We start from the raw sequence: 288,358 nt of genomic DNA on the forward strand, positions 1-288,358 counted from the left end.
CAAATATATATACATAACTTTTTTCGAATATGTATTAAAAACAACTTATGACAAAACAAAATAATAAAAACTACAGAAAATCTTAACACTACTTATTGTTAGCACTATTGAAAACTACTGCACTCTTCTGCACTACAAGCAATAGTGTAGTAGTATTGTAGTGCAGTAATGTAGTGGTGCAGTAGTGCCTCAGAATACTACTGCGCACTAGTAGTGCTCAGTAGTATTTTTCTACAAGGGTTGCGGTGAGCTCGAACCCGAATCCCACCTGTGGATCTCGGGAGATTGTCGTGAAATATGTAAATTTGTTACGTGAATAAAATAAAAAAAAATTGCGGCATCAGACCACGGCAGAGGAGACAGTGAATCCATTTGGTTCCATCACTGCATCTACCTGAGCGGGAAGTAAGACAGAACGCGAGAACTTAAAAAAAAGCTCGCTACCGCCCTCAAACCTTCGTCTACCGGACGCTGGCACTGGACGAAGTCGAAGTCAAGAAAGACTCGGAGACAACCGTGCGTCAAGGCCGTGTAACAATGATAAAGTCGTCGTCGACGGCGAATCTGCATTCAGTCCGTCTCGATTGTTCCTACAACATGGAACAAGACTTTTCCAAGCGACTTTTCCATTTTTGATTGCTACTTCTTTAGTGCGCGCGCTCCATTTTTCAAACAGGAAGTGCACCCGTTCGAACGCTCGAATTGTTGCATTCTTTGAACAGCTTTATTTAAACATTCATTGCAATTTATTAGAAGAGAAGAAGGTAATATGGAACCCGTTTTCATTTTATTGGTTAACTTTGTTTATAATTAATATTTTCTATTGAAACTTGAACGATTAAATTCGTCAGAGTGTTGTTGGATAGGTTCTAGACTTAAAGTAATGAAATATTTATTATTTAGGACGTGATTTATAAAAATTTAATGTACTGCATAATCGGTGAAAGAAAAAATGTAATTGTAATATGGCTATCTATAAAAATAATTTTAAAAAATTAGATTAGTTTAAAAGGAACACAGTACACCCAAGGACTTTGATTCTGTCCATGGGGAAATTTTTCAAACTGAGAAGTCGCTATCTTTCTACATATTTACAGTTCATGATTAACGTAACGACCAATAAGCTCTAGTCGTTTCATTAATCATAAACTGCGAGTATGTAGAAAGTGATGACTTCTTAGTTTGGAAAATTTCCCCATGGACAGAATCAAAGTCCTTGGGCGTACCTTGTTACAAAATTATATATTTTTAATGTTCCATTGTTTACAATTTTCCTGATTTAAAATTTTCCTGCGTTCAGCAGCTTTAGAAATACAATTAAAAATTACATTAAAAATATTATTTTATCCTTTAACATTAAACAACCACTATAAAATGATGTCTAATGTTTCTAAACGCCGCTTTTTAGAATGACAATCGATTTATCGCAGAAATATTTCAATATAAAAATTTTGCTTAAAAAACCGTATTAACAAAATTCCATGTTATTATTTTAATTTTATATAACTTGAAATGTACACGGCCGAATAAAAAATTAAATAACAAAAAACACTCGAGTGTATGTACAGTGCGTTGCATTGATGCCTGGGGTACCGATTTTAAGGACCACGTTTCTTTCTTAGTTATTTTTACGTTCATAACCAAATGCTGCCGTCAACGATCACCGCAGCATTCAGTCATGAACATAAAAATAATCAAGAAAGAAACGTGGTCCCTAAAATCAGTACCACAGGCATCAATGCAACGCACAATGCCTTCGTGTGATAATACATTCAAGTTTAAAGATCATGAGGAAGTATATGTAATTAAAGGATAAAAGTGTACCTTGAAAAAGTTTAAAAGTGCTCAAAAGTAAAAATGTTTTATAACAATTGTCAGTCATTATGTACTAGCATATTAGCATCACTAACAAACGAGGCAGACAACTAAACAAATAACTCCATAAGCAATTGTTAGAATACATCACCTAATGACGGAAATAATAGGAGTAGATATAATAACCTCTTCTCTTTTACAATTTTAAGGTATCTATTAAATCTACAAAATACACATTATTTTTTATATTATACGTATTGTTATAATATTGTTATATAGAACTAACATCTATATAATAACTATCTAATATACAATTATTATGTGTATAATGCATTTATCGTGCATGTATTTGTTTATACGTTATTTTCAAAAATTTATACTACTGTGTCCAAAAAGTAAGGTGACATTGCATTTATTTCGAAAATTCTTTATTTATTCTTGCAAATCAATTTCGTCCCCTTCAAAGTAATCCCCCCCTGATATAATACACTTATTCCAACGGATTTTCCAATCTTCGAAACAGTTGTAATAATCGATTTCAGGAATGGCCTTTAGCTCCTTCTTCGCAGCGGCTTGAATCTCTTCTATCGACTCCGATGTCCCCGGAGCGGCCGCTTGAGTTTGCTGAATAGCCAGAAGTCGCATAGAGCCAAATCAGGTGAATACGGTGGTTGTGGAACGATATTAGTCGAGTTTTTGGTTAAAAAATCACGAATAATCAGCGCAGTGTGTGACGGCAAAAAACGAGAAATTCACTTTTAGCAGCTCACAAAACAATGCGTATCTCAAACACTAATGGATATTTTGACGTGTTACTTCTCTTGGATGTCAAAGACAGTCCTACCAACCTAAAAAAATTTTATTCCTCCAAATCCGTGCGCGCGGGAGATTTAAAATGCAATGTCACCTTACTTTTTGGACACAGTAGTATACATGTACAAATACTTTTTATTGACTACAACAATGACGCGAATTTTTAAAAAATTTTTAAAAAATTATCACCTTTGAGCTGACTGCAAGAAGACAATTCTGATAAAAATTTAATACACTAAATAAAAAGCTGTTATTACATTTATTCCTCCATAATGACTCAAATTATTACATTAAAATCACATTTAAAAACATTGTGAAATTTTAATCATTCTAAATATTCAAACTACAAAAATATGAAAAATGCGTACACATAAAATTATAAAATTTGCAATTTTTTAAACTATAATACAAGAAACAGACGATTTCATAGTCCTTACAATTCTTTTAGTTTGTTTCCTTTATTTATTACAAAAGCAAATATTTTGTCGATTGTAAAAGAATGAATAGTCAATAAAAGCAAAAAGAAGTTGTGTTTTAAACGAATATGTATTTTCATTAATATATTGACACGATTGAACTGTAACAAAAGAATTTATGCATCATCAAGCCTTTTTCGATAATTATATAAAGGCTCATAAAATAGAAAAAAAGAGCATTAAACTAATTATAAACATCAAAATCTCCAAGAAAAAAATTATTACAGATTCCTATAGATTTCTTCTTTTTTTTTTAACAAATCGATGTATTTGTTATTCCAGTTTTCTCAAAAATGACTACAAAATCGATACCCGAATGGTTTGCCAATAAAAACGTTCTCGTCACTGGGGGCACTGGATTCATGGGAAAAGTTCTAATTTCCAAATTGTTACTAAGTTGCCCCGACATTGGAGACATCTTTTTAATAATCAGGAAGAAGAAAAGCTATGATTCGCATGCCAGGCTGCAGCTCATATTGCAGGTATGTAATAAGTCCAATTTGATTAAAAAATTAACAAAAATGAGACGTTATCTTGATAAATTTAAAGGAAAACCATAATGCTATTGATATTATTAAACATACATTATTATGGATATTTACATGGATACATCTAATTAATTTATGATTAATACATTGCGTAGTTACTACAGAATAAATTATACAAAATAATTTTCTTGCAATTAACCAATTAATTCGTTCCTAGTAATTAATACTGTAACGGCTTGTGCCGTCGCATATGTGTATGCGTATTAATTTGCTGATTGAGACCCGTGCTGTGACGGGAAGCGAAAATGATTGAGACCTTGATGGTTGTTATAGCTGAGTTTTAATCACCTTTACAATGTCGAATAACGTACACCCAAGGACTTTGATTCTGTCCATGGGGAAATTTTCCAAACTGAGAAGTCGCTATCTTTCTACATACTTACACTTCATGATTAACGTAACGACCAATAAGCTCTAGTCGTTTCATTAATCATGAACTGCGAGTATGTAGAAAGTGGTGACTTCTCAGTTTGGAAAATTTCCCCATGGACAGAATCAAAGTCCTTGGGTGTACATACATACAAAGAAAAACGGACAGAAAAATAACTACTAGAATGCACGCACGCATCGACAAGACGGACGAGACAAGAGAGTTACGTTACTAGGCGAAGAAGGATTCTAATGTTAGCAACCGAGAGTGGGGGGGCGCAGTGCGCAGGACCATTCAAGCCAGAAAGATTTGAGAACGCAAAAACGGCGCAAAAAAAAACTGAAGAGACACGCGTAGCGTGAACAAATACTATCCTAACGTAACATTTTAATTAAATGTATATCATATTTAATATAAAATTTATTAGCTTACCAATTTTTTTTACTACTGTTAAAACATAGGTATTCTTTAAAAGAGTACAAACACACACACACACACACACCCACACACATAAAAAAAATGTAATGGATAAAAATAAATTTATTTTGACGTTTTTAAATTCGTGCTTCAGATTTTTCAAATTCATTTGAATTTAAAAATATATAATAACGATGGTTTACTTACAAAACGTCATAAGTCAAAAATTTCTAAAATCGAATTTTTGTTATATTATCGTTGTATTCAGTACACTGTCTAGAACTTCTCGTGAACGTTAATTATGTTATAAGGCGATTATAAAACACTCCAGCGATGATTATAATATAAATGTAATGTAATGTCTTATAATGTAATTTCAAAATAGTTTTTTGTTCCTCTGGCAAAGTTATCGATTTTAAACATACAACGTTTCGTAAGTAAATTATCGTTATAGACATGGGCTAAGTTCCGTTTCGTGCATCGTGCGCAGTATGAATACATCCGAATTTAACATGATGAATAACGCATTTCGTATTTTAACAATTGACAACATTTGAATCCAAAAATATTTAAGTCATAAATAAGTTACCCATGAATATATTCCAGTTAAAAGTTATGCATAACAAGAATTTCGTTTTACTTCACTTGAGGTAAAATGTATTCTCGTCACATATTTCTAAGTCGTAAATACGATACAGTTTGAAATTATTTATACGCACGTTTTTATTTCAATAAAAAAAATGTTATGTAAGAAAATGCTCCTCGACCTTTTGAACGGGGCGTTGCATCCTTCGGCGTCGCTTGACGGTCCCAGGGACGCATAAAGGGGATGTCGCTGTCTAACTGCGCGAACGGATCATAGAGGGGGCAGTAATGCTGCGAGCTTGGATACACGAGCAACGTATGATCTTTTCTACGAAGAGATTTCTTGTCAGCTATAGATTAATAAATAACTAAGATTTCATTAGAAACGAACGGATCATTTTCTTATGACGAAAATATGTAAACCCTGAACATTCAAATATAATAGTGTTGAATAGCAATATTACTAATCAAAATGAATATAAAAGTACTGTTCCATCTATAAAGAAGAGATTTTAAATGTTGTGATAAAAGGAGTAAAGTCATCTTTTTATAAAATATCTAAATTATTGTTAATAACAACAAATATGAAATAATACTTCTATAAGCGCTACAATATTCCTAAAACGTTACATGAATATTATTAAAAATTAAAATAGTATTCCAAAAATATCATTCTGAGAATAGTAGATAAAATTATTAGGGAAATATTATTCTGAGAAGCTATAGATGAAAATAAGATAAAGTCATACCGTCGTTTAGTTAATTATCTTCATAATTTTATATAAATAAACAGCAAACTATGTGACTGGTAAACCGATATGAAATTCGCAAATCACCTCCACATTGATCGGGCCATCAGATATTTTCAATTTATTTCATCATCTTTGAATCTTTCGAATAACCGTCATCGAAGTGTAAAGAAAAGAGTTTGGTAAGAATCCTCGTTTATTCTTAATTCATGCAAACTCGCGTGCGAAATCGATAAATGCTACTTACATCTCATTCGAATTTCCTTCCAATAAAAGAAATGCCTAATAAAAGAAATTAGAAGAGTGGCATTTTTATAGTTTATTAAATGTCAGGTCGATAACCGACGTCATATTTAATCGTAAATTAAAGCAAACGAAGCGTTACTTCAATTCGATTGGGTGTTATGAATAACCCATCGTCTACTGGTCTGCACTGATCATGTTGACTCTAGCTCAATTATGAATTATGTATGAGTTGTATGAATTATGTATGAATTATGTATCTCGAGCGGTTGAGAAAGGTTCATTCACTAGTGGAAACTGTGTTTGCAGCAAGAGCCATTTAGGATTCTTAGAGAACAGTATCCGGAACGACTGAAGAAACTGATAGTTATACATGGTGATATAATCGTCGAAGAACTCGCTTTATCCGCCGCGGATAAGGATCGCCTCACAAATAACGTTTCCGTCATCTTTCATATGGCCGCTAATGTCAGGTTCGACATGACATTGAAAACCGCCATCCAAACGAACACCATGAGCGCTGCAAACATCATAACGTTAGCAAAGCAGGTAAGAATATCCACTGTACTGATCAAAGATAGAGCGATTATATTAATACTGTATGTTCTCGTCCGGGCGTTTCTCTTTCTCTCGCCCAGCGATCACGCCGTGCCGTCGAAAGTTCCACGCGCCGCTATTGGGTCGAACCTTCTTACAAGGCGAATTATTTTAAAATTACGAATCCGGACGTGGGAGCTCCAAATTCCTCCGTCTTAATGAATGATGCACCATGATGACAAGTCTTATAAGTTTATTCCAACACTCTCATTTTCTAACAGCTTGTCGCTCGCGTCATGTTAATAGAATTTCACTTAAAATTAGAGCAGGACTCTCGTGCGTTGTCTACGACTATCTTTTCACGACTCTCCCTACACGACTCCTCACCGGTAGCGCGAGCTCTTACGTTCCTCCTCCTTTCGGGAGACGTACCTATTAGACGTCGGGCCCACGATCACGTTAGGCTCACAATTTCGGTAACTCCTAAACAAATACTGTTTGATTTTATGTATAATGACCGAAGAGAAATTAACTAGTATGAACACTAATAGAAAATATACACTAGCAATTAATGTTAGCATACTAATATCATTATCAAACTATAATTACATGTTATCACATTTTTAAACTATCATTATCGTATAAATAGTCCTATAATATTAAAATAAATATTAATTGACTTACATAATATATAAATTGGAAATTTTGTTTTACTTACAACCTTGTTATTATATATATTGATATATTGTGTTATATTTTGGGTAATATTTTAGTTGCTTTTTATTTAAAAAAAATTCTTACTTGTACACTTTTTTTTAAATGAGACAAGAAGAGCTTTAGGACCGTGCAGGGTGTTGTGCGCCAATACAAAATAAATACAAATGTAAATAAAGTGAACGTTTCGACTGTTTAATAACTGGTCATCTTCAGTACAATTTGGAATGTACTGCGATAAAAAACCTTCCGTTCTATCTACCGTTCTATTTAGATACCTAAACGATATTATACTGACAGCATCCGAATATTCATTATCCTGTATTCTTGACACTTTTAATTTCGTGCAAAACCGCCTGCAATTCACAATGGGGATAGAGAGAGAAGAAAAAATCAGTTTTCTTGACGTATTAGTGATAAAACGCAACAATGTGATTATTTTTGATCAGTATCGTAAACCCACTTTTGCGGGAAGATACCTTAATTTCCTTTCGCATCACCCGTTCTGTCATAAAATAGATGTTGTTGTTGGTATGGTGGACAGAATAATTTCATTATAACATTCACAGTTTCATCAAAAAAATTTCACTCTTATGATTAATATTTTACTTGACAATAACTATCCTTTAAATTTTATTTTTGCCATAATTCATTTTAGATTAAAACACCTTTTTTTATAAAAATGACACCAACGTGGCCGACGTAGGTGCGAAAAGGTATTTCACGATCCCTTATATCAAGTCGGTATCAGATAAATTTTTGTCTTTCGCTAATAAGTATGACTGCAACGTAGTGTTTACAATCCCCTTCAAACTTAATAAATTTATAACCGCGGGAAAAGACCACATTGACCTATTACCGTGCAATGACATAGTCTACAAAATTAATTGTAGAGATTGTGAATCGTCTTATGTGAAACAGACAAAACGTCAGCTTAAAACAAGAGTCACGGAACATAAGTTGGATATTAGAAAATCCAGTTCTCTTTCCGTTATTACGAAACATCGCATCGAGAACAATCACGATTTTAATTGAGATAATGTAGAAATTTTAGATAAAGAACCATCCTTTAAAAAAAAATCGATATCTGAAATGTTGCACATAAAGAGACAACAAAAAGGACTCAACAAACAAAGTGATACCAAACTGCTTTCTGACGCGTATCTTCCTATTCTCGATCGTATTTCCTCTCCTTAACGTTTTATCCTCCTCCCCCACCCCCCGCCCCAACTTTTTCCAACTCATATCGTTCTGTTTCGACAATTCTCTTACCTTATGCGTTTCACAAATGCACTCTGTTATGTGCATTCGTACCAGCATCACTTAGGATATAATTTTCGGGACTTATAGGTATGATCTATACTATTCTATTCATGTTATCTATTCCATTTTACAATTTTATTATTTTACTCGTACAGCTCTTTATTTATTATTTTTTGTTATATTTTGACTTTACGTTAGTAAAGTCAAAACATAACAAAATTTTTTTCCTTCTTACAATTTTATTATCTTGACTTGTACAGCTCTTTATCTATTATATGTATTATTATTTTTATGTGTATTTATTTATTTATTTTACATTCTGACATTGAATATTGTTTCTTTTTTCTCCTATTTTTTGTATGGGCTTACTTAAACTCATGTTCCGAAAACGATGTCCCTTCCCTCGTTCCTCGAGGATGCATCTCGAAATAAGACGCTTTTCTTATATACGATCTATAATACATAACAGGGTGAAACACTCCTTCAAAGAAAATCTATACCTTTCTTTCGAAGCAAATATCGTCGAAACTATAAGAGATAGAAAAAAATGTTCTGAATAAAAGTTGAATGGCTTAAAGAGTACTTTAAGTATAAAGTACCCTTCAAACCATTCAACTTTCATTAAGAACATTTTCTTCTATCTCTTATAGTTTTGGCAATATTAGCTTTAAAAGAAAAATATCGATTCTCTTCAGAAAGATATATCACCCCCTAAAAATAAGAACGGGCACGTACAAAAAAATACATGTCCCTTTTTTTGATACATCATATTAAGGTGGGTTTCCACTTGTGTCGTATTACCGTATCGTATTAATGATCGCGTACCATGATCAGCCAAGTGTGGACGGTGCAGACACAATTCGGCGCCCCGTCCACACTTGACTGATCGTGATACGCAATGGATACGATGATATGATACAAGTAAGACGACCTACCTTTAAAGGCTCGATCATCAAAATCGGAGGACGACATTTCCGTACTTGTCCTTGTCAAATAATTTTTAATAATTTAATTTTTAACTTTATCTAGTTATTTTTGAAACGCATAAATTTTAATTTACTAACTTATTTCGATATTAAAAGGAAGAACTTTACTCGATAAAAAAGAGGATATAAAACAGTGCATTTATTTCAGATGCCTCTACTAGAGTCTTTTATTCATATGTCGACGTCTTTTTGCCAATGTGGCGAGTCCGTATTGGAAGAACGAGCTTACTCATCTAGCATCTCGCCAGAAACAATCATCAGTTTGGTCAATACGATGACGGATGATATCCTGGAATCAATAAAACCAAAATTATTGGGCAAGCAACCGAACACGTACTCCTACAGTAAGGCACTCAGCGAGGAATTGATGTCGAAATGCGGACTACCCGTAGGAATCATACGTCCGTCGATAGGTAAGGAATCTTTTCTCAAAAATGTCTTCGATCTTCGCTTTTCAAATGTAGAATACAATATGTCATTTCTTTGTAAACAACGGAATAAGAAGCAATAGGTAGTAATTAATTAAAAAGTTAAACATTAAAATTGAAGAGCTAATAACTTTTAACATAGTTTAAATCATTTTTAATAAATTAATATTTAATTTTAGCTATAATTATTTTTTTAAACATATAACCTTTAATTTATTAATACCTTTCCTAAGTAAAAAATTTGCCTATATAAAAGAAAACCATTATAAAAAAATATATGTCCACATAAAAACCAGTATTTTATTGTCATTTCGTATAAAATTGATTTATACAAAGTATTAAATTTATTTAATATTCAATATTATAATTGTGTTGAGTAATTTAACTTTACAAAATTACAGCATTTCTAATTTAATGTTTTCCAAAATTAACATAAGTCAATGTAATGTTAATGTAACTTTTAAATGAGTTAATCTTTTGTTCTTGTAATTGTTAACGCAACTAAATTAATTTTATACGCCATTAACTTTAATAATTTGATTCATTAATTTAGATTATAAAAAACGATTATAATGTTGTTAAAATATAATTAACTTATCCAACTTTGTTAAAGGTGACGCCTTAAATTATTGGACATTGTACAGCAAGATTGGAAACGTAATAATGGAGACGTAACGATTAAAAACCGCACGATTGAAAACCGCACGAATGGATACCGCACGATTGGACACCGCACGATTGGAAACCTAACCTCGTCGTCAAGTTACCATGCACATACATACACATACACGCACGTGAGGGGTGCAAGGGGCTGTACCATCATCCCCACCCACACCCACTCCGTCCAAATCTTTTCCTACAAACAAGGTTAGGTTTTCAATTGTGCGGTGTCTAATCGTGCGGTTTCTAATTGTGCGGTTTCTAATTGTGCGGTTTCTAATCGTGCAGTTTCCAATAGTACAGCAAACGAGAAATGATTAGATTGGTTAAATCCATATGAATCATGTTTCTGAATCCGCGAAAAAGTATTGAATTTTATAGAAACTGAACACATTGAATCCGTTTCCTATATCACTAATTAAATATAATTCATTGCATTTTTTTACGTAAATCATTCAAATGGATTCTACGTGAGCAAAACAATATTTTTGTGATATTTTCAAAAACAATTTTTGCAAAAAAAAATCAATTTTTTAGGAATTTTTTTCCGAAATTTTCAAGCGGTCACCCATCCAAGTCGCGACTCCGGTGAACGTTGCTTGACCTCCGTGATCGCTGCGAACTGATCTCTCATGATGACCTGTGAACACTTTATACTGATATGTGTATATAATTGTTAGATCAGGTCAATATACGTTATCGAAAAAATGAAATATGTATAATTAAAGCATATTATTTATATAAACAAATATAAAATTATAGTTTTTTTACTAATTTCGCAAATGTAAAATAGCATCTGGAATAACTTTTCTGTTATTTGTTTAAAAAAGAATGCAATTAGAAAATATATATCAATATAATACAATAATTAAATCAAATATGAAAAAATTTTTATTAAAAAACCAATTAAAAAATATTGTTTGCTCATTGGGATGTAGACCAAGCTTTTTTCATATATGGACCTATTTTGTCTATTGATATGAGTATTTATGTTTCTCAACAATACATGATGCACACAGGACTACAGGACGTATGCCTTTTTCTAGACGTCGTAAAGTCAATATTTGAAGGACGTCTGCAGACGTCTATACAAAGTCGACTTACAGCTCCGAAGCCTGACTTAGAAAAGTAGATTTACAATTGACATATGGATGGTTGTGCTGTTAGGGTAGTTAAATATAATTCATTGCATTGTACATTGAATATGATACCAAAAACAAATGGCCAATTCAAACAAATAGACTCACGTTCATTGCATTGAATATTGAATATGATATATATCAAAAGCAGATAACTAATCCATAATTACGGATTCAAATGAATAAGTCGCACATTTTACTTTTATGTATATTGAATAAGATACAGAAAGCAAATAGCCAATCCGTAATTATTCAAATGGATTACGGATAGAAAAAGAATTCAAAAAATCCAAAAACTGGATTTAAATTTGTTCTATTTAATAATCCTAAATATTTTTCAATTATTTCTCGTTTGCTGGGGTACTGTGTCCAATCGTTACGTGTCCAATCGGGATACTCCCCTATACTTCTCATCCCATACAGCACAAAACTTGCAACAATATTGTTGTAACGTTGCAGCAATGTTACAATGTTGCAGTAATGTTGCAACAATGTTTTTGCAGTTTACTGTGTTAATATGTAAATGTTTACGAAAAAAAGTATTATCAATAATCTATTATCGAATCACCGAAAATTATATAACTTTACGCATCAAATTGGAAATTTAAAGAATCACGTAGGAAGCAAAGAATAACACTAACCGATAATACAGCACAAACTGTTATACACAAACTGTTATACGCATATACGATAAGTCGTGCACGAAACACATATATACATATACATATATACACATGCGGACACATATATGCATTTACATAAAAGAATAGAATGCAAACTGATGGCACGGTATCATGAACTTAGGAATACAGGGATAACCTACACGGTTATAAGCTACAAGGTGCATAACCTACAGAGGCACGTTCGCACCGGGCGGAAGGGCCGCCATGTTGGTTTCAAAGATCGCACACATTAAAACATGTGCAGTGTATGTGTGACATAAACAGTACAGAATAATAAAGTTTAAAATTTTGTTAATCTTTTACATTAAATTTTTCTTTAATTATTTAATAACGTATAATACATTTAGCAATGTAATAAGCTAGTATGACAAACATATTAAATAATATTTTACATATAAAAGCAAATTAAAAAATAAACTCTGATAAAATATAAAATAATTTAAAATAATTTTTTCCTTTTTGCTTCAAATAAATAAAGTATCTACAGATACCAATAGTAACATACACCAATAGTATCAACAAAGAAAATATTCTTTTATATTAATAAAAATAAAATATTATGTATTAATAAGATTAATATAATTTTTTACCTGTGGAAATTATTTTTTATATTTTGTTCCAATACTTTCTGAAATTTATTTTTATACTTGTCTAAAAAATTTGTCGTGAAACATTTCGGTACTATGCATTTTACCATTTTTATTTTTAAAAGAGTGAATTAATGTTGATGAATAAGACGAATAAGTTCGAGTATCTAACCTAACTTTATAGCTATCACACTAACACAACGCAAACGGGATGTCACTTACACATATCTATGTATAAGTTTTTGAAACCAATATGGCGGACAACGATTTTCCCTGCATGCTTGAGAGAACACCCCCTCTTGCCAAAAGTAGGACTTTATGCTTCGTCCCTCTAGTCCTAAATCCGTGCCTTCTACCGGCATCGGTATTTGGTGCATCAAGATCACGTAACGAGACCGAAATAAGATCGAGACGAGACGAGAGCGAGCTTAATTGAGACGAGACTGAGACTTGATTATCGAGACTTTTCCGAGACGAGATCGAGATCAACCAAAATCTCGTCGTGTTTCGAGAAAATGAAACACTACATATATTCTACATAAAAATATAAAATTAATATAATAATAATAAAATAACAAAACAAATAAAATTTTCTCACATACTTTCCTTTTTAAGAAAATCAGATTTATCAATCTTTTTTACATTCACTATTTCCGAAAAAAGCTTCGTGTGGAAAAAGTTATTCTACAGTTGTAGAATAGATAAGCATTTTTTTTTTGTAAATTTGTCCGTATCACAATTACATCAGTAGTGAAACATCGACCATGATTTTAGTGGCACCGTCTTATAAAGAGCCTGTGCCCGGCTGGGTGGACAACATGCATGGCCCGACTGCAGTATTTGTCGGCACAGGCAAAGGGATGATACGATCCATACCCTGCAAATCAAATAACATCGCCGATCTAATGCCCTGCGATATGGCCGTAAATGCGACGATCGCTCTGGCTTGGCAAGTCGGAACGAAGAAATTTCTCAAGCCAAAATTTCTGAATGCCACGACAAACATGGAGAACTCGTTTTCTTGGGGTAGCATATATGTAATCATGAAAAAATATATACGCCAAAACGCTTTCTCGCGTAAGAAATATTACATCCAGTTTACAACATCTACAGCAAAGTATGCGATACATCTAACGATACGTTTGTTTTAGAACCGCTCTGGTATCCCAGTGGAAGAATGACCTCCTCCAAAATTGTACACTGGTTTGCCGTTTTATTCTTTCACGTTATACCCGCCTATCTGTTAGATATTCTACTCATTATCACTGGAAACAAACCTTTTATGGTGCAAGTACAAAATAAAGTAAACAACGGATTAGAATTACTTCAATACTTTACCTTGAGGGAGTGGATCTTCCGGTAAGAAGTTAAATCTATTTTAAATATCTATACTGAGAAAAAAAATTGCCAATTTGACTGAATCTTTCAACTCGACCAAATTTTTTTAGTTCAAATATTTATGTACTTTTTAATTAAATACGCGAAATACGTGAAAACTTTAGTTTAACCATTTATATAATTAACTTAACTACATGTAGAGGGAAATGCAGCATTTAATGCTACTTTAGACAATACGGCTATCTCTATTCTCTTCGTTAATAGACAACGAATTCTAATTCAAGTGTTTATGTAATTATTTATTTAATTGCCCACAGTTTTATCGTTATTAGATGACGCTAATATATCAATACACAATTAGTTTAAAATTGATATAAGGCATTTTTACTTTTGTGCACTTTGACTGTACTTTTCCAAGGTTTTAGCATTTAATTATGCATACTTTTTTATTGTTTCTAAACTTGAACGTATTATACAAATGTATATATAGGGTGTCCCAAAAAGATCGGGACACCTAAATATCTCGGGAAATATAAGTTTTACAAAAAAATGTTTCAGACAAAAGTTGCATAGTTTCGAGGGGGACATAAGATGGTGTCATTAATTTGACCTTGAATAGTTGCTTGAAGGACACCTTTAATTTTTCAAATGGTACTGCCAACTTTTTATTACATATTCTTGTAGCTTATCTAAAGACCTTTCCAAAACACTACAAGAAAGTATATTTTTGTTGAGTACTTTCCGAGTTGTGAAGCTTAAAAGCTACGGTGTACTGTAACTAAAATATACACATAATTTTATAATATAATACCGTATATTTTTTAAACTAAATGAATTCTTCAAAAATTTATGTTTGGACTAATCATATTACCTCCACTTTTTCTCTTCCACCGATTACGTAGTGCGTCACATTTTTATAAATCACGTCCTAAATAAAAAATATTTTATTACTTTTAGTTTACTAGAATCAATTAAACATCATTTAGACAAATATAATCGTTTACATTTGAAAACAAAATATTGCTTGTTAACAAAATTATCCAATAAAGTGGAAAATGGGTGCCACATTGCCCTCTTCTCCTCAATATTTAACTTAAATACGTAAACTTGAATTGAAGAAATTCAATTTAATTTGAAAGATTTATTTAACAATCTTTTTTTTCTCAATGTACATATCAATTTCAAATAATTAATAATTTATCAATATTTTTTACTCTGCTGATACATGAATTTAATTGCAGTAATGACAACCTACGCAATTTGCAGCATCAATTATGCCCCACCGATAAAAAAACATTTTTCATGGACACGAAGCTCGTTCAGTGGAACGAATATATATTAGCGTACGTCTTGGGTACGAGGCAATATGTCCTAAAGGACGATCCTTCGACACTACCACGAGCGAGACGAGTCTTGACGTACTTCTACTTCGCCGATCATCTGCTGAAATTAGTATTCGGAATTTTCCTTATTTGGATAATATATACAACTGGACAATCACTGCTAAGTCCATCATAGCAATGTTAGTCCAGTCGACAATATAATAAGTGTTGAATATAAAAGTTGCTTAGTCCTCTGCGAACACCTACAGAGTGAAAATTATACAGCGTATCACGTAATTCTTCAAACTGCGATTCAAGTCTGCGATTATAATTAATCTCTATTCTTGAGATTTTCATAAATTCCTTCCAACAGCAAATATTTTTTTATTCGTGAATTAGCCAATTAGATGAATTTGAGTAGGAGATACTTGATCTTCTCTCATTTGCGAAAAATAGTTTGAACTAAGGACTAAAGGAGACACTAGTCATACTTGATATGTATAATTAAACATATTGTGTTGCAAAAAAATCAATCTTTGTACCTTTCGATATCTATACTGCAAAATGTTTTTAAATAAATATAATATCATCAGTGAAAAATAATTCCTATATCTCATATTTTTAATCCTTGTATTTTAAATTTACAAAAAAAGTATAAAAAAATTTGTAAAAAAAAATTCCTTAAATCTCTTCAAATTTTATTAATTTCTTTCGAATATTATAGAACGAGAAAGCACAGAATATTTTAAAATTCACGTAAAGAAATCTGGGAGAGATTTCTTTACGTGAATTTTAAAATATTCTCAAAAATTCTGAAAGTGTTTCAATTCATATGAGAAATTTTCTAAAATATATTATAAAATTATATAAAAAGTTTAAAAAATTGTATCTAAGGAAGCTGATGAAAGTTATCTGTCACTTTCATGTAAAGAAACAACAGCTGTTTTACAATGTCTATTAATGACAAATAATAATTTGCTACCTAGAATACAAAATTCTAAGAAAAAAATTTCACGAAAGTTATTCCAGGTTTGAGAAATAATCAAAAATTGTTATCATATGAAGGAAACAACCATTTTAATTTTAATTCAACATCGTGGATTTTTGCCTGAAGTTGTTCTAAAATAGTTATAATTATAGTCATATTACTGATACAAAAAATTATCATCATATGGAGTTATAGTTTTTATTTTGACATCTAATTGAATTTACTTGTGTTGATAATGTACCTTCTATAAGGAACGATAATTTAATATCGATTATACATTGCATTTCAGAACTTGATTAAAATTTAATCCAATTTAATCCATAATTTCAACGTTTAAATCCTATATGTTGAAGCATCACATATTTGATATGTAAATAATATGCACCATTTATAAATTTATATTACGTATAAAAGCAATAAGTACAAGTAATTATGATATAAATATCACAAAATATTTGTTATATAAAGTGTTATCCCCAATTTTATTGTTATATAGAACAATACAAATTGCCGCGTAGAAGCTCGCCAAGCCATGCGCCGACGCCGTGAGATTGCACCTTTATTCTCGTTATCATTTTCGTTATTTTAATGATTCTTAATGATTTGCGTGCTTCTGAGCATATTATAGATATTATTCGTACATTCCACAAGAAAATAGAATATTCCCATGATATTATGTTCCGTCAGAAAATAATTTCCAGCATATCTTTTTATTGAAGAAACGGATTGAAAAATGCAAAAATCTCAAGGTTCTAATATAAATAAATATTACTTTGTATCTTCTTGAATACTCTTGAACCCGGAGTTTGTATTGAAAATGGAAAAATTAATTGTGAGAAATAAGCTGTTCGTTAAGTCGAATCAATATGTTTTTTATGATTCATCAAATTACTTTATACAAAATAGTTATAACTGCATGACAATATTTTAGAAGAAGCAACGATATTTTAAATACTAAAAAAATTAAAATTGAAGAAGCAGCCATAAATAAAAAAAACGAAGTTTCACTAATTGTGAAAATAATAAGATTGAAATAAGGACTAATTATAATGCAGATTATAAAAATACACCGAACTATCATATCGCGTGTAATACGCAATTATGAAATTATTTAGTATTATTCCGGGATATCAAACATAATAACGAGAATATAGGTGCGGTCCCGGCGTGTAACTCGCCTAAGCTCGTCACAAGTTTAGCTTGTAGATTGGGAAAAACAGACTAAAACTGTGGTCTCATAGTCCATAGAAGCTCATCGAGCCACAACGAACCTTGACGAACCATGAGACCTACCTATTTATTGTCGTTATTATCTTCGATATGCTTTAACAATTCTGATTAATAATTCATGATTTGCGTCTTTTTCAAATGCGATTTAATCGCTCAGTATATTTTTCCAAGCTGTATTATAATCTGCACTTATTTAAATTTTACTATTCTCACAATCAGTAAACTTTCAAAATTTACGAGATTAGCCAGTCAAATCGCTTAAAAATAAAGCGCTTCTTTATATTGATTTATAAGTCAACTGCAAAGAAATAAAAGCACATCCAGATTTATCCTTTTACACAACGTTTAATAGCAAAAAACATTTTGCACAATATTAAAATAAATATTTTTTTTGTGAAAAAGGGGAAATATCCCATTAATTTTAACGTATTTTAAAACATTTTTTTATTACAAAAAATGTTTTTTTAAATGTAAAAAAAAATTTGTTCTCATTGAAGTGACGTCTGTGAGAATACGAGCACAAATGCAAATATTCTGTTTGATTTCTGTCGCCAATCTACAAACACAACCTACTAGAAGGTTTTGTCTTATTTCTCAATAAACATAAAATCATTACTATCATATTATAATAGCATTTAATAACATGTAACATTTTCAAATATGTCAGAATTATTTAACGTTGTATACAGCATCAATTTTTAACAAACTCTGATTGTGCTTAGGAATAATGATTTTAAAACGTTTCAACAATATTTCATAAAAAATTATATAAAATAATAATTTATTTAAAACATTTATATAATATTATTGAAATAGTTAAAAATACACGTGAAATCAATATTTCTAAATGTTGCTTTGTGTATCTTATCTACTAAATGTATCTTATCTACTAGGTTTTACTAACATTTAATATTTTACCTCTGTGAAGCTAGCACAACACCACCATTAAAAAAAATTTAGAATACGACACAATTAATTGCTCATTTATTGATAATTTATTGCCCTAGTCACGAATTTATTGTTCTTACCTATTTGCTGGAAATTAAAATCAAAAGTGGGGTTGCGTACTTTAAATCAGCACCCCCACTTTTGATTTTAATTTCCAGCGAATAAGTAATAGCAATAGAGTTAGGATTAGGGTAATAATTTAGCAATGAATGAGCAATTAATTGTGCCATATTCCAAATACTTTTTTTAATGATGGGGGTTCTATCTTCACAAAGGTAAATATTTCAGACTCTGAGTGCAATTTGTTTCTTTTCTACTATCAAAAACTGGTAGCAATTTATGTTCAAAGGATTACAAACATTAAAAAGATACAATAACAGTTAATATCTTTATTCTACGTTTTTATTTATTATTGTCATTTTTATTAATATAAAAAATATAAATATGATTTCACTAAAAATCTTGCTTTGTTCTCATTAGAGTGTCGACTGGAAAATATAAGCACGAGATGCAAATATTCTGCTTAATTTCAGCCGCCAATCTGCTAACATAACTACGGTGACCATCCGCCCTTTATTTCAGAGGACAGTCCTTTATTTCAAGTAACTGTCCTTTAGATTTATTTATTTCTTGAAAACTTAATTTTTACTCTTTTTTTAAATTGTATCTTTTATATTAGAATTTTGTCCTTTATGTACAAAATTACAGTGTTAATTTGAACACAGTTTCTTTCAGGAAAAGTAAAGTTAATTCTGATACATTGAATTGCTATTGGCACTTTTGCGAATTTATTCGATTACTTCAACTAGAGGTTGTTGAAAGAAAAAAATGTTTCAAAAATTATAGAATTTTATTTATATTTTTCTGACTTAAACGCTCCTACTAAGGGAATGTTATCAATAACAAATAATATGGAGTAGAGAAAAAACCCAACTTGAAATTGACACTCTTGAAACTGGTATTATTTATACAAAATGTAATTATGAAATTGTTTAGAATTTCATGATTTTTTAAACAATTATCATCTTTATTCTTTAAAACAAATACATTTTTTATCAGAAATACATTAAAAACTCATTATTATTATTAAAAAATATATATGTATAAATACTATTGTTAAAAATGTATAAAATATAAATATGTACATAAGGATAATTTTTTTATATAATTATATATTTAGTTAAAATTCAGATTGGATCCGTTTTTATTTTTTTGTTATTTTAAACCTATTTCAAATTTAAAGGATTTATTATAATGCAATCAAACCAGTTTAAAATTATTAAAACATTACAAAATGTTTTATTTTGATATACAATACAAGAAAATTTTGAAATGCTTTGATTCCTACCATAAAATGGATTAGAAACATTAGGAATAAACCCTTAAAATTTTGTCCTTTATTTTCTCGAAGAAAATATGGTCACCGTAAACATAATCCACTAGCAGCCTTGTCTTATTTCTCAATAGACTTAAAATCATTACTATCACATTATCATGACATTTAATAACATATGTAACGTATTTAAATATGTCATAATGATTTAGCGTATATGGCATCAATATGAACAAACTTTGATTATGACTTAAAATAATGATTTTAAAACATTTCAACAATGTTTCGTAAAAAATGATAAAAAAAAAATTTATTTAAAACGTGTATATAATATTATTAAAAAATTTCAAAATACACGTAAAATCAATATTTTTAAATGTTACTTTAATATATCTTATCAACTGGATTTTGCTCATCGAAATTTTCACTCGCCTAGTTTATATTTTGCCTAGTGGCAAAAGAAATAAAGCAATGGTAACATATTCAAAATTTATTCAATTTGAAAATTTTTAAAGCATTTCTATTACATACCACAAGATTTTCAAAACATTTCTGTTGCAAAATTGCATGTGACATTTAGCAGAATCTTTTCAGAAGTGCTACACATAAAATGTGAAAGGTTGAAACTTAATAAATTCTTACGAATGTTTTCTTAGAAATTGTAAAATGAAAGTTTTATTACCAATTATAAAAAAATATAGATCATACAACACATATACACAATAAAATTAAAAAACTATCATAAAGGACTTACTATACATTGAAAAGTTTATAACCAACCAAATCGTTATGTGAAAGTGTTTCAAATTGCGTGATCTTTGTGATTTTGATCCTAAATTATTTCAAATATCAATTCTTTATACAGGATCTTTGTGATGTCGATTCTTAATTGTTTATATAAATAACCACCTTCGGATTACAATTCTCAGGATTTTCTCTCTGTTAGAAATATCAATGCGTTCTATGCGTGCTTAATTTCGATTTTACCGCGCTATAATGTCCCTACGCTTTCGCCCCGACATGCGCGATGCGCAGCGCTTATCCCGCGCTTCTACCGCTCTGGCTGGCGCTCTCTCTCTTGCTTTGCTTCGCTCGCCACGCGTGCACGCACTCACGTTCCTGTATCCCATATATATTATTAAAGGAGTTTAACGTATAAACAACTGTGCTTTCCTGAGTCTCTACTCCTATTCCTGATCGCTACTCCAACACTCTCAAACATTACGAATTTTATATATCTTGTTTAGTACGAATTATAGCCTGGTTAATTTTTGAAAAAAATTGTCCCATTTTATTTCGGACAAAATTGAACAAATTCGAATTTTTTGTCAGAATTTATCAAAAACTACCGATTTTAATTTTTTAGATAAAAAAACTGTCCGCGAGAAATTCAGACAAATTTCCAGATAATTCATACTTTTTACAAATTTATCCGATAAATACTTACAAGCAATTTTAAATGTCAATATATTATAATTTCGATAAATTTCGGACAAATTTTGACAAATTTTTTGCCAGAGTATTTTAATTATAAATTCAAGTGTAATATAAAATATAAAATTTGAATATTGAATGATAAATAAATCGTGTACATTTATCATACGCATTATGATTGATACAATGAAACGGAATAAAAATATGTAATAAAAGCAATAATTGTGTTTAAAATATTATATTTAACCCATTGGTTTTAAAATTTTTAAATAGGATAAATAATTCAATATTGTGAATCGATGTCATTCGTTCGAACATCTTGAGTGCGACAGTTTGATATATATTACTCGTAAATAATTCCTTCTGTTTCTTTTTACTTCAACGCTTGTATAGTGTCTAACTCCTCACTGCAACACATTGCTTTATGACGTCAAAAGTGAGACGAGTCGTATGGGTTTTGCCTTTCACTGTAAATTAAACCTTTTTTGTACTCATGTTGGATGATAATATAAATTGATGAAATACTCCAACAAATACGGAAATTTTTTCGATCCAATAATCAAACAGTTCGAGATTCATTCGATTAGCTGATAGTTATTGCGTTTATTTCCGGAAATAGATGAGGATCGTGAGTTAAGTCAGATTAATTGTGCGTCAGATTAATTGTAAGTCGATGTTTTCTCATACCATCTCTTATAGTATGTATAAATGTAGTTAATTTGCAATTTTATATTTCCTGCGGAAATATAAAATTGCAAATTAACTACATTTATACATACTATATATACATATTACATAATTGTTGCTGATTGAATTTAATGGAAGCTATTTAAATCATCTACGAATTAAAAAATAATTTAACATATTGGATGATATAAACTGAGATCATTTTTCGATTCGTGGATTAATTAAATGGCCTCTATTGAATTCAACCAGTTACAATTATGTTCCTTTCCTGCGGAAATATAAAATTGCAAATTAACTACATTTATACATACTATATATACATATTACATAATTGTTGCTGATTGAATTTAATGGAAGCTATTTAATTCATCCACGAATTGAAAAATAATTTAACATATTGGATGATATAAACTGAGATCATTTTTCGATTCGTGGATTAATTAAACGGCCTCTATTGAATTCAACCAGTTACAATTATGTTCCTTTCCGCAAGAAATATAAAATTGCATATTAATTATATTTATACATACTTATATATTTACATTTTTTAATTAAAATAGGAAATGCTTTGAAAAAGTAAATCAAAAAATATAAATTAATGCCGTGAAAACCAACACAAGATGTTCGTGTGGGAATTAATGTAATTAACAAGCAATTATTATTAAAGACATCCTCTTGTTTGGACCATCCTCAATGTAAATGTATCACATTAGCGACAATTGTACTGCATCATTTTTGACTGCCAATTTTTGTACCTACGCTACACAAGCCTGATTATTATCAACCATTGCATGTAGAATGAAGTAATAATTTTACACTGAAGATGATCTAAAACTGAGGATCGAAACATCTGTACTGTACTAATTGTTAGACTGAAGGGATGGATAGATTGATTTCACACGTTTACGTTAAATGAGCTTTACTATAATATATATTGGCCAAATATACAGGATTAGCCGCGTAGTCTAACGTGAGAGACAGACAGAGACTAACTGCCATGTAAACAGACTGAATGTCATGAAACACTCAAATATGTACATACATACACAGTAAAAAATAAAATGTCCCAAAAAGTCCACTCTAAATTTTAAGTTAAAATAACTCTTATTTTAAGTTATTAAGTTAAAATAAGAGTTATTTTAACTTAACTGTTGAGTTATTTTAATTTAAAATTTAGAGTGGACCTTCTGGGACATACAAAAATGTATAAATTAGCATTTTATTATTTACTGTGTATACATTACACGAGACGTGGCATTGCTTGTATGATTTAGCATTGACCTATTCTAACAATAATAATTGCTTGTTAATTACATTAATTCGCACATGAACATATTGTGCCGACTCCCATGGCATAAATTCATATTTTGATTTATATATTTAACTTACTGCAACTAAAAAGAGATTTTCAACACGTATTTGGTTAATTCGTTATTAAAGAAAAGAAATAAAAATAATTTTATTCGTAACGAAGAGAAAGATGCCAGAATAAAATCGTACGCGGAATTGTGAATGCACCATGGTATATCAGAGACAAGGATCTGCGTAGAGATTTGGGGATACTGTAATGGTGGAGGACGAGATAAAGAGATCGGCGCGGATCCACGAGAATAGACTGCACGAACATATCAACTCAGAGGTTCATCAACTCCTCCATTTCAAGAATATAAAGAGGAAGTTAAAACGAACCAAACCTCATGATTTAGCCTAATTTATAGTAGTTCTAACTAAACTAGGTAAGGCACTGGCTACTCCTACGTTGTTCTTCTGTATAATTAGTTAAGTAAAAATTACTGGTTAATCAGAAATAACTAGTTGCAGTTAACATTAAAAAAAAAAAAAAAAAAATTCGTAATGACGAGAAATGTCTTTGCAAGATAAAGAAAAAATTTAAAGTTCAAATCTGTGCTGCTGTGCACGTCTTAATATCATTATGAAAATCATAAACTTCTTAAGACCTAGTAATAAAAATTTTTCTTAGAATTATTTTCAAAATTTTAATATAATTTTCTAACTTTTTAAAATTTTTCTTAAATATTTTAGATAAATTGTAACATTTTTCATAAGTCTAAGACAAAGTCTACATATTTTTTAAAATATTTACAATATGCGTAAATGCTGAAATATTTTAGGATTCTATAAATTCCAAAGAAAAATTACAAATTTTAAAGAAATTAAAAATTTGTTTAAAAATTATTATTTTTCAAACAAAATTTAAAAATTGAAATTTAATCAAATTTACGATATTCTTAAAAATATTAAGACATAAAATTTTATTAACATATGTATAGCAATGCAAATATCTTATTTCTGTTTAAGAAGGAGTAGAATTAATTAATATATTAATATCGTTTGATATTTGATTTCAACATTTAACGACAATAACATGGCCCAAATTAATTTTTCTTGCATGAACATGTGCTACTGTATGCATTATTTGTACATGCGCCATTGTCTAGGATAAGTTTATAATTTTAAAATCAAAATTTACAATTATAATTTTTTCATGAATAAAATCAAGATATGCATAAAGAAAAAAAAATTTACATCACTTTTAACTTATCACGATCTTAAATTTATATAATGTTACGTAAATACACGTAATAAGTTAAAAAAAACTTGGGTAACGTAGGTTAGATAACGTAAATCTGAAAAAATAAAAAATGAGCAACAGAAGAGATGTCAAAGAGATTAGGCATTATAGGTAATGCCATTATACGTAAGACCTGTAATGCTATAAGCTTGGTTACGACGCAGAATCGTTAGCGACCTCAATAATAAAATGTCATATAAAATTTTGCAACAGAAGTGTTTCTAAAATCTTGTAATATGAAAATCTACGCATGAAGTAAATTTTCAAATTGGACTCTATGAAATTTACAAATTGGGTAAATTTTTTCATAGGTATGTGTACATACCCAAGTAAAAAATTTGCTTTATTGCTTTTATCGATTTAATGAGCAAAAAATGTTCTGCTCCTCGGTGTATACTAAGTTTATATAGTAGTAATAAATGCTACGCAACAATGCTACGCAAGTAAAATATTATTGTCTTATATAACATTTAATCTTATAACATCTTATATATACATGTCTTTTATTAAATATTTCGGAAATTATATATTTATATTTATTATATTAATCAAATTGCAGTAAATAAAAACATAGAATAAGAATACTATGTATTTATATTTTTAAAGATGGGAAGTAACAAATAAGTAATACTGTTACTCATTACTGTTAGTTTTTTATAATTTTTGACTAAAATTGGTAATGACATTAACATTTTCCATAACAGTAATAGTAAAGTCAGGGTTGGAATAATCACTTTTGACAATCAATTCGTTAAGTGACAATTCACCTAATAAGTTACTTTTCTCAACGTGTAACGCGTACTAACAACGAATTGCTTGTCAATAGTAACTGTTCCCCTGGCGTTACCATTACCGCTATGAAAAATTGTACATCATTACCAAATTGTTATTATTAAAATATAAAAGTAACAATAAAGTAACGGTAAAATAACAACTTCGCATCTTTGTATAGCTTATATATAATTTTTATTATAAATATTTATTTGCAATTCTATCAATAATATAATAAATTTAAAAACTACTTTGGTAGTACTGTAAATTTGAAGCACTTAAAATTATTGTTTTATTCTATTTAGAATAAGATAACAATGTCAATAATATTTCAGAAAAATGTCAGTTATTTCAGTGACTTTTTGTTAATAACGTGTTTTGTTATTAACGTGTAATAACTATTATGATGATTAATACACTAGTAATACACTAGATTAATACACTATTATAAAATTAATATTTGAACACAAATTTAATTTCAACTGAACAAATAATTAAAACACAGCACTGTTTTCATAAAAACTGAAAATGTATTTAAGAATACGTGTAAAATAACATTATGCACCAGGAGCCAGCCTTGACCGTTGTTGACGATTTTGTACTTACTTCGTGTGATTCCACTTATATGCACTGGTGCAAATTATTATCGTTTAATATTATTTTTTCTGAAAAATATTACTCTTAATATAATATTTAGAATTATAAAAGTAATTCAGAATTAACAATGAGCCTAATTAGCTTTATTACAATCTATGGTTCGTTTTACGTCTATAACACACCATAAGTATGAAAATTCGTAAATCGAGGTAATTGTAGGAAAAGAGATACCTGTATTATTATGTATAAAATTAATATTATCTATTATATATACACATATGAATATCATTCATAATAAATTTTCATATCATTTTTCGAAAAATTTGAAAATAAAAACAAGAAATTCAGTTGTTAAATGGATAGAACAGTTACGAATCTGTATAACTCATTACTTACAATTATATATTGTATATTTGATATATTTGTACATATTTTTAGAAAATAAATTTCTCTCTGTTGAATTGAATTTGTCTTTCGACAAATTTCAATTTGATTGTAAATGCATTTTAAAATTCTCAAGATCAATAATTGATAATGAATAAATATTTTTAAAAAATATATAATGCCTTTGACAACTCTGAATACGCCATTATAAAGTATCTTTGAAATAATAGCAATTTAGTCGTTTCAAAGAGATGTTTATAAGAACACTTACAAAAAAAAAATTTTCTAAAAATAGTTGTTTACAAAAATATGAAGATAAACATCATTGACTCGTTATATATAAATCCAAGAATTCAAATTTTATAAAAATTAAAAACTTTCTCCAGCGGAAAGAATGGCGAAATGATGAATGAAACTCAATCACTCGGGTCTCAAATACGCTGCAAGGTGAAGAGAATCATTGAGAAATTCCGAGATGGTTCAATGTTTCTTTTACGTTCGCATCATATAACAATGTAACGAATTTCGGATAAAATCCAAATTACTTATTTCCGTACGTGAAACAATAAATATACGATTAGCAGAGCATTGCGGTGAACTCGAACTCGAATCCTACCTGTGGATTTCGGGAGATTGTCATGAAATATGTAAATTTGTTACGTGAATGAAAAAAAAAAATTGCGGCATCAGACCAAGGCAGAGGAGACAGTGAATCCATTTGGTTCCATCACTGCATCTACCTGAGCGGGAAGTACGACAGAACGCGAGAACTTAAAAAAAACCCGCCCTCAGACCTTCATCTACCGGACGCTGGCACTGGACGAAGTCGAAGTCAAGAAATGCTCGGAGACGACCGTACGTAAATGCCATGTAATAAAGATAAAGCCGTCATCGACGGCGAATCTGCATTCAGTCCGTCTTGATAATTCCTACAACATGGAACAAGACTTTTCCAAGCAATTTTTCCACTTTTCATTGCTACTTCTTTAGTGCGCGCGCTCCATTTCTCAAACAGAAAGTCCGAACGCTCGTATCGTTGCATTTTTTGAACAGCTTTATCTAAACATTCATTCCAATTTATTACAATTTTAAGGCACCTATTAAATCTACAAAATACGCATTATTTTTTACATTATATATGTAATATTGTTATATATAACTATTGTCTATATAATAACTATACAATATACAATTATTATGTATATAGTGCACCTATTGTGCATGTACGAGGTATGATCAAAAAATAAAGTGACTTTTTGAATTTTGTGCGTTCTGTACACTCTAATTTCAAATTTTTTTTTTTTTTTTGTGTGTTGGTACACTCGTCACGATCATATGTTCACAGTTTTGACTATATAGCATGTGTTATTTTTATGTGAGAGGCATAAAGGTTAGACTCGTGTTTGCGTGCTCGGCGATTTTTTGCTGTTGAAAATAATGGAGCAGAGAGTTTGTATTAATTTTTGTGTAAAAAATGGTATTAAGTGTTCAAAAACTCTTGAAATGTTGACAATGGCGTACGGTGAGTCAACTTTGAGCAAAAAAAATGTTTATAAATGGTATAAGTTATTCCAAGAGAGCCGAGAAAATGTTAACGATGAACCTCGCTCTGGACGCCCCAGCACGTCAAAAACCGACGAAAATGTTCAGGAAGTGAAAGAAATTGTGTTGAAAAATCGTCGAATCACGATTAGAGAAATAGCTGATGATCTTAACATATCGTTTGGCTCATGCCAGTCAATTTTAACGGATGTTTTGAGTATGACACGTGTGTCAGCGAAATTCGTTCCAAAACTGCTTAATTTTGATCAGAAGCAGCGTCGCATGAACATCGCCCAAGACATGTTGAACGACGTCAATGATGATCCTTGTTCAGAACCAAATGTATTTAATCGCAAATTTTATTATATATATTGTAATTTAGCATATCGCATAAATTTTCAAAACTGATAACTGTTTGATTGAAAAATATAATTCTGTTCCTCGCAATAATTATTAAGACAATCTTGACACTGATACTTGTAAATATCTGTGAAGTTGTTTTTCATCTCTATTTGTCTCCCGTCACGGTCAAATCCGAGGATTCTGTTATTCTTTTCACGAGCATCTCTGCCCGTTAATTTGCTCATCTCCGAAGCAAACAAGTTTCGCGCCAAGGCGCGCGCGAAGGAGAGTCAACGAACATCGATATTTTCAAAACACCGAATTGAACGGTACGCGCTCGTTCGTTCAAATCGGTAACTCCCATCAAGAGGGCCGCTTGGCCAATAATCTTCATTTCGGGAACAATTCGCTCCTCCCGACTCTCCTTCGCGGAGCACCGTTTTTCCGGGGTTCGTGCTATCGTTCGAGAGCCCGACGCCTCAGAAGCGAGAGAAACGCGATCGATTAAAATTCTCTTTTGCACGTGACCGCGCGAACGGAATCAGACTTTTCTCTATCGATACCGAACATTGTAGTGCTCTCGATCCGAGTTATCAGTGCAAGTAGAAACTTTGTGACAAGTGATAATAAACATTTTGTGAGAACCGACAAAACTGTACATTTAGTGCATCCTTGATCACTTCCTGTCGTCCGTTCCTGCACTCGAGCGCCACACCTCTCGGTTATCTCCTGTTCGCGTATGTCGTCGTCGCTCTCTCGCGCTCTCTCTTTCCTCGTCGTTCGCGGTATTGCTGTCTTTCGCGCTCTCAACGCTCGCTAGCAGTATCGCGCGAATTCCAAATTCACAGCTCCCGCGTTCTCTCTCTGAGAAAAAACCGGCTTCCAGTGCTCGTTCGTCAAATCTTAAATCACCGAAACCGAGTTCACTGAACAATCCTGATCTGCTCAAAAGGGTTATAACTGGTGACGAAACATGGGTATATGGTTATGACGTCGAAACCAAAGCCCAATCATCCCAGTGGAAGAGCCCAGGAGAGCCAAGACCGAAAAAGGTACGCCAAGTTTGTTCGAATGTGAAGGTTTTGCTCACAGTTTTCTTTGATTACCATGGCGTTGTGCATCAAGAATTCCTTCCACAAGGTCGTACGGTAAACAAGGAGTATTACCTTGAGGTTATGCGGCGTTTGCGTGAATCAATAAGAAAAAAACGTCCGGAAGTGTGGAAAGAAAATTCATGGATTCTGCACCATGATAATGCACCTGCGCACACGTCGTTACTAGTGAGTACTTTTTGGCCAAAAACAATACTATCATCATGCCTCAGCCACCGTATTCACCAGACTTGGTCCTCTGCGACTTTTTCCTCTTCCCAAAATTGAAAAGGCCTATGAAAGGACGAAGATTTGCGACGATTGAGGAGATTAAGGCTGCATCGCTGGAGGAGCTCAAGGCAATACCCAAAAGTGCATTTCAGAAAAGTTTTGACGATTGGAGAAAGCGCTGGCACAAATGCATTGTATCAGAGGGGGATTATTTTGAAGGGGATAACATAATTTTGGATGAATAAATGAATATTTTTTTATAAAAATGAAAAGTCACCTTACTTTTTGATCACACCTCGTATATTCTTCTTTCCCTGCTGAAAATTTCCAATTATAATTATTAGAAAGCTCTTTTCGGTCTAATAGGATTGAATTATGTTTTTGAACCTGCATTTTGTAGTAAAACATAACACCTTTCAAATCTGTTGTATAGTACAATGATTGAACTCTATAGAGTTCAGTTGAATTATGTTTTCCAATTTTCCAATTGAATTGTGAATCTAAATTTTCCAGTAAAACATAATACAACTGATACAATACAATACAACCGATTTGAAAATAATTACGTTTTTGTCGTTGTCTTGCTAGTTGGGTTAATTAGTTTGTATATCATTGTGACAAACAAATCTTATGTAAACTTGAATAAATAAATAATAAGATATTTGCTAGGATTATATTAAAATGTGGTCATATAAAGTTTTATTATTTTACATGTGAATGTATTGTTGAATAAAATATGTTCGAATGATAAGAATTATATATACATAACTTTATTATATACACATAACTTTATATATACATAACTTTATTATATATACCTAACTTGCAAATATATATACATACCTTTTTTTGAATATGTATTAAAAACAACTTATGACAAAACAAAATAATAAAAGCTACAGAAAATCTTAACACTACTTATTCTTAGCACTATTGAAAACTACTGCACTCCTCTGCACTACAGTAGCAATAGTGTAGTAGTGTTGTAATGTAGTGCAGTAATGTAGTGGTGCAGTAGTGCCTCAGAATACTACTGCGCACTAGTAGTGCTCAGTAATATTTTTCTACAAGGGTTGCGGTGAACCCGAATCCCACCTGTGGATCTCGAGAGATTGTCGTGAAGTAAATTTGTTACGTGAATGAAAAAAAAAAAAAAAAAATTGCGGCATCAGACCAAGACAGAAGAGACAGTGAATCCATTTGGTTCCATCACTGCATCTACCTGAGCGGGAAGTAAGACAGAACGCAAGAACTTAAAAAAAACTCGTTACCGCCCTCAAACCTTCGTCTACCGGACGCTGGCACTGGACGAAGTCGAAGTCAAGAAAGACTCGGAGACAACCGTGCGTCAAGGCCGTGTAACAATGATAAAGTCGTCGTCGACGGCGAATCTGCATTCAGTCCGTCTCGACAGTTTCTACGACATGGAACAAGACTTTTCCAAGCGACTTTTCCACTTTTGATTGCTACTTCTTTAGTGCGCGCGCTCCATTTTTCAAACAGAAAGTGCACCTGTTTGAACGCTCGAATTGTTGCATTCTTTGAACAGCTTTATTTAAACATTCATTGCAATTTATTAGAAGAGAAGAAGGTAATATGGAACCCGTTTTCATTTTATTGGTTAACTTTGTTTATAATTAATATTTTCTATTGAAACTTGAACGATTAAATTCGTCAGAGTGTTGTTGGATAGGTTCTAGACTTAAAGTAATGAAATATTTATTATTTAGGACGTGATTTATAAAAATTTAATGTACTGCATAATCGGTGAAAGAAAAAATGTAATTGTAATATGGCTATCTATAAAAATAATTTTAAAAAATTAGATTAGTTTAAAAGGAACACAGTACCTTGTTACAAAATTATATATTTTTAATGTTCCATTGTTTACAATTTTCCTGATTTAAAATTTTCCTGCGTTCAGCAGCTTTAAAAATACAATTAAAAATTTCATTAAAAATATTATTTTATCCTTGTTTAACATTAAACAACAAGCATAAAATGATGTCTTTAATGTTTCTAAACGCCGCTCTTTAGAATGACAATCGATTTATCGGAGAAATATTTCAATATAAAAATTTTGCTTAAAAAACCGTATTAACAAAATTCCATGTTATTATTTTAATTTTATATAACTTGAAATGTACACGGCCGAATAAAAAATTAAATAACAAAAAACACTCGAGTGTATGTACAGTGCGTTGCATTGATGCCTGGGGTACCGATTTTAAGGACCACGTTTTTTTCTTAGTTATTTTTACGTTCATGACCAAATGCTGCCGTCAACGATCACCGCAGCATTCAGTCATGAACATAAAAATAATCAAGAAAGAAACGTGGTCCCTAAAATCGGTACCACAGGCATCAATGCAAGGCACAGTACCTTCGTGTGATAATACATTCAAGTTTAAGGATCATGAGGAAGTATATGTAATTAAAGGATAAAAGTACCTTGAAAAAGTTTAAAAGTGCTCAAAAGTAAAAATGTTTTATAACAATTGTCAGTCATTATGTACTAGCATATTAGCATCACTAACAAACGAGGCAGACAACTAAACAAATAACTCCATAAGCAATTGTTAGAATACATCACCTAATGACGGAAATAATAGGAGTAGATATAATAACCTCTTCTCTTTTACAATTTTAAGGTATCTATTAAATCTACAAAATACACATTATTTTTTATATTATACGTATTGTTATAATATTGTTATATAGAACTAACCTCTGTACAATAACTATCAAATATACAATTATTATGTGTATAATGCATTTATCGTGCATGTATTTGTTTATACGTTATTTTCAAAAATTTATATACATGTTCAAATACTTTTTATTGACTACAACAATGACGCGAATTTTTAAAAAATTTTTAAAAAATTATCACCTTTGAGCTGACTGCAAGAAGACAATTCTGATAAAAATTTAATACACTAAATAAAAAGCTGTTATTACATTTATTCCTCCATAATGACTCAAATTATTACATTAAAATCACATTTAAAAACATTTTGAAATTTTAATCATTCTAAATATTCAAACTAAAAAAATGCGTATACATAAAATAATAAAAATTGCAATTTTTTAAACTATAATACGAGAAACAGACGATTTCATAATCCTTATAATTCTCTTAGTTTGTTTCCTCTATTACAGAAGCAAATATTTTGTCGATTGTAAAAAAATGAATATTCAATAAAAGCAAAAAGAAGTTCTGTTTAAAAGAATATGTATTTTCATTAATATATTGACACGATTGAACTGTAACACGAGAATTTATGCATCATCAAGCCTTTTCCGATAATTATGTAGTGGCTCATAAAATAGAAAGAAAAGAACATTAAACTAATTATAAACACCAAAGTCTCGAAGAAACAAATTATTACAGATTCCTATAAATTTCTCCTTTTTTTTTTAGCAAATTGATGTGTTTTCCAATTTTCTCAAAAATGACTACAAAATCGATACCCGAATGGTTTGCCAATAAAAACGTTCTCGTCACTGGGAGCACTGGATTCATGGGAAAAGTTCTAATTTCCAAATTGTTACTAAGTTGCCCCGACATTGGAGACATCTTTTTAATAATCAGGAAGAAGAAAAGCCATGATTCGCATGCCAGGCTGCAGCTCATACTGCAGGTATGTAACAAGTTCAATTTAAATAAACAATTTTTCAAAAATGAGACGTCATCTTGATAAATTTAAAGGAAAACTACAATGCTATTGATATTATTAAACACACACTATTGTGGATATTTAACATACATCTAATTAATTTACGATTAATACATTGCATAGTTACTACAGAAGAAATTATATGAAATAATTTTCTTGCAATTAACCAGTTAATTCGTTCCTAGTAATTAATATTATCTTAATATTATTCATGATATTTTAATTGAATGTATATCATATTTAATGTAAAATTTACTAGCTTATCATTTTTTTTACTACTCTGAAAACATAGGTATTATTTAAAAACGTATATACACACATATGTGTGTGTGTGTGTGTGTGTGTATGTGTGTGTGTGTGTGTGTACTTTCATTAAATAAAAATAGTTATTAAATATTATCCATTTATAATATTTAATAAAATAGCTCGTTAAAAAGGTCAACAGACATAAGATTTATACTCGTAATATACATATAAATTTTTCAACAAACGAAAATGATTTGAAATGGGTAGAAATAAATTTCTTTAAATTCGTGCTTCAGATTTTTCGAATTTAAAAATATATAATAATGATGGTTTACTTACAAAACGTCATAAGTCAAAAATTTCTAAAATCGAATTTTTATTATATTATCGTTGTATTCAGTACACTGTCTAGAACGTTAATTATGTTATAAGGCGATCATAAAGCATTCCAGCGATGATTCTAATATAAATGTAACGTAGTGTTTTATAATGTAATTTCAAAATAATTTTTTTGTTCCTCTGACAAAGTTACCGATTTTAGACATACAACGTTTCGTAAGTAGATTATTGGTATAGCCATGAGCTAAGTTCGGTTTCGCGCATTATCTGCAGTATGCGTGAAACGAAAAGTAGCCATGAATACATCCGAATTTAACATGATAAATAGCGCATTTCGTATTTCAACGCATTTGAATCCAAAAATACTTATAAATCATAAATATGTTACCTATGAATACTGTTGAAAATTATGTTGAAAATTATGCATAATAATAGTTCCGTTTTACTTCATTTGAGTTAAAATGTATTTTCGTCATATATTTCTAAGCCGTAAATACCATACAATTTAAAATTATTAATACGCATATTTTTTGTTTCAATAAAAAAAAAGTTATGACGAAAATATGTAAACCCTAAATATCCAAGTATAATAATATTGAATAGCAATATTCCTAATCAAAATAAATATAAAAATACTGTTCTATTTATAAAGAACAGATTTTAAATGTTGTGATAAAAAGAGTAAAATCATCTTTTTATAAAATGACTAAATTATTGTAAATAACAACAAATATAAAATAATATTTCTATAAGCGTTACAATATTCTTAAAACGTTACATGAATATTATTAAAAATTAAAATAATATTCTAAAAATATCATTCTAAGAATAGTAGATAAAATTATGAAGTAGATATTATTCTGAGAAGATAAATAAAAATAAAATGAAGTCATTCCGTCGTCCAGTTAATTATCTTGATAATTTTATATAAATAAACAGCAAACTGTGTGACTGGTAAACCGATATGAATGTCGCAAATCACCTTGACATTGATCGGGCCATCAGATATTTTCGATTTATTTCATCATCTTTGAATCTTTTAAATAACCGTCATCAAAGTGTAAAGAAAAGAACTTGGTAAGAATTCTCGTCTATTCTTGATTTATGCAAGCCCGCGTACAAAATCGATAAATGCTACTTACATCTCATTCAAATTTCATTCTAATACTTGCCTTAGAAAAGAAATTAGAAGAGTGGCATTTTTATAGTTTATTAAATGTCAGGTCGATAACCGACGTCATATTTAATCGTAAATTAAAGCAGACAAAGCGTTACTTCAATTCGATTGGATGTTATGAATGACCCATCGTCTGCTGGTCTACACTGATCACGTTGACTCTAGCTCAATTATGAATTATGTATGAGTTGTATGAATTATGTATGAATTATGTATCTCGAGCGGTTGAGAAAGGTTCATTCACTAGTGGAAACTGTGTTTGCAGCAAGAGCCATTTAGGATTCTTAGAGAACAGTATCCGGAACGACTGAAGAAACTGATAGTTATACATGGTGATATAATCGTCGAAGAACTCGCTTTATCCGCCGCGGATAAGGATCGCCTCACAAATAACGTTTCCGTCATCTTTCATATGGCCGCTAATGTCAGGTTCAACATGCCATTGAAAACCGCCATCAAGATGAACACCATGAGCACTGCAAACATCATAACGTTAGCAAAGCAGGTAAGAACATCCACTAATCAAAGATAGAGCGATTATATTAATACTGTTTGATTTTATGTATAATGACCGAAGAGAAATTAACTAGTATGAACACTAATAGAAAATATACACTAGCAATTAATATTAGCATACTAATATCATTATCAAACTATAATTACATGTAATTATATGTTATCACATTTTTAAACTATCATTATCGTATAAATAGTTATATAATATTAAAATAAATATTAATTGACTTATATAATATATAAATTCGAAATTCTGTTTGTCTTACAACCATGTTATTATATACACTACTCAAAAAAAAATAGGGAACACTTTCCAGACACCAAAAATTAGGCTATTTTCAAATGACTGTAACTCGGTGAAAAATCATCGTAGATAAAAAATAAAAAAAGCATTTTGAAACTTGAAGTTCCAACTTTAACGCTCTATCAGCAGATTTTCAAAATTCTTTTAACTTCCTTGTCTTATGCAGTAAAAAAGCACACCCTGTTTTGTTTCTTAAAATTTCGTATTTTTGACACTTTGCAGCTCGACCAACAAATTTTTTTCGAATAATTCAAGTAAAGCTTCATAAACTACAACATTTTGCCTACAAAATGCTTTTTTTTAAATTTCTCTACGATTTTTTTTGACCGAGTTACGCAACTTTGAAGCTAAACCTGCATTTTTTACAAATGATATCCGTACTTCGTGAAAAATCATCGTAGACAAAAAATCAAAAAACCATTTTAAAGTTCGAAGTTTCAGCTTTAACATGTTATTAATGGTTTTCAAAAATTTTTTCAATTTCTTAGTACTATGCCCCAAAAAAGATACACTGTTTTTTCCTTGAAATTACGTATTTTTAACAGCCTGTAGCTCAATAAAAAATTTTTTCTCGACAAATCCAATGCAAGTGCCATAAAGTATGACATTTTTTCTACAAAATGCTTTTTTTAAAATTTTTTCTACGATTTTTTTGACCGAGTTACAAGACTTGGAAGAAACACATTTTTTACAGTATCTTTTTCTGAAAAATGACGTCTACCGCCGACATTAGCATTACCCAATATGCACCACGTGGAGGTTGCCGGTCGGATATTTGCACATCGTGTGTGTGTGTGTGTGTGTGCGCGCGCGTGCGTGTGTGTGTGTGTGTGTGTGTGTGTGTGTGTGTGTGTGTGTGTGTATCACAGCATAGATAAGGACCCCACAGTTCGCCACTTCTGCGGTATTTAATGACTCCAAACCCCCTCTGCTGTGTGTGTGTGCGTGCGCGCGCGCGCGCGTATGAGTATTCAATAGTGTGTATTTCCTCCTCTCTGATCAATTACTGCTTGCAAGCGTTTTTGCATATTTATACATCTTGCAATATGATCTTGCGGAATGTTGTGCCAAATTTTCGTTAAAATTTCTCCCAATTCTTCTAAATTTTGCGGCTGTTCTTCGCGACGCCTTAATCGTCGTTCTATTTTATTCCAAATGTGCTTGATTGGATTTAAGTCTGGGCTATTGACGAGATGATTTAACAATCTAGTTGCGTGTCGTTCAAAAAAACGTCGCGTTATATTCGCCGTATGAGGTCGAGCGTTGTCCTGCATGAAAATAAAGTTCCGACAGGTTCGATTTAATTGCAAAACGTGTGGTCTTAGAATATCGTTGATATAACGAACACCTGTCATTGCCGGAGGTGGCAGGATCACTAGATCACTTTGTCTTGTAAGAGATATACACCCCCACACCATCACGGAACCGCCGTTGTAAGATCGTACTGGCATTACGCAACGTTGATCATAGCGTTTATTTCGTCGACGCCAAGAACGACGATTAAGGCGTCGCGAAGAACAGCCGCAAAATTTAGAAGAATTAGGAGAAATTTTAATGAAAATTTGGCACAACATTCCGCAAGATCGTATTGCAAGATGTATAAATATGCGAGAACGCTTGCAAGCAGTAATTGATCAGAGAAGAGGAAATACACACTATTGAACACTCATGCGCGCGCGCGCATACACACACACACACACACAGCAGAGGGGGTTTGGAGTCATTAAATACCGCAGAAGTGGCGAACTGTGGGGTCCTTATCTATGCTGTGATACACACACACACACACACACACACACGCACGCACGCGCGCACACACACACACACACACACACACACACACACGATGTGCAAATATCCGACCGGCAACCTCCACGTGGTGCATATTGGGTAATGCTAATGTCGGCGGTAGACGTCATTTTTCAGAAAAAGATACTGTAAAAAATGTGTTTCTTCCAAGTCTTGTAACTCGGTCAAAAAAAATCGTAGAAAAAATTTTATAAAAAGCATTTTGTAGATAAAATGTCATACTTTATGGCACTTGCATTGGATTTGTCGAGAAAAAATTTTTTATTGAGCTACAGGCTGTTAAAAATACGTAATTTCAAGGAAAAAACAGTGTATCTTTTTTGGGGCATAGTACTAAGAAATTGAAAAAATTTTTGAAAACCATTAATAACATGTTAAAGCTGAAACTTCGAACTTTAAAATGGTTTTTTGATTTTTTGTCTACGATGATTTTTCACGAAGTACGGATATCATTTGTAAAAAATGCAGGTTTAGCTTCAAAGTTGCGTAACTCGGTCAAAAAAAATCGTAGAGAAATTTTAAAAAAAGCATTTTGTAGGCAAAATGTTGTAGTTTATGAAGCTTTACTTGAATTATTCGAAAAAAATTTGTTGGTCGAGCTGCAAAGTGTCAAAAATACGAAATTTTAAGAAACAAAACAGGGTGTGCTTTTTTACTGCATAAGACAAGGAAGTTAAAAGAATTTTGAAAATCTGCTGATAGAACGTTAAAGTTGGATCTTCAAGCTTCAAAATGCTTTTTTTATTTTTTATCTACGATAATTTTTCATCGAGTTACAGTCATTTGAAAATAGCCTAATTTTTGGTGTCTGGAAAGTGTTCCCTATTTTTTTTTGAGTAGTGTATATTAACTATATTTTTTTTCAATCATGATATCAAAGACATATTTTCAATATCAAAAGTAGACACGTACATTAGAATTGTAATTAATTTAATAATGTTAATATTCTGTATTAATATGACACTATAACAGTTTTATTATCGAAATTTAAAAACACAGGGTATATTAATATAAAAAAACTGCATAACTATGACTAATTATGCAATACAATACAATATTTATTATACAATTATAATACATATACAATTATTAGGAAATTATTTTGATATTCTGATATAATTTAAAGTTACTTGCAACTGTAATTGGAGCCGTTTGATCATGTTGCAATTGACCACAGCGCAATTTTTTTCATAGAACAATTAATTAGAATATTTTAAATTAGTCAATTAGTGACGTGAAAAATCATGTGTCATCCCTGTAATTTAACCAGATATTTTTTTATGGGTAATAAAGATTAAATAATAACTAATTAAGAATTTAAATATTAAAATTAAAAGTTAATAATTTTTAATTTAACTTACAAAGAAAGGTACAAAAGTATCATCCACCTTTAAAGGATGAAACATCCCTTTATAGAAAATCGGTATCTTTTTCTCGAAGCAAATATCATCGAAATTATAAAAGGTAGAAGAAAAATGTTTTGAATGAAAACGGAATGGCGTTAGAAGTCCTGTAAAACATTAACAAAAACTTTTGAAAACTAAAAAAAATTTTATCACTGTTATAAAGTACTCTTCGAGCCATTCAACTTTCATTCAGAATATTTTTTTTCTATCTCTTATAGTTTCGACAATATTCGCTTCGAAAGAAAAATACGATTATCTTCAAAGGGATATTTCACCCTCTAAAAGTGAAAACGGGCACTTATAAAAAAAAACGTGTTCCTTATTTTGATACAACACATTAAGGTGAGTCCTCAATTGTGTCGCATTATCGTATCCATGATCGCGTACCATGATCAGCCAAATGTGGACGGTGAAGAAACAATTCGGCGCCCCGTCCACACTTGGCTGATTATGATACGCAATCATGGATACGATACGATCATATGACACAAGTAAGGACTTATCTTTAAAGGTTTGATCGTCAAAATCGGAGGACAACACTTCCGTACCTTTTCTTGTCAGATAATTTTTAATAATGTAATTTTTAACTTTATCTAGTTATTTTTAAAACGCATAAATTTTAATTCACAAACTTATTTCCAAGTTAAAAGTTTTTTAAGTAAATTTTCGCGGTTATTTACCGCGAAAATATACGTTTATGATTTTGATAAAATAAAATAAAATAAAATTTTCTTCGATATTAAACGGAAGAACTTCACTCGATAAGAAAAAGAGTACAAAACTGCGCAATTTTATTTCAGATGCCTCTACTCGAGTCTTTGATTTATGTTTCGACGTTTTTCTGCCAATGTGGCGAGTCCGTATTAGAAGAACGAGCTTACCCATCTAGCATCTCGCCAGAAACAATCATCAATTTGGTGAATACGATGACGGATGATATCCTGGAGTTGATAAAACCGAAATTATTGGGCAAGCAACCGAACACGTACGCCTACAGTAAGGCACTCAGCGAGGAATTGGTGTCGAAATGCGGACTACCCGTAGGAGTCATACGTCCGTCTATAGGTAAGGAATCTTTTCTCAAAAATGTCTTCAATCTTTGCTTGTCATATGTAGAATGTAATAATTCATTTGTTTAAACAACAGAATAAGTAGTAATGGATAATAATTAGTTAAAAAATTAAATATTATAATTGAAAAGCTAATAACTTTTAATATATTTTAATTCATTTTTAATAATTTAAGTTTTTACTTTAGTTATAATTATTATTTAAACATGTAAACTTTAATTTATTAATTTTTTTCCTAAGTTAAAAATTTGTCTATATAAAAGAAAACAATTATAAAAAATATATATTTCTACATAAAAACCAATATTTCTTTGTCATTTCGTATAAAATTGATTTAGAAAATATTAAATTTATTTAATATTTAATATTATGATTGTGTTGAGTAGTTTAACTTTACGAAATTACAGAATTTCTAACTTAATGTTTTCCAGAATTAACTTAAATAAATTTAATATTAATGTAACTTTTAAATGAGTTAGCCTTTATTCTTGTAACGATTAACATAACTGAATTAATTTTAGACGCCATTTACTTTAATAATTTGGTTTATTAAGTTAGATTATAAAACACAATTATAATATAGTTATAATATAATTAACTTGTCCAACTTTGTTAATAAGATATTCGATTAAATATGTATGTATTCGTATATTTTACACAAAAAAATAAGATTAAAATTATAATATTAAAACAACAGAGCAAGTAAAATTTTCTCATATATTTTTTCACATATTTACAAAAATCAGTTTTATCAATATTTTTCACATTCAGTATTTTCGAAAAAAAAAGCTCCGTGTGGAAAAAGTTATTCTACAGTTGTAGAATAAATAGCCAATTTTTTCTTGTAAATTTGTCCGCATCACAATTACATCATTAGTGAAATATCGACCATGATTTTAGTGACAGCGTCTTATAAAGAGCCTGTGTCCGGCTGGATAGACAACATGAATGGCCTGACCGGAATAATGATCGGCGGGGGCAAAGGGGTGATACGATCCATACTTTGCAAATCAAATTACATGGCCCATGTAATTCCCTGCGATATGGCCGTAAATGCGACGATCGCTCTGGCTTGGCAAGTCGGAACGATGAAATCCCCCGAGCCAAAGTTTCTGAATGCCACGAACATGGAGAACCGAATTTCTTGGGGTGACTTATTAGAAACCGGGAGAAAACACGTATTTCAAAACCCCTTCTCGCGTAAGGAATATTACATTCAGTTTACAACATCTACCGCAAAGTATGCGATACATCTAACAATACGTGTTTTGTTTTAGAACCGCTCTGGTATCCCGGTGGAGATATGACCTCCTCCAAAATTGTACACTGGCTTGCCGTCTTATTCTTTCACACTATCCCAGCCTATCTGTTAGATATTCTACTCATTATCACTGGAAACAAACCCTTTATGGTGCGAGTACAAAATAGAGTAAAGAACGGATTGGAATTGATTCAATACTATCTCATGAGGGAGTGGATCTTCCGGTAAGAAGTTAAATCTATTTTAAATATCTATACTGAGAAAAAAAATTGCCAATTTGACTGAATCTTTCAACTCGACCAAATTTTTTTAGTTCAAATATTTATGTACTTTTTAATTAAATACGCAAAATACTTACAAACTTCAGTTTAACCATTTATATAATTAACTTAACTACATGTAGAGGGAAATGCAGTATTTAATGCTACTTTAGACAATACGGCTATCTCTATTCTCTTCGTTATTAGACAACAAATTCTAATTCAAGTGTTTATGTAATTATTCATTTAATTGCCCGCTGTTTTATCGTTATTAGGAGACGCTAATATGTCAATACACAATTAGTTGAAAATTTAAGGCTCCTGAGTACTTGCCGCAGCTTTATTAAAAGTCGTGACGTCAAAAGAGAAATTGCGTAAAATGAAACGTAATGTTGTCAAACATGCCATTTGTGAATAAAATCAATTTCGATAAAACAGACTAACAAGGGGAGGATCAGGTGAGTCACCCTGGGATTTTGATCCCAATTTTTTTAGTTACTCTGGAGACGAAAAAAAAGTTTACGTCTCCCGGCGTTTGATCGAATAGGCCTTAATTTCGAAATAATAAATTTGTGAAAATTGGCCATACCGCGGCGCACCATATGAGCCTTCCCGGTAAGTGTTTTCCCAATCAGTGCAGTTGGCTCCGTGCGTTAAGTGCTTGCTTCACAATCGTAAGATCCGGGTTCGCTCCCGGATGTGTGCAATATTTTTTTTTTCTTTAATAAGTGTATTTATCTTGATGATATTGATCTTGTATGCAAATTTTTAAAATAGAAAATTTAATTTAATATCACTTTCTAAACATTAATTTAAATTTAATTATTTAAATTCAAGTAATAATATTTGAAATAATAAATAGGTAATAATAATAATAATATATAAGTTATTTGAAATAGATAACATATAAAAGCAACGTATCTAAATTTTCAAATTGTTTAATTTAAAATTTAATTGGAAATAATATTAACAGTATTTTAAAATTCTAGTTTTTAAAATAATTAATCGTAGAAGAATACCAGTGTTAAATTTAAACAATTTGAAAATTTAGATACGTTGCCTTTATGTTATCCATTTTAAATAACTTATATATTATTATTATTACTACCTATTTATTATTTCAAATATTATTACTTGAATTCAAATATCCTTCAAATTAAATTTAAAGTAATGTTTAGAAAGTGATATTAAATTAAATTTTTTATTTTAGAAATTTGCATACTATATCAATATCATCAAGATAAATAAATACACTTATTAAAAATAAAAATAAAAATATTGCACACATCCGGGAGCGAACCCGGATCTTACGATTGTGAAGCAAGCACCTAACGCATGGAGCCGACTACATGGTTGGGAAAACACTTACCGAGAAGACTCATATGGCGCGCCGCGGTATGGCCAATTTTCACAAATTTATTATTCCGAAACTAAGGCCTATTCGATCAAACGCCGGGAGACGTAAACTTTTTTTTTGTCTCCAGGATAACTAAAAAAATTGGGATCAAAATCCCAGGGTGACTCACCTGATCCTCCCCTTGTAAGCAGATGGCTTTAAAACACTTCTAAATATCGGTTACGACTTTTTCCGCCTAACAATCAGTAAATAGTCGTAAAAAGCTTGTAAAGTGAAGCTACTGAAACAAGAAAACACACGGTCACATAATTATAGAGTATTTTACGGTATGACTGAATGGTTAAAATTTTAAATGGTGGAGAAATAATAATTTATTAACTCAAAAGTACATTTAGAGATCAATTCTCTTGAACTCGCTATTAAAATCTATCGTCTAGCAACAATAAAACAAAAACATTCGAATTGCTCGCACGGAAATTCACTCCCTACATAATTTTGTCAAACATGCCATTTGAAAATAAAGCCAATTTGGATAAAACAGACTAATCAGATAGCTTTAAAACACTTCTAACTTGGCCATGACTATCCTTTTTTCGCCTAGCAGTCAATAAATAGTTGTAAAAAGCATGTAAAGTGACGCCTATTCAGACAGAAAAATACACGGATAGCTATTGAAAAGAGTGAAAAATGTACTTTTATGTTTAAAATTCAAAGAATTTACTCGCGGTTCATTTTTACGAATTTGATAAATACGAGACAAATCATATTTTCACAATAAACACATAATAACAAAATTATATGCACGACAACATCTTAATTTATCACGTTTTACGTGTATTAGTTCTAATTTTGTCCGCGACGGAATGTCGCTACCGTCAACGCGGAGTTCTCGGCTGAGGAGTCACGAGCCTTAATTATATATACTTTCTCATTGTTTGTAAACTTGAACCTATTATCATACAAATGTATGATATTTGAGTATTTCTTCGTTATTTTACGTTTTTTTTTTCTACTGTACACATTACAAGTTATTAAGTTGAACAATAATATGGGTCTTTACTAATATGGCTTTTTAAGCAAAATTTTGATATCGAAATATTTCTTCGATAAGTCAAATGTCACTTTAGAGCGCTCTATTCAAAAACATTAGAGATATTATTTTATATTTATTGCTTAATGTTAAACAAAAATAAAACAATATAATCTATTAGCGATTTCGGCTGGGGCACACCGATATTGCACATTTCAGGTGTCGGTGCAGCTTTTGTGTTTGGCTAGTCAAATAATGCAGTCTCTCAGTGGTGCCGCATGTTCGTCTGGGCTTGATACACCTCACAAATGCATATTGGGTGTACACAAAGTGGACCTGAGAAAATAGTCGGGGCCAGTTTGCGTGCCACCGATAAAGTGGCACACCGATGTGTCCCAGCCGAAATCGCTATATATATATCTGTAATGTACGTTTCTGAATGCAGAAAAATTTAAATCAGAAAAATTCTAAATAACTTAAAAATTAAAAAAAATTATACACATAATTTTACAACATAATACGGTATGTTTCTTGAACTAAATCAATTTTTTAAATTTATGTTTAGACTAATTATATTACCTCCACTTTTTCTCATCCATTGATAATGTAGTGCGTCACATTTTTACAAATCATATCCTAAGTAATAAATGTTTCATTACTTTGAGTCTAGAATTTGTTTAAAATCACTTAGACGAATATAATCGTTTACATTTTAATACAAAATATTGCTTATTAACAAAGTTACTCAACAAAGTGAAAAATGCCACATTACTCTCTTTTCCTTTACATTTAATTTATATAAGTTTAAATTAAAAATATTCAAGTTGAAAAATTTAGTGAACAATCTTTTTCTCAATGTATAAATTAATTTAAATAATTAATAATTTATCAATATTTTTTACTCTGCTGATACATGAATTTAATTGCAGTAATGACAACCTGCGCGATTTGCAGCATCAGTTATGCCCCACCGATAAAAAGACATTTTTCATAGACACGAAGGATATTCATTGGAATGAATATATATTAGCGTACGTCTTGGGTACGAGGCAATATTTTCTAAAGGACGATCCTTCGACACTACCACGAGCGAGACGAGTCTTTACGTACTTGTACTACGCCGATCGTCTGTTGAAATTAGTATTCGGGATTTTCCTTATTTGGATAATGTACAACTGGACGATTTCCGCTAAGCATTATAGCGATGCTAGTCCAGTCGACTGAAGAAGTGTAGAATATAAAACTTACTTAATTCTTTGCGGTCTCCTACAGAGCGATAATGTATAGCGTATCACGTAATTCTTCAAACATTCAAATCTGCGATTATATTAATTAACCTTTATTTTGGGATTTTCATAAGGACTAAAGGAGACACTAATCATACTTGATATGTATAATTAAACATAATTATGCAAAAAAATCAATTTCTGTACCTTTAGATGTCTGTACTATAAAATGTTTCTAAATAGATATATCTTCAGTAAAAAATAATTGCCATATCTCATATTTTTAATTTTTTATATTTTAAATTCCCCAAAAAATTATAAGAAATTCAAAAAAAAAGAATTCTTTAAATCTCATCAAATTTTGTGAATTTCATTCAAATATTATAGACTGAATCACTGAGAAACCTTAGAATATTTTAGAATTCTCATAAAAAACTCTGGGAGAAATTGTCAAAAATTTTAAGAAGTGTTTCAATTCATATGAAAAATCTGAAAAATTTTCTAAAATATGTTATAAAATTATATATAGGGAAAAGTAGGGATGCACTGGGTAATTGTACGCTTCGTGGTTTAGCATCTTCCCGATGAATAAAGATTATATCACGATATTTATAGGCTGAAGGTATTTTTTAAATATATAATCATACGTTATATCATTTAAAAACGTAGTTAATTGAAAAAATAAGAAAAAATAAAATCATAATTTTTGTTGTGATTTTGGCGTTCAGAAAATAAGGCAATAAGTCCGTATTTTTACTTTATTCATTTAATCTTGTTATACCTAACAAAAGTACGTTTTTTCTGCGTTCTTTGAGCTATTGTTTATTAAATTTAATTAACCTTCCTATACCCGCGTCAAATAGAGTAACACATAATATACATATACCTGCGCACCGTCTGTGGGACCGAAAGTGGAAAGGCCATGTTTATATATGATGAATTAATAAAATTACTTATGTGTAATATTATAGCTTTATGTGTTAAAACAATTAAACAAAGTTTTATAAAATCAATTTACTTTTATTTCTGACTAACAATCTTTTATTACAGCCTTTGGCAAAAGTTAGAAAATCTTACGTACTATAAAAACTTGAATAAAACTCTATTTCTTACTGAACAAAACTAAAAAAAACTCTAAAATCTCAAAGATAACAATATTCTAAGTAAAAAAATATAAACTAAATCACCTATAATGTCTCACCATAGCAGTCGGAGCATATCATAATGGCATGTTCCATATAAAAATATTTCTTACAAGAAATGCAGTTGTAATGTATCTTGCGGTTTTTTTGTGAGCTACAATAATAACAACGACCTACTTTGTTATTAGTTCTGTCACTGCAGACTCAGGACCATCTAATTTGCATATTTCTGCAAATCTTTTCCGTTTAAAACAAAAAACACATAATGTGAGTTGTCGGTCTGACAGACCAATGCGCGGGTATAGGAAAGTTAAATATTCACACAACACATGGATGTCCCCGGACGTCTAATACATGTCCACAAATGTCCTAGTATCTCGTACGTCCATAGGACGTTCCAAAGACGTCCGAAGGACATCCAGGTTTATCATAGCTGCAGTATGACGTTTGTAGGACATCCGCAGGACATATTTGGGATGATTCGTAATATTTAACATATTATGTATAGTATATTAAACATGTTTCCAACATACATAATAAATATACATTCGAAAATTGCGTTGTTCTTATATTAAATAAGGCATTTTGAAGATGTTCTAAGAACGTCCTTTAAATGTCTAGCAGATATTGGTGGTACGTTCCGAAAAGGTCCGCTATATACATATATGTCAACGAAGTTGAGTATTTTTATTATTATCATCATTATCATTATTATTATAATACAAGAATTTTATAAATTATAAAATTATAAAGATAATTTTTCGTGTTAAAAAATATTTAACAAAAGATATATTTAACTATATATAAACATAAACTACAAATTTTGATAATATGAGAAGCTTTAATATACAGTATATAGCTTTTTAATAAAATATATTATTCGTTAATATTTAATATTTTATTATATATAATATTTAAATTATGTATAATAATATTTAATACATATGTATAATACTATAACGATTAATTTAATATGCTATTTAATGGCTATTTTATTTGTGAGGAAAATCCTACTCAAAATATAAATAAATAATAACGTATATTATATCAAGTAAAATTTTTCTTGGAAAAAACGTTTTGGAACGTAAACTTAAAATATAAAGAAAGTAATTATACATCTAGCAGCAAGGTATATATATTTGATTTACAGAATCATATCTGTTTACATAATTCTGTGAATCAAATACATGAATACATTAAAATTCAATTTAATTATAATTTATGAAATCCTGTAATTTCGGATTAAAATAAATTTAACAAGTGAGTGTTGGCACCACCGCTAGGCGGCCACACCGCGAGAGATCTTCTCGTGAGTCGAATGCGGTCACGGGCGTTATATCTAGGCGCCACCGCGGCCGACTCCCCAGCTCATAATTTCAGTAAGACTTTTAGGAGCTGTTTGTTGTAACCTCGAGACGAATACTCGCTCTCAGTCTTTTCAAATGTGACGTGTGTGTGGAACGCTGTTCCACATAAATTTCTATAATTTTTACATGTAAATAACAATTTGTATTGTTAAATAATCTTGTACAAAAATTAAATATTTAATTCAAATTTAATCTTTTTTTAGTCTTTTTTAACGAAAAGGATATAAGAAATATTTTTTTGTAAATTAAACATTTATAACGTTTTATATTAATGTATTCTGTTTTAATAAATCTATCTGGGTTCCGATTTTATAATATTTTCAATCTGTCTTTACACCATATTTTCGATGCAGAAATCTCGATTGATTCGGATTACTTTTTTTTTTAATCGGTTTTAATCGCACATTTTCGGCATTTTTAATACTACTTTTACTAATAAATATCATTTTTTACTAAATAAAGTCCTAATCGCGCAATATAAAATAATGTCCAAACAACGTCCATAAAAGTCCTTTTATGTCCTGCTGAGACGTCCTAATGACGTCCATTTGACGTTAGAAGGCGGTACATTGTACGTCCGAAGGACGTTTCCTAGACGTCTACAAGACACAATTGGTATGTCATCTGGACGTCAAGACATGTCCGACCGCGACGTCCATTGGACGTCTAAAGGACGTCCTTGTGTTGCATGGGTAGTCATCAAGTAATTGTTTTTTTATCAAATCAGGTTTGCCGTGGACAATTTTACGCATCTATCTTGAAAGGTGTGACACCACGTGAGACCAACTATAGTGCTGCTAGTACAGTGTAGTGCAGTGTAGTGTAGCTAAAAAAATTGACTATAACCTCATTTTTCCTCCACGTATGTACATTTATCCAACCGCTCGTACAATTAGCCAAGGCGCGAGAAATATTTTCATTTATCCACTTGCCTCTTTTTCTTGAATATAGCATTATCAAATGAAAAATTGTTCAATATGACAATACATAATAATAAAAAAATGTTTAAAGTTTCTATTTTTGTACTCGTATCGATTTCAACTTCAAAAATCACTTTACTGCGATAAATTTCCCTTAGGTGTGTGCAATTTACCTACTTTCCCTTATTATAGAAAGTTTAAAAAATTATATCTCAGTAAGCTGAAGCTCAGTAAGCTTATTTGTCGACACTCTCATGTCAAAACAACAGTTTTGATATATCATTTTGACAATGTCAATTGATGACAAATAATGTCAATTTGCTACCTGGTATAAAGAATTCTAAGAGAAAATTTTGCTAGGATTATTCAATGTTTGAGGAATAATCGGAAATTATCATATACAGAAAACTATTTTAATTTAACATCGTGGAATTTTCCCTGAGATCCTTCTAAAATACGAGTAGTTATAATTATAGCCATATTACTTTGATACAAAACATTATCATCCATATGGAGTTATGGTTTTTATTTCTGCATTCAATTAATTTTATCTTGTGTTGATAAATGTACCTTCTATGAATAACGATAATTTAATATCGATTGTAGGGGAAAGTAGGTAAATTGCACGCACCTAAGGGAAATTTATCGCAGTGAAGTGATTTTTAAAGTTGAAATCGATACGAGTACAGAAATAGAAACTTTAAACATTTTTTTATCATTATGTATTGTCATATTGAACAATTTTTTATTTGGTAATGCTATATTCAGCAAAAAGAAGCAAGTGGTTAAACGAAAAAATTTCTCGGGCCTTGGGTAATTGTACGTGCGGTTGGATAAATGGACGCGGAGGAAAAATGAGGTTATAGCCCATTCTTTTAACTACACTACACTGCACTACACTGTACTAGTGGCACTATAGTTGATCTCACGTGGTCTCACGCCTTTCAAGATGGATGCGTAAAATTGTCGACGGCGAACTTGATTTGATAAAAAAACAATTACTTGATGACTATTTAATTAAATTTAATAAACAATAGCTCAAAGAACGCAGGAAAAAACGTACTTTTGTTAGGTATAACAAAATTAAATGACTAAAGTAAAAATACGGACTTATTGCCTTATTTTCTGAACGCCAAAATCGCAAGAAAAATCATGATTTTACTTTTTCTTATTTTTTCAATTAACTACGTTTTTAAATGATATAACGTATGATTATATATTTAAAAAATGCCTTCAGCCTACAAATATCGTCGTGATATAATTTCTATTCATCGGGAAGGTGCCAAACCACGAAGCGTACAATTACCCAGTGCGTACAATAACCCTACTTTCCCCTACATTTCATGTAAATTGCATTTCAGAACTTTATTATATCCTACTATGATAATATTACTAATAACTAAACCAAATGGTATTTACTTAAAAATAAATATCTTAAATTTATTATAGAATCTATGCAAAAACAGACATGCAGTCCAAAAAAAAGAATAAAAGTTAATGATACTTTTTCTATTTAATTCACATTTATGTAACACTAATATAATTTATTTGACAAAATAGCACATATCGCGAAAATGTAAAGTTTTTTTTTGTGACCTTATACAGGGTGATTATTAATGACTATTTCCATGTTTTACCATAGGAGCATAATTTACCGATACGTAAATTTACGGATACGTATTTCTAACATATTAAATATTAGAAATTACAAATGCATGCTCCTATGGTAAAAAGTGGGAACAGTCATTAAAAATCTCTCTGTTACTTTTCTATAATTCTAATTAATTCTTAAGAATAACATCTTCTAAGACAATACACATATCTAAGAAGATGTAAAAAAAGTTATAAATTTCTCTTTAAGATAATATATGACATTTTTTTAAGAATAACATCATTCGAGACTTTATTTCGCGGGTGAGGTGGGAGGAAAAAAAATAAATTTTCTAAATATAACCTTAATTAAGAAGCATATAATAATTTTATAATCTGATTAATACCAAAAACTGAGTTTTTCCTTTCCATATCTCATTTTTTACTCTTGTGATCCGTTTTACCAAAAAAAAGATATAATTTTGGGTCTAATTAAGAGTTTTCAAGTTTTTGCATTTCTCCTCCCAACAAAAAAATTTTAACAAAGTTATTAATATTTTATTGATCAACGGATATCTCTAAGACATTATTTTTGATAATATAAGAAAGAGATTACGTACTAAGTTTCACTAATTTAATAAAATAAATAACACTAACAACACAAAGCAGAATACGAATAAGATCTTTCTTTCACCGTTCCTTACGTTAACAATATTTCTGAAAAATTTAAAAAAACTTTTTAAATATGACCCCGACATTTGCATATCTTATACGAGCTTAAATAAATTAGGCAAATTTATCAAAACTCAAAAAGATCAACTTCCAACCAACACTCAATCAAATGTCGTTTATAAAATAAACTGCAAAGATTGCGTGGCCTCATATGTGGGGCAGACGGGCAAATTTTTAAACACTAGAATCATGGAACATAGGAATCATATCAACAGAAACACGATTCAGCATTCTGTTATCACAGATAACAGAATTAATTTGTCACATGACTGGAATAGAGATGAAACATGGAAAAATTTTAAACAAAAGACTGATATCGAAAATAATTTATACCCAAACACAAAAACAGCCTTTAAATTTATAGATAGACACGGATCTCTTAGACCCGTTATATACTGAACTGTTTACTAATGCTTGACATATCCATCTCTTACTTCGCTTTGGATTTGATGTTTATTTATTATAGATTCACTGGAAACTTCATTATACCGCTCAGTTTTCTGTAATCTTTCGTTCCATCCACATTGCTGTTACTTTGTTCGTCCGCTTGTATTTGGTAAACAATTCTTTATCGTGTAAGTTATAATAATTTATCTCCGCAAATTTCTTTTCAGTGTATTTTGTTATTTTTTTCATTATTCAATGTTTTTGCATAGCGCTATTTTTAGAAAAATATTGTACTCTCTAAATTTTTTGGAGTAGAATTTCATCTGAAAGAGTGGAATTCCACTCTAAAAGTGTGAAAATCCTGTCACTCTTTATCAAGACTGATAGGATTTTTATACTTTTAGAGTGGGATTCCACTCCAAAGAATTTAGAAAGTACATAATTGTTTTAGTATGACTATATTCAAAAAATTTTTTTATGCAACAACGCGGACCGTAAGGTGTAAAAAAAAACCCACAATTGTACTGCATCATTTTCGGCTCCGGACCAATTTTTTGTACTTGCGCTACACAAATTTGATTATCAACCATCGCATGTGGAATGAAGTAATAATTTTACACTGAAGATAATCCAAAACGGAGGATCGAAACGTCTGTATTGTGATAATAATTGCTTGTTAACAAGCAATTATTAACAAGCAATTATTAAGAATCAATAAGTATCCTTTCTTAAAGATTGTCAAGGTGACTTGGAAAACGCTGAGTAAATGCTTTCCGATTGCCTCGCACCCACTCTTTTTTTTGGCACGTCGCAGATTTCTAATAAGCTCCGACTTTTCCGAGGAAAACTCCATTTGTATTAGCAGCAAAAGAGGCATTATTTCGCCCCCGTCCTTCGCATCGGAACCAACATCATCCGTATTAATTTCACTTACGATGTGGCATCACTTACGATGTAACATTGAGGATTTGAACTCTGGAACTTTGGAATTTGACTCCACTCTCGTACTGCGTCACGCACACTGCCTCAGTGGATTCTAAATTATTTCCTTTTTGGAAGATTTCTAGTACTGTACAATCAGTAAACGTTGACTCGACGTTAAGAGCATAAGCGTGAGAATGTTATTAGTAAAACAGCATTCTTACATTTATGCTCATAACGTCGAGCCAATGTTTACTGATTATAAAACGTACACGAATTCTTCCGTTTTTTCTGCAATAATCTATCATTATATTCCAGACCCGTCTGAAATTTCGTATCTCTCCCTCTTGATAATGCAAGACGGAGAATAAACAAAAAAGGATAGACGCTTGAGCTCTACCAGGATACGTATTCTGTACGTACGCGAGACTGGTTCTTAATAATACCTGTTGTTATCGCTCTGCAGTTGTTTTGCTATGTAAAATATTTGCGCAACAACACCGACAATTATCTTTAAGAACAAAAAAGCGCGAATACATAGGCACCTAGAATCCTGCACTGAAATTCTGTAACTCTTTACGACAATGTCGGTATGGTTATACTATCGTTGCGCAAATACTGTACATGGTAAAAAAGCTGTGCAACAATAATATAATCACTGCTACCAAGTCTATCTGTACAAATTCAAAGAACGAAAAGATACTACCGAATCAACATAGATATGTGTTCACTATATATAATAGTTATAAGTTTGAGTATTACATTTTATATATGTAACATGAAAGTTGCATCAATTGTAATTATGTTGTAATTATTTCATAATTATAATATAATTTTTTCATGATTTGCGTTTCTTACAAATGCGATTTAATTGTTTGGTATGTTTTTCATCCGAGCTGTATTATGATCTGCACTTATTTAAATCTTACTATTCACACATTCAATAAGATTTCATAACTTAATGAGATTAACCAGTTAAATCGCTTAAAAATAAAGCTCTTCTTTATAAGTCAATTGTAAAGAAATAAAAGCACATCCAGATTTAATCTTTTACACAATATTTAATGGTAAAAAAACCTTTTTCACATTATTAAAATACTTAAGAAACAGCTTATTTCTCACAATTAATTTTTCCATTTTCAGTACAAACTTAGGGTTCAAGAAAATTCAAAAGGATACCAAGTAATCTTTGTCTACATCAATAGAACGTTAGGTTTTTTAAGAAAAAATAATATGCAAAATTTTATATCTTAATATCATATTGTGATTAAGTAGTACCTTAACTATTTGTGATTTTTTTCGATTTTGAAGTTTTTTTTTAATAAAATTAGTTCATCTCGAAGTGTTTTTGATTTAGAGAAGAAGATATCATTAATGTTAGAACGCTACACCAACGACAAACGTTCTTTTGTAACGACATTATAAGTGCTGGAAATATTTAATCGTCATTTTCTCTCGAGGTATATTTTTCCAAGCTGTTATTTTTATAAACTGCACTTATTTAAATTATTTCTTTATTTAAAACAAAGATAAATTTAAATTATCTTATTATTTCTCACAAAAAATTCTCGAAAAAGTGACGATTAAATATTTCCATTTAAAAGAAACACGCAAATCATTAAGAATTATTAAAACGTAAATAACGAAAATGATAACGAAAATAAAGGTGCAATCTCACGGCGCATAGCTTGACGAGCTTCCACGTGGCAATTTGTCATGTTCTATATAATTTAGAAATAAATCTTGATATAACAAATATTTGGTAATATTTATATCATAATTACTTGTACCTAATGCTTCTTTTATATAATATAAATTTGCAAATGATGCATATTGTTTACATAACAAATATGTAATGCTTCAACATATAGGATTTAAACTTGAAATTATGATATGTTGAAATTATGATATGTAGATGTTATATAAAAAAAAGTAATTAATTATAATAAGATAATATAAAAATACCATCATTTTTTTTTACTGTTTAACTAATTACAATTTTTCTTTATTACAAAAAATGTTTTTTAAATGTTAAAAATATATTGCTTTGTTCTCATAGGACTGGAAGAATACGAGCACAAAATGCAAATATTCTGCTTAATTTCAGCCGTCAATCTGCTAACACAGCCTATTAGAAGGCTTTGTCTTATTTTCCAATAAACATAAAATCATTACTATCATGTTATTATGATATTTAATATCATGTAACGTTTTCAAACATGTCATAATTATTTAACGTTGTATACAGCATCAATATAAACAAATTTTAATTATAAATAATGATTTCAACAATGTTTCATAAAAAATAATATAAAAAAATTATTTATTTAAAACATTTATATAATATTATTAAAATATTTAAAAATACATGTGAAATCAATATTTCTAAATGTTACTTTAATGTATCTTATCAAATAGGTTTTGCTCGTCAAAATTTCCGCTCGTCCAGTTGGCAAAAAAAAATAAAGCAATGGTAACATATTCAAAATTTGTTCAATTTAAAAATTTTTAAAGCATTTCTATTACATTTTATATCATAAGATTTTCGAAACATTTCTGTTGCAAAATTTCATGTGACATTTGGCAGAATCCTTTTAGAAGTGTTACACATGAAATGTGAAAGGTTAAAACCTTATTGAAAATTTTCTGCAATAATTGATGTTGTATCGGAAAAATCCTAAAAAAAATTCTTAAGAAATTTTTCTTATAAATTATAAAAATAAAGTTTTATTACCAATTATAAAAAAAATATAGAACATTCAACACATTCACAATAAAATTACATAAACTATCATGGAGAACTTATTACACATATATTGAAAAGTTTATAACCAACCAAATCATTATGTAAAAGTGATTCTAATTGCGTGATCTTTCTGATTTTGATTCTAAATAGTTTCAAATATCAAATGTTTATACACATCTTTGTGATATTGACCCTTAATTGTTTATGTAGGAAACCGCTTTCTGATTACAATTCTCAGGATTTTCTCTCGAACATACGAATTTTATATATCTTGTAATTAGTAAGAATTATACTCTGGTTAATTTTTGAAAAAAATTGTCCCAAACATTTTATTTCGGACAAAATTGAACAAATTCGGATTTTTTGTCAGAATTTATCAAAAACTACCAATTTTAATTTTTCAGACAAAAAAACTGTCCGCGAGAAATTCGGGCAAATTTAGAGATAATTCATACTTTTTACCCAAATTTATCCGATAAATACTTACAAGCAATTTCAAATGTCAATATATTATAATTCCGATAAATTTCGGACAAATTCTGGCAAATTTTTTACCAGAGTATTTTAATTATAAATTTAAGTGTAATATACAATATGAAATTTGCATATTGAATGATGAATGAGTCGTGTACGTTTATCATACGCATCATGATTGATACAATGAAACGGAATGGAAATATGTAATAAAAGCAATAATTATGTTTGAAATATATTGTAACCCTATTCGTTTTAAAATTTTCAAATAGAATAAATCATTCGATATTGTAAGTCGATGTCATGTTCGTCCGAACATGTGGAGCGCGACAGGTTAATATTTATTACTCGTAAATACTTCCTTCTCCTTCTTTTTACCTGAACGCTCGTATAATGTCTATCTCCTCACATTGCTTTATGACGTCAGAAGCGAGACGGGTCGTACGGGTTTTGCCTTTCACTGTAAATTAAACTTTTTTTGTACTCATGGATGATAACATAAATTGATGAAATAATTCCAGCGAACATGGAGATTTTTTTCGATCCATCAAACAGTTTCGAGGTTCATTCGATTAACTCATGGTTATTGCGTTTATTTCCGGAAATAGATGAGGATCGTGAGTTAATCTGTGCGTCAGAAGTTGACGTCATCTCTTATCATCTCTTAGGGCCAGTTTCACAACCTACGGTTAACTTAACTAACCGGTTAAAAGTCAATCGTGATTGGTTATTTTTGGTCAATTTTACTTAACGACAAATGCAATTGGTCAATTCCGATAGAAGAATCAGCCGATTAAGTTAACTGAAGGTTGTGAAACTGGCCCTTATATTGGATGATATAAACTGAGATCATTTTTCGATTCCTGGATTAATTAAATGATTTCTATTAAATTCAATCAGCTACAATTACATTCCTTTCCGCAGAAAATATAGAATTGCAAATTAACTACATTTCTACATACTTATATTTAGCTAAAAAAAATTGGTTAGGTAACAAAAATTTAAAATCATGAAAAATGAGCAACAGCAGAGACGTCAAAGAGATTAGGTATTACAAGTAATGCCATTATATGTAAGGCCTATAATACTACACATAGGCTTGGTTAAGACGCAGGACCGTTAGCAACTTCAACGATAAAATGTCATATAAAATTTTGCAACAGAAGTGTTTCTAAAATCTTGTGATATGAAAATCTGTCGCATGAAGTAGATTTTCAAATTGGATTCTTTAAAATTTACAAATTGGGTAAATTTTTTTATGGGTATGTGTACGTAATCAAGTAAAAAATTTGCTTTATTGCTTTTGCCGATTTAATAAACAAAAAATTATCAAGTGTACTCTTCAGTGTATACTAAATTTATATAGTAGAAATAAATGCTGCGCAAATAAAATATTATTGTCTTATATAACATTTAATCTTATTAATTATTTTTTATGTGTTATGCGTACTTTTTATTAAATATTTCAGAAATTATATATTTATATTTACTATATTAATTAAATTGCAGATAATAAATAAAAACATAGAATAAGAATACTATTTATATTTTCAAAGACGGAAAGTAACAAATAAGAAATGCAGTTACTTATTACTGTTATTTTTTTATAATTCTTGTTTAAAATTGGTAATGAGTTCAAAATTGTCCATAATGGTAAAGTCAGGGTTAGAATAATCACTTTTGACAATCAACTCGTTAAGTAACGACTCACCTAACAAGTTATTTTTTTCAATGAGTAATGCTTAATAACAACGAGTTGCTTGTCAAAAATAACTGTTCCACTAGCATTACATCATGTCAAATTAAACGTCATTATCAAATCGTTATTATTAAAAAAATAAAAGTAATAATAACGGTAAAATAACGACTTCGCATTCGTGTGTGTGAAGCTGGCGTATCATTTCATGGAAACTCACGAAATGTTGAGAGTTCTGGCTTTATTTACGAGGTGTGTTCAAAAAGTATCGCGAATTTTGTGTTTTTTCAAAAATTATTTATTTATTCATGAATATCTATTTTGTCCCCTTCAAAGTAATCCCCATGAGATATTATACACTTGTGCCAACGGTTTTTCCAATCTTCGAAGCACTTCAAAAAATCATTTTTTTTTATCTTGTTCAGCTCCTCCTTCGATGCCGTCTTTATCTCGTCAAGCATAGCGTAACGTCGTCCTTTCATGGGCCTCTTCAGTTTAGGGAACAAGAAAAAGTCACAGGGGGCCAGATCTGGGGAATACGGTGGCTGCGGCATCATTAGTGTGTTGTTTTTGGCCAAAAAGTCGCGCACAAGCAACGATGTGTGAGCAGGGGCGTTTGGTACGAATTTCGCGGCGACCCGTCTCATGCCCAAATCATTGATAAAAATCGAATGGCACGAGCCAATCGATATGTTTAGGTCCTCAGCAACTTCTCTAACGGTGATTCGACGATTGGCCAATACCATTTTCTCCACTTCATTAATTTTTTCGTCTGTTGTTGAAGTGCTCGGGCGTCCGGCACGCTCTTCGTCGTTCACATCTTCTCGGCCTTCTGAGAACATTTTGTACCACCGATAAACGTTGCTTCGGTCCAAGGTAGCTTCTCCGTATGCCACAGTCAACATTCGGAATGCATCCGCGCACTTAATTTCGTTTTTCACACAAAATTTGATACAGGTTCTTTGATCCATTTTTTTGAATAGGTAAAAATCGAAGACGATCCAAAACACGTGCAAGCAAAGCAGCTGTCAACAATTAAGTGAACATTCAAAATGGCCGAGCTTGTCGGCATAAGTGAGAGACATGAGTACCAACATAACGCCACAAAAAGATCGAAATTCGAATATACGTAACCCGCGAAAATTCAAAATTCGCGATACTTTTTGAACACACCTCGTATACGCCGAAAATCTGCGCATTTTTCGCTCCATACCGTAGCTGCTACGGACATACACCAATCGAGCGGGAAAAAAGGTGGATCCAGCCATATAGTTCCGCCGACTGAAAATGTGGATCCATTGGCGCCACTGTACGACCTAGAGAAAGCGTCACACGAAAATCGACGGCATGGCCTCTCTCAGGTTTCTCTCTGGTTCTGGCCTTTAAAGCGAAAAAAACGTATAGGACAAAGTGAGACGCCAGGTTCACACAGCGTCTCAGTTTGTCCTGCGTCATTTTCCAGACCCAATTCTTGTAGGATTTTAAAAGATCTATAGTTCTAGATGAGTTCTAGAAAGAGTTCTAGCGTTTAACATAGTTTATTTAATAAAAAAAAAAAAAAAATTATTATAAAACATTTATTTTATAATATTACATAATAGAGTTCCGTGTACAAAAAAATATTTTTCCTCCAGTTCTGAATGTATCTAAACGCCTTCCGAAGAATTCCGGTCGATTGCATAATTTATTAGTTAATAATAAATTATTAACTCCCGCCAAACACGTATTTTGTCATATATGGGTGAGACGCTGGTCTTTTTTCAAGAGTTCTGTGTACCAAAAAATATTTTTCCAATAGTTCTTAACGTAACAAAGCGCCTTCCGAAGAGTTCCGGTCGATTGCATAATTTATTAGTTAATAATAAATTGTTAACTCCCGCCAAACTCGTATTTTGTCATATATGGGTGAGACGCTGGTCTTTATTCGAGAGTTCTGTGTACCAAAAAATATTTTTCCAATAGTTCTGAACGTATCTAAACGCCTTCCGAAGAGTTCCGGTCGATTCTACTATAAACGATGTTACTACTTTAACAAACTACAAGTATTATACCCTCTCTACTTAATTACGACGAGTTAAACTTTTGAGACTTCGATCTTTAATCAAATTGATCGTAAATCAAATAACAATTTAGCGTAAAGTTCATCAAAATGCAATTATTAATATATTGTTTAAACTGATGTATTATTGATATTATTTGATAATAATAAATCAAACATTAATTAAGCAAAATAATATTTTTTCTTATCGAAACGTAGACCTTTGTTTAAAAAATTACAAAATAAATTTTTTTAAATATAATTTTATAATATAATATATCATAAAAATATTATTCTTAATCCTTCGCGGATAAACTAAACGCGAAACAGTATCACTGTATGCACTGCTTGGCCGTGAAACACAACTAAAAAAAAAATAAGGAAAGAGACTTTTCGTATTTTGTTTTTTCAATAAACACAATAGTGCCTCGCACTAAGTGAAAGCGTATAACGATATATAACGAAGAAGAAATACCGAGATATAAATAAGAGCTATTACAGTGGTAACGTGTAATAATAACTATTATGATGATTAATACACTAGTATTTGCTATTATAAAATTAATATTTAAACATAGATTTAATTTCAACTGAACAAATAATTAAAACACAGCACTGTTTTCATAAAAACTAAAAATGTGTTTAAGATTACGTATAAAATAACATTATGTACCAAGAGCCAGCCTTGACCGTTGTTGACGATTTTGTACTTACTTCGTGTGATTCCACTTATATGCATTAGTGCAAATTATTATCGTTTAATATTATTTCTTCTTAAAAATATTATTTTTAATATAATATTTGGAATTATAAAAGTAATATTTAATTCACAATTAACAATAAGCCTAATTAGCTTTATTACAATTTATTGGTTTATTTTTAGTCTATTGAATTTGTCTTTCGACAAATTTCAATTTGATTGTAAATGTATTTTAAAATTCTCAGGATCAATAATGGATAATGAATAAATATTTTTGAAAAAATATATAACGTTTTTGGCAACTCTAAATACGCCATTATAAAGTATCTTTGAAGTCATAAAAATTTATTCGTTTCAAAGAGACGTTTATAAGAGCACTTACAAAAAAAGATATTCTAAAAATAGTTGTGCACAAAATTATCAAGATAAACATCATTGACTCGCTGTAAATCCAAAACCTCAAATTTTATAAAAATTAAAGATTTTCTTCAGCGAAAATAATGGCAAAATGATGAATGAAACTTAATCACTCGTGTCTCGAATACGCTGCAAGGTCACGGAAATCATTGGGAAATCCCGAGATGATTCAGCGTTTCTTTTACGTCCACATCATGCAGCAATGTAAAGAATCTTGGATAGAACCCAAATTATTTGCTCCTGTACATGAAACAATAAATATATGATTAGCAGAGCATTGCGGTGAACTCGAACCCGAATGCCACCTGTGGATCTCGGGAAATTGTCGTAAAATATGTAAATTTGCTACGTGAATGAAAATAAAATTGCGGCGTAAGACCGCGACAGAGGAGACAGTGAATCCGTTTGGTTCTATCAGTGCAACTACCTGGGCGGGAAGAGAGAACGCGAGACCTTGAGAAAAACTCGCTACCGCCCTCAAGCCTTCGTTTATCGGACACTGGCACTGAACGAAGTCGAAGTCAAGAAAGGCTCGGAGACGACCGTGCGGTCAGCCGTGTAACAGGAATAAAACCATCGTCGACGGCGAATTTACATTCAGTCCGTCTCGACAGTTCCTACGACATGGAACAAGAGTTTGCCAAGTGACTTTTCTACTGCCAAGTGACTTTGTTTGCTAGTTGTTTAGTGCACGCGCTCCATTTTTCAAACAGGAAGTGCATTATCCGTTCGTATGCTCGTACCGTAGCATTTTTTTAAACAGATTTATTGCAATTTATTACAATTTTAAGGCACCTATTAAATCTACAAAATACACATTATTTTTTACATTATACATGTAATATTGTTATATATAACTATTATCTATATAATAACTATACAATATACAATTATTATGTATATAGTGCACCTATTGTGCATGTATTTATACATACGTTATTTTTCAAAATTTATATATACAAATATCGCTTATTGGCTGCAACAATGACGCGAGTAAAGAATCATCATTTTTGAGCTGACTGCAAGAAAAGACAATTCCGATAAAAATTTAATACACTAAATAAAAGGCTAATATTACATTTATTCCTCCATAATCACTCAAATTATTACATTATAATCACATTTAAAGACATTATAAAATTATAATAATTCAAAATGTTCAAACTGGAAAGCTTTGGAAAATACATACACATAAAATAATAAAAATTGAAATTTTTTAAACTATAAAACAAGAATCAAACGGTTTCATAGTTCTTATGCTTTTTTTTCGTTTCCTTTATTTATTACAAAAGCAAATATTTTGTCGATTGTAAAAGAATGAATAGTCAATAAAAGCAAAAAGAAGTTGTGTTTAAACGAATCTGTATTATCATTAATATGCCACGACTAAACTGTAACAAAAGAATTTATGCATCATCAAGCCTTTTTCGATAATTATATAAAGGCTCATAAAATAGAAAAAAAGAGCATTAAACTAATTATAAACATCAAAATCTCCAAGAAAAAAATTATTACAGATTCCTATAGATTTCTTTTTTTTTTTTTTAACAAATCGATGTATTTGTTATTCCAGTTTTCTCAAAAATGACTACAAAATCGATACCCGAATGGTTTGCCAATAAAAACGTTCTCGTCACTGGGGGCACTGGATTCATGGGAAAAGTTCTAATTTCCAAATTGTTACTAAGTTGCCCCGACATTGGAGACATCTTTTTAATAATCAGGAAGAAGAAAAGTTATGATTCGCATGCAAGGCTGCAGCTCATACTGCAGGTATGTTGAAAATTATGCATAACAATAGTTCCGTTTCACTTCACTTGAGTTAAAAAATAATCTCTTCATAAATTTCTAAGTCGTGAATAGCATACAGTTTAAAATTATTAATACGCACGTTTTTGTTTCAATAAAAAGACAGTTATGACAAAAATATGTAAACTCTGAACATCCAAATATAATAGTATTAAATAGCAATATTCCTGATCAAAATGAATATAAAAATACTGTTCCATTTATAAAGAAGAGATTATAAACGATAAGATAGAAAAAGCAAACTTATTACTTGCAGCAGAAGATATAGAATTGTCATTTAGTTTCACTTGCTTTTTTACCTAATACAAATATATCTTTTAAAATAATGTACTTTCATTTATATGTTTGTTAGCAATAAATATTTATACTTGTTATTATTACTTTCTTTTGTTTTACATAATTACTGCATTACTAAACGTTACATCAATTACTTTCATCAATTTCAATGCACGCGGTAAAGAAAATGTATATTTGAATCCTTAATGTAACTGTAATACGTAATAATTACTAAAAAAAATTTCTGCACCTTTAATTGCGTATTTTATATTAATTCTAGTAAAAAATTACTTGGAAATTTAACGCAGATTATCAGTAATATAAAATCAAAAGTTATTATTACATAAAATGGTAATTATACTAATTGTTTGCACAATTAGAATAATTACCATTTTATGTAATAATAACTTTTGATTTTATATTACTGATAATCTGCGTCAACGCATCGATCATTCTAGTAATTTTCATAATTGAGCAGATGTTGTTCTCTATTATTTAACTAATTTTACTTTTTAACTCGGTGTTTGTTTACTAGATTTGAGAAAACATGTACGTAAAAAAAGTGCTGTATTATATATGTTAATTAAACAAAAAGAATTTTTTAATAAAAAATGTAAAAATTGTTTAATATTTAGCATGTAATTTTATATTGATTAAATATAATTTAATAAAAAAACAATAATAAAAATAATAAGTTTGAATAATAAAATTTTAATAATAAATATCAATAATAAAAAGATGCGCTAAATTGGAAATAAAAATTACATAGAAAATTACATAAAAAATTACATTAAATTTAATATCATATTATCATATGTTTTAATAATTCCAATGAAAACAATAATGAGGATAATATACTGTAGACTCTAAAATATTTATGTTTTAATATTTCTACGTATTTCTTTATTTCTATATTTAAATATTTTTTATATATTTCAATACGTTTATATAAATTAAATACAACTTGAAATCAATGTAATTAAAAAAAAAATTTTTTTAATTTTTTTCAACATTATGAATGTATTTATTTATAAGAAAACGAGAATTTAATTAAAAATAAAAAAAATAATGCAAAAAACTTACTGTGCAACAATTTTCACCACATTGCATGTTTTAAATAATTAATAAAATATATATTAATTTTTTTTTATTATAGATAAAATAAAAATATATATTTTGACCGGCACAGCAAAATTCTTTGTATTAAATTTTCTATACTTTAAATTAATCCTCTAAATTGTTTTCTTTAAAACCTACATAATTTGTATATATTTTTAAAAATTAAACTGAATAAAAATTTAAAAATTAAAAAAATATTTTATCTGAAAATATGTCTTGTGAATTTTACAATCGTATTAAGATACATATTCACAAATTCATATACAGACATATATGTTTATAGTTACTTATATATGGTTAAATTCATAAAAAGTATAAATAAATTAAATTTAATATTGTATAAAATTTAATATTGTATATATTTTTTTTACTTCATTATTACTATAATATAAATAAAATGTAAATAAAATAAAATATAAAATTTATACTAATTTTTACTAATAAAAATCCCTTCTAAAAGAAAGCTTATCAGCAAAGCATACTGTTGTCGCAATGTATGCTCATTTTTTTCGCTGCGCATACCTTTTAAGATCGGCTGTCATCGCGAAGTTAGCAAATAATACTTTGCACAGAATCATCGAAATTAATTATCATTGCAACTTTATTTTAAAATTAAAAGTAAAAAAATATAATAAGAAGCTAAGTAACACGCGCGGGGCGTCTATAATGTCTGGCAGTATTAAAACGTAATGTAAAAACATATTTCAATATTACACACAAGAACAAAAAAAATTTAGAAAAAAAGAACAAAAAAATATGCATTTATATGCTGTTATGATTTGATGTAGAATCACTGAATAGTCAAATTCCTTATAAATTAGAATTTTGCTCCTGTGTGTATTTCAATATTCTTTCTTTTTTTAATTTCTTTAAATATTACTTTAATTTAAAGATTTTATTAGTTATTACCAATCTCTATTAAGAGACTCAATTGATCCAATTGTAAATTGATCCGATTGTAGATTAAAATTTGAAATGCACTTTTTCATGTTCTGCATCAGATTAATAGTAAATTCCTCTAACCGAACAATTAGGAATATGCCTTATCGTTTGATGTGGATTGTAAAATGAATGAGCGGTAGAAGATCGATGTATTATGTAAGATCGATGCTGTATGCATTTTTATATTGTTGCGCTGAAGAGAACCTGAAGGAGGTCCAACGGTACGTTATGATGTAATCGTTAATTTTGATTGAATAGAATAATATACGCAAAATTGCTCTGCGTCTGTTTAATAAATAGTCTTAATTCTTTTTTAAAAAAATTCTATGTTTGATAATTATTAATTATTGCTGTAATTTTATTGTAATTTACACTAAATTCTATTAAATTAACTAATGTGAGAATTTCAAAATGTTTGTATGGTTTATGATATTTGTATAAAAGGTAAAAAAAAGTATTGAATCAAAAAGATTCTATTATATTAATAATTATTATAACAAATCTTTATATTTAACAAAAGTATAAAATGTAAAATGTTATATGATATGACGTATATATTTTGTAGCTTTTTTCCTTTTTTTAAAGAGTCTCGAGATATTTTATTATTAAAAGTTTTACCTTTAAACTTTTAAGTAAGAAACAATGTATTCTAAGTAAAATGTAAAAATATTAACTAAACTTATAGGAAATTTTTCAAATCTATTAAAATGTTCTCTCTCTCTTTTAATGAAGAACATTTCCTAAATTTTAATATTAATTTTGCAATAAAAATAATTGTACAATATTGATTATCAATCTTAAACGTTTCCAAATTATTTTATTAATTTAACACAGATTAATTATAAATCACAAAATACATATAAGATATGTCCAGACAACACACGATATGAATTCACATATATATATATTACTTTATTTCAACGTTTTTTCGTAATGAATAGCATATATCGTTTATTTCACATTAAATCGAGTAACATTAAAACATTATTTTTAATTCTTTTTTAATTTGCTGTCAGAGAAAAATACAAGATACATATTTCGCGAAAAAAATTTGAGATGCTTTTTCTCATGCAAACATTCAAATTATACTATATCATCGGTTTTGATGTAATACAGTAATTTGAATGTTCGCATTAGCGATGTTTCTTATTTGTGCAACTTACAAGCGTTATTAGAACTTCATTTAAAAAATATCAAATTTTTTTCACGTAACACGTGTCTCACGTTTTTCTCTGTAGAATATGTCAGTAAATTCACATTTAAAAAAATTAAAAATAATGATATTTTTAAGGTGCTCGATTTGACGTGGAATGAGCAAATGCCTAAAGTAATATTATTTATTGTTTTTATGTACTGTGCATTGACGTATTACATAATTCATACCATTTATATACTTTTACAACTAAATTTATTTAATTTTGATGTTTCTTTGAAAATAATTATAATTTTATAAATAAATAATAAAAAATATTTGATGTATTTTGTAAAAAGTTATGTCCAGTAATAATAAAACATATATTACAAATAACAAGAATTCTTTTAAATTTTTATGCAATTGTTACATTTTAACATGAATATATTATAATATATATTAATATAATTATAAAAATAAAATAATATACGTATATATTAAATATCTCTTTGGAATTTATAGATATTTATATTTTTATAAAATATTATTTAATTCATTGGTTTAAGCATTAATTACACAAAACCAATAGTTGAAAAATAAAAAGTTAAATAATAAAATTAGGAATAAAATTAAAATGTAGAGAAATTTTTAAAAATGTCTTATCTTTAAGAATTATTACGATAGTAATCAATTAATGCAAAATTAAAAACATCTGTATTGATATTTAATTATGACAGTTCTCTCTAAAATTTTTTTGATTTTAACAGTTGTGTTACACTGTTTACATATCTCATTAATTAGATAAAGTGATACAATAAGTATAATTAATAATACATAATGTAATATTATTTAATTTTTGCTAATATCATAAAATAAAATAATAATACAGAACAAATATTAGTACTGTCAAATCTATAATACACAAAATATCGTTTTTCATAAAAATTATAGCTAACATTTCAATTTTTTAATCTAATTTTATTTCATTATATACATTAATTAGGAAATAAACGCATGTTATTTTTTTATTTAATCTCGACTACATGTAATGTAATATACATTTCATGAGAAAAAAAGATTATACCCAAAATAATACGGTATATTGATGAAAATCAATAATCCTAAAGAAAGATTCATATTAGTAAAAAGAACAAGAATGTTGAAGTTTTTAAAATTTAAGCTTTGCATTATGACATCTGTTTACAAGATAAACGTAAAGTAAGCGTAAAGATCCTTACATAAAGATACTTACACAATCCAAATCTCATTCGTCAATCAAACTTAAAAACTCAATGAGTTCAAGCATGATGATGATCTAAGATTTAAGATTTACTTTTAGTCAGACGCGTTTGATTAAGTGTAGATGTACAAATCCTCTTTGCTTGCTACACGATTGGAAATGCAAGACATTACCGTGTCTTTTGACAGGTTACGATAAATTACGATAATTATTATAAATGAAGATAGAATTTTTTTCAACTTTTTATTAGTATACTCCTATATGTCAATTGTTAATATATATTGTTAACATTGTTTTAACATTTAACATTGTTAAGTATACAAAATTAAATTATTCAAAACTGCAGGTACCATTCTAAAATTTCGTAAAATCAAAATTGCAAAAAAGTACTTGACTCTAAAATGCATGAATCAGTTTACTTAAATAAAATAAATACGTAGGTATTGCATATCTCGAGATTCTCGAAATTCTGTCACAGTGCGTCTTCTGTGAGAGTTTTAATAAGAGGTTTTAATAAGATGTACATTTATGCAAGCGATTATGTGAGGATAACGATGACACTATCAGCAAATATGCAAGGTATGGAAGAAAGTCTCGTTGTTGCGTACGCTGTGTGTGCATTTTTATGAGCGTAGTTAACAGACGACTTTATCGAAGTGAACAGCTGATATAGCGGAAGCAGATGGCAGGGTTAGATAGTAACTAGTTAAAAGTTAAGTAATAAAATTAAAAAGTTAATAACTTTTCACTGAACTTAGTTAATATTAAACGATTTAGCTTTAGAACACATAAACTTTAATTTATTAACTTTTTTTCTATATAATTTATCTATATTAAAAAACAAAATACATTCCAACATGTAAAACAATATTTCTTATTTCATGTATTTAATTTACAAATAAAACAATAATTAAATTTATTTCATGATCCATGTTACGATTGTTTTAACTAATCTAACTTTACGACTTTCTAATTTAATATTAACAATGCTCTTCGAAATTAACTTTTAATTTAACTTGAGTTAATTTAATCTTAACGCAACTTTCAACTCAATTAATTTTCTGTCCGTGCAACTTTTAACGTAACTAAATTAATTTTATAAGCTACTTGCATCAATCCCGAATATTTTTGAATAAAATTTAAGTACATTCAATTTATCATTACTATCATACAATTCACGTTTCACAGGCATCGAGCCCTCCGATAAAAGTTATATCGAAATGTACAAGTGTTAATTTACACTTAATCACGTCGGTAATCAATAATAAAGTTTCTTTATACCTCTGCGAAAGGCGATTCGTTCTTAATCTTGCGCAATTCGCGAGCATTGCATAATTCTATAAGAAAGGACAAATTCATTCAAGCTCTTTAACCGAAGTGTTCAAAGAAGAGTGTTAATACCCATTGATCAGAGATTTTGGAAAACGATTACTCTATGGAAGAATTACAGGAGTTAGTTTATTAAATACTAAAATAAATCCTGAATTCTCGAGACCCCACCTTTCCTCTCCCGGTCATTTTGTCCGACGCGTCTTCGGCGGGGGATTCATTAAGATTAAGAGATTCAAAAAAAGATGGGGTCTTCCAAACAAATATTATGTAAACGCTCCTCGAGAATAGAAATAAATGCCCGATTTGCGGTATGCCTTATGTAAGTGCACAGTAAATACCACCTATCGCATGGCATCGGGGCCCGAGGGAAGGGAGAGAAAGGGACAGTTACCAGCGCAAGTGAAGACACGTCGGCGCAAAAATACGCGTCTAAGTCGCCGAGGTGGATAATGAACAGGCCCTCGTTGCGATCTCTTCGGGCGCATGCACGTTCGTCGTTAGAATAGCACCGGCCAACAGATCGGCGCGATGGTGAGGCAACGGCACGGTGCGCGGCGGCAGACACGCAACACACAATTCCCGATCATCGGTCGCCGCGATTATTCTGTCGCGAGTGACAGATTTATTATAATTCTAATGCCCTCTCTTCGCACATTTTAACTTTCGTAAGCTATCGGCTTTTTAATAACGATTCGCGCGCGCTTGAAACGCGCCGGGGGTACAACCAGCATTGCGACACGCCGCACGCCGCAAAACGCGTTAAGCGCAATCGCTTCTCTAAACTTTAATGGACCTGCCGATTACGTAGAGTATAACGAAAGGTATTTATGTTACTAGCTTACGTGTGGTAATCGAAGAATATTACTGTACGGTGACGTGAACGCGTCAACTTTTTAATATCGCGTGAAGCAGCGATCCCAAAGGTCTTTCTCTGTTGGTTATTACGTGTATATTCTTTTTGCCCGTCCTTCGCGGAGATGAGATAAAAATCATTTCCTTAGTACCTATATTTCTATAAATAATAATCAAAATTAATCGGAACGGAGCGGGATTTATGCGGAAATCGGTAATGAATAACGATCGAGTGACACGTAATTGTATGTACAGCATTGCCCAGAGGATACGTTTATGCAATTTATCTTATCTTTATCTAGATTACTTTAAGTTATACAGATAAAGATAAGATAAATTATCCTAGATAAGATAAAGATGGTTTAAAATTAATTTTAACTAGATCGAGATAAAATTATATATCGTTTTATCTAAATAATTTTAAGATAACATTGTTGTTGAACAAAACAATTTAGAATATAAAAATAATTCATTCTTTATTCATAAATCTGTATTTTTTAAAAATAAGAGTTCTTTAAACAATTTAACTTGACAAAAAAATATTCCTTTTTGTAATTAAAATGCAAATAAAAATCAAAGTTTAAAAATATAAAGGGAACATATAATTCAATTATATTAACAGAGAACTGATAATTCTCTGTAAGAATTTATAAACCACTGAGTTTTAAAACAATTTTCACATTGCGCTTCTGCTTTCCGATCTGTGTTATCACTTGAAGAAATGGTCACTTCGAGGCTTTAAAGCTATATCCTTAAAAACGTTAGAATATTATTTTTTATTAAATAATATTCCTGAAATATTATTTAATATTAGGTAATAAAAAATGGTTATATGACCACTCCTGATAATATTATATGAATATTATATGAGAAGTAAATAATATTATTTACTTCAATATTTTAAATAAAAATTATATTCTTAGGACATTTTCACAATATTTCACGAATATTTTATAAAGCCGACATATAACATTAATACAACATTCCTATAATATTTAAAAAATATTATTAACCTTATTATAAATGTATATTGTCTCCAATTTTATTTTAAATAAAGAAAAGCTAGCTTTTTTTAAAATATCTAAATTATTCTGAATAACAACAAATATGAAATATTATTTCCATAAGCGCTACAATATTTCTAAAACGTTACATGAATATTATTAAAAATAAAAATAATATTCTGAGAATATTATTCTGAGATTGGTAAACAAAATTATTAGATACATATTATTTTGAGAAGGTAGATAAAAATAAGATAAAGTCATTTCTTCGTCTGTATAATTATCTTGATGATTTTATATAAATAAACAGCAAACTGACTGTGTACCTGGTAAACCGAAATAAATCGTCGCAAATCACCTTGACATCGATCGTACCATCAGATATTTTCAATTTATTTCATCATCTTTGAATCTTTCGAATAACCGTCATCGAAGTGTAAAGAAAAGAGTTTGGTAAGAATCCTCGTTTATTCTTAATTCATGCAAACTCGCGTGCGAAATCGATAAATGCTACTTACATCTCATTCGAATTTCCTTCCAATTCTTGTCTTAGAAAAGAAATTAAAAGAGTGGCACTTTTATAGTTTATCAAAGATCAGGTCGATAACCGACCTGACCTTTGATATATTTAATCGTAAATTAAAGCAGACGAAGCGTTACTTCAATTCGATCGGGTGTTATGAATGACCCACCGTCTGCTTGTCTGCACTGATCACGTTGACTCTAGCTCAGTTATAAATTATGTATGAGTTATCTCAAGCAATTGAGGAAGGTTCATTCACTAGTGAAAATACACTGTGTTTGCAGCAAGAGCCATTTAGGATTCTTAGAGAACAGTATCCGGAACGACTGAAGAAACTGATAGTTATACATGGTGATATAATCGTCGAAGAACTCGCTTTATCCGTCGCGGATAAGGATCGCCTCACAAATAATGTTTCCGTCATCTTTCATATGGCCGCTAATGTCAGGTTCGACATGCCATTGAAAACCGCCATCAAGATGAACACCATGAGCGCTGCAAACGTCATAACGTTAGCAAAACAGGTAAGATCATCCACTGTACTGATCAAAGATAGAGCGATTATATTGATACTATTTAATTTTATATAATGACCGAAGGGAAATTAATTAACACTAATAGAAAACATACACTAGCAATTAATGTTAGCATACTAATATCATTATCATATTATAACTACATATAATTATATATTATTACATTATTAAACAATCATTATCGTATAATGTCATATAACATTACAATAAATATTAATTGACTTATATAATATGTAAATTTGAAATTTCGTTTTACTTATAACCGTGTTATTATTTATATTAATATATTGTGTTATATTTTTGTGTTATCAATTTTTTAATTGCCTTTTTTATTTAAAAAATATTCTTAGTTGTACACTCTTTTTTAATGATGTGTATATATACATGGTGTTCGTTAATGGTTGTCCCCACGTTTTATCATAGAAGCACGCATTTGTAATTTCTAATATAATAATATGTTAGAAATACATATCCGTCGGTAAATCATACTCCTATGATAAAACGTGGGAACAACCATTAACGAACATCCTGTATATATATTTTTTTTACATCAAAGACATTTAAACAAATACGTCATTAGTTCAGACAAGCGCTGAACATAAGTTATTTTACTATACCCTCAAGAAAAAGTGTTTCAATAAATTGATTACTATAACTGATGATATTTCAGGATTTATTAGAACACTTTATCAGTTTTTTTTTTTAAAGATTACTAAATAATATAAATTACATTCATTAATTATTGCTCGACATGAAAAATTGCACTGTGTACTTTGTGTGAGCAAATTCTGGAACACTCAAAGTGTATCAATATTTTTAACGTTATTTCAATGCAATTATAAATTTTTAATGCAAATTTAATAAACTTGAGATATTAATTGATAGTTATGTAAGAAATGTCCAATCTACAAATTATAACTTTTGAATTATTGTAATCAGTGGATAGTTCGTATCTTTTTTTATATTAAATTAAAAAAGGCTGAGTCTAATACGTGCTTAAAATTAATAAAAAACAGTTTTTATCTAAATTTCTAAATAACATTAAATATTATTTGTATTTTTCTCGAAACAGACTTCATGTAGATTAGACGTTTCTTGCATAACTGTGACCAATTATACAATATAATATTAATTATACAATTATCAATTATTATTACTATTATTATTATTATTATTATTATTATTATTATTATTATTAATTGTTGGAAAATTATTTCGATAGTCTGATATAAGTCAAAGTTACTTACAACTGTATGCGGGGGCGTTTGATCACGTTGCGATTGACCACAACTATTCACAGTGCAATTTTTCTCAGAGAACAATTATTAGAATATTTTAAATTAGCTAATTAGTGAGGTAGGCAATCAGGTGTCATCCCTGTAATTTAACCAAGAAATTTTTTTATGGTTAATAAGAAGGATTGGATAGTAACTAGTTAAGAAATTAAATATTAAAGTTCAAAAGTTAATAACTTTTAACTTAACTTACAAAAAAAGGTAACGAAAGTGTCATCCACTTTGAAAGGGTAAAACAGAAACCCCTTTAAAGAAAATCGGTATCGTTCTTTTGAAGCGAATATTGTCGAAACTATAAGAAATAGAAAAAAGCTTTGAATGAAAGTTGAATGGCTTGAAAAGTACTTTAAAATATTGATACAAAATTTTTGAAAATAAAAAAAATTTTATCACTATTATAAAGTACCCTTCGAACATTTTTTTTCTATCTCTTATAGTTTCGACAATATTCGCTTCGAAAGAAAAATACCGATTATCTTCAAAGGGATATTTCACCCCCTAAAAGTGAAAACGGATACGTATAAAAAAATGCATATCCCCTATTTTGATACGTCATACTGAGCTGGATCCTCACTTGTGTCATATTACCGTATCCATGTTTGCGTACCATGATCAGCCAAGTGTGGACGGTGAAGAAACGATTCGGCGACCCGCCGTCCACACTTGGCTGATCATGATACGCAATCATGGATACGATACGATGATATGACACAAGTGAGAATCTACCTTTAAAGGGTCAATCGTCAAAATCGGGGGACAACACTTCTATACCTTTCCTTGTCAGATGATTTTTAATAATTCAATTTTTAACTTTATCTAGTTATTTTTGAAATGTATAAATTTTAATTTACTAACTTATTTCGATATTAAAAAGAACTTTACTCAAGAAGAAAGAGAGTACAAAACAACGAAATTATATTTCAGATGCCTCTACTGGAATCTTTTATTCATATTTCGACGTCTTTTTGTCAATGTGGCGAGCCCGTATTGGAAGAACGAGCTTACCCATCTAGCATCTCGCCAGAAACTATCATTAACTTAGTCAATACGATGACGGATGATGTCCTGGAGTCGATGAGACTGAAATTATTGGGCGAGCAACCGAACACGTACGCCTACAGTAAGGCACTCAGCGAGGAATTGGTGTCAAAGTGCGGACTACCCGTAGGAATCATACGTCCGTCGATAGGTAAGGAATCTTTCCTCAAAAATGTCTTCGATCTTTGCTTGTCGTATGTAGAATGCAATAATTCATTTCTTTTTAAACAACAGAATAAATAGTAATGGGTAGTAATTAGTTAAAAAGTTAAATATTAAATTTGAAAAGCTAATAACTTTCAACATAATTTATTTTTAATAATTCAATTTTTGATTTTAACTATAATTATTTTTTAAACATGTAAACTTTAATTTATTAACTTTTTTCCTAAATTGAAAATTCGTCTATATAAAAAAATAATTATAAAATAAATACATTTCCACATAAAAACTAATATTTCATTGTCATTTCGTATAAACTTGATTTATACAAAATATTAAATTTATTTAATATTCGATATTAAAATTGTGTAATTTAATTTTACAAAATTACAGAATTTCTAATTTAATGGGTTAATTCCAAAATTAATTTAATCTTAATGTAACTTTTAAATGAGTTAGCCTTTGTTCTTGTAACTCTTCAGGTAACTAAATCAATTTTATTATAATAAAATTAATTTCGTTACGCTTATTAGCCATTATTTTTAATAATTTGATTCATTAATTTAAATTATAAAATACAATTATAATATTGATATAATATAAATAACTTATTCAATCTCGTTAATAAGATATTCGATTAAATTTGTATGTACTCATGTTGTGTATTCTACACAAAAAAATGAGATAAAAATAATAATAATAAAATAACAAAGAAAAGAAAATTTTCATACTTTCCTCTTCAAAAAAATCAGTTTTATCAATTTTTTTAACATTCAGTATTTTCGGGAAAAAAGCTCCGTATGGAAAAATTTGTTCTGCAGTTGTGGTACTTTTTTCTTGTGAATTTATCCGCATCACAATTACATCATTAATGAAATATCGACCATGATTTTAGTGACAGCGTCTTATAAAGAGCCTGTGCCCGGCTGGGTGGACAACATGAATGGCCCGACCGGATTAATGATCGGCGCGGGCAAAGGGGTGATACGATCCATGCTTTGCAAATCAAATTACATGGCCGATGTAATGCCCTGCGATATGGCCGTAAATGCGACGATCGCTCTGGCTTGGCAAGTCGGAACGATGAAATCCCCCGAGCCAAAGTTTCTGAATGCCACGACGAACATGGAGAACCGAATTTCTTGGGGTGACGTATTAGAAACCGGGAGAAAACACGTATTTCAAAACCCCTTCTCGCGTAAGGAATATTACATTCAGTTTACAACATCTACCGCAAAGTATGCGATACATCTAACAATACGTGTTTTGTTTTAGAACCGCTCTGGTATCCCGGTGGAGGAATGACCTCCTCCAAAATTGTACACTGGCTTGCCGTTTTATTCTTTCACATTATACCTGCCTATCTGTTAGATATTCTACTCATTATCACTGGAAACAAACCCTTTATGGTGCGAGTACAAAATAGAGTAAACAACGGATTAGAATTGCTTCAATACTATACCATGAAGGAGTGGGTCTTCCGGTAAGAAGTTAAATTTATTTTAAATACCTATACTGAGAAAAAAAATTGTCAACTTGACTGAATCTTTCAACTCGATTAAATTTTTTCACTACAAATATTTATGTATTTTCTACTTAAATACATAAAATACTTAAAAACTTCAGTTTAACCATTTATATAATTAACTTAACTACATATAGAGGGAAATAAAGTATTTAATGCTACTTTAGACAATACGGCTATCCCTATTCTCTTCGTTACTAGATGACAAATTCTAATTCAAGTGTTTATGAAATTATTCCTTTAATAACCAACTGCTAATTCGTTATTAGGTAACGCTAATATATCAATATACAATTAGTTGAAAATTGTTATAAGGTATTTTTACTTTTGAACACTTTGACTGTACTTTTCCAAGGTACATTTTAGTATTTAATTATACATACATTCATACATATTACATACTTTCTCATTGTTTCTAAACTTGAGCGTATTATCATACAAATGTATGTATATTCGAGTGTTTGTTTGTTATTTCACGTTTTTTTTCGTACACATTACAAGTTATGTAAAGTTGAACAATAACATGGGTCTTTGCTAATATAGCTTTTTAAGTGAACTTTTGATAACGAAATATTTCTTCGATAAGTCGATTGTCACTCTAGAGGGCTTTATTCAGAAACATTAGAGATATTATTTTATCCTTATTGCTTAATGTTAAACAAGGATAAAATAATATAGCTAATTATATCTTTAATGTTTCTGAACGCAAAAAATTTTAAATCAGAAAAAGTCTAAATAATCTAAAAATTAAAAATGTACAAATAATTTTATAACATAATACGGTTTGTTTTTTAAACTAAATCAGTTTTTAAAATTTATGTTTGAACCAATATATCATATTAACTTCACTTTTTCTCTTCTATCGATAATGTAATGCGTCACATTTTTACAAATCACGTCCTGAATAATAAATATTTTACTATTTTGAGTCTAACATTTGTTAAACATCACTTAAACGAATATAATTGTTAACATTTCAATATAAAATATTGCTTATTAACAAAACTATTCAACAAAGTGAAAAATGGGTATACACATTACCCTCTTTTCCTCTATATTTAACTTAAATACCTAAATTTGAATTGAAGAAATTCAATTCAAATTGAAAAATGTAGATAACAATTTTTTTCTCAATGTTCCAATCAATTAAAATAATTAATAATTTATCAATATTTTTTTTACTCTTCTGATACGTGAATTTAATTGCAGTAATGACAACCTGCGCGATTTGCAGCATCAGTTATGCCCCACCGATAAAAAAATATTTTTCATGGATACGAAGGTTATTCATTGGAACGAATATATATTAGCGTACGTCTTGGGTACGAGGCAATATTTTCTAAAGGACGATCCTTCGACACTACCACGAGCGAGACGAGTCTTTACGTACTTGTACTACGCCGATCGTCTGTTGAAATTAATATTCGGGATTTTCCTTATTTGGATAATGTACAACTGGACGATCTCCGCTAAGCCCATTATAGCGATGCTAGTCCAGTCAACTGAAGAAGTGTAGAATATAAAACTTGCTTAATCCTTTGCTTGGACTCCTACAGAGTGATAATGCGTTTCACGTAATTCTTCAAACATTCAAATCTGCAATTATATTAATTAACCTCTAATTTTGGAATTTTCGTAAATTCCTTCGAACAGGAAATATTTTTTTATTCGTGGATTAGCCAATTAGATGAATTCGAGAAAGAGAAACTTGATCTTCGCTCACTCGTGAGAAATAATTTGAATTACTCAGGACTAAAAGTGAAATTAATTATACTTGATATAATTAAACGTAGTTATGCGAAAAAATCAATCTTTGTACCTTCAGATATCTGTACTACAAAATGTTTCTAAACAGATATAATATCTTCAGTGAAAAATAATTACCGTATCTCATATTTTTAATTTTTCATTTTAAATTCACAAAAAAATTATAAGAAATTTATTAAAAAAATAATTCCTTAAATTTTTTCAGATTTTGTAAGTTTCCTTCGAATATTATAGAATAAGAAATCTTAGAATATTTTAAATTTACATAAAGAATTTACATAGAGAAATTCTCAAAAATTCTGTAAAGTGTTTCAATTTATACAAAAAAATCTAAAAAATATTTTTAAATATGTTATAAAATTATATAGAAAATTAAAAAAATTTTATCTCAGCAAGCTAAATGTTATTTGTCGCTTTCATATCAAAACAACAGCTTTGATGACATCATTTTGACAATGTTAATTGATGACAAATAACGTTAATTTGCTACCTGGGATAAAGAATTCTAAGAAAAAATTTCACTAGAGTTATTCAATGTTTGAGGAATAATCGGAAATTATTATATGCAGGAAACAACTATTTTATTTTTAATTCAATATCGGGAAATTTTCCCTGAGGTTCTTCTAAAATAGTTATAATTATAGTCATATTACTTTGATACAAAAAATTATCATCCATATGGAGTAATAGTTCCTTATTTCTGCATCTAATTGATTTTATCATATGTTGATAACGTACCTTCCATAAATAACAATAATTTATATATCGATTATACAGTTGCAATGATTCGAAGAGCCTAGTAGATGGCTGATTTATCAACGCAACAGTCTAATATTAATATATATTAAACTGTCGGTAAGTCAGCCATCTACTAGGCTCTTCGAATTATTGCACCGCACTGTATATTTCATATACAAACTTTTCAACGAAGAAACGTGCCAGGTGCATTTCCAAACTTTATTATATCCTACTATGATAATGTAAGTAATAATAATAATCAAAATAATAACTCAAATGCAATAATATATATAGAATACTGTAAAATACTCTAATAAATCTTAAGGAAGAGTAGAAAACGGATAACATTTAATAAGAATGCACTTCGATATTATTATAATTTTTATAATTATTAAGTTTGCATTTTAAAATATCATTCGGAAAACTTTATGTATAGTACTTCCATTGCATTATAAATGAAAAAAATATATTTGAAAATTTTATAGATAAAAATCACAATTTTAAACAATATGAGTAACAAATTTCTTATTTTTTATATATACATGTTCTTTTAATTATATGTATATTACTTCAAAAAGGAAAGCTAAAACAAAAAGAAAGAAAAATGTATAGAAATATCTAAATAAAATAAAGTGTTTATTGAATTACTATGCATAACTAGACTAGAAGTAGCAACAAAATATTGTAAATTTTGTCGTTTACGATTAACTTTACTAAATAAGATTTTATTATATTCTTTAAGCTCTTATTTTCTTCTCTTATTATTTGTAATAATTCTTAAAAAAAAAACTGCTTGATATTTTTAATTTCATGTACACACATGCACATAATTTTATTTATATGTGTAAGTATTATTTATTTTCCATTAATAATCATTATACAATTACTTCGTCATAGAATCAAGCTAAGTCGCAACTGGAAATAATATAACGAAGATTTAATGAGCCTTATGGCTCAATCAAATATACTTTCTCCGAGTTTAACCGAGCATTAAAGGCAAACATACGCTTTATACGCAAATGTACGCGCACCTCACGTCAAACAGCGAATTTACTTCACTCCAGACATGAACTTTCTCTGTGAAAAATTTAGACGATAACTTTACAATATTATTTTATATTATAGCTATGTAATATTTGTATATTAGATATTTTGTATTTTCTTATCTTTTCGTTTAATATATTAATGCTAATAACAATATCAATCTTTTAGCTTTGCTAGCGAAATTAGTAAATCTTCTCTTTATTTTCTTTTTTATTTCACGTCTTGCTTTCCCATCTTCCGTAAGCTGTTAATCTTTCCTCGTATAAACGTCTTCGATTGCAAAATGTAAATAATCTTTTAATTCGCACGTAATATAAAAACCCACAAGGAGCCCTATATCTAGTGATATAACAGTTGTAAAAACGTTTATACAACTTTCTTCAAAACTTTGTAACTTTTTTTTTACAATTGTATTACTACAACTAAAAAGTGCAGATAATAACGTCGTTGAAATGTTTTTCTTAACCAAATGGAAAATTTATACAATTGATTTCTAACGTCACATTGCAACTTCTAATGTACGACTGTTTTATAACCAACCATTAATAATCATAGAATAATGTTTCAATAAGACATTATCTTAAAGACCACGTATAGACATTAGAACAACTTTCGTATTATAAAACACGCGAAATAAAGAATATATGCGCAGAGAAAAAGTGCTATTGAATCAACAGCATCAGTCTAATTGGGAATATCTTGTTAATTCAATAACAGTATAATTACAATAACAAACATGGTTGAATAAATAAAATTTAGTTAAATCAACTACAATTCATATTACAGCATTTTTTCTCAATATATGTGTATAATTAAACATATTCTTATACAACTCCATTGGGAGGAAATAGAAATTAAAAATATGGAATACGTTATTATTGTCAATAATCAATTTCTTCTATTAAGCGATTTAATTTATATTTCGCTTTGCGCCCACGTTTTTATGTATACTTATCGCAATATAAATTATGTGTGATAAACGAAGCGTTAAAAACTACACGTGCGAGCAACGATAAAAGATCATTCCACCGTCACTCAGGGCAAATGCAAATTGCAGAGTGGAGCGGTAATCAGCAGGTATACAACGTGGATATCAACATTATCGACAAAAGTCGAGTTAAAGTATATGGAATTGTATGAACGCTTCAAAAACAGTGACACTTATGTAATTTATAAAAATTTATAAAGATGTTTCAAAAACTTATAATAAGTATTGCAAAACGGTTAATACATAATGAGTCGTACAGACGTTACAAAATCTTGAAATGAATACCACATAACACCTAATTTGTACGGAGCCATATAGACATTAAACGGCTACATACAGTTGTATAATCGACGTTAACTTTTTAGTTGTATAATTTTCCAGTACGTACAAAATGTACAAACGTTTCATGGAGTTGTAAAAACTTTCTTATAGCTCTGTGCTCCCTGGAAAGAATTCAATAGTGATAAAGAATCGGAAGAATTTGTTTTAAGTCTTTCATTCACGAATCTGAGATTAAAATTTCAAGATACAAAATAGAGGATTCAACATGAAAAGGATTCATGCATGAATAGTCATCAGCTAATTAATTTCTGTGTGCATCAATCTATACTAAACTTGATATTTATAAATTTTTGAAGCAGTTAATTATATATCCAAGGTTAAAATGTACGAGTCACTGATTTAATATCTTATCGCTTACTTGTAGGGAATAGAATAATGCTATAAGAAACGGTTCAAACTTTGCGATAAATATATGCGATACTGGATTCGTCTACATTTTTAATTCATTACAATTTATAAAGACTCGAAATCTATAAATATCAAGTTGCTTTTGTTTGATAGCTAATTATTTTAAATTCTTGAATCTCATTATATCGTTATTTTACCAGAATCGATAACTCCAAAGCGCTGACTTGCGCACAATTCAAAGAATATAGAAAAATTTCGTAGACTCGCATGACGTTATAATTTATTCAAATAAACATTTTACATAAATAAATTACGCGTTAAGTATTTAGGAAAAAATAGATATATTATTTCCTAGAGCGAAATATTCATGATTCCAGACTCCGTGGTCTCCGTGACGGAATATCAAGAAACTTACGTATTCGTATGCGTATATGAATAATAAACAGCACAGACATTTTCCGTGCAAAAATCTCTTTCGTACAAAAAGTCACAAGATAATCATCTTCAACGACGGAGTAGAATTTAATTAACGTTAATACACCCGTCGTGAACATTTTAATCGAATATTTATGGATTATAACTAGCAATAGGTATAATAATTAATAAGAGAACTTTTCAATAATTTAAAGAAACATAATAGAAAGAATCAAAAAGAGAGAAAGAGAGAGACAGAGATGAATTAATCAAAATAATTTGATTGCGTCGCTTTTCTTCCCTCTTTATCTTTTCGTCTATTTTCTCTTTTTTTTGTTTAAACTTATTATTTTTATTGCATAAAAACTGATTGTATTTATATGTGTATGTGTGTGTGTAAATTTAATAAGATATGTTAATATATCTTTATTTTAATTCTATTCTATTTGTTAAAATTAATCAGTTTACTAAGTGTACCTAACAAGCAACAGCAAGAAAATTATATATATTTTTTTTAATTTATATATATGTATTGTTACGTTATGTTCCTTTAAATTGCTGGAATGTTCTCTTATTGTTTACTTATATAAAAATAAAATAAAAATCTCTCTCTTTCTCTCTCGGATTTGACAAACCTCAAATTTTTTTAATAAATGTATCCTCATTCATAACTGTATATTTTTCTACGTATGTTATATTGAGAAACACGCGACATTCAATTATATTATACTATAGTAAAAACGAAAGAGGATAAGACTATAATCGGATAGAGATAAATATAAAGTATAAATCAAATTTCGCAGGAAGCGTGTCCGCGCTACCTATCTCTCCATATACACAGAAGCATTAAAGAAAATATGCGTAAAAGAACAAATATGCAAATAATACCAATAAATCGACAGATTTAAATTAAAAAAAAACGAAAAAGTACCCAAAAATAATCGGGGCATAAGCGATCACTTCTCGTCTAGGTTAAAAAAAAAAGGCATGTAAAATCTCTGATCGTTCCATGAAAAATATGTAATGCAATTATACTAATAACTACATCAATAACGTATTTCGATTAAATATTAGGAAAGAGTTACTATTATTACTATAATTACGACGGCAATTATGGGGAGAAAGAAATGACGCGTTAGCGCGGCTCGATCCATCAAATTCGCGTCGAAAAGAAGTCGCGCGATTTCCGCACAGTGTTTTCGACCTGACTTAACGAAGGATTTTCACTTTTCGCACGTGATCATTTGCACGGCGGAGGAAAACGATATACAGGTCGCGGCATAAATAAATAGCATTTACTACGAATGACGTGACCGCTCATAAAGAAACTTTCGTCATGGCTCGCGTATACTTTTCAGCTGGAGAGGGAAAGCAGAAAGAGAGACGTAGTTACGAAAGGTCTGTGTGTCATATGTTCAAATATCTTTAATACGATCCCGTCTGGGTAACACCTAAATATAAACAATGCAAATAGGAAAGAAAAAGAAAGAAGAACAAAAAGAGAGAAAAAATAAAAAAAAATAAAAATAAAAAATAGATAACACATCGATGATACAATTTGAGAAATGCCTTTATTCGCAGCAATGTTTCTCACTCCACTTGTTAAAATGCAACCTATTCGGAGTTTGCTTGTTACAATATTTGAACACGTTACTCATAATCTCTTCTCTCGTTCCCACGCGCGAAAATAGAACGAACGGTTTCAAAGCGCGCGACGTATTTGCATCAATGTGATTATATTGTTTGACAAAAAATGATTTGACTAGCGATCAAGTTTTGTTGTGATGCCTAGAAATCTATATCAGTATGTTATATTAAAACATTTTTTTGAATGTTGTAAAGATATATTTTTCTCAATTTAACAGTAAAATTTTATTAAAAATAATATAAAATGGCATTACTGTTCAAGTTTCTCTAAATGTTTTTAAAAATGGCATTTACAATGACTACTGCTACTCCCATAAGACTCGTTAGAAAACAAAATGGCAAACACTTCATAAAATTGAAGCATAGATCTAGTGCTTGACGTAACCGTTTTTCAAAATATTACGTCTGAATATAATGGCAGCCGATTAAAATCAAAATACTGATGTATTAATTTTTTCTTGTGTTTTGAGTGTAAAAAAAGTAACAATCTTAAAAAAAAATCCTACTTTTCACTATTTTTCACTATTTTTTAGTATCTAGAAAAAAATGCAAAATTGCAAATCAATTAGTCAAATCGTTTTCAAAATATGACGGTTCTGAAAACATAAATAACGATGCCATTTTATATAATTTTTTTAATAAAATTTAATTGTCAAATAGAAAAAAGTATGATCTTTACAATGAAACAAATACGACTTCTCTACCTCTTTTCGTTTTTCCACAAAAAATTCGCAAAAAATCCTAACAATGTAATAATTTTGATTGCAGTAAAACTTGCCTAACAAGTCACACACCTTAGTTACATAACGTAATTATAATATAGTCAAAATATATAAATATAAACACTCTTGAAATTTTAATCATAAGTTTCATAAAGCTATGACTCAATAATACAACTTGGTAAATAACCGTATTTAGCATCAAAGAAACGAAACACGTTTATTTTCATTCGTGCGAATTTTTTTTTAGCAGTGTTATCAATATTTGTTGCGAGATTTACTGGTAGTCCTTGGCAGAATGGCGATTTATCTTCCATTCGAAACGAGTTTGTATCGCAGCCGAAAGCACAAAAATAAAATCGGTCAAGTGCTTATGAGGATCACCTTGAAAGAACTTTTACACGGGCCGCATTAAGCCGTAATACCCGAGATTGAGCGTATTACCGGCTCAATTTCTGTCAACCACTTACAGAAATTTAATACTGACACTCCTAAATTAGGCGGTGATTAATTACCCACTTTGATTAATTACTTAGAAACACTAACAACAGTGCTATTAATCTTTAACACTCAAAATAAGTAATGGATAATTGGCTAATTCAATAATGCCAGTATGAATATCAGAAAGGGAAGAAAATGTGATTTTTTTATTCTCTCTTCGCGCAAAAGAACGACTACATCGTGTCTCTCACGATCACACGTCGAGAGAAAAATCACGTAATTACTCATTGGTCAATTTAATATTGTTGCAGTATTAAATTCCCGCAAGAAGCTGTTTTCTTTTCTCTTCGCGCAAAAGAGCAACTGTATTATCATTGTCTCTCTCGAGCTTGCGTCACGAAATGAAAAAACATAATAAATGGTCAATTTAAAACTGGTCATTTTAATACTGCTAGTATTAAATTCCTGCAACTGAAGAAAACGCAAGATACCATTTTATTTTTTCTTCGCGCGCAAAAAAAAAGGATTGCATCTGTCTTTTGAAACGTATTATAAGGAACCAATCACTGGTTAATTTAATACTGTTACATTTACCTAGTTTACACCGAGCTCTTGATACGTGTACCAAATACTATATCCGTATCAAATCGTTTGATACGCTCGGAATAAACGCTTGCGAATTAAATTAGTCTGATATTTCTAATCGCTGGCCTAGTTTACACACGAATCGTTTGATACGCATACCAAATACAATATTCATAATAAATTAGCTTACAATTAGTTCAATGGTATGAGTTTGTCAGGTTGCAGAAACTACTTAAAAACACAACTCAAAATCTCAACTTAAATTTACTGAAAGTACTTCACTGTTGTTTTTTTCTCGGTATTGCTGCACGGTGCAGAAAAGTAGACTTGAAGAGATGACGCTGAAAAAATTGAGGTTTTTGGAGTGTGATGCTATCGTCGCATGCTGAACATTAGCTCGACGGAACAGCGAGTTTATGGCAAGAATGAAGAAGAAGAAAGAGATTATCAACACAATCAAGGCTGTGAAGTTAGAACACTTGGAACGTGTGATGCGAAGTATGATCTTCTTCATCTCATCGTGCGAGACAAGATTTGTGAAAGACGTGAGATAGACAGAAGAAGGATTTCCCGATTGAAAAATTTGACGCAGTGGTTTGGCCTCTCCTCCATTACTCTTTCCAAAGTTGCGGTAAACAAAGCAATAAAAGTATGATAGCCCATTATATGATAATGTGTATGGCACAAGAAGAAGAAGAATGATGTAAACGATGGCGTATTAGTCTGTTACGTGTCAAACATACGTATCGAATTGAAAAATAGTACGCGTCTTGGCGTAAACTAGGGTATATCAGACTAAGTTATGTGTATCAAGAGAATAATTCACTCTTTTTTAAAGATCATCAAAATCATTTATATTTTATATAAAAAAAAAAAGTAAATTATGTAAATAATTGAAACCTGTTCCTGCCCATGGCCAGACCAGTAAAAATAGCCAAAAAATAACAACATTGGAAATAGGACCGGGAAACATAAGAAAACAATATCGACGTAAAAAGCACATTGCAAAAATCAATTTTGCAAGCAATTTGTTTATAACAATTATGACAATTATAACAATCAAGATAGAGTCATATATGTATCTTTAGTAATTTTTCCCGTAGAATCGATTGGCGTAATTAGTTTTCCTCTGCAATCAATTTTTAATAATTTGTTTATAACACTTAGTTGCAAAATGGATTTTGGAAAAGTGCTTTTTATGTCAATAATGTTTTTTTTTTTATGCTTCGATCCTATTTCCAATTGTTATTTTTTAACTATCTTTGCTGGTCTGATCACAGGCTTTAATAAGTTAATACTGCCAATATTAAATTCCTGTAAGCAAGAAACAATTTTTTTATTAATTACTTCATGTAAAGCGATTGTATCATCATGTCTCTCGTCATCCTGCGTTGCAAAAAAAAAGTAAGTAATAAATAACCGATCAATTTAATAGAAAAAGAACGGTAGTAAAAAAACACCTATATATAGAATGATGAAATATCATGATATCTCGTAAAATTAGCGTTGAATTCTAAAACCATTAAAATTACTTCGTTAGTCTATTTGGATATCGTAGGACTGGTCACGCTCTGTTTTTATAAAAACTGAATTTCAGTTTTGCAGGTAACAGAAATTTCTATAGGTATACATACATATACTCTCTACGTGTAATTTGAGAAGTACGATACATATTAATTTTTTAACTTTAATTCAGCTTCAAAGTCTTGAAAGTAAATTTCAAATAATATATCATGAAATTTAATGTTTATTTAATGTCGTAATGTATGAATTTCGGCAAAGTTGCGTTATGGCCTGTAGTTGTGGAATACTATCCGTATTTAAGCAAGCAGTCTGTCTTGCGACTTTGCAATCTCACGTAGACGTTACATAATGTTTATTATTGAAAGCAGCAGTGAAATTATTGTAAAAGTTTTGAGTTTTATTTAAAAAATTTTTAAGCCAAAAAAATTATTTTAAAAAAAATTTTTTTTTTAATAAAATATATTTTAGAAAATGTTCACAAAAATCTTAATTTTTGTGTGCAAAATCTACTAAAGATCGTTATGTTCCTTCTATGAATAAAAGTGCCTGACGTTAGTTGTTAGTATTCCACCCTGCTATTCCACAAACGCGTCAAATTTTTTTTCCTCTTCGGTAAATTTGAAATTACGTTCGTTCTGACACACCAGATAAACTTCTACCTGTAGCGCGATTGGTAAAACTTTATGGCTAATAAACTTGCGTCGGTTAGAATTGTGTCGCGTTAATATTTGTGAAGTTATCGTCGAAAAACAAAATGGTATTCCACAATCCCCTCCTTTCACCTACTGCCGGCCAGTATTAAATTCCTTTGAAGCAATGAAGAAAACGCGAGAAACCATTTTTTTTTCTTCGCGAGAAAAAGAAACTGGGGCACAAGGCGTGCGACGTAGAAGCACGAGGGCGAAATCTCGAAATCGGCCGCGAAAAGGTATAATCTTCTTGTTTCCCGCCGAACGGCCACGGTCGAGAAAATCATCTGCGCAGCTGCACGTGAATCGCAGGAGCGACGATTTCGACATCGCGTCGCGTCAGCGGGCCACGCCGATAAATTTAATTCGGCCGGTGCTGATTGGTCTTCTTCTCCTTTTTTTTTTTCCTTCCCCTTTTCGAGGGCAGACTTGGAAACGCGCGAGGTCCGGTTTGCGAGACTATCGCGATCGTCGAGACGCGCGCGATTCGGCATACGTGAAAGTTACGCAAGACCAGGCCCGCAGAGTAGAGGCTGCGCGTGTGCGCGTGTGCGCGCGCGACTCGCTATGAAAATGAATGCGAAAGCATCAAGCCGAATCGGCGTGGTGCCTTTCCCAGTCTACAACGACCGGTTCGCACCACTTCGACCGAGCATGGTCGAATCCGAGACCGAGGCGCACGGGCTTGAAACAGTTCCAGCCGCGGCCTCACGTCGCATTCGTTCGCCGACCGTTTCTTCTCGCGGTAAGTGCAGCACACGAGGGACACGACGACGATCGATAATCCGATCGGGGTCTTCGATCTCATTGTAGTACGTATTACCTCGTACTTCGAATCGCGCGTCTCTTTTTTTTCTCTCTTTTTTTTCCTCTCTGTTTCTTTCTCTCATTCTCTCTTCATCTCTGATCCCTCGACCGCGGGTGAGTGCGTGTACGGTCGTCCAGTTGCGTTCACCAGGAGACGCAGGACGATAAGAATGATAAGTGTACAGTTTCGTCGAAATTTTTCCCGAAAAAGCAAGCCGGAGAATATCGAGTTCTTCTCAGCTCTGTGAAGTCCTTTTCTCAGAGGGCACGCGTTTTTTCCCCCCTCGCGAGTTTTACTTTCCTCTCGGAGAAACGCGAACGAGGATTTGACATCAACCGCGGCAATAAACACCAGGATTTTACGGGAAATTAATTTTCTTACACTTTCCAAACGGAGTTACGCGCACTCTCTCACGCGTTAGAATGCGAAGTGAAAATGATCCGCGATTACAATTGACCATGGTTATGCAAGAAACGCCCAACCCACAAAATTATCATTTCCGAATTCGCACACTTTTCTATATTAAACAAAACAAAGATTCAAGCCTAGCATGTGCCTAAAATTAATTGAAAGGAAAAAAAAAACAGCAGGTTTCATCTATATATTTTGACATCGCGTTATTTGCATTTTCTCGAAAGGGGCTTCGTGTGGATTGGCTAACGCTTCTTGCATAACTATGGTCAAATGTATTGCTAACTATTCAAATTGTATTGCGAAACGTCAAAACGAATTTATTCGCGGGATCGTGTTCTTATAGGCGAGCGTACGTTACGTCCAAGTATACATGTGCAAGAACATTTTGACGTTTCAATGCTTCACGCGCAAGAGGAAAACAAGTATCGGTAATCGAAATAAAATTGTACAGTTACGATTATCGTATAGTATACCGTTCGTAGTACACACATGCTACACTTATGACGCAAGTTACAGAAACAGTTCAAAGTATTGACTTTTTGTGATGTCTCGGGGCAGGGAAAAACGCGGCTGATCGATTAAATAACACGTTGTTCTTATTTCACATTGAGATTATCGGAAAAATAAAAGTTCCCGCGATTGCTAATTTAAGGCGTGCATACTTACGGTGAAATTGATTTCAAAAATAATTACCTATTTCGGTTTTAACTTTCCACTGATATTAACATTTTTACGCTGATTTTGTCATTGGCAATTGTTAATACAAATTGTAAGAAGAAAGATTTATCCTTTTTTAAGTAATTACTTTCAATTAAATACGCAGAATTATTTAAAAAAAAATACTTAATATCCTGAATTGCTATTTTTTTAATTGAAACTCGTATATTGAATTCAGTTTCTTTAATTAAGAAATGTGTGCCCCTTTAATTAAAGGTTTTCACTTTTTTAATTAAAAAAAAGAAGACTTCTGGTTATTATGTATAATTTTTTAATTAAAACAGACGCATCTCGATATTACGTGCGTATTTGCGCAGTAATTCTTACGCAGCAAGTTTCCCAATAAACGTAATTCGCGCTGATGAAAAGTACAATACTCTTTTCTGCAGAAAAGAGTTGTTGTCTTGTTTATTTGACCAAAATATTTCTACAATATAACATTAATGCTACTTAGATGAAACATCTAATTCCACTGCTTTTCAAAAGCCTGCAGCATGCATAAAATAAAGTAATCTCCTTAAGTAGCAAGCTGACATCATTTTGACGTCAAAATGTTGATAAAGACATTATTTTGACATTAAAATAACGTCAAAATCAGCTTGCTCATTAAAAGTTAATTATTCCTTTCGAAAACGTAAGGCTTTTACTCACAGAGAACGTTATGCAAGCCGCAAATTCAAAAAATTCTAAAACTTTGTGAACAAATAGAGGAATCCATCCATAATACAAAAATATTTTTTGTTCGTGCCCTATTTCAGGAGTTTTAAGGAGTGAAACACCCGTTTGAAAAAATCAATTTTTTTTCTTTCCAATCGAATATCGTTGAAACTATAAAAAATAGAAAAAAATATTCTGATTAAAAAATATTTTTAAATTATTGTTATAAAGTACTCTTCAAGCCATTCAACTTTCATTCAAAACATTTTTTTTTCTATCTCTTATGGTTTCGACGATGTTCGGAACTTGGAAAGAAAAATACCGATTTTTTTTCAAAAGGGTGTTTCACCCGCTAAAACTGAAAGGGAGCGCGAACAAGACATATTTTTGTATTACGGATGAACTCTATTTGTACACAAAGTTTCAGAATTTTTTGAATTTGTGGGTTGCCTAACGTTCCTTGTTAATTGCGAGCACAGGTTGATGCATATCTAAATTGAAATGCAACAACCAGAACCTTATTACAAATTAAAAATTCACGCCAAAAATCAGCCTTTTTTTTTATTCCCAATTGCCAATTACCATTAATTTATTTTTTTTAATTTTAGAAAATCAATTGTTTTCTTTTTGTAATTGTAAAATTAGATATTATATATTCTTTTCGCGAGTAATATGTAACATTAAATATTTTCTGCCGTCAAAATCACACACGATAAGTACATATTTACTAATCATTCTCTACTTATCGATAATTGAGTGTTTCTCCGTAACAGGAAACGGTTCGATTCGTTGAACGCAAAGACAGCTAATTTTACCTTTTCCGCTTTGTGCACGATGTGCGCGTATTGTCACTGAATGTTGACCAGATAGAGACCTCTTCGATTATTTCTCACTTATTTGCTATGGAGGCCACTATTGTTGGCCGGACCATAAATATTCAACGCGCAGCGCGTGTTATGAAAGTACATACAATGAATCCTAATGTAGCGCGTACGCAGTGTATTCCGGAATATTCTGAAACATATTCGCACGATACCCACGTGGCTATTAGGAATCCAATTTCAATATTTCTCCCAACCTGATTGTATGAGATCGCGCAATACTTAATTATCCCTGCAAGGCAAAACTAGCGCGTCTGTCGTTCAACTTCATACCGACCGTCGTACGTATAATTATGCATCGCGCAATACGCTCCAGATAGCCTTTCCGTTCCGAATAAAAGGAATATAATATAATCGTCTCTTTCACGGCGCGCGGGCGCCGGGCAGGGATTCTCAGAGGAACGCAATTCTTCTGGCCGCGCCAATCGCGATTATTAATAGTCGCATCGTTCTTTCTCTCTGCACTTTTAGGGAAGCTCTCGTAGGATCCATTCGCTCAGCCACGATGGAACAGGGCAAAGCGGAGGACGTGGATCCGGATAGGGTGGCCGAGACTCTCTCCGGTCGCATATTCCTGATAACGGGAGGCACGGGATTTCTGGGAAAAGTGCTGATCGAGAAGCTGCTGCGATGCGCGCCCAACCTGGCGCACATCTACATGCTCGTCCGACCGAAGAAGGGCAAGGATCCCAAGCACCGGCTGGACGAAATATTCAATTCTCCGGTAAGCTCCGGCGGATTTTGCTTTCGAAAACGAAACTCCTTGTACTTTGCGAGTGAAAACGCGCGAGGAAAGCAATTGCGTTTAGTTGCTTAACAAAAGAATTCTTGTCGCCGGTCGAACGTTCTGAGAAAAGTAGTTGCTAATTTTTTATGAAGTGTTTCGGTCCAGGTATTTATGTATTTAAATTAAAATATATAAATACTGAAAAGTTGAAAAAAATTTCATCAGTTTGAAAAATGTAATCAAGCTGACAACTTTCTTCCTCGGCGTAATTACGCGCAGGATACACAGGGAGGGGGGGGACAGTTTTGCTGAAGTATATAAAAGTGAGGACCGGTTACCGAACTGAAAATAATTATATTGGACCATCAAAATATAATAATTAAGAGAAAGCGTCACGCTCACACACACACGCACACACGATTCTCGGTCGAAATGGATCTTGGTGCTTAACAATATTTTCATATCAATTATCTTTTAGTTTTATAAACTGATTTGTGCGACTTAAAACGCACTTGAGTTGAAGTTAGAAATGTTTGAATTAATACTTGTCAAATTCAATAACAATGTTATAAACATCTTGAAAAATTAGTTGCGAAAAATATCCTCAAAAAATATTAAATAAACATTAAATACTTTCTCGGAATCATTATTTGAAATGACTAATTAAGGTACACTTAATGTTGAATAAGAAATGGTTTTCACATCATTATTACAAATTATTAATGCAACATAAATACAATAACAAACGGATATTATTCAGATAACAAAAAGTGTAACAAAAAATAAAAAATGGCACACACTTCTCGGTCAAAACAAATCCTTGACGCCTAATATATTTTTCTATCAATTATTAAATATGTTTTTCTGCGGGTCGATAATATCTTGAATTTAAAACGCAATCTAACAAAGCTAAAAATAATACCTAAAATAATTTAATTGTCCAATTTTATAACATTGCTATAAACATCTTGAAAATATCATCACTTCCCCCTTATAATGAAAGACTTGATAATATTTTCACATCAGTTATTGCATATGCTTTTTAGATCCGTAATTTAAAAATCTTTAGATCTATAGATCTGCGTGCCGATACGGATGTCGGATGTAAAACGCAATCGCAAACTAAAGCTAGAAATAATATCTCAAATCAATTTAATCGTCTCGGCATCTATCAAAAAACTACAAACAACTTATACAGCAAAATACAGCATCCCAACCAGAATTCGAATCGGAAACTCTCTCGTTCTGTGTTGCATCGGTTCAACCGCTGGGGCAAGTAGTAATATTTATAAAATGTTTATTGTTTATAGCATCGTTACTAAATGTGATGGGCAACTTAATCCAAATATTATTTCTAGCTTCAGTTTATTGCGTTTCAAGTTCGAGCACACGCAGAAAAATATATTTAATACATTGCCCATACAGCACAGAGAGATTCCAGGAACATTGCAGAATGATTTCATTGAAATATTGTAATATTGCATTTTGATTGCGAAACATTGCTGCAACATTGCTGGAAGATTGCAGCAACATTAAGATGTCCTTTTTGAAATATTGCATTGAAACATCTCATTTTTCCAAAATATTCACATAAATTTTATTACACCACATAATTCCAATGAACAAAACAATATTCGTGTAACATTTTAAAAAACATTTTTTGCAAAAAAAATCTTGGGAATATTTTTTCGGAATTTCCAAGCGATCATCCAAGTCGCGACTCCAGTGAACGTTGCTTGATCTCCGTGATCGCTGCAAACTGATTCCTCATGATAACCTGTGAACACTTTATGCTAATATGTGTATATAACTGGTAGATCAGATCAATATACGTTATTGAAAAAATGAAATATGTATAATTAAAGCTCAGTATTTATATAAACAAATATAAAATTATAGTTTTTTTTTACTAATTTCACAAATACAGAATAGCATTTGGAATAACTTTTCTGTTATTTGTTTAAATAAAAATGTAATTAGAAAATATATATCAATATAATACAATATAAAAAAAAAAATTAAATATAAAAAAATTTTTATTAAAAATACAATTAAGAAATATTGTTTGTTTATTGGGCTGTAGATCGAGGTTTCTTCATATATGGACCCATTTCGTCTATTGATATAAATATTAAAAAATTATGATATTGCAATGTTTCCGGAATATTACTGGCATATGCCATGAGACGTTGCAAGCATATTGTTAATTTATGTTTCTACAATGTCTCCGTAATATTACATTGCAATCTGCAACATTGCAACATTGCTGCAATGTTGCTGCAATTTTCTGTGCTGTATGGGTGATAGGAAATTATTATTAAGCAGCAAAATTTCGCAGCTTCGAGAAATGGTATTTTCTCTTATTCCTTGCGTTGTTATAATATTCAACTTATTATTATATAATAGTTATGTAGGACACTCAAACATATGACGCAAATGCTGCTACTGCAAAAAGGTTCCGATATTTCAGCAACCAGAATTACATTCCATGTAATTATTAAGATGGTCAAGTATACAATTACTTTCAGAATCTGTACGTCTGACCTAATTAATATATATCAGCAAAGTCCGCGTAAGCGGATTATTGCGGTGTACCTTGCCGCTAATAGCCGAAAAATTCACGTTCCACCTTGTGTGTTTGTCGAGAGCACCAAAAAGAGAAAGTGCGTGACTATGACTTTGCTATTGCGCGTTGCGCGAAGTTGCATCATTGCTGTCTTACGACGATAGCGCGGAGGTGCAGCTGAGAAGCCCGCGCGCGCGCGCTCGGCAACGCGCGGCGTTTCCTCTCGCGCCTCATTGCTTCGGATATTTTCTCAAGTAAAATTCGCCGGTGAAAGTGCACTAAACCGGACCGCATCAACCCGCGCGGTTGCAACCGAACCATCTATGTGACGAAAGAAACCGAGTCAAGGCCTCGTCGAAAATATAGCGAGGGAAGAGATGGTGATTATTGGTATCGCGCGCTCCCGCCGGTCTCGGTGAAAGTACGGATTGCGAGTTTCATGGCGCGCGTTATGTCACGTCTTTCGAATTTTAACGCAATACCGTAAACACGTTGCCTTATACGCGCACGCGTGCCTCCGTCCCGTAAAATTCTTGTAAATTAGACGCCATTAGAATATGATTTTCCCGGTCGTATCTGTTATACCCGAAGAGAAAAGAGTATTACAAAAGTCATTGGAACTTAATACTCTACCGCGTTAGCTTGGCTTCAGCTCAGCTGAGTAAACACGGCGAACTGCTGCTTTGTTATGTTCGTAACTAAGACTAAACATTAAAGCTCGTATGAAACTAAAAATTGAGATTAAGATTGAGATTGGATTGAAATTTTTAATCGAAGCAAAATTGACTAAACACGAGAGATGGCTTTTTTTATTCTAATTGGTTAAATTCCAATCCAATCTCAAGCTTAATCTCAATAGTTTGATACGAACTTTACGGAAGTTTAACAAATAGCTTCATACATTGCATGAACGATATTCGTTCGAAACTATTTCACTTAGCAGGGTCGCATCAAACGCGATTACATTACGATTACGTAAATTAATGAGATACTATAACTTTCAATTATGTGATGAAATTATTGTCAATTCGCTGTGATTATCGTATCCTTAACAAGGTGAAACGGGAAACACATCGTCAATAAAAATTTTTAATTGTATATTTCTGATTATAAATTCAGAATTTAAATAAATATGTAAATTGTTTTATATATAAGTATGTATATTTATATATAGATACGTTTATAAGCCACATGTGTCATAAAAGTATGCCCATTAAAGAACGGTAGTAATTGGGAATGTTTTTTCATGTAACCTTAAATACTTTCTATTATACGCTTTTCTTTTATAAATCCTCATAACTCGGGTTTCAATCAAAATTTTTAAACCGCAAGGAAAGATTTTTCTCATAAAGTTTACCCTGAAAATCATGTCAGTATTGTATTTCGAAGAATTTTATATGTTTTTCTCTAATTTATTAATATCTACACACACACACACGCACGCGCACGCGCACGCGCACGCACGCACGCACGCACGCACGCACGCACGCACGCACGCACGCACGCACGCACGCACGCACGCACGCACGCACGCACGCACGCACGCACGCACGCACACACACACACACACACACACACACACACACACACACACACACACACACACACTACAAATATTTTATGTTTTAACAAATATGAAATATGTTTGATTATTTTTATTAAGCTCTACTGTTAAATTTCTATAATTTTAAAATACGTTGAACAGTTTATAATTCATTATCGTTTATTTTAAATAGAATAAATGTCAAGTAGTACATAACACATCTATGCGCCCTATTTCTTCATCTCTATTATGAGATATCTCCAGAACATATGATAATTTGTAATAAAATTCTAATACATTTTGTGTCAAAAGTTAGTGGTACGAAGAATAGCTATATTGAATAAAAGTTTCAGTGAAATAAACAAATTTTTAATTATGACAGATATCTTTATCTGAATGATGGCTATCAAAAAGAGTAAAAAAATCAGGTGTAAAGAAATCGGGCAAAAAAATTTTGTGACGTACGTAACAGCACTCAAGGCAGAACGCTTATAATTCAGAGATCCCAAATTCTAATTTTACTAGTAAATTTTTTAAAAGATATATATATTATAAGCACATAAAAACAAATTTTATATATAATTATATATTACATAAGAAAGTTTTTTCTCAAATGGTTCTAAATATTTTAGAACATTTTACAACTCTATATAATAATTTTTACTAAGCAGTTTATAAAATGTCTTTCGTATATTTTAAAAATTCCTACTATTATTTGATGAATTGTCGAGTTGTCCCAAGCCTATCAACGTAATTATTCTCATCATCCCTAAATACCAATTGCGATATAAAACAACTCGAGTTACAAAAACTTAAAATAGAAAAGCGCGTAGAAGTCATATTCTGTATTGAGTGAGTTATTAATTAATGAATTAATAATCCTCTTTTACTGAACAATGGAGAAAACTTATTCAGTTTTTTTTTCTCTTTTTTCTAATTAAGAAACAGTAGATATTATGTAAGTAGATTGATTGCTAATTATGAAATAAACACACACACACACATAAATATGTATCATGTTGCAACTAGCTAAAATAATTAACATGTCTTGATGATTAATTTATAATTAACATATATCAGAATGTCATGTCAGATAGTAATGCACGAGCTCAGAGTTCAAAAATGAGCATGATAGAAATATTTATGTTGTATGTTGCATATAATATTATATACATATACGGATAAACGTACAAGAACAATTTTGCTAAAGTATCTAAAAAAATGTAACCTTAGTTTCGCAATCTTCGGTTAACTTAATTGGCTGATTTTTCTATTAACCAATCTCATTCATTAAGTAGAATTGATCAGAAATAACCATGGTTAAAACTTAACTGATTAAGTTAACCGAAGGTTAAATAAAACTAGCCCTTAGCTAGATACCTCAAACCTTTATCTAGCTAAATATTTTTAGATACTTCAGTAAAATCTATTTTTCGATAACTTATCTATTGATTTGATCCCCTCCCCCGCTCAGTTATTCTGCATAATATAAAACAGAATCACCGAAAAGCATCTCACAAAATATTTTATACTTTATTCGCTCTCTTCATAAAATATTTACCGACTACCTTATTTGACTTGTACAAATCTTTCGAAATTTTTTGAATATTCAGTTTATAATTTATAATGAAATTATATAAGTTTTCTCATCGATATACATAGTATAATAATTCAGTAAAACAACATGTGTATGCACTTATCACGATAATTGCAAAACATTGCAATTGATGTTACAAGAAAAATATAATTTTTATTAGACATATATTAATTTTTATAGCGCGTTGCAATATGAGGAAAAATCTTATTACATATTAATCATCTTTAATGCTCGCAATATAATTGAAAAAAATATGTTCAAGGACCAACTTAATAGTAAATTCATTATACTGGCAACAGTTGTATTCTGACAGAAACTCTGTCAAAAGCCGCTGCGCGATATTGACATAACAATATATTAACAATGACGCATATCTTCTAGAATTTTTTTATAAATTTCTTCGCCGAACTGCAATTATCTTGCTTTTATCTTGTTCTTATAAAAAAACGATTATGTATGACCCTCAAACAAATAAATAATTAAACGAGTAATAAACAATTCATTTTACAGCTTTTCGAAAAAGTCAAGGCTCAAAGGGGACTACCGGCCCTTGAAAAATCAGTAACGGCCATTTGCGGGGATGTGGCGTTACCGGGGCTTGGTTTATCCGAAGACGATAGGAAGATGCTTATCGAGAAAGTTCATATCGTGTATCATGCAGCAGCTACCGTAAGGTATCGACAATTAAAAGAAATATATCGTTTTAATTCAATTAAAATACCCGAAACCTTTTCAAATTGTGTAAGCTTTTTTCGGAAATTATAATAAAAATTAGAATAATTAGAATAAGGACGTTTCGTAAATTTTTTAAAATATCTTAGAATTCACACAAATGTATAAAAGAATTCTAAAAACAATAAAATTACAAAGAAACTTTCAAGAATTAAAAATTATAATATTTAAAAAAGGTTAATGAGAGTCAAGTATTGATGCATGGTTACAATTTTTTTTTTAATTGCAAAATTTGTTGAACATGAATCAAATTAGAATACGTACGTTTCGACTCGCTCTGAAGTCATCCTCAGTGTAACAATATTGCCGAAATACATATCAGTGTTCACTTATCCTCGGTCCATGACGATTGAGTCACTAACGATTTACCAAGTGGCATCAGATTAAATTAATCCCTGAGAAGAAATACTCTCCCTGCAAGTATATGTATTCCGAACTAAGCACGATTGTAAATTATGTTAGACAAAAGTCAAAAATCAAAAAGTAACTCACCCAAAGTGACTGCAGAGCGGTAATTGAAGCTTTGGATCTAATGATAATTTGTACATTCCAAGTTCGCGTATTAAGTAATAAACTAATAGAAATCCGCAAAACTTGATTATCTTGCCAAATCTAACGTGCTTCTGTCCCATATACATTATGCCAAGTAGTACTAATGTGAAAAGAATTCTAAAACAGTGATGTAGACTTTCTCAGTACTTCGAAAGTGTCCCAGTTCGTATAAAAAAATCTAAAAAAATTGTTTTTAATTATAAAATTAGAAAAAAATTCTGAAAAGTTATATCACTTATTTGCTACAATAAAATAATTTAAAAAAATTTTTTTCAATCTAAATGTTTTGAATCATTAAAATTTTGTAATATTACTTTTAAATGCGATTTTACTGTAACAATTTAAGTACTTAATTATAGAGAAAAAAGTATCATTAGCTCCTTACTCAATATAATAATAGATTCTCACGGAAGTCCCTCTGTTTTGCGGATACATAAAAAATGACAATTTTTAAGTTATGCCGTTGTAGCAAATGAGTGATATGGAAAAAAATTTTCACCGGGAAAGATTTAAAGACATCATAAATTTGAAGTATCATTTCTTTGATGAAAATGCGGTTTTAAAAATATTCAGTAAGTAAAATGTTAGCGACTTGCCAGCAGATTCACACAAGCGGATTGCGGCAGACTGATTCATATGAAATTTGTGTTCCGCAAATATAATCTGACAGTAGAAATCGAGCGGAATCTGTCATTTCGTAATCATTTAAATGGGGCACGTCACATTAAATGATTACGAAACGATAAATCTTGCTCGACAGATTTCTGCGGTCAACCTGCCATCTCATTCCGATGGAATAAATTTCCCCTGGCATTTGGCCAATCAAATTTGCAACAGACACTTTCCAAAATTTATTCTTGAAAGATCCACATAATTCTTATTTTTCATAATTACACCCAGAAAAAGATTTCTTTGAGTATTTGTTTGACCCAAAGAAATATTCGTGCATTGCTATACGGTTAAAGAAAAGCTTCTTTGACTTGAAGCAATTTTTTTATTGTTCTTTTTATTAGAATTAAAGAAACAATTTGGTTGTGCAACTCAAATTTTATATTTAAATGAAAGAAATATATTTTTAAAACCAGAACAATTAAATTATTTTTTTACATTTCTATCAATACTTTCTTCAAATTAAATAAGTATTTGTTTAAATTAAACAAATAATTTGAACAAATAATTTATTTACTTTTAAAAGGCTAATAACGTCAAATTTCCTGAAGTCAAATAAATTTTTATTTTCCTCAAAGGTATTTTCACTTCGACATAAAACAATTAAGTTAAAGAAATGATTTCATCAATTTGAACGTAACTTTTCTTTGGGTGTATTCATAAATGTAAAATTCACTGTAAAATTATAAAAAGATCTTGAAGAATCTCATTACATAAATTCCTTACAGTAGACAATATATTTTTTTAATATTTTTTAAAGAACATTGTAGTTAAAAATAAATATGTAAATTATTATTTATTTTCATTATAACGTTTTTTAAATATTAAAAAAAAAACATTGCTGATTGGGATATCATTTTGATTAAAAAATTTATCATATTTTAAATTTATAAAAATTTCTGAAAAATACCTGAAATTCTTCAATTTTATTTTATAAATTTTTTTCAAAAATTATAAAATAAAATTTTTTAGAATATTGATATATATATATATATATATATAAAATTCTAAAGAATTCTAAAAACGATGTAGACTCTCTCAGTTTCTGAAAAAATGTTCCAATTGATATAAAAAAATCTGAGATTTTACTTTAAATTGATAAAATTATACAGAAATTTTTTAAAATTATCTAGAAGAATCTCATTACATAAATTTTTCACTGGGTGTTACTGAAGCTCATCAACAATCTGTTAACTCGTACTTAATGACTAATAGATGACTAATAAATGCTTTTCATCCGCTGTTTTTGTTATATATCATAATCCTCTTCTAGATTCGACGAACTGTTGAAAAAAGCGGTACTGCTAAATACACGCGGCACAAAACTGATGATAGATCTAGCCAAAGAAATGAAGCAATTAGCTCTGTTCGTTCATATCAGCACGGCCTACTGTCATCTCGAAGAAAAAGTAAGTAGTATCTGAACACTTGCATGCCTAATCGCAAAGGAAATGCTAAATAAGATTTCGACAGATCCTGCGCGAAAGAACGTATCCTCCACCCGCGGATCCTCACCAAGTAATCAAATGCGTCGAATGGATGGACGATGAGGTGGTTGAGGCGATGACGGACAAGATTCTGGGCAAACTACCTAACACATACGCTTTCACGAAGGCCTTGTCAGAGAATCTCATCGAACAAGTCATGGAACAAATCCCAGTGATAATTATGAGGTACCGACAAAACCATTCTTAAGGCGTATATGCTAAGGCCGGTATTCATAGTCGATTCTTATTTTAAAACCGTCTTAAGTAATGTCTTAAGATACGGAACTGATTAATATCTCAAGGTGGTACTTAAGACGGTCTTAAATATAAGAATCAACTATAAATATCGATCCAAGTCACAAACGTTAAATGTTTTCACTAAGCAATTTCATTGTCCATTAGACCAAGCGTAATTATTCCTATCTGGAAGGAACCGATACCTGGTTGGACTGACAATATCAATGGGCCTACCGGTCTTTTGATCGGCGCTGGGAAGGGAGTGATCAGAACAATGTACTGCAATGAGAACGGCTACGCCGATTATCTACCCGTCGACATCGCCGCCAACGGTGTTCTCCTTACCACGTGGAATTACCTTTATTGGAAGGATTATGATAAGCGCGTTTATAACTTCACGAGTAGTACCGAGTTCAAGGTAGATGGAAAATAATAATGCCTACGTTCTTCCAAGTATATGTACCTTTTAATTTACGGTATCAAAACAAGATTTTTCCCCATGTCTACAGATCACCTGGGCAGATATCATACAACGCGGCCGAAGAATAACGGAAAAAATACCTCTAAACGGAGTCGTCTGGTATCCAGGTGGTAGCCTGAAGAAATCGCGACTTATACATAATATTTGTATATTATTCTTTCACATGATTCCGGCTTACCTCATCGATGCGCTTCTTTTTCTAGCGGGACATAAACCAATGTAAGTCGCCACGAGATTTTCTATCAATACGCAGACACACATTTATACACGCTTATTCATTCTGTCCATGCATACACACTTGTATTCATTTTATTTATACCACACAGCATGTGCCGTGTACAACGTCGTATAAACAAAGGATTCGAAGTGTTCGAATATTATGCCAATAATCAGTGGGATTTCGAAAACACGTATGTAGAAGACCTAAGGAAAAAGATTAATAGAACAGAATATAAAAACTATCAAATACACGGCGACGACCTGGATATAGATGCGTACTTCGCGGATTGCATTCGATCAGCCAGAGTTTACGTTTTGAATGAACCTCCAGAAACCCTACCAGCTGCTCGTCGACATTTAAGAGTGTAAGTCGCGTTAAGAGTGGAAATCGCGTGAAAAAATGTTTTTCCAGGCTTAGGTAGTAACTGATTAAATAATTAATAACTTAATTAATTTTAAATTATTTAATTTTTAACTATTTATTTTTGAAACACAAACTTTATCAACTTTTTACCCAAGTTAAAAATTTAAGTAAAAGAAAAAATATACTTCTACATAAAAAACAATGATTTTTATTATTTCATGTAAACTTAATTTACAAATAAAATATTAAAAATTTGATGATCCAAATTATAAATGTTTCAAGTAATCTAACTTTAAAAAATTATGCATCTAATTTAATATATTTTTAAAATTAACTTCGAATTTTATTTTATTTTAATGTAACTTTTAGTGTAACTAAATTAATTTTACAAGTCATTATAACTTTAACTTCATTTAGTTAAAAAAATACCTAACCCTGTATTTTCTTATGTATATAAATCGATCTAACAATATTTTTTCTTTGTCACAGTATGTACTGGGTGGACATAATCACGAAGATACTTTTCTTTATGCTTCTCATATACCTACTAGCATCCTGGAGTGAAAGTTTTAGAACATTGCTCACGACCGGTGTGACATACGTTACAAAAGGATTAGAGAATATTTTGTAATTTACTCAAATTAGGATTGGTCTCATCGATCACGAAAAGTTTATCTAATTTCGTATCAATCGTACCATTTAATCTCAAGGACGCGAGGGGGGTATAAGTATATAGTGGTAGCCTTAAGTGCACAGCCTGCGGTGTGCAATAAATACGGGTAAAAAAACATATGTGAATAAAGATATTATTTACACAATCATCTGGTTTTTATTTTTACGAAAGTTTAAAACACTCATCTTTAAACAGACTCTTGTACTGGTGGTTCATAACCTTCCGGTCTGTCTATCTTGGAACCACTTTCGCCGGCCTCCTCGCTCTTGTTGCCACCTCCATCTCCGTGCAACTCCAACAATTTGCTGAGTTCAAAGCGCGGCTTCTTCAATACTTTCACCTGATAAAATCACATTCTATTGTTTACTGATACCTTTAACATTCTATTAACATTCGCAAGAGTCATATTTTGGTTTTGCAATTGTATCTATATTGTTACTCACCTTACGAATGTAAACGTCGTGCAGAGGATAGATGCCCTGCGATGCCTTCTCGATGTCCTTAGCCGTGGCATCCGGAAGCAGTTTACTAACCACGCCTTTTAGATCGGTCTTAGTAACGTCTTCCGTAATGGTTTCAACCATCTTTTGTCTGATTTTCTTAACCTAAATTAGCCATTTTATAAAATAGACAAGAAATATAAAAAAATGGAAAAATAACAGAAGATATTTAGGAAAACAATTAAATAAAAATTAATATTGCATAAATAGTATCATTAAAACACAACCAATTTTCATACTGTTGAACCCATATGTAGTTAAAAATTTTTCACTTTACATAAAGTATGCTCTATATATACATATGAATATCTTAGAAGATAAAAAGAATATTAAAGACATTTAAATAATAAACAACTTAGTCTGTATGACATATTATGATATCATGTAGCATGTTCCTATATCACTACTTACTAAAATTGGAAGTAGTGTGGTAAGCGACTGCATTAATATACGCAACATTATTGTCATTTAACTATTGAGAAAGTTAAAATGCATGCAAAGTTGCGTGTGACATGTACAATGAATAACCTGTAAAATCAGGATACAAACCTGCGCATGCTGGGCGTAACACGTAACACGTCTTCCTCGTGCTCAGCTGATCCTTATTTGTAAAACCAATGCAAAAGACACGAAGTAGATAGCCATCCGTAGTCTTTACGTCTACGTTGGCCTCGATCAACGTTTGCCACTTTTTCACCATCGATCGAAGCTTATCCGTTGTCAGGTCCATTCCATGGAAATTGGTTAATACATTACGGCCTTGGACATCTTCGGCGATCAGTCTAAATTTTCGGAAAGATCTTTCCGCATCCTGATCACTTTGCAAATCAGCCAGAGATACTTCAAATACTCTGAACTTTAATCCCTCAGAAGCGATCTCTGTGAAATGAAATAAATATCTTTTAACAAATAATAAATGTAAATGTCCATGGCCATCAATATTGGTAACACTTTTAATAATAAAGATGTATAGGATGTTTCTTAAACTTGATAAAAATTTTCTGAATTTTGCAAAAATTGTATTCAATATAGATAAGATTAGAGAATTTTAATGTAGCTTTGAAAAAATTTATTTTATTATACCTTTCAATGTTCCTTAATCATCATAAAAAACCTCAGTTTTGAATATTAAATTTAAAAGTATTTAAAAGTATTAAAAAGAAATAATATGAAGCAAATATGTGGCGTGTAACGATCTGACTGCAAACACAAATCTAAATCACATTAAACATACAATGCCTAATTAGAATGATATCCTCTATTATCATTAATTTTTTAATAAAAACTCATGAGTTATACAAGATGCATGTAAATATGTATTTGATATTTATTACTAATCAATTATACATTATCAAGAAAAAGATAAAGAAACAATTCTGTTAGAAAAAATTAGAATATAAATTTAAAAATAAAATTCTAAAAATTACCTTTAGTACCAATAAAAAATAAAATAAAAATAAAAATCCATAATTTTCAAGGATAAAAATAAAAATGCCATATTTTTGCCTGTAGTAAATACACTGAGATATATTCTTAAGACAAGAATATTTTTTTCTATGTATCGAGTTTTAATTGAAAAGCTTAAAGAAAAAGTATCTCACTTGTTCCTTGAGTCCTGTTAACCAAGGTTTTTCCAACCTGTCGATTGGCAAACATAGACGGTGCTTTGACATCGTACCAGTCCTTGCGAGTAAAAGGATCCACGCTGAAATAATAACACTAAAGTAAGAAAACAAGTACATGCAAAATGCAATGTACTAACAACAAAAATCTATTACAACGTATTTACTCAAATTTGTAAAAAAATTCCTTGAGAATTTTCAGATTTTCCAAGAATTTTATTCAACATTCCAAATAAGGTTAAAGAATTTGTTAATGCAGCTTTGAAATAAATGTATTTATTTTATTATACTCTTCAATGTTCCTTAATTATACAATTACAAAGAAAAGTAGCTTGAATTTTAATATATTAAATTTAAGAAAATACTGAAATATTAAAAATAATATAAACAACATGTGGTTTATAACAACCTGATAACTTGTAATAAGCTACATCCATAATACAAGGATGTAGCTTATTACAAATTATCAGAATTTGAAAAATGATAAAACACACAACACTAATTTATAAAACAATATACTGTCTCTAATATTTTTATAAAATAATAAAATCTCATGTGAGAATGTATGTGGAGGTGTAAGTCATATTAATTGCTAATCAATTTTGCATTATCAAGAAAAAATAATCAAAAATTTTATCAGAAAAAGATAAATTTAAATTAGAAAGCAAAATTTCAAAAATTTCTCTGAATATTAAAATTCCATGAAAATCCATGATTTTTAAGGCTAAAAGTTAAATTCTAAGTTTTTCTTGGTAGTAAACACCTTGTATTATTTTATTATTTCACTTTTCTTATCTAATAAAGTTTTCTAATTACAAAAGTGCAACCTAACCTAACCAATACTAATTAAACGGACATATCCGTTCAAATTAAAAACTGCAACAATTCTAAGTCACTTTCTATCTTTTTAAAACGATGGATAGGTTTTTAAAATATAAAAGTCGGGTGAATGAAATTAGATGCCTTCAACCTAACCTTCACGTCATACCTCAAAATTCCTTGATCTATGTAAAATCAAGGATGATAAAAAAATTAAGTAACTTTTCCAATCTTCGTGATAAATTTGTGTAAACACGAGAACATAAACTAATCCTTTTTTCAATTCATCTTAAAAATATCAATAACACCAGAATACCTTTAGCGATCAATTAGGTTAGGTTTCACTGATTCGCGACTCTCGTGAGTCAGTCGAATCGGAGCAATTAATTTTTAATACGCGTGGCAATAATTAAAAATACACAAAACGTGATCGGCAATCGCATTATTACACTGTACTCAAAGCGGATAACGTGGCAATGCGGCGTTATCCGTGACAACACGTAAGCACGCGTCGGCCTCGCAAGTATCCGACATAATCGAGGGAATCGCACGAAACAACGACCCGGCGATAAAGTCTACGGGAACACGAAACTACCCGCTACATCCGAGACACAATATGCCGTACTCACATCTTCTTTTTCACGCCCTTCTTGCCTCCTTTCGAGAGACCCTTGTTCTTACCCACCGCCATGGTTCTGTACCGCAGCTGAAAAGAGACAGAAAAGAGATACACCGTGAAGCGGAAATGCGGTCGAATCCCCGAGACAGTAGACCGGAAGTTACTGCTCGAATAGAAAGAGGTCTTTTCTTCAGTACCGTAACTGACTTTTCACGCGCCTCGTGCAAAGTTTTACCCTCCCCAAATTTTTGGAGAGAAAAAAGTAATAATTTTAAATATAGCAATTGTTTATAAATATTTTTGTGTACTCAAAAAATATACTAGATTATTCACATATATTTATAAAAAATAGTAAACAATAAACTCTATTCTCAACTACTTAAATATTTGAGAAAATAAGTAAAAATTGAAAATAATCATTTTAGTTGCATTTTTCTGCAACAACTTATTTCTTTTATATATATATATATATATATATATATATATATATATTAATATATTTTATATCATATGTAACGTCATAGGATATTTTCTAATAAAAAAAAACATAGGCCCATAAAATTGTTACATTTTAATATCCAGCATAATTTCTTATTTCTTGAATTACTCTGAGTAAGACAAAATGTATTATTAAACTTAAAACAAGATTTCATGAAACTAAATAAAAGTATCATATGTATCATATATGAATGTGCATAAATATTAATAATACTTAAATTATACAGACAGGATGGGCTTACTTCCACCGCTCTATCTGCTTTGTATTTATTTCAATGAAAACCTTAAAATTATCATTATTTATGCTTGTTATCTAATCTTAATTTTTAAAAAATTTTAAATATAATAATAATTAAAAATGCATATATATTCATTTATATTGTAGTGAAATAGCATTTACAAATCTAACAAGATGGTAAAAATTGTAAAATGTTAAATGAGATAAATTAAAACTTAAAATTGAATGGAAGGAATTAAGTACCACCGACAAGAAACTATTAAAGACAGATGACAATCTTGTGATTTGTTTGATTGTTGAAATTTAACTGATTTTATCATTATCTTGATATATTATTATCCTGATTTCACAGACATGTATATGTATTTAAAACTCAATAATATTCAATTTGTATTTAACGCATATCAAGTTCAGAAATACAAAAAAATAATTAAACATAACACCAATTTAGAATGATGTATTGTTACATTTTTTAATAAAAACTCATGAGTCACATGAGAATGTACATGGAAGTATTCCATATTTATTGCTAATCGATTTTACATCAAGAAAACATCAAAGAAATAATTTTAAAGATAAAATTTAAATTAAATTAAAAATTTAAAAATAAAATTTCCAAAAATTTCCTTAACTAAATCAATAAAATCTCATGAAAATTTATGATAAAAAGATTCTGGAAAATTCTATGTTTTCCCAGTTTTTCCTAACAGTAAACATTCTGAATAATTACTGAAAATGCATAGTATGATAAATAAATATACCTTGAAGAATTTTTATTTCGTTATACAATAATCGTTATTTCGTGCATAAGCAATATATCACACTTTGTACACATTGTACATCATTGAACTTTATGTCACAGACTCTTGTATGGTAGACTTGTATTCAGTGGGAGACTCTTGCCATAGCAATCACATGCCTAATTTTTATCTGTGTGCACCTTCAAATAACACTGCAAAAATAAATAATAAAGCATTATTAATATTATATTGCATGTGTATGTAAATATTATAAGCTATGTTTTATTCGTTATCTATGTAAATAATAATCTATAATAATAATCTATAATAAATCATTAGAGATTCAGATTTCATCAGAAGTAGTGAAAATTATGTTTCATTTTATAAATATTTTTAATATAATATATTTTAATATTCAAATCACATTTAATCTTCGTATATAATACTATTGATCATCTAAGAGTTAAATCAACATTAACTCTCTACAAACTATCTTGCTTTTTATTGCTTAATCAAACTACTTGAATCACTAATAAACACATATGTTTTTCAAAAGATTTTTGGGCTCTAAAAAATTTTAAAAAATTCTGGTAATTCTTTCAAAATTTGGGAATACAATTGTATAATTATATTATATCTGAAATGTTCTTTACTTTTTTTTTTATATATGACTTTGAAAAATCAGCAAAAACATCCAGGTGGATATGACCTGAGTTAGTTTTCAGAGAATTAAAGTTAATCATCTACATTGATATGAAAACAATATATTTGTTTTTATATCTTTATTTCTAAAAAATAAAAGTTCTTCATATGATTTAATCTGTTAAAAAATATTTTTCTTTAAAAGCAATATTCTAATAATCTAAATAAAGATAAGATAAATCTATTTTGTTCTAAATAATTATCTAGATAATTTTATATAAATAACGGCAAACACTGTGGACATTAGACCAACTTGCTTCTAATCCCATCTTCAGCCGCACCATAAGTTCACCTCGTATTCGCATAAATTACGGGACGTACCTGTTGCGCGAACGACCCTAACCTCACGTGAGCGCTTGTCGCAACGCTCGAAATTTTCCACGGAGTTTCGTCGCATTCCAGACAACGAGAAAACAACGGTAATTATGCAGCAGCCTCGATCACGACGAACGGAGAAGTACCGCCAACGTTGTCGCCGTTGTCGCCGAATCTTCGAACTCTATTTTGAATCCTCTTTTTTTCCATGATTTTGTTCCGATCCGATTCCGTGGCGTTCCGGCCGGGCGGAACGCGCAGGAACACGGGGCGCGCCCCCCGGCGATTTACAATCATAAACTGCGGTGCGGCGCCATGTGTATGTGCGCCTGTATGTATGTATATATACTTATCGCGGGAGCATGGTTTTATTATGATTTTTGAGCGCCAGGTGGCCGCGTTTTTGTTGTCGATTTGCCGTCGGCGGCGCGGCGCGACGCGGCGCGGCTCCCTCAGCGCCATTACATCGATAAATGTCACCGCGGCAGCCGCCAGCAGCAGCGTGAAACGACTTCCTGTGAAACGACTTCCTCCACCTGGTCCCTACCGTCCGCGTGAGCAAGCGAGGAAGGTAGTGTGCGGAGGAAGGAGGATCCGCGCGACGTCTTCGTCCCGACGACACACGGCCACGAGTTCCCCCGGTCGCGGCGAACGACCATCATCGCGGCGATGTCGACCAAGCGAAAAAACGCGGGCGGCAAGGCAAAGAGTCGCCCCAAGCAGCGCAAGGTGGAATACGACGAGGAGGACATTTCCAGCGAGCACGACTCGGAAGTCGACGACGCTGAAGCCGGCACCAACATCGACGGCGAGGACGCCGCGGCCGAGGACGCGCTCGCGGACGTCTCGAGCATGCCCGAGTTACCGGCACCAGAGGTAAAACACCTCGCAACCCTCCGCCTCCTCCCCATCCCTTCCGTCCCTTTGCGATTGAGCGCGTATAGAGAGCGCGAGATCAGCCTGAGCCCGCCTTCACCCGCGCGCGCCCGTGGGACGACGCGCCCGGTCTCGCGACGCGACGCCGACGGCCGAGGACCGATTCAGTTTCGAATTAATCGATCGCCACTCAGTCGACACAATTTGTAACTACTATGTATTTGGAAATATTTTATGCAACGAATATTTCGTGGTATTTATCATAATTACTTATATCTATTGCTTCTTTTCATGCAATATAAATGTGCTAGTGCTATATATTATTTACATAACAAATGTGTTCAATGGAAGTCAAACATTTTATCTTATATAGACATTGTGTAAAAAAGTAGTTGTATAAGTATACCATTATTACTTTTACTTTTAGAAAAGAATGAAATTATACAGCATTGTTGCTACTTTCTTTTGTTATATAAAATATGATAATGAAGCTCGTAGCTATTAATACTGTGTCGACTGGCTATTGTTGTTACAATTGAATATAGAAATGTGAACAAATTGATACTAGTAGCTATTCAAAGATTTATTGTTGTCAATGACGCATGTAGATCTAAACTGAGAATTTGTATAATTTTCCTATACACAGAAAATTACTACCAATAAGAGCGTTTACTCCTTTCACTTATTTGTTCTAGTAAATAACGGTTATATCTTTAACAAGGAATATTTTCTCAATGATCATCTTAAAATATACATGAATTTGAGAAAAACTTACATTATCATGTATTTATATAAAAATTTTGTTCTTTTTTGAAGAATATAAAAAAAACTTTATCAAATTGAATTTTTGACCTACAGCGGTATTCCTACACATGGAAAAAAAGTGTTTACTTCTTTCACTTTTGTTATTGCAGTAAATGATGGTTATATTTTTAACAAAGAATATTTTCTTAATAATTGTCTTAAAATATACTCATCTGACATAAATTTGAAGAATCTCATGTTATTATGCTGAAAATAAAAATTTATATTTTTTGAAAAATAAAATGTTCCCAAATTGAATTTTTACTTTAACTTATATTCTTGATTAAAGTAATTAAATTAGGATTCAAAATATATTTTGAAAAGGTTTGATGCTTATTTGATGAGTTTAGGATAAATTTGCAAATATATGCTCATTAATTTCAATATACCACTCAAATCGCCGCAATTCACGCAAATTTTGCGCAAACTGTGCCCTGCATTTTAAAGTTGTTATGACAGATTGCTTTTCAATTGATAATTCTTTCCTGCCCTGCAGCACACCTTATTCTGGGCACATCATTAGGACGTTCTCTGGACGTCTTTAGGACATTTCTGTGCTGTATGGGTAAGAGCCATTTACGAGATTACTTTACATATTTTCACAAATTTTTACAGTATCATAATACAAGGCAAACACCGAAGTTCTTTCATCGTGCATTTATTAACGAATCGAAACAGCATTGATATCACTACAAGTATCTCATGACCACGCATATTTTGTTTATTTCCAGGAATCAGGGACTATCCTATTAGCTCTGTTTTTTTTTAAATTATTTTTTAAATCCGAATTAACGAAATTTAATTTACAATTTGCTATACTTCTAACTGTAATCATCAGTGATTATTTACTGTCTTTCAATGATTCCATTTAAGAAGAATCTCTCATTGATTGGACTGATATGCACTGATTGATATAGTTATAAGTATAATAAATCAGGCTATTCACTTTCAGTAATTCTACACATTGACTCCAATTTAAAGAATACAATTTATTATGGTTTTTGTATAAATAATGTATAAATATAATGCATGCAAAGTGCTGAAAATGTTCATAACAGCTGCTGAACTCACTTTTATGAAATAAAATGTATTACGTTTATCTTTTACAGAGAAATCGAATTTGAAGGTGTATCGAAATTAATGAGCAGTAGTGTATGAACTTAAAATATTAAAAATAAGTAATATTATTTACATAATTTAAGTATTTATCTATGTATATATTTCAATATTTATCTATGTATATATTTTAAGTTTATTTTAAGTAAATATTACTTATATTCAAATAAATGATGAGTGCATTTTAAGATTATTGTCTAAATATTCTTTGTAAAAATAAACGTTATTTAAAGCGATAAAGAAAATTACGATTTAAGTAATTGCTTTTTTTAGCACAAGAATGACATGTTTTATAAGTATATATAGAAAGCTTGAGATTGACATATTGATAAAAGAAATTGTACGATAAAGGAACATCTTTCTTATTTTGTTATTAGCTAACACAGCTTTTGACATGTATCCAAACTTAAACAATTTATTTTTTTATCACGTTGCTCCAATATTGCCCAAGGCTTCTTGTTTTTGTCTTTATTTCTCATTAAGTGAAAAATTTGTGGCGAAAAATTACTTTATATATTGTCCATTTTAGCCCATCTTATGTTTAATTAATATTTATACTTTGAATATATTATCACAATTATAAAAGCAATATTTTTCAACTAGAAACCTCTTCAAATTCAAATTTCGTGATGAAACCATCGTGAACGATGTAAGTCAGTGATCCAAAACTTGTTTTAAAGTTTACATTTACATACGCTTTCATATTTACATGAACTCTTTACATAAGCTATTTATATATAGTTATTTTCGAAGATGATGCAGGTTATTTCATTCTGCCGAAGCAAATCATATAAACAAGTTTGAAATATTATAAAATAACTACAAAAAATAACTTAAATTATTAGTGAGTTACTAATCACCAAAAATATAACTAATGTTAAGTTAAAGCACATACAAGAATTTTATTCTTATTTCCCAGTTTTGCTGCGTTCTGATACAAAATTTTATCAAATTGAATTTTTGTTTTAACTTATATTCTTAATTGAAATATTAAATTGCGATTTAGAATATATTTTGAATAAATGTGATGCTTATAATGAATTAGATTTACGGATATGTGAACTTACGAAATATCTGAAAATTTATAAAATATTTACGTTATATGTGCACTAAAGATTTTCAGTACTAGTAATGAATATCGGACCGCAACCTGAAAGAAGAGTATACATGTAATTCTTCTTTTTCCAAACGCTGATTATTTCGAGGAAAAGAGGGAAATACATATAAAGATGCCTCTTTGTGTTGTGCTTTCTCTGTCAATTAACTTCACTCTAGAGATCGAATACTGATCTAGGTATATCATTGAGATACTTAAACTGCGTTTCAACTTTCATTTTTTATTTCTTTGTAAATTTGCTCTGTGAAATATCGTAGAATCTGCAAAATGTTTCAACTTTTTTCAATCAGCATATTGGTATGATTACTTCTTGCAGCTCGCATTAAGTTTCATTTATTTTATTCTTAATGTTGAACTCCACGGATACACGACGAATGAAATACGTTAGACGCAACGAGGGTAACTGTGAAATCTATTTTATATTACAGGGTGGCTGGGGCAAACCTGGAACATTGCTCATGTGTGGCCTTACTAATTGGGAAATGGCTGGTCGCAAAGCACCGCCTAAAGGAGTAAAAGCAAACGTAGGACGTAGCTTGTGGACGCCGCACACTTTTAAAAACTTGAATGGCGCAAGAGTACGACTAATCGCATCCGGTCCCGCTGCATCTCACAGCATTATCGTTACTGAAGATAATAAATGCATGGCTTTTGGTAGAAATGATAAAGGTAAGCGATGCATGTCTTTATATGCGATAACTGTGATGTGAATTTATATCACAATTATTTTTTTTCTCTTATTAAGATATGGATTGCCACAGCGGGTTATCATTCATCTTTCCTTCAATCATAAATCTTTGATCAATCTCTTGTAAAACCAAAGCGCGAGAACAATCAAGATCGAGCTCGGAATCTGCAAATTGACTGTTATTATGCAGAGTCACGCGTCAGCAATTAAAACTTAACTATATTGACATACATAACAATAGTCAGAAGAAATTCCCATGGGCATTGAGCCACGAATCCCATTGTTTCACAAGCCGCAGGCTTGTGACTAATATGTACTTGACTAATATGTACTTTGTACATATAAAACCTCTTCAATTGGCTTGAAGCTGATTCTTTACGGTCTGCGTCATTTCTGCGTTTGATCCAAATCTCTAACCTAAGACTCTGTTCAGAACTTTTTTCAAAAACCATAAAAGAGTTACAAAAGGCAATAAGTGCAGTCTATAAAAAAAAGTCTCAACTTTCCTTCTCGATCTAATTTTACATGTCTACACTTGCCTCAATACCACACACAAAGCTGCCGCAACGGGTCAAACGCGAGATTTTAATTGGACATGCTTTGTATCAAAGATTAATACTTACAAGTCTGTATAGATTAGCATCTATTATTAATTGTATTTAAATTTGCATGTATTACGTTTTTGTTCTGTCGACACTGAAGTCACATAATTTTCACAGGTCAATTGGGCGTCGGAGACACCAAGCGTCGCGACGAGCCCACCGAGGTCGAAGCCTTAAAGGGACACACGGTTATAGGAGCATTTTGTGGGCGCAACCATACCTTATTTTTAACGAGCCGCGGCATAGTTTTCGCCGCCGGTGACAATAAACTGGGCCAATGCGGGGTTGGCAAGAACGACCCATGTATCATGACTGCCACCAAAGTAAAGTATTCCGGACCGCCGATAGTGAAAGTGGGATGCGGTGCGGAGTTTTCGATGATTTTGGATCTCAAAGGTGGCCTGCACTCGTTCGGATGTCCGGAGTATGGCGCTTTAGGCCACAACACCGACGGCAAATACTTCATCACGAATACGAAAATGGCATTTCATTACGAGAAAGTGCCTAAGCGTATCGTTTTATATGTGGAGAGGGGTAAGGACGGCCACGCGACGCCGTTGGATCGCGTTGAGATCACGGACTTCAGTTGCGGTCATTACCACACGGTCGCAATTGACAGCAAGAACCGTGCGTTCTCCTGGGGATTCGGTGGAATCGGCCGTCTGGGACATAACGAGCAACGCGACGAGCTGGTACCGCGTCTTATAAAATTTCTGGAACCGCCCAGTCGTGGTGTCCGTGCGGTGCACTGTGGCAGCACGTACAGCATCGCGATCAACGTGCATGGTTCGGCCCTGATGTTCGGTCAGACTAAGCGCACCGGCGAGGCCAACATGTATCCCAAGCCAATTCAAGATCTCTCCGGTTGGGAAATTCGATGCGTCGGTTGTTCGCAGACGAGCGTAGTGGTCGCGGCCGATGACTCCGTTATCGCCTGGGGCCCCAGTCCTACGTTCGGAGAATTGGTAAAATATCTTAAAATTTTGAAGATATATCAAGAGAAAATACAATACTGATGTGAGCTGTCGCGATTAACAGGGCGTAAATTAAAAAATTGTCAACAATAAAAGTTACAAATGCAGGCATTTTTATCCTGGCTTCGGGTCTTCTTCAACGCGTAGTACTAGAAAAAGAAGTAGAGAAATGGTCAGATATTTGTTCTCAATAAGCATATTAATGTCTAAATCAATACTTAAATGTATCGTCAAAAAAGGAAAATAGTTGTCAAAAGGAAGACAAAACTTTAAGTAAATAAATAAATAAAAGAGAATGAGTCAATAAAAAAATATAACCAATCATTAAAATTATCAAAACTTAGAAACAAGCGTGGTAACATACATATTTGGAAAAGAAATGCTTGCATATTAATTATAAACTTATTTTCAAAATGTAATTAAATTCTTGTATTATGTAAAAAGACTGGACAATCTTCTTAAATTAGATCTTTTGCTTGATAAGAAACTACTCTAGTATTGAGTTTTTCAGCAATCCAAAATCATAAAATCAAATTACACTAGTTAATTTTAAATGGTTCTCTAAGATAATTTATAATTTTATTTCTCAGGGTTTCGGTGAAATGCGAAAGTCGTCGACGACTCCAATGGAGGTGAAAGCCTTGGAAGGTTTATACATTACTGCCGTTACATGTGGTCTGTCTCATACGCTTATGATCTGCCGAGACGATACCGAGGAGGAAAGAGCCAAGATTAATAAGCTCCAGGTGTACTCCGTTTAAAGTGTATTCTTCGACCCGCGTAAATGGGTCTCTATTGCGTCACTATTGCAGATGATCGAATCGGAAGGAGAATTCTTATTCCCCTTCATTGATCCACAGCTACATTTCGAGAAATTTTAACAAAGTATCAGAGAACGATAACAATAGATCGCCACAAAACGTCCAGAAGAGATAGGATTAGATATTGCTCTACTTTGTACTTCCAGTTTTTACTTAACGCGCGAATGAAAGTCGATATGTGTAACATTTGAAATCCATTCTGTTAGCAGCTCAGGATAATAGACCAAACAAGATGGATGCAAAAATATATTTTGATACGTTGCTATTTTATTGAAGTTTGCCGTAATTTTCATCGAAATGGAGATAGTTTATTCGTATAGAGAAGCTGAAGAACTGAAAAGAGAACTAGTAAAGATCAGCAGTAACTGCCTTCATTTTTATCGCTTTCTTAATGAATTTACCTGTTCAAATAGTTTATATCATTGATTCATCACAGTAGTACCTGAATCATTACATCTGCAGAAATCGTTTTTTACAATACATATACAGGGATAATCCCTAAATAGGATTAATGCGAGTGAGTCATCATTCAACTAGGTAATAGTTTAACGTTGTACATGAATTAAATTTCGATGTGTTTTATTAACTTTATAGGAAAATAATTTAACTTTTTTTTTATATAAAACATGTCATGGAAGATATGCATGTGTAATTTTACTTTTAATTTTATTTAAGTTTTTATACGTAAAATTTCAATTAATATCACTTATTGCAAAGTGATAAGGAAAGAGCTGTGGAATTCTTTTTAGCTGTATTAGAGAGAAAATTCATTAAATTCGGGCGACTAACATGTTTCACATTTAATAAGGTTTTTTTTTTTTAAAGATAAATTATGTAATATACAGTTCTCGTATATTATTATCGTAGATGCGTTACTAAAAATGTTTGGTCGAGTACAATAGTATACAAAATAGAACGAAACAGAAAGTATTTAGTACCTTGTGTACTAACAATTCCGATCACTGCCAGAATGTATTACAAGCATCTCTAATTGTGATGTCACATTCATTCCATTCCGTTCCATGTAATACTCTCGTGCGATTTCTGCACCGAAATATTCTTCTGATAAACTTGCGATGAATGTACAAGTCCAATTACAAAATAAACGAATTTTTTAAGAAATTGCCATCGAAAACTCTTGTCCTATTTAGCAACTTTTAAGAGAGGAAAAAATGTTCGTTTCGAATTTTTGAAACATTTTAAAACCTTTTTTCTTCACAATTAAATGTATCGCTTTTTGCAAATTTAATTTGCTTGAGGAACTCTTATACATTTCCAACAACACTTTTTGATGCGATGCAGTTTCTGTCGTTCTAAACACACGTCGCAAACAATATCTTTTGCAGTATTTTGATTGAAGCACTTAACAAGGTCTTCTTTGCGTTTACATTCTTGCTAATTGACAAAATTATATATTTTACGAATTATATGAATTAAAATTGATGCTTTCTATATTGTCAAATTTCTGATACGTTATACTATCTTACTAAAAAATGTTAAATGTATATTTTTACCACAAGTTTTTGGTCCATCATTATCGTAGCGGAAGCGATAAATTGTTGAGCACTATGCATTTCCTCTTGTGAAACGTTTCCGTACTTCCAACGTAACAATTGATGGGCTATGTAATGTTTAGGATCCGACGGCTGATATCTCAAAGCTCTGCTTATCGCCCACGATAGTGGCACCATCACATTTTGTCTATGTACACATTGTATGCGTTACACTATTATACATTGCCGCACTTCATACAAATTCAATAACACAAATGATTATAAAAATTTTAATTATAAAAATGTTATAAAATACCTCAAATAATCGTTTCTCTTCAGAGTTTCACTACCTCGTTTTTTCGGCAATAAATTCGTATAACAAATGCACGTGGCAGGATCATATTGTGTGCTTGTTGTGATAGAAATATCTGAGAAAGCCGTTTCACTTAAGCCACAAGATGTCTTCGATGAATTATCGGATGCCGACTCAGTCGTTTTTCCTTCCGAAAAGGTAGAACGTGATTCCAATATAATTAAACTGCATTCACATAATATTTCCTGTCAGTTATTTCAATTTTAAGATAGATCATTCATTAGTCTACAGCATAACGTGCGTTTTATTTAATATTCTTTGAAATCAATTAAGACACCTCGACTACTCCCAAAGCTTCCTTTTCTCTGTATTCATTATACCCAAGATCAATTAGAACATCTTCCGCTTCTTCATCGATACCGTTCTCTTCTACATAATTACAAGTGCCTTCGTCCAGCCCAAGCTTTTTGAGAAAACGAATTACCGTCGGCGAAGCTGATTTAACTTTCCCTTGCCAGTTCAGAATTCCTGGAACATCGATGCCACTCGATAAAAGACGATATAATGTATCTCCGTCTTGAGACGCCAGTCCACACGTAACAATAGTCCAGCATTGATTTTCAGTTAATCCAGTAGCAGCCAGATTCCAAATCAATTTATCGTCGAGTCTCTTCGACCATGTACCCGCGTCCGTTTCCGCTCCAAAGCCTTGGAAATATTTCAGTTCCTCAGGAGCAAGACTGAGAAGACCATATTTCATTGCCTTTACGATATTTCGTGGTGACATTCCTAAAATTCACTGTTCAATGTCACAAAACAATAAATAACGAAACGCACACGTGTACGAAAATTTCCAAGAAAAAATCTGGATACCTTTTCCTTCTAATTCCAGTAAAACACACTCGGTATACATTCCACTATGAATAACAAAATGTAATAATTTATCGCGTGACGCATCGTATTGCACGTCGCTACACATGAATGAAGATTTAATATCGTTACGTCGCACAAGTTTGTCCTTCAGTAAGTTGAGTAATCTTTCGTTACTCCAGCCACCGTAGATGAGCATTCCTTTATTTGTCAATTTTATATGTAGCCTTGTCTCGTGTAACGCCTCTTTGTCTGTCAAAGTCTGCGTATCTGACATTTTCAGACAGATTTATAAGTCGTACAAGACGGTTTTAAGTCATTTTACGTAGATATCACAAATGTCAAAATGCAAGCTAATTATTTAGGCAATTGTTATGTATTGATCGTTCATCACAAATCTTTTTACAGTTTTTACATTGAAATAATAAACATGTACATTACATATCCAGAAAAATGTTTTTATTTACAAATGAATAAATATATAATTGATATACAGAGTATCTCATAATTCACGTTCACAATGCGATGTTCTGTGTTAGAAAAAGCAACCTTTTTCTTTGACAAAATTGTATTTGATGGTTTCTCAATGAGAGCAATTTAAAGCTATGAATAAGCACTTTCAATTACGCTATGTATGAATCAGTGGTTAGGTGATGCATACTGCGAACGTATATAGTGCATATCTCTTTTTACTCTATATTACTCTACAGATTTTATATATAACTGATGCATATTTATCATTATTTAGAATAAAACTCATTTAACAAGAGAAAATTTTTAACTTTGATATTGTTTGAAAGTAAAATAAATCTTATTCGTAGAATAAATATATGTACAATACAAAAACAAGGTCTGCATTTCGAGCAAACGTTTCGAAACATTTAAATTAGCCTTTTTCAAATCTATAGAAAGCTTAGAACAACATTTGGCATCTAACTCTACTTATCTAATCTACTTGTTTTACTTTCAATTATTGTTTCAAAGTATTAGTTACAAGATTTCTGATATTTATTATTATTAAGTCGTATTCTAAATAACGATATTTTTAGATATTACATATAATTAACATAAAATTTTCAAAAAAAATAATGAAACATCCATAATTTAAAACACTTATTCTTCAGCTTTAAATTGAGATCGAACCTGGGATCTATTGAGCCAATCGTTTTCACACGGAGCGGCGCATCACCTCTCAAAGAGAACCAATCAAATCGACTAGACATTCAATAAATGTCAATAAACGTTTATTAGACGTTTATTATTTGTTATTTCTCCATAGGCTAACTTTAAATTACTCTCATTTAAAAATTATTACTCCAACACAATTTCGCCAGAGGAAAAAGTTATTTCTTCTGACAGAGAATTGCATTCAGTATACACGAATTCTGAGATCATTATATATCTTGTACTTAAGCGTCAAAATCTCTGTAAAATATATACTCACCGCTTTTCCCCGGTGCAGTATATATTTACGATTTAAGAGATATACATTAGAATCTAGAAACTAGCACCTAATATACAAAATAACACAACATCCTTAAATATATTTTACAATATAATACATGCTTTTCAAATGTAACAACGATATGCGTCAAGCACACATATTGTGCAAAATGTAAAACGACAAACACAATCGAAAAAGACTATAAAAATGTTCAAATTCACTTATATAAATACGTGATGGACAGATTATCGCCTAAGGTCTTCATACAAATGTCTTATTGAGTATGTCTACGAGCGTTTCCTTATCACTCGTAAATCTTGTATTTACACGAACACAAAATTTTGTTTAACATCGATATCTATACACCAGATTCAGCTTAGTCTCTAACGACAGTTTGTACGTTTAGATGTGTACGCTTGATATCAAATGCATGCCTATCTTTGGATAAGTCTTTATACCATCTGAATAATATATATAAAGCGATGATCTATTAAATTTGATCCTTTCCACGTTACGCTCGTTGTTCCTCGAAAATTACTCCAAACTTAACGCATTGTGTACAGTGTTGTACGAGCACACGCACTTTTCACAATTGATTACAGCAAGCTGCAGTAACAGTTTGAGTTCGCATCCTGCTGTTGATAATCGTTGGTCAACTGCATGCCTCTCTTTCCCACTCGATGCCTCGCACCGCCCATGGTACCGTTGTCGTACAATCGCATAGAGTGAGTATCCCAAAGTCCAGGCGTTTGTATTATCTGTTGAATGCAGTATCATATTTTACATAACGTTATAAACAAGCTCAAGAACTAATTATAAACTAAATAATAATACTAATCAATAATACTATGTATAATATCAAATATTATGATATAATTTTAATAATTATTAAATTACAATTTTTATTGGGTCGTCCGGAAAGTTCGTGCCGTTTTTTCGTAGATGATGTTTGAAGGCAAATTCGAGGAAGTTATTTCAATGCAATGCATCAGATGCGTACGTATTTTGACAAGTGACATTTAAACGATTATTTATTTAATGATATTAGTTATCACATTCAAATAAAGACATTTCTCTTGGCATCAGTTTGAAGATAAAAAGAAATAACGTGTTTTTTCGGTGCATTATGCTTTTTAATTTTCGTAAAGGTAAAATGTGACACAAAATCGAAAAAAAAATATGTACCGTGTACTGAGAGGATGATGTAAGCGAACGCATGTGCCAGAAGTGGTTTGCTAAATTTCGTTCAGGAGAAATAAATTGAAGATGCTCCTTGTTCTATTTGGCCAATTATCGCGAATGTTGATCAAATAACAGCTATAATCGATTCCGATCGGCAAATCACAGTTCGAAAGATCGCACCAAGATTAAAAATTGGCAAATCAACTGTTTCCAAAATTTTGTAATTCAAATTTTGCTTGAAAATCGGCACAAACTTTCCGAACAACCCAATAATATAATTATAAATAAAAACAAATATCTAAAAATGCTCAAAGGATTTGAAATTCAAATAGTACAATTGAAGGAGCTAAAGTACACTATGAGCCGAATGTGACATCTAGCACAATTTTCCACCCCCTCCTCCTTGTGTTCCATAATGCATGATATAAATGTGTGCGCGACGGAACGCAAGGGGGAGTAGAGGGTGGAGAATTGTGCTAGACATCACACAAGCAAAGTATTCATGCTAATAAATTCGGACTATATTTACATGAAAAATATATAATACATGCATCACCTAATTTATAGATCTAAAATAGAGTCAGAAGATCTGATTTATATAATTTTTCATGTAAATATTATTTAAATTTATTACTATAAATAGAGAAAATGGGACTTGGCATAAAAGGCAATTTAACATTGCGTTCTATTTATGGTGAAAGAAACAATTGAAAAATTATCGCAAAATATCTCTTTTATAATGTAACCATTTCCAAAGTTTTGTTTCAATCAATTATTATAATAAAGAAATTTGATTCATGATGAGGTAAATAATTCCCGAATGTTTCAATATTTCATATTATTGTTCATCAGCTTGAGAGAATAAATCTAAGCACACATATTATTAATTAATAGAAGTTTCTGTTATCATGTAAAATTATTTTGAATATGTAATAGAAACAGAAAAGATCGCAAATATATTTCTTGCAAAAATTGTAATTTTTCAAAGTTATTTTGTGATGATCAAATAACAAAATGCTATTACAGACAGAAAAATAAATGTAAACTGTGCTATTTTAAATATAGCTTTCTTCACTAGAAATTTTGAATATAAAATTTTGTTAAATTTGTTATTAAATGTTTACACACTTCTCACTAGCGCGTAAGCTTGCCTTAAATATAATTCAATATACCCCATCTCTATATATATTTCAATCATTGTATAATAACAAATTATTGTTATTATTATTACATATTATTATTAATGTTATTATTAACATTAATGAAAACGTATTAAAAACAAAAAAAAACACATAAAAGATGTGTTATTGGGACAAGTTAATACGGCTATAACACAGCATGTTCATATTTTACTTATTACAAAGAAACTATATCATATCAGAACCTGGCATGAAAATGTGAATAAAAATTTTTTTCTATCACATTAGTACAGTTTAATCATAATAATTGTTCAAAATATTGTATGCTGAAATTGTGAAAACTGTGCCAACGAGCGTTGGTCTCCCCTACTTTGCTTAGCTCCTAACACTTATTTAAATTATAAATAATATAACTGCAATCTTCATGGAACATGTATCTACATAAAATTGCTGCTGGTGCAAATTCCGACGTACCTTTTGTACAAGTTCCTCAAAGCAACACCTGACACCATCTGCAGTTTTCGCACTGCTCTCAATATATAAGGTCTGATGCCTCCTGGCGAACTGTAGGCCGTCCTCGGTGCTGACTTCTCTATTTGGCAAATCTATCTTATTACCTACTACCATCTTAACGATGTCTGTTTTGTTGCAGTATGTATTTAACTCATTGAGCCATGTTTCCAATTTCACAAAGGTATTTCTATCCGTAACGTCGTACATCAAAATAGCACCCTGACCGTCTCTGTAATAACTCGGCGTTAAGGTGCGAAATCGCTCCTGGCCAGCAGTATCCTGTAAACAACGTGCTTTGACAAATCTGTGATACATCATTTGATTTATATTAAGGCTACTCTACGATAATGTGGATGTTAATTGTAAATGTTAAAATATTGTAAGATACAATTATCTCTCCATTTCTAGCAATATAAATTAACTTTAATCACAATGTTTCTTATTCTTAAAATTGGAAAAAGGGATAAAAGAAAAGTTAACCTCCACAATGCAACCTAGCTTGTTGAACCAGACAATCTTTCTAAATTCTGTCTCCAATTTGAACACATACAAAAAAAATAAAAAAATGGTTTTAGGTTATATAATTGTACAATTGTATTCCAAAATGTTGAAATATACGAATTTATACATAAAATTTTTGTTCAGATTTGTTAGAACCCTCTAAAAGACACAATTATTTATCAGTAACTTACGCAGCCTGACTAATGTGCATTTCTACCAGTAAATTAGCTTTGATTTCAGTTTAACTTATTCTCAATCTTTTCCTAATTCTACTTCTAATTTTTCTAGAATTAGAAAAGAATAAAAAGCAAGTCAGGATCAAAGTTAATCCACATCTGTGAAAATAGAGTATATATGTATATACATAAGCAGTGAAAAACAGAGTGGTAGTCTATGGAAGTTTAAACTGAGACCAAAGTCAATCCACATTGGCAGAAGTGGAGATACAACTGCGTCTTGCCAGCACTAATCGCAGAATGGCCTTTATCCCTGAACGATTACAAACCCAAATCGCAAGCTTCACCACGTTGCCGTCGATGTTGACCTGCTTGGTCTTGTAGTCCATCCCAACCGTGCTTTGCATATTCTCGTAGAACTCATCCTCGGTGAACCTCAAGAGTATGCTGAGGAGAAACGGCATAGTGCCGATTAGCTTACGAGCGTCATAAATCGGTAAACGAGGAATGAGTCACGATCGACTTCGCTCGTGTTACCTCGACTTTCCCACGTTGGATTCGCCGATCATGAGAATCTTCAGTATCGTCAGAATGTCTTCCTGATCCATAATAATAGTCCGACTGCACGCTAGCGAGGTCAATCGACGTCAACGTTAACGTTGGAAAAAAAAAGCACGCCGATTTCGTCTTCCTCGTTCGTTGCAACGTCGCTAATTTGCGCGTACCGTGACGTTCAACACCGCACAACACTGTGTCTGTTGGTGCCCGTGCTCAGCTCAGCTGTGTATTATATTGCTATATCATGTATACAGGGTGTCCTGCGAACAATGGATTAATTATTTAGATCTCCCCACTCCACCTTCGATTTTGATAAAATTAGACTCATTCGACGCGTTTTTATTAGCATTTACTATCACAGAGCTACACGTTCCTCCGAAATGCGTTCCTCTGAAATGCGAGAATTTAAAATCGTTAAAAAGAGGCAAGTTAAAGAGACGTTGCCTTTTTCAAGCTGTGCGATTGGTCGGGAGAAGAAAAGAGCAAGATCGATTGCTCTTTCTCTCTTTTAGAAAAGAGACGCGTTATTTTCTCTCTTTTTCTCATCCCATCTCTTTGTTTTCAGACTGTCACAGACCACGTGTGTATATGAAGAGAGCACTTGACCTTTAATCGTTAAATGGGTATTATTTTTAATTTTATTATTTAATTTTTTAACAGTTATTAATCCTAATGTATAACAAAGGAATTTATGTAATTAATTCTAGCTAATGATCCATATTATTATAATTGTTTGTTTTGTATTTATAATAAATCTAATTTTTAAAAAATCCTTATTTACTAATGATCATCAATGTTTTTTTTTTTTTTCAAATATCAATACTTTTGCTCAACCCTAATTTCCACACCTCCAACCAGTCCAACCCCAGAACTGTATGGCTTCACGTAACCACACGTAACCCGCAAAGCCCGCTCCTTGCGAGCCACATAATCTTCTCCCTCGACCAATCAGCTGATGAGGGAAGGGGAGACCCATTGGTCGAGGGATCTCCGGAGTGTCCAGAGTATCCGGACCTGTCATTGCCTGTCATCTCGGGCACAAATGTCACGGACACCCTGTAGTTTTCCCGATCGAGGTCCGATTCGATCCGGAAGCCACCGGGAGTCAGGGGAGCCACGGCGCGAGGTGAGGACACCACGCGGGTTCGCATCCGCGCTTCGCGAAATCTGTCCAGAGAGAGAGAGAGAGAGAGAGAGAGAGAGAACGGCGGCGGCAGAGAGAGAGAGAGAGAGAGAGAGAGAGAGAACGGCGGCGGCGCGACATCTCTCTGATCGACGGCGACGTCGGAGTCCGTCGGACGATTTGTCACGTTACCGTCCGCCGTCCGCATCCGCACGCATTCGCTCGCTCGTCGCGCACGCACGCGCACCAACGGCGACGGTGAGCACAACGGTGCGCGACACGGTGCGGTTACAACACTCGAGATTGTGTTGGTGATTAATCAAAAAAAGGCCGTTCGCGAAAATGGCCGATGGACGCGAGCCACGGTTGTTTTCCACGAAGAGCCTGTACCAGTTGTGCGTGGCCGCGGTGGTCGACAGGTTCCGCACCTACAAACCGTACCTCGTCGACCTGCCCAAGAGCGTGCGGTTCGATCTCTATTATCAGGTAATGGGATGTCGGGCTGTCGTCATCGTCATCGTCGTTGTCGTCGTTGTCGTCGTCGTTGTCGTCGCGCGCGGCGACACGGAGTAGAAACGGAGTCGATGACAATCGTCGTCGCGCTCCTCGTTCCTGCGTCTCGCACCTCGCGTTCCCGAGGATGACGACGACGGCAGCAGCGATGACGACCGCGCTCGTTGTCCCCGCGAGCTCCCGTTGTCGAGATCCTCGACGCGGATTGTCGCAGTCCCTCTTGCCCGTGAATGTTCCGATCCGGTCCCTCGATCGACTCCCCCAGCCAGCGCACAGTGAAGTTTCCATATTCCTGTATAATTCTATTCCAATTTTTCCTACACGAATTTTGAAATGGATGTTGTAGGAATATCAATCTTTTCTGCAATTTGACTCCGAATATTCTTTGATTAATATTAAGTATTGAACGTACTCCAAGAACTCAATAAAATGTACAAAGGTAATGTTGATACAGAGCCGACACCAGATGTTCATTTGTAAAATGCAATTTTATTATTCTATAAAAATTAACAGTGTAGACGTCTCTGTTTTATGGTTTGGACCATCTTCACATATATATATTAACAATTATAATGATAATTACAAATACCAAGACTTTGTATTAATTATTGTTGATCAACCATGTGTCTGCCTTAGTATTTGTAATTATCATTATAATTGTTAATATGTATCTGAAGATAGCTCACAAACTGTAGGACCGAAACGTCTACACTGTTAATTTTTATCAAACAACAAAATTGTATTTTACATATGAATATCTGATGGTTGGCTCTTTATTGACATTACCTTTGTACATTTAATTGAATTCTTTGAGTTCAATATTGTTAAGTTATTCATTACTTAATATTATGTTCTGTGGAATATATTCTGTTGTCCATATTTGACTTTTTGGATATTCAAGAATCTTGCGGAACGTTCAAAAAACAATGATCACCAGATTAAAATATGTATAAAATATGTTATTCTATATGTGGAACTATTCTTAAAGATTCATTGGAAATTATATTGGGATGGGGAGTATACTTTTAAAGAGAATGTTCTTGGAATATCTATTTTTTTTTAAAAAGGCTGTGATTATATTTAATCTTTTTAGTAGAAGATCTAAAAGTATTCCAGAACTAACATGCGCCGGCTGGGCCGATTGATATCGCCGAGCAGTACTCAATGATAACGCAATTGATGTTTCATGCTAACATGTCTCCATCTTGTCTCTTTCAGTTGTACAAAGAGAGGAGACTATGTATACTAGGGGCGGAATTAAGCGATCTGGAGACTTTCTCCAAGATGCTCAAGGTCACCAACCGTCGATTGCACCTCCTGAAAATATTCCAGGTGAGCCTTGATGTGTAAGAAGCCCTCAGGAGCAATTTAGGCCAGACTTGGATCAACTTAATCAGTAATTAATTCAACTGGAGTTGCCCAATGTCCATTTCTACGATTTAACTTGCTCTTTACTTTTTTCTTCTAGTTCTTAGAACTAGAAAAAGTAAGTTAAATCTAGATTAAAGTTAATGTACATTGATAGAAATGGATATAAAACGTTAAGTAATGATGAGTAAAATGAGCTGATTTTGGCCCGCGGAATGGCAAGTGAAAACGATATGTTTCTTTATAATTTTTTAAGCTACTGAATAGATTCTGACCTTCACAAAGATTTGACAATAAAAATGCATCCAAAATTACTTTTTTGAAAAGGTAAAAAACAAGGTATCAAATATAATATGTGCTCTTCAATGAAAAGCTCTTGCACCAAAAAATCCATGTAATAATATTTTTTTAAGGAGAATATTGCAATAGAAATATAAAATTATTAAATATCCAAACAAAATTACCTTTAAAAAAAAAATAAAAGCGAAAAGTATATACTTCTCAATGAAAAAACTGTACCAAAGAAATCCCAGTAGTATCTAATATCTTTAATTCTCCTTAAAAAAAATAACATTACAAAATTTTGTAATCTAATTCAAGTAATACATATTTTAAAAAAATATATGAAATCTTTAAACTACGTTAGAAAGAAAATATATACAGGATATTCATAAAATCAGTTACCACCCCATATATTTCGAAAACAGTGCAAAATTATGAAAAATCGCGAAATTTGTTTCAAGGCGCTACTCTTTTAAGGAAGTAAGAAAGATTTTCTCCTTCTTCTCTCCCACTCGATATGCTTTAGAGGATCTCCAACTTAAACATTTCAAATGAGACCTCCTATATTGTAATATATCGTTTGAAAAGGCATAAGAAAGAAAACTTTTGATTCAAAGCGGAGGTTGATACGTTGACCGGTTTGGGAGTTATTTAAAGTCAAAATTTGAAAAAGCCAATTAAAAAAAAATTATTACTGCCGTTCAGAAAATCAAAACGTTTAAGGTGTAAACGTGTTTGTCTCTTTAAATTCTTTTTATTATAAGCCACGTAGAACCGTACTGCATAAAGAAGCACAAAGAAGAAAATTGTTTGGATCGTCGGACGTAACAAGATAAACAAGATAAAAATTTCAGACACATTAATAATGATCATCGAATTCAACGAGCAGGTAGTGCAAAAACTGTATATTTTAAGACAAATTGTCGCCGCTACATCACACTAGTTCCGTTAGTGTTATCTTTTCCGGCTTGTTGTTTGCGAAAAAGGTAACGTCACCTATTATACAATGGAAAGAATTTAAAACACTTTCATGTCAAATATTTTTTTTTTCCAGAATGGGAGTAATGATGTTTTGAAAACAAATTAACCTTTTTTTGACCCTAAGTAACCGAACAGGTCAACGTATCTACCTCTCCTTTGTACTAAAAGTTTTTTTTTATGCTCTTTCAAATAATATACTACAATGTTGAGGGGAAGAGGGGAGGTTCCAGTTGAAATTTTTGAATTGAAATCCCGCTAAGGCATCCTTTGGAATGGGCAATCTTTTCTTTATGAGGTGCAATTTCTTAGAAGGGAAGCCCCTCAAAACAATTAAACACGTATTTCACGGTTTTTCATTATTTTGAACTGCTTCCGAAATATATGAGATGATGAGAGACATTACAGACAGCCTGAATATGTTCTCAAAGTATATTATTATATTTTTTTAAGGAGAATTAAAGATATTATTACTTGGATTTTTTGGCAAAAGTTTTCTTATTGAGAAGCACATATACTTGTAGCTTCGTTTTTATTCTTTTTAAAAAGGTAATTTTGTTTAGATATTATCAGGGTTGGGTAAGTTAATACATTTTTGTAACTAAATTAAGTTAAAGTTAATGATTTATAAAATTAATTTAGTTACGTTAAAAATTATATGAACAAAAAACTAACTAGTTAGAAGTTACGTTAAGAGTAAATTGACTTGAGTCAAATTAGAAATTAATTTTGAAAAACATTATTCATATTAAATTACAAAATCGCAATTTTTTAAAGTTAAATTACTCAAAACAATTATAATATGAATCAACAAATAAACTTAATATTTTATTTGTAAATTAAGTTTGTATAATATAACAAAGAAATCTTATTTCTTATATGGGAATATATTTTTTTCTTACAATTTTTTCTTATACATAGTTAAATTTTTAATTTGAGAAAAAGGTTAATGAATTAAAGTTAATCTGTTTAAAAAATAACTAGTTAAAGTTAAAAATTAAATCATTAAAAATTTACTAAGTTAAGTTAAAAGTAATTAACTTTCAACTTTATTAATTAACTTTTAACTCTTTAAATAGTTGCTACCCAACCCTGGCATATCATTTTGAAGTGTTACAAAACTGAAGTGATAAAAAATTTGAAGAATTAAAATATTTAGTCCGCTACGTAACATTGGATTGATTCCACAATTATTTAGTTGCACAAAAAGAGATACAATCTATTCGTGACAACCATATATAATAATATTAACATTTTTAAATAAAGAATTTACCAAACCAACTCAATATTTAGTTGAACGTATCAAACTAAATATTTTAGTTTTTCTAACAATTTCTTTTCTTAGTGAAAGCAAAAAATATGTATATTTTTTATATAAGCTAACGTGTTGTAAACAATTGATGCTAAACTTCTTGGTTGATGTTCAATTTCAAACGTCGTGACTCATGATGGCAGAATAATTTGCCAACCGGATTACTCGGCCTACACATGTTTACTTTCCTCAGTGATATCATGAGTTTTGATGAGAAAATATAACAATGGTATGTTCTCTCTTTTCTCCATATCGCAGTATTGCGACTGTAAAAGCTTTTCTAGTCGTAACTGCAATTTTGGTGTGTATCACCGGATTTATTCTTCAAATAGTCATCTTTACCACCTGTTAACAAGGCTGTTGTTACTTGCTAAATATTATGAGTTTAAAAATCCATATATATGGGATGTGTGGGTTCAAACTCACGATATGTCACTTAAGTCCATCGCTCTCAAAGGGAACTACTCGACATTCTTAATGCTACAGATCAATTAATAAATTATAATTATAATAAGCATCAAATTGATGCTCAGTCTGCAATAATTATTTTTATTATTTACTATTTGTTCCTTATTTTGCTGTAAAATTAACAAAATGCTGAAAGTTATGCAGACAAATACCGGAAAGTCAGGAACGCATCAAACGCATTTTGCTCAATGTATCTACACTTTACATGTAAATATATATTGTAACAGCTATTATATTGTTGAGGATGTAATTGTAATAGAAAATTAATTGTCAGTAATACACGAAGAAGTTATGCTTACTCTGCAGAAGATTAACAAGTCAAGGCAGGTTCCAACTAATCTTTTCTGCAAGAGGTCAAGGCGATATCTTCAAACTCCAATTATTGATTGAGCCTACTCAGAATTCGATCGGTTCGTTCGTTATTGAAATCACAGTCTCTCTCTCTCTCTCTCTCTCTCTCTCTCTGAGACCATAAACGTGTTGTGACGTGTCCAGGAAAATTTTTTAAGGATTGCTGATACAATCAATCACCGTCGTTGTATTTTAACTTGGAGATTTTGTATTCCAATTTTGATTTTGAATTTTTATTAGTGCTTAATGGTTGTATCGTGCTTAAGACGCCAAAATGGGAATGAAAACCAAATAAATCGAATTGAACTGTTACTGAGATCCGATAATCTTAGGTGTTCGCAACTCGCGAATTTACGTATAATGCATATGACAGTCTCGCGTGTTCACTTGACGCGCACTATATCGTGCTCCTTGATATAAGATAATCTTGACATAAGCACTATTATGAGAACGGTATATTAATGAAAGTGTAAAACTGTATAGTATAGTAAAATGATAACTGTAGTAAAATGATATTAAAATCGATCGATATGTTATGACACAAATTAAAGTGAAGGTCTTACCAGATAAAAAGTGAATCTTGGCGCTCAAAAATACTTTTTGCACCTTACAATTTCCAATAATAAAAAAAATATTACAATCAAGGTTAAGTTAGTATATTTTTTAACTAAATTAAGCAAATTAACTAAATGAATTAAAATGAATTACAAAATTAATTTTAATTTAGTTATGTTAAAAGTTTAGTTAAAAGTTATGTTAAAAGTTACATGAGCAAAAACTAATTAGTTAAAAATTACGTGAAGATAAACTTGAGTTAAATTAAAAGTTAAATTGAAAAGCATTATTCATATTAAGTTAGAAATTCGCCAGTTTTTGAAGTCAGATTACTCAAAACAATTATAATATGGATCATCACACAAATATAATATTTTATTTGTAAATTAAATTTAACATTGTTTTGTATATGGGAATGTATGTTTTCTTTTATAATTTTTTTTCTTTTTAGATAAATTTACGAAAATTAAGTTATTAATCAATTTAATAATTTTGATGCTTACAAGTATCGCTACGATTCCCGAAAAATGTAAGGAATTCATTGTGAAAATGTTATCTTAGCCAGAGTTTGAATCTAGAACCCTCTACATTCCCTAAATCATTTAAAATTAAGTTAATTTAACAGTTATTAACTTTTTAACTTTAATATTTCGTTTAACTGTTTATTTATTATCCTGCTAACAGATAAATACAAATTAATACATTTGTAACGCTCAACGATAATAATTAATTAGATGTTTAATAGCTTAATATGTCGATTTTGATACTCTCTCAACAAATTGTCGACAAATTGAAATTTTTTAAAGATCAGAATCCAATTCTCAGCAGCTCAAAAACCACGTATTGTTTTTACTTGCTGTTCCGGAAACTACAATCAACTTAATTTACCCGTCGTTCTTTCTATTTATAATTTGTAATCCCTTTTTTCATATGTCAAAAGGTCAATACTGTCCGTGTAAAGAACAAACGTTATTTGACAGTTTATCACCGATTATGTTAATCGGAGTTTTGCCGTAGTCATCCTAAGGTCACACTTATTCCCCTGAAATTGAAAAAATATACTTAGCACTTTTGTATTTCTACGTTTAAAGGCGCCGATGGATCACAAGATAAGGATAGCGGACACCCTGGTCATCAATTACAAATTGTGCTGTTACAAAGAGAGGGAAAATCCCGTGCCACAGGATAAACTGATAAATCTAGGTTTGAGACTCGGTGGATTTCTCAGCGATGCCGGCTGGTATTTCGAAAGTAAAGAGGTGCTGTTAACTTGTGAGCAGTTATGTCTGGACCACAGTCGGACCCCCAAGGATTTGTGCAGAACGTTAGAATGTTGTCATAAGTAAGAGCATACAGTTTTTATTAATATTTACGAATTTGAATAAAAGAATTTGATTTTTTTTTTTTTTTTACACCAAGTTCACGCGCAACGCTGTGAACTTGTGTATCGCGAGCCATCTGGTTAACAGATCTTTTGAATCCTAGTCCACCTAGTTGGACCGACATTTTTGGGAGGATTAAAATAATATTAATATATTTCAGGCTATTACATGCACAAGCGGCGTATTGCGATTTCGACGGGGCTGCGGAGACTCACAAGCTTGCCATGGAAATAATAAAAAAGTTAGAATGGATGCAGTACAATAGCAATCACGCTGCCCTTTTTGCAGAGTTCAGTGTACTATTTTACATACGCAGTGAATACGATGAAGCTTACAGGTACACGTTTACTCAATATTTATTATTCTTAAAGTGAATTAAAATCATTAAAAGCTTTTAATTCTTTAGGATCCGTTTTTCGGATAAAATAGATTCGTTTTTCAGCTGAACTTCTTTTATTTCGTTTTATCTCTTCTCTTTTTCTCTTCAACGAGAAAAGAAAAAGAGAAGAGATGAACGCAAAGAAATTCAACTGAAAAAAGAATAATTTTAAGATAGGACTGCGTTTTATATAAATAATTCAATTTGAGATAGATCCATAGATGGTCATAGTAAAATCTTAGTGCTAAAATATTGTTTTTTGTGTAATTTTTAAGTACACGTTAATTTTTAATAAAGATTCTTTAATTTTTCTGGAGAGGGGGTGATCTTATACATACCAGTTAGTATTAATATTATTAAAATTGATTATTAATTTAATTCAGTGATTACTTTACGTTAGTATTACTTTAAGAACTGTGTTTGAAATCGAAAGTAATGGCGCACAGTTCGGAGAATTAGAAAATGTATTTAAAAATCAACAAGAAACACTATTTCGGCACTGAGATTTTGTTATGATCGTTTACGGACCTATTACGATTTAATTATGAAAAAAAGAAACTCAATTTATTCAAAGGTGTCTTGACAAAAATTCGAACGTAAATCGAATGTAAGGGGAGAAGCGTAAACAAAACTTTTATAAAGCGTAAATTAGAACAGCGAAATATAAAAGATGCCTTTATCTCTTAAAATGTTTCTTTTACGTAAATCGAATGTAAAGAGAAAGTGATAGAAGTGTTAACGAAACTTCTATAAAATGTATATTGGAACAGTGAAATAACTCTTAATTCAAAATACTTCTCTTTTACATTTCAATTTATCCAACTTACGTTTTCTAAAAGCTTCGTTTACACTTTTCTCCCTTTACTCTCCGATTTATATTTTCATCAGAGTGGAACATCGGTCTTTAATCAATCTCTTGTAAATATCAATATTGAAATAAGAGTCTAATCCAACTACGAGTTGATCACTTAATAATTGTATTTTGTATAAATTTTTACTCTCACATTTTATACATATTATTATTACCTTCTATAGATGGAGCATAGAAGCGTTAAGAGAATTGAAACCGTCACTTCCCGCGGGGATCATTGTCGACGTTCTGAGACAAGCGGCGAAGTCGTGCATAGTAAAACGAGAGTTCCAAAAAGCCGGTTTATTGATCAAGGAAGCAGTATACCTCGCGAAAGAAGTATTCGATACGGATCATCCAAAGTATAGCGACGTTCTCATCGATTACGGATTTTTCTTACTAAACTTCGATAGCATCAGCAATAGTGTAACTATATACAAGGTGTTTATCTCTCTCGATGTCTTTTACCTTTTGTTTTTTGGAGACGATTGTAAAACGTTCCATCTTCCACTTTAGACTGCATTAGATATTAGAAGAACGATTTTCGGCAGGACTAATCTTCAAGTTGCCTTGGCACACGAAGATTTAGCTTACGCTCTCTATGTACATGAATATAGTTCTGGCAGATTTGATGACGCAAGGTAATTAACAATTACATTCAGCTCCGTATATTGACAAGTGCTATTAATTCTCGTTTTGCAGCGATCACGCTGGAATAGCTATAGACATCATGGAAAGACATCTACCCCCGAATCACTTGATGCTCGCGAGCGCTAGAAGAATAAAGGCGCTTATTCTCGAAGAAATCGCTATAGATAATGCATCTACGCCGTTGTCAGAGCAAAGTCTCTTGCTCAAGTCCGAGTGTCTTCATTTATCTGCTTTGGAAATGTCGAAAACCGCATTTGGCGAAAGAAATGTACTAACAGCGAAACATTACGGGAACCTAGGTCGTTTATATCAGAGTATGAGGAAGTTTCAGGTATCTTATTCATTACACACGTTGCATGTTTAAATATACAACGTCTATTTTATATTCAATGTACGTTGTGTTTTAGGAAGCGGAAGCAATGCATCTGAAAGCTATTGGTATTAAAGAAGAGCTCTTAGGACCTTACGATTATGAAGTAGGCTTGAGTATAGGGCATTTAGCTTCGTTGTATAATTTCCACATGAATCGGTACAGAGATGCCGAAAAGCTCTATCATCGTAGTATCGCAATCAGTAAGTAAATATATGTTTTAACTTGTTAAAGTTTAAACTTGAGTATTACGTTCGACTTGCAATTAGCCTATTTCTACCAACGCGGATTAACTTTGATCTCAGTTTAATTTACTCTTTATTTTTCTTTAGTTCTAAGAATTGAAGAAAGATAAAGAATAAGTTAAACTGAGATCAAAGTTAATCTGATCTCAGTTTAACTTATTCTTTATCTTTCATTGATGAAAATGGGCATTAACCCTTTCGAAAAAGAGACATTTTTCACATTGTACTGCAAGGGTTAAATTTTAAGTTAAACTTGAGTTTTAACTTTAATTTTTTTAATTAAGTCCACCATTACGACAGGTAATGCCACTGCATTTCATGAATTTTATTTTAACAGGCTTGAAATTATTTGGAAAAGGTTATAGTGGTTTAGAATACGATTATCGAGGACTTTTACACGTATATAATAAGTTAGACGATTACGAGAAAATATTGGAATACACGGACATATTGAATCATTGGAAAGAACTTAGAGACAAACACGCTCAATCTGAGGAGCCACCGATCGATGTACAAAAACGTCCACAGCCAATCGCAAACGTAATGAATGTGTTCTTTTCCATGTGATATATCAAATAAGTGTGTCTAATTCAAATTTTATGTCGTTGTATATCATTGAGCAACTTGCTGGTCTCCGTTGCGTTTATAAAACATTGGATTGATGAAATAGAAGGAACAAAAAACATTTATAAATTGCATTAGAAATTTTTAACTTATTGATTTGGAATATTATAATAATTTTTCGTTTTATGTTGATATTTTATAACATGTAGTACCAATGTCACATAAGAAATTGAATTTCTTTTTCTCTATCATCAATATGATATTAATTTCGAATCTGTGCAATGTTAAAAACCATTAATTTATAAATTATTTTTATTAGTCATGATATTGCATAAACATTATATGGGAGCTTTTTTGTTAGTTGAGTTGCTGTGTTTGTATTGAATTATATTTAGACTCGATGTCTCTACCATGTTTTATCTCGATGTAATTGAAATTTTTTGCGCATAAAAATATATCTTTTTTAAATATTTTGTATTTATATATATCATTTTAATATAAATTTGTCATTGCGTTTTAATCTGATTTGTATATATACATATATATATTTTATACTTTACGATTCGCTTTATTCGTTGATGGCTCTGTTTTTAAAGAGAGTCGCTCAGGTTTCATATAAAATATTTTCTTTTTGTTACGATTGCTTATCGAACACATTTATAATACGTTTAATTCATTGTTCATCTCAAGATTACAATGATTGTAGGTTTTTCATGCATCGCATAATTTTTAAATAACAAAAAAATATTCGAACATGCGCCTGTGTTTATAACAATAATGTAGTTAAAGAGATAGGTATTAAGAAGCTATTAAAACTCGATGAACAATTTGTTGAACAGATGTTTTGCTGTATGACGTTACCTCTTCTCACCTTGTAAAATTTGACATCTAAATTTAAAAATACATCCTATATATATCCTATAATTTTTGTCAATTATTTTCTTGTATAAATGTCATAATGAATAAAGGAAAGACGGGGGTTGTGAGATACATGTGGAGTGATGAGATACTATATTATCTCGTATAATTCGCGTTGAATTTTACGAGCAACCATTAAAATTATTTCATTATAATCTATTTAGACATTGTAGGATGATTACTGATCAGTAGTGTTCATTACGTTTTTATAAAACCTGAAATTCAATTTTGCATAACAGCGATTTTTACAAATATATATTCTCTATGTAATTTTGAGAAATATGTTAGATATTAATTTTTTAACTTCAGTCTAATTTGAAAACGTTGAATATAGCTTTCAAATAAGTAACTAACTCAACAAGCATAAGCCCACTCTTACAACTTTACAACTTCATAGTGAATGTTGCATAATGCTTACTAACAACAAAGAAATGATTTTAATAAGTTATTTTTTTAATCAAAGAAATTATTTAAAAAAAATTTTTTTTTCCCAAATAAAATATGCTTTATAAAATGTTCATAAAACCTTTTGTGGCACTTATTAGTATGTAAAATCTACAAAGAATCATTAATTTGTGATTTTTTTATAATTACAAGTGTCTTATGACATCTATCTGTTAGTATTGCACGACTCCTTTGCTGTCTCACAAACACATCCTTTTTTCCTCTCTTTAGTAAATTATAATTTATGTTCATTCTATATATCCAATAAACTTCTACTTGTAGAATGATTGATAAAACTAACAAACTGATATTGGTAAGAATTGTGTCGTTAATATTTAGTAAGTTAGGTTAAAAAAAAAAATAGTATTCCATCACCCCCTTCCTTCCTCTATAAAAAACCTATATATTCGCGCGTGCCTTTGGACTGTCCCTAGAAATATTTTAAAATAATGAATGTTTCAAACTCTCACCAATTATTTATAAGTGTTTTTGCAGATTGATGTCACATTCAATCTTAAAAATTCATTTAGGCACTTTGGATAGATATTGAACGCATTAGATGGCATTCATCCATTGTAAACTTGTATAATTTAATAGATAGTAAAGCCTCTCTGAATAAAGTCAGACAATACGAGGGTAGCAGGCGCTCAAAGCGTAGTTGACAATACATAATCTATTTAGCGGTATTGTACAAATTCAAATTGATTTCCTGAAATTTACATCATTTTAAATACATATGCTATCAACTGCGCCTTGAGTTCTTATTGCTCTTGTATTGTCGTTATATTATTATTAATTATATTAAAGCTAGTAATCATAAAACAACAAATAATTGTACAGTCTACTTTTATCAACAATTAAAAGTATCAATCCAATTATTTTTTTATATTAAAGATATAGAAACAAAAAATTTTCTATCAAAACAAGTTAAATGTCTGTTTGTCGATCATAGACTTGCAGAATTCTCGATTAAGAGATCTCTAAGAGATACGTAATTAAATAAAGACAAGATAATGTAATATACATATTCACGGTATTCTGAATAACTCACATACATTCAAAAGCTTTAATCTGTTTAAATTACAGTAACCATTAGGTAGTACATAACTTTATATTTACACGATATCTGTTGTATCACTCCGATTTTCAGGTAATAGGAATCTTATCTAAATCCCATTTTTTATGCTATATCAACATTTCTAACTCTCTCTCTTTCTCACACACACACACACACACTCTCTCTCTCTCTCTCTCTCTCTCTATTTATTTATTTCTACAAACAAAAGAAAATCATCGTTAGTCATCACCTTGATGATCGGTATACTTTTGAGATGTACTAATCAGTACATTACCAGACTGATATTGCACATCTCATAAAACTGTCTTAGAATCCCATAACTTTAGAACATTTAATCAGGTGTATGTGGAGGTTCTTGGCTGAAGTATGGTGCGGTATCTTGCACTAATAAAGTATGACAAACATCACAGACTCTGGATGGTCTTTGTTTCGGTCCACTGTTCACGACGTGTGAGAGGCAAGATTGACAAAATATATGGCCACAGTGACGGCAATGTACCTGCGTGACATTAAGTTCTTTTTTAATTTCACTATATATATATATGTATACGAACTACAGTAATAAAATTTAATTTACTTATTCAATTTACCTTCTTTTTAGTGACTGAAAACATAGTATGACAACTAGGACATTCTTCAACATCCTCTTCATGTTGCCATCGAACTTCACTACCTGCCTGCCTAATCCTTTCCAGTTGTACCTGTGTGATCATTGAATATTACAATTCTACTTATATTCTACTAATATACTACAGTTTTAACAATTTTGAATCAATTTTATATCTCAATAATTAAATTCGTTTATTTTATTTCTATCACCTGTAATGATTGTGATAATCTAACAAAGTCTTTCTGTACTGCCTCACTGGTATCTAATTCTTGTTGCAGACTCATAACTCTTTGTCGTAATTCAGTTATAGCTAAATCTCCATCCTTCTTTTCTTTTTGGATTTCTTGTAGCTGTTTCTCCAACCGATCAAGTTTCTCTTCTCTATCAGCGAGCATGCGATGATCTCTTATATATTTGTCTAATTGCACCCTATAAGTAAATCATGAACAGAATAAAGTTACATGTGAACAGAATAAAGTTACATGTTAACGAGGTAGTTTGATGAGGCTGAGGCTCTACAATATCAAATCTGTCTACATCAAATTAAAAAACTGAAAGCTTCCTAGGTTTCTTGTTTTTTTCTTAATTAACATTCCTAATTAAAATTTTTGTCATAAATACCCGAATTTTGCTTTTGAAACCAGCTGCAAAGAAAATAAAGAAAAATTTGGCTTATGTAACGGCAAATGATCTTATTTTGCTACAATTTCAAGTAAATAACTTTTAAACAAATAAGTGAATCCAAATAAACTTTTGCGCAAATATTTGTTAAAGTTTCATTATATATGTAAAAATTTGATTTAAATTGATTTAATTTGAAATGCTACTTCCTCGTCATATTTATAAATAAATACTAAAACGCGAAACACGATCTTACATAAGTACCAAGAGCAAACAAAGAATTAAATAACTTTTAAACCAATAAGAGAATTGTGCTCAAATTTTACTCAAACGTAATAATAGAACGATCTATCAATTTTAGAAATTGTTGACAATACCTTGATGTAATAAGTACATTCATAAGGAATCATAATATTAAGGTGCACATTTTTTTTTAGCCATCTAGCCAATATATGTAGTCGCTCACCTCAAGCCGCTTATTTCATTTTTTAACACAGCATTATCCTGTTCCTTAACCCTATTTTCTTGCTCCATTTGTTCTCTCAGTAAAGTAACCTCGTATCGCAGCGTCTCTTCCTTCTCCTGTGCAACTTCTTGTGCTACTTTGGCTGTAATTAAATCCTCGCGCACCTTTAAAAGACTCATATGTAATTCTTCAACAGTGTTCGGCATGTTGATGCTCTCACTTTGAAGCTGCTGCGAATGCTTGCTATGTTTACCCACAAGATTTTCATTCTCCATCTGAAGTCTGCAAGTATATCGCTGGATTTTAAATAAAGCTTTATCAATAATATACTATAGCAATATCATTTATCTCTTTATTAGATAATTTAACTTCGCATGTATATGATATCTATTAAAAGTGAATTTATCAAATTTATTAAAAAATGAATTGTCTTACGCTGTCAGATGTCTCTGTACTTCTTCCCTGCCTCGTGTCAATTTACAAAGTTCCTCCGAGACACTCCTTTGAATTTGTTCAAAAGTTTTCTTTAACTCTAATAAATTTTGCTGCGCCGTCTGCGAGGTAACAGTGAGCTCTGCAACTTTGATTTTATGCTCTTCCTTCTTCTCATTCCACTTTTCCTCCATCTCCTTTCGAAATTCAACTTCCTTAGCTAGATCCTCCCTTTGAGCATGCAGCATACGTTGTGAATCCAACAACTGCTTCTCCAAGTCCTTGGCAGTCGCTTCTACTTTGACTAATTGTGCTTCGTAGTTCGCACACATATCACACGACGGCTCGAAGGAACCGGGTTCCTGTTGTTGCCGTCTCTTTAACAGAACTTCTTTACATTTTTGTAATTCGTCGTCGGTTGACCTAAGTTTCTCTTTTAAAGCTTTTATTTCCTCCTCGAGCGGAACAACCAACGAACGTAAAACTTCCGCGTCTTCTTGCGCCTATAAAACAACACAGCTTTTATCTACGTCGCGATAAATGTTGCAAATGTTATTGCTGTAAGACAAGCGTTGATCTTAAAGCGTCTAAAGAGATATTAGTATTGTTAAACGTATTATGAAAAACATATAAGTACCTGAGTAAAGCCCATTTAATTTATTATATTTTAATATAATGAATTTTATTTTAATTAACTCTATTTTTAAAAATTTTATTAAACAAAGTTTATGAAAAAAGAGTTAGATAAAAACTAGTTAAAAAATTAAAAATTTAATAATAAGATTAATTTTTAACTTAGTTAATTTTAAACAATTTAACTTTTAATTTTAGCTTTAAGTTAGTTTTTAAACATAAACTTGGATTTATTAAATTTTTCCCAAGTTAAAAATATATCTATGTACAAAAAAATGTTTTTTAAATTGAAAAAACATTTCTTTGTTCTTTTATATAAATTTAATTTGTAAATAAAATATAAAAATTTTATTTGATAATTCATATTATAATTATTTTTAATAAACTAACTTTAAAAGCTTACAAATTCCCAATTTATATGAATAATGCTTTTCAAAATTAACTTTTAATTTAATTTAATATTAATGTAACTTTTAATTGAGTTAGTTTTTTGTTCATGTTACTTTTTAACACATAACAAAATTAATTTTATAATATATTTTATTAACTTTAATTTAGTTCAAAAAATATATTACCAACCCTGATAAAAAATAAATTAAGAGGGCCTTAGTCAGCGTTTGTACATTACAAATTTGATTGGACACAAAGAGTTAATGCTTCATGCAATTTTAGATTTACGTACATATTTTTTTACCTTCCTCATGCTCTCTTCTAAATTGTCAGGACCTAGCGACAAAGAGTCCGCGCCTAATTGGGAAACCACTTTTCTAGCTAATGTCTTAGTTACAGTAGACAACGAGATTTGCGGCCCGTCCGTTGGCGGATCGCGCGGCAACTGCGTTTTCAGCAACGCGTTCTCGTCTTGAAGCCTTGAAAGAACAGATTGCAATTTGGACACCTCGCTGATGAGCTGCTTCCTCGAGCAGGAGGATTCCTCCACTGTTTCGTGTATGACCTGTTGCAACGTCGCTATTTCCTCCTGGGCCTTCCTCTTCTCCATCATTATATCATTTTGTATCTTAAGATCTGCAACAACTAATTGGCTCTTAGCCTCGTCCAATTCGTTCTTTAGTCTTAGATTTTCCTTCTGCAGGCCCATATTTTCCTCCAGTCTCCGCTTCAATTCCTCTGCAAAAGAAATTGATTCCTGGATTCAGTTTAACCGCCAAAGAGTTAATCGCACCAGGGTTTAAGTTTACTCATGTTACGTACCTTCCTTTTGAAGGAACAATTCCTTCATCTTGGCCCTTTGTACATTAAACTCCTCTCGCATCTTAACGTTCTCTGACTCCAATCGGCTGATCCTCGCTTGTGGATCCTCTGAATTGTAACAGACACTCTTAATGAAGTTAAATCGCATCGTGAAGAGGAATCTCCACGTTAACAGACAGACAACGACGAACAAGCGGAGTAAAATGCGCTTTCCTAACCGATGCGTTTAAACATCAAGTTTTCGCATCTTTTCTTTCTCTACCTATCTCTCTCTTACACACATACACTACAAAGACCTAGGCAAGAATTACTGCTCAATAACGTACCGTTTCCGTTCGCTCTGACCGTCTGATCGTCCTGGTTCTCCATCATTCGATTATTTAGCGCGGACAAGGACGACAACTTTGCCGGGGTGGGTCACTGCCACGGACACAGATTCGGAGAGCATATCTCGGAGCTCATCCGAGTCTCGTGGCCGCTTCTCGACGACGACGACGACGATAACGACGACGACGACGATAACGACGACGACGACGACGATGATGACGATGACGGCATGCCGACAGGCCAGTGATGTCACTGGCTCATAGCGACTCCAGCGAAACCTGGTCCTGGTGAAACGGAGCACTCGAGAATGAAGATCACGGACAGTCACGGATTTCACAGAAGCGAGCTCGAGAACCGGGATCGACTTTGCTCGACCAGCGATTTTATTCAATTTTGCTGATTGATGCGTCCACCACTTATATATAATTAGTAAGACCTGGTAAGACCTGCTCCTCCCGGCTGCACCTTCCGCGTTCGAAATCATTCACGATTTTCCATCTCTATCTGTCCCTTGGAGAATGTTGTACATCTGTCTTCCTCTTGGAGTGTAGAAAGTGCAAGAAAGTATAACCGGAGCGGTGCGCCTCAGTCGATTACTATCGACACTCTCGATCGTTCGAATCGATACTCTACTCTCGATATACAGGATATTGAAAAATTACGCGGAGCGTACTGCACAGTGTTCAAAAGTCTCGAAAAACTGGAAAAAATCTCAAAAACTTTACCGATACACGCGAAATTTGGTACACAAGAGTTATTGGGATCGCTGACTTTGAATGTAAAATCAAAATTTTGAAAAACAAATGGGCGGATCCAATATGGCGACATGATGCAGTAAAAATTTTTAAGGTCGGTATTCATAGCCGATTTTTATATTTAAGACCGTCTTGAGCATTGTCTTAAAATATCATCAACCAACTAGAGAGCCGTATTATCATTTTAAGACATAAATTATCATTTTAAGATTATCTTAAAATAATTAATACTATAAATACCTGTCTAAATCAATATTATATTCAATATTATACTAAGATAATTGGTATTTTCAGATAATAGACCTAGTGAAAAAAATTCTCATACTTTCACATAATAATATTTTTAAAAATTTTTTGTATTTTAATTTAAATTTATGAAAATTTTTGAAAAAATGCCTCAAACTTCTGATTAACGTCTGATTTTATAAGTTTTCTTCAGAAATAAGTAGAAAAGCTTAAAAATCTTAGAATATCTAATGTCAATAAATCAAGTTCGTGAAAGTAATTATAATCTACAATAATGAAAAAACAAGGCCAATTAAAGTTTGAAATGGTCGAATTTTTTACCTATTAAATTTTGAAACTTCCATAGTTTAAATAAATAGATACTACACATTTGACGTAAATCTTAAGATATTTCAGAATTTACATATATAAAGAATTCCAGAAAGAATGCAGCTTCGAAAGTGTTCCAATTAGTATAAAAAGTCGGAGAAATTTTTTAAAAAGTTATAAAATTCTATAGAAATGTTAAAAAATTACATAAAAATTCTAAGAAAAATTTTTATTGCAAAGAATTTTATCTCGGCTCGATTCCTCGATGTCGGCAAAAAATATCACCTGTTGAATAATCGAACGAAAAAAATAAGTATCATCTATAAGAGCAGATCTAAATTTCGATTCTCGCTCGAATTGTAGAGATTCATTCGAGTGTCCCGAATTCGCAAATAAAAATAATATAACAAGAAAGTTCTCGAAAATTTAAGTAAAACAGTTATCGATAAATTTTTATTTTAAACAATATTTTTTTTCTCAGACATATAAAAAGTTGATCTCGCCATTTTAAATTAAATTTAAAAACAGCCAACTTTAAAGTTGAACGTACTGATTTCCTTGTCCATTATCTACAAATAATAATTTAAAATTACTTGTACGAAACGTGATATTAATTTTTTAATTAAAATAATTAAAAAATCAGATTATAGAACGATCAGTTTTAAATTCTGCAGGTGATCTATAACTTATAAATTTAATCGGCCAATTAATTTAAACAGGAAATGCGTTTAAACTCACGGCCGAGAAAAAAAATTCGCGCGCAAGCAGCGAGAAAAATTTCCCTATGCAAATCCGCGAACACCCTGTATGTACATCGTGTTCTAAACAATGCGCTTTTTCATCAACAACAAAAAAGTCACGAGTCGTTCAAATCACAAATTGTCACGAGGCGAGTCGAGGCGGGTCGCCCGTTGCAAAAACGGAAGCTCCAGTGATTCGCAACAGTGTCGCGTACAAACGTTAAAATTGTCTCGGTTGAAAAGCGCGTGCAACGATCCCGATCGACGTGCTCCCTCTCGAACGCGTGACGAGCGAGAAATCGCAAACCGTTGGTGATCGGAGGCAAACGTCCCGGCGCAGATTAACTGTCAACAGTGTCATCAGTGTCATCGAGCCGCGGTAGCCACCGGGTGACGTATGACTCCGAGTTAGTACGCAGACAATTTGCGGCTGGCAACCGAGCCCGCAATGGCGATGTAATCGTCGCGCGTCGATTCTCCTGAGTCACGGTTTGCTCCCGCGAGCTCGGGTCTCGTTGGGTCTCGTTCTCGATTAAGCGCACGCCGAGCCACCGTCGTGGTTGGAAGTGGGAGAGGAGGTAGGTATCGTCATTCTCCCTTGTGTTGTTCCCGCGTATTTACGCAGTAGTTGCGCGCGATGTTGTCGTGGACGCCGTCGGTCCAGTGCCGATCTGTGATTGCCCGTCGGTGATTGCCGCAACGTCGAGCATGTCACCCCGGACGACAGAGATTTGAGTGTTGATCTGTTTTTCTTCAAGGTAACGACCACGCCGCCGCGCGGTTCGACGAGCGCCATGAGCACACTGTGGAAACCCTGGCCGGAAACCTTGAAGGCGGAATCGACGGGACCGGCGATCATGAAGAGTCTGGACAGCTGTCTGGACCACGACTTTGACGACCTACCCGAGTTCGCTCCGTTCAATCCGTTTACCATGAAGAAGAATTCTCTGGTAACCTCCTGCACCAAGTGCCATAACAACAACAACAAGAGTTTCCTGCTGCTCGACGAGCAGGAGATTTTGCAGGTTTCCGATGTGGAGGAGTTTGTGAGAAAGTTGAACTGCACGGACAACGACACAAAAGTCAAAGTCGTATCGATATTTGGTAATACGGGTGATGGCAAGAGCCACACCATGAACCAGGTGTTTTTCAGGGGCGAGGAGGTATTTCAAACGTCGAACGAACAAAATTGTTGTACGTTGGGCGTCTGGGTGGCGTTCGATCCAATTCTCAATGTTGTTTGTTTGGATACGGAAGGTTTACAAGGTATAATATGCTTTGTGTTATTATTCTCTAAAATTAATCCTCCGAATAAATATGTGGGTCAAAAAAAGCTTGTAACTGTAAAACTAGCAACGTTCATCTAAAATAAAATATTTAATGAACAATATTTATCAAAATGAATATAAAATCAACTACAGTTTAAATAAATGTTTCAGGAATGATGAATAAAATGGGACGATTTTGACCTCCAAAGTGAAAAATATAAATACAGTATATTTTCTTTTAGTTCTTAACTTGCTGAATCTGATTCTGACCTTTACAAAATTTTTATTTATCAGGAAAGTATTAAAATCAATACATACACTGCCAAGTTAGTATGATGTACTTTGTTATAGTTTTTGTCACTAATTTTTTTTCTAAAAATTTGTGAATTACAAATCAAGAAAATTTTGATGTGTATGGCATATTTATTGTTAATGAATTATTAAGAAAACATGATGAAAAAAACAAGTTTATCTGAAAAAGAAAAATGAGATTTAAATTTTAAAGTAGTTTCTCAAAAATTTTTCCTAACTACCAATAAAGTCCCATGAAAATCTATGATTTTCAAGGATTTAATTCAGGATTTAATTACACAGGATTAGATATATTTTTATTATATTTTTTAAACTAAATTAAGTTAAAGTTAATAGCTTATAAAATTACGTTAAAAGTTACATGAACAAAAATTAAAGTCAATTAAAAGTTATCTTTGGAGACCAAAATCAGACCGTTTTATTTATCTTTTTGAATGTTCTTTTTTTAAAGTACTTTAAAGGTAAGGAAAATAACAACGTCAAAACAGACCCAAGCGCTCATGAAAAAGTATTAAAAAAAACCATGTTTACTCAAGTATTGATTGTTCATGCCAAATTCTACAAGTTTGCATCGTTTATTGTAGGTGTTACAAATTCTGAGAACGATCGGATGAGATTGTTACTCAAGGTACTCGCGATCTCCGACATCGTGGTTTACGGAATCCATTCTGAAAGGCTGAACAGGGACATGTTCACATTTTTTGGTACCGCGTCATGTGCTTACAGTCATCACTTGAAAGCTGCCTTACAAGCGATAGGACAGAAGGAGGGAAACTCTACCTCGTTGAGCAAGCTCGGACCAAGTGTCATAGTGCTGCATGAAACCAGACACACCAAACCTTTGATCAACAGTACATATTGCTACTCTCTCAGAATGACAGTAATTTCAAACTGAGAACTTTATTATACGACTGATAATCGCCTCACCGTTCGCGACGTGATTGATTGATTCTTTTACAGACGGATCGGAAAGCGCGGAAGACATCCTGAGAGAAAGATTCAACCAAATGAACCAGAAGATTGATGCTTTTAACTCTATTAAATACATCGGTTTGCAAACGGTGAATGATATAACGGATTACGAACAATTGCGATCCGCTATTATGAACGAATTGGCCAACACGACGGTTCGTTCAGCTAGAAAACCCCACCTGGTATACAACATACTTAAGAACCTGAACGACCAGTTATCTAGCGAGACAGAGAGCGTTTCCAATACTTTATTCCCGGATCAGTATTTTACTTGTCCCGTCAAATGTCTGAGCTGTGAGAATGGCTGTAATAACAGTATGGGACATCTTCGTGATGGAAAACCACACAGTAGCAATACCAGGTTGATAGTTTTAGTTTTTTAACAAATAGTACAAAACTCGATCAAGTCTAATAAGATAAAAGTGTAATTATTACTGCATAATTTAAATGATAAAACTTCAAATTTATTAAACACAAAAATAATTTAAAGACGAACGTTTCTGCTCACTTTGAAGTTATCCTCAGCATAACATATAGTTTTTTTTTTATATGTTGCTTTAATCATGTAACTATTTCCTTTGACTGATGGCATTTGTGTTGCAATAGGTGCAAGTTCCAATGTCAATATGAAAATTCAATATACATATGCAAAAAGTGTTACAAGAATGGAAACGAAGTTGAGGTGAATAGGCGATACTATGAGGAAAATCAGAATAGCTGGATTAGTTTCGCTAAAAATGCCTGGTCAGGATATGTCATAGAATGCCCGCATTGTGGAGAGATCTACAAAAGTAGACAGTATTGGTACGGCAATAATGCAGAGGACATCGCCATACGCAAGAAGATCACGCACGTGTGGAATTCAGTAAGTATTCCATCGAAAGGTGAAAAGCTTTTCTCATCCTCAACACATTTTCTTCTATATAATTCTCTTTTTTGATCATTAAGTAATTTCAACATCCGTATTCCCTTTCAGTCGAACCGTTCTATAGCTCCTCAGAATACAGCACAACGGGTTATCGACAGCGTTTCGTACATCACTGAGGCCGTAACGAATGTTTCTCTGCAGCCGACGAAAGCGCTAAAAGCCTGGGCCGCGGATCAGGTGGCGCCGTCCTATTGGCGATCGAACAACGAGATAAAACAATGTCATCAGTGCAAAATCTCATTTAGCCCGACAGACGACAAGCACCATTGCCGCGATTGCGGAGAAGGTTTTTGCACGCAGTGCTCGTCAAAAACAAAATGCGTACCTAATAGAAATTGGTATTCGCCGGTTCGGGTTTGCGACGCGTGCTATGAGAAGGAGACAAACGGTTCCAGTGACGACTCTCTCGAACCTCCTGTCGAGGACGTCGGCGTGCGAAAAGTGACGGAGCATGTGGTGTCGACACTTAGTGCTGTTGGAACAGTTTTCAATTATTCTAAATGTGAGTATAAGCATTGCACTAATGGCAGTGTTGCGTTTAGATAATTTAAAATGATAAAGATAATTGACATGTAAATTGTCTTTATTTTGGATTAGATAAAAATAATTTAATATTGAATTTATGTAGAAAAAAAAAGAAAAAATTATTTACCGTTTTATCTAGATAATTTTACGACAATATCGCTGTTGAGCAAAATAATTTAGAATACAAAATATTTTTATTTATAAATCTTTATTTCTTAAAAACAAAAATTCTTTAAATTCAATAAATTTGATAAAAAAAGTTTTTCTTTTTTATTTGGATTAATACTGAAATAAAAATCAAAGTTTAAAGATATAGATAGATCTGTGCAATTTGTTTTACTTAAAAAAATTTTTCTGTTAGAATAAATAAATAACGAGGTTGAAGTTGAAAGAGAAAGAGAAAGAGAGAGATGGGACATAATACTTTATATTCGTGCACATTTGAAAAAATAACACTTTTATCTAAAATAAAAATAGAGATAATATACTTTCTAATAATCTAGGTAAAAATAAAATAATTCATTTTTTTATCTAGATATTTTTATATGGATAACGGCAAACACTAATGATTATGGTTATTTATATCACAGAATCGTGTAATTCTTGGATAAACTATGAATTTTTTCCATTGGCACAGCATTCATAAAGGATTCTGTTCGACCATCTTATTGGATACCGGATTCGGAAGTGGTTAGCTGTTGCGTTTGCGAACGGAAGTTCTCCGACATGCTTCCTCTACATCATTGTAGAGCTTGCGGACGTGGGGTGTGTCAGGAATGCTCGCAACATCGTAAGCCTGTACCTCATCGGGGATGGGATCATCCCGTTAGAGTATGCAACGCCTGCGTTTGAAGTCGTTTGCCGGCGTACATCAAGGGAAATAGAATTCAATAACATTGATCTTGGTAAAAGAAGATATTCACTTGAAACGAAACAAATCTCATTTCTTTCACGTTGCTTTTGTAAGATAAGTAGACGTTATACTTGACTGTGAGTATAGAATATCATAGATTTGTACGGCCAAATTCCGTAGTTGACTGACGTAGTTTTTTGGACGGACTTTTTATTGTAATTCAAATTTTAACTTTTAAATTCTAAATAAAATTTTTCAGTTTGATATTTTTTTACTTCCCACAATTTTTCTATTTTTATCTCTAACGATGTAAATGACAAACGCAGCTTTATGATGAAAAATTTCTGAAAATGCAAATTTATTATTTATGTATTTTCAATATTAAATTATATAAATAATGTTTTATTTATATATTTAATATCTGTATATAATATTGAATGAGAATTTAAAAAAATTTTTTTTTTTAATTTGAATTTGAAAACAAGAAAATTAAATATTTTTTAAGTAATTAAGTGATTAAGTAATAAGATAAACGTTCGAGGATATATGTCTGCAATATATCCATTAGGACGTTTACCTTATATACATTTGTAAATTTTAAATTGTTAGAAAGTCAAACAAAAGTTTGTCTGAAAGCTGTCCCTTGCTTAACTCGGTTTTTATAATTAGGAGATAATTTTATAAACATATAGATGTACATAAATGTATGAATGTGCCATAATTATGGTTTTTTTTTTTTTTAAAGCAACTTCCCGAAGTGTATTAAAGACATATGATCATTTTTGTTTGAAAGCAATTTTTGAAAGTGTATTAAAAACATATGCTAACTTTAATATACAATTTTATATCTCTGAAAAATGTAGATCAAGATTACGCTTAAAGATTGTTCGACGGAAAGCAGGTTAAAGATTTATGTTACCGATAGTCCCGTATGTAATGCACGTTAGCGATTTGTACATATGTATAATGTTGTGATCTTCTGGTATCAGTGATTGATAGTTGTATGAAAGAGAATCATTTACAAGAAATGTAAATCTCGTGGCTGTGACAATTGTTAAACTGGCATAGTATTTGAAGACGCGTATTCGCAAGGCAGCGGATACGCGATAGCGCGTCTTCAAAAGTGGGAATTGTTACTTTTATTTTAAATAAATTGAAATGAATACCTTTATTTTGTCCTGTACATTACGAGCTGCTTTAAATAAAGATCGAATTCTTAAAAAGTAAATCACTACCTTATTTCATTTTTTTTTTAAATTAAAGGCGTCAATCATTTTCAGAAGCGTTTCTATATTCACATAACTTCCTATCTTTACCATCCCGAATAAAGGATGCTTCTAAATAATTATAAATTTACTTTTTTTTTCGCTGTATACTATTCTTGTTTAAAATAACCGATAGAAAAATGATTTAGTAACAGATTTAAATTTTATTGAAATTTTATAATAAATTTATTGTTTTATTCAACCCATTTGAGCTGTAGAGAAATTTATATATTTCTATCATATCCTAACAATATCTTACTGAAGGACATTTTGGCTTTACAATATCAGCTAAAAGTTGTCGAAATTAGAAAATTGCCAGCTTTATTTTTTTTTCTTAACGACAAACAGTTTTGGTCATAAATATCCGATTTTTAGCTCTGAAACAGTTGCAAAAAAGAAAATCATGAAAAATTTTACTTATAACTTATGCAGGGAAAATGATATTTTGCTACAGTTTTAGGTGAATAACTTTTAGATGAGTAAGTGGATCTAAATTAATTTTTGCCCGAATATTTATTCAAATTTTATTAGTATATGTAATAATTTTGAACTTAATTGGTAATGTTACTTCACCATCATTTGGAAAACGCGATTTTACATAAGAATTAAGAATAAACAAAAAATTAAATAACTTTTAAAACAATAAGAGAATTCTGCTCAAATTTTACATAAATACTCAAACATAATATATATAACGGAACAATCTATGAAACTTTTATAATATTTTTGGTTTTTGTTGATTAGTGTTTCCTGTTGTAAATATGTATAAAGTTATCTAAATAATCATCTAGATAAAGAAATAGCTTTATCTGGATTATCACAATGTATATTACTTTCATCTGTATCTTAAATAAAAGAAATATTGTCTTTTAAATTATTTAAGATAATGCAAACAGTAATGAGAATGAAGTATTGTTCTTAGTCTCAACGTCCAAATTACTATTTATTCTAACAGAATAATTTTTCTAATTACTATCTTAATAGAGTTGCGTTCCGAAATTCACTGTCAATACTGAAAATCTATATTATACGTAATGTGAATTATAGATTTTTAATACTGCAGTATACATCGGAACATAATCTACATCAACAGTAGTGCACAAATCAGTAATAGTGCAATATAAAAATTGCTCTAAACAAAATAAATTTTTGTACAAGAAATTTTTTCAGTCATTACATAATTTGAGTTACATTTATATATTCCTCCTATTTTCTAACTTTGACTTTTATTTGCACTGATTCAAATTCAAAGAGAAATTCTTGTTAGATTAAATTATGATTAAATTATTTGAAGAACTTTTATTTCTAAAAAAATAAAAATGTAGAAATAAAAATATGAGCATATTATTTACATATCCTAAATTTTTTGCTCGATAACAATATTATCGGAAAATCTAGATAAAACTATAAATATTTTTATCTTTTATCTATATAAATAAAAATTAAATCAACTTTATAATAGTAAGAGAGCCTTCATCGGTCGTAGCTAGGTCTTAGTGCTTTTATTTTTATTTATGTGATCTTGTATACTTCTCCGAACTCAACCAGAATGTGCGCCGAATTAATTTTTGGTCATAACACAGCATGTCGAGTAAGAATTAGTAATATCACTATTAGCAATAAATTTCTTACAGTTTTTTCAGGGGGGAATGGGTATATAGATGCAAATCAGCATCAAGTATTATATTAAATTAATTAATTTAATATAAATAGTAATATTACTAAATCTTACTCGACATGCTATGTTATACCGAAAATTAATTCGTCGCACATTCTGGTTGAGTTCGGAGAAGTATATAAGATCACATAAATAAAAATAAAAGCACTAAGACCTAGCTACGACCGATGAAGGCTTTCTTACTATTATTGTGTTGTTACACTATCGGTCCAATAACATATTTGTAATTTAAATCAACTTTATCTTCAAAGATAAATTTACATATAATAAATCTTGATCTAAATGATTTTGAAGTTATCTAAGTGCAACACTGTCGCTTGTATTGAGGAGTCAAAATTCGTCCTTGCGCATTCCATTTGCAAATTCCCCCGTTCGAGTCTCGCGCTAGGCGAATCGAGACGAGCATATCGAATCGCGATATATTGCGCATGGGGTGCCCTCCGGCGCTGGAGGGGAGGGGAGCATGCACGCGATGACGTCAGAATATGGCGTCTCGATCAGCTGGATGTTGTGTAGAGTGTGCCTGTCTGCCATGCCCGTCTCGCGAAAAGTAACGGAGACCACCGTCTGCCCGCCGTGATACGTGAGTTATCCCGTCCGCGCGATCGCCGATCGCGCTGCCCCATCATCATCCCGGCGACCGGCTCCCGCGGATGGGAACGCGGTCGCGAGTTCGCGAGTGCCGACGCGATCGTGGAGGAGACGCGGAGAATAAGTGCGGTACGCGCGGTGCGGCACTCTCGGCGACCCCGGAGGGGTACACGACGACGGGTGCCCATGCCGCGCACGTGAGACGCTCTCTCGACGCGAGGTCACGCGACGTGCGCGAGGTTTCCCTTCCTCGAGGAGTACGACGTGCGCGTGCACGCCGAGAAAGTGAGAAGGTTAAAGAGGAGTAACGTCGCGTAGGAGCGAGGAGAGTCGGGGCTGCTGCTGAAACCCGATCTCGCGTCTCCCTTTTCCGTCTCCGCGATCGGTTTATCTTATGTAATTCCCGTGAGCGCGTCGCCGGAGCCTCCGCGTGCGCGCGTGCATGCGTGCGTGCGTGCGCGCGCGGCGCGTGTCCGTGCTTGCGTGATGCCGTGGCCATTTTCGCGTGCGCCCGCTCGCGTTTCGTAATCGTTATCAGCTCCATATTTGAATTCAACAAGTAATGCGGGTCACTACGCCGCGCGGCCGCCCGACCGCCGAAATTCAGAGCCCCGCTGAGCCCGGAGTCGTGCGAGGCGACGACTTGGGGTACCGACGCGTGTGCTCCGCTCACGTGCTCCGCTTGTCGTCGCGTCTCGCATCGACGACAGTCTGGAAGACGACAGTCCGGCCGCGCGGATTACGTTGCCGATTTCGATCTCCCGCATCACGGAGATCGCGAATCATATATTTCGGCGTGACTCCGGCGAGAACAGACGAGAAGTCTCTCGGTCCCGGAGTCTCGCCGATTTGCTCCGCGACGGAATCGGTCGGAGGCGAGGAGCACGTTGCCGGAGGTGTGCAACGCGGGTGGACGCCATTAGTTGCAAATTTGCACGGGGAAGGACGGGGGCGGAGAGGGGAGAGAAATATTCGCGGAACGTCGTCGGGCGCAACGACGACGGCGCCGACGACGACGACAACGACGATGATGATGATGATGATGATGATGGCGACGCGACGTGAGACGTGACTCCGCGCCACGCCGCGCCGCGCCACGACGCCGAAGATGACGCTCGTTCGGAGCTCGTGTCCCATTTGAAATTCCGATGCGCGATTCCGCGTGATAGCGCCGGCCATTTTGTCACTTATTAGTCGCGAATAAACAATAATTCTGTACGCGACGTCGCGTCGCCCGCCGTCCGCTCGCGCGATGATACAAGCTGTCGCGGCGGCTCACATGCGCGGAGATTTCAATTTCGCGAGATGCTCCCATTCTCTCTCTCTTTTCTACCTCTGTCCCTCGTTCGCCTCCGCCGCGCGGCACACCAAAAATAGAAAAGCGACCGGACCCATTTCTCGCCGTTTTCGCGGGGATTTTTATGTCGTAACTCGATATATTACGGCGGCGCTCGCGCGAGACAGTCCCCTCGGCGAGGTAGTTTTAATAGCGACGTCCGGCTCGAAGGGACTCTCGATCCGGTGGAATCGCCATCCGTAGATGTCGACAGACTTTTCTCGAAATGTCCATCAGTTTTAAGCTCTCTTAAATGTCGAACGTTCTACCGTAAATACCGATGTATGTATGAGGAGGAAGGATGTTATTCATCTTTCCACGAGAGATCGCCCTTCCCTTTGGTTGTACCATCGTTTTTGAAAAAGCCTTGTATAGTCTAGCTACTTGGCTCGCGTTCCCAAAATTCACCGCCAGCACTGAATTCTCTAAATTCTTTGGAGCGGAATCTCACTCTAATAGATCGGTCAGTTTGAAAAAGAGTGGCTGAATTTTCGCTCTGTTAGAGTTCCACTCCAAAGAATTTAGAGAGAAAGTTTACAGTATACGCGTAACGTGAACTATAGATTTTTTTAGTACTGGCAGTGTATATCGGAATGCAGCCTTTAGATGTGTAACCTTATATTGTACGGTTCAAGTACAAGTTTATACATTTATTTTTGCATGCAGAATGTTGGAAGTAATAGCACAGCCTTCTTGGGGAAGCTCTTTAGCCTCTTTAGTCACATAATATAAAAGCCCAATCAAATTTTGAGAATGTTGAGAATTATTAATATTGGGTTGGCACAAAAACGTCATGTCATTCTTCCTTTAAGTAAATGAAAGGCATTTTTCCATATAAAGCGGAAACTTTCATTTACATAAAAAAACAAAACGACATTATCTTCCTGCCAACCTAAATGTGTAGGGCATTCCAGATTTTTTTCACATTTTTTGACCGCATAGTTTCCTATAAATAACTTTCTATATAAAAAAGCATGAGTTTTATGAGAAGGAGAATTCTAAATAATTTAATCGCTGAAACAAAATGTAAAAATTTGGAGAATTTTTTATATATAGACGTTCCCGATTTTTTTACGTTTTTTGACCCTATAGTTTTCTGTAAATAACTTTCTAAATAAACATTGAGTCTTACAGGAAAAAGAATTTCAAGTAATTTAATTGCGAACAAAATGTAAGAATTTTGAGAAGTTATGCTCGTAAGAAAGAATAGAATTTAATGAATATTTTTTGAAATTAAAAAAACAAAGTTTTACCGTATTATTTTCATTAATAAGAATCCGAATTGTTTACGAGTTATATAATTCTCTTTAAATATGACATCATACTAATAAAAATGTGGCAACAACGCTTTTTTATTACAAAGAATTCTTTCTGAATTTTTTGCACATCAATGTTTATCAACATCATAAAGAAAAGATTTTTAAATAACGAATTATCATTTTTATCGTTTAAATTTTGTTCATTATTAATAATAATGTGTTAGTAGTACTTATTTTTTACAAAACAAAACATACAAGAAAAAAACCTGCAATTAGAAGCATTTATAGATAGAACGTTATTTTATAATAAACAAGTTATTCTCCTTACAAATTATGCAAGTACAACTATATCTAAGTCTTCATCAATTGAAAAATGACAACATAACAATCTTCGAAGAAAATGTATATCAAATAACAATTTTACCTGCAAACATCGTGTATCCTAAATTATTGATAAGAGCTCATATTGAAATACAATATCACAACACTTAACATAGCGAGATCCTCTTTGTAGTATGTAATCTGATCGAGGTTTAGATAAAACCATTCATAATTGTGAATTTTCGGTCAGAAGCGAGAAATCCGTTAAGTCCCAGTAATGTATAAAGAATTGCATTATAAGGTTAAAACTAATAAACTCGATCTATGGATAAATTGAAATAATGAAATAATTTAGAAAATTAAATAAAATAATAAAATAGTTGAACAGAAAAAAGAATAATATAAAAAAAATGTTAAATAGCAATAAAACATTCTCCAAGTATTATTTAATGTGTTAATGGGTTAATAAATGGTTCAGTTGAAGGCAAAATAAGTAATTAAGATGAGATAAATTAATTAAAATTATATTGAATTATTTGTTTATTATTTATTGTTCATTATTATCTTGAAGATGGCAACACAAAAAACTTGTTAAAAAAAAAATATATATATATATATATATATATATATACAAAAATGAAAAAGCATGTAACTCCACTTCTTTTAAACTGAAGAACTTCCTTAAGTTTTCGCAATGTTTAGTATACGAAATTTAGATGCGAGATACTTTATAGAAAAAATAAGAAATAATTTTTTTTCACAGTGACCAGAAGACTCTATGCAACATGCCACCAGATAGGCCAGATGCATCGGGTATTGAAACTGACATAGAGCTGAACTCGTCTCAGGATTATAATTTCGGGGAAAACAATTACACGATGAATGATAAGGAGAAGGAGAACGCCAGCGTGCTGGCTGACTCGAATTCACCCAACGACTGTCAGAGCGAAATTCCTAGATGGGACAAGTCCATGGAGAAAAACAATCAGTCGGATGACGAGCTTACGTCTCTCAGTTGGCTGCATCAGCAGAATTTACTTAAGGGTTTGGACATTTCAAACCCCTCCAAAGACATAAAGCACGAGAACATGAACATGCTGAACAACAATATCTGCGACGACATAGCAGACTTTTCTGAAAACACAAATTCTGTATCGAGCTTGGATGATAGTTTCTGTCCAGGTAAGACGCTTTTAAAACCGTTTCGTACTTGGACGTCAAATGATCTTAGGATTCACATTAATCTAATCCTTTTTTTTTTTTTTAATAACGCTGCACCGACAGAGAGCAATGGGAAAACAAGTGTGACACTGAACGGAAGCGGACAAAACTATCAGCATCCCGCCAAGAATTGTCAAAAGCCCGCGCAAATATTTCAGGAATCTGCGAAAAGTCATTGCAATATTTCGCCAAGTAATCAAACGAAGATTTCTTTGAGCAACAATAATTTGCCAATGTCTAATCGCAACAAGCATCCTACCCATATACCGTATGATCCTCATTTACACAGAAATAGCAAACCACCGTATTCATTCTCCTGCCTCATATTTATGGCTATCGAAGATAGTCCTGTAAAGGCGCTACCTGTGAAGGAGGTTTACGCGTGGATCCTGGAACATTTCCCGTACTTTAGGAACGCTCCTACCGGATGGAAAAATTCTGTCAGACATAATTTGAGTCTCAACAAGTGCTTTCGGAAAGTAGAGAAAGCTCCAGTAAGTGTACAAATTTTATTTTGAAGAAGCATGCGAGATTCAAGGTAAATGTCAGTAACTGGATAAGTAACGAAGCAGAGCCAAGATTGTTAAATTTTTATTAAGGATTGATATATAAATTGATCTAATTATATAATTAACCGAAATACAAAAATACAAAAAATTTTTTAATTATTCCGAGAATAAAAACTTGTAAAGCATCTGAATGAACCAATGTTTGAATTGCTTATAAAAAAAATATAAAAAATATTATCTTGATAAATACTTAATTTAGTTATATAACAAATGTATTTTTCATAGTAATTTTTATACTTAAAATACCTGAATAAATATCTTTAAGTATTAAAAATTTTAAAGATAATTAAAAATTTTAATATAATAAAAAAACATTTAAGATTAATAATAATAAGTCTCCGTGTAACTGTTCAGAAGATATTCCCTAAGACATTTACCTTACGGACTCGTTATTAATGTCGTATAATGTTATACGCTTATATAACTTCTTTTTTTTCTTATAGAATTTAGGAAAGGGATCATTATGGATGGTGGATGCGCAATACCGCCCAAATCTGATTCAAGCGTTGTCTCGCGCTCCTTTTCCTCCCCCTACAACTCAGAATCTGTCTTCGTCGGAAAAGGTGCCCAGAAAATGCATAAATACACGTCTCCCAGATCCGGTTCTCTTTCCATACCTATCCAAAAGACTGGCGTCTAGCAATATTAACGATAGCGCAGAAACCGAGATAGACAGCGACGTTGATGCAGCAGCTGCCGCTATGCTTTCCTTTAAGCACGGACCTATCATTCTGAATCATAATAAAGGTATTGAATGCGTACTTACAATATATATGATGTAATAAAAGATAAGGCCCTTATCAGTATTTTGTTGACACAAAAAAATAGCAAAAATGTAGCTATAATCAGTTCAACATACTCGATAATTTATACGCTTACGCATTAATATATGTTTTGACATAGATCGTAAACGAAAATTGCCGGAATCGCCGGAAAAGCTGGTGCCTGTAATTACCAGGAGTTCCAGCGAGGACCATACTTATAGTTGTATCGCCTCGATAAAATTGGGAAGGTGAATATACATTAATCTTATACGAAAATATTGCACGGACGATAGAGATTTTATCGATTGGTTCGTTTCTTTCCGTAGCAAACATTTAAACGAGGAAGAAGTAAATCCAGATTTTGACGAACAAAGGAAGATCGCGGAAGGTGCGGATGCGCTTCTGAATTTGGCTGGTGTTAGTACAGCGCTGAATCATAATAGAACACATCACGTGACACAAGGTATTAATACGGCAACGAAATCGGAAGTTAATACAAAACCAAAAAAACGTTCTACCACGAGTGATTACTCGAGCACGTCTGAGAAAAGGCGTAAGAGATGGCGAGACTGGGGTGACGGAAATCGACACCTAAAACAAATTAGGGGTTAACACATTGACACATATTTTGTTACGCTTTGAAGGGGGTGTACATTGTCGAGAGCTTTCCGCTTGTGCGCGAATCGCGGAAATGTTTGAGAATTTTGCCATCTAGTAATGATGAGAGAGGTACTTTTGTTTTATAGTATTGTCAGTAAATTCCTTATTCATTTCTAAATGCGTTTATAGTCAACTTTCACGGAAATTCCTTCCGGTTTTCTCGTCATAAACATCACATACGAAAACGCGCATAACGTAAAATTCTTCCATAACTTCTAGTTGTGCTAGTAAAAAAAGAGAGGGTTGTTGGATGCATTTCGAATTGATTGGTGTGGTTGCTCAGGGTTTACAACATGCTATATGCCAAAATACATTCGGTAGCACTAAACAACAAGCAATAATAGAGATGTAGTGTTAAAGAGATACTTTTTAAACACGTTGAAACATGAATACAATTGAATAGTACGTGAAATATATATATATCGATAAAAGAAATTATTATTACATACGTGAAGTAAGTAATAATAATCATTTTAGAACTGTTGTGAGAGCGATTATATTAAGTCATAGAGAGTTTAATTAATGATAAAGTTCTATCAGTTTTTTTTCCTTTTTTTTTGTAGATATGTATAGAGGCATAATCAACATCTGCTGTCATGAAGCCTGTCCCAACAGTAACGAGACCTATTGTTTTCAAACGTAACGTGGCGATTTTCGACGTCGAAATCACAACGCCCGGTTTGAAGCCCAGTGTTACCATAATTTTATTTCAAGAGAGTCTAGTCTCGTTATTCTTGAGACAGGCCAGGCGTATTCGATAGAGAAAGAAAGAGAAAGAAAGAAAGAGAGAGAGAAAGAGAGATTGATAATATATTTAAAACAATTACACGCATACATATTTCTATGTATATGTGTATATATGTATATAAAATGTATGTATACGTGCATGTATATGCAGATGTACACATTGCATGCATCAAGCGACATACTCGTGTATGTACAGTCGAACTTCCTGATTCTCTCAATTCGAGATGGAACGATCTTTTCATTTTATGTAACTCACATGACAAATGAAAATGTTCTGTTGTGCATTATGTTCGTATATGTGATGCATCACTTATTCCATGTATATGATGAAATAGCAAATGTGAAATACTGTGGAAAAGGAAAGATATTATGTATATGAAGCAGTATTTTCAAGTTAAGAGATTTTCCAAAATTTGAGTTTTGTTATTATCATGTGGAATTTATTGGAAACATAAAAAATTTAGAGGAATTTTTAACCGACAAAATACAAAGACCTTTAATCTTTTTGGGGGAATTGTATTATATTAATTTATAATATACTAATTTTTTATTGTATTGTAAATATTTATTGTAATGTTCATAACTTGACAACTGATATATGGAAATTTACCTGAAAGAATAGGGAAGTTTGACTGTATGTATGTACAAGGTGTTCCCAAATTTGCGATTAGAAAGTTTATGAAAAACTGAATCATAGAAATTCATGTCCTCGTATATTTATTTTTTAATTCCCAACAACAGTTTTTGAGTTGCAAGCATTTCAGATTTATTTGTAATATTAGTCGTGCTTGGATAATATCTGTCCACAGAGTCGATTAAGGGTAATTTTTCGTGCGTGGGATAATTTAAAAATAAATATGTATTTGTGAAGGTGCATACAACTCTCCAATCAATTGTACATCATGAATTTTATCAGGTTTTAAATTTTTATAGTTAGAGAGAATGATTGGTCACAATTGAAAAGCATTTTTACGATTTGGTTTTTCATAGACCTTCCATTAGAACGCTTTCGCACGCGAAATTGAGGACATTATGCATGTGTAAACACAAAACCGTGTGCATTGTTGCACACGTATAACATATGTGCCACAAACGTATTATCAAAAAAAATATATAAAAAAAAGAATAAAAAAGATATTGAGACACATTCAACATGGTTTCGAAACGAGGAAGTGAAATTTATCGTTTCACGTCTTTTTCTACTCTCTTCGTGGCTTTCAAAATAATTTTGAACAGTGTTGTACATATGTAGACCTTCTAATGTATCCATAGACCAGTTTTTGGTATTCAGTTAGAGACTGAATATACAGCAGTAATGCTGAGATGTCAATATGGATCGGAGAGATAAAAAATAACGCTATGGAGAGAAAACTTATTTTTATAAAAAAAATCGTAACATTAAGAAGAGAGAAAAAGAGAGGAGAGAGAGAGAGAGAGAGAGAGAGAACGAAAGAGGGAAATAAGGCGTTTGATAAAAACTTGTAATTGTAAGATATGTATGTGTGCTACAAAGACACGCGAGAGAAATATTAGGCAAACTGGTCTTGTATACATTAACATGTAGTCCAATATAGAGAGAACATATATTTTTACAGGGCGCTGCCCGCGTGATAAAGGTTCTTCCTAATAATTCGCTGGTACGCAGTTTATTAGCTTAAATATCACTCTACAAAGTATAAATATTAGTGAACTCGAATGTGAAGAGAGACAAACACAACTGTTGTAGCGCAACCTGATCGACTTTCTACATATCAACGTTCACGACGCTCCGTGAAACGTGCTCCGACAATTTTGTAAATGCATCCTCTATTTGTCATTTTCAGAATTCATCTGGGATTATTCGCGACGATCCTTTCATATATCGCTCAAAGAGCTCATTATCAGCACTATAGAGTGCTAGTTTTATAGTATAATTACATGCATCGACGTATGTAGGAGTCGCGTAGCGTCCTAAATTAGTAATAATTTCCAACCATTTAACTTTTGATTTTATTTCGTTTCTATTAAAGTAGTAGATCAGTCGCTGAAAAGTTGAAGAAAGTCTTGATCGCTCGAAGCGAGAGATGGCTTCTAAAGAGAATTGGAAGATACCGATTTGTATAAAATAAAAACAGGATGCGCTACATCAAAATATTTCATGTGATTGTAGCTAGTCAGCTACACCAGAAGAAAATTCAATCTGAAGGTGCAAGAAAGAATGCCATGCTTAGTAAATGCTATATATTGATTCTATTTAACAAAAGAGAAAAAAAAGCAACAATGTTATTTTAATGAAATTGGACAGAAAGACAGAAAGAATTAATTTCCAAGATTTATTCGTGTCTTCTACTTTGAAATTATTCATATATTATGCCGTATTGAACATACTTTGCTCAACATTACATAATTTGTATGAAATTTAGCTGCAATTTACCTTTTTGTTGTTTTTAAATTTTATTTTAGTGTTATTATCTCTGTGATATATTGCAAGAATAAATACAATATTATCGTTGTTATACTTCAGTGTATCCGAAGTTTTAGAATTCTATATATTATGTTGTTTAGCGAGAAAGAATTATATATATACATACATATATATATACATATATATATATACATATAAATATGATTATTATTAATTAACTGGCATTCTTACTCACACCTTGAATACTCTATCTTGATATCGACCTTAAAACAAGCTGGCATCTTCAAATTGATAATCGTATGAAAATTTAATGTTATAGCTTCACGATTTGTTAACATTCTCTTAGTCTAGCTCACGTTTGCTATGACTGGACATCTGTTCTTCCACGTAATAGCTAATTCTAAATTAATCAGCTATTAGAGAGTGGGATGCCACATTCATCGATCATAATACAGTGTAGCTAATCGATAGGTTAAAAGCGTAGATTAAATCGATTAGTCACATAATGTAAAGCAATACACCAGTAAATCCTGACATTGGGCGAAATACTCTAGTCAGCCGGTTTCTCGTAAAAGTGGGCTTATGTGCAATGCGTTAATCGCGGAGTCGGTACGACGACGAGGGGCTAAACTGTTATTCTGTAATTGTATTACGTAGAGGGAATAAGTATTAACATCGCGTATTTTCTTAACGCCGTAATCCCGATCCATTACGATTACACGATACAAATTCACAATTATTCATATAAGTACGTTATCGTTACGCGGGACTATGCTATTACAACCGGCTGACAAGCGAAGTCATCCTATGACAGACACCAAAAAATACAACAAAGTATGGAGCAAAGCAGATTACGAATGTGTCATTGTAACTAGCCAGGGACAATCAAAAAGACATGATGTGTTTGGTTTGCTTCCATTACATGACATCGTGCCAAATGCAGAATCCTTTGGGTTTGGAAGATCAGAGATATGTTAATTTATATGTACACATAATATATATATCTACAGATTGTATATTATAAGAATTTTGTTGGCGTAATATGTAATATTATAATTATATGTATCATTATTATTATTATTATTATTATTACTCATTTTAGATGAATCATGCTGTAAAATGTTTGTTAAGTTTTTGATCTTGCTTATATATATCTTGAGTATATTTAATATTTTAGGCTGTAACCACAAGAAAATTTTATCTAATGAAACAAATGAAGAAAATTGCAAAAACTTGTTGATCATTTTATTCAGTATTTCTTATTCCAACATGATATTTATGATTTAATCACCCTCTTTCTTAAAAAATGACACAACCAACAAACGTGAATTTCAAGTTATTACTATGAATGAATTAGATAAACATTATCCTTTAAGTCATTACTTTGTAGATAATAATTTTCTATTAAGCAAAAGGAGTAATTTTTTCTTTTTTTTGGAAAAACTTGATTTTTTGTATTGTGTCATTTTTTTAACAAAAAGTACGACATAATGTGATATAATTAATCGACAATTATATATTGGCAATATACAATAGTAGGTACAATGATGTTGAGTATATACTTAAAAAATAATTCAAAAATTCAACCATTTCTTTGAAATAATCCAGAGTCCTTTAACAAAAGCTTCAAAATGTTACATTTAAATATTTGGTAGAATGAAACAAATGCGAATGTAACAGTATAATGTTGTCGAAAAGATAAATTATATAATAAATAAAATTGAGATCTATAACACATTAAAATTTAGAATAATGCCCGTGATAATCAATCATATGGGCAGATCGAATTGGATTAAATTATTTAAAAGTATCAAATCAATATATAAAGAAGATAACATTGACTACGACAAATTGAGATCTATTTATCCAAAAACAATTTGATTGACTATAAATTAACAGTATAGACAAAAACAAGTCATGCATATTTATCTTATTTTTTATAATAATCATAAGCTAAATATTATACATTTTGAGCATTTTTATGAATATGACTCATACGACTCTAAACTTTCATTTTCTTTGTTATATTTGGAAGGTGTGGAACTAAATCTTATGCTTTCTCTCCAAGATAATTGAGCATTCTCCTTAGATGTCATTCTTTCATTACAAAGAGTTTTGTAGTTCGTTGAAGTATTGTAATTATCTATTGTGGGCAATGTGCTACTCATACTGTGAGTTTGATAACCAGTGTCTTGAACCGAGTTCGAAATATTTTGCTGTTCAAACGCGCCAGACATTATGTTACTCCATTTGTGATCTTCGCGCGAAAAACTTGCCGTTTCCGGCGCAACTTTCAAACTACTAATTTCGTTATTATATTCTTTATCGCTAAATACGATGGCGTCGGAATACGTAGTATTGTCAGTTGAATTTGTACAGTTTGGCAATTCCTCCATATTAATGGAATCACACGCATTTGTTTTATCGTTATTTACAATTATCATTTCATCATTGTCTTCGGTACGTTTCACGTGATTTTCACTATTGGTCATATCTAAAACATATTTTTGGCATAGTATCGTTACGAGCATATTAGTTTTTATGATATCTAAAGATTGTCGTACAAGTAAATATTTAAATCCACATGATAAATTTTTTATATTCTTCACTTATTTAATTAAACTCTTCAAAATATGATCTGCTTTGTGCGAATGCAAATCTTGTCATGACAATGAGTAAGTGAGAAAGTAAGAGAGAGAGAGAGAGAGAGAGAGAGAAAGAGATCTTCCCAAGTCGTTAAAAGAGTAAAGATAACTAAAGAAGCAAGTGAAGGTAAGACAAATAAAGGGCAAAAGAATGTTGAAAAATTAGATTGTAACAGAAAACAAATTTACCTAACAAATAATAGCCATTAACCGAACTTGATCTTTTTTCCTCGATTATATCGTCTGTACTCATATTTACTGTGAAGTTTAACCGAGTGGCCGTACGAGAGCAATATTCAATTCTTTCATGCAACCTATCGGCGTTATGTATTGGCGATATGTTGGGTGACAACTCTTCAGATGTTACTACGGACGATCCACGGCTTCGCCGCCTAGTCTGTAGTAGCTTCTAGAATATATTATAGTCATAAAATATTCACCCGAACTTTTTTTATATATTTGACATCATGATACTATCGCATCGCTTAATCATATTAATTTCAGTAGTGCAAACTACAATTGATTAATCTTATTTATTGACGTGTTATAAAATTACTACGCTTACCTAACTGTATTTCAACATTCATATTCACATACCTTTAATAGCGCACCATCAATCATACCACTTTCAGGAGGGCTGCAGGGTAACGCCATTTTAATTGGTGACAACGATGCTATACTTTCGTTGTCAGTACCCTCGTCGTGACATAAAAATAATTTTCTTCTTAGTGAACTATTGCTCGAATTTACATCGTCTCTGTCTGCGTTCTGTTCCTATGGAAAACATAAGAATATTTTTAAGAAATTTTAGATAATCAATATTGATATGTTAGATGTACAAATTAATTCGATGTCTTAATACTGTCTAAACTTTTTTTAATTCAATATTTTTCTGACCTTTTACAGTTTGCAAGCGGATCTCTATGTTTTCAAAATACTATCTTAGTGAAGTAGACAATATAACTTCACAAAACAGTAGTAAACAACAATAATGTCTAAAAAGCATCATTTATGGCTATATTCTATTCACATTTCGATGCTGCTAAAACCACGAAAATGATTTGTCCTGCTCTGGACGAAAATGCTGATGACTCATAGTAAAATGTGCAAAAAGTGGTATCAGAAGTTTCCAAATGGAAATTTTATTTTGTTGCACAATAAAATTCAGCCACATGCTCTAAAGAAGGTGAAAGATGTCATGTATTTTAGACTTTGGAAAATTTTGTTTCATATGTATTTTTTCCCAAACTCGTAGTCTCGTCGAATTACTAGCTATTCTGATCGCTTCAACGTCATCTGGCTGATACACATTTTAAGATAGTTGAAGAGATCTTAAAAACTTTATTAATTCAAAACCGCAAAAAGTATTCCCTCGTGAGGATATTTGTCAACTGTTTAATCGATAAAATCATAGAAAATAAGAACTATTTCAAATTAAACTTCCATTTGATTTTATGATTTGATGTGACTAAACTTTAAATTTTATGAAGAAAGGTACAAATTTGTACACCTTTATCTCAATAACTCGTTCAAACCAACCTGAGTGAAGGTGCAAAAGGGTTTCAGAGCTTCTTCCACGTTCTGAGGCAGATTCAGGGGTAAAGATAGTACTGTCTGACTCCATGCTGAAAATACAAGGACGATGAGATTGATTCTGAAATATGAACCTCGTTAGTCTTACCATCTTTCGTCGATTTAGACAGTTCCTGGGTAGAATTTAAATCATTCAAAGGAAATCCCTCCATCTTCTCCCTAATATCCCAGGGACTAGGAATATGAGTCTCCTTAAAGAACCGATCTATAGCTGCCTGAGCTCTCATCTCTGTTTCTGGATCCGGAGAACACACTTGCTGTATAGCAGACTCTTCAATCTTCGCAGGTTTCATGTGAGCTAACTCTTCTATGCTCCACGCAAACCCCGACGGTGACTGTTTCATAGGGCTGGAAACCTAAATGTTACAGTAATTTAACAATTAGCGCTCTCTGTTAATAGAACTATTCTGTTTAGGCACAATCTAAAATAAATGCAATAAGCCTTTAACTTTTTGCTTTAAGTTCTAAATTGTGACGTTTATTTTTTCTGGCAAAAAGCTCTGGCTCTACAACTAAAAGTTAGTTAACTTTAAATGATTTAATTCTTAGCTTCAACTAATTATTTTGAACACATGAATTTTAATTTATTAACTTTTTCCTAAATTAAACATTTATCTATATAAAAAACAACAATTATAAAAGTAAAGATATATTCCCACATAAAAATAATATTTGTTATTTCATAAACTTGATTTACAAATAAAATATTAAATTTATTTATGATGATTTTATGATATAGTAGTTTTGAATAATCTAACTTTAAAAAATTACAACCTAATTTAATATAAATAATACTTTTTAAAATTAACTTTAAAATTTAACTTTTTTAAGATTTAATCTTAATGTAACTTTTAACTGAGTTAGTTTATTGTTTATATTATTCTTAATGTAACTAAATTAATTTAATTTAGTTAAAATAAAATATTAACTTATCTAATTCTAGTTATAAGATATTTTTATTTTTGAGCATTTCAAAGCTTTTTCAAAGTATATTTTAATATTTAATTACAGATACTTTCTCATTCTTTTTAAACTTGATATTATCACACACTTGAGTGATTTTTTGTTGTTTAACTTTTTATTCAGCTGTACACATATCTATTACAAGTTATGCTAAATTAAATAATAACATAGAAGTTTGCTAATATAGATTCTTTATACTGATGTTTCAACAATATAACATAATTTCTTTTTCAAAATTTTCATATCGAAGTGGTTATTTCATAAGTTGATTGTAGTTTCACTGCTAATCTATAATGTACATTACATGTATGATAGATTTTCAATACTGTAATTCTGTATGCAAAAGGCTTATGTGTACTTACATATATGTGCACATATTCTGCAATATTTATATTTTAAATAAATACATAATTATATAATAAAACACTATTTTTTTAAATTAAAACTAATTTCTTAAATTTATTTTTGTGGTGGCCATATTACCACCTTTGTTCCTTCATTTCTATATTATACAGTGCTATATTTTTATAAATAATATTCAATATAATAAATATGTAATAATTTTGAGTCTAGAATCTATTGAAGAACAATTTGATGAATATGATCATTAAGTTTACAAATTAAAATATTAATTTTAAACAAAGTTATTATATAAAATATACATGGGTAGCTACAAATCAAAAGTAAATAAAAAATAAAATAACTTTTAAACCAATAAGACAAATGTGCTTAGACTTTATTCAAACTTAGATACTCAAACATAATAATAGAAAATCCATAAACTTTAAGCAAGCTAGTCAAATTGTAATTTGGATCTAGTTTAGAGCTTAAAAATTAACGTCACAGGTCAGAGCTTAGAACAAAACTTACTACATCTATTGCAGATCTGGATTTAAGCAAACTGGCCAGTTGTAAAGTCCAAAAATTAGAGCAAATTAATGTCACAATTTACGGTTTAGTGAAAACAACTTGCTATATATATATATATATATATATATATATAATGTCACAATTTACGGTTTAGTGAAAACAACTTGCTATATATATATATATATGTATATTTTATAAATCTATAATTTCCTAAGAAGCTTCAAGTAAAGTAACCTTGGTGAATACAGTCGGACTGATTGCTGACAGGTGCAAGCTATTGATCAGGTCAGGCTCGAACGGATTATTGTTGATGAACTTCCTCAACTTGGTCGGTGGTGTCATATAATTCGACAGGACTGCGAAGCATTGCGCGTTGTTTTGATACGTCAGGCGCTTCAAGGTCGCTCGAACGTCATTCCGCTTCACTGGGGTGCCGCGCATCCAGGGACTACGTGCCAACGGGCTCTCACACTGCTGCTTCTCGTTCGGCGTGCCTCGTTTCGCTTGCTCCATTGCAAAACGATCAGCACGGAGAAACGGATCCACTCTACAGGTCCACCCTCTGATTCCAGATTCAGGTTCTCCACAAAGCCTTTCGTTCAACAAATTCCGCTGTGAAACCTCGGTCAATTCTGTCGATTGTTGGCGATTTGCGAGGTATATCTCATTAAAGTTCACTTGTGAACTATAAATGTATAAATCGGAGCTCACGCGAATGAAATTTCCGAACTTTTAAACATGTCAGATTCGTTTCAAATTGGTACACACTGCAGGGCTTCCAACCTGTTAAAAACAAAATATTCAACGCATAAAAAAAGAGAAACGTTCGGTTTGACTATTGGTTAGGCATCCAGATACGTAAACGTTCATTGAGCAGTTAAAAATGATTGGTTTTTATCTGTGATTATCCGGCCAATCATCTTTAATTGCTACTTAGGACCTATCCAAACAAACTTGCGCATAACCATACGCATCAAGCGTCGTCTATAATACAGTCGTTACGATGTTACGACGTTGCGACGGACTAACCAAAGAAAATATATGATTTTTTTCTTCTTTGATTAGTCCGTCGCAGAGTCGTAATTAACATCGTAGCAACTGTATTGTAGACGACGCTTCACGATTACAGTCTGCATAAACCAGGCTTAAGAGCAAGAACCAATCATATTAAAGACTTTTACAATAGGGACAAAGCAGTTTTTTTCTGTTAAACATGGCGGATTTGTAGCAGATGTGTACGCGATTTTATCACAGTGAAGACACTGGAAGGCACGAAGCTGCCTAGACAAAGCAGTTTTATATAGCATTTGATACAATTTTTTTGTGTGCAAGTTATTCGAAATTATTATTTTGCGATCCGAATAAATCCTAATCTTGTTTGTGAGTGAAACACGAGTTTCGATAAACGGTTCTAACCAAATTCTAACCAAAGTGTGCACCACCATGACTCACGCGATGTGTCATTCATTGTTTTGAAATCGCTTTCAAGATGTGTCCAGGTCCAGGTAATGTCCAAAAATTGTAGCCGGTCACAAATCTCGAGTGCAAGCGATAACAGCCGAATATGGCGGTGGAATTGTGGAAGTGTCTTTTGGTAGTTATCATCATAAATTCAGGTAACGACGAGTGTCCAGTGCGCGATTCGATTTTAGTGTGTTACACGTTCGTATATAATTATCAAGAAAATTAATTTCCAGTTACGTCTGAAAGAATAAAGGATATGATATACATGCCTTTGGAGGGTGTAGCTGCATGTTTCCGAAGACATAATGGCACACATCAGTTTGGATGTTCCTGTAAGAATCGTTTCCTCGTTATCTCGTCCGATTTTGCACTTCCTTGATAAGCCTTAGTGGCATTCAGCAGACAAAGCAGATCAATGATTCTTTAATATAATTATGGTTATTTCTGTCTTTTTTCCTCTGGACAAAAAATCAGTTGGTCCTATTGTAACGCTTATTTTTTTCCTTCCATTTCCTAAAATCCATCATCCTACTAACAATAAGTACTTTATAGATCTGATGATTTCAAAATTTTAATATTTGTTGTTTGAAAAAACTAAGATTTAAAATTCTTAATATAATCACCAATTATCTTTTTCAACTGTATTTCAAAAGGGTATTTCTCTTGTAAATGTAGGAGTCACTCATAATAAAGACTCACTGAGCATTAACTGATCTATTTTGTCTACTGTATACAATCTCTTCTAGAACTTCAGTACTTTATTATCTTACTGACATTCCAGCTAGCAGATCAGGAAGTGTAGGGATAATACATTTAGTGGATGTGGACAGCGATATTGCTTGGATAGAGACAAACTCCACTGCGGGTCCATACACTGTGGTCCTTCCATTTGCTATGTTCAACAGACGCACGCTTGTGAGACTCAGGAATACAAATAACATAAATGGAGTACTACTGACAAAGAATATCAGCCATGAACGTCCATGGCAATATTCGCCAGAGGACCAGTGCCCGAATCGATATTCCGGTTATAAAAAGTGCGACGTCATGAATCCATGGAACCCCTTTGGATCAGCGTTACTCATGGAAGATTGGTCATTTCCCATGTTTTACACAGAGGTTTGTATCTAAGAAGGGAAGATTCCCAATTTAAAAGTTCAAAAAAAATGAGCACAATTGATGAAATAGGCAAGTAAAAATATTTTTGTAGTTTTTGAACTGCTGAATCTAAATCTGATCTTTAAAAAATTTTAATTTGTCATGAAAATATTAAAATTAGCATATAAAGCTATTATGGAAATGGTATGTTAATAAGAATGTGAAATTATAGTAAAATAAATAATATTAAGTGAAAATTGACTGATGAACACAAATTAACAAGTAAAGAAAGCCTTATTTAGTTAAAGTGAATCTTATAATTTCTAATAGTAAAATATTACAATAATAAAATATACTTTTAATAAACAAAAATTTATATATATATATATATAAAAAAAAAATATTAAAAATAAAATATACTTTTAATACATATATATATATATATATAAGAAAACAAAATATTGAGAAAAAAATTAAGAATAATTATTTCTCTTTGGAATCACTCATTCTCAGCAACATCATTCTGAAAGATTTCTGATAGATGTTGAGCACTTAAGTCTTAGAACTCGGAGATAATGAAAATACCAAATTATTATGACAACATAGAAGCAACATTCAATAACTGTGATTAGTCATGCATCCACAAGGATACATCACTATGGAAGACTCCTGATAGTCTCTTATTAAAAAGCATAAATATATGGTATATGATAGGTAAGAAAACAAGAAATAATATACTTGTAAAGTTTAACAATAATAATTTACAATAGTATATATTTATAATAATAGTTTCATATGCTAATTTTAACACTTTTCCAAAATTAACATTTTTTGAAATTCACAATCAGATTTAGGAGCTCATAAGTTATAAAAAACAACATGCTGTTTGTGTTTGCCATTTCAAGGTCTAAAATCGTCTCGTTTTACGTCGTCCTTTTTGAGATATTCTAAAAATACTTTAAGGTAACACAGATATAAAACGGATGTGTAGACATAGACTTCAATAGGATTTATCCATTATATCACTTAATAGTTTATCTGAAGGAACAATCGACCCTCAAAGAAATGAATTTTCTCTATAAAATTTTATTCTATAGCTTTTTGTTAGTGAACAATAAAACAAAAATTTAAAATAAGTCAATTTTCCAGTTGATTTGATTTGACTTTAGGTTGAATTCGAGCAGCAAAATGAAAATGGTATATATTACATATCAGAATAGACTGTGTTGCAAATGTTTCACAATTTTTTGAATTTTTAAGTTGGAGATTCTTGTAAGATTAGAGATTGATACTTAAGATTGTATATCGGTAAAAACTTGGGAGAGGAGGGAGGGCGTAAAAGATGCGCGTTACAGACGAGTACTAAAACTGCTCGCGTTTTCAGAACCAGACAGTCCTGGAGGCAATAAAGTCTTGCTTCTGGACGCACAACGCGCACGATCTTGAAACGCAGTATCAGAGATCTCTTTGCGCGATAGAAATGAAGTCGTTCATGTATGCCGCCATCAATTCGGAATCATGCATAAAGCGTTCGGATTTCATGCTGAATTTCAATCCAACGCAGTTTTGCGATCCGCTGGGAGATAGAAACATACATTGGCCCCTGGCGCCTCTCGACGAGAATAACAATACGGTGATAATGGTAACAGCGCGCTTGGACGCGTCCTCGTTGTTCGACGGTGTGTCGCCCGGTGCAGGTAATGCTGTAACAGGACTGGTCACGTTGCTCGCCACTGCATACTATCTGAATTTCTTAAACGCCACCGTCGATAGTACGTATTAATCTTCCCCCAGAGTCGTTGTAGGACTCTATTCTGATATGCACTATGTATATGTGATATATGATACATTTATTGTTATTGTATCCAGAGACAAACGTGGTGTTTTCCCTGTTGAACGGCGAGGCGTTCGATTACATAGGCTCCAGTCGTATGGTGTACGACTTGAAGAAGAACAACTTTAACGCCCTCGGTGGAGTCACTCTGAAATTCGACGATATCCAGAGTGTGATCGAATTTGGCCAGTTGGGCAAGGGAGAGATATTTCTTCACAGCAATGGCAAAGACGACACGATAAACCGTCTGCGGGACGCGTTGAATGCGTCGGTCATAGATGGTAGCATTCCACCTACGTCCGTGCAGAGTTTCCTGGAGACGAAACCGAATCTGACGACTGTTGTTATAAGCAATCACGGGAAACAGTTTAAGAACCGATATTACAATGGTATCTTGGACGATGCGGAGAGTCTCGATTTTGATAAGTATGCACACAACTTGTTCTATCTTGATATGTATGTCTCATGTTTTATCATTACTCTATTTTGCATTATTGAGATTCTCTCGTGTATCATGTTTTAGAAACGATACTAGCACGCTTGCATCAGATTTAGCGAAAATTGCTCTTCAGGTTGCTAATGAGCTTTACCGGGCGGTGACGGGCGAGGCGCCGCAGCCCCAGCCTGCCGATCTACCGATACCCATGGAGAAGCTTATCGCGGATATGTTATATTGCTACCTAGAGAGTGCCAAGTGCACTCTGTTTCGCGCGGCTTCGGCGCCTAACGCTAAGTTGGTCGATCAGGTATTACCGTTATACGTCGGTGTACACAGGGCGCTTAACATCGCGACGACTCTAACGGGCCAGCTTTTAGCCTATTTAACCGGTGAAAAGCTCTACGAGATGAACGAGTCAACGTGTCACGAAAATCGGCTCGCTTGGATGGGCGGTCAGAACTTTTCAGGGTTGTGCATCAATTCAACCGTCAATTACAGTACAGCCGTGAGTCCTGCATTTATTATTGATGGTAAGTTGTTACACTATTCGCGATAGATACGGACGTATCTAATTGAGGGGTTTGTTGCTATAGTAAGCTAATTTACAATTTGTAAAAAAACAAGATGTTCACTAAAATTTTATAAAACAACCCTTGATAATTTTTAGTTTCTCTAGGAATTTTATTCACAATTCCAGGAGAAAGATTGGCGAGTTTTCATTGCAGCTTTGAAATAAATTTATTTTATTCTATAACGATCTGTCCGCAACACACATTTAGCTCACCAAAAGTACAGAATTCGAAACGTGATTAAACATGTAATGCCACTTTAGAACAATGTATTGTCGTTTATTCCGACTGTTACAAAAATTTGCGAGATTGTACATAAATGTACATACGTGCATATGTATAGCATATTTATTGCTATAATTGATTGTCAACACTATTAAGTTAAAAAATTTGATAAAAGAAAAAATTTTATCAGAATGAAAGAAATGGAGTTTAATTTTAAAAATAAAATCCATGATTTTTAAGGATAAAAAAGAAATTCGCTAAAAATTCCAAGTTTTCTCTGTTTTTACAAAATGTAGATTAGTTCGCTGTTGCAGTAAGCTCATAAATTATTTCTTTGTTACAGGATACGACATGAAATCAGGCGTTTACTCGACCTGGACGGAATCCATATGGCAAACATTAAGCGTTAGAATGTTTCTCAAACCGGCAGCAGCAACGGAACGTTTCAGTTTGATTCTGGGTTGCTCAGTCGCCGGTTTCTCGTTTGTATTGGTGTGGTTTATCAATAGTCGGGCAGACGTGTTATTTAATTCGAGGTTTGTATCCTTTTTACAAGGAAGATTAAAATAAGTTATATCACACAAATATCACGTATATCAATGGCATTTTCAGAAGAACCGTTGATTGCTAGGGATACGCTGCGGACCACATATCAATGAGCAGGTTAGATAATCATCGAGAAGATCGAGATGTTCCCGTAACTAGCCTTTAACCGTATGTGTGGGACGCCCTCGGACGATTTTTTATAACGCGAAAAATATCCGGATGTGTCATGTCGTCATTTTTAGGATTATATTATTTATCGTCATCGTTTCATCTGCAGTGTTCAACTGAAAAAAATTACGGATGCATCTTTGATACTCAATGCAAAGGTGAATCACTTTCTTCTACTTTTTCTCTATGATATATATGTATCTATCTATATTATTAATTATTTATGAAGTTATATGTTATTATATGTATATGAGAAAAGACATTGGACGATTGAAATGGAAAGCTCGATCAGTTCAACAGCTTGGTATTGTATACGCGTGTATATAAATGAATGAATGTGTATGTATGTACAAGTTAGCCGCACTGGTAAGACTTGAAATAAAAATTATATAGAAGAGCGCATAGTTAATTTTTAATAGGGATACAAATTTGTTATTCATGTAACATTAAAAAAATCGAAAATACGAATTATAAGTCGATAATGGAAGAGTTATATCTTTTTCTTCCTCCCTGCTTTCTTTTTTTTCGCCAAGTTTAATCTTCAAAGGATAATAATATAGAGAATTTTGTTTAAATATCAAATCTCGATATTCTAATCATTTTCACACTTTACATACAATGCATTGTTCTTTGTTGGAGCAACGGAATGTGAGCGTGTAGAAATATGTCGACAATATAGAAAGAAACAGCATCTTACATAATTGCGGTAAGAATAAAAAGGGAATAATGCAAGCGTGATGGCGTTTATTATCGATAAACAACTTATTTAACAGGGCGTTGATGTACACGGGAAAGAAGTATTTAATTTGTATATCTATGCTTTCTTTTTTTAGTATACATATAAGTATATAATATGTTTCTCATTTACGACTTGAAATTTGGACAAAGTTAGAAATGGGCCATTCCCCCCCCCCTTAAAAAAAAGATTCATATTTAAGAAATATAACGAATTTCGCTCTATATTTTAGATAATCAGACGGATCAGAATATTCTTATCCAGCTCAACATCCGTAAGTTGAACAATTCTTTCTGCGCTGCTTCTCTACTATACATTTGCCAGGCACGCATAGCATGAAAATGTGCGCATGTTAAAGAAACGACATTTTCATCTTGTATACCGTGGAAATAAAGACAGAGACCAAGAGGCACGTCCAGAGAATAGGAATGTCATTTAATCTAGACGAATTAGGAATATGGAGGTTTGATTGAAACAAAGCAAGCACAAAATTACAAAATTCTATGAACATGTCATTTTTACGTCAATTTTCGTAGATACTTGTGTACAACGTTCTGCATTTTATCGTATAATTATACACAAATATTTACGAGGAATAATGTGTTATTTGCGAAATACAAAGTGGATGTCGCTTCTTGAACTAAGCTTGAACCATGAGCTTCTAGAGTCTGTTAAGAGAAATCTTTCTCCTTTAATCGCGAAACTATTTGTTACGCCGGAAGTATATGAGTATCTGACCCATTTCTACCTTTATATATCTCTTTAATCTAATTCTCGGTAGGTAATTTTCTCGCATCGACGTTAATGCAGTAGACGTTTACGTTTCTTATCGAATAAAGAGAGTGTCCACATGCACGCGTCGTAATAAACTTCTTATATCACGGACACCCGTGCGAAAAAAAGGCGAGAGTGCCCGATGAAAGATACATATGCCAAGGTGCATATACGCGTCTCGACTGTCCATACACGTGCATATGGACGGAAACGCTTCTATCGCAAAACGCACGTCCCGACACACGTTCAACCTCTTCGGTAATCGTTTGCGCTTTCTTTTAACTAATTCTTTTTAGTATACAAGGATGAAGTAGGAGGCTGGGCACCGCCCACCGAATTATCACAGTCGTCTGGTGCCGCAGCACATACGTATACGTGGTTCAGCCTTACAACCTACCTCTTAATCTAGCGTTATCCTACGTTCATTTATATTTCTCGGATACAGTATAGTCCCGCGTACGAGGTGGCTCGTCGAAGCGATAATTACCAGAGGGGCGATTATACTTCTTCTACACGTTAGATTGCGATTGCGCGTTATTGCTTAAAAAACTTTCGTTGAGAATAGCACAGATCTCTTTGAGAATGCTCTCTCTTCTCAAGGCAGCGTCGAGCAACGCCGAGTTATGTTTCTCATTTTCTGTTTTCTTTTTCTAATCTTTATCGTTGTTGCAGCCGATCGTTATTACTTTGAGCAGACTGATGCCGCAGCACCGTGCACGGGAGCTATACTGTCAGCTGTCTGCAACTGATAATATCGTTTTACTCAAGTCGTATCGCGTACTCAAGTATTCTGCATGATTACAGTGTTACAATCAATACGTTACAATTAGACGATTGAGCGAAGAGTATTGCGTATTTGAGAAACAAAAAAAAAAGAAGAAATTCAGAAACGGAATAATAAGTTTCACAAGAACAAGTCGAACAAGCTACTAATGGAAGCACTCTGTCAATTGGCTATATACATCGACATAACGCGAAAATTATAAGTACAGTGGAAACGATATCTGGCTACATAAGGCAACCACGTCGACAGGCTATACGTTATGTATGACACATTCTCCTACGATCGAGTGACTAGTGTCAGCTTATCGTTATAACTGTGGTATCCGTGAGAAAAGTGACGACAACGGCGAAAGAAACTGAGACAAATCAAGAGCGAAACGAGAGTTCTACATTCTGCGACCTGTTGGTTACAGCGAGATCGCAGCTCCCTACGAAATTGACAGCGCTTGGAAACAACTAATTTACGCTACGGTTACTTTACATCGAATCTAACAATGTAAGTGACGGTCTCAGCCATTCAAATCTCGATGGACGGATCGCGTGGAAATGATAGCGCGTCGGAAAAAGCATAAATATACACGCGTATATGTGCATCAGGAAGAACGGTATGTACACGAGAATGCATCGGCGAGAACAGCCAGTTTTTCGCGAACGGACGTCAAAAGCTTTTACCGGACTACTCGCATGGGAAGCTCGAAATGAACAAGCCTCTGTCCGTCGAAGAGAGCGACGCGATAAGAACAATTTTTGCTGGTAAAACGTAATGATCACATGTAGACAGCTCTAGTGCATAAACATTAATATTTCAAAATGTCGTATGTATCGTTGAATATATCCAATTATTTTTTTTTCCAGAAAAGTATTTAGCTTTTCTTTAACATACTTGGTAATATTTGTTCTCTGCTTTGTCCGTTCTCTCTCTCTCTCTCTCTGTCTCACTAACAGTTCCGCATGTAATATGTACAGTAGTATCATGCAACACGTGCGGTACACGCTCAAGGGACGACACTTAGAGTTTAAAAATATAATCATCATATATTTAAAGTAGTATTATATCATCATTGTATTGTGGTTTTGTTGTTGCTGCTGCTGTTGTTGTTGCTGTTATTGTTATTACTATTATTATTATATAATTATAGTTATAATTATTATCATTATCAATAGCGTAATAATTATTATCATTATTAGTTATATTATTATTATTATTATTATTATCATGGAGGGACAGCGTTTCGCTATGCCACGACACTGCAGAGCTGAACAAAGACTAAACGCGGAAGTTACCACGCTCTTTAATGGCACGAAAAGTACAATTAATATTGCATGCTATGATACTATAATTCCCAGCTAATTTGGAAATTAATTAATTGTCCATTTTATCTTTTTTTACAAATGTGCCACACAATGCGCAATCGAATAGCTTGCAACTTTTAACCAGCAATGATCGTTACCATTTCTCACACACTGTCCATATCGGATTGACCTTATACAAGTTATAAATTATAAAGCGGGTTAATAAATTTCATAAACACCTCAAAAAAAAGCTTATACGCATTGTAACTGCAAACAAAAAATATGCGGCTATTTTGTTGTGACACAAAAATGACAATTATTGTGATAAGGGCAGTACAGGTATTAGTAGTAATAGGTAGTAGTAATAGTAGTAGTAATTTAGTAAATAGTAATAATAGCAGTAGTAGTAATAATAGTAGTAATAGTAGTAATTGTAGTAGTAGCAGTAGCTTTAGCGGTAGCAGGAGCGGTAGTGTTAACAGTAATAATATTGATAACGATAGTAGAAATAGTAGTATAGTAATAGTAATAGCGGTAATGGAAGGAATAGCAATAGTAGTAGTGATACTATTACTAGAGAAGTAGCATAGTAGTAATAATAGTAGGAGTAATAGTAACAATAGTAGTGGTAATGGTAGTAGGTATCAGGGTAACAATATTAATCGTAACAATAGCAGTAATAACATAGTATTGTTGGCAAAACTAGCAGAAAAAATTGATTTTGTCTATTTCGTTTTATTGTACGCCTAATGAAATAGGTAAATGTCACTATATACGAGAAATTGATCGGCAACCATATCAAAAATATACAAAAAATAAATTTGTACGATATAATTCGTGGATGATAGGTGCTTAATAATGTACAATTGAAAGGATGAAAAATATGAATAACTATCATAAAAATGTTCCTTTTTGTGACAAATCTTTGTTCGAAGAAGTGTTATAATATAATGCCTTCATATATATATATATATATATATATATATATACATATATATATATATATATACACATACACATATATTTATATGTGTATATATATGCGATTAAATTAAAACACTATGTCTTTTACATACGTTATATAGGCGTCACATAAATAATAGTACCATCAGGGACGTACGTTTGTTACAAGCGATGTAATTAAAACTACGTTAAAAAAAATTGTGTAATTCCAAAGAAAGCTCAGATTTATCTTCACTACTTGTACGCGATTTACTTAAAAATTTGTTATCGAAAAATAAATAACATTTCTCGTAGCAGACGTATGGTATTTTCGTTCACGTTAGATGTACTTAAGTAAGCTGCTCTTTCTAGTACCTATTCAATCTCAGTTCTCGCGCTTTCGAATCCATTAACACGTGGATAAAATATACGAGCCGAGATTAAAAATCTATAATCAGCTGTCGTAAAAAAGCAGACGGTTTGGGTAGCTGACGAACGGTATCAAAGTATCGAATGATCAGAGAGCGTGATAACCTCTACCCACGTATTCTTAACTTTCACAAGATTAATTACGTATTTGACAGTTAAAGCGATATCTATTCCCGAATACCTTAATACTGTAATGAGCAACTGGATTTGAAGGTACCGTAAAGAGGTTGACGTTTCGGTGATCGACAGAGGTCAGTGAAGATCATCCTCATCGCTATCGTTACCGTCTTTCGATCTAGCGGCACCTCCCTCACCGTCGCTAGAACCTGAATCACTCGCCGAATCTTCGGACTGCCAGCCCGCTTGCTGTTGCTGTGTCGTCTGCTGCTGCGCGACGTGTTTCGAGGCCTTGTGACGTTTTCCCGCGCGCGACGCCGCGTCCGTGCCCGCGCCGTCCAGCATGGGCTGCAGGATCCGTCGGCGGGCATTGATAAACCAATTGTTCACTTGTAACAGTGTTAAATTTGTCTGGCTGGCAATCTGACGTTTCTCATCTTCGGTCGGATAGGGATGCTGCAACAGACACGCGTCAGATTACGATCGAGCGTTTTGCGCAAATTAATCGACAAGCTACTCACTACTAAATGCTGAAAGAGCCACGTTCGCATGATACTGGTTGCCTGTTTGGGTAAGACACCCCGCTTCTGACGTCCCTTTCTAGCACTACCGTGATTACTCCTGTGATTACCAGAGTGATTCGAGGCCGCGTTGCTAGCACTCTCCTCCTCGTCTTCGCTCGCCACGGGAGAAGGCGAGCCTGCAACTGTAATGTCTAAACACAGATCGAGGTGTCCCATTAGATTCATGATCCATAATGCGACAGTATCGCAACGGTATAATTCGTGCGCCGAGAGATAGGCAACGGCGACGAGTCGTTGCTATTTCTCAGCTCTGTGCGCCGAAGGAAACACGTTATGAGCCTAACCGAAATACTTTGCATCGTTAGCATTCCCGGCATACGCGTATTCCGCGTTTTCTCGTTCTCGCAACGCGACTAGTCCCCAGTATCCGGCTTCCTCCAGGTATATTCTGTCAGAGATCGTTTGCAGATACTCGCTACTGTCATCTATAAACGGAATTTTAGGCAAGAGATTCGTGCAAAGATACAAATACTGTTCCAGGAAGAGAAGAGCAAAAAAAAAGTTGAAGTTTCAACGAGAGAAGAGAATAGCGTTCGGACTCCGGACGGCGAGAATGACCGAGAAGAATTGATCCCGACAGCGATGCGTCCCGTACCCGGGCGGTTCAGACTCACCTTGGCCGAGATACATGTCGTTAACCGGGGCGCATGGATGCGCCCCGATTTGCGAGAGAGGCGTGCTTCCGTGTACGGTGGACGGTGAGAGCGGATCGTCGTGGTCCTGGCTAGTGGATTTGCCCGAGCGCTGGACGGCGGAAGACGGTCGGACCGACGACAGTTGGTCGTGATTAATGCTCTCTTCCCGCGCGTGCGGATTCGCGCTGTCGCTCTCCGCCACGACGTCCCCACGGCTCACTCTGAATCCGTTAGCTCCCGACTCAACATCATTGCCTGTAGATGACAGCACCTGGCAAATATATGTCTCAACTAGCCGTCAGAGAGCAGGGATGGGAAATTCAGTAATATCTCAAGAGATGTACGCGTACGATATATCGTACGCGGCGATATAACGCGTATATTACAGCTTCAGTTGAATTGACAGCGATTTATTGATCGCAACGCGCAAACCGGCAAACGGCGACAACGACGTTGCCGGGACTCTACGCGTACATCCCTTCTACTACGGGGATATCTACGTTGGTAAGGGGGATAGACCGGGGAAGCTTGGCTTCATCGCGGTGTATCGGGCAAACGTCTAACCTGCAACGGACTGCTTCCGTTGCTCCCACTCGACGGACCCATGTCGTGCCCGTGATGGCTGTAGTCGCTGCGTAATAGGTTCTCGCTCTGCATCTTGCCCTTCAGGCACGTAATGTACCTGTTGCAGAAGTCCTTGCACAGCTCCTGCACCTTCTCCAGCTCCAGTAGGTGGATGCGCAGCACCTGTATCGCTTTGATCATCTGAAAGAGACGTGTTTCCGTGGAAACGTGTTTAAACAATTTAGCTGATTGTCATCTCTCTTCGCTTTCCTCGTTCATTTGTTCCCGATCGCAACACCGCACAGGTCGGAGTCGCGAGGAAAAACAAAAGCGAAGGAGGTTTGTTTCAGCAAAACTTGTGTTAGAAAGCATTTACATACGGAGCAAAACAGCAGAATTTGTTAAAACCAATCAGAGGTTGCACTAGTTCATATATCAGTGATTGAATTCTGCTTTTTCGCTTTATGTGAATACTCCCTTAGATTATCCTTTAGAGACTGAGGATAGCGAATTGGAAATTAGAATTCAATCGAGCGGAACAAAACGAATTAAAATTAAACCTATCTGATTGATCGAATTCTAATCTTCAGTTCGCAATACTCAAATCCGGTCTACAATAAATGTAGCAGACATTTAGCCTTTTACTTTAAGCTCTAAAGCGTGTTAACGTTAATTTACTCTCTAAACTCACTAATCTTTATAGTCGAGATTATAGTGAAGATCTAGTTAGTTCGCTCAAAGCTTAAGGATGGCTTAAGACAGCTCCGGAAAGTCAGTTTAGAGTTTAGGATAAAAAGCCAAAGCTTACTACACCTATCGTAGATTGGATATTAGAAGGCCATTCTAGTTTGGTAAATAAAAAAAATCTACTTTTTTAAAAATCAGTTTTTCGATGTTCACAATATTAAGAATAAACTTGTAAAATAAAATAAAATTCAAATAGTTTATCGCTGTTTTCACGACGTTTTGAAGAATGTGGCATTAAACCAAACAATTCGTTCTTCTCAAATTCGTTTTTCAACCTTGTCCCAGGCTTTTCTCAGAAACTATTGGACCGATCGACTTCTATCTTTCAACCTTTTGAAGCAAAATATTCGTAATAATTGTGGCTATGCTTGGAGCTAAGATTTTTTTAAATATCTTGAGGTTTTTATAGATTGTAAAAGTTAAAAAATTTGTAAAATTTCGTTCTTTATTTTTATCACCATTTTGTTCAACGTTATGGTGATTTATTGTCGTTCCAACGATACCATAATTTATGCACTGAGAAAAACCAAGTTGTTAACTGAACAAAATGCGTTTAATTGTTTATGAATTATTTGATTCAAATATTATTTATTTGAATCAAATACACGGTAATAATTCAAATAAATATCTACTTATCTCGACACGCATTTCTTTGAATCAACAAATGTATACTTGTTGACAGCCCGTGACGCCGCATTTAATTGAATAAACTAATATTCTTTTAAGTCAACAACTTTTTTTCTCAGTATGTAGATTAAAATAAACCTTGAATCGTTGATTTAAGATCAGCACGAGGAACACAGTTCCTAGCACAATATAAATAAAATTTTTTTTTCTTACGCTGTATTTATAAATAATATCTCTATTTTACATCAATAATGACTAAAAATTTTTATAAAGTTAAAGAAGTAATAAACATGTATCTAAAACGCATATCTTGGATGTTTTCAAAGCAAAAGATACGTAAAAATAGCCTTTAAAATAATTTTTCAAACTAGAAATGCCAATTAATCTCTAATGTAGTTTGATACAGAGATAAGGCTTCAATCTTACCAAACCGTCAATCTCGGGGTCATTGATCAGGAAGGGCTTTCGGTCTCTTTCTTGGTGCTGGACGAAAGCCTGTATATCCATGTTGAAGCTTTCGGACGTGGAGTTGTCCGAGCTCTGGGTCGCCTGCTCGCATCTTTCAAAGAGTAACGCCAGCAGCGGGAAGAGCGGATGTTTATACACGGCCCTCTTGTCCGCCTCGAACTGGGCCTGATCCTGATGAGTTGTATAGTCGGCGACCCCACTCGCAGGGTCCTGGTCGTATCCGGGGGTCACCATCGCTAGCGCAACGGCCGTATTACCCTCTTGCATCCTACAACAGACCAACATTAATCATTGGCCTCCGAGGCTCCGATTGATACGTCGATTCTCGATCAATGCGTTTTAACTCAAATTTTATAAAATTCTTTGAGAATTCCCGGTTTTACCAAGAATTTTATTGAAAATTAAACTTTTATTGAAAAAGGTAAGATTAGAAAATGTTTTAATGCACTTTTGAAATAAAATCACATTAATGTTCATATTAATACGTAATCATACAATCACAAAAAAGTCACTTGAGTTTTGAATATTAATTATTATATTCTCGGAATATATTAAAAAGAAATAATATATTATATAATAATATGAACTAAACATATAGATTTGCCTGTAATGCATGAATCTAGTTCACCGGCAGTATTCGAAAGATGATAACATACAATGCCAATTTAGAAAAATAAGTAATACATATAATATTATGAATTATTTATGTATAGTTATGTAAAATTCATGCGTAAATTGAATGATGTTTAATCAGGGTTAGGTGGTATTTAGTTAAAAAGCTAAAAGTTAATAACTTAGTTAATTTTTAATTTTAAATTTTTTTAAACACATAAGCTTTAGCTTATTAAGTCTTCTCCATAAAATTTATTTATGTAAAAAACTTATAAAAGAAACATACATTCTACATATAAAAAACAATATTTCTGTTATTTCATATAAACCTAATTAATAAATATTAAATTTGAGATAATGTTTTGAGTACCTCTAAAAACAAATTTTGAAAAATTACGAATTTGTTAGTATAAATAATGCTTTCCAAAATTAACTTAAGTTAATTTAATTTTAATGTAACTTTTAACTGAGTTAGTTTTTCTTCATGTAACTAAATTAATAAGCAATTAAGTTGATTTAGTTAAAAAATTATGTTAATTTATTCAATCCTGTGTTTAATACAAAATGTATAACAAGTTAATATTAAGTTATAATGTATATGAATGTGTATGAATGTGTAAACGTCCCAATGATTGGACATGTATCCATACATCTAGGAAAAATTAGTTTTAACATAATTTGATTAAAATATACCAAACAAAACTATTTAGTTAATATAAATTAATATTTACTTAGTGTATAAATTTTTTTTTTATTTACATATATTTCGTAGAAGCAACCAAATTTTTTGTTGGACAAAACAAAATATTTGGTTGTAGTAAAAAAATCCCTCGACCAAACAGCCTTTACTTAAATTATTTTTCCTAGTGTAGACAAAAAACTCACTATTAATTTCAAATATCTTTTGCTACAATATTAAAATCTAATTATAATCTTAAAGTCTTAAATATTTAAAAATTATAATTACATTATTAATATTATAATAAAAATCTGAGAGTAATATATAAGTTTTCGTATAAGTGTAGTTTTGTTCGGTATATTTTAATTAAATTATTTGTTATAATAAAACATTTGTCCTAGTGTAGATATATGGGTGCATGCCCGGGACTATAGATACATGTTCGGTCGCAGGGACGTTAACCTTCTGCCATATTTATTGCTAATCGATGTCGACATTTTGTGTTATCAAGAAAAAAAAAACGACCAATGAAACAATCTCGTCAGAAAGAGATAAAAATTTAATTTTAACAGTAGAATTCCAAAAATTATTCCGAGTACGGAAGAAAACCCCATGAAAATCCATGGTTTTCATGGTTGATAAAGGAAAGTCCAGGTTTTTCTCGGATAGTAAACACCACCCTGCCGATGGAACGTTTCCCCCTTACCTATCATTCCCCCTTGGAGATCCCCATTCTCGTCTGGATTCCACGCGACTCCGTTTCCTTCGCGCCTCCGGGTTCGTTCGCTCCTCTGGCGCGCCCGTCAAACCCGCTTAACTGGAGGCTGCTTTGGAAAGAGAAGCAAAATCGCGCAATGAGAATACCGGAGTTTGTTTACGATGCCTTCGTCGAATCGAGATTAATTCCTAATCGCGATCGCGACGCGGCCGCTCTGCGAGATTCGAGAGGGTTAAAAGAGAAGGAGAGCGAGCGCGAGGAAGTGAAAGATCGATAAAGAAAGAAAAAAAAAAAGGACCCAAGAAAAAGAGAAGCGAGGAAGAAAAAGCATCGCGTCGCGTCGCGTCCCGCCGCGCCGCGCGAACAATCGAACGATGCGGCACCGCATTTAAATGTCATCATTAGACAGCATCGGCGCCATCGGCGCCCGGGGCTCCCATCGATTTCGGTACGGCGTGCCTCGCCGCGACGGACGCGGGACGTCAAGTAACGCTGTCGGGCGAAAAAGTGGAGGGGGGGGGGAGAAGGAGGGCAAAAAAAAATGAACGACGAAGATATTCGTGATCCGGATGACGGTGCACGCGCGCGATGAAAAGATATATATCCCCGAGAGCTCTAGCTAATTCCCACGAGACTAACGGCGCAGCAGCGAGGTACAAGGGGGCAAAGTCGTGGCACGAGGTCGTCTTACGTAAGGGAAATGACGACTGCTCCTCTTTTTTTCCCCCCCTGTCGTTTTTTCTTCCTTCCGTCCGAGCGAGACTTCGCGCGCGTCCGCGAGAATTCTCGCGAGAGCGAGCGCGCCCCCGCGGTGGCACGTGGTGGGCCTCCACGCCGCCGCCGCCGCCGCCGCCGCCGCCGCCGCCACCGCCACCACCGAGAGCGGACGGGCGCAGCAGGGTGGCCACGGACCGACTGGCCGCTGTTTACTGCCCGTCGATCATCGTCATCGGGACGCCGGAGCCTGCTTAACCCGCGCCGCCGCCGCGCAGAAAAGCGGTCGCGCGGTTAAAACACGCCCTGCGAACGTTACACTTTATACACGGGAGGCGGACCGCGCCTCCTCCTCCTCCATCGCCTCTCTCGCCTCTTCCTCCTCGCGCTTCTTTTCCCGGTTTGTCATCCAGTGATGCGACGAGTAGCTTATTTTGAGTAGCTCGTACTCGTTTTAGAAGGGAGATTCGAGTCCCAAGGTTCTAAATTCTATCAATGTAATGTAATGTAATTTAACGTCTGATTGGTTGTAATATTTACAACCTCGTGAAGTACACAAATTGAATTCTGATTTAATAAAACTTTGCAACTTTATCAGTTGCTGTCCGAAAACAATTATAAGGGATGAAATCATCCCTCACGTGTAAAGCGATTTTCAGTTTTTTTTTTTTTTTCGTTATATCTATTAAGGATGTCAAAAAATATTTTACATAAAAATTTTACAATAAAATTACCTCTATTTATCCTTGTCGGTTAAAAAACATGTTTTTAAATAATTAGTTTTACAAAATATTGTTTGTGCGAATGAATAGAAGTAAATTTGTTGCAAAACGTTTGCGCAAAACATTTTTTGATATCTTGAATAGTTTTTGAAATACAAATTGAGATACGAAAAAAATTGAAAATCGTTTTACACATGAGGGGTGGCCCTTTAAAACCGTTGTTGGGTAGCGATTAATATTTTCTAAATTCTTTTATTTATATAACATATGTGTACAAAGTTTCAATAAAATCAGAATTTAACACTTCGCGAGGCTCTCTTGTTAAGTAATAGCGATTAAATTTTAAATCTAATTTTAATTTTAATAAATGAATAATCAAAGTTAAGTTAACTACTCGTTTTTCTTTTTCAGAACCTAGATAGGTAATTAAAATTAATATTTGGTCAATCCCCTTTGATTCTAATCTGTTTCGTCATTGATTACAAACGAGATTTGCCTTGGAAAATACAGCAGTGAATGCACAGTGACGTATCATTCGATTCGACTCGAGCAGGTGAAGTGTCGTTCTGATTTGATACCGGCACTCGATACTCGCTATCTCGTTATCTCGAACTCGAATGCATATTGCAATCGGTTTTCGAGTTGATCGAGTATCTTTGAGAATCGAGGTCGGTGTTCATAGTCCGTTCTTATATTCAACATCGTCTTAATTACATATTTAAAATATGTAATTAATATATAACATATTTAAAATATAAACTAATTACACAGATACATTAGCATCTTAAGGCTGTTTTTAAGACGGTCTTGACAAACTAGTATTAAGAACGGATTATGAATAGCACTTTAACGAGTCCAGTTATTCCGTAATTCTTAGGCTAGTATTTATAGTCGATTCTTATCTCAAGACAGTCTTAAGACGGTTGTCTGATTGGTTAACATCGTAAGTTGATGATACTTTAGGCGATTTTAAATGTGAGAATGGACTATGAATTTCGGCCTTAGACTTTCATATTTTACAACAAAATTACCTCTATTCAATCAAATTAATATATTTTTTTAAATATTTGAGTCTTATTTCAAGACCGTCTTAGGTAATGTTTTAAGATGCTGATATAGCTCTCTGATTGGTTGGTGACATTTTAAAACAGTACTTGACACGATCTCAAATATAAGAATCGGCTATGAATAGCATCAGGACTGTTCCTTTTAACTGAACTGGTTGCGCTAATTCAGTTTATCTTTTTCCTTTCACGTTGAAAGAAAAAAGATAAACTCCGAGTTAGTGCAGCTAGTTCAGAACAGGCCTATTACAACGACATTGCGCAAATATAAAATATGCTAAAAACATGCTGTGCAACGACGTTGCAACAAAATAACGAGACCGTCATTAAGAGTTACAGAATGGGCTTGCCGGGTTCGACTCGTCGCATCACCACTGTCATCGCTCGTTCGATAAAGTCGAAGGGGGAAGTGATTTTCGTCGCGATCGGGAGAACGGAGACGTGCGAGCGACCGGAGTTGTTATCAGCTGATCATCTCTCGCGGCGTTGTCGAAACGAGCAGTGGTCGTCCCGTCCGCGTACCCGGGCGCCTCGAAATATCGTTTCGTAGACGACGCTTGTTTACGTATCTCTCTTCCTCCCTCACCCCCGCGAGAAACGAAGCTGCGCGCTCTCGGTGGGTCTCCGCGAGGCGGCCCACCTTTTTCACACAAAAATGTCGGACGGCGAGCGACACGAAGGGCGATTATCGGCGGTCGTCGACGCTCCGATTCGGGAGAGGATTAAAGAACGATTTTTCAGTTTTTCTCGGCTTCTCGCGCAGTTGCCAGTCGCAAAATTTGAAGAACCAGAGAACGATGTTTCCAGCCGCGTGTACCTCTCGAGAGACGGTCGAGGAGCACGCGTGCGACAATCGCGACGACGCTAACCCCAAGAACACGCGATCGAGAGGTCGAAGCGCGACGAGGAGAACGACGACGACGACGACACGATGTCGTTATCGTCGCTCTCGTCGACGTGAATTGGCGAGGGCGCGACTTCCGCGAGCCAGGCTCGCCGCCGCGGCCGACCTTGCTCCGTTGAGAAAAATGGGCGTTCACGCCGCGCGCGTTTATGACCGCCTCGCTTCGAAAGCGAACTCCGGCCGAACCTAACCTCGCGGCGGTGGCGACCACCGCTACTGTCGTCATCGTCGCACGGAAACGGATAAGCGCCGAGCGATTTTCGCAAAGCGGATCGACGACCGTCCCAATCGCGAGGTATCGGGTACGGCCCTTACCGTGATTCTGCGTAGCGTCAATCCACGTAGAAGCGACGCGGTGCACCTGCTGCGAGCCGAGAGGCCTCGTCTCGCCTCCCGTTTTTGTTTTCACGCGACTACGAACGGCGCGATCGAACCGTCATAGTCGCCGCGAGGCACCACCGACACCGACGGATCATCGACGGACGGGGGGAGAAGGGCCCCCGTGTTTCTCGCCCGTGTGTGCACGTGCCGGGGGGGAAAAGAAGCAAGAGAGCAGCAAGGAAGGACGAACGCACCGCACGCACCGCACACACCTCGTCGCTGCTCGTCCGTCGCTTCCGCCGGCGAGACCGAAATCCGGCTGTTGTCCGTCGTGCCGGTGCCTGCGCGTATAGCGTGTGATCCGCCGCGAGTACCGTTCACGTAGACGATAAATCCCGGTAGCCGGACATTTTTTCGCACGAACGCCGATCGTCCGCCCCGTCTACTCCTTCCACTGGCTCGTCTTTTGTGACGTCACCGATTCAATACTTTTCGCGAAGGTTTCTCGCCGCGGCGGCGCCGAGACGTACGCCGGCCGCCCGTCGGATGGCGCCACGCATACCGTTTCTGTTTTTTCCGATTTTATTGTACTATTTACTGTTGTATTTACGTTTTTTTACACTATTTATACTTCTACTTTCTCAAACTTTCCTTTCTGAATGCGGCCACGGTCGCTAGCCTCAACAACTCCAATTAATCTAAAAAATTAAATTTATATAAATTACTAATTGCAAATTCTGGGATAAGAAGCAGAACAGTTTCTGCAATGTTGATTGGTACTTACCTTTAGATCCAGCCAATCATTTTCAGCTGCTACTTAACCGTTTAGTAAGCGATTGCGCATCTCTGGGTGCAATCATTGGTTACGCAATTCTATGTCCACATTTTATGCACATATAGGCTCCGAAATATAATTAAAGCTAAATCGCGGTTGCTTTCAGGCTTCTGTCTGTTTCAACCTTTCAATTCCTTTCTATTTCCTTTCAAATTTTGTCATTACTAAAATATAATAAGGCGAGCTGTGTTCGCGCTTTCTTTTTTCTATAGGCTTCAAAATAGATAATATGCCATTTAAAAAATAGGAAATTATTAAATTAATATTTTTCGAAATTAATGATTCTTTAACATTAAATATTTATATTATCGTAATAAATTACAAAATATACTTTCTCATTTTATTGTGCACTAGCTAACATTTCTAAATATAGAAAAAACTTAAAAACTAAAAATACAGTTGCTTTTTTCAACTCCCATTCTTGCAGCCTTCATGAAGCCTATATATATTAATCTAGGGGATTAGGAGATTGGGCATAGGAGATTGAAGATAGTAAAATGTAGATTTTAGAATTCAATTAATTAAATAAATATCCCAATAAACGAAAATGAATTAAAGTAGATAAAAATGAATTCATTTAGATATTTTCGAATTTGCGTTACAGATTTTTTGAATCCATTTGAATTAAAAAATAATGTAATATGGATATGCATACATCTAAATTCAATATAATGAATAGCTCATTTTGTATTGCAATTCATTTAAGTCCATTTGAATCCAAAAATACTCCGGAATTCTAAAGCGCAAACTTGAAAAATTAAAATAAATTGCAATTTTCAATTAATTTGAATTAATTTTTATTTGCTAGGATACTTTTAATCCGTTGCGTTCTGATTGATTCTAAACTTTAGAAGCTCGCAATTTTTCAACGTATAGTCTAATATAAGCTTTAAATTTTCAGTTTTTAACAACATTTTGTTGTGCGCAAGTTGCAAATCAATTAAAAATGTCTATTGTTCGAAATAATTCGGGCATCTCGATGAACAATAATATAATTTCTCATTTGCACCGAGTTTCGTTGCGCGGCCAAAGATGTCGTCACCTGGCGTTTTGAAGCGTCACGGTGACGTGTTCTCGATAACGATCGATTACTCGGCCTCTACGTTTCAAATAATTCTGATTCCGTCCGGCGATTAATTTATCCGAACGGCCACTTGAAAAACTCGATAATGATGCGCACATATTATTTCATACAGCAAAATTTTTCAATTTATGAAGATTTCTGGAAAATATCTTAAACATCTTCAGATTTGTCAAGTATTCTTCGGAAATTATAAAATAAGAAATTTTGGATTTTTTAGAATATTTTAGAATTAACATACATAAAAAGATGTGAAAAAGATTGTAGACTTTTTCAACACTTCTGAAAAGTATTCCAATTCATATAAAAAATCTGAGAATTTTTTTTAAAGTTATATAAAATTACATAAAGAAATGCTGATCAAAAAAATTCTCAAATTTATATATAAAAATTATAAAAAAAAAATGTGTGAAAAATTCTGAGAATTTTCACCGAAGATAAATTAAACCGAGATTAAAGTTAATCTACGTTGCTAAAAAGGGACCTTAAGAGAGATTACTAACTATCAGGAGTTATTTCTCATTTTCTTCTTTAACCTGGTCTCAAACGATGAGTAATGTTATCTTATCGCCGTACACCTTGTTATCATACGCAAGGCGTCAGATACAGTCGAAACGATTCGACGCCGCGGAGAAGCTTAGAAAGTCGCGAGTTTCTGCGCCAGGATGGATCTCCGATTGTTGGTGCCTCTGCTCGCGATAATCTTGCTCGCGAGGTGCGAGAACCCCCCGGAAAACACGACCGTGGACTCGGGCGCGATTCAAACAGAGGACGTGACTTCGGCACCGACGAGTATATGTGCTGTGTGCTCTTGTGCAGGTAGTGTCGCAGTTCAAAGTTTCGTCGTTCAGCTCGATCGAAGGCGCAAGCCAAGGCTCGATAACAATTGCTCGACGAAGCATTTTCTACGAATTACGAGCATTCACGCTCGACAGTTGCATGGAAAGATTGAAGTATCTAAAGGCTGAAATATTTGAAAACTCAGAGCTTGACACAGATCTAAAGATAATTTTTTGTTGGACCATCAAAAAATATATATATAATTATGCAAGATGCTCAGAGATGTTGCGACAAATTTTAAACATTCTATCAATCAGCTTGAGTGTCCTACATAACCATTTTGAAGGTCCGACCAAAAATTATTTTCACAGAAGTGTATCTAAGTTTTTAGACACTTTTTAGATATTAGCTAAATTATTTTCGGACTTGTATCTAAAATTTTAGATAGAATTTTAAAAGATGCTAATTGTTTTTAATACTTTAGCATTTAGTAGTACAACGGTTTTTCAGATAGCTTCGTGGACTGCAGTAACCGGAGTTTGGAGAGCCACTTCGAGAAGGAGCAATGGATGAACGTAACGGCCAGGGTAGTCTCGTTCGAGCATAATAGTCTGGTGCACGTCACACCTTTCCCGAGGATAGTCGTCGAGAAGCTAATTCTGCGAAGGAACCGTATCGCGAGAATCGACTATCACGCTTTCAAAGAGCTCGTTAATCTCACCGAATTGGACCTGAGTCATAACCAGCTCACGTCGATGCAACTACAGCCGCACATCTTTGAGGTAATCAAAACGATATCTCGAGCTAACGCGTTAAGCCCGAACGAGAAGGTGGAGCGAACATGGTCGCCTGCGATTCATGATTCATCGATCGATGAGAGAGGTATTTTGATGCGCCGCAATTCCAGCCACTTGACCCTTTCGTTCCACGTGGCTCACGTTATTTAGAATTATCCGATATAGAAATTTTCTAAACGTTCTCAAATATAACATAGATTCCAATCAGATTACCACAAATTTATTCATCTATAGATAATTTTTCGGAATCTGATTGAGATTTAATCTAATCACCTTCCCCCTCCCCCTTTTTTGAAATAAAGATGCGATTTTAAATGAGAAATTCAAACAAATCTCTGCCGATCTTTTGTCCCAAATAATATAATAATAATTAAGATATTCAAGCGTGATAAGCTGAAAAAGTTTTGACATTCTAGCAATTTGTTCTATATAATTATTTTAATAGTTCAACGAAAGTTATTTTTAGATCAAATTCTAATTAAACTTTTATTAGATGCAGCAGAACTGTTCTTCTCTACGTACATATATACTAGTTTCTTTTTATAAGTGTTTATAAAGTGTTTATAAAGATAAAAATTTTGTGTAGCTAAACACTCTCTCAATATGTATTTAAATAACCTTTTGGTGTCATTATTTTTTGATTTGTTGTTACAAAATAATAAAATTAGGAATTATTATAAAAATACTACAATAAAAGTTTGGAAAATTATAACTTCTTTGAAATATTTCAAGTGGATGTATTAACCAAAGATATAAGAAAAAAAATTTTAATTTGTATTATATTAATTATATAAAGATTTGTAATTTTTTAAATTGTATTACTTTTAATAATAAAAACATGTTTGTAAAAAACATAGTAAAAAATTTTGTGTTAAATTTAACACATGTCTAAACGATCTATCTAAATTTTTGTATTTGCTTTGTATTAATATAATACGAATGTTATTTTTAGCGAACAATAGATAATAACGAGAAAAGGATAAGCTTTAAAGAAGGATATTTGTCTTTGTTCGATTTGTATAGATAAAGCGAATTCACGGAAAATTTATTTCACAGAATGTCAAATTTTCAGCGCTCTGTCAATCTGATAGTTTTCAGAATAGATACGACTGTGAAATAACGTTTCATGATAAGATTGCTAATTGACGATCCTCGTAGCTTATGATTGCGTTATCCTTGCATCGCAGTTAAATATTTAACTGTCAGATAAACTGCATTAAAAACTTCACTTATGTCCATTTCTGTTAATGTGCATTTATTTTAATTTCGGTTTAAAACTTACTTTTTATTCTTTTCTAGTTCTAGATTTCAAGAAATGACGTTATTAGCCATTTTTAAAAGTAAATAAATTTATTTATTCAAATTACTTGTTTAATTTAAATTTAATTTTTTAATTCAAAGAAAGTGCTGACGAAAATATAAAAAATAATTTAGCTGTTCTGGTTTTAAATTTCTTTCATTTAAAAAAAGATTTGAGTTGCGCAACTCATTCTTTAATACCAATCAAAGGAACAACCAAAAAATTTTTTTCAAATTAAAGAAATTTTTCTTTTACCGTATAGCGATTCACAAATTTTTTTTATTTAAACAAATTTTTTTTCTTACTCGACAAAGCTTTTCTCTGAGTGTGAAAATTAAAAAAGACTAACACGTGTAAGTTAAACCGAGATTATAAAATCTACATTAGAAGTGAACATTACTCGTTTACATAAATCGCATAAAGTCTTGTGACTTTTCCGTTTATCACCATTTGTCTCTGCATTTGTTTATCCACCTGTTATATCTTGCACAATGTTATTTCTGATTGTTTCAGGGGAAGTTTTCGCCAGAAGCGTACGAGCCTCTGTCTAATCTGCAAATTTTGAACCTGGCTAACAATGACCTTCACTGGTTACATCAGAGTCTATTCGAGCACCTTGTCAGCCTCACAGTGCTGAATTTATCCGGAAATCCTTTCGGCGTGTTCGAGTATCGTACATCCATCGCGATCAGCAGCTTGTCGTACCTGGAGGATTTGGATATCAGTTATTGCAAGCTGAAAGAATTGCCGAATTCTCAATTTCACAATTCCAAGTAACAGAAACCTAGAGATATACGACACGATTACAATTTCGTCACAGCTGCATCGCTCGAGAACGGCGTTTCCTGAGACTTTTCTCTCTCGTAGGCATTTGAAGAAGCTGAACCTGACCGGCAACTTGCTCACAGTTGTGCCCAAGGCCTTGGAAGAGGCCGGGTCCTTGGAGTACCTCCGCTTGGATGCCAATCCGATTCGCGTTATCGATCGTTTGAATGCCTTTCCCAACCTGTCAAATCTGCGGGAGCTTCGTATGCACGGGATGTCGAATCTGACGGCGATCGGGAACAGCGGGTTGTCGGCGTTGACCGGCCTGGAAATCCTCCACGTGCAGAATTGCGAGAAATTAGGGAAAATCGACGAGTACGCATTGGCGCACAAGGTGCGTGTCAGCCGACGGTGAGCACGTGATGATGGCCTCGTCGACGATAACGATAATAATTCCCGGCGCGTTATATTTGCAGACCTCTGAGGGCATGATATGGCCGCCGTTGAAAAAACTGAACTTGGCGTCCAACGCTCTCCGGTATCTGCCGATGTTGCTTGTTAGCAGGTGGGACAAGCTCGAAGAATTGCGCCTGACGAACAACCAGTGGAGCTGCGATTGCGGTAATCAATATCTGGTAAGTTCCAGCAATATCGGTAGGAGCCGTTCGGGAGGCGGAGAAAAATGGGTAAAGAGGCAGTCGCTCGTTGCTCCGGCTCACGATTGTCGATGCGTACTTGCCCAGCAAATACCAAGTTACAGTTATGAAACTGTTAGTTATAATTTTCCACTCAACAATATAACTATTATATATTAACAATATAACTATTATGTAACACACTTGTTATGTAACAGTTATATTGTGTAAAAAATTATAACTATTATAGAACATGCTCGTTATATTGTGTGGGAAATTATAACCCACCAAATACCAAGTTATAATTATAAAACTGTTGGTTATAATTTTCTCTATTCAGCAATGTAACTGTTATATAACACACTCGTTATATAACAGTTACATTGCTGAGTGGAAAATTACAACTAACATTTGCATTACATGTAACTTGTAATTGCTTTTATACCTGTAACTCGGTGTTTGTTGAATATAGTGACTAACTAGGGGTATGTCTCTTGTACAGGTCAGAAATATATTGCCGAAATTTGGCAAGACGTTGATGGGAGACGAGGTCGATAACCTCACCTGTTCCGCACCGCCGGAGCACGAGGGGAAAAAGCTCGCAGACCTGGCCGATCGACATCTACGCTGTTTAGACTTGTATAACGCGAGACCGGAGAAGGATGCCGCGATACTCGTGGGGGTGCTGATCGGTCTACTCGTCGCGATCCCGATCGGCATGGCGCTCTTCGTCTTCTGGCGACGCGGCTTCTTCTTCTGCGGGTCGCAAGGTCCTGCGACCTTTTCTCGCGCCTTCTATAAACGCGCGTCCAACGACGATGACATTTAAAATATATAGATTCGTTTGATTCATAAGTAAGTTCCGCTATAGATAATTATTGAATCACTTCTTCTGAGAAATCAGTATTATATCCATGTTATGTAATTTTATCTATTTCGTGTAGAGGATAATAATGGAGAATATATAGTAACAGATTAAAATTTATTATAATGTTTTTTAACCCATTTACAGCAAAAATAAGAATTTTGTGCCATCATTGTATGAAAAAAGTTTTTTAGATTTTTATTATAATATTAATATTATTTAATTTTAGTATTAATTAATTTTTTAGGTCACTGAAAATCTGAATATGATAAACTTTCAGAATTCAAAATGGCAAATTCAATATTGCAGATTGGAATTTAGAAAAATAATTAGTTTCTTATAAAAATGATTAACTTAAGGTTTTCAAGGTTGCTAAATCTGAATATCACATCAAACAATATAATATTTTTAATAAAGTTTAAATAAATTATTTTTAAGTGATTTTTTTTTCAGTAAAGTTTGATCTGCTATTTAGAATAACAAAAAATAACTGATATATTTTGATGCAGTGATTGCAACAATCTTGGAGTATTCGTTTTTATAAACATTCAATTATTTTTCCAAATTTTTTCCGCCATTTTGAACTTTCATAGAACATCAAGTTGCATGTAAATTGCAAAGGGGTAAACCGGTCTTTTTTTTAGATGTACATATATGTTACATTACATACTGGTGGTACGTCTTTTCTCTGTGCACATATGCTGCATACACTGTGAAGGGGTTAAATATACAAACTCAGTTTTGTTAAATAAAGCGGAATTTATTTACGAACAACTCATACATTTATGTATATACATATATATTTTTTGTAATGCAGTCGGACTTTTTTGCTACGCTTTTTTTTAACATATTAGCAAACATTGACAGCGAGGTACAAAAGAATAGTGTTTAAACATTGCAATCTAAGTTGCAACAAGATCCGCAACGTCGCGGATGACGCATCGAATATATCTAGTCTAAGCCTTATCAAATACGCGTAGCGTATCTTTCTATCTATTTGTACATTTTTGTTAAGATATCGTAAAGCGCCAGTGTCGTCGCGCGAGCGAGTTACAGGTGTATATTTCTCTGTTCGAATAAAGCGCACCATTGTGAGACGCCGCGTTTCGACTGTACCGGCGTATCGCACATGACGCTCCGCAATAAACAAACTTTGAAGATTAATATGCTCGCCTGTCTAACGAGTCCCCGGAGGATCCGCGAGCCTCGGTGAAGGACGTTCCCGAGAGCCGTGCGCTTCCGAAACCCCGGACGATGGATTTTCGGCTTTACAGGCAGAGCCGACGCGAAGAGGGTGGTTGCCTCTTTCTCTCTCTCTCTCTCTCTCTCTCTCTTTCTGTCCTGGTGCAAATGCGCGGAGGGTGCGAGGGTCGAGGCGAGGGTTACGCGACGCCGAGCGACGCCGGGCGACGCCAAGCGACGCACACGGACGGATGGACACGCGCCGGTAACGCAATTACCGCGACGTTAATTTACTCAATAATCGCAGAAGCAACCCCGTCTAAATGTCGGCACGCGTCCCTCGACCCTAATCATACTCGGCCGTCGTCACGCTGGCGAGGAGGGAAAAAGAGAGAGAGAGAGAGAGAGAGAGAGAGAAAGAGAGAGAGAGGGAGGGAGGGAGAAAGATCGTCGAGAATATACACGAAAAGCCGAGATTCCAGAGATTAACGCTAAGACCGTTAAAGCATAAGATTTCTCCTGTCTCTTTGCCGTTTTGTTCTCTCTTTTCCTTCCCCTTTTTTTTATTTTGAGAAGTTTACTCTACCCTCTCAATGTGGGAGGAGCGTCGCGCTTGTCCCAATCTCGAGAACGACGATTTCCCAGGACGCGCCAACGTGCACCTCTCTTGTCCAATTTCTTCACTTCTCGATAACTTTATCCATGAGAGATATCTCTCAGAAAACATGATAATTTCTAGTAAAATTGTAATACATTTTGTGTGACAGAAGTTAGTAGTATAAAGATTAACTATCTGTTAGATACGTGACTAGAGAAACGAATTTTTAGCTGATTGATGTCTGATTTTTTCATACTTCTCGATAGCTATCTTCCTGATAAAAATATTTGTCGATTAAATAAAAATTCGTTTTTTTAAATAAAACCTCTGGTTATAACGCATCTAACGGATTAATTATTCTCCATACTATCCTATAAGCACACAATATTCCTAGAATATTATACGAATATTATTAAAAATTAAATTAATATTACTATTAATATTCCAAGACTATTGATCAATATTTTTTAATATTATTAGAATATTGTGTTATTACTTCATTATCCGTGGAATATTGTGAAAACGTTTTACAAATATCATTGTGATCAAAAATTAATGTGAATTATTATGCGTAAAATATTCATAAACTTTATAATTATTACATTATAGATTATAATATTCCCGCTAATTTAAAATACTGAAGTAAACAATATCATTTACTTTTTATACAATATTATCGTGAGTGGATATATAATCATTTTTATTAAAATTTCACAAATATTATTTAATATTAAATAATTTTACGGACGCTTATAGAGTTTTAACCTTCGACGCAAAATAAACTAGAATTTTAATAGAAATCACCATATACTCTGGGAGATATGGATTAAGTTATCTAAAGGTAAAGAAATCGGGCATGAGAAATATCTTTATCTGGAAGATACCTATTACATCGGGAAGTGTAAAGAAATTGGACATCCGTCGAATTCACGTTCACGTACCTAGTACTTTGCTTCACTTTTCGTTCAGGTATGGAGATAACGTAGTCATCTCGTCGAGCGGCACGCGCTTGTACCGCCATACACGATCCGCTAAGTAATTTAATCTCGCGTTTCCGCTCGTCCTCTCATCCAAGATTCAATACCGATGTGGCCCGCGGGGTCGCGGGGTACCGCGCATCGAGGAACTTGATTACCGAGGGATCGAGCGGAATCGGAGCGAGCGCGAGCGCGACAGAATTGAAGAGGAGGGGAAGGCGAGAATCGTTTCGGTCGTATATTCTCGTTGGAGTGCCGACACTTTCGAAATTAGAGCCTTATCTACAAGATAAAGAAACAAGAGAGAGAGAGAGAGAGAGAGAGAGAGAGAAAGAGAGAGAGAGAGAAATGGTTTTCAAATACTCGCAACTCGAGAATCGTCGCGCGCGGCGGGCACGTATAACGACGGATGGCTACGGCGCGGAGCGGCGCGACGCGACGCGACGCGACGCGACGTGGGGTGGCGAGCGAGGGTTTTCGCAACGTACTCTTACATATACATGCTTGCACTTCGCATTATTATCTACGTGCGAGAGCGCGACAGAATGGAGAGGAATCGCGAATACAGAAGGATCGGTCCCTCCCGCCCCCGCCCGGCTCTCCTCCGTCGGCGACGCCGCCGTCACCGCCTCCTCGGGGCGCGGGACGTAGCACGCCGTCCGGATTCACGAATACCCAAACGGCGTGTCCATGGAAACGGGTGGCCGAGTCCCGCCCCGGGACTCTCGCGGAACCAACCCGGGCGACGGCGAGCGTCGCGACGCCGGCCAATGCCAGGCGTCCGCCATTCCACCGGTGGTACGGGCCGCCGATGATCGCCGCGTCGCGGGGGTTGAATCGCCCTGAATCGCGCCGCGCGCTCACCGATACGCGCCATGAAACGACAAACTCGGTGAACGGTGACGAAAGGCAGTGAACGATATACAACGTCTCGCGCGATTCACGTCCAATCCGCGGCACGATCCGCGGCGACGATTAATTTACGATTCCGTCGGCGGGGTAAACTCGCGCGAGACGAGCGACGTCTGATTTAAGCAGCTGAGTCCAAGTCGGGCCAAGTGGTCCACCGACACGCCGATACGACGGAAAGGAAAGTGACCGAAAGGAGTTTCGGGAGTGAGCCGCGAGCATTTCTCTCTTCTCGGTATCGTCGTTCCGCCTCGAACGCGCATAACCGTCGCGGGGTTGGAAACACGCACGGCACGTGGACGAGGGAACTCTGGGCCCCGTCCTCTCGCCTGGCGCGAGGAACGGCTTGGCTCTTCGGCCTTGGGTCGTCGTCGTTGTCGCGGCACCGGCGAGAATCTCCCGCCCGATCGAGACCTTGACGCCCGGACGAGGATGTAACTCGAGCGAGGCATGCACGCGTCCTAGCCGCGACTACTACGTTGGGCTGAACGAGGAAAGATGCAGTCGACCTGCCAGCAGCAAGCTCAGCCAGGCCAGAACGGTACCTCAGCTAGCAGGACGTCGTTCCTTATCGAGGATATCCTTAGCCGCGGCACCGTCACCCCGCACACCCACCATCATCAGCTGCACCATCAGCACCTGACGCCGACCTCTGGCCACACGCAGCAGCACCATCAGTACCAGCAGTTCGCCAGTCTGCTGCCCGGCTATCCCGCGGCACCGCCCGCCGCTGCGGCCTTCTTCTTGGGACCGCTCTTCGGTAGTGGCATGGGGGTCGGCGTAGTGCCGGGGGTCGGGGAACTGGCGGCCCTCAAGCATTGCCGACGACGAAAGGCCCGGACCGTGAGTACACCCTCGGTATTCCCTCCCTCTCCCACGAACCAGCATCACCCATCTGCATTCGGAAATGGGAATCGAGAGTCGCGCCTACGAACAATGTCAACTTTGCCTTTGCGAGCTGTATACCACGTTAATTTTTTTCGGAGAGAATTATTGACTCCAAATCAATTATTAGCCAACGGAGCAAAAGGCAAATCGGTTACAATTTGCGTAAATCCTGCGTGCTATTACAGCAATAAAACGTCTACAATTCACGCTTCTTGTTGGATAAAAGATTCTTAAGCCTGTATCAGGCAATTCAGCAAACAAGTTACAATTATAACACTGTTGGTTATAATTTCCTATTCAACAATGTAACTGTTATATAACACTCGTTATATAACAGTCATATTGTTGGGTGGTAAATTGTAACTAACAGTTTTATAACTGTAACTTGGTTTTTGCTGTCTAGTCAATATTGAGCATCACTTGCATCTATGTTAAAATTTCCCACTCAACAATGTCAATGTAATGTAACAACGCGCTGTACAATATTTACATTGTTGAGTGCGAAATTTTAACATAGATATAACGTAACTAATATTCGATGTCGACTGGGTGGGTACGCAGAGATTGAAGATGTTGAATTAAAAAGATTAGAATTCTGTCAGATAATTTTAATTTGTTTAATTGAATTCTAATCTCCAGTTACATAGTTTGATAAAGGCTTTATCCAGGCAACACGAAGTTTAAAATTAAGTCATAAGACATCTTTAAGATACATTTCCAAAAGTGGTCTGGGTAGTTCGCCCCTTTCTCTCGCTTCCTGCCATTCTAGGTGCGCATTCACTTCTTTAGATATTTATACATCTTTCTTCTGTTCCCTCCACTTATCTCTCTCGCGCGCGACTGTAGGAGACAAGAGTTTGCTTCCTTACGGCTTCAGGTATTCAGCGACCAGCAGCTGGCGGGTCTGGAAGCGAGGTTCGAGGTGCAGAGATATCTGAGCACGCCCGAGAGGGTAGAGCTGGCGGCGGCGTTACACCTGTCCGAGACCCAGGTGAAAACATGGTTCCAAAATCGGCGGATGAAGCACAAGAAGCAGCTGAGGAAGCTGAACACGGGCGGCAGCGGCAATTCCAATTCGGGGCAGCAATCGATATCCGTCACGTCACCCGCTGGTGAGTCGTGTCCATTTCACACTCCTCGCGTTCTGGATCGACGAAGCTTCGACGACGACGGATGACTGCACGTTCCCGCGTTTGCCTTGACAAAAGCGAGGGAAGGAAAACTGCGTCAATGAGAGGGAATGGGATCCGGACTGGCTCTAACGAGGCGTTTATACGCGCATAATGCGTAAAAGACAATCGCGATCTACACAGTATCTACGGAATTTCACATCGAGTAGCCTCCGCAGCGCGTAACTTAATTACCGGCAAATTAAATGCGCGTATCGACTTTTCGATAAACAGCTGCGAGCAGTATTCCCGCACCGCGAGTTAATTAACTCGGATTAATGACGCCGTGTCCTAGATAAGCGCGAACTCATGAATGGCTGCGCGCCGCGCTACGATTAAAAAAAAAAGAGAGAGACATTATGCGCGTACGCGCTGTCATCGCTATTTTACACGCACCGCGCACCCGGGATACCGGAAAGCGAATCCGGGAGTGCGGATCCTGGTGAGGCGCGTATGGTCTCTTCGGGGTTACCGCGTAACGTCACAATGGCGCGTATTCGACTCAATTAGTAATCGACGGCAACATGGGAGATTCATATACCGAAATGCTAAACAATAAACTGCGTATCGCGGGTCGATACGCCGGCACGACGGACCTGGGATTAATCGGTCCATAGTTATCGGTTAATCTGGCCGATGCGGAGAGGGAGGGCGAGGAAGAGCGCGGGGGAATATACGGCGCGTTATAACGTCGGTTGTCGTTAAATACTTCCCTGTTGTCACGCTAATGGGCGATATCTGTATAATGCAACCAAAATACCGCTGACAATAAATTACGCAAGTTCGGCGTAACTAGCCAGACCGTAACCGTGGTTACGTTGCGAGGAACTATAATCATTAACGGTGTATCCGCGTAATGGTCGCATTCCGTCGTAGATATATTACCATAATCGCTCGCCGGTGACGTCGCATGATGTAATGCGCATTTACAGATGCGCATTACATCGGTTTTCTGGAGGAAAATTCGCAGCGGTGGTGTCGTTGCCCCCGAGCTACGTTTATATAGCTACGTGTGTTATTTTCTCATCATTTTCGATAACGTGACGCGCGCGCGTTGTATTAATTTTTAATAATTAAGAAGAAAATTTGCCACGATGTTGTCGTAACAATGATTTACATGTAATGGACTTCTGGCATTTGGAGCCCCAAGACCAAAGCGCCAGGGATGCTTTTTACAGAAAAACGTTAATTTTTTTTCAAAGTTTTTAATTCATTCTCTATGAACTCTCTCGTATAAAATAATTAAAAGAACACATCAACAAGAAATAGGCTATGAGAGTTTGACGCAATTATTTTTACACAAATATAACAATTGAAATTGAAGAGAACGTGGGATATTGCAATTTCGCTGCTATGCTGCACCTTGAAAATGCCTTGAATCTGAGCGGAAACGTTGGTATTATACAATTACACGACTTTGTTGCAAGAATATGAATAAGTAGACGTTACATTCACGCCAAATTTATTGTGTTAAATTCTCATAGCCTATGTCTTGTTGCTGTTTTATTTTTTAATTATTATCTTTGTTTCTAAATATATTGTAATAGATTAATAAATATTGAAAATATCACTTTATTATTTATGGGAAAGTATATTTATGAGAAAGTATATTTATGGGGAGGAGGTTTTTAAAAGAATTTTATAAATGCGGTCCTAGATTTATTAATTTTTGTTTTTGACAATGTGGCACGCATTATATTAATTTTCTAAAAGAAAATTTACTTCAACGATGCCGTCTCTAAAGACGAAGATTTTGACTTTTCTGGATGTGGAGTAGTTTATCTAAGCAGGAAGGAGGGGGGGGAAGGAAGGGGTGATTCAGGGGTAACACAAATATTTTATCTCTTTTATTGAATATCAATACTTCTGTAAAGGCTACTTCTAATAAGAGTCAGGGCGCAGTTACATAGGCAAAATAACAAGTTAAAAACTATCTTTTTTTATTAAACTATCTGCGAATGTTTCAACTCTCATTGGAGTCATCCACAACGTACATACAATGTTACAGAATTTCATAAGATTACCAGCCAATCACGATTGAGTCACTAACGGTTTACCAAATCCGAAGTGACATTTTTCGAATTCAAATATGATACCAATGTATATAAAAAAATCCTCTCTGTAAACGTACATAACAATTTAATCAAGATAACCATACTGTTAAAATCTAAATGTGATTCATTCAGAAAGATTGAAACATGAAGAAACTTTGGATACAAATGTATTGTATTTCATCTTCCGCATGTTGAATTGAAGAAATATTAATACAACTTTGTAACTACGCTCTGACTCATTAACCTTTATAGGTATGTAGGTATTGTATATTAATTTTCAAAAGTTCCATTTAAAATTTGTTTTATATATTAGATAAGTTGTAGCAACGTGGACCCAATTAAATTCGGTTTTCTTTTATCCAAACATTTAAGATTTGTCAAAAATTAAAATATTTTTGTTTTAATACCCCGAATTCTGGAGGAGGAAAGTTCCATACTCTTCATAAGGAAGTCTTCGTCCATGGTCGTCTTTAATAATTAACGTGTCATTTTTTTTATTTTCGGTAACGTGACGCGCATTGACACATTTAAATAACAAGAACGGCTATACCGATCGAAAGCAGATCTCAGTGCTCAATAATAATTTTCTAGGTGAATTTACAAACATTTACAAGATTTCCCAAACTGCGCGCCGCATACTTGCTAGACTTAAAACACAGCTTTTAAGAAGAACCCAGAAATGTAATATTACGAAAATTAAATTGCTAATTAATTTAATAATTTTGATGCTTAAAGGCACAACCCTCCACAACCCTCCCCCTCCTCCCTTTATCCCAAAAACTATAAAGAATTTATTGTGAAAAATATTACCTCGGCCAGGGTTTGAACCTTGATCCCTCTACATTCCATGCGGGTGTCTTAGCCGGTTCGACCACCGAGAAGTGTGCTATATTTATTTTCTAGAAGAAAATTCACTTCCGTGGTCGAGCGCTTTACATGTTATTTACCGTTTTCGAGAGGTACTGCACGTTACGTCAATTTGCCTAAAGAAAATTCGCGTTGATAGTGTCGTTGCTTTGAGCAATTTCCGTGTTATTTTTTTATTTTTGATAAGATGACGCGAATTATCAATTTTCCGAGAAAAATTCACTGCGATAGTGTCGTTGTCTCGGACGATTTACACGTTATTTTTCTTCTTTCATAACGGGGCGTGCATTATATTAATTTTCTAAAAGAAAATTCACCGCAATGATGTTATCTTAAGCTATTTATGTGTTATTTTCTGTTTTCGATAACGTGGCGCGCGTTAGATTAATTTTCTAAAAGAAAATTTGCAGTGATATTGTCTCCAATGATTTATTTGTCATTTTCCATTTTCAATAACGTCCCTGCTAAAAATTTTTCTCATAATTTTTGTATAAATTGGACCATTTCTTTTAAATACTCAAAAATACTCAGGAAGTCTTCATCTTTTCGGAGAATTTTTTATTCAATGTGAATTCTGAAATATTCTGAGTTTTCTCATCTCATAATTTCTAAAAAATACTTTCTACTTTTTTAGATTTCATGACATTTCATCAGAAATTGTAGAACAAGAAATCTTAGAAACCTTAGGATATTTCATAATTAACTTATATGAAAAATTCTGAGAAAAGATATAAACTTTCTGAGTTTTTTTCCGAGTGTTTTTGATAAATGTTCCAATTCGAATCTGAGAAAGCTATAAAATTATACAAATATTCTGAAAAATTTTATATGAAAAATTTTGAGGAAAATTTTCACCAGAAAATATTCCATTAATTTCTTAAAAGAAAATTTATTTCATTGGCTCCAATAATTTATTCGTTATTATTCGTAATTATTTATTCATTATTATTTACCATTTTTGAGAAATGCTGCGCGTTATGTAAATTGCCTAAAGAAAATTTGCTACAGTATTATCATTGCCTTGAGCAATATATTATTTTCATTTTTGATAACACCCTTGGTAAAAATTTTTCTCAGAATTTCTATACGAATTAAAACATTTTTCAGAAATATAGAGAAAAGTTTATATCTCTTAGACTTTTTCATATACGTAAATTCTGAAATAATTTCTCATTTTATAACTTCTGAGAAAACCTTAAACTTTTTTAGATTTTATAGACTATTTTGAAAAATGTTTCAATTCATATAAAAAAAATATAAGAAAATATAAAAAAGTTATAAATTATTATAGAGAAATTTTAAAAATTTCTGAAGTTTATATAAAAATTCTGAAAAATTATATAAAACATTTTGAAAAAAATTTTCATCAGGGACAGTGTGAATTATATCAATTTCATCGAGAAAAATTCACCGCGGTGGTCATTGTCTCGAACAATTTATATTACATTCTGTTTTCGAGTATTATATTGTATTATATTAATTTTCTATAGGAGAAACTCTAATTTTTTTTTCTTTAATCCTCATTTACTGCAATTTAATGTTGTCTGGAGCTATTTTTGATATCTTCGTAGCATTATATTTTCCTAGGAGAAAACTCATCGTAACGGTATCGTTGTCTCGAACAGTTTGCGCGTTATTTTTCGTTTTCGGTGGCGCGAGTTTTTTCTCGCGGATACGCTCATTAGAGACCACCCCCCTCCCCTCCCGGTATTCACGGGCGTACGAATATAAAAGCGATCGTTTAACGAGACGGGAGGAGACATTTCGAGCGATTTAAATAGTTTGGTCCATGGCGTTCGCATCCTATATACCAAGTTGTTCGTCTCGGTAGACAAGATGGCTTCGTTCGGTAGGAAGGGCTAACCGAGTTACATAGACGTCTCCTTGGCAGCAACCAAGAAGGAGGTATCGAGAGGAGGGTGAGTAGGGTGGAAGGCACACAGAAGACGGAGACCGCCTCGGCGGCGTCTTTAGACTCCGAGCGAGCTACGTAAGGAACCCCCCCGGCGTCGCGGCGCGGCGGGGAGGATTCGTTCCCTCCTTCGATGCCTCTCTTTCACCGTCTCGTTTCGACTCCCGCTTACACCCGTCTCGCTCTCGGCGAGAGAATTGCTCAATTACCCGCTAAGTGCTCGGTCAGACCTATATTCTCGATTGTGCTCGCCGCTGAGGGCTATCGTAGGCCGTAGCGGCGCGTGCCCCGCGGATTCGAACTTTTATTCAAATATCAAGAAACACAAACGAGAATTAATCGTCTTTGCGGAAATTGTCTACTCAAAATATTCGGCGCCGTCAAAGACGGACAAAGATCTCGCAGCAACGTCGCTCCGTTTTGCGAGGCGTACACACGTGTGGGAGACGCGATCTGTCGCTTCGATCCAGAGTTCCGAGTTTATTAATCGACGATTGTTTGCTGATGTTGACAGAACGTCCCGTAGACTTTTCGCTGAGCGGCGGCCGCGAGTCGCGCGCGAGCAGCGACGCGCCCGCGGACTCCGACGACGAGGACGACGACGAGATCGACGTGCTGGGCGACGAGACGCCGTCGCCGACCCCGACGCCAACGGCGACGCCGACCCCGACGCCGGCGCCGGCGCCAACGCCTACCCCGGCCCCGGCCCCGACGCCGACCTTGGTGTCGACGACGTCGACGACGGTCTCGACCCCGACGTCGGCGCGGATCGTCGGCGGCGCCACCCTGCCACCCCTGTCCAGACGCGGCACGCCACCGAGGATCCTCCACGCGGCGATTCATCCGCATCCGCACTCGCATCCGCACTCTCATCCGCATCCGCACACGGTCGGTCTGCACCATCAGCCGCAGCACGGCCAGCATTCCGCCCAGCGTCAGCATCGCTGAGACGCGCCACGACCTACCGGAATCACGGCTACCACGCGTAGGGTGGAAAGGGAATAATCTTCGTCCGCGGTACCGGGTGCTACCACTCCCCGATACCCCGCGACGACGAGGCTCTACCGAGAATTTACCTTAGGCTATAAAGCTCGACGCGTAACGTACGGAGAGAGAACACGGAATTTGGCAGAGATCGTCCCTAGCTCGAGGGATCGGCAGGAGAGAGAGAGAGAGAAACCGACAATGGTGATCCTCGCGCGTCCTTTAAGCGGTATTGTATACGTGTCACACTGAAATAATTCAACGCTGTTCAACGCAGAACGGTATATCGTCGCTGGATCTTCCCGCTTGCGTAACGTAATATGAAGAGAGAAAAGAAACGAAAGAAATTGGAGTTTTGCCGGTTCCGAAATCTCTACTTTTTATAGTGAAATACGGTAAATAAATGCGGTATTTGGTCTGTTGTTACTTTTTATAGTCAAGTGTGTAAAAAAAATAGGCCGTGGTTTTCGTTGAGAATTAAACTGTCATGCTCTGACGCGATGTGTACACTTGTTTCTCCTCGATTTTTGTCTCTTCCCAGGCAGTTTTCTGGAATTTCGAGTACGTAATGTATCTTTTGGGGGATAAGGGACGGACAGACAGACGGAACGTTTTAAGCCAAGTCCTCTAAGAATGAGCAAAAAGATACGAGCAAAATAATATACAAAAAAAAAGATAAGTAACAGATAGAACAAGAAAAATGATAAAAGAAGGAAAAAGATGACATAAGACATAAAAATTCAAAGGACGGAAAGAGAAATTCGACAAATTTTTTCGTATCAGAAGAACACGCGACTTATGCTCATTTCTATCAAGGTAGATTAACTTTGACCTCAATTTAATGACCTGTTTTTTATTTTTTCCTAATTCTTAGAATTAAAGGAAGATAGAAGGTAAAACCAAGATTAAAGCTAACTCTCTATGGTCCAACCGGCTGGAATTTAAAGACCCAGGCAAATTTTCAATCTTGAAATTCGGACACGTACAAAAAAAAATTTAAAAAAATAAAAAACGTTTCGGGTCAATTGTAAAAACATTTTGAAATGTTGGAAGAATTTACCAAAATTTTTTTCAGACTTTTTAGAGTTCAAAAACCTTGCAAGACACCATTGATCCCTTTGGACGAGGAAAGCAGCGGAGAAAACGTTGGCCCACGAATCGAGTTAATTTACATTTAATTCTTATAACTACAATACAAGAAGACGAAGAATAAGTTAAATCGAAATTAGAGTTAATCTACATTGATAAAAGTAGACATTAGGACGTTGCCTCTCAATAGCAACGTTTTACGGACCCACGGCGTACATTGGCATTGACATTTAATTGCGTCGTGGGTCACTGCGGACAACGAGCCTGTTTACGCAATTGTCTCGTTAATGGTTGGCGCGACATTTCGGCTCGAAGACATTTTCGTGAAAGTTAACAAGCCGTCGAGTCGACGAGTCGACGACGCAACGGGAGGGGCAGAACGCCAGTGAGATCCGCTTCGTTAACACGTTGACTGCTAGCGCTAGTATCATATTACTGATAATCCAGCAATCAGTAGAGGTGTGCGAATAATTCGAACATGGATTCGATCCGATTCGTTTTCGAATCTGAAAGTTCGAATTTGAATTTGAATAGTTCGAGAATTTCGAACCATCGATGAATCGATGTCGAATCAATCATCTGTTTCGATTGTTCCATCTCCCGCGTATTCAATCTTGCATCGGAGCGCGCGAATTCTCGTGTCTGATTGTTTATCGATTTCCAAAATCTTTCACCGTTCCTAAATCGTATAAACTATTCAAAGTGTATACGAAAGGCAATCGTCTTAACCGTATTAATTTATTCGCCTTAATTTGTTTCGACATAGGTTTATTACATTTATCCAGCATCTATTATTTCGCGCATCATTTCGTACTAATTTTCTAAAATTCTTGCGAGTAATTTTCTCATTTATTGAAAAGCATCTGCAACGTCATCGAAAATACTTTATTAACATGTAATATAAATTCGAGAAAAAAATTGATTCGAATTCGATTCTATTCGACGTGAAAATTTCAGATTTGATTGAATTCGATTTCGAACATGCTATCAAAGATTCGATTCGACCTCGCGAACGCTTGATTCGCACATCTCTAGTAAATAGCTATTGAAATTTTTGAAAAAATTCGTGAAAAAATAGATGCCGTTTAACATAACATTTCGGACGACACGAGCAGCTAGATGACGATGTAAGATAAAAATTGAGTAATTCTACACACTAACCGTGATAATATAGTTTTGTTTAACCCGAAAATAGTAAATTTTGTTTTGCGTAAACGATCGCCCGGAGTGATTTTGGCACTCCAATTAAAAAATCACTATTATTAATTACATATTGTATATTATTGATTGTTCTACAATGTACTAGTATTTGAGATCATATTATACAAGATTCACTCAATATTTTCTAAAAAAGAGTAAGGAGAAATAAAAGAAAATAAATATAGATTCTCGATTACTAAAAAGCCTACTGTGACTCGAGCTTTATTTTCTCGCTGCTGGGGTGTGCAAATCACCCAGGTAATTATTTTCAGGTTAATTGTACCACGCAATATTTTACCGTTACACACGATAACGAAAAGTCATCTGTGGCACGGACAATAAGACGTACTTGCAAGACCTTTGAACAAAGCGTTGAGTAATAACCCAAAGCAAATTGCGACGGTCGCAATTATGCGAATACGTTTGGTGATTTCGTGCGGTCGCGAAACGATCGCGGGGCAGCCGGTTTTGCTACCTGTTGCGGCGACATTAGTAGATCGGCACAAGATCGGCAAGTGCCCGTTAAGAAAAGAGACGACATCGCGCGAGCGGACGGTGGAGATTTTCCACCGGGCGCGCGTGTCACGGGCGGCTAGGCGGCTGCGGGGCACGTCGTGCTTCCAGTTGGGGTGAATCCTAATACCCAGATAATGGGAAGTAATTGCGAGGGATCAGAGCGAGCGAAGCTACTCTGTCGGCTGTCGGGTTCGGGGGCAGCGGGATGCGTATAGAAAGAGAGAGGGAGGGAGGAAGGGGGAAAGAGAGAGAGAGAGAGGATGGCGCCGCGCCACGCTTCCATCCCTCCTACCCTTCCCACTCCTCACCTTCCCTACTTTCCCTTCTCGCCGTCGATTCGCGGGGGTGGAGAAAGAGAGGACGAAGAGAGGATCGTAATCGTGTTATCGGGACGAAATCACGGGGTACATTCTCGGATACACATCGGATAGATGGATGTATCGCGGCATCGCGACCGTGCGCGAGAGACCAATCCGCGCGAGATTTACCTCCGGCGAGAGAAATATCGGAAAGAGACAGGAGAAAAAGAGAGAAAGAAAAAGAGAGAGAGAGAGAGAGAGAGAAAGCAAGTTTGTGTATCGACGTCGTGCTTCGCGACGCGTTAGGATTCTCGAAGGAGAGCCGCGCTCTTTCGGAATCTCGGCGATTTCTTCTTCGAATAACGCGAACGAAATGAGCAAAATTAAGCGCATCTCTGGAAGGGGCGAGGGGGGTTCAAAGGGGAAGGATAGGACAGCAGGTGGATGGCCGGGGGGCAAGGGGGCTCGGTCTTTGATGCGCAGAAAGATAACACGCTCGACGTTGTTCGATGGAAGAAACGCGTTGGCCGGGGTTGGCCAACAGGTAAGCTGGTGAACTAAATGAGATCAAGGGGCCATTTATGACGTTTATTAGATTCCGCTAAGACGTCTATTATTACGGTACGTAAATAAAGGGGGAGAATTCGCGCCCCTCGCCGAGGGAGACGGAGCGGAATGCGGCGAAAATAATGAAATAAAGGACAATGAAGTGGCAGGTACAATGGCCAATAGGGTATAGAACGAGAGCGAGGACGGGCAAGGCGCCAGCAGGCGGCGAGTACGCGGGTCCTCTCTCGTTCTCTCTCTCTCCTCTCTCTCGTGCGTGGAAGGGGTGTTGCAACAAGGGGTTACAGAGCTCGGCGCGCTTTAGTTCGGCGGGCTAAATGCAGTGGGCGTGTTCCTATTACTTTCATTATTTTCAGTCGCCGGGGTTCGGCGGGTATCGATGCCCGAATGTGACCGTAGGTCGCCCCCCCCCTGCCCTCCACCCCGGCGCGTGTAACGCGAAAGGTGGGCAACCTACGATTTTCGTTCGAGTCGATGGAGGAAATCCATCAACGGCGACGGCAGTAGATATTTGCGAGTCGGAGATGCGGCGATACGTCGATCAATTTAATCCGATCGAAAAAAAAAAATTGGGAGAAAAGAAGGGGGGAGGCGGGAGGGACGAGCGAATTGGGCCTCGAGTCGAAGAGGCCGCGCGCGAGGGTGAACCGTTAGCCTAACAAGCTGTCAAGACGTCGCCGCGTGTCAATCCGCGGCTCTCCAACGATCCCCGAAATAAAGCCGCCCGAAACCCTTCGGCCGTCGGCCGTTGCGTGCGACGAGCCGCGGACGAGGAGTTTTCAGCCCGGCCGCAAAACGTTCGTGTCTCTCTCCTCTTTTTTTTCTCATCCCTCCCTTCCATTAGGACGCCAGTTGACTCACTCGTCCTTCCGCAGTGTCGCACATCGAACCATTTAGACGATCTTTTCGATCTGCTGCTCGGTTGTGGAACAAGACGAGTTTTTCAATTTATCAATTGCATTATACACAAATGCAGCTTTGAGCGAAGATTTGCATTTGCGCGATTGATCAACTGATGAATTACAAAATTCGTATGTAGTCTTCCGCTTCCAATATGCGGAACTCGCGTACACAGGTCGAATTTAAACAATGCTTCTATGCTCACTTGTTCTTGGAGACTTATTGACAGCGTTGCTATCAGGGATTTAGATTCCCTCCCGAGTATTCCCTAGATTAATAATTTTATCTTTGTCTGACATTTAGTTAACAATAAAGACGAATGACACCAGGAAGACACTCGGAGGAAGGGGGGATACACCTCAAGCAGGATTTCTCTTTTTTTCGTTGATAACTGACATTTTCTAGAATTTTACACGTATCTACACTTGCATCTCTACGTTTATATGTAATTAATCACACAGATATGTGTTTTAGTTTATTTCTTACCCAGAGCTTGCAGTAATATTGTTGCAACGTTGCAGCAATGTTTCTGCAAGCTTATGTGCTGTATGGGTATATTCTTTTCTTCTGAAAATACTTTTTCCTAGAACTTCAATACATGTTACATTTTGATAATTTATTGTGACTGTTATCTTTTATTTTCGCTCTATTTTTATATTTTTGGTTTTGCGCTTGACAGGACTTGTTTCAGAGTCAGCGTTGCGTTTAAAACTTAAAATTGTCTAGATAAAGACAAATTACATGTAAATGTACCTTAAACAAGATAAAGATGATTTAATTTTATCTGGATAAAAGATAAAATTATATATGATTTAATCTAAATAATTTTTAGATAATATCGTTATTGAGCAAAACTATATATATATATATATATATATATGTTCATATTTTTATTTATATATGTTCATATTTTTATTTCTAAATCTTTATTTTTTTAAAAACAAAAGCTTTTCAAATAATTTAATATGACAAGAGTGTTCCCCTTTAAATTGAAATCAATAAAAATCAAAATTAAAAAATATAAAGAATATATATTTAACTCACATTATATGACGACTGACAAAATTCCTCGTAAAAGTTTTTCGAATTTGTAATTTTGGGGCAGTTTTTATATTGCATTACCATTGATCTATGCAATACGCGCTGCGTTCCGATATATACTTCCAGACTAAAAAAAAATCTCTAGTTCACGTTACGTATATTATAGATTTTCAGTGGTGGCAGTGAATTTCAAAACGCAACCCTGTTGTTATCACTTTGAAAACTTCTATTAAACTAAATGGTAACTTGGAGGTTCAAGCTGAAGACAATACTTCATTCATGTTATTGTTTCACATTATCTTAGATAATTTGAAAAAGATAACACTTCTTTTATCTAAAATAAAGATAATATACATAATAATAATCTAAATAAAGATAAGATTTAAGCTATTTCTTTATCCAAATGATTATCTAGATAATTTTAAATAAATAATGGAAAATACTGTCCAAAGCATGTAACAAATGATGATGCTTCTTCTTCTTCTTTCTTTCCACGCGAAAATTCCTGCTTGATCCGCCACTCGCATGAGAGAAGGATGTGGAAGACACGTGATACGCGAGGCGAGGAGTGGATACTCGCTATAGAGACAACGGCGTTACTGCCCACGTGCCGTTTAACTCGATCACAGCGGCAATCTGGCCTCGTTTCAACCTCCGGTTACTACGACGCTTCCGCTAACAAATAACATTGTCGTCGACCCTGCGGGGGCGTTCTGATTCGATTTGCGCACCGTGAAAGCGCGCTCCCGGAGAAGGAGCGGCGCGGAGCGAGGGCGCCGTTGTGCGAAAGGAGCGAAGCGACACGCGGCTGCTGGATGAAAGGCCCGCTCGGATGTTGTCTCTCTCTCGACGCGCGCTCCTAATCAGCAATTTCGAGAGGCGCGAGCCAGCGCGATTGTTTAAAAGCCGCGCTCTACCCCACGGCCGAGCCGCTCTACTCGCGCAAACTACAGGGCGAAGATCCATCCTGCGACAATCTGCCTCTCCTCTCTCTTAGAAAACTCTCGGCGAGATCCCTATCTACATGGCGTGTTTAAAAATAATTGCCGCGGTAGATCCGGCGATAGTCACGGAGTCGCCCTCACCTCGGCGCTTCCTGGCCTCTCGAGTGGCCCTCGTTCGACGATATAAAGGCGAGCTTGTCCCCGTGTCGCGGCCCCTCGGCGAGGGCATCTCGTCGAGTGCCACCCCTTCCCATCCTCACCTCTCATCCACTCTATCACGACGTTTAAAGAAGTAAAGACTAAAGGTCCTTTATACGTGTCGAGTGAGCTCACCTCAAGATGGACCCGCTCGAAAGCGGTCGAGGCTGTGCTCGACGATCGCGGTGAGAACATGAGCGTCCGGTTTGTCGCGCGGAACTAAGAAAAAAATAAGGAACCATTGATATTGGTCCGGACCTCTATCATCGTTAAAGAAGTGTGTTCTAGTTTAGAGCGCGCGAAAAATTTTATTAGTGGGAATTTTTCTTAAAGAAAATTGCTGCACATATTTTTCTACGTTTTCACGCATTTACTACAAGTACATATTTGGTGAATATTTATAAAGTTTGACATGGTTAAGTGTCTATTAATTTTTATGTTACGTAAAACCGCATTTTTCGAGTCAGCTGACACATTTCTCAGAAACTACTGAAGTTATCGACTTCGACTTTTTTGCTTACACGCCTGTTTATCATATAATTTAGGATTACCGCTATATCTTACATAAATTAACTTTATTTATTCTTATTTATTTAATTTTTTCAGCTATGTTAAATTAATTTCATTTACAAAAAACAATATTTTTTATAGCCGCGTAATTTTAAATATTTACTGTATTTTTCATTTATTCTCGTATACATGAACTAGGATTAGCGCAATATAAATTTACTATTTTTTTTTCATACATGTTAAGTTCAGTTTTGTTAAAAAAAAAATCGATATTTTTTATACGCGCGTAATTTTAATAATTTGAAACATTTCTCATTTATTCTGGTGTGCATGGACTAGGATTATCGCGCAATATCTATAATTTAACTAGATTAAATTTAATCAATTTTGTTAAAAAAATCGATATTTATTTTTTATAGCCGTGTAATTTTAATAATTTGCAATATTTTTCATTTATTGCAGTGTGCAAGGACTAGGATTATCAAAATATCTACACCGAGAAAAAGTTACTAACTTGATTAAATTTTTTTAGTTCAACTATTTATGTATTTAACTTAAATATATGAAATATTTGAACTTAAGTTTATATATTTAACTTAAGTACATATATATTTAATTTATATATTTAATATATATATTTAGTTTAAATACGTAAATGCTTAAACTGAATAAATTCAATTAAGTCGAAAAAAATTTAATGAAATCAACTTTTTTTTCCTCACTGTTCGACTTAATTAATTTATACATTTTTAATTTAATTAATTTTGATGAAAAAAATCGACTTATTTTTTATAGCCGCATAACTTTAATTTGAACTATTTTTCTTTTATTTTAATTCATAGATAAAGATATGTATTCAAAAGTTGGAAGTCAATAGTTCCATTTAGTTAGCTTCTGAAAAGTCGTGTCGCCTAACTTTTAAAAAATATTTGTTGTATTTTTTTTTAATTTGCGTAAAAATTAATAAATACTTTATCATAGCAAAATTCCTAGATATTTACTAAATATGTTAAAAAAAATGATAGTTGTAAAAATGTGGAATGCGCAATTTTCTAAAAAATAAAAAAAAAACTCAAAAATATAGACCAATTTTTCTTGTACTCCCGACCAGAATACTCCCTTAATCGACGCGTCGCAGACAGGATTCGCGGACTTGGTCAGTATCAAGAAACATCTGTCTTCCTCCTCGGTGTGTTTACAGCATTTATATTTATTTCACGTACAACTTGCATATATTATAATTATAATCGACAAACAGTAGTCTCTCATAACGGAAACAATTATCATTACATGCGATTATAACTAAAGGGGGGAGAGCAAAGATGCGCCCAGCCGGATAAAGGCGAGCCTCCTACACTCAAAAACAAGATTACTATATATATATATCTATATATATATTAGCCTTTGAATATTACAGAATTAGTCTTTGTGTGTATGTATGTGTATAGTTTTACAGGAAACTCTTTACTTTCTAACGGCTCTTAGCTATCGTTTCGCATCGTTTCTCCCTCGTGTCCTCAATAAGGGATCTCAATCGGCTATTTTCCAAGGACACCGCCAGGGAATCTCCAACTTATTAAAAAATACACATCGCTCGCGGATGTATCAATATTGCGCGTTACATTGTGCACAAGTTCTATTCGGTCATTAGGTACCTTCGTTTGTAAGGGGGTTTGTTTTCAGGCGTTGTACGGTTGAGACACCCCTCGCTCTCCACAGTTTAGGCCATTATTACCAATCACGGGGTAAAAGTATCCCGGGGAAGCGCGCGCGCGAGACTATTGAATCTCTAATATCCATTTCTACCAATGCAGATCAACTTCAATTTCGGTTTAACTTACTCTTCAACTTTCTCCAGCTTTAAGAATTGGAAAAAGATAAACAGCAAGTTATCCAAGAGATTAAAATTAATCTACATTGGTGAGACCGGACATAAGTATTTTATCATTAACAGTCAGTGGTCGTAAACGTGCACAAAGTGTGCCTGAATGCTGCTTATACAGATTTTCACGACAGAGATACACGACGACAGAGCTATTCGAGCCAGATAAAATACGGAGCATACGAACGATTGCGGTGGGGAAGGAGGAGGGAGCGGGCAATTCCGCGATTGTTGACTGTGTTCCTGGTTACCGTATGGCTTCAATTGACGTTAATAACACTGTTTAACCAAAAAAAAAGAGTAATCATATCCAGTAGTTTTTTCCCCGTTGCGGTTGAAATTGCAAAAAAGTTTTTCTTTAGGATGCACTAGGAGTACGTGCTTGGTGTAACTTTGCACTGTACCAATTGCGTGCAAACGCTGCACTGCAGTCCATGGTTACAACACACTCGCTCTACACCGCCCCTTTGCGTTAGTGTATTGTAAATCACACTTCGTGCATGTAACTTACACTACACTGAAGCCATGGAAACATTACAGCGAGTAAAATTTGCCGCCATCAGCCATGGAAGTACGCTACACTGTCTGAGCGTTGTACTAGTGGGCGATTGTGCAACCAAGGAAAAACGCTATAAGCAAATGCAATTTCAGAATTTCAAAACATAGCAAATTGACATTTTTGAGACGGTATTTCGAAGTGGGGTCTTATTTTTTTATAAAGAAATGAAAATTATCTGTAATAATCAGATCCTGTTGCGCAAAAAAGTAGAAGTGACACGTTTAGTGATGTAAGAAGTAACACATTGCTAGTTCGGTAATCTAGCGAGTTAAACTTGAGGCTTGTTTTCTATTCCTGCACTAGACTGCACTGGAACGTTCCTTCTTACTTTCACTAACTTTCAAATATATATCTATTTCATTTTAAGTGCACACTAATTCAGAGAGTTCAGGAAAAGAAACAAATGGTTGGTAGTTACCCAAGCAAAAAAAATAATCAAATTGAAGAAACATTGATAAAAAATTTGGAATACCGTAATAATAAGGGCCTCTTTCAACCTCCAATTAAATTAATCAACGATAAATTCGTGAAAGTGCCAACAATAATTTCAATGTAACCTACCCAGTAAACGAAAATGAATTAAAATGAATTGAAAAGAATTCATCTTAACATTCGCAAATGCGTACTTCTAAAAATCTGAATCCATTTCAAACCCCATCTCTGTGTATCTATTTATAGGAATTGAATAAAGCACATTTTTTTATGCCTTTCAATCCAGAAATAAATTCAGTTTTAAAAAATGGATACTGCTCAGTCAAAATTCTGGATAGGAAATGTAGTTTTCAATTAAATAAAAAAAGTTTTTCCGCGAAAATAAATCATAAATGCTTAATTCAAAATTGTAAATAAAAAATGCATTATTTTCATCTGTATAAAGCAAAAAAAATTTTATTTGAAAATGTGTATCAGTTTTTTTTTAATATTCAAATCCATCTTAATATCTTCAGAAGCATTGACAGCTATATTATTCGAAATGCATTTATTTCCACGGAATCAATTTCAATCCATGGATTTAAAATATGCATTTGAATGGATTTAATTGATTAAAATTTTCAATCCATTTTAATCCATTTTCATTTACTGGGTAACATTCTTTTCGTGCCTTGTATTATGCGCAATTATAAATAATATCCGATAATTAATGTAAATTATTAGAAAATCATTCGCGTGAATAAAATAACACAAATACAAGTCATGAGAGCTCTAACTTTGCGCAGTGGCGCAACCAATAAAATTTTACTGAAGTATAATACAATGATTAATAGTTGAAAATTTTTACAAGTTACGAGAACACTCTCATTTCTCTTCTAACGATAGATTGTGTTTAATCTCATATTGGTAAACATAGTACAAACAGTATCATGTATTAGTTATGTACGCATAAATGCAGCTCTTCAGTGATAAACGTAATGGCTGAATTAATCAGCCGATTAGATTAATCGGAGTTGATGAAAGAGGCTCTAATAATGTCTATATCAACAAACGCATATAGAAAAACTCCTGTATTAATCGTAAATATCCTTTTAATCATAATCACAACACGTTCTTTTTAAGGGATGAATCGTATTAAACAACATAATTAACATTCCCAATGAACAAACCAAAAATCAATCGCATCAGAAGTTTAATACATTTGTAATAAAAGGGTTCATATTCGAATGACACAAAAACTCGATTAATGATATTGGAATTAAACATCTCCAATATAAACGATATGTAAGATATAAAAGCAAAAGAATTCGTTCGAAATGTGAAACGATATCAGTTCATCGACTATACCTTTTATTAAAGTCCTTTTGCACTTTAACCGAAATTTTCTCTAAATTGTGACGTGGTAGAGCAATTTGGCCAATAGGATTGAATTCAACGTCAAAAAAAGCTACGGGAAACGATCACTTTCATTCTCATGCATTTTTCCTGTTGAACAGTGTAATTAACGAGAAAAAAAAATCGGTCACGTCGATGACCAAAATGAAAGAGTCGTTATTTGATACGGAAACCACGGTTTCGAACCCTCGCTACGCATGCAGGAATTGAAACATCGCGCAAGTAATAATCCTAATTAAATGCCTTGAGAATTTGCAAGAGATCAAAACGTACTCTTCCAGCTCTCGGAGTATATTGAATTGCAATTTGTCCGTTTATCGCGTCCGCACGCAAGACGCTCAATAATTAGCATCGACAATTAGTCCCAGTCTTGTTAAACGGTCTTCGAACCGTATTAAAAAAAAAAAAAGAAACACTCGCGCCTTTGTAGAATACGAAAAAAAAAAAAATAATAATAAAAAGAACTTTTTCACACGTGAAAACATTATCGCGTTCTCTCTTCCATAGAAAAGATTAAAATCGCTGAAAAAATGAAATATAATAAAATGAGATATATCAAAAGAAAAATGAAATAAAAACTATAAACGTAAACTGTCTAACGTATCATAAAATCGCGCGACGTACAACTTCAACTGTAATATATGTCCATTTCTTCTTCCACTTACTCGTTTACCTTTTTTCTAATTCTTAAAACTAGAGACAGATAAAGAGCAAGTTAAATTAAGATTAAAGTTAATCTACATGGATATAGAAATGGACAATAAGGGTGAGATGAGGCGAGGTGAGGTAGCCAAGCAAAGGCTACTTCGTAATCGAAATGTAGTGAAACGCGAGGCCTATGCGCGCGAGGTACGCATTAGAGTAAGCGCTTATTTAAGACATGAGAACCACCAGTAATCCGATAGTAATCTTGATTTTTAAGCAAGCCTTCCGTCGACAAGCGCGTTGTCATAGAAATCAATATGTTACACACGTATTAACTAACCGAGAGAATTAACGTGTTTTCCAAAAAGATATATCTGTGGGTATCGTCATTATGGACCAGTCCATAACGAGAAAATAACATTGGCACGCAAATAAAGCGCCCATCGTGTAACGTCATAAATGAATTCGTTGAGTCTCCCCGACGAACTCGCGATGCGCAAAGCTAAACTTTATGTATGTACCAGAAATTTTTGGAGAACACTCGTCTGAATATCGAGGGAGTTATAATTTCGCTATAAAGAGACGACGAGATTTGTTGCGTCGCCTTGTAAAAAGTATTTCTCTAAAAAGATTGAAAGACATATTTTTTTTCCATAAGACTCTTACCTAAAACGCGTAAAAGCAACAGGTGAGAGTTCAACGTCTCGCGTGACGTCGTGAGAAACTATGCGAGATATTTTTGACTCTGGTACATACAAAGCGCAGTTAAAACAATACGCGCGCGCGCGAGCGCGCGTTTTTTCTTTCGCTAGCGTAACAGTACAAAGAATATGAGTAAATATAAAAATCAAATAATATTAATAATGATAATAATAATTACAAAGAGAATCGTTATTAAAGCTTCTAACAATAATAAAAATGAATACCTTCTTTCGAGTCCGTAATAAATTAATAATGAGCTTTAAAAGCGTTCGTACAATTCATCTAACAATGGCGATCGACGATGCGAAGATGAGTCATGGATCGCGCAACTCGTTTTATCGTCCTCGTCGTAATTCACCTTCAATATCAGCCGCGGTGTGCCGCGCGGCCATCGGTGAGATTCGAGTGAAAGCGATTTAGTGGAGTCTAGTAAAAAGAGTTTGGCAGAATTACATAAACAATATGTCGTCGAATGCAACGGCATTCGCCCGTGAGTAGTACAAATAAGCCCAAGTTAGTATACATACTTGGGATTATCGAATATATAAATTCAATAAAAATATATGAGCGGTAAAAGTTATGTAATTGAAGATAACGTATTTTCTATTATTACCGTTTAGATGTATCATTCGCTCGACGTCCCGCCGTTCTAATTAGTTGCCCTATATTCGAAAAACACAAGCAGACGCGTGGCGTTAAGAACAAGGTTGAGAGAATTTGGTCATTACAATTAATTCAGCCGCCCTACGAATTTGAACTTTGTTCTAAGATGCAGGTAAATAAGGGGATATCGCATTACGCGTTAACGGTTCTGAGAACTTATTTATACTACTATAGAGAGATCAAACTCGTTCTCTCTTTTCCCTTGTCTTATGCAGACATGGTTTTCATCAATGAAGAGAGGGTCTCGAGGCCCTCTGTTTCAACCTGGTTAGTAACGCCTGCTCGCCGTCGTCTTCCGTTTTCGATGAAACCCCCCGGAAACTCTCCGACCGATATTTGTCCCTTAAGAACGTCCTTCTCTCCTCTTTGTACTTTTCGATTCTTTCTCTACACTGCGGGTCTCCCAGGTCTAGGCCGCCAAGATTCCTCAGTTGGATCTTCTCGGACACGCTCGAGCAGGTGCCGGAGCTACTGCCGACGTTGGGCGTCGAGCAGTGCTGCACGTCCTCGGACGTCGGCTTCACCGACAACGAGATGTCCCCCGTCATTCGATTGAACTTGGCCTCGTCCAAGGAGCGGCTCAGCGCCGCCCGAGTTGCCCTCGCGTGACGCGCCCGCAAACAGGGTGGCAAATGTTGCGACGGCTCCTCAGACTTGCCTCTTGCGCAATCCAATTCCTGCCTCATCTTGCTCTCCCTGACGATCTCCCGACCAATCTCCGAGTCGAAGCTTCTTCGTTCTCTGATCGTTTCGCTCTCGTATTTTCTTCTTATAGGCGTGGACACGTCTCCCACCGCGCCTCCGGATAATCTTTGTAGAGCGAGCTCCTGCAGGATCGCCGCGGTGTCCCGCGGTGGAAGAACCGCCGTGTCGTCGACGGTCGAGGACGAGACGTTCGTGAACGTACTCGACGCGTCCAATGTCCGTTCCATCAGTTCGGACGCCCCTTCTGGAGCGTGCGCCACTTCGCAAGGCTCGGCCGCGTTCTCCGAGGGAATTCTCACATCAATGTTGCCTCGTATCTGATTGGCTTGCAAGCTGGCGCACTTGTGACCCTCCTCGCCACGTTTGGAAGCGCATTTTCGCATTTGCTGCGTATTACTCTGCTGTTTCTGCGGGTTATTGTATCCGAAACTTTGGCACTTCTTTGACAGTCCGTTCATGCAGTGGTCGTTGTCGCGATCGTTGTCCCGCGTAACGCTCGTTTCCTGATCCCCCACGGGTTTATTCGAGAATCGTGAATGATTCGTGGCGTGCAAGGTGCGCGTCGCGCAATCTCGTTGCTGCGCGCTCGTGTCTCTCGGCAGACGGCGATAGTTCTCGAAGTCGGCGATAGTTTCCGTCTCCCTAAACAACTCTTTGTCGTCGCGCACCTCATTTCGATTTGTACCAAATACGTTCGCATTGTCCGCCTCGATGTAACACGCGCGAACCTGCTGCTCCCTCGCGTTAGACTCTTGACTGGAATTAACATCCGTACACGACAATCGATTGCCGTTCTCCCGATCGCGCAGCCGAGAATGAGCGTCGTCCGTGAGATTATCCTCGTTTACGAGACCGAAACTCGTCTGCGGATCGGCCTTCTGCCGCTCGTCCTCGTGACTCGCGTACTTCTTCGTATCGGTAACATCGAGAATCATCTCCTCGCTTTCCCGCGTCGTCACACGACTTCCCGTCGAGTTGTCGACTCCCATGCGAAATGCATCCGCGGTCGGAGGTAACGTGAGCTCCAGTAATGCGCCGGAAACGTCCTCCGACGTTGGATTCGCGTCGCTTTCCACAAAAGAATGGTTGGGACTAGTCGATTCGCTAATCGGCGTGGCAAAGGAATTAGCCGTCATTCCTCCAACAATCACCCAATCACCAGAATCATTATTGCTGCTCGTGGCGCGCGGATTTTCCGTACTGATAAACACTTTGTCGGAGTTGTCGCAAATTACAAATCCGGATTCTTGCAGCTCCTGCAGAGTTTGCTCGCACGACATCGGAGAATCGAGATCGGTCATGTTAGATGGCAATCTCGGCAAATCGCCTACGGTGGTGAGACTATTTGACGGATCGGTAGACTCGTCGCATCCTTTCGCTGCCTCCTTCTTTTCTTCGTACGATTTAGACGAGATCTCCATGGTATGCAATGTCAGTGCACCTGTCACATCCTTGCGAGACACGGCAACCCCGCCAGACGTGGTTTCTTCGCACGAAGAGGATAATCTGTTGCATGGCGTCATCTCTGTATCATTAAAGATCGAGGCAACCGCACTTGATTGAGTCGCGACGCGATTTTCCGTTCGCGATGTGGTCGCGTTTCTATCACGCAACTCCGCCCGCCCATCGTAGGTCATAATCCTCTCGCATGACTCCAATCTCTTGTTTCGGTCGTCTAAATTTACGGATAATCTATGGCTAGGTTCCGACGACTTTTCAGAAGACGTCACACTCATTTCCTTTAGCTTATTCGTACTACTTCCGTCGCGCTCATCACCAATCTCTAATGGCAAAGTAAAACTTCGGAAACTTATTCTGGGACTGTTAGCTGGTATCGGTGACGTAGAGTGAGACGTGCCCTGCAACGTAGCGGGCGTCAACGGCGTAGAGGCTTCCGACAATAACGGTAGATAGCCTGGCGTTTGTAACGGAGACGGTGTATCGATACTGTGAATATCCGCGCTTGTCATAACCTGAAAGATTCGATTAGATTCGATAGATTATATATAAGATACATACAGAAAATGGCTTACATAAAAAAAATTTTTCGTTAATCACCTGATCGGGACTTTGGCTGTCTATAAAACGCAACTCGACTTCGCAATGCAATCTTTCCTCCAAACGAGATCTTTTCCTCTTGGACCCACCGGTTGCGGCGGCACACTGATTTCCCTCGGTTCTCTGTCGACGCGGTGACGCCTCTACCGACGCTACTCCTCCACCTTCCTCTTCCGAGAGCATCCGCATTTCTCGCTCTTCGAGATCAAAATTGAGTTGTATCTCCGAGAGATCCAACGGCGAAGATGCGTTGGGCGCATCGGCCAAGTGATCAAAGTACGAGTCGTGCGAGACAGATCGACTGTGACCGCAGGTTCTAATAGGAGGTGGCCCTCCCAAGAGAGGACCCAATCCATCCTCGCCGTCTAAACTGTCGGCGCTTTTCACAGGTCTCAATCGTCGCAGGGAGTTCAAGGAACTTGGCACTGTTTCTGTCTGAGGTGGTGTGCCAATTTGTCTCGTTTTCCCGATGGCGCCCCTACCGAATAGTGCCCGCCAGTTTAGTGAGGGTGATCGTTTCGAGCCATTTCGCTTACGCGGTAGCTCTATGACGGTATGATAGCGCAGAGGCAGGCCAGCCGGACCCGCTCCTACTTCTATGTAATCAGGCTCGCCACGGAGGCTTCTGTTGCGCGCCTCCTCCAACGTGAGTAGTCGCGCAGACGTAGTAATCGCTAAAGACTTTGGTCTGCCGACAGGGCCGTCCCCGAATATGAGCTCCGCGTAGCAGACTAGAAATTCTGTCACGACCGCCTGGACTCCGACACCCTGAAGCGCCGCCACGCCACCTACTTCCAACTCCTTGCATCTCAAGAGATTCGGCGCCCAGACGATGGCCACGTTGCGCGGAGTCATGCCCGTTTCAGTGCCACGCGCAGCTACCCTCACCAGATGACGCATCAGATACTCCAGCGTCCTGCGTTCACGCGGTTTGATAAAGATTAGAATAAATTATCGACATAAAACATGGTAACGAAAGACGAAATTACCTGTAGTGCGGTGGCGGTAACTTTCTAACCGCGTCTCTCATACGTCTCAACCTCTCGGCGTCGCTGCCAGCTTGAACCGCATTGACGAAAGTGGAGTAAAGTTGATACGTGCACAATGGATTCGGCAGCTCTCTAAAATACATCTTCAATAATGACGCTACGGAGTGGATGTCTTGCAAAATACTCTCATCGGAATGCAACGCTGGTACCCTATCCTCGTCAAAGGCGTTTCGCAATTTTTGAATGTTGGACGTCACGCCACTAAGGCGATATATACCGTCGACTAGACCATGTTTCTCTATGAATTCCGCGCAGCACGTCAAAACGGTGGGTACTACAAGATAAGAAATATCTCTTTAGTCTTCCTTTCCTTTACAATTTACACTCGATGCATATGAATTATTAAGTGTGCTAGAAAATTTACCGTCTTGGCCAGAGTTTAATAGATGCTCTCCCAAATCGCAACCAAACACGCGTTCTCGCAGTATACCCGATTGCTTTAATCTTCGCCTAGAGGGCCGATTTAGTATGAAGGATCTGAAAAAGGCGATTAATTTTCCATGTTTTCGGAGCACGGGCTTCACTGGTAACCTCGATCTGACCGTCGTCGATACCGTCAGGTGACGCGGCACTTTGTCTCCTATTACGGCGACGCATTCGGCCGGAAAAAATCCAACCGCGAATCCATGCTTTCCGCGCCACCACGTGCTTTCCCCTGGTGGGGGCATGTCTATTACGGATATCATGTCGCCTACCTGTTTATCATGTAAATGGCTTCGATTAATTATCATATGAGTTAGTTCTCATGACACCGAGATTTACAATTTAATCAAATACATTCTAAACGGAATGTTTCAGCGAGATTTACCTGGAAAGAGATCTCATCTTGTGCTTGAGCAGTGTAAGGTCTTACGGCGTATGCCGCGGCGACAGCTGGAGTATTGATAGGACAGGAATCCGATTCCGGTACCAGAATCCTTCTTCCCCTGTTATCGAGTTGTAACCAATTTAATACCGGGCCGCAGTTTAGGCCCTCATGATTCAGCTGCGAGAACCGGCTCAAGTAATCCTTCAGTATATCACAGGCATTTTTTGGCCGAACATCTGGAAGCTTCGTTAAGGAGGAAAACTTTCTGTCGAATATGCAGCGATGCAGTTGCTTATCGAACATGACGAAGTTGTCGTAGGACCTCTGCAGCGTCCAGCACGCATCTCCAGATGTTATTCGTACGGCGTAGCTCTCAGAGTCGTTGGTACCCTCGTTGACGGATACCTGAATGCCAAAAGCCACCTGTATCTCTTAACCAGATCTACTGCGCGTATTTCACGTGTGTTTATTGTACCTACCTCCAGAGTACCAAGCTCAACGTGCTCATAGTGAAAATGGGCGCACTCGTCAAGCTTCGGAAAACGCGCGATGCTACTCATGTTACTGCCAGAACTGACAGGCGTGCCGAAATCGTCCATCCGACTACCGCTCGAGCCCTGCAATTTTATTCGAGATATAAACATCCTCTATTCACATTGAACTTAATCCTAGATTGCTAAGAGTTACTATCCTTGTTTTATATTTATTATTATGGATCTGGAAATATCTAAAACATTTGTATTTCACAATATTTTGTTTCTTTTCTTTTTAACTGAAATGCTAAAGTCTGTTTAAGCAGTTTGCTTAACTGCTTAATTAAAGACTATTTAGATATAGTTTTATTATAGAACTATTTAAATACTATAGTAAAATTGTTCTTTTTGTATAGAATTTATATTTCAAAATTACATTATTTTTATATTTATTCAACCATCAAAAATTATCTTTTAAACATTAGGAAGGAAATATTAAACATCAAATTTAGATACAAATTGTTTTGTATTGTACATATAGAAATAAAGTTGCAAAGCAAAGACAAATCTTTACACAGTTAAACTGAAAGTTTCTACTAATTTGCCAGATAGCAACCTAGAATTAGTAAAATAAATTCTTAACATAATTTTGAAAGCAATACAGTATTTAAAGTATAAGAATCTATTAGCGAATTCGGTTGGTGCTAGTGCACATTAACACTTAACAATTTTGACCTATAAATTTTTCTTTGAAAAACTAAAAGCACTGTAAGTAGTTACAACATTTTTTGAGTAGTTACATAATTTTTTCTAATAAACAATTATACAAATGTTTTCTAGAACGTTAAATATGAGAGTCATTGAAGAATTCTTTGTGCTTATAAAAAGAATGAAAATTTTAACTCAGAGTGTTACAATTTAAAACATAGATAGAGTGTTAACCATTTGCGGCATACTTCTATCAATTCAATTTCAACAAAATTTGATACTTGAGAGCTTTCTCGAGTCGCTAATTCCAAATACGAAATCCAAGTTTGAAAATTTTGAAAATTCAAGATGTAAAAAATTTATAAAAAATTGAATAAAGAAATGTGGCATATGGAAGTCACTATACGGCAAAAGGTTAATGCCATCATACACAAATCGATAGATATGCATGAAGATTTAATATATAAAGGGGTTAAATCCTCCACAAAATTCTCACTGCACTTTATTACGCTGATATGCATCGGGCATTTTATCATTTGAAATATTTGCACCTCACTTTTAGATCAGATTACTGAACAAAGGCATTAACAATCACTGCGCGCTAACGCGCCCAACCGAACTCGACATGCGATAGTTGTTGGATAGATGCTTCATAATTTTTTTTTTTGAAGTTCAACCTTCGTCTGAGACTCGATGTCGGTGAGCCGGTGGGCACGGGGTCGCTCCTGCGTCATCGACGGCCCGGGCATCTTTTGCATCCTCTCTGTGGACGAGGACGACGAGGACGAGGAGCCGGGCCTTTGACCCGATTTGCCACGCGCCAGGATGACGGCAGGGCTCTCACGTTCCTCTCGATCGGGCCATCGCAGCTTCCTTCCCGCAGTTTCTCTGCACAGACACGACGCGGAACTTGAACACCGTTTTTTCCAAAGAGACGCGCACTCGTCCTCTGCTCGGGATATCGAGCGTTCGCTCAAGATATCCCTTCGTTAAGGGGTGCCTCGTGTCAAGATCGATAGGAATTCGAGTGACCCCACGAGGCACGGCGCGATTATCGACCCGCAACGTTTCCCTCCCGCCCGCGATACACGTCTTGAAACGTCCGACACGAATCGCTCGCGAACGAAGCATCCCCGTTCCTCGGAGGGCCAGAGATCCGCTTGCGACACTCTTCGTTTCTTTTTCTTCCCCTTTAACGGTTCGCCACATATGCGCCGCGTGTCGCGCGATCATTATCCGACGTAATAGGGTCGCTAAGAAGCAAAGTCGCGAGAAGTGGAGGGGGGAGAAAAAAAAACAAATAAAAAGAATCTTAACTACAGCTCCATCTCTGTCCATCTCGAAACGAGCATCTCGCAAGCGTTATTACGAAGGTGAGAGGAGAAACGTCTCGATATTTACTCGGTTCTCCCGTCGTTCCGGACGGCACGTCGCTTCTCCGGCTTCGTCGGCGTGCAAACCGTGTCAGACTCGCTTCAGGCTTCAGGGCGTCGCGGCTGGATCCTCCCCGCCGCGCGCCGGGGGGGCTATCGGCGCGGTTTAACAAGGCGAGTCTATTATCTAAGGCGCGCGCGGAAGTGCCAATAACCCGAAGGCGCGCGGCGACGGCGGCACAGTTTTCGTTCGCCAAGTTCGCTTTCCGACGTCGTCGCGCGACAGCGAATTCGCGTGCGCCGTGACTTTTTTTTCCCCCCTCGCGATACGCGAGAGCGGAAAGCGAAGCGACAAAGTAGCGGATTCACGCACGCGACTCGCGAGTAGGGGGGGAGGGCGGGAGAGGGCCCCACCGAGTGTATATTTACATCGCGGACGGCGTCGCGAGGGGGTTAGGAGGGATCGCGCGGAACCGGGGAGGTAAAAGAGAGAAAAAGAGAGAGAGAGAGAGGAAGGAGGGAAGAGACGATACCAGATCTTTGCGCACCGGCGAAATCGCGAAGACTGCGAACAGCTGTGGATCTCCGCAGCCTTCTTCCTCCCCTTTCTCTTCACTCTCCTCACGCACGCTCCTTCCTGCTCGCCACTGCGCGACCGAATCTTCGCACGGGGGATATAACGGCGCTATTATGTCACAGCGATCTCTTTCTCTCTTTTCCAGTCACTCTCTCTTTCTTTTTCTCGTCCAGCAGGACGTTCGACACCTCGCCGCGCACGCTCGAGCGAGGGTATGCGTACGAGAGCGGAGAGAGAGAGAGAGAGAGAGAGAGAGAGAGAGAGAGAGAGAGAGAGAGAGAGAGAGAGAGAGGGGGGAGGGGAGGGACAGGACGGGTCGAGTCGGCACGAGGGAGAGACGTACCCGTCGTCGCTCCCGATTATGAGAACCCCTGGTCAGCCGGATGTCCCACCGCGTGCCAGAGAGGAACGTACCGCGCGCTCCCGCACCGTATCCGTCTCCATTTGCCACCGTTTACACTCTCCGAACGCTGCTGCGACAACGTCGTGACGTTGTGGCTGATGCTCGCACGACAGCGGAGCGAGCCCGACGCGACGGCGACGACGCCGATGATGATCTTGCTGCGACAGTGATCGCGTTTTTACTCCGCATATCAACCGTTCCACTCTCTCTTTCTCGCGCGCGCTGTCGCCGATCGCGAGACGCGCGAGCACAACTTCGTGGAGCGATCGCAGAGTTAACCTTCCTCGACCAAAACCTCCCGACGATCGAGGAGACGCTTCCTCTCGATGCGCTACACCCACCCGCCCGCTACCCGCCGACCCACCTATCTGCCACTGCTCCTCGACCTAACCTAACTTCTACGCGTTACCTAACCTAACTTGACGCGACTCCCGACGCGTCTGTCACTAGTGTCGCCTAGGGTCGCCAACATCCGCGAACTACCGTTTGTTTTCTGTTCCTGAACTCTCTAAATAAGTGTACACTTAAAATGAAATAGATAGATGTTTCAAAGTTAGCGAAAGCAAGAAGGAACGTTCCAATGCAGTCTAGTGCAGGAACAGAAAACAAGCCTCTAGATTCATTTCAGTTATAAATGGTTATAAATACGTACTTATTATTTATTGACATTCACGATAATTCCATTTACTGTGCTATAATACGAAAGCCATTATCGTACTGTTATCATGCTACAATATTTGATTTGTATCTGAAATCTTGGATGTATACATGTAGGTATTTATGAAACATCAGGAATAAAAAATCAAAATATCTTATTGCATCATAGAATTGTGTTATACATTTCAAGATTGTATTTAATTTACACGGATTATTAAAGTATTATTTACATTATGCTTGCATGAATTTTATTCATACAGACAACACAGGTAATGTAAATTATAAGAAAAATTATGAATTATAAATTATGAATCATAAATTATAAATTCGTAAACAATATAGAAAAAAACAAACAAAATATGTTAATTAATATAACAAATACTTCATTTTCTAAAAAAATATATAATATTAAAAATAATATAATTTTTATTATTTTTAATGAAACGTGAATCTTCTATGATTCTTCGATCATTTTTTACAGAAATGGCATTACAAGTAAAATATAGTTTTTATATTTTACATTGTATATGTATAATATTAAAATCTACATTAATTCATAGATCATAAAAAATTTAGATTTTATTAGCTACAGTGGACATTTTTTTCTGCCTTTTTTTAATTTCTAATATTACATATTTTTATTTTATCAATTATTAAGATCAGTTATATTAATAATCTTATAACTTAATTACTTTTAAGTTCTTCTTGTAACTTGATTTTTTAGTATTGTGTTATCCAACATACCGTGATAGTCATGAAAATAGAGCCATCTAAATAAAAATTGATGTATTTATAAATAGTTTATTATTTTTTTATTTTAATACAAATTGCAATAAAAAGAAAATTTGTTTTTACTCTCTTTTTTGTTTGGAATAAATATTATGCTAAAATAGATTTAGTATGAAAAAACTTTAATATTTTTATTAATAGAGTAATTTTATGATTTACGATATATTGCAAGCATCGTGATCGTTTTCTTGAATCGCAGTATATAATGGATTTTTAATTGCAAAATCGCATGCGATTTAAAATCGCGTCTGCAAACAATTTTATATAATCGCGTATATGGTATTTATTTCTTTTAAAATAACTTTTGAAAAATTTTATCAAGTGTTTTGTTGTAAATTGAATAAAATTTAAAATGACACGTAATTCAAAATGATGTTTCATTATAAAATGTCACGTGATTAATGTTTGTAATAAGAATTATGCACAATTTAAAATATAACATAAAAATCGCAATGTAATTGTATATATCGATATTCACTGCGATTCTTAAAGATTACAATTGCAATCAATAATTTTTAATATTGTACATGCCTATTTAATTATTTTCTTTTCTTAATTGCTCTGTTTTTATAACTACTATTGTATAAAATCGAAATCTCTCAGAGTTATGCGTAAAATATAAATATCCAAAAAGTAAGAAACATTAAAACATGATTGTGCCGTAAATTTCAAAATTACGTGTATGTACACGGATTATTTACGTATTAAAATATAAAATTTTATCAATACTGCAGTTATAGATATTAGCAGTTAATCTTATAACTTAATTATTTTTTTCTATATTGCGTCAATAATTTACATTTGCACGTGGTCTATGTTCATAAAAAGATTCGGTAATCTAACGTAAACAATTGTACATAAATAATCGAAGCAGGTGTAATCTTGAAGTGTGCGACCTTGGCCGGAATACATTATTTCTTGTTCGTTTTATTCCACCATTGTTGCGATTGTCGACCGATCGTTACTTTTTTTTTTTTTTTTTAATCCAGGGTAATGTTTGCAGGGCAAATTCGTGTCGCGGGGAAGCCCTGACCGAAGCAGCAGCCTTCGGAAACATTTTTTATGGGACGCGAGCATGAGTAAAGAAATCGGCGTGGATGGCAGCCACGGCAATTCCGACAAAAACTCGAGATCCTGTCACGTGTTGAGCACTGCACTGAGCGATGTTATCAGGCACAGCGTAAACGTCGACTTTCGAGATCGTTGCTTCCAAGTATTGCGGACGGACAGTTCGTTCGGTGCACAAACGGTGCTCGTGACTGAATTATCGTCGATCGTGTCGAATCAACAGGAGAAGGGTTCTGCTCGGAAGAAACGGGCAGAGACGACGGAAGACGGGATCGCAAGGGACTTGGACGGAGACTTGAGATAATCTCAATCGAAATCAAATTAACTTGATTGGTGATTATGATTTATCAAGTGACAAATTTTTTTCTTGCTCGACATGGAATTTTTCGGTAATCCGAGTGAATAAATTTGAACAGTAGCTTATAACGTGGTTTTAATTTTGATTTATAGTTATCATTTTGACGTTTCATGAATATATTACACATACGTGTATAATACGGCGACACAAAAAAACACCAGACTCGTTTCCGATAGTTTTTTGAATGCTAAATACGAATCTGCTGTCCAAATTGCTTCATCACGTCATAACTTTTGAGAAATTTGCATTTAAAATTGCAAAAAAGCTATTTTCCTATAAGCGCTACAATATTCCTAGAATCTTATACGAATATTAATAAAAATTAAAATAATATTAGTATAATATGCCGAGCATATAATATTATTTTAATATTATAGGAATACTGTATTATTGTTATATGTTTATATAATATTAGAGGTACATTATTTCAATATTCATGGAATGAAACTATTCTACGAATATCTATTATTTGTGTTAAAAAATTAATATGAATTATTATACATAAAATATTCATAAACTTTATAATTATTACATTTGATAGAATTATATTCCCGATAATTCAAAATAATGAAGTAAAGTATTGAAATAAATAATATTATATATTTACTTCTCATATAATATTCATGTAATGTTATCAGGAGTGGACATATATAGATAACCACTTTTTATTAATATTAAATAATATTGTAGCGTTTATAGTTTTACGTACTTTGTCATGGTATAATTATTTTTATGTGACATGCTGGAGAAGTTTGATTGCAAACAAAATTACATATGTTGTCAGGACTTTCCACCCTCAAAAGAAATTTTTGGTGTCGGCTAGATTAACAAGATATTTATGGTTAAATATGGGATAAATTATAGAAAAGCTGAAATTTAGATTATTAAGAGAGACAATTTATTAACTAGCTTTTGATTATACGTTTATCATTTAAAATTAAGGGTTTTTTAGGTCGTTAAATACAAATCCAATGATTGTAAGAATATTTCTTAAGTTTTTCCTCACATTTTTTGAGTTTTAATATTTATCATTTCGAATTCATCAATTTTGACATCGTATGTAAAAATAGGTTCTTTTTCAATAACTTTAGTTTCAAATTTCTCAGAATTGTGACGTGATAGAGCAATTTAAAAAGCGGATTTGTGTCTACCACTCAAAAAAGTATAGAAAACAATTATTTTTTGTTAAAAAAAAGTTATTTGTCATAATGTATAATTCATTTACATTTACATTTCATTTACGTTTAAAACTGCTTTTTCATGATCACATTAAATTGCACTTCTGTTATATCATTCATGCCATTATCTATTCGTGCGATAGCTATAAAAAGTATACGTAATTGCGTTGCAATAGTAAAAACTTTTCTTAGAATTTTTCATATAATGTGTGCGTTTCAAAATTTTTATATAGATTTCAGAATTTCTGTTTAATTTTGTAAATAATTTCTCAGATTTTTTATTACAAATTAGAAGAACACTTTTCAGATATGGTGAGTAAAACTACATCTTTTCTAGAAATTTTTATTTATATGAATTTCGAAATATCCTATAACACCTAAAATTTCTATAATTTCTGAAATTTTATAAAGTCTAAAATAGTTTAAAGTATTCTTTATAAATGAAACGATGAGAAATTTTAGAAAAAATGTTAGAATACTTTAAAATTTAAATAAATACAAAATTTAAAAAAGGGGTGTAGATTTTCTTAGTATTTGTGTTTCCAGTCATATATAAATTCTGAAAACTTTTTAGTAAGCATACGATATAATCACGTCATAAACAAATATGTTTCTTGATCAATAAATTATGAATTTAATTTACACTTGATGATTGTTCAGCAATCAGGCACAGTTTATACGTAATATGTAATACGTAATTATACAAATAACTTACATTATGCATATATAATGTAAATTATAGCTGCGGTCCGATTTGTTATTCCAAAGCGCTGTTGGTATTACTCTAGCCTTGTTTATCCTTAAAAAAAAAGAGAAGTTATTTTTATTTAAAAGGTAAACAAAATTACTTTTTAAAAACATATTCTTAATGTTTAAAGTCTTTAAAATACATTGCTCAAGCATTCTATTGATATTTAATAATTTGACGAAGTTATAAATAGTATACTATAAAGAAAAAAGGAGTTAATAGCTGGTACCCATTTTTATTATATTGAATAACTTGGTTAATAATCAATTTTTTATGTTAAAACTTAAACTATTATATTCGTCAGAGTAACGTTTTATTTAACAGATTTAAGATTCAAAATGATGCAATATTTAATAATACTTAGAACGTGATTTATAAAAATGTGACGCACTGCACAATCGATGAAAGAGGAAAAGTGATAATATAGCTAGCCCAAAAATAAATTTTAAAAATTGGTTTAGTTTAAAAAACACTATAATTTGTTACAAAATTATATAATTTTTAATTTTACATGGTTTAGAATTTTCCTGCGTTCAGAAACATTAGAGATATTATTTTATTTTTGTTTAACATTAAGAATAAAAGAATATCTTTAATGCTTTATATCTTTAATGTTTTTGAACATAGCTCTCTAGAGTGTGACAATCGACTTATCGAAAAAATATTTTGATATGAAAATGTCGCTTAAAAAGCCATTTAACAAAATCCCATGTTTAACTTTGTTGTTTAACTTTGCATAACTCGAAATGTGTACAGTCGAATAAAAAATTAAACAAAAAAAAAACACTCGAGTGTTACATTCATATGATAATACGCTCAAGTTTAAAAATATTAAGGAAGTTATGTAATTGTAATTCAAATCTATTACACTCGAAAGCGCTAATAGAATAATGTTAATAGCACTTTGAGTGCGAATCTGATCGTAATTTATGACCAGTATTTATAATCGATTCTTATTTCAAGACCGTCTTAAATAATGTTTTAAGATGCTTTCTGATTTGTTGATGACATCTTAAGACGGTCTTAAACATAAGAATTAATTATGAACACTGGCCTATGTAAACTATGTTTTAAATGTCACTTATGTAAATAATAATCTACGGTTCATCGAAGATTTAAAAAACTAATTCAATTAAAAGTTACGTTAAGATTAAATTAAGTAAAATTAAAAGGTAATTATGAAAAGCATTATATACTAAATTAGAAATCCGCAAGTTTTTAAAATTAGATAACTCAAATTAATGGACCATTAAACGAATTAAATAATTTATTTTTAAATTAAGTTTATATGAAATAACAATGAAATATTGTTTTTTATGTAAAAATGTATTTTTTCTTTTACAACTTTTTTCTTTCATATAGATAAATTTTTACTTAGAAGAAAGTTTCTAATAAATCACCGTTACATGTATTTCAAAAACAACTAGTTAAAATTAAAAATAATCATTTAAAATTAAATGACTTAAATTAAAAGTCGTTAACTTTTTAACTTTATTATTTAAGTTTTAACTAGCTAATATTCAACTCTGAAAAAGATTAGTGTAAATATAAAATATGTAAATTGGGATTTTAATTATGTATACTCATATTTAAGAGTACAGTATGAACATAGACGTGGAATATCCTTATTGAGGCGGCCATAGTCAAAATCCCAATAATTCATCCAAATGATTAAAATTCAAATAATTCATGTAATGTAGAAATTTACGGAATAACCCCGATGGTAGTGCAGCGCCATGTTTATATCGACATACGATAATATTTACTCTCTGGACAAGTCGGAAAATCCCGAGAAATATTTCACAGATAGCGCACCTGTGCCGCACCTGCGTCTACTGACGCCCCGACCGGTAAGGGCGAGCGCGCGCGCGCGCGATGACAGTGGCATGTCGGTATCTCGTCTCTCTTTTTTGTATCCCGCTACGCGCGAGCCAGTGCGCAGAACGGAGAAAAATTCACATAGATGTACATGGTCACGCGGTGACGGTGACTCGGCACGTCGCGTAGCGATCCCCACAACCGATCGGCGTGGCCACCAGGAAACGCCGAAGCGAAGCACGGTGGACGCCTGGGTCCCCGAGTCTTGACCCCCTCGCGGAACCGCTGACTCGTCGCGAATGACAGAACAGGAACGAAGGGACGAACTTAACCTCGAGGAGAAGCAGCGGATCGCTCCGGCGCGCAAGATCCGTCACCGGTAAGTCGATCGTCGTGACACTCCTTCGTGCGCGGAGAGTTGGCTCTCCGATCCAACAAATCAGTTTGGAGAGCGTTGACACGCGACTCCTCTTGGAAACATTGCACGGTTCTCGGCTCACGTTGTACCGGGCCCCGGGCACGGTGCGGAGTACCGGGGGATAGAAAGGGGAGGGCCACGCATCTCCTCATCGCATCACACACCGCGCGCGCGCGCGCGGCCAATCAGCGCCGTCCCTAGCGTCGCCTGACACCCGGCTCGACCAATCATCGTTCCCCCCTCCCTAATTTTTTGATAGATCATCTCACGTGAGAATCTGCGGACCACGCGACAATCACGATTCAAAATGAGTTTGAAGGAAGCGCCGAAAGTGTACTCTCGACGACATGGGAAAGAGGGTGAGAAAGGGTGAGGACTGCTTTACCGAATGTCAAGTTGTACGCTGTCTCCCCGATTGTCTGGAATGTTTCTGTCCGCTCTCGTTTTCTCTTCGTTGGTCATATGAAACATTGAGCGCGTTGCGTTGTTAAAATCACTGATGGACGCCGGCTTGGAATACGGTTTCTTGTACAACCCTGGTGAAAATTGTTTTCTTCAGAAAACTTCTTAGATTCTTTCTATGCGTATTGCAACCTTTCAAAAGTGCTAAGAAAGTCCACGGTCCGTATTCAGAACACGCGTATCGTTGCCGTTCATTAGGACGTAACACACAAGGATAGAGTCCCACACAGCTCATACAGCACAAAACTTGCAACAATATTGTTGCAACGTTGCAGCAATGTTGCAACAATATTTCTGCAGCTTTCTGTGCTGTATGGGAGCATTAAAGCTTCCAGTAACATTGCAACATTGCAAGCAGCAATGTAATGTTTCAGAGACATACAATATTAATATTTCACCGAAATGTTCCAGCAATGTTGTAGAAATATAAAATTCTCATGATGAACATGTATGTTAAAACGCGCGTCTACTCTAGTATACTTGGATATAATTTTGTATGAGAAGACATTTGTATCTCTGTGTGTATATCTTTCTTTCTATTCAGTATAAAATCTATATATTAAGTATATTAGTAATATTACTTTATATATGTTAATAAATAAAATAGCGATGATATGTTATTACATAGCAAAATATTGTGTAATAGTTTTCGTTCTCTGATAGGCATATTGTGCAAATCTTGCACAGTAATGTCATCATAAATTAACGAAAATGTTGCACTAATTGCGCTAAAATGATACATCATAACGCCAAAATTTTGTCGAAATAAAATTTCTAAATAATATCTGTCAAAAATTAAACAAACCCAAGTTTGAGGTATAATATTTTACTATTATTTAAAAAATCATTTGATTCTTAATCTAAAATATTGCCATGTCCAGTATAATATTTCATGCTGCTATATTTCTACATTAAAATTTAGGAATAATTATACACTTTTGTTAACATTTTTGTAAATTACTATAAATTGGATAACTCAATACAGACAAAATTAATTAACTTATAATATTTTTAATATCTGATTTTAATATTGATAAAATAAAAATTTGTAGCCTTTAAAAATTTTATTAAAAATTGAAAGAATATAAATTCATTAATTGTGATAAATTCTGAATTTTTTATGATTTCAACGGTTATCGTTTACGTAAACTTACCTAAACTTTTACGTATAAGATAAGACGTAAAATATAGTTCCCATTTTGTGCACGTAATAATTATTTAAATTTTATGTAGATTATTTGTATTTTACGCATAAATGCCCCAACCTGTGCTAACATCTATAAGTTCTGAATACGGACCTTAAGACTTTTTCAAAAAAAATCTTCATAAATTTAAAATATAAAAAGTTCTTAAAATTATTATATAAAATATGCAAATTTTTTGTTGAAATCGGAAAGATTTATTCACGTGACAGGCGACTTTCGAGTACTCTGGTTTCTCTAATCGATGAAAATTTTTACGCTCTTGCACCTCGCTTGCTTCGATTTTCATTTCACTTCTGTAGAGTAGATCATTCGTTTGTGTTATCGAGACCGATAAAATACTTATGCTCCATTTACCGATATCTCATCGCGAGCATGATTGAGCATCTCCTCATTCTATGCATACGTCCGCAATCTTTAAATATAAACACAAATGTGATATTTACATCGTATAAAATATTGTAAGATAAATATTCTAGTGGCCGAACATGTTTCTATATCCAGATGTTTACAAAAATTTTTATTATTATTAATTTTAAATGTGTTTTTTTACAAAGTTTGAAAAAAAGTAATTAAAAAAATGATAAGCCCAATAAGTTTTTTTTTTAATTTTTTATTGGGTATTTTCAGGTTTTATGCATTTTTATTTTTTTATAGTCCACTAATGATCAACAAATTTGCAATTCAAATAATAATTTGATCTATTTTCGATTAATTTCAATTTAATTAATTTAATTTATTAATTAATATAATAGACGTACATATATCAATATAAAGGTTCCAAATCGATCAGTTTTTGAATCTGATCATTTTTTATTCATTTTTTATAAATAATTTAATCATGTATGTTTTAAAATGTTTATTACGTATTATAGATTTTTTGTAAATTTTTTAAAAATAAGAATAGAGTTTTTAAGTGTAATTAATAATTGGAAAAAGATGAAAATTAAAATCAAAACTAAATTAAACAATTTTTTTAATTTTTCAAAAATTGAAAAGAAAAAGATTTTAATTAGGGGAGTTTTTATAGATGTTTTTTTTTTATGTGAGTCAAATTCAATGGGTTTTATTGGTTTGGGCCCATCTCGTCAAACTCTGATTTTTTATAAAATTTAATTGTAATACTTGAAAATATTTATAAGTCATTTTAAATATTATAAAAATTGATAAAGAAAATAAAATTATTACAGATAAAATTATAATAAAATTATTATACTTTATATTTTGAAATTTTTTAAGAAAAATGTATTTGTTAAGATAATAATTTTTATATTTATTTAATAAACAATACAAGGATAAGAATTTAAGGTATTGAAGACAGTCACCCAGTAAACGAAACAAATGAGTTGAAATTGATGGAAATAAATTTATTTCGACATTTTCGAATTCGGATTTTTCGAATCTGTTTTAATTCAAAAATATGAATACATCCGAATTCGGTATGATGAATAATTTATTATAGAGTAATTCACGTAATTTTAACTATAAGATTTCAATTTTTTTTAATTAGAAAAATTAATTTAACTGATTTTAGCAGTTTTTTTATTTTCTTAAAATATATAATATATCAATTTTTAATTTTATCAAGCACATAATACATATGATAAACTTATCTTATACTAACATAACAGCAAGAGAGGTTTTTCATCTACAAAGTTGTTTAATCTTTAATCAAACCGTAAATTTGCTTCATATTGACAAGTTTTTATTAATTCACTTCCTAAAAGTATGCTTATGCAAATAAAGAAATAAAAGCGAAAATCTATGGCGTATAGTGTTTATTTAATCGTTATTATGTAAATAGAAATGTGTCAGTCGTTATTACTGTCGTTGTTTATCAGGATTAACTTGTTCAATATTAAAAAGTTTGATTAACGCTTCCGCTGATCTTACAACACGAGACAAGTATTTCGCATACGTCAAGTAATACAAAATTGCTGCAATATGTAAACAACAGTAAACTCTTCTCCCTCTCCATTAGCACATTTGCACGTGTAACGTAAGATACCAGTTTTTCTAATGTTCTTCTATCTGGGTGGATATTTTGCCCTATATAATGATTACGCGCGGGACTCAAAATCACTGTCCTTATTATGCTATTTCCTTTATCCAAAATGTTTTTCTTAAAAAATTTTAAAATATTAACTATAACCTAATTCTGTAATAATTTTATTTTCTTTATTAATTTTTATAATATTTAAAATAACTTTTAAATATTTTCAAGTATTACAAGTATTTCAAAATAATGAATAGCTCACTTCGAATTTCAATTCATTTGAATCCAATATAAACTATAATAATTTTATTATAATTTTATCTATAATATAATGGGTACATGAATCTATCCGAATTTAAAATGATTAATAAAAAGCGTATTTTGTATTTCAATCCATTTGAGTTTATTTGAATAAAAAAACTCCGAAAATCTAAAGCACAAACTCAGATAGAATAAATTCTTAATTATTAAAATAAATTGCACTTTTCACATTTATTTGAATTTATTTTCTTCCCCCGTTTGCTGGGCATTTTCAATTGTATTCATTTTCATAGGCTTTACAAGTTTTTATTATTTTCGGAATAATTGAAAAACTTTCAATGGTTTTAATGATAATATAATAACATTTTATATTCCATATTTCAGTTAATCGTATAATTAAATCACTTTATATATGATTTCTTACAAAAATTCTTGGCTCTATATCTTGGCTCTGTATCATCTCCGGTTACTGGAACATTTACCTTAAATTTTAATGAACGAGCGTCGGTAGTTCCGGCTACCGTAAGTTCGCCTCGCTCGTGTACACAAAAAAAAGAAATAATAAGGCAAAAAGAAATAATAAAGCAAAAAGAAATAATAAAGCAAAAAGAATGATCGATGCAACGCGAAGCCCGAAGAAGCTGATCAAAAGAGAAAGAGAGATGCGCGAGAATGGAACGGTGAGCGAAAGCCTGGTGTACGTGATCTCTCCGGCGATCAAAGGGTTGAGGATAATCGCGCGAACCGCGTGTTCAATAATTAAGATTACGATACGCGCGCAAAAGCTCCGCGAGGAACGGATTCTCGACGCATGATTGCCGCATGATCAGCGACGTTACGGCGACGACCCTTGAACCGAGGCCGAGCGTCAGTCGTGTTCGGCTCGTGCGGACACGTATGTTCCCCGCCGCCGCTGCCACCGCCACCGCCGCCGTCGCCGCGGTGGACGGTTGCAACTTGTTCCGCTCGGAATCTTCGACGGCGAGCAGTCAGTGCAGCGCGCGCGATCCGGGGCGAATCGTCGTCGTCGTCGTCGTCGTCGTCGTCTTCTTTTTCTTCCTTTTTTAATAGTTTCTTTCAATCGCGATTCTTCGACGGTGGTGGTGCCGGTTCGCCTCGATTTTACATGATTTGCTGATCGTAGGAGAAGAGGAAGTGAGTCGAGGTGGTGAACGCGGAACCGGGTATGCTACGTCGTCTTCTGGACTCCCTGTACGGTACTTTCCCCCGTAATTCGTATCGCATACGCAAGCCCACCCGCATCGTGACCACGCACCTGTGCGACTCTTCCGGCAAACGAAAATAAATTTAAATGAGTTGAAAATGTTGATTCATTTTAATTTGTCGGAGTTCGCGCTTTAGATTTTTGGAATATTTTTAGATTTAAATGGACTCAAATAAATTAAAATATGAAATACGCTATTCATCATTTTGAATTCGGGTGGATTTATGTCCCCATTATATTATTTTTGGATTTAAATGAATTAAAATTTGAAATGAGCTGTTCGTTATTTTGAATTTGGACAAATTTATGTCCCTATTACATTATTTTTGGATTTAAATGAATTGAAATATGAAATAAGCTATTTATCATGTTGAATTCGGATCGTATTCATATTTATATTATATATATTTTTTTTTTATTTAAATAGATTCGAAAAATTTGAAGCGCGAATTTGAAAATGTCGAAATGAATTCATTTCTATTTATTTCAATTTTATTTTTGTCTGCTGGGTTCTCATGTTGAAACTTACGCGGACCATCATCACGTGCGGTCGCCACGATGGGTGTTCTCGCGTCTCTTCTTTCTTCCTCCTCCTGTTCTTCTTCTCGTCGCGCGTGAAGGCAACGAGCTCTCCTTCGTCCGCCTGTCGAGGATCTTTGCGACGATCCTCTCGACAGGACTCCTCTGGATGAGTAGCAGCGAGCTTTCCGGTGCTGCCTGGCACTGAGGCGCTCCCGAGAAAGATAACCGCGATTCCGGCTCGATATCGTGTCGTTTTCCCCAAAACGATCGATTCGACTGCGCGATCCGGGTTATGTACAGCCGCAAATGTGTGTTTTTGAAGGTAACATCGAGCGCGCGGAGCGAACTTCGTCTTCCGGTTCGGCGGGACCATCCAACTGGGTGACTGTCCACCGTGTCAATTGTTCGAGGTCCGCTCGCGCGAACGAGATGTCCGAGGCGCCGGTGAGCTTCGTCGTCGGGGACGAACCCGAGCACGAGAGCGACCCCAATTGCGATACTGATCCTAGCGAGGTGCTGGAGATCGAGGATAGCTTCCCGAGCGAGAGGAGCGATAATGGCAATTCGCAGACGCAGCTCAATGCCGCGACAGGACCGGTCGAGCGCCGCAAGCGGCTCAGGTGATTTTTGTTTCTTTTTTTTTCCCTCCCCTTTTTCCCCGTCATCGGTGTGAACGAGCAAAAGCAGATCAGAATTGGAAAGAAGGAACTTTCTTCGGTTGTTTCACTCGAGTCTGATTAGGAACGCGACGTCCCATCGCGGTGCATGCTAGTTTGATCCCGTGATCCGTCTCGAGCCCAGACGCCGGAAAAAGTTGAGTTTTAGTGAGTATGCCGGCCACTTCTAGGTCGGAGAGTCTCACATATCCCGCGTCCTGTCCCCACAGGACCAGAGACCCATAAAGGCGTTTCCCAACTATAAAAAAAAAGGAATGCGACGCCCCCTCGCGCGGAGGATTAGACGACTGAAAAAATAATCATCCCCCGTTAGGCACAATGTGCGAATATTGCACAATAATAGCATCACGAATTGATTAAAATTAGGGAATAGTTGGACTAACAAAGGCAACACACATAACCCGGGTCACCGATTTTGATGAAACTACAGTTATGTAGTATTAGTATAGAAGTACTAAATGCTAAACGGAGACGATGCACTACTCAACCGTTGACGTGAAATTGCTGTTTGAATTTTACCATATAGCTTTAACGCCGTAGCGTTGAACCAATTTGAGTAGTAGCGTGGTGTGGCGGACTGCGGCAGCGCCTATAGTTTTGCAGGTTGCGGCCATCGCGGGTTCAAGTCCACAAGTTTTTTTTTTTCTTTCACCGAGTACTTTTATTGTTACTATATATATATATAAAATAAAAGATATAATAAATAATACGCAGATATAGATATAATAATACACAAAAAATCTTCTCTGCATTCGAACTTTTGTTGGTTTACTTTATATACATTTATATATATACATAGATTTATATGGATAGCGAGATATTTATATGATATATTTGAGAGTTAATATGCATATTTATTTATATGTAAGTACAAAAACAAGTAATAAAATTCACAGCTAGTTTTAGGAATGTCTTTTATGCGTCTGTATTGCTGTTGGAATTATATTGTGACACAGCTGCAGCTCCTCTTCCCTAGAATTTCACGTTTAACTTCCCCCTCCTCTCGCCTATCTAACCAAAAAGGGACAGCATCCTTTTCAGATAGTATTTTTCTAGAACAGACCCTGCATTTTAAAACGGCGAAGAACCGTTAGTTGATCGTTAACTTTCGTCTAGGACGTTTGTCTGTTGTTTGTACAAAAATTTTGTGCCAACGGTTCCGTGCCATTAGTTGAAATATATCATATAAATATCTCGCTATCTATATAAATTTATGTATATATAGAAATGTATATAAAGTAAACTAACAAAAGTTTGAATGCAGAGATTTTTTGCGCATTATTATATCTATATCTGCGTATTATTTATTATATACATATATAATAAATAATATGCATTAATATATATATAGTAATAATAAAAGTACTGGGTGAAAGAAAAAAAAAACTTGTGGACTCGAACCCGCGACGGCCGCGATCTGCAAAACTATAAGCGCTGCCGCAGTCCGCCACACCACGCTACTACTCAAATTGATTCAACGCTACGGCGTTAAAGCTATATGGTGAACTTCAAACAGCGATTTTACGTCAACGGTTGAGTAGTGCATCGTCTCCATTTAGCATTTAGTACTTTTATACTAATACTACATAACTGTAAAGTTTCATCAAAATCGGTGACCCGGGTTATGTGTGTTGCCCTTGTAAGATGATACGCCATAACGCAGGAATTTTATCGAAATAAAATTTCTGAATAATATTTGTCAAAAATAAGCCAAATCTAAGTTTAAGGTATAAATATTTTACAATTAATTAAAAAACCGTTTGATTCTTTATTAAAATGTTACTATTCTGAATGTAATATGTGTAATATTTCAATATGTCTACGCTTCAGTATTCTACACAAATATGATTTTACAAATCAAACTTAATTAAATTGCTTTTTTAGATTAAAAGCTTTGATTACCTCGAATATAAAAATACTCTAACAGTAAATACTTTCCAGAAATGCAAGAAAAAATTACTTGATAAAAAATTTGTTTTATTTACATAAATATTTTAATCGAGAAATTTTTAATTTGACTAAAATAAATAAGTTATTTGGATCCATCGAGTAAGTATTTTTTTGGTATAGATATTTTTTCTTTCAATATACAATTTAGGAATAATTATGCATTTTAATAAACATGTATATGGGTTAATTATATATTTCTAAATGTTTTATACATAATACAGCTAAAACATATATTTCTTTAATTATTAAACAATTTCTTACTAAATTTAATTTTGCTAATACACCATTAAGATGAATCGACCGATGAATTGCTAAAATACTTTCGAAATTATACGCGCAAACGTATATTAATATTTTATAAAAAATCAAACTTTTACATCTATTTTTGTAAATGTACCTAAAAATTGTAATTATAATTTATAATTCTAATAGTTTTAATTATAATTATAATTATAATTGTAAATTATAATTTTTATGCAAGGTTTCGTCACACATATAATTTAATAAATGTCCTATCAGTTTTTGCGCACCTTACACGAGGAACTTGCACAGAAAAGCCAGGGGAGGCAGGGAAACGATAACGACGATGTACATACAGCTTATATTTTTTTTTTGTTCCGTAACCTTTTTCACCTCTGTGACCGCGTGACAATGAATGTTTGAATTTAAATATTTAAGACAATCGCCACTTCCACGCGCACTTTGTAAGTGCGATCGTATTCAGCAAAAAGCGGGTTTCTCAGGTCTGCTCGACGCATCGACGCGTCCACCTAAGATTTTCCCGTTATCAGGAGGATATTTATATTTTACACAAATTGTAAAACGCGCACTCGCAAGCGCCGAGAACGTAGCTCGACCTTACACGATTATCGCGGGACACTTTAAAGAACTGATAATGGAAAGACTTTTCTTTTGTTTTTTCATTATTTTTTAATTTTATGCGCACACACACACACGCGCGCACGCATACACACACACATAGGTTTTCCACAGCACTGATCAGTAGGATTCTGTAACTCTTAATGATAGTCTTCGGTATCGTTGCGCAGTGTTTTTACCATGTCCGCGCAGCGATACCGATACTGTCATTAAGAATTACGGAATTCCTCTGCAAGGGATGCACGTAAATAGAACGTATCATCGCGCTACTTTCGACGTGGTCCCTTTTTTCATGAATCCCGAGGGCTGAATGAAAAATCACAATCGCCTTTATCCGCGACGGCATACGGGACATTTGACAGAGAGAGAAACGGACGGACGGTTACGTAATGTGTTTTTACGACGCGTGTTTCAATTTTAGAGCGTGTCGCAATTGGCGCGAGCTTAAAATCACTATTCATTTATATTTGAACGCGGATACTCGGATATAACGTTAGTGTGTAAAATTACACGTGGCACGGAGGAAAGATAACGAAAACCGAATTTGCGATCGGGCTGAAGGACTTTTAAAATTCCTTCGACATGCGATTGATGACGACTGCTTTTCACTCGGCGCGCGAATGAGCCTGATAAGCAGATTCTGAAGCGTCGTACGTCGATCGCGTGATTGATACAACGCACGATATGTCGATGCAAATGTTTTATAATCTTCGCGCCACGGTAATATTATTCTGATAAAAATATCGAAGAAAAATATGCAGTGGAATAAGATATGAAACACCCTGTCTCACAATGCGTGATGCTTTGACCTTGTCTCGATACTTTGATAGGCACGATAGATAAAAGAGAGTTAATTTACGTGAGAAGAATAACAAAAATAATTGATTGATGGTATTTTTAAAGGGAAAAGATTTTTATCGACATCATTATCACATTAAATGCTTTATTTTTTTAATTATTTATTATTAAATTATTATTAAATTGACTAATTAAATTTAATAACGTGATATTATACTATTTCTTGATCAACTTAGAACTATACTTTAAAGACTGAAAATCTATTCGACCCGCAGTTTCGTGAACGTGAAAAATGATGTAAATAACATTACACAAGAAATATCAGCACTGAGATCTAGCTACGACGTTAGAGCTTCTCGATTATTTATAAAGGAACATTGATGCTCTTGAAATAATTGTGAGAATTAACGAAAAATTTTTTATTGGCCGCGCCTATTCTTTCGAATCAATTAAGGAGAGTTGCCAAATGCCTATCATTTAAGTTAATTTTTTATTATATTTCGCATTTGTGTGTCGTTTTAGATGCAAAGATCGAAATTATAACTTCAGTTAAGCTTGTTTCAAACTTTTATTATTACATTTTAAATCTTTTAGTAATAAGAAATTAATTTGTTACAAGCTTTTCCGTAACATACTGCGAAAGGTGATTTAGCTAACTGGTCAGCTAAAACAGTATCCGTAATCTTTTAAATTGTTTTGTCTTTAAAAATATATTGAATCTATCAATTGAAAATATAAGAAATTACTAATACTTATTTTATTAATAATTTATTTAAAAAATGATGAAATATCAGATTCAACTAATACGAATAAATAACAATAATGAAAAGGTTAAGATAAACTAACTATAGTTTTAAAAGCTTGAGTAAAAACCGGAGGCTTCTAATTTTTTTGCGGATTTTCTCGGTCTCTTTTCTAATGCCTATTTTTACCAACACAGATTGACTTTTATTTCAGTTTAATTTACTCTTTATCTTTCTCTAATTGTAAGAATCGGAAAAAGATGAAGATCAAAGTTAATCTACATTGGTAGAACTGAGCATAAGGAAAGCAAAATTTATTGGAAAAATATTTATCTACGAGGTGAATTTTTTTCAATAAATTTTTGGTAAAATTTACCTACAATTAAAAAAAATCAACGGAAAAATAAAAAACAAACCGATTTTTTCCGAACTGTTAATACTATAATACCAACATAAAACTGACTCGAATTTATTTTTGTACTTGACATGTTTTTATTTATAGCAATTATTAGTTTTACTGTCATCACTTATCAATCTCACATTAATGTCATTTGTATTGTAGCAAAATTGGTGGTTACGAGTTAGGAAATTTGATAGTTGAGACATTTGAGTTTATAAAAATATCGATTTAATTTTTAAAATAATTGTAAATATGTGCACTGAGAAAAAAATATTAAGTTAACTAAATTCTTCAACTCGATTAAATTTTTTTAGTTCAAGTAATTATGTACTCGACTTAAATACATAAAATGCTTGAACTTCAGTTTAAGCACTTATATATTTAACTTATAAATACGTAAATGACTTGAACTGAAGAAATTCCGTCAAGTTAAAAAATATAGGCAAAGTACTACTTTTTTCCTCAATATATTACATACAATGAATGAAAAATATTCTGCAACTATCTTACTTTTATGAAAATATAACAATTTAAAATAGAATTGCATAATGATGTTATTATCATCTAAAAATATGTAAATTAATGCAAATTTTTTATCATATGTACTTCATTTTCTAAAATATTGATAATATGCACGAAACAAGATAAAAGATTGTTGAGTTTTTCTCCACGTTACTTATTTCTTATTTACATTCTATTTTTGTCACTAAATGTTGCTTTAATTAAAAATGTAAAATATTGAAAAGGCTTTAAAAATACACATTTAACTCTTCCCTATATTTTTCCGTATTTACTTCCATGTTATCGAAAATGATGATAAAAAAGAAACGTTATACAACGATAGAATAATGGGATCGATTAAATTTAAAAATAAAATCGCTCTATTATGTCACTTTTTGTCATCTTTAATTTTCCGCTTTGTCTCGAAAATTTCACATCATCCGCCGAAACATTAATTATCTAGTCTTAATTACAATATTATATATTATTGTTTTAAATACGAGATTATAAATTATGGCAGAATTAGAAAGGTCCCGTGTGCGCTTCTCTCTCTCTTCCCAAGCATCGCGTGCGAGCAAGGAAGGGGAATTTACCTGTGTCGAGGAAAGAAAGCTGTTTGGATAATCGGCAAGAAACTCGCCAGTGAACACTCGTCTTCCTTGACCGCTAATGGTGAGAAGCCGTCATAAAAAGTTTACTCGTTCGATTCTTCTTAGAAAGCCGAACTCTGCAATGTCAAACAACTTTTGAACATTGTTGCACGTGTCACGACTTAAAATTTATATAATGTATAATTAAATATTCTTCTTAATATGTGCATAACAGTATGAACGATGGACGTCACGAAATTAATGTTTCGTTAGGCATTTTTGAAAATCATTATTTTTAGAAATTATCGTATCTTCGTTTGATCATCGTTGCAACGCTATTCAGAAGAGGGTATTCTGCATTTCGTCTGGCATTGCGAATATCTCGCGACTCTGTTGTGTTGAAAGATAACTATTATTTATTTTTTACCACCTTTTATTTATCACCTTTCTTTATCATGATCATCATCCTCTATATTTTCAACGAATTTCTCTACTATGCCTTTTTTTGCAACCGTGTTTTCTTTGGGAAGGAATGTGCGGATGTGATAATGCCGAACTTGATTTGCAGGATTAAGTACTTGTGCATCTCGATCGTCGCGGATCGTAACCAATAACGTCTTCAGATCCTTCGGCCTACTTAAACAAGACGTAATCGAGCGTTACGATAAATGAAAAATCCCGTGCTGGTGCGTGAATAATTGTACGTGGAGCTCATATTCAATTGTCGTCCTCGAGTTTCGCAGTCGCGGTGCACGTTTTCATTCATTTCTGCGATTCTGCATTTGACGAATATTTGGGCCCATTTATTCGGGAATTGCATGATGAAGCGACTAAAGAGGTTCGTCTTGGCGGAAAATACAGAAAGGGATCCGAACTGGATGAGCTCCGACAATCTATCGACTCGTGTCACCGAAACGAACACGACGCAAAACAGCAAGGAAAGCACCGATGCCGAAGAGAAGAATATGGATGAGACGCGAGCGAATCATCTAACGGGATTAATGTAAATTTTCTTTTGTGAATATAATAATAATAATAATAATAATACTGATAATAATAATAATAAGATTATTGGGTGCAGTGGTTTAAAAAGTGGTTTAAAAAAAGGAACAATCATAAAAAAAGAAGATAATATTATGACCCTTGATAAATATTATAGTCAGCCGTACACTGAGAAAAAAAAGTTAAATGACTAAACTTTTCAATTTGATTAAATTTCTTTAATTTAAGTATTCTTGTATTAAAGTTAAATACATGAATGCTTAAATTAAAGTTCAATTTTATGTATTTGAATTAAATAGATATATAAATTGAACAAATTTAATGAAGTTTAATTAAAAAAATTTAATGAAGTTGAAAAATTTAGTCAACTAACTTTTATTTCTCAGTATAGTATCTCCATTAGTTGGTGACGAATTCTAGTGATTATTTATAGAATCGCTTTTTAATAGCCTGACATTATGCAGTAGCTTTATAATATATAATTATTTATTATATAACAGTCAATACACAATATATTTATTAAGCATTTCTTATGTACTTTTGAAACTTTTTAAAAGTATATTTTAGCATTTAATTCCATACATTTTCTTATTTTTTTAGCTTGAGCATATTGTTACATGAATATATACGCTTGAGTAATCTGTTTTGTTATTTAATATCTTATTTGGTGTATTTTGAGTAATTTAAGGTTAATCAACATAAGATTTTACTGATGCAGCTTTTTTGTACCATGAATTTTTATGTCGGACTAATTGTTTCACTCTATAATCAGGGATTTTCGGATCGCTAATTATGAATCAGAAGGCAGAATTTTAAAATTCAAAATAATCAATCCAATGGCGGTCGAATAATTTAAAACTTTTTTAATTTTTACAAAAATCAGTATATTGAAAGATATACAGATATAAGAAATATTTATTTGGATTTACAGTAGAAAATATTAATGTTAAAATTAGAGTGCCTTAAATAAGTGTTTGAACTGTCGTTTTAATATTAATAATAGTTAAGTAGAAATTACATTTTTTTCATAGGAGCATACGTTTTGTTTGTTTCCAGCAATTATGCAAATAAAAATTTAAGGTTGCTTATTTTTTACACACTCTTTTTCTCTCTCTTGTTCATGTACTAAGGACTCTATAAAAATAAAAAAATCTATACTTAAAATCAAGAAATTTATCAAAAATTAAATACTGAGCGGAAAACGTGATACTTTAGGAATCCCATCACATAGGATTAAGCATACTGGCATCTCAACAGGCCTAATACGACCTTTGTTTCTCATATCGAAGTCGTTATTTGATAAATTTATTACACATTTTACTGCACATTTATAGTTTACATTACATTTATTATAGATTACGGCTACGTTCCGTTTCACGCATGATGCGCGCATGATGTATCATTTCCTGCTTGTTTAACATTTGGGGAATTACAAGGATAAAATGATATGCCATGCACACTATGTATGAAACGGAACGTAGTCTACATATATTACAGATTACATGTATTATAAATTTTTAGTATTGCAACTAATCTATATACGGAAGAGTTGTGTGTACGTAAATTTATTTGCATATATTCTGCAATAGTTTCTCTTGATTTTGAACATATATATAATTTTATAACAAAACGCTTTTTTTCATTAAACTTTTTGAAATCTATTTTTGTGGGAGAGATTGTTTCTCTTTGACACGTTATGGCAGTGAGGTTATAATACATTTTTATAAATAATATTTGTAATAAATATTTCATAACTTTGAGTCTAGAATCAATTGAACAATACATTGATGAATATAATCATTAAGTTTTTAATTTAAACTATTGATTATTAATAAATTTATTGTACAAAATATAACTTGGGGGGGAGGTGTATTACCATCTTTTCCTCTAATATTATAAAAACCCCTTTAATAATTTATGCAAAAATATCGTGTCAAACAAACCTTGAGAAAGAAAAAAGTTTTAATCATGAAAAAAGTTTTAATTATGAAAAAAAGTATTAGAACGTTTCAGTCTTCAATCAGTTGAGATAATGAGGCTCAGACATCACATATTAATGCTACATAAAACATTAAATTTATCATTTCACTATTTAATAAAAATGCGTCTATGTTCTTTAGGTACCAGAAACATGTGTTATCCAATAAATTAGACTATCTGTGAAATTATGTTATTTTGAGATTTCAAGTAGATCATAGTAGATGATATAAATGAAATAAACCGAAAGCCGCAGATGTTAACAGGCGACTGTGCCGTATTGTTTCTGCTGTATTTTTCAATAACAACAGTTGGCATAAATACTTTATTCTTTGTACGTATTCTTAACCGACAGGTTGATGATGTGAGATGTTTTTGCTCGTAACGAACTCGAAGTGTGTCAGTCGATACTTATATGCGAAGCGTAATTTAAAATATGTAGGTACTGTTGTGAGAATATAAATACTTATGAACGTGTATACGATTTGACAGGCCCAGTATGTCACAGGGCACGGTGATGATCCAGATGCAAAGTCGGCTCCATGAGAAGGACTTTACCGTTGCGACTCCCGAAGAGTTTGTCCGCCGCTTTGGAGGCACCAGAGTCATCAACAAGGTAAACACTTGCTTCAACTCACGCCTGGAGTTTCCCAGAAAAATTCATATCGAGGCTGACATTGCCACGATATTACGATCCTTACCTTTTGGATCGTTGTTTTAGGTGCTGATCGCTAACAATGGTATCGCGGCAGTTAAATGTATGCGATCAATTCGACGTTGGTCCTACGAGATGTTTAAGAACGAGAGAGCCGTGCGCTTCGTCGTGATGGTTACGCCGGAAGATTTGAAGGCGAACGCGGAATACATCAAAATGGCAGATTATTACGTGCCCGTACCGGGTGGGACCAACAACAACAATTACGCTAACGTGGAATTGATTGTCGATATCGCGATACGTATCCAAGTTCAAGCAGTTTGGGCCGGATGGGGTCATGCCTCGGAAAATCCTAAACTTCCGGAACTGCTCCACAAAAATAACATTTGCTTTATTGGTACAGATAACATAAAAAATCCCAGTAAACGATAATGGATTAAAGTAGTTTGAAAAGAATTTATTTTAACGTTCACGAAGGTCTACTTCTGAAAATCTGAATTTATTTAAAAACCTAATTTATATCCATTTACAGGAATTGAAAAGAAGCACATTTTCTATACCTTTTAATCCAGAAATAAGTTCAGTTAAAATAAAAAATAAATTGTGAATACTGCTAAGGTCAAAATTGTGGACATAAAATACAGTTTTTTCGATCTAATTAAACCCACAAAAAAGTTTCTACTTGAAAATGGACCATGAATGCTCAATTTAAAATTGTGAATAAGAAATGCATTGTTTCAATCTATCCGAATCTGTAAAAAGTTTTTATTTAAAAATGTGTATTAGTTTCTGAAAATATTTGAATTTATTTTAATAGCGTCAGAAGCATTGACAGCTTTATTTGTATTGTCGAATAGAAATGCTTTCATTTCTGTAGTGTCCAATTTCCGTCCATTTTCATGGATTTAAAGTATACATTCGGATAAATTAAAATTTTAAATCCATTTAAATCCATTTTTGTTTACTGGGGTCGAATTAATTAAAAAGAAGAGTAACAAATTTTTCGTGGAATTCTAATATTTGTACGTTTGGGCACTTTCATATCGGTACGTTTTTGCATTCTTACGTTTCTATATTTTTTGGCAGGACCGTCTGAGAAAGCCATGTGGGCTTTGGGTGACAAGATTGCATCGAGCATAGTCGCTCAAACTGCGGACGTACCGACGCTTCCCTGGTCAGGATCGGAATTGACAGCGCAATACAGTGGGAAGAAGATCAAGATATCGTCGGAACTTTTCAAAAAAGGATGCGTTGCCACTGTGGAAGAATGTCTAGCAGCGGCTAACAAAATCGGCTTTCCGGTTATGGTAAAGGCGAGCGAGGGCGGTGGCGGTAAAGGAATCAGGAAGGTTGAAAACGCCGAAGAATTACCTGCTTTATTCAGGTAAGTTTTCAAAGTTCTGCCCCTAAAAGAACTCTTGCTGTATAGCACTATGTAAACCATTTTTATCGCAAGGATTTCTAACGTTTAGGCAAGTGCAGATCGAAATACCCGGCTCACCAATATTTATTATGAAACTGGCCAAATGCGCTCGCCACTTGGAAGTGCAATTACTGGCCGACAATTATGGTAATGCAATATCGTTGTTTGGGCGCGATTGTTCTATCCAGAGGAGGCATCAAAAAATCATTGAAGAGGCACCTGCCGTGATTGCCAAACCAGAAGTTTTCGAAGAGATGGAAAAAGTAAATATCACTAATTATATACATCTTTGAAACGTGTTATTGATTGCTACTAAATGTCTGCTATCGTACAACAGGCCGCTGTGAGATTAGCAAAAATGGTGGGATACGTTAGTGCGGGTACCGTCGAATATCTGTACGACACAGCGGGCAGATATTATTTCTTAGAGTTGAATCCTCGTCTTCAAGTGGAACATCCATGTACCGAAATGGTATCCGATGTGAATCTGCCGGCCGCCCAGCTACAGATAGCAATGGGCTTACCGTTACATCACATCAAAGATATACGTCTTTTATACGGTGAGAGCCCTTGGGGTGACAACCCGATTGATTTCGACCAACCCCATCATAAGCCTCAACCGTGGGGGCACGTTATCGCGGCTAGAATCACCAGCGAAAATCCCGATGAAGGTGAGAGATTGCTTTCTACTGTGAGAGATTTAAGTTTACACGAAAATTGTATAATTTGCTTGGATTTTAGGCTTCAAACCAAGTTCTGGCACAGTGCAGGAGTTGAATTTTCGATCATCTAAGAATGTATGGGGTTATTTTTCGGTTGGTGCTTCGGGAGGACTTCATGAGTTTGCAGACTCTCAATTTGGTCATTGTTTCTCGTGGGGCGAAGATCGTAATCAAGCTAGAGAGAATTTAGTCATAGCCCTAAAAGAATTGAGCATCAGAGGCGATTTTAGGACAACGGTCGAGTATCTTATCACCTTGTTGGAGACTGAATCCTTCCTACAGAATAATATAGATACCGCCTGGCTCGATTTACTGATCGCCGAACGTGTCCGAAGCGACAAACCAGACGTCTTATTGGCTGTTACCTGCGGAGCACTTCATATTGCCGATAGAGCGATCACAGCCGCTTTTACTGGCTTTCAAACTGCTTTGGAGAAAGGCCAGATACAGGCCAGCAACGATTTAGATAATGTTGTTGACGTAAGTTTCTGTTCCATGTTATTCAAATAATATAGTAAAAGATGTTTCTTTGAAAAAGTTTCTTGAAACTAATTTTGTGCTATACATTATATATTTTTGTTTTCTTTCATTACATTATGTGTTGCAGGTAGAGCTTATTAACGACGGATTTAAATATAAAGTACAGGCTGCCAAATCTGGTCCAAATTCCTACTTCCTCGTGATGAACGGTTCTTACAAAGAGATCGAAATCCATCGTATGTCAGATGGAGGATTGCTACTTTCGCTGGACGGTGCCAGTTTTACGACTTACATGCGCGAAGAGGTGGATCGTTATAGGATTGTCATCGGAAACCAGACGTGCGTTTTCGAGAAAGACAACGATCCGTCCTTATTGAGATCACCGTCTGCCGGCAAATTAATCAATTTTTTGGTCGAAGACGGCGGTCACGTTGGTGCTGGTCAGGCATATGCCGAAATTGAAGTGATGAAGATGGTCATGACTGTTACTGCTAGCGAGGCAGGGAGCGTTTTTTATGTGAAGAGACCTGGCGCTATATTAGAAGCCGGTACATTGATCGCACATCTAGAGCTGGACGATCCGTCATTGGTAACTAAAGCGCAAGAATACACGGGACAATTTCTCGCGGCAGTGGCGTCGGCTGTACCAGAAAAATTGAATCATCTTCACGCCAAATATCGAAATGCTTTAGAAAATACGTTGGCTGGCTACTGCTTACCCGATCCATATCATTTACCACGTCTGCGCGAGCTAATCGAGAAATTCATGTTTTCGTTACGCGATCCTAACTTACCATTGTTAGAACTGCAAGAGGTGATTGCGACAATATCCGGTAGGATTCCCGTCTCGGTGGAGAAAAAGATTCGCAAATTGATGTCTCTGTACGAGCGAAATATCACGTCGATCTTAGCTCAGTTTCCTAGCCAGCAGATCGCTGCTGTAATTGACGGACACGCGGCAACCTTATCCAAAAGGGCCGAGCGAGACGTGTTCTTCCTGACCACTCAAGCCATCGTGCAGCTGGTACAAAGATACCGGAACGGTATACGCGGCCGAATGAAGACTGCCGTGCACGAACTTCTGCGACAATATTATACGGTCGAGAGCCAATTTCAACAAGGTCACTATGATAAGTGCGTCTCTGCGCTAATAGAAAAGTACAAGGATGACGTCGCCACTGTGACCGGTATGATCTTCAGTCACAATCAAGTGACAAAGAAGAACGTCCTAGTCACTATGTTGATCGACCATCTATGGGCTAATGAACCCGGTCTCACGGACGAGCTTTCGAGCACACTAACGGAATTAACCAGTTTAAATCGCACGGAGCACAGCCGCGTCGCGTTGAGGGCCAGGCAAGTGTTGATCGCCGCCCATCAACCCGCGTATGAGCTTAGACATAATCAGATGGAATCAATATTTCTTTCCGCAGTGGATATGTACGGGCATGACTTCCATCCGGAAAATTTGCAGAAACTCATTCTCTCAGAAACGTCCATCTTCGACATACTTCACGATTTCTTCTATCATTCTAATCGCGCGGTGTGCAACGCAGCTTTGGAGGTTTACGTACGACGAGCTTACATCAGTTACGAACTAACATGTTTGCAGCACTTGGAATTGTCCGGCGAGATCCCGTTAGTGTATTTCCAATTTGTTTTACCCAGCAACCATCCTAATCGTCAGAATCAGTCTCTGGTGGATCACAGAGCTGGCGCGATGGCGGCTTTCCAGGACCTCAATCAGTTCAGCCAGTACGCGGACGAGATCTTGGACTTGCTGGAGGATCAATCGAGCCCCACGCCGATAGTGTCCGCGAGACTATTGGAGGCGATGGATGCAGTTGGTAGCGAGTCGCGACATAGCACGTCGATCAACGTCTCTTTGAATGCTGGCGAGACGACAACCACGACAACGACAACGATCACCGATAAGTTAGCCGAGCCAGTTCATATCTTGAGCATCGCGGTCAAGGAGAACGCCAACGAGGACGACGCCATCATGGCTAGAATGTTTGGAGATTGGTGCGCGAACAACAAGGAGGAGCTGATATCCCGCGGCATCCGAAGGGTTACATTCGCCGCCCTCAAGAAGAGGCAGTTTCCCAAATTCTTCACCTTCCGTCAGCGAGAAGGCTTCGTCGAGGACCGAATCTACCGGCATCTCGAGCCCGCCTGCGCATTCCAATTGGAATTGAATCGCATGCGTACGTACGATCTTGAGGCTCTTCCGACATCCAATCAGAAGATGCATCTATACCTCGGGCAGGCCAAGGTTGCCAAAGGCCAGCAGGTTACGGATTATCGTTTCTTCATCCGTTCGATCATACGACACTCTGATTTGATCACGAAGGAAGCTAGCTTCGATTATCTGCATAACGAGGGCGAGCGCGTCCTGCTCGAGGCCATGGACGAGCTAGAGGTTGCATTTTCACATCCTCTCGCCAAGCGCACCGAATGCAATCATATTTTCTTGAACTTTGTGCCTACGGTTATCATGGATCCTAGCAGAATAGAGGAGAGCGTGACAAGTATGGTGCTGCGATACGGACCGAGATTATGGAAGTTGCATGTCCGACAGGCAGAGATAAAGATGACTATACGGCCGGCACCAGGAAAACCGACCTCCAACGTACGTCTCTGTATCGCCAACGACAGCGGGTACAGCATCGACTTGCATCTCTATACGGAGGCCACCGACTCCAAAACTGGAATCATTCGTTTCGAGTCTTATCCACCCACCGCGACGAACGCGACCAATTGGAGACCGGGTCCTATGCACGGGTTGCCAATTTCCACGCCGTATCTTACCAAAGATTATCTCCAGGCGAAGAGATTCCAGGCACAGAGCGCCGGTACGACCTACGTCTACGATTTGCCGGACATGTTCCGGCAGCAGCTTGAGAAGCTGTGGCAGAGATACGTTGAGGAGCGACCACCTAGCGAGGGTCAGAGTCCAATCACGATTCCTAATCCAGTGATGGATGTAGTGGAGTTGGTGCTGGAAGGGGAACAGCTGGTCGAGCAGAAGCGGCTACCGGGCGAAAACGACGTCGGCATGATCGCGTGGCACTTCACCCTATACACCCCGGAATATCCATTTGGCAGGGATGTCATACTCATCGCCAACGATTTAACGTACTTGATAGGCTCGTTTGGGACGCGCGAAGATTTAGTGTTTTGCAGAGCTTCTGAGAGAGCGAGACGGCTCGGATGTCCGCGCATATACTTCGCCGCCAATTCCGGAGCGCGTATTGGCCTGGCCGAGGAGGTGAAGGCTCTCTTCAGAATCTCATGGGAGGACGAGAACGAACCAGAGAAGGGTTTCAAGTACATATATCTCACGCCAGACGATTACGCTCGTTTAGTGCCCTTTAACTCGGTGAAGGCTTCGCTCATCGAGGATGCGGGAGAGTCACGTTACAAAATTACGGACATTATCGGCAAGGACGACGGTCTAGGAGTGGAGAATTTAAAGTACGCCGGACTAATCGCGGGGGAGACGTCGAGAGCCTACAACGACACGATTACGATCTCCATAGTGTCCTGTCGTGCGATTGGTATTGGCGCTTATCTGCTACGTCTTGGTCAAAGGGTAATTCAAATCGAAAATTCGCACATCATTCTGACCGGTTACAGAGCGTTAAACGCGGTGCTAGGTCGCGAGGTTTACGCTAGCAACAATCAGCTGGGCGGTACACAGATTATGCACAACAACGGTGTGTCTCACGCAACTGACGCTCGGGACTTGGATGGAGTGGCGACCGCTTTGAAATGGCTGAGTTACTTCCCTAAAAATAAGGGTGCTCCGTTACCGATCCTGTCACTCATCACAGATCCGATTGACCGGGAGATCGCTTATATGCCTACGAAAACGGCGTATGACCCGAGATGGATGCTAGACGGCAGAAATTGTACCGAGTCGAACGTTTGGGAGAGTGGCTTTTTCGACCGAGGCTCGTGGCATGTGAGTCTTGTTCTTTCTTTCTTTCTTTCGCTCTTGCAACCATTCGACATGAAACTGTATCGTTAATTCGCTTGTATCTTATGCAACAGGAAATAATGAGACCATGGGCGCAAACGGTGGTGACGGGACGAGCTAGGCTCGGTGGCATACCATGTGGCATTATTGCTGTCGAAACGAGAACTGTCGAGCTGCATTTGCCGGCCGATCCTGCCAATTTAGATTCGGAGGCCAAGACGATATCTCAAGCGGGACAAGTTTGGTTTCCGGACAGCGCGTACAAGACTGCCCAGGCTATTCAAGATTTCGGAAAGGAAGAGCTGCCGCTATTTATCTTCGCCAATTGGCGAGGCTTCTCCGGCGGCATGAAAGGTGAGTCTCGATCGTCATTTATCGATTAATCATTGTCCCAATTTTACTAATCATTTCGTTATTCTGGCTTACAGATATGTATGAGCAAATCGTCAAATTCGGTGCGTACATCGTGGACGGACTGCGGCAATATTGTAAGCCGATATTCGTTTATATTCCACCAAACGGAGAACTCAGGGGCGGCGCCTGGGCGGTTGTTGATCCTACAATAAATCCTCGTTTTATGGAGATGTTTGCCGACAATACCAGTAGGGCTGGCATCTTGGAACCTGACGCTATTGTAGAAATCAAATTCCGTAACAAGGACATTGTGAAGACGATGCACAGAGTCGACCTCGTTATACTGAAGTTAAAAGTACGTAAGCGATTTCTTATCTCTTTACATCAAAGTTCTCGATACGTTTACGTAATCTGCATGTGTTTTTAGGAAAAATTGACGACCGTAAACACGGCGGAAGAACGAGCAGAGATCGAAGCGCAGATTCGTAAACGCGAGCAGACTTTAGAGCCGATGTATCGTCAGGTCGCTGTTCACTTCGCCGAACTGCACGACACGCCAGAGAGAATGTTAGAGAAGAATACAATTAACGAGATAATATCGTGGAAAAAGGCGCGCCAGCTGTTTTACTGGCGATTACGACGACGACTCTCCGAAGAGGAAATTAAGAACGAGATCCTGTCGACGCAGCCCAGTCTCGACGTCAGACAAGTGGAAGCAATGCTGCGACGTTGGTTTATTGAGGACAAGGGAGCAACGGAGTCGTATCTATGGGATCAAGACGAAGCTGCGGCTTGCTGGCTGGAGGCGCAATGTAAAACCGACGACAGTGTTGTATCGCGTAATGTAATGTGCGTGAAGAGAGATGCGGTGGTAACGCGTATCAAGGAAGCTCTAGAGACCTGCCCGGAAGTAAGGTTGGACGCGGTGCTGGAGATTGCGCACAGATTACAGCCGGCAGAGCGAGCGGAGTTGCAAAGAACTTTAGCGCAATTAGAAACAACGGGGCAGGAACACCATAAAGACTCGAGCGCGTCGTCTTGAGTGCATTTCACGTAAGCGTACCTGTTTCCATGCTACGTATTCATTCCAACTTATTAATATTTAACTGCACATCAATAGTACAACTCATCATCAAAGATGTACAATTATTCATACCAATCCAAATAATTGTCCTGATATTAAGAGTTAATAATTGAGTAGACGACAAATAGAATGTTTCGTAAAATGGAAATATTTCAAATTTTAAATGAAATCTGAATACAATTGTGATCTCGTTTTGATATTGAGCGATGATGATTTATGTTTTAGTTAATTTCATTTAAAAATTGATAATTTTTAAGGAAACTGGAAAGATTTCAACGGTTGAAAATTGAGTAAATTTTAATAATTAGTGAACGAATGAATAATCATACATAAATTTTTATAACATGTTTTCAAAATCAGCCAAAAAGTCCAAAAAATATGAATATTTGAGATAGATGTAAGTAGTGCAGACTGCTGTAGTTTTGCTACAATTTTGGATAAACGAGTTGGAATTTTTTAATTCTTTTGATACCACTTTGTGAGATCTCTCTCTATAGGTTGAACATAAAATTAAATAAAAAATAAGATTAGAACAATGTCGATCCAAAATTTAAAAATTTCGAAAAATTTACGTTATTTGTTAAAACAGACTCAAGTAAATTTTTATGCACAAAAGTAGGTTCAATTTACGGAAAAATTTGTTACCTTTATTAAACAAAAAAAGTTGATATCTGCAAGCCGTTCTTGAAGTAGCGTAGCAAAACCAGCGAAAAATGCTGTTTCGAAAAAAAAGCAGCACTTAAAGCACGATAGAAATTTAAACGCCGCATGACGCTACCTGCTCATAGGAACTTTGTTGGTCATACACATCCTCATATTTTTGCTCTCCTAAGTTCAATTTTGCAAATTTCTAAAAAAAAAGAAAACAAGAAAGGTATTCTTAAAGAATCATACTGTCAAAAAATGTAAAAAATTGAATTCTTAGAAATTTTAAACTTCTCCGGTTTCCTTAAAAAATTTGAAAATATACACTAAAAAGTGTCTGATTGTTAAACGATTGTCTCGTAATTTATTTGGTACAAAGCGCTTCATATATTCGAAGATATGTTTTTAGGAAAAAATAGAAAGGCGTGTCACTGTCGTTCTGTGACTGTGACGAATTTATAGATTATACATAGTTGTATGTGGGGGAATACAAAGAGATTTATACCAAAAAATATCGCACATTCCTTCAGCTACAAAACGATTCTTTCGTAAAAGGATTTATCGGATGAGATTACTATTTCTTCATCGTGTTGAATTTTCAAGAATTAAACATCTTTATATTCAATTGTAAGTCTGTGAAATTGGGTATTACGGTAAATTAATATTCATATGTGTTAATCTAAATAATCAAGAGCTAATTATTTAATTACTTATAACCAAGGTTGGGTTAGTTAATGTTTTTTTTTTAATTAATTTAAATTAAAGTTAATTTATAAAATTAATTTAGTTACGTTAAAAGTTACATGAATAAAAAACTAGTTAAACGTTACGTTAAGATTAAATTAAGTTAAATTAAAAGTCATTTTTTTCTTTTAATTTAATATAAATAATAAATAGTATTATTTATAATAAATTAATAGAAATTCTAAATTTTTAAATTTAGATTATTCAAAACAATTATAACATGGATCATCAAATAAAAATATTTTATTTGTACGTTAAATTTATATGAAACAAAAAACATTGTTTCTTATATGGGAATGTATTTTTTCTTCTGTAATTTTTTTTCTTTTACATAAATTTTTAACTTAGGAAAAAGGTAAATTAAAGTTTGTTTCAAAAATAACTAGTTAAAAGTTAAATCATTTAAAATGAACTAAATTAAAAGTTAAAGTAGCAGAGAAAGATATTTTGACCGTTGCTGTATCAATACAAATTGAACAAGAAATCACAAACAATATAAGCACGAAGACCTAGCTGCGACCGTAGAAGGCGTTCTTGTTCAATTAAAATTAAAAGTTATTAACTCTTTAATTAATAACTGCCCAACCCTGCATTTTATTTGGCATGCTATCTTTTAATTTTTAATATTCATCAAATCTTCAACTAATGCTGCATTAGTAAGACACTCCCACGTTCAAGACGTTCTGTATCTGAAGGAATATGCGTTAAAAGTGCGGTATTCTGTACATAATTATGAAGAAACAACACACGCGCAAAATATATATATAAAATGTATAATTATTTTTTGAAGGAAAACATTGTAAGAGACTTTTACATTGTAAAACAACATGCTCGCGCAACTGCCGCATTTAAATAACATTATCTCACGACAGATGCGAAAATGTATACATTTTATGTATAATGTTAATATATTTTGTTCTCCATGTTAATTTCTCTTTTCTACAGTTTGCGGAAGATATATTTCCTTTTTTTCAAACATTATCACATTCTTTATGAAAAGTGCCGTCGGAGCACTGGAATTAAAATTTATTTACTGTAACAGACAACCTATAGAATCACATTCGTGCATTTATTCGAGCTCAACATCAACGCCCATTCTTTGATGCAGACAATACCCACGTTTCCATCGCGAGAAACACATACACGCATACACTCTTTTCTAAAAGCTTTATGTGTATATTTTATATAATCATTTGTAAAATTACTATTCTATCATGTAGTTTGTATATTACGTACATTCGAGAAAAAATACCTTATAAAAAAATATAACATTTCAAACAATTCTCAAACCTAGGAGATTATCTTCAAAAAACTGGTATTTGACTCCGATGTACGTCCGTTAGATCGTCGTCTAGAGTAAGCAATACCATAAATGAAAAGAACATTGCTAATGCCGAGAGAAAGTGCCAAATGTCATGAGAATCAAAGAAATTCAATAACGCGCAAGGTTTATTATAGAGGCGGGATTGGGCTGGTGTGAGAGCCCAAGAAATAGTTTTATTCACGAAGAAGTATAGGGCTGCTCCCCAAAACAGCATGGATAAGAGGATATAAATCGCGGGTGTGAGAAGAATTCTTTCCCTGTGGCAAAGCTGGAAACAAAATTTTCACATTGATACAAATTGGAAAATTCTTTTTGGTTTCTTACACGGCCAAGAAAGAGACGGAAAAGGAAGAGAATATACATACCTTCATCATAATGTAAAAGAATGTATATAAAATTAAATTGGACATCAATATAGCTAGTAAAAACGTTGCGAAATTGCCTTGCTGATACATATTTCCGAACACCGCGAGTCCAACGTTACACAAATTCGCTAATACGAGCATTATGAATCTCGCGGGATAAAACGGCCGGAGTAGATGCCATATGCCGCAGCGTGCCTCGTGCTTGAATCTCTGTAAGCGCATCAATAGCTAGTGTCTCGCAAAACGGTACGTAGCAACAAAAGAACACATACCTGTATTACTCTTTTAAAAACGCCTCTGTCGAATTTGCATCGTCCCATGTAATATATTTGTACAGTCAGAAAGAAGCATATCAGTAAATGCAGGATGGAAAATATTACTACAAAGCTCTTTGAACCACTCAGAACCCCGATCAATCCTGCGAATATTATAACGGCCAACATTCCGAACGTTACCGGCGCCCTGGCGTTTATATCGGGATGACGATTTTGGTAAATCTTGATCATACAGAGCACCGCGATTACATACATAAAGCTGGTGTCTAGATAATTGATGTAAAAATAATCGATTAACACAATATATAAAATCAAATATACTTCACCAGAGTTGGGCAGTAACCAGATCAAAAATTAAAAGTTAAATAATATAGTTAAAAGGTTGATAACTTCTAACCTTTAATTAATTTTAAATAATTTAATTTTTTTTTTTACTTTAAATAATTAGTTTTTATTAACTTTAATTTATTAACTTTGTTTCTAAGATAAAAATTTATTTATATAAAAAAATGATAGAAAAAAAATACATTCTGACATAAAAAACAATATTTTTTTGTTATTTCATAAACTTAATTTACAAATAAAATATTATTTGTTTAATGATCCGTATTAATTGTTTTGAGTAATCTAACTTTATCTAAAAACTTATGAATTTTTATTAATTTGATATGAACACTTTCCAAAATTAACTTTTAATTTAATTTGATCTTAACGTAACTCTTAACTGATTAATTTTTTGTTGATGTAATTAATTTTATAAGTTTAAGTTAATTAAAAAATTTAACTTATCCAACTCTGTACTTTGCAATTAATGTCACTTACCAAATTGGAAATTGCTACGGCTAGGGCATACGTGGTAACTCGCCGACAATATACCTTCCATTATTAGTGCAGTGCCCATTGCATAAAACAGACCGTAATGTTGTGGTATACCATAACATTTAATTTTCTCCTTATCCGGCTCGTTGTACTCCCGAGTGTAAGTTAGAAATATGAACAGAATACCCAGCATAACGTATCCGAAATTCGAGAACACATGATTAAAATCTGACAGCAAACCCAGCGGATGGGCGCACAAAAAATTGTAATAGCACATGTCTTGATTTCCAGTCGTGTGAAGTACGCGCTGATACGTCACCGCCAATTGTACGACCGGTAGCGTATAGAATATCGCGACGGTTGCCAAGTAATACAAATATAAACGGGATTTATGTCGCAGTATCCTCGGCTCCTTGCGAGCGAGATCGCAGACCGAAAGAATGACTTTCGTTCGTATTACATCTTTATCAGAGAGAGCGTCTTCCATTAGATCTATATCGTCCTCATCTAGAGATGAATCCTCCTCCACAGAATCCCATTGTTTCGGACTACTCTGATGGAATATTTTAATATTACAAACATATACTTTGCAAAAGATATAGAACATGCGTAACTGTCTATATGAAATTTGTGTGAATCGTATATTCATTAGTTACCTCTCCTATCATCGATGGACTTGGCAGGTGCTCGTTCACATCTTGGCTTTGTTCGTTTAGCGGTTCTTGCGTCGCAAGTTTTTTACTCTCTTTGATAGTGAATATTATTACAGCTATTATATAGGAGATACAAAAAACTAATATGATTGCCGCTGCTGATGCCGATGCAACGATGTAATCCTGTTTGGTAATAGTAGGATTTACAATTAATGTAACGTTTTTAGTACGAAGGGGGTCACTACTGGATAATCCACTGCAGTCGGAGTCCTCCCCTTTGACAACAAGCACAACGAAGAATCCTAACGGATAAGCCTCTCTCTGAAACAAATATTGTAACAGTTTTATATAATGTTTTAGGAAGCAACTGATCTAAAATCTGGATTTGATTTATAAAAAAAAAATTATTTTTCACTCATTCTTTTGCTCTTTTATTTATTTCTTCTAATTTCTCTTTTCATATTTTTTCCTCTTATATTATTTCTATTATATCTATTATATCACTATATATATATATATATATATATATATATATATATATATATATATATATATATATATATATATATATAGTGTATGTGTGTGCGTATTTTAATAATAATATTGTTGCATTACATTGTATAATAGCATATTACATAAATTTTGCAGGATAAGTTAATACTTTTTAAGCTGAATTAAATTAAAGTTAAAATAAAATAAAATAAATTTAATCAGAAATTAACAAAATAATGCCAATACGAGCCGACACTGGATGTATGTGTGTGTATATAATAATTTTATTATTACAATTTCTTACTCGAACTGCGCACCGAATGTTTTGTCAATCTTTAAAACACAATCCATTACATGAAATCGGAATCTATGATGTAACACATTAAATTGACGATCAATTTAATAATTTATCTCTCATTCTTTTCCCAATCTCAGAAAACACTAAGACATTATTGTGAAAAATAACACTTCAACCAGAGATTGAACCTGGGATTTCCGGGACGGATATTTTGCGGCACGCAGTTCGCATGAGTCAGAGATTGTAATAATAAAATTATTATATACACGTACATCCGGTGTCGACTCGTATTGGTATTAATTCTTCCGAGCCTGATTCCTTTTAATTTATTTAAAATTAATTTAATTAAAAGTTGTGTTCAAATTAAATTAATTTAAATTAAAAGATAATTTTGAAAATTATTATATTAAAGCTCCTGAGTACTCGCCGCGGCCATATTGAAGTCGTGACGTCAGAAGCGAGAAATTGCGTGAAATGACACGTAATTTTGTCCGACATGCCATTTGTAAATAAAGCCAATTTGGATAAAACAAACTAAGCAGATGACTTTAAAACACTTCTAAATATCGGTCACGACTATCCTTTTTCCGCTTAACAATCAGTAAATAGTTGTAAAAAGCATGTAAAGTAAAGCAATTGAAACAGGAAAACACATGGGCATATAATTTTGTCCGACGTGCCATTTCTAAATAATGCCAATTTGGATAAAACAGACTAATCAGATGGCTTTAAAACACTTCTAAATATCGGTCACGACTATCCTTTTTTCGCCTAGCAGTCAGTAAATAGTCGTAAAAAGCACGTAAAGTGACGTCTATTCAGACAGGAAAACACACGGATAGCTATTAAAAGGAGTGAAAAATGTACTTTTATGTATAAAATTCAAAGAAACTTTACTCGCGGTCCATTTTTACGAATTTGGTAAATACGAGACAAGTCATGTTTTTACAATGAAACACATAATAACAAAATGACATGCACGATAACATTTCATCGTCAATCTGTCACGTTTCACGTGTATTAGTTCTAATTTTGTCCGCGACGAAATGTCGCTACCGTCAACGCGGAGTTCTCGGCTGAGGAGTCAGGAGCCTTAATATTAGATTAAAATGCTGCAAATTATTAAAAATTAGATAAATTCGATAAAACAATTACAATATGGGTCATCAAATAAATTTAACATTTTATTTGTAAATTAAGTCTATGTGGAAAACATTGTTTTTTTATATGTAATTTTTTTTCTTTTACGTAGGTAAACTTTTAACTTAGAAAAAAGTTAATAAAATAAGTTTGTGTTTCAAATCAACTTGTGTTTAAAAACAACTAGTTGAAGTTAGAAAAACTCGTAAACTCGTTTAAAATTAACTAAGTTAAAATTAAAAGTTATTAACTTTTTAATTATTTACTATCAAACCTTAAAATTTTATCAATGTGTATATGTACATGTAAAATACATCCATTATCCTAAGATTATTGTAGTACAGCATCGCTTACCGGTACTGTGATACCTCCTCTTCTACTCATAGTCTGCCAGTGCCCAGAAAATTCAATATTTCGTTCCAGGTCAAATACAGGACACTGAAAAAAAGAAAAAAAAGATTCATAAATATTCTATGAAGAAATACATCATCAACAGTGACTCACCGATGTATTTTGTATAGACATGGTCATACAGACATCATTATTTGATTCAACACGTACAATGACTGAGGAATTTTCCTCCTTTGGAAAGATGTAGCCATAATATATAGGTTCAGATGGGGAAATCTGTACTTCTACTTTCTTTCCAGAACTACAAAGAATTAAAAATTAATGAATCCATATTTATAATACATTTCTGACAATGTTGCGTTTGTATAGCAATACCTTAAATAAAAGTCTGTAACTTCAACCACACTGAGATTAAAAAAGATATTTTCACGACTGGCTGTGGAGATACCGACAACAACATAATCTTCATCATCTTGTGCGTAACGATAATACTTCGTAGAGCATAGGGTACGACTAGTTTTATTGTATATCACAGTGTCTAAATCCGCGCTGTTGACAAGCAGGGGTATTTGCCAAGATAGAATACCCGTTGTTTGACGCACTACTATTATTAGTGGCAAACTATGAGTCGCGTTGCTTTCTATCTTAATTCTTGCAGTTTCCAGAGACATCTACAAATACATATTATAAAATATATAATTAAAAACAATTTTGTTCAATAATAAGTAGAACTTCTACTTATTATTGAACAAAATTGTTTTTAATTATATATTTTATAATATGTATTTGTAGATGTCTCTGGAAACTGCAAGAATTAAGATAGAAAGCAACGCGACTCATAGTTTGCCACTAATAATAGTAGTGCGTCAAACAACGGGTATTCTATCTTGGCAAATACCTCTATCTTAATTCTTGCAGTTTCCAGAGACATCTACAAATACATATTATAAAATATATAATTAAAAACAATTTTGTTCAATAATAAGTAGAAGAAACATATTCATAAATAAATTAGTTTTATCAGGACTTACATTGCTGGCAGGATACAAAAACACATATTCAATCGTAGCATTTATGGTTTTTGGATATGGTATTTTGTATTCAGCCGGAATAATAAATGTAGAGAAAGATGGGGATGAAAACAAAGCTGCAGTACTTGCGACATCAAGAAGCAGTAATATGGCAATCAATCTCCAAGTGTTTTGCATTTCCATTGATTTTGCTAGAAAAGAGGCAAAATGACTTGAACAAATACAGTATTTTCGTAAAATATATGACTATATACAGGAAATAGTGATGTAACTTGACATTCATATCGATATATCATATTGAAATAGTGATAAACTGAAAAGATATTGCAATGCAAATTATAAAAATTACAGAATATTGAAATAAGGATAAGCTGTAAGATAAGCACAGCTAATATTTTTATACCAACATTTTCTGTCTGAATTGATATGAAGTAGGCAAAGATTTTATATATTTTTTCGCTATAAACAATATTCCTTTTATTATTGTTCATCGCACGTAAGCAAATTCTAATTAAATTATCATGGACACATATTCGTACGTTGTTTATATATATTGGCTTTTTGATTATTTCATTTCAATAAAGTGTTACGCATACAAAACAACTTTAAATACACTAAAGCAACTTCTAATTTTACATCACTTTTTTACTACTTTTAAATTTTCGTTTTGTCAGAAACGTAATAACAAAACATTCCAACTCATATGTCAAACACATCGTTCATTTTCGTTCACGCAACTGCATGAATTGCATGCAACTGCACTGCAATGTTACGACAGAGAGGAACCTGAGAGCGGCCACGGCGGCCTTTTTCCTATAACGCTTCGAAACTCCCGTACACTAGTGACGCACATCTATTCTGGTCAGAATGGGAACTACGTGTCACACCCATTTTACAACCCGCCGTTAAAAACAGTGTGGATGTTAGCACGGACAACAACCCACATCCATCTCTCGAGAAATGGATGTAGGTTGTTGTCCGTGCTAACATCCATATTGCTGCAAATAAAATCTGACGCGTATCGCGTATGTTGCATCCAGAAGAGGGGTCGAGAATGTGCACAAATGATTAATTACGTCTACTTTCGCGTAATTTTTTATTTATTATAGTCTGAATTATTTACATTAACATTGATATTAATACATATCAATACGTTTATGCCCATATTTTGCACATTCATATTTTTACTTAAAAAAGATGTTTAATAGTAACAGAGAGAATTTGGTTCTTTAATAAAGAAACATTCATTTTACGCAGTACTTAAAAAATAATTGTAATTAACATCGCATCATATGATGAAGAAGAAATAAATGTCTTTCCACGAATAAATATACCATCTTTTTATTTTTACATAATTCTTTATTATTTAAATGTCTTCAAATTATGCTTTTGAAAAAATTAGCTTTTTTAATTTTTTTAAATCTTGACGCAACTCTCTCTCTCTCTCTCTCTTTCTCTCTTTCTCTTTTAACGTGATTGTCCTTTAATTGTTTAGGCCTTCAGTTAGAGAGAGAAAGCATCGCGGTGATAGACATGGAGCAAGCGGCGATGTTATCTCTATGGATACCCTCCTCTTCATTCCCCTCTCGAACCCATCACGTTTTCCGTGCTACGTTTAGGCCGTAAAATTCAGAAAGAGGATTTCGGACGATTTCTGCGCAGGGACGTAGAGAGACTAGAAAACGCCCACTCTTTTTTTATTATGTTACAATGGCATATACATGCATACGCATGATTTACAAATGACAATACGCGCGATTAATATGGCACAATAAATAATAATAATAATAATAATAATATAATAATAATAAAAATAATAATGTAATAAAAATCAATGAAATATATGGATACTTGAGTATTATTTTTATTCTCTAACTTACAAACGTGAAGATTATTGATCTGATTTTAATACAACCTTTCAACAGTTTTTACGAAATATCACGTAAAGATTAATCAAAACTTTACAAAAAAAAATTAATAAAGAATTATATAATAATATACGATATCCCTGCCGGAAATTCCTGATAGATCCAAATAAAAAAAAACGTATCCGAATCTGTTTGGTTCAATATGTGCTTTTGAAATCGCAATTCCGGATACGTACAATCAACATTTGTACTGGAGCATACAAATACACAAAATATACGCAAATTCGGGTATAGTCACACTCATAATCTATCCGCATTAGCAAATAACGGCAAATATAAAAAGTATCCGCATTTATGCGTAATTACGATTTCAAATGCACATATTGAGCCTAACAGTAACGGATACACGAAATGTACGCAGATCCGAGAATATTCACATTCATTACCTATACGTAATTACGAATTACTACAGACATGAAAAGTATCTACATGTATACGTAATTACATTTTCAAAATCTACCAAAAATTCCTATTAGAAACCGATAAATACGGATATGAAAATCATACGCATCTAACATGCATATATATCAGGATATATTAGCCTATATCGAGAAATACGAATAGCCGATAGATGAGAATTTATCGTAATCAATCAGAAGGACCAACACTTATTCGCATTACTTAATACACTATTTATACGCATTTGTACGAAAGATGTAGGTTTGTATCTGCAATGTACGGCAAACATTGTCTGGATTTATTCGCATATACGTAATATATTAGATGTATTCCCTTGTCGGTTACCACAAAGATATTGGAGAAAAAAGCAAAAAAAATTTTACTCAAATATTTCGAACTTTGACTGATATAAGCCTTTCGTTTTTCACTTTAGCGATTCGATCATTCATGATAAAAGTTAGAACTCTTCTGGGGGCTATCAGAACACAGAGATATTGGAGAAAAAAGCAAAAAAAATTTTACTCAAAAATTTTGAACTTTGACTGATATAAGTCTTTCGTTTTTCACTTTAGCGATTCGATCAATCGTGGTAAAAGTTAGAAGTCTTCTTGGGGCTATCAGAACACAGAGATATAGGAGAAAAAGCAAAAAGAATATTACTCAAATATTTCGAACTTTGACTGATATATCTCTTTCGTTTTTCACATTACCGATTCGATCAATCATGATAAAAGTTAGAACTCTTCTGGGGGCTATCAGAACACAGAGATATTGGAGAAAATCGGAAAAAAAGATTTACTCAAAAATTTCGAACTTTGACTTATATAAGATTTTCGTTTTTCACATTATCGATTCGATCAATTATGATAAAAGTTAGAACTCTTCTGGGGGATATCAGACCACGGAGATATTGGAGAAATTCGCAAAAAAAATTTTACTCAAATATTTCGAACTTTGACTGATATAACACTTTCGTCTTTCGCTTTAGCGATTCGATCCATTATGATAAATGTTAGAACTCTTCTGGGGGCTATCAGAACACAGAGATATTGGAGAAAATGGCAAAAAAAATATTACTCAAATATTTCGAACTTTGACTGATATAAGTCTTTCGTTTTTCACTTTAGCGATTCGATGCATTATGATAAAAGTTAGAAGTCTTCTGGTAGCTATCAGAACACAGAGATATTGGAGAAATTCGCAAAAAAAATTTTTCTCAAAAATTTTGGTCTGATATAAGTCTTTCGTTCTTCACTTTAGCGATTCGATCCATTATGATAAAAGTTAGAAGTTTTCTGGGGGCTATCAGAACACAGAAATATTGGAGAAATTCGCAAAAAAAATTTTTATCAATAATTTCGATCGCATATAAGTCTTTCGTTTTTCACTTTAGCGATTCGATCCATCATGATAAAAGTTAGAAGTCTTCTGGGAGCTATCAGGACACACAGATATAAGAGAAAATCGCAAAAATAATTTTACTCAAATATTTCGAACTTTGACTGATACAACTCTTTCGTTTTTCACTTTAGCGATTCGATCCATCATGATAAAAGTTTGAACTCTTCTGGGGGCTATCAGAACACAGAGATATTGGAGAAATTCGCAAAAAAAATCTTACTCTAATATTTCGAACTTTGACTGATATAACTCTTTCGTTTTTCACTTCAGCGATTCGATCCATCATGATAAAAGTTTGAACTCTTCTGGGGGCTATCAGAACACAGAGATATTGGAGAAACTCGCAAACAAAATTCTTCTCAAAAATTTTGGTCTGATATAAGTCTTTCGTTTTTCACTTTAGCGATTCGATCCATCATGATAAAAGTTTGAACTCTTCTGGGGGCTATCAGAACACAGAGATATTGGAGAAATTCGCAAAAAAAATTTTTCTCAAAAACTTTGGTCTGATATAAGTCTTTCGTTTTTCACTTTAGCGATTCGATCCATCATGATAAAAGTTAGAATATTTCTGGGGGCTATCAGAACACACCCTCTCGATGTGACCCACCTCAACGTGGTGAGAGGGTGAACTCCATCCCCGAATGTCTTCGGGGATGGGGGCCAAGAGGTCACGTGAAAGGCATTTGTCCTCAGACCGAAGGCAAATGCCTTGCCCAAGGCGCCCCCGGGCGCGGCGGGCACGGGAAGAAGAGGGGCTGTAATCCCTGTGTCTGGGGACGGTGTCGTTTTCACGGCTCGCGTCCTGGCACGGTGAGAGCCAGTCCCTCCGGGAAGGACGGGCCGACGGGTTTGGCGCTGCCAATCCCGTCGGGCTGGGTCTCTCCGGGCCGCCTGGACTTATTCCAGGGCAGGGTCGGAACGGCGGAGGTGTCCCGACGCGTGCACCGCAGGAAACTTATCCCCGGTCTATCGGGTCGGGATGGCCCCCGGGCCGCTCGGACATTTCCGAGGCAGGGTCGGGGGCGAGTGCTGAGACGGCGGGCGTTTTCTGTGAAGGGACTTGTCCTGGAACGGAGCGCTCGCCGTTGCCTTTCGAGACGTGACGGGCCGCTGGGACCCCGGTTTCACCGGACCCAGCGGGCTGGGCCGTCTCCGGGCCGCCCGGAATTATCCGGGGCCGGGTCGGAGCGGTGGAGGACGGTCCGGCGCGTCCCTCGTGGGAAACCTCCCCGAGGTTACGGGCTGGACTGGCCCTGGGGCCGCTCGGAAATATTCGGAGGCGGGGCCCAGGGCGGCGCTGGCTGGCCCGGCATTCCGCGACGGCGTCCCTTCCGAAGCGGGTGCCGGGCCGGAGTCTTGTCCCCCCAGGGGAGTTGTTACCCCCCTGGGTGGACGTGCTGGTCGCCACGGCGGTTAGGGTGCGGAAGGGGCGTCGCTTCCGTTGCCCGACCCGTCCGTGGGGCCCCCCGGGTGGCGCCACCCGTGACGGTGCCCCCGCTGTCGGAGGCGGGGGATCCCTGAAAGCCCATACGGGGAGCCCTTGATGGCTCCTCCGTATGGGTGTTTAGGGGGCTGGAGGCCCGTGCCCTGGATGTCACATCCCCAGGGCCTGCGCCATAAGCCGACCCCCCCGGAGTACCGGGGGCACCCGTACCGGTCATGTTTCGGCGAGGTGGGAGATACGCCGGTCGGTCCAGCCGTCACGGGGAGTGGGATATATTTCAAAATGAGTAATAAAAATCAAGAAGAGGCAGGAAGAAGCGGCACGCCCAAGGGTGTCCGCTCAGGCGGCGGTCTGGGGGGGACGAGATCTTCGTCCTCTCCCGATTTGAAAACAGGGGACACCTCTCCCGCAGAAGGGAGAGATGCCTCGAAATATGTGAGGGGACCCTCCACCGGGGCTGGCGGGCTGGAACTTTTCAGCCCGTCCAGCTCTCAGGAGAACCCCCCGAACAAGATGGAGACCAAAAGACTCCAGATTACTCTGGAGGATTTCCTGCCGAAAGGTGGGAAGGCACGTCCCACCGGCTCGAGGCAGGGCCCGGCCTGCAGCAAGGGGCCGAAACCCGACAGCGGCGGACCGGATACCCCTCGCCCTGAGAAGGGTGGTACTTCCGGGCCATCTGGCCTGGAAACAAAGAAAGCGGCGTCTCTGCCGTCGTCCCCGTCCCTAGTCACGGATCCCATATACATGGACGTTGACACGGATAGGGATTCGACGGGGCGAGGGACAAAGCGGGCCTATGTAAAAAAGAAGCCTTCATACTACATCTCGTCCTCCTCCGAGTCGGACGAAGGTCCGACCAAGAGGGGGCGAGGCAGGCCGGCGAAAGACCCCTCTCATGAGGGGCAATTCACGGCGGAGGCCCTCGCAAGGAAGGCCGATGCAGCAAAGGCGAGGAAGTTGAAAAAGGACCACATGGCCATTAACGACCCGGAGGTCCACCCCTCCGCTGCTCGAGCCGCCAAGGCCCAAGAAAGGGCCCTAGAACGCGCCGAAGAACTGGAGCAACAGCCAATCGCGGCTGTTGCTGCAGTTATGTCGCAGAGCCTTGGGATGCTGGCCAAGTCGGTAGAAAGGTCCACAAACATCCAGGGTCCCATCAAGAGGGACTTATGGAGTGTGTACACGGACCTTACGGCCGGCTTGTCCACTATTGTAACAAGGCAAGCGGAGAGCCCTGAGGCTCGTGCGCAGCGAGACGAGAGCGCGGCACTGGCCAACGCCAAGGCCAAGTGGGCCTTGGAGAAGAAGCGCCTGGAGGCCGAGATGGGGCAATTGCGAATTCGCATTGCCCTTCTCGAAAAGGGCCTCTCGGCACGAGCCGCCGGCGAGGGCGGAACGGACGTCGAGGTCCAGACGGATCTGGACCTCGACGACGAAGTCCTAGGCGCCCTGACCGGGGGGACCCATATGGACACGGAAACGGCCGTGGAGGGACCCCCTGTCGAGGAAACCCCCGCCAAAGCAGAGACCACCCGGCACAGAAAGTTGCCGGTAGTGGTCTCCACGGAGATATTAAAGGAGCCGTACTTCCGTCCGCCGCTAAAGGGGGTCAGCAAGCAGCTGAAACCCCTGTCTAAAGCGGCGGACCGTATAGCGTCTCCCGTTTCCCGCTCCTCCTTCCCTGTCCTCCCCCCACCCTCCAGTTCTCTGGAGACATCGGGATGGGCCAGGGTCGGGGAGAGCGGGAAGAAAGAAAGGAAGAGGGCGAAAGCCCTGACCGAGGACGGCCTAAAGGAGGCTCTCTCTAGAGTCCTCCCGGCCGTCTTCGCTGAGATGGGACTTCTCCCCGCCCCCAGGGGGGCGGAAAGGCCCATGGCACCCCCGACTGCGGGCAAGATTGCCAGGCAGTCCGGGGTTGCCCCCCAGAAAGGAGCGGACAATGCGGTCGCAGTGGCCGCTAGGCCCGCTCCGACGACGCAGAGGGAGGCCACCCGTCCATACTAGAGCTATGGACGGAGGTGGTCTCCAAAAAGACCAGGAAAAAGGCCGTCAAAGCCGCCGAAAGGGCGACAAAGACGGCCCCACCCCCGGCGGCGAGGCCGACTGGGGTCCTCCCGATCCCGCCCCCGAAACCCACCCCTCAACAACCTTCTACTTCTTCGAAGAAGAAGAAGAAGAGGGGTGGACGTGGAGGGGGCCAGGGGGGACCAGGGGGGCAAACCCCAGGAGGAGCCGGCTCCCAGGGTCCGGCCAAGGTGACCAAGATCAGGCCGCCGACAACGGCGGCCGTAACGGTCACTTGCGCCGACCCGGGAGCATACGCACAGGTCCTCAAGACCGCGAGGGAGAAGGTAGATCTCGCCTCCCTCGGGATTGAGGACCTGCGCCCGAGACGAGCCGTTACGGGGGCCCTGATCCTAGAGGTCAGGGGCGTAGAAAACGGCACCAAGGCCGACGCCCTGGCCGAAGGGATCAGGGAGGCCCTCGGAGTCAGAGATGACGTTAAAGTAGCTCGACCGTGCAAGACGGTCGAGCTACGGTTGAGTGGCCTGGACGATTCGGTCACCTCGAGTGAGGTGGCCGATGCCTTGGGAGCCATAGGAGGATGCTCCCCCCACGACATCAAAGTGGGGGAGATCCGAACGGCTCCCAACGGGCTAGGCACCTGCTGGGTACGTATCCCAGCCAAGGCTGGCAAGGCAGCTCTGGCCGCCCCCCGCGTCAGGGTGGGCTGGTCGAGCTGCCGAGTGGTGCTGCTTCCCCCTCGGGGGCTGCAGTGCCACAAGTGCCTGGCCCAAGGCCACGTCCAGGCCAAATGCAGCAGCCGGATCGATAGATCCGGCTGCTGCTACAGGTGCGGAGGCCTTGGCCATCTGGCCAAGGCATGCACTGCCAAGGCGGGCTGCCCGGTCTGTCGCGACGCGGGCAAGCCTGCCGAGCACAGAATCGGTGCAAAGGGGTGCCTGGCTAACAAGCCGCAACGGGCGCCCCTGAGCATCGAGGACCGGAGGGAGGCGGGGCCATCTACAATCTCAGACTCAACCCCGCCCCCTGCTCCGGACCTCATGGTGATAGTTGAGGAGGAAGCCCCTCTCCCGCAAAGGGAGAAGACCATAAGAACCGAGAACGCGGAAACCCGCGAAACCGAGATGGAGGTGGAGGAGCCTCAGGGGACATCCGAAAATGCCCTCTAGGCTCCTCCAGGCCAACCTCAATCACGCCAGGGCTGCGCAAGACATGTTTGCGCAGTGCCTGGCGGAGGGGGGTGGCGGGCTGGCCATCGTCGCCGATCCTTATAGGATCCCCGAGGGCAACCCCAACTGGGTTGGAGATCCCTCGGGGAAGGTGGCGATGGTCAGCCATCATGTGCCTGGCGCTCCGCCGATGATTCCTCTATCGGCTGGCGAGGGCTTCGTCATGGTCGAGTACGGACCTATCGATGTCCTGGGATGCTATCTCCCCCCTAGCCTAACCAGGGGGGAGTACGAGGCGGCCTTAGACGGCATGGAGAGCGACATACTCAGGCGCTCTCCAAGGCCTGTCATCGTGGGGGGAGACCTCAATGCCCACGCTGTGGCCTGGGGCTCCCCCCGCACTGACGCTATGGGCCGCCTCGCTTTAGAGTTTGCGGCGGGGCTCGGCCTGGTCCTTTTGAACCGGGACCGGGTCAGCACCTACGTGGGGACCGGGGGAGAGTCCATTGTCGACGTGACATGGGCCTCCCCCGAGGCCCTAAACAGGGTCCAGGGATGGACGGTGGAGACCGGCTCCCTCGGAGAGACGTCTGATCATAGACTTATCTCCATGGAGCTGGTCTCCCCCCCCACGGAGGTGCGAGAGCAACGCCGCCGCACCCGGGATAGAAATCGATGGGTTCTGAGGAAACTCGACCTAGAAGCCCTCGAGGTCAGCCTCCTCGCCTCCACTTGGCCGGAGGGAGGAGCTGACCTCGGAGCCGAGGAGGAGGCGGAGCGCCTCTGTGAGATTATGTCGCGTGCCTGCGACGCCTCCATGCCCCGCAGCAGACCTATGGCGCGCCGCGCCGCCTACTGGTGGTCCGCGGAGCTCGCCGAACTAAGGCGAGCTACCGTGGCCGCCAGGCGGGCGCACACGCGCGCCAAGCGACGGGGCATGGAGGAAGCGTTGACAAACGCCACGGCGGTCCTCAGGGATGCCAGAAAGGCCCTGAGGACCGCCATAGCTCGGGCGATGGCCGCGGCCTGGGAGGATATGATCTCCGAGCTGGATCGCGACCCATGGGGCAGGCCATACTGTATACTGATGAAAAGGCTTCGCCCATGGGCGCCTCCAGTCTCGGAGACGCTGGACCCCCAGTTCCTCCAAAGGGTGGTAAACACACTGTTCCCCACCCGGGGGAGGGATATCCCGGAAAAGTCCGGGCTCCCCCAGGATGGTCGGAGGAACTGGAGGTGTCCAGGCAAGAAATGGTCGCGGCCTTCGCCCGAATAACTGGCAAAAAAGCGAAGGCGCCCGGGCCGGATGGCATCTATGCCAAAATCTGGGCCCGGGCACCGCCTATCGTAGGGGAGGCACTTCGTGCCACGTACACGAAGTGCCTCCGGGAAGGTACCTTCCCCAGGAGGTGGAAGAGGGCCCGGCTTGTCCTCCTTAAAAAGGAGGGCAAGCCCGCAGAGAGTCCCTCCGCGTACAGGCCCCTCTGTATGCTGGATGATGCGGGTAAGGTCTTCGAGCGAATAATCGCTAACCGCATCATCCGGCATATGGCCCGGAATAGTCCTGAACTGTCCCCCAAACAATACGGGTTCCGAGAGGCGCGATCGACAATTGACGCGATACGTCAGGTTCGGACCCTCTCGGAATCCCTAACGGGGGACGGGATGGTGGCGTTGGCGATATCCCTGGATATCGCCAACGCCTTTAATAGTCTCACCTGGGGCGAGGTGGTGGCGGCGCTGAGCGAGTACTTTCGCCTGCCGCCCTACCTCGTCGCCATCGTTCAGGACTATTTCCGGGATAGGGAGCTGGAGTTCCGCGACAAAGACGGACTCCAGCAGCGGAGGGACGTGTCATGTGGCGTTCCACAGGGGTCCGTGTTGTGCCCCCTGCTATGGAACGACGCATACGACAAAGTGCTCCGCACGGCCCTCCCCCATCGCTGCTACGTCGTCGGCTACGCTGAAGACACGTTCATAGTGGCGGGGGGGACCTCCTGGGGAGGAGCAGTCGCCAAGGGCGACTGGGCAGTGGCCTGTGTCGTCGGTGCCATAAAAGGCCTGGGCCTGAGGGTGGCCCCGGAGAAGACAGAAGCCATATTCTTTCACGATGGCTCCTCCGGGGTACCGCCCCAGGCCTTCGTCCTGGTGGACAACACCCGTGTTCAGGTGGGTGCAACCCTGAAGTACCTTGGGTTGCACCTGGACGGTCGCTGGGCCTTCGCTGATCACTTTGACCAGCTGGCCCAGCGGTTGGGCAGGAGATTGAACGCCCTCAATGGGTTGATGCCCAACCTCCGGGGTCCGAGGGTGGGTGCTAGACGCGCGTACGCCCTCGCGATCATGTCCGGGGCTCTGTACGGAGCCCCGGTGTGGTTCCGCGAGGCGCTGGCCAGCCGCCGCATCAAGAAGGTGTTGCACGATGTGCAGCGGCGGCTGGCGCGAAGGATAACGCGCGCGTTTCGCACCGCTCCCAACGCGGCAATCATGGCCCTGGCGGGGCTCCCCCCGGCGGAGTACACGGCCGATGCCCTGGCGTGGACCTACGCCAGGGCAAAAGCCATCCGCCTTGAGGGGGGGGTAGTCACCCCCAGGGCCGCCGCGTTGCTACGGGAGAGGGCCCGTCGGCGGGTGATGAGGTCATGGAAGAGGAACCTCATCGACAACCCGCCGACGGCCGGATCTCGGATCTTGGAGGCCGTCCTACCACACCTGGACGAATGGGTGGGCCGCCCGTTTGGCGGCTTGTCTTACAGGATGACACAGGTGCTCACCGGGCATGGTTGTTTCGGTGAGTACCTGTGCAGGATAAGGAGGGAGCCGACGACACAGTGCCACCACTGTGGCGCCGCCCGGGACTCCGCGCGGCACACGCTGGAAGAGTGTCCAGCGTGGGAAGAGCTGCGCGGAGTCTTGAGGGCCGAAGTGGGAGATGACCTCTCCCTGCCGGCCATCATCAGTCATATGGTCGGCAGGGAGAGCGCCTGGAAGGCGGTCTCCTCCTTCTGCGAGCGAGTCATGCTGCAGAAGGAGGAGGCCGAAAAGGTGCGGGAGCGTCAGCCTGGGGGTCGGATGCCCCCAGGCGACGCGAGGAACAGAAGGGGCGGCGGAGACGGGGGTCACGCTTCGTCTCGGCCCCCGCCCCGTCCGCCCCGACCGAGAAGAAGCGGCCCCCGCCCCCGGAGTTCCACCGGGCGGCGGCGGGGCAGAAGAGCCGTGGCGGTCGCCCCCTCGCTCCCCACTATTGCGGAGGAGAGGGACGACGGCGACAGCCACAGGAATGATGAAATGGAGCGACCCTCCTCCCCTGCGGCTGCCGGCCCAGCTTTCGGGACGCGCAGCCGTGGGAGGAGGGCAGCTCCCCATGTAAGTGAGCCCGGCGAGGCAAACCTGACTTAACGGTCCGGGGGAGCGATCGCGCGTCACAATGCGCCATCGCTCCCCCTCTAGCGCCTCGCCGGGGTGCTGGTGGGGGGAGGGGAAGGAACTCCTTCCTACCTCCCCCCCCCCCAACACGGAGAAGAGTATGCCGCCGCGCCGGGCTAGTCCGGCGCGTAGGGGCCCGGGACATCCGGCCGGGGGGCCGGACTCCCGGGCTTTACCCCCGTAAACATCACAAGGGGAAGAGGCGGGGGAGGGCTGGTGTCCCTCTCCCCCGACCTTAGGCCGGCTTGGCCTCACGGCCCTGCCGGGGGACCCGCACCAGGGTGCCCCCCGGCGTGCTGAGTCGGCCTCGGCCGACCTGGTCCGAGGGGCTCCGGAAGCATGCTGTACGCGTTCCCGGAGTCCCCCCAAGTCAAGGACCTGAGCTGGACACCCGGAGAGGTTTTAGTGGGTATGTCCTCGCCGACACGTTGTCGGCGGGGAAGAGCCCCACATAACCGCCAGGCCTCCCACGGGGCCTGTGGGATGCGGTAACGCATTTCCTCTCCGTTAACAAAAAAAAAAAAAAGGCTATAAGAACAAAGAGATATTTTAGAAATTCGCAAAAAAAATTTTTCCCAAAACTTTGGTCTGATATAAGTCTTTCGTTTTTCACTTTAGCGATTCGATCCATCATGATAAAAGATAGAATATTTCTGGGGGCTATCAGAACACAGAGATATTGGAGAAATTCGTAAAAAAAATCTTACTCTAATATTTCGAACTTTGACTGATATAACACTTACGTTTTTCACTTTAGCGATTCTATCCATCATGATAAAAGTTAGAATATTTCTGGGGGCTATCAGAACACAGAGATATTGGAGAAATTCGCAAACAAAATTTTTCTCAAAAATTTTGGTCGGATATAAGTCTTTCGTTTTTCACTTTAGCGATTCGTTCCATCATGATAAAAGTTTGAACTCTTCTGGGGGCTATCAGAACACAGAGATATTGGATAAATTCGCAAAAACAATTTTTCTCAAAAACTTTGGTCTGATATAAGTCTTTCGTTTTTCACTTTAGCGATTCGATCCACTATGAGGAAAGTTAGAAGACTTCTGGGGGCTATAAGAACACAGAGAATTTGGAGAAATTCGGAAAAAAAATTTTACTCAAATATTTCTAACTATGACTGATATAACTCTTTCGTTTTTCACTTTAGCGATTCGATCCATCATGATAAAAGTTTGAACTCTTCTGGGGGCTATCAGAACACAGAGATATTGGAGAAATTCGCAAAAAAAATCTTACTCTAATATTTCGAACTTTGACTGATATAACTCTTTCGTTTTTCACTTTAGCGATTCGATCCATCATGATAAAAGTTTGAACTCTTCTGGGGGCTATCAGAACACAGAGATATTGGAGAAATTCGCAAAAAAAATTTTTCTCAAAAATTTTGGTCTGATATAAGTCTTTCGTTTTTCACTTTAGCGATTCGATCCATCATGATAAAAGTTTGAACTCTTCTGGGGGCTATCAGAACACAGAGATATTGGAGAAATTCGCAAAAAAAATTTTTCTCAAAAATTTTTGTCTGATATAAGTCTTTCCATTTTCACTTTAGCGATTCGATCCATCATGATAAAAGATAGAAGTCTTCTGGGGACTATCAGAACACAGAGATATTGGAGAAATTCGCAAAAAAAATCTTACTCGAATATTTCGAACTTTGACTGATATAACTCTTTCGCTTATCACTTTAGCGATTCGTTCCATCATGATAAATTTTGAACGCTTCTGGGGGCTATCAGAACACAGAGATATTGGAGAAATTCGCAAAAAAAATTTTTCTCAAAAATTTTGGTCTGATATATGTCTTTCGTTTTTCACTTTAGCGATTCGATCCATCATGATAAAAGTTTGAACTCTTCTGGGGGCTATCAGAACACAGAGATATCGGAGAAATTCGCAAAAAAAGTCTTACTCTAATATTTCGAACTTTGACTGATATAACTCTTTCGTTTTTCACTTTAGCGATTCGATCCATCATGATAAAAGTTTGAACTCTTCTGGGGGCTATCAGAACACAGAGATATTGGAGAAATTCGCAAAAAAAATTTTTCTCAAAAATTTTGGTCTGATATAAGTCTTTCCTTTTTCACTTTAGCGATTCGATCCATCATGATAAAAGATAGAAGTCTTCTGGGGGCTATCAGAACACACAGATATTGGAGAAAATCGCATAAATAATTTTACTCAAATAATACGAACTTTGACTGATATAACTCTTTCGTTTTTCACTTTAGCGATTCGATCCATCATGATAAAAGTTTGAACTCTTCTGGGGGCTATCAGAACACAGAGATATTGGAGAAATTCGCAAAAAAAATTTTTCCCAAAATTTTGGTCTGATATAAGTCTTTCGTTTTTCACTTTAGCGATTCGATCCATCATGATAAAAGATAGAATATTTCTGGGGGCTATCAGAACACAGAGATATTGGAGAAATTCGCAAAAAAAATCTTACTCTAATATTTCGAACTTTGACTGATATAACTCTTACGTTTTTCACTTTAGCGATTCGATCCATCATGATAAAAGTTAGAATATTTCTGGGGGCTATCAGAACACAGAGATATTGGAGAAATTCGCAAACAAAATTTTTCTCAAAAATTTTGGTCGGATATAAGTCTTTCGTTTTTCACTTTAGCGATTCGTTCCATCATGATAAAAGTTTGAACTCTTCTGGGGGCTATCAGAACACAGAGATATTGGAAAAATTCGCAAAAAAAATTTTTCTCAAAAACTTTGGTCTGATATAAGTCTTTCGTTTTTCACTTTAGCGATTCGATCCATCATGATAAAAGTTTGAACTCTTCTGGGGGCTATCAGAACACAGAGATATTGGAGAAATTCGCAAAAAAAATTTTTCTCAAAAATTTTGGTCTGATATAAGTCTTTCCTTTTTCACTTTAGCGATTCGATCCATCATGATAAAATATACAAGTCTTCTGGGGGCTATCAGAACACACAGATATTGGAGAAAATCGCATAAATAATTATAATCAAATAATACGAACTTTGACTGATATAACTCTTTCGTTTTTCAATTTAGCGATTCGATCCATTATGATAAAAGTTAGAAGACTTCTGGGGGCTTTAAGAACACAGAGAATTTGTAGAAATTCGGAAAAAAAATTTTACTCAAATATTTCGAACTTTGACTGATATAACTCTTTCGTTTTTCACTTTAGCGATTCGATCCATCATGATAAAGGTTTGATCTCTTCTGGGGGATATCAGAACACAGAGATATTGGAAAAATTCGCAAAAAAAATTTTTCTCAAAAACTTTGGTCTGATATAACTCTTTCGTTTTTCACTTTAGCGATTCGATCCATCATGATAAAAGTTAGAATATTTCTGGGGGCTATCAGAACACAGAGATATTGGAGAAATTCGCAAAAAAAATCTTACTCTAATATTTCGAACTTTGACTGATATAACTCTTTCGTTTTTCACTTTAGCGATTCGATCCATCATGATAAAAGTTTGAACGCTTCTGGGGGCTATCAGAACACAGAGATATTGGAGGAATTCGCAAAAAAAATTTTTCTCAAATATTTTGGTCTGATATAAGTCTTTCCTTTTTCACTTTAGCGATTCGATCCATCATGATAAAAGATAGAAGTCTTCTGGTGGCTATCAGAACACACAGAAATTGGAGAAAATCGCATAAATAATTTTACTCATATAATACGAACTTTGACTGATATAACTCTTTCGTTTTTCACTTTAGCGATTCGATCCATCATGATAAAAGTTTGAACTCTTCTGGGGGCTATCAGAACACAGAGATATTGGAGAAATTCGCAAAAAAAATCTTACTCTAATATTTCGAACTTTGACTGATATAACTCTTTCGTTTTTCACTTTAGCGATTCGATCCATCATGATAAAAGTTTGAACTCTTCTGGGGGCTATCAGAACACAGAGATATTGGAGAAATTCGCAAAAAAATCTTACTCTAATATTTCGAACTTTGACTGATATAACTCTTTCGTTTTTCACTTTAGCGATTCGATCCATCATGATAAAAGTTTGAACTCTTCTGGGGGCTATCAGAACACAGAGATATTGGAGAAATTCGCAAACAAAATTTTTCTCAAAAATTTTGGTCTGATATAAGTCTTTCGTTTTTCACTTTAGCGATTCGATCCATCATGATAAAAGATAGAATACTTCTGGGGGCTATCAGAACACAGAGATATTGGAGAAATTCGCAAAAAAAATCTTACTCTAATATTTCGAACTTTGACTGATATAACTCTTACGTTTTTCACTTTAGCGATTCGATCCATCATGATAAAAGTTAGAATATTTCTGGGGGCTATCAGAACACAGAGATATAGGAGAAATTCGCAAAAAAAATCTTACTCTAATATTTCGAACTTTGACTGATATAACTCTTTCGTTTTTCACTTTAGCGATTCGATCCATCATGATAAAAGTTTGAACTCTTCTGGGGGCTATCAGAACACAGAGATATTGGAGAAATTCGCAAACAAAATTTTTCTCAAAAATTTTGGTCGGATATAAGTCTTTCGTTTTTCACTTTAGCGATTCGTTCCATCATGATAAAAGTTTGAACTCTTCTGGGGGCTATCAGAACACAGAAATATTGGAGAAATTCGCAAAAAAAATTTTTCTCAAAAATTTTGGTCTGATATAAGTCTTTCGTTTTTCACTTTAGCGATTCGATCCATCATGATAAAAGTTTGAACTCTTCTGGGGGCTATCAGAACACAGAGATATTGGAGAAATTCGCAAAAAAAATTTTTCTCAAAAATTTTGGCCTGATATATGTCTTTCGTTTTTCACTTTAGCGATTCGATCCATCATGATAAAAGTTTGAACTCTTCTGGGGGCTATCAGAACACACAGATATTGGAGAAAATCGCATAAATAATTATAATCAAATAATACGAACTTTGACTGATATAACACTTTCGTTTTTCACTTTAGCGATTTGATCCATTAAGATAAAAGTTAGAAGACTTCTGGGGGCTTTAAGAACACAGAGAATTTGTAGAAATTCGGAAAAAAAATTTTACTCAAATATTTCGAACTTTGACTGATATAACTCTTTCGTTTTTCACTTTAGCGATTCGATCCATCATGATAAAAGTTTGAACTCTTCTGGGGGCTATCAGAACACAGAGATATTGGAGAAATTCGCAAAAAAAATTTTTCTCAAAAACTTTGGTCTGATATAAGTCTTTCGTTTTTCACTTTAGCGATTCGATCAATCATGATAAAAGTTTGAACCCTTCTGGGGGCTATCAGAACACAGAGATATTGGAGAAATTCGCAAAAAAAATTTTTCTCAAAAATTTTGGCCTGATATATGTCTTTCGTTTTTCCCTTTAGAGATTCGATCCATCATGATAAAAGTTTGAACTCTTATGGGGGCTATCAGAACACAGAGATATTGGAGAAATTCGCAAAAAAAATCTTACTCTAATATTTCGAACTTTGACTGATATAACTCTTTCGTTTTTTACTTTAGCGATTCGATCCATCATGATAAAAGTTTGAACTCTTATGGGGGCTATCAGAACGCAGAGATATTGGAGAAATTCGCAAAAAAAATCTTACTCTAATATTTCGATCTTTAACTGATATAACTCTTTCGTTTTTCACTTTAGCGATTCGTTCCATCATGATAAAAGTTTGAACTCTTCTGGGGGCTATCAGAACACAGAGATATTGGAGAAATTCGCAAAAAAAATTTTTCTCAAAAATTTTGGTCTGATATAAGTCTTTCGTTTTTCACTTTAGCGATTCGATCAATCATGATAAAAGTTTGAACTCTTCTGGGGGCTATCAGAACACAGAGATATTGGAGAAATTCGCAAAAAAAATTTTTCTCAAAAATTTTGGCCTGATATATGTCTTTCGTTTTTCACTTTAGAGATTCGATCCATCATGATAAAAGTTTGAACTCTTATGGGGGCTATCAGAACACAGAGATATTGGAGAAATTCGCAAAAAAAATCTTACTCTAATATTTCGAACTTTGACTGATATAACACTTTCGTTTTTCACTTTAGCGATTCGATCCATCATGATAAAAGTTTGAACTCTTATGGGGGCTATCAGAACGCAGAGATATTGGAGAAATTCGCAAAAAAAATCTTACTCTAATATTTCGATCTTTGACTGATATAACTCTTTCGTTTTTCACTTTAGCGATTCGATCCATCATGATAAAAGTTAGAATATTTCTGGGGGCTATCAGAACACAGAGATATTGGAGAAATTCGCAAAAAAAATCTTACTCTAATATTTCGAACTTTGACTGATATAACACTTACGTTTTTCACTTTAGCGATTCTATCCATCATGATAAAAGTTAGAATATTTCTGGGGGCTATCAGAACACAGAGATATTGGAGAAATTCGCAAAAAAAATTTTTCTCAAAAACTTTGGTCTGATATAAGTCTTTCGTTTTTCACTTTAGCGATTCGATCCATTATGATAAAAGTTAGAAGACTTCTGGGGGCTATAAGAACAGAGAGAATTTGGAGAAATTCGGAAAAAAAATTTTACTCAAATATTTCGAACTTTGACTGATATAACTCTTTCGTTTTTCACTTTAGCGATTCGATCCATCATGATAAAGGTTTGATATCTTCTGGGGGCTATCAGAACACAGAGATATTGGGGAAATTCGCAAAAAAAATTTTTCTCAAAAATTTTGGTCTGATATAAGTCTTTCGTTTTTCACTTTAGCGATTCGATCCATCATGATAAAAGTTTGAACTCTTCTGGGGGCTATCAGAACACAGAGATATTGGAGAAATTCGCAAAAAAAATTTTTCTCAAAAATTTTGGTCTGATATAAGTCTTTCGTTTTTCACTTTAGCGATTCGATCAATCATGATAAAAGTTTGAACTCTTCTGGGGGCTATCAGAACACAGAGATATTGGAGAAATTCGCAAAAAAAATTTTTCTCAAAAATTTTGGCCTGATATATGTCTTTCGTTTTTCACTTTAGAGATTCGATCCATCATGATAAAAGTTTGAACTCTTATGGGGGCTATCAGAACACAGAGATATTGGAGAAATTCGCAAAAAAAATCTTACTCTAATATTTCGAACTTTGACTGATATAACTCTTTCGTTTTTCACTTTAGCGATTCGATCCATCATGATAAAAGTTTGAACTCTTATGGGGGCTATCAGAACGCAGAGATATTGGAGAAATTCGCAAAAAAAATCTTACTCTAATATTTCGATCTTTGACTGATATAACTCTTTCGTTTTTCACTTTAGCGATTCGATCCATCATGATAAAAGTTAGAAGTCTTCTGGGGACTATCAGAACACAGAGATATTGGAGAAATTCGCAAAAAAATCTTACTCTAATATTTCGAACTTTGACTGATATAACTCTTTCGTTTTTCACTTTAGCGATTCGATCCATCATGATAAAAGTTTGAACGCTTCTGGGGGCTATCAGAAAAGAGAGATATTGGAGAAATTCGCAAAAAAAATTTTTCTCAAAAATTTTGGTCTGATATAAGTCTTTCCTTTTTCACTTTAGCGATTCGATCCATCATGATAAAAGATAGAATATTTCTGGAGGCTATCAGAACACAGAGATATTGGAGAAATTCGAAAAAAAATCTTACTCTAATATTTCGAACTTTGACTGATATAACTCTTACGTTTTTCACTTTAGCGATTCGATCCATCATGATAAAAGTTAGAATATTTCTGGGGGCTATCAGAACACAGAGATATTGGAGAAATTCGCAAAAAAAATTTTTCTCAAAAACTTTGGTCTGATATAAGTCTTTCGTTTTTCACTTTAGCGATTCGATCCATCATGATAAAAGATAGAAGTCTTCTGGGGGCTATCAGAACACACAGATATTGGAGAAAATCGCATAAATAATTTTACTCAAATAATACGAACTTTGACTGATATAACTCTTTCGTTTTTCACTTTAGCGATTCGATCCATCATGATAAAAGTTTGAACTCTTCTGGGGGCTATCAGAACGCAGAGATATTGGAGAAATTCGCAAAAAAAATCTTACTCTAATATTTCGACCTTTGACTGATATAACTCTTTCGTTTTTCACTTTAGCGATTCGATCCATCATGATAAAAGTTTGAACTCTTATGGGGGCTATCAGAACGCAGAGATATTGGAGAAATTCGCAAAAAAAATCTTTCTCTAATATTTCGATCTTTGACTGATATAACTCTTTCGTTTTTCACTTTAGCGATTCGATCCATCATGATAAAAGTTAGAATATTTCTGGGGGCTATCAGAACACAGAGATATTGGAGAAATTCGCAAAAAAAATCTTACTCTAATATTTCGAACTTTGACTGATATAACTCTTTCGTTTTTCACTTTAGCGATTCGATCCATCATGATAAAAGTTTGAACGCTTCTGGGGGCTATCAGAAAACAGAGATATTGGAGAAATTCGCAAAAAAAATTTTTCTCAAAAATTTTGGTCTGATATAAGTCTTTCCTTTTTCACTTTAGCGATTCGATCCATCATGATAAAAGATAGAATATTTCTGGGGGCTATCAGAACACAGAGATATTGGAGAAATTCGAAAAAAAATCTTACTCTAATATTTCGAACTTTGACTGATATAACTCTTACGTTTTTCACTTTAGCGATTCGATCCATCATGATAAAAGTTAGAATATTTCTGGGGGCTATCAGAACACAGAGATATTGGAGAAATTCGCAAAAAAAATCTTACTCTAATATTTCGAACTTTGACTGATATAACTCTTACGTTTTTCACTTTCGCGATTCGATCCATCATGATAAAAGTTTGAACGCTTCTGGGGGCTATCAGAACACAGAGATATTGGAGAAATTCGCAAAAAAAATCTTACTCTAATATTTCGATCTTTAACTGATATAACTCTTTCGTTTTTCACTTTAGCGATTCGTTCCATAATGATAAAAGTTTGAACTCTTCTGGGGGCTATCAGAACACAGAGATATTGGAGAAATTCGCAAAAAAAATTTTTCTCAAAAATTTTGGTCTGATATAAGTCTTTCGTTTTTCACTTTAGCGATTCGATCAATCATGATAAAAGTTTGAACTCTTCTGGGGGCTATCAGAACACAGAGATATTGGAGAAATTCGCAAAAAAAATTTTTCTCAAAAATTTTGGCCTGATATATGTCTTTCGTTTTTCACTTTAGAGATTCGATCCATCATGATAAAAGTTTGAACTCTTATGGGGGCTATCAGAACACAGAGATATT

General features: G+C 34.8%; 19 protein-coding genes and 2 long non-coding RNA genes across 55 annotated transcripts; 11 read left to right on the forward strand and 10 right to left on the reverse strand.

The window, feature by feature from the left end:
* Positions 1-3,229: 3,229 nt before the first annotated feature.
* On the forward strand, positions 3,230-46,538 carry LOC105203468 (putative fatty acyl-CoA reductase CG5065). Its single transcript, XM_039458128.1, is given in 12 exon segments — positions 3,230-3,586; positions 6,326-6,565; positions 9,665-9,929; positions 13,788-14,039; positions 14,165-14,372; positions 33,269-33,488; positions 35,552-35,791; positions 40,122-40,386; positions 41,292-41,591; positions 41,669-41,876; positions 45,229-45,492; positions 45,494-46,538. Coding segments are annotated over 12 exon segments (2,691 nt in total). The 5' UTR covers positions 3,230-3,397; the 3' UTR covers positions 45,534-46,538.
* Positions 35,685-98,948, reverse strand: LOC113004885. 2 transcript variants are annotated; one of them, XR_005576444.1, is made up of 3 exons: positions 97,821-98,948; positions 97,593-97,742; positions 35,685-35,762 (listed from the first exon to the last, which is right to left on the reverse strand). It is a non-coding gene; the product is annotated as an uncharacterized LOC113004885 (long non-coding RNA). The 2 variants fall into 2 exon arrangements; XR_005576443.1 differs by lacking the exon at positions 35,685-35,762 and adding an exon at positions 71,247-71,379.
* On the forward strand, positions 51,380-77,347 carry LOC105195515 (putative fatty acyl-CoA reductase CG5065). 2 transcript variants are annotated; one of them, XM_039458134.1, is made up of 8 exons: positions 51,380-51,387; positions 53,221-53,222; positions 62,229-62,428; positions 71,169-71,408; positions 73,640-73,904; positions 74,811-75,113; positions 75,191-75,398; positions 76,650-77,347. In XM_039458134.1, exons 3-8 carry the CDS (start codon positions 62,240-62,242, stop codon positions 76,954-76,956), a joined length of 1,512 nt encoding a protein of 503 aa, XP_039314068.1. In that variant the 5' UTR covers positions 51,380-51,387; positions 53,221-53,222; positions 62,229-62,239; the 3' UTR covers positions 76,957-77,347. The 2 variants fall into 2 exon arrangements, with proteins under 2 accessions (XP_039314068.1, XP_025995255.2); XM_026139470.2 differs by lacking the exons at positions 51,380-51,387; positions 53,221-53,222 and adding an exon at positions 61,117-61,382.
* On the forward strand, positions 85,813-102,155 carry LOC105195190 (putative fatty acyl-CoA reductase CG5065). 5 transcript variants are annotated; one of them, XM_039458131.1, is made up of 10 exons: positions 87,203-87,498; positions 88,252-88,336; positions 90,635-90,887; positions 97,107-97,270; positions 99,823-99,958; positions 100,023-100,222; positions 100,439-100,691; positions 100,783-100,973; positions 101,081-101,338; positions 101,827-102,155. In XM_039458131.1, the coding sequence occupies exons 2-10, from the start codon at positions 88,305-88,307 to the stop codon at positions 101,966-101,968; spliced, it is 1,629 nt and encodes a 542-aa protein (XP_039314065.1). In that variant the 5' UTR covers positions 87,203-87,498; positions 88,252-88,304; the 3' UTR covers positions 101,969-102,155. The 5 variants fall into 5 exon arrangements, with proteins under 5 accessions (XP_039314064.1, XP_039314066.1, XP_039314065.1 ...); XM_039458130.1 differs by lacking the exons at positions 87,203-87,498; positions 88,252-88,336 and adding an exon at positions 85,813-85,877; XM_039458132.1 differs by lacking the exons at positions 87,203-87,498; positions 88,252-88,336 and adding an exon at positions 85,833-85,881.
* On the reverse strand, positions 102,144-105,731 carry LOC105195440 (40S ribosomal protein S3a). The gene is given in 6 exon segments (XM_011160866.3): positions 102,144-102,350; positions 102,454-102,615; positions 103,060-103,083; positions 103,085-103,389; positions 104,112-104,215; positions 105,581-105,731. Coding segments are annotated over 6 exon segments (810 nt in total). The 5' UTR covers positions 105,643-105,731; the 3' UTR covers positions 102,144-102,197.
* Positions 105,732-107,062: 1,331 nt separating this feature from the next.
* Positions 107,063-108,330, reverse strand: LOC105195137. The gene is made up of 2 exons (XR_850689.3): positions 108,070-108,330; positions 107,063-107,258 (listed from the first exon to the last, which is right to left on the reverse strand). It is a non-coding gene; the product is annotated as an uncharacterized LOC105195137 (long non-coding RNA).
* Positions 108,331-108,577: 247 nt separating this feature from the next.
* Positions 108,578-116,183, forward strand: LOC105194989 (protein RCC2 homolog). Of its 4 annotated transcripts, XM_039457955.1 has the most exons (5): positions 108,704-108,939; positions 110,240-110,308; positions 112,405-112,645; positions 113,384-114,231; positions 114,831-116,183. In XM_039457955.1, exons 3-5 carry the CDS (start codon positions 112,435-112,437, stop codon positions 114,999-115,001), a joined length of 1,230 nt encoding a protein of 409 aa, XP_039313889.1. In that variant the 5' UTR covers positions 108,704-108,939; positions 110,240-110,308; positions 112,405-112,434; the 3' UTR covers positions 115,002-116,183. The 4 variants fall into 4 exon arrangements, with proteins under 4 accessions (XP_011158499.1, XP_039313889.1, XP_039313890.1 ...); XM_011160197.3 differs by lacking the exon at positions 110,240-110,308 and having other exon boundaries at positions 108,578-108,939; XM_039457956.1 differs by lacking the exons at positions 108,704-108,939; positions 110,240-110,308 and adding an exon at positions 108,950-109,192.
* Positions 115,851-118,042, reverse strand: LOC105195060. 2 transcript variants are annotated; one of them, XM_011160318.3, is made up of 5 exons: positions 117,741-118,042; positions 117,205-117,656; positions 116,871-117,112; positions 116,576-116,762; positions 115,851-116,456 (listed from the first exon to the last, which is right to left on the reverse strand). In XM_011160318.3, the coding sequence occupies exons 1-5, from the start codon at positions 118,012-118,014 to the stop codon at positions 116,307-116,309; spliced, it is 1,305 nt and encodes a 434-aa protein (XP_011158620.2). In that variant the 5' UTR covers positions 118,015-118,042; the 3' UTR covers positions 115,851-116,306. The 2 variants fall into 2 exon arrangements, with proteins under 2 accessions (XP_011158620.2, XP_039313891.1); XM_039457957.1 differs by having other exon boundaries at positions 117,205-117,666; positions 117,741-117,861.
* A 137-nt stretch (positions 118,043-118,179) lies between these two features.
* On the reverse strand, positions 118,180-123,467 carry LOC105194906 (ras-related protein Rab-18-B). Its single transcript, XM_011160074.3, has 4 exons — positions 123,230-123,467; positions 123,022-123,139; positions 121,977-122,294; positions 118,180-119,939 (listed from the first exon to the last, which is right to left on the reverse strand). Exons 1-4 carry the CDS (start codon positions 123,298-123,300, stop codon positions 119,778-119,780), a joined length of 669 nt encoding a protein of 222 aa, XP_011158376.1. The 5' UTR covers positions 123,301-123,467; the 3' UTR covers positions 118,180-119,777.
* A 1,058-nt stretch (positions 123,468-124,525) lies between these two features.
* Positions 124,526-135,479, forward strand: LOC105194818 (amyloid protein-binding protein 2). The gene is made up of 9 exons (XM_011159964.3): positions 124,526-124,859; positions 126,105-126,218; positions 131,292-131,542; positions 131,743-131,919; positions 132,997-133,252; positions 133,328-133,452; positions 133,514-133,793; positions 133,870-134,035; positions 134,415-135,479. The coding sequence occupies exons 1-9, from the start codon at positions 124,716-124,718 to the stop codon at positions 134,642-134,644; spliced, it is 1,743 nt and encodes a 580-aa protein (XP_011158266.1). The 5' UTR covers positions 124,526-124,715; the 3' UTR covers positions 134,645-135,479.
* Positions 135,480-137,039: 1,560 nt separating this feature from the next.
* Positions 137,040-141,797, reverse strand: LOC105194685 (rab GTPase-binding effector protein 1). Of its 2 annotated transcripts, none has more exons than XM_011159775.3 (8): positions 141,382-141,797; positions 141,056-141,163; positions 140,526-140,971; positions 139,214-139,713; positions 138,779-139,060; positions 137,901-138,120; positions 137,672-137,782; positions 137,040-137,580 (listed from the first exon to the last, which is right to left on the reverse strand). In XM_011159775.3, exons 1-8 carry the CDS (start codon positions 141,425-141,427, stop codon positions 137,413-137,415), a joined length of 1,881 nt encoding a protein of 626 aa, XP_011158077.1. In that variant the 5' UTR covers positions 141,428-141,797; the 3' UTR covers positions 137,040-137,412. The 2 variants fall into 2 exon arrangements, with proteins under 2 accessions (XP_011158077.1, XP_011158154.1); XM_011159852.3 differs by having other exon boundaries at positions 140,538-140,971; positions 141,382-141,627.
* A 1,697-nt stretch (positions 141,798-143,494) lies between these two features.
* Positions 143,495-149,518, forward strand: LOC105194514 (zinc finger FYVE domain-containing protein 1). Of its 3 annotated transcripts, none has more exons than XM_011159499.3 (7): positions 143,495-144,010; positions 144,191-144,698; positions 145,597-145,863; positions 145,973-146,345; positions 146,591-146,849; positions 146,961-147,414; positions 148,075-149,518. In XM_011159499.3, the coding sequence occupies exons 2-7, from the start codon at positions 144,227-144,229 to the stop codon at positions 148,287-148,289; spliced, it is 2,040 nt and encodes a 679-aa protein (XP_011157801.1). In that variant the 5' UTR covers positions 143,495-144,010; positions 144,191-144,226; the 3' UTR covers positions 148,290-149,518. The 3 variants fall into 3 exon arrangements, with proteins under 3 accessions (XP_011157801.1, XP_011157877.1, XP_011157961.1); XM_011159575.3 differs by lacking the exon at positions 143,495-144,010 and adding an exon at positions 144,024-144,119; XM_011159659.3 differs by lacking the exon at positions 143,495-144,010 and adding an exon at positions 144,054-144,115.
* A 2,155-nt stretch (positions 149,519-151,673) lies between these two features.
* LOC105194385 (forkhead box protein N3) lies at positions 151,674-160,994 on the forward strand. 4 transcript variants are annotated; one of them, XM_011159378.3, is made up of 6 exons: positions 151,674-151,816; positions 155,504-155,922; positions 156,025-156,455; positions 156,974-157,277; positions 157,434-157,542; positions 157,621-160,994. In XM_011159378.3, exons 2-6 carry the CDS (start codon positions 155,526-155,528, stop codon positions 157,904-157,906), a joined length of 1,527 nt encoding a protein of 508 aa, XP_011157680.1. In that variant the 5' UTR covers positions 151,674-151,816; positions 155,504-155,525; the 3' UTR covers positions 157,907-160,994. The 4 variants fall into 4 exon arrangements, with proteins under 4 accessions (XP_011157680.1, XP_039313895.1, XP_039313894.1 ...); XM_039457961.1 differs by lacking the exon at positions 151,674-151,816 and adding an exon at positions 151,872-152,109; XM_039457960.1 differs by lacking the exon at positions 151,674-151,816 and adding an exon at positions 153,298-153,442.
* Positions 160,995-162,336: 1,342 nt separating this feature from the next.
* On the reverse strand, positions 162,337-168,161 carry LOC105194300 (protein aurora borealis). Of its 2 annotated transcripts, none has more exons than XM_026139467.2 (6): positions 167,411-168,161; positions 165,432-165,699; positions 165,290-165,375; positions 164,348-164,524; positions 163,940-164,156; positions 162,337-163,599 (listed from the first exon to the last, which is right to left on the reverse strand). In XM_026139467.2, exons 1-6 carry the CDS (start codon positions 167,687-167,689, stop codon positions 163,085-163,087), a joined length of 1,542 nt encoding a protein of 513 aa, XP_025995252.1. In that variant the 5' UTR covers positions 167,690-168,161; the 3' UTR covers positions 162,337-163,084. The 2 variants fall into 2 exon arrangements, with proteins under 2 accessions (XP_025995252.1, XP_011157495.1); XM_011159193.3 differs by having other exon boundaries at positions 163,940-164,159; positions 167,411-168,156.
* A 214-nt stretch (positions 168,162-168,375) lies between these two features.
* Positions 168,376-174,008, forward strand: LOC105194225 (nicastrin). Of its 2 annotated transcripts, XR_005576439.1 has the most exons (9): positions 168,741-168,792; positions 168,874-168,972; positions 169,422-169,759; positions 171,123-171,510; positions 171,608-171,998; positions 172,096-172,541; positions 173,149-173,341; positions 173,418-173,677; positions 173,779-174,008. XR_005576439.1 is itself a non-coding variant. In XM_011159085.3 (8 exons), the coding sequence occupies exons 1-8, from the start codon at positions 168,741-168,743 to the stop codon at positions 173,434-173,436; spliced, it is 1,926 nt and encodes a 641-aa protein (XP_011157387.1). In that variant the 5' UTR covers positions 168,376-168,740; the 3' UTR covers positions 173,437-174,008. The 2 variants fall into 2 exon arrangements, 1 of the variants encoding a protein (XP_011157387.1); XM_011159085.3 differs by having other exon boundaries at positions 168,376-168,792; positions 173,418-174,008.
* A 238-nt stretch (positions 174,009-174,246) lies between these two features.
* LOC105194063 (homeobox protein PKNOX2) lies at positions 174,247-188,426 on the reverse strand. 6 transcript variants are annotated; one of them, XM_011158885.3, is made up of 7 exons: positions 188,225-188,426; positions 184,216-184,333; positions 182,177-182,486; positions 180,377-180,577; positions 179,792-180,083; positions 179,115-179,308; positions 174,247-179,049 (listed from the first exon to the last, which is right to left on the reverse strand). In XM_011158885.3, the coding sequence occupies exons 3-7, from the start codon at positions 182,483-182,485 to the stop codon at positions 178,729-178,731; spliced, it is 1,317 nt and encodes a 438-aa protein (XP_011157187.1). In that variant the 5' UTR covers position 182,486; positions 184,216-184,333; positions 188,225-188,426; the 3' UTR covers positions 174,247-178,728. The 6 variants fall into 6 exon arrangements, with proteins under 6 accessions (XP_011157187.1, XP_011157267.1, XP_025995250.1 ...); XM_011158965.3 differs by having other exon boundaries at positions 184,216-184,336; XM_026139465.2 differs by having other exon boundaries at positions 187,947-188,426.
* Positions 188,427-190,454: 2,028 nt separating this feature from the next.
* LOC105193985 (protein slit) lies at positions 190,455-196,174 on the forward strand. Of its 2 annotated transcripts, none has more exons than XM_011158712.3 (6): positions 190,455-190,687; positions 191,159-191,430; positions 193,259-193,518; positions 193,613-193,904; positions 193,987-194,145; positions 194,648-196,174. In XM_011158712.3, exons 1-6 carry the CDS (start codon positions 190,534-190,536, stop codon positions 194,972-194,974), a joined length of 1,464 nt encoding a protein of 487 aa, XP_011157014.1. In that variant the 5' UTR covers positions 190,455-190,533; the 3' UTR covers positions 194,975-196,174. The 2 variants fall into 2 exon arrangements, with proteins under 2 accessions (XP_011157014.1, XP_039313898.1); XM_039457964.1 differs by having other exon boundaries at positions 190,686-190,821.
* A 2,411-nt stretch (positions 196,175-198,585) lies between these two features.
* Positions 198,586-207,545, forward strand: LOC105193891 (brain-specific homeobox protein homolog). The gene is made up of 3 exons (XM_011158604.3): positions 198,586-199,519; positions 200,442-200,676; positions 206,081-207,545. Exons 1-3 carry the CDS (start codon positions 199,175-199,177, stop codon positions 206,512-206,514), a joined length of 1,014 nt encoding a protein of 337 aa, XP_011156906.1. The 5' UTR covers positions 198,586-199,174; the 3' UTR covers positions 206,515-207,545.
* A 7,458-nt stretch (positions 207,546-215,003) lies between these two features.
* On the reverse strand, positions 215,004-226,929 carry LOC105193516 (GTPase-activating protein CdGAPr). Of its 2 annotated transcripts, XR_850611.3 has the most exons (8): positions 226,571-226,929; positions 225,192-225,329; positions 224,713-225,117; positions 224,269-224,599; positions 223,845-224,178; positions 222,856-223,771; positions 220,043-222,770; positions 215,004-219,855 (listed from the first exon to the last, which is right to left on the reverse strand). XR_850611.3 is itself a non-coding variant. In XM_039458117.1 (7 exons), the coding sequence occupies exons 1-7, from the start codon at positions 226,649-226,651 to the stop codon at positions 220,320-220,322; spliced, it is 4,656 nt and encodes a 1,551-aa protein (XP_039314051.1). In that variant the 5' UTR covers positions 226,652-226,729; the 3' UTR covers positions 215,004-220,319. The 2 variants fall into 2 exon arrangements, 1 of the variants encoding a protein (XP_039314051.1); XM_039458117.1 differs by having other exon boundaries at positions 215,004-222,770; positions 226,571-226,729.
* A 3,789-nt stretch (positions 226,930-230,718) lies between these two features.
* On the forward strand, positions 230,719-260,583 carry LOC105193432 (acetyl-CoA carboxylase). Of its 10 annotated transcripts, none has more exons than XM_039458114.1 (12): positions 230,719-231,093; positions 248,055-248,489; positions 250,958-251,081; positions 251,187-251,517; positions 252,207-252,504; positions 252,593-252,806; positions 252,881-253,214; positions 253,285-253,745; positions 253,873-257,712; positions 257,802-258,081; positions 258,156-258,436; positions 258,509-260,583. In XM_039458114.1, exons 2-12 carry the CDS (start codon positions 248,305-248,307, stop codon positions 259,121-259,123), a joined length of 6,963 nt encoding a protein of 2,320 aa, XP_039314048.1. In that variant the 5' UTR covers positions 230,719-231,093; positions 248,055-248,304; the 3' UTR covers positions 259,124-260,583. The 10 variants fall into 10 exon arrangements, with proteins under 10 accessions (XP_039314048.1, XP_039314050.1, XP_025995260.1 ...); XM_026139475.2 differs by lacking the exons at positions 230,719-231,093; positions 248,055-248,489 and adding exons at positions 234,553-235,649; positions 241,271-241,568; XM_026139477.2 differs by lacking the exons at positions 230,719-231,093; positions 248,055-248,489 and adding exons at positions 235,107-235,241; positions 241,271-241,568.
* Positions 260,584-261,818: 1,235 nt separating this feature from the next.
* On the reverse strand, positions 261,819-268,020 carry LOC105193352 (SID1 transmembrane family member 1). The gene is made up of 10 exons (XM_039458118.1): positions 268,002-268,020; positions 267,303-267,493; positions 266,647-266,942; positions 266,425-266,572; positions 266,275-266,358; positions 263,994-264,311; positions 263,341-263,890; positions 262,516-262,784; positions 262,244-262,453; positions 261,819-262,146 (listed from the first exon to the last, which is right to left on the reverse strand). Exons 1-10 carry the CDS (start codon positions 268,003-268,005, stop codon positions 261,859-261,861), a joined length of 2,358 nt encoding a protein of 785 aa, XP_039314052.1. The 5' UTR covers positions 268,006-268,020; the 3' UTR covers positions 261,819-261,858.
* Positions 268,021-288,358: the final 20,338 nt, after the last annotated feature.

The sequence above is a fragment of the Solenopsis invicta genome, chromosome 15 (assembly GCF_016802725.1).
Source record: "Solenopsis invicta isolate M01_SB chromosome 15, UNIL_Sinv_3.0, whole genome shotgun sequence".
Classification (NCBI taxonomy): Eukaryota; Metazoa; Arthropoda; class Insecta; order Hymenoptera; family Formicidae; genus Solenopsis; species Solenopsis invicta.

Coding starts and splice junctions, on each gene's coding strand:
- LOC105194225 (XM_011159085.3), top strand. CDS start 168,741: ATGGCGGTGGAATTGTGGAAGTGTCTTTTGGTAGTTATCATCATAAAT. Junction 168,793..168,873: donor AGTTATCATCATAAATTCAG/GTAACGACGAGT, acceptor ATTAATTTCCAG/TTACGTCTGAAAGAATAAAG. Junction 168,973..169,421: donor ACATCAGTTTGGATGTTCCT/GTAAGAATCGTT, acceptor CTGACATTCCAG/CTAGCAGATCAGGAAGTGTA.
- LOC105194685 (XM_011159775.3), bottom strand. CDS start 141,427: ATGATGGAGAACCAGGACGATCAGACGGTCAGAGCGAACGGAAACG. Junction 141,164..141,381: donor GGTCAGAGCGAACGGAAACG/GTACGTTATTGA, acceptor GTTACAATTCAG/AGGATCCACAAGCGAGGATC. Junction 138,121..138,778: donor AATGAAATAAGCGGCTTGAG/GTGAGCGACTAC, acceptor ATTTACTTATAG/GGTGCAATTAGACAAATATA.
- LOC105194385 (XM_039457959.1), top strand. Junction 156,456..156,973: donor GGAAAGTAGAGAAAGCTCCA/GTAAGTGTACAA, acceptor TTTTTCTTATAG/AATTTAGGAAAGGGATCATT. Junction 157,278..157,433: donor CATTCTGAATCATAATAAAG/GTATTGAATGCG, acceptor GTTTTGACATAG/ATCGTAAACGAAAATTGCCG.
- LOC105194300 (XM_011159193.3), bottom strand. CDS start 167,689: ATGGAGCAAGCGAAACGAGGCACGCCGAACGAGAAGCAGCAGTGTGAG. Junction 165,700..167,410: donor GTCCGACTGTATTCACCAAG/GTTACTTTACTT, acceptor TGTAACATTTAG/GTTTCCAGCCCTATGAAACA. Junction 163,600..163,939: donor TAATGGCTATTATTTGTTAG/GTAAATTTGTTT, acceptor AATATGTTTTAG/ATATGACCAATAGTGAAAAT.
- LOC105194818 (XM_011159964.3), top strand. CDS start 124,716: ATGGCCGATGGACGCGAGCCACGGTTGTTTTCCACGAAGAGCCTGTAC. Junction 131,920..132,996: donor GAATACGATGAAGCTTACAG/GTACACGTTTAC, acceptor TACCTTCTATAG/ATGGAGCATAGAAGCGTTAA. Junction 133,794..133,869: donor AGAGTATGAGGAAGTTTCAG/GTATCTTATTCA, acceptor GTTGTGTTTTAG/GAAGCGGAAGCAATGCATCT.
- LOC105194906 (XM_011160074.3), bottom strand. CDS start 123,300: ATGGATCAGGAAGACATTCTGACGATACTGAAGATTCTCATGATCGGC. Junction 123,140..123,229: donor TCCAACGTGGGAAAGTCGAG/GTAACACGAGCG, acceptor GTTTCTCCTCAG/CATACTCTTGAGGTTCACCG. Junction 122,295..123,021: donor TGGTGAAGCTTGCGATTTGG/GTTTGTAATCGT, acceptor CGTTGTTTACAG/GATACTGCTGGCCAGGAGCG.
- LOC105194514 (XM_011159499.3), top strand. CDS start 144,227: ATGAGCACACTGTGGAAACCCTGGCCGGAAACCTTGAAGGCGGAATCG. Junction 146,346..146,590: donor CCACACAGTAGCAATACCAG/GTTGATAGTTTT, acceptor GTGTTGCAATAG/GTGCAAGTTCCAATGTCAAT. Junction 147,415..148,074: donor AGTTTTCAATTATTCTAAAT/GTGAGTATAAGC, acceptor CCATTGGCACAG/CATTCATAAAGGATTCTGTT.
- LOC105195190 (XM_039458131.1), top strand. CDS start 88,305: ATGCTTCACGCGCAAGAGGAAAACAAGTATCG. Junction 97,271..99,822: donor CATGCAGCAGCTACCGTAAG/GTATCGACAATT, acceptor ATCCTCTTCTAG/ATTCGACGAACTGTTGAAAA. Junction 100,692..100,782: donor CGAGTAGTACCGAGTTCAAG/GTAGATGGAAAA, acceptor CCATGTCTACAG/ATCACCTGGGCAGATATCAT.
- LOC105195515 (XM_039458134.1), top strand. CDS start 62,240: ATGACTACAAAATCGATACCCGAATGGTTTGCCAATAAAAACGTTCTC. Junction 62,429..71,168: donor GGCTGCAGCTCATACTGCAG/GTATGTTGAAAA, acceptor CTGTGTTTGCAG/CAAGAGCCATTTAGGATTCT. Junction 75,399..76,649: donor ATGAAGGAGTGGGTCTTCCG/GTAAGAAGTTAA, acceptor ATTTAATTGCAG/TAATGACAACCTGCGCGATT.
- LOC105195060 (XM_011160318.3), bottom strand. CDS start 118,014: ATGTCAGATACGCAGACTTTGACAGACAAAGAGGCGTTACACGAGACA. Junction 117,657..117,740: donor ACTGGAATTAGAAGGAAAAG/GTATCCAGATTT, acceptor AGTGAATTTTAG/GAATGTCACCACGAAATATC. Junction 117,113..117,204: donor AAGCTTTGGGAGTAGTCGAG/GTGTCTTAATTG, acceptor AATAACTGACAG/GAAATATTATGTGAATGCAG.
- LOC105193352 (XM_039458118.1), bottom strand. Junction 264,312..266,274: donor GAGGAGGTATCACAGTACCG/GTAAGCGATGCT, acceptor TATTTGTTTCAG/AGAGAGGCTTATCCGTTAGG. Junction 262,147..262,243: donor TCTTTTACATTATGATGAAG/GTATGTATATTC, acceptor TTTTGTTTCCAG/CTTTGCCACAGGGAAAGAAT.
- LOC105194989 (XM_011160197.3), top strand. CDS start 108,733: ATGTCGACCAAGCGAAAAAACGCGGGCGGCAAGGCAAAGAGTCGCCCC. Junction 108,940..112,404: donor CCGAGTTACCGGCACCAGAG/GTAAAACACCTC, acceptor TTTATATTACAG/GGTGGCTGGGGCAAACCTGG. Junction 112,646..113,383: donor TTTTGGTAGAAATGATAAAG/GTAAGCGATGCA, acceptor TAATTTTCACAG/GTCAATTGGGCGTCGGAGAC.
- LOC105193891 (XM_011158604.3), top strand. CDS start 199,175: ATGCAGTCGACCTGCCAGCAGCAAGCTCAGCCAGGCCAGAACGGTACC. Junction 199,520..200,441: donor GACGACGAAAGGCCCGGACC/GTGAGTACACCC, acceptor TTACGGCTTCAG/GTATTCAGCGACCAGCAGCT. Junction 200,677..206,080: donor ATCCGTCACGTCACCCGCTG/GTGAGTCGTGTC, acceptor TGATGTTGACAG/AACGTCCCGTAGACTTTTCG.
- LOC105194063 (XM_011158885.3), bottom strand. CDS start 182,485: ATGCAAGAGGGTAATACGGCCGTTGCGCTAGCGATGGTGACCCCCGGA. Junction 180,084..180,376: donor ACGGAAGCAGTCCGTTGCAG/GTTAGACGTTTG, acceptor TATATTTGCCAG/GTGCTGTCATCTACAGGCAA. Junction 179,050..179,114: donor GGCTCTTTCAGCATTTAGTA/GTGAGTAGCTTG, acceptor TGTCTGTTGCAG/CATCCCTATCCGACCGAAGA.
- LOC105193432 (XM_011157904.3), top strand. CDS start 240,388: ATGCTACGTCGTCTTCTGGACTCCCTGTACG. Junction 252,505..252,592: donor GAATTACCTGCTTTATTCAG/GTAAGTTTTCAA, acceptor TCTAACGTTTAG/GCAAGTGCAGATCGAAATAC. Junction 253,215..253,284: donor CAGCGAAAATCCCGATGAAG/GTGAGAGATTGC, acceptor CTTGGATTTTAG/GCTTCAAACCAAGTTCTGGC.
- LOC105193516 (XM_039458117.1), bottom strand. CDS start 226,651: ATGCAAAAGATGCCCGGGCCGTCGATGACGCAGGAGCGACCCCGTGCC. Junction 224,600..224,712: donor AAGATGAGATCTCTTTCCAG/GTAAATCTCGCT, acceptor CATGATAAACAG/GTAGGCGACATGATATCCGT. Junction 222,771..222,855: donor ACAGCCAAAGTCCCGATCAG/GTGATTAACGAA, acceptor CGAATCTTTCAG/GTTATGACAAGCGCGGATAT.
- LOC105193985 (XM_011158712.3), top strand. CDS start 190,534: ATGGATCTCCGATTGTTGGTGCCTCTGCTCGCGATAATCTTGCTCGCG. Junction 191,431..193,258: donor TACAGCCGCACATCTTTGAG/GTAATCAAAACG, acceptor TGATTGTTTCAG/GGGAAGTTTTCGCCAGAAGC. Junction 193,519..193,612: donor TCTCAATTTCACAATTCCAA/GTAACAGAAACC, acceptor TCTCTCTCGTAG/GCATTTGAAGAAGCTGAACC.